We start from the raw sequence: 239,964 nt of genomic DNA, 5'->3' as shown, positions 1-239,964 counted from the left end.
TTCAGCCTTTTTTTGTAGGACCAGCGGGGTTTAATGTTTCCTCCACTAGGCTACACTCCAGTGCTTTGGTAAAACCCGTGTAAGAGCTCGGGGAGTTTGTCTCGCAGCAACAGTAGAATCATAAAAAATTTAACATCATATTCACAATAGGTATTTTCTTATTTTGAACACTTTTTCTTTTCTTTTGTTTACACTGAACCCTCTCCATTCATTTTATGACGTGAAAGCAAAAGAGAAAAGATTGAGAGCAGGTTTTAGTCTGACATCAGGCACATATGGGGAACTATAAATAAATAAATATTTATATATAAATGTATATATAAATACATATATATATATATATTTATATATAAATGTATTTATATGTATGTATTTATATATAAATGTATATATAAATACATATATATTAATATATATATTTTTATATAAATGTATTTATATGTATGTATTTATATACAGTATATTTATATATAATTATTTATATATATATATATAAATATGTATTTGTATATTTATTTACATATAAATATATTAGGGCTGTCAATCGATAAAAAAATTTAACTAATTAATCGCACATTTTGAAATTCATTAATCGCGATTAATCGCAATTAAAAGTTCAAAGTTCATTCTTTTTAAAGACCAAACTTCACAGAGCTGTGTTTTCAAAGAGGCTCCTACCTATAAAGTGCCAGCGAGGTATTTAATATTGTGGATGATAAATTGTTTCTTCAGTGAAACATCAGATTAGTAAAAAAAGAAGTATATTGAGACCCCATTGGTCCTGTCATCTTTAACACTGAACAGCAGAACCAGTGGCCTTGGTAACTGACTGACATTCACATATGTCACGTTAACCCTCTGGAGGCTGGGGGCATTTTATACATTTTACAAACAAACAAAAATTCACCTTTTAAAGGCGTTTTCATATGACACATACCCATCAAACATTCCAGAACAATCTCAGCTCTATTCAATGAGGCTCAGTTGTCCTCACGCCGTGTTCTCTGCGCTCTGACTGACAGGCTGCTAATGAGCCTCACCTGTGAGGTGGGAGGTCCTTTGTGATTTACTGAGTGTTCATTGGTTGTTTTTTTCCCAAAATGTTGACAGACAAACGGATTGACCAATCACGGTGAAGGTTTCGTGTGACGAGTTCTTTCCGCGCCGCGTCACCCGACACGTCGCCCCTCCGTTCCTCTGCGTATCAGAGGGGGAGACGGGAGGAAGGAGGAGCAGGAGGAAACCCGACTGATTCATCCACGAGTTAAACTGATTTCTGCTCCTTATTTTCGCGGAGAAATAATTGTTTTAAAAACGGAAACAGTGTTAAACCGTACTGCCGCGGTTTGACACTCGGTTTGAGTGTAAAAACTTCAACGAACACCGGAAGTAAACAAAGTTGCGTTAATTGCGTTAAAATATTTTAGTGCGTTAACGCGGCCAAATTAATCGCATAGATTAACGCGTTAACGCTGACAGCCCTAAAATATATATAAATATATATATATAAATAAATAAATACATAAATATTTATATTAATATTTGTTTATATGTATTTATATTTATGCATTTATATTTATTTATATTTATATATAAAAAAAATTTCTAGGCAGTTCCAAGGACATCCCCCGTCCCTCAGACTACATTTTGTTTGTCTGTAACATGTTAAGCTCCACCATGGACACACATGTCAGAGTGAGTGCCCTTAGTCAGCGGGAAACTGGACCGCTACCCAGCAGCAACATTGGCCTAACCTGTCTCGGGGCGACCCCCCCCCCCCCCCCCCCCCACCGTTTGGCATGCTCCGTGGCGCCGAGGGCAGAGCGGTGTCACCGAGCTGGCACCGACCGGCCTGAACTCGCTCAAGGTTACTCTTTTGATTTAATGGTGATGCATTTTTTTAAAGTGCATCATCCCCTCTCCCTCCCCTCTCTTTCTCCCTCTCTTTCGCCTCCGGTCCATCTTCACAAACACTCACCTTTGAGCAGCGGGAGCACTGGGAGATGTTGTATCAATGGCCGAGGCACCGGTTGTATCCCCTGTTTCAGAGGCAGGGCGCTGAAGGAAACCGCCGCCTTACATTCAGACTACGTTTGACTTCTTGTGTACCGGAACTTAACACTTTTTGCGAAGCCTTGAAGTTTTAGATTACACATGCGGCGGGTAAAACTTAATTCTTAGTGTGATGTTTATTGTGTATTTATGTCCTATGTTTAAATAGCACCACCCAGCGCTACACCCTTCAGTGATGTCTTTGACAAGGTGGTGTGGAGGAATCATCACCTCTCTCTATGCTGTTGTTTCATAAACACACACTGATGACATTTGTGTGTCATAAAAATAGATTTCCAACCAGTTGCTCTTCCTCTCTGCAGCTGCAGCCAACATGTCATTTTAGTGTCAGCGCACCCTCGCCTCTCACTCTGGGATCTATTATACATGTATATATATATATATATATTTATATTTATATATATGTATATATATTTATAAATATGTATATATCTATATTAATATATGTATATATATTTTTATATCTATATATATTTATCTATATATATATTTATATATATATATTTTTATATATATTTATATATATATATTGGGCTGGTCAGACTTTTCTGAACTGAAATTAAAGATCCGCCCTTTGTGTCGCGTGGCAGTCTGTTGAGGATCTCTGATGCCAAAAAGAAGAAGGTAAAAGAAGAAGAGGTGATAAATGAGAGGCGAGAACCATATTCATGAGCCGTGTAATCCTCTTATATCTCCTGTCGGTTTTCTTTAAACGTCAATACACGTCTGGTTTTGATAAAGCCACCTCTCTCCGGCATTTATTTTCTTTTTTTAAAATCCATTTTTGTTTTCATTTACGTTTGTGTTGTGATTCATTGAAAAAACAAAAAAAATCGACAGATTAATTGCCAATGAAAATACTTTTTAGGCGGGATGTCGCAGCCCCAAGAATAAGGGAAACAATTGTCTTATAGGTTTTGTTTCACATTTTAAAATAATATAATTAGATAATTATATGCTTTCAAAAAAGCACTGGGGATTCTGGGTAACTTTACTCGGCACCCAATGGCAGAAACCCCCAGACGGTGGCTTGTCTGTGTCCAGTCTGTGTTTTCTTTGTATATGTAATGTAATATTTACCAATATATGGTAATTTTGACCCAGTGTTACACAACCAGCTCAAGTTTGACCTTTAAAAAAAACTACAATATTGTTATAACCATACTATTATATACGTGTGGTTTAGGGATCAAGGACTCAATGTTTTCTTTACCTATGTGCGTCAGGTTAGGTTAAATCAATGTGTGTGTGTGTGCTACCCAGTCACTGAGTGTGTGTGTGTGTCTCAAACTGTTGCATTCTCTCCTGCTTCTTCCCATGTTAGGATTACGTCGTATCTCCAATCTGAGAAGCTTATTCTTCCGTTACACTCGGGGTGTCAGAATCCTCTCTGCCTTTTTTCCATAAAAAGGGAGGCTTTAGCCGCCTGATTAAAAAGGTATAAAAGCGTCTTTACAACGCGGTAAAACCCGGAGATTTGTGCATTTGTTGCCCGAGACATCCGTCTGACATATATGAAAAGCGGCCTAATTTCTCTCGGAATCCCCGATGAGCCCGAGCGGCGTCGAATCACGGATGTGCGGGGGTGAAAAAACGCCGGCGTCGGCCATTATCCGGTGACGGCGTTTCACTACTCCAACCTCCATTTGAGCAATTAGCGCCACACAGGTTGCCCTTGCATATTTCAGTCAATTTAAAAAAAAAAGATCAAAAGCCCTTAAAAAATATTCCTAATGATCGAACCCCTTGCAGAGGAAGAAGGAAAAAAAAGTGTTTACAAATGTAAAATATCAGCGGGGCGGAATTTAACGGAGCGTAAAGTTTAATTTCATGTCGCCACAATTCATTCGATTCATACGGGCGAAATAGGTTTCTGCTCATTTTCTTGCATGTTTGGAGGGGGTGGAGTGTTGGTACCTGGGTTTGTCTGGGGGGGCATTGAGTCTGACTAATGAAATGACTCTATCCTCTGTGGCGTTTTAATCTATTCTCCGGCAAAGTAATTGACAAGCCCACCGTGTGTGCATCGGGAAGGCTCCGGCACCAAAAGACAGCTGTCACTAAAGCAATTAAAATGACAAAGGTTAATTAATTCTCTCCACTTTTTTTACCTGATATGAGACGTCCGCAATGAGCGAGTTTTTCATTTACGGAGGAGTAATAGTGTTTTGAGGAGAGCAATTTATTTTTTGATTTTTATGAAGAGAAAAAAGCATACCCACTCGAAGTGTTGTCTGATGGAGCTTTTAATAAGTCACAACTGAGCCCCAGGACGGCTTCACACATGAATTCTGCGGCAGGACATGATCTAAAATGACAATTGCTTGTTTTGTTTTTTTAGATATCCATTATGTCCTTTTTGTAGCGTCGGAAACACACAATGTGATTTGTTTATGAATGAGGCTCGTGAGGATGTTTCACACTCAACAGGATGTGTGTGTGTGTGTGTGTGTGTGTGGGGGGGGGGGGGCTGAGGGGGGGTCAAGGGGATGAAAAACCAAGACGCAAATAATTACCATGCCAACCACCTCTTGACGCCACGAGAGCAGAACCCGAGAACTTTCTAATCCGCCTAAATGTCAAAGCGGCGTTCTCGGGGCTCCGCCTCCGCGTCGCTTCTCCACGGGCTGCCGAAAGGCCAGCGGTTAGTCATCTGTTTACTCCTGCAGCTGCTGGATGTCATTGGGACTCGGAAGAAGAAATCCCATGATTCTCTCTGCCATTTCTGACAGCCCCCCCCCCCCCACCGCCCAGACTACATTAATCAGGGGTGGAGGGGGGGGGGGGGCAGACCGGATGGCTTCCGGCCCAGGAAACGTAACCGAGGGAGGAGATCTGGGCCCAAAGATAACTTGGAGGTCCACACTGGAGAGCCGGAGGTTTCATTCATTCACAAACAACGGTTCATTTATTTATTTATTTTTTGATGGGTAAACTGTTGCCGGGTAAACTAGCCCTTTTTAAAAATTAACGTAATTTGAGAAATGTTGGCTTGGAAGACGACTTTAAATGGATCCGACCTCTCAAATTACGCTCCATGAAAGAGATTTACCTGCCGAATTCAGTTTATTAGATATCCGGAAAAATGGTTTGGAGTTTAATTTTCTGCGTTTTTAATTACACTCCTCTGCTTTTCTACATCCCCTCTGTTTAATCTCTTCATTGACTTGTAGTGAAAGTACAGGTAGTGATCGAAAAGTTAACACAAGATTAGACCTGGCGCTCGAAGACGAAGCATTAATTTGGAACCTGCCGTCACTCACGACATGATTGACGGACCTTTTTAATAAAAGGAATAATACTAGACTTAACAACTAAATCTAAGTTATTAATACAAGCCCCAAAGGGGTGAACGATTATTTAAAAATGTTATTAAATACAGATGTAAGACAGCCAGATAGCTGGAACTACTTTCCGATGTATAAAACACACACGACTCCTGAAACCTGCATTAATTGAATTGTTTAGCACAAGAAGCTGTTAACGCGTACTTATTATCACCTCTTGACGTTTTTGACGACGACACTTTCAGCAGACGGTTAATCAAAACCGTTAGCTAAAATAAAATAAAAAAACGTTAGCTGGGGGAAAAAAAGAAGAAAATCAAAAATAACAGCTGCGATATTTAACTTTTGTGAAACGTCACATTCGAAATCTCCCCCCCCATTGTTTTAAATATTGATGAGCACAGCTTTTAATTTAAACACGCGACATTCAGCACTACGTTGCTTTTCGCCCTCGACAGGTAACAGTTCCGTGTCTCGGAAAGAAGCTCTCGCACCCCAGAAAAAAGAAAAAAAAACAGCGAATGTTTACACTTGTAAGATTATGCGCATAATGAGGCGGCGTTGTCTCCGGCAAAGGGCCGCTTCAATTCTTTCCCAAGCTGAACAAACTGTCCTTGGCACATTTTGGGTAACGGCGACGAGGTATCAAAGTCGCTTCATCGAGACTGAGGATTCGACCCGAGCGGCGAGCGGACGCGATTCGTCATTCCTTCTTCTTCTCGGGTGACAAACATGCTCTCGATTTACGAGTCGGGTGCTCCCAGTGATTTCTGCCAGACTTGTTCCTCCATATCATAAATTCCTCTTTTTATGCTCACTAATCCCACGGGCAAACCCCCCCACCCCTCCCCCTCCCGCCTCCTATTCTTTTGGGCCTAGCCTTGTCAGAAAATACACGTTGGCGTGTTGGATGTCGTCCAGGCCGCCATTAGCTGGTTATTGTGCTGCGTGTACCGCGGCGTGCACCGTGGAAAGAGCAACGCATTTAAATCGACGTGATTGGGCCCCTAGGTGCACATTTGTGCTTTTCTTTTCTTTCTTTTTTTTAATGTATATAGGTTTTCATCTGCATTTTAATTCATTCGTTTCTCCGTGGTGTGTTGACGCTGCAGAGCTCCCCACTTACACTGTGTTCATTTCCTCTAAATGCTTCACGTTGAGCCACTGGCTCCCAATTTATGTAATGAAGGTTTAATAGCCAATTGGAACATCCAATATCGTTAACAGCCGGCGTTAGGCTCATCCAGATTTCTTTCCTTTTCGTCTTGTTTTTTTTTGATAACCAGAGGTGCAAACGTTTGATAGGTAGAACGTGTGATTAGCGCCACGCTGTTTGATGCATACGTCCCGTCTCCTCCGGAGCGAGAAAGCACATTTTAACAGTTCTTTTGATGAACTTTCACGTCTTCTTGCTTTACGAAGATCACTTTGAATCACTTTGAAACACTTTTTGACCTCGGTTTCTTTCCCCAGCATGTTTTTTTTGTGCCGATAACTATTTTTGGTCACGTCGGGGTCACCAAGGCTCTGACGCCTCTTGTCGTGTTGCTGATGCAACGGTTGAAATATTGAAATGTATTGTACTGGACTCGTTCCTCACGTAAGAGCAACAACGTCAAGCAAGTCTAAAATGGAGATGTTGGAGAAACACCGGAGCACGGTGGTGTTTAAATATTTAAAGTAGCAGTGAAGAAAACGTCCGTCTGTATCTCTGTCGTCTGGTGTGATTTCTACACGTTTTTTTATTTATTTAGTGCAACATTTACCCGCCTGCTTATTTGATCTGACTGCAGCCGCCTCCACCAGCGTCATTTACAGTGGCCTTAAAAAACAGATGTACTTTTTCTCTCTTTTAAAAAAAACCCCAATTTTTCTCCGGTTACTTCTGCAAATAACGTGAAATTACAGATGGACGTCATTCAGCCGTTTACCACATTCGGGTTCATGCACGGACGAGATTCCAACAACGATATCGGAGAGAGAGAGAGAGGTATATTGAATCTAAACAATCACACAGCAGAAAACAACACCACTTAAAGTAAATTTTTTTCTTTTTCTTCTTCTATTATGCCCTCTGACGCATACCGACAGATTCTTCTTATTTGCATTGGCATTTACATGTTTCCGCAATGATTACCGGCAACTGATTGGGGAAAGAGACAGGAAAGCATGATTGAGGTGGAAATACACTATCAACATAAACAACTAAATTAGCGGGAGAAAAACATAAATTTGTTTTCTATTCTTTGAGTGGAATCCAGGATATTTACATAAATACAATCAGCATATTCTTTTTTTTTTTTACGGTTGGCTTGAGAAATACCTTTCCATGTACAAGCTGCTATGCATATAAGATGAGTATTGCAAGCCGATAAACGCTTCCCTAAAAGCTCCCGTAATGACCTCGCTGTAGGTCTGTTCATTGGAGCAATACAGTCTTGCATCAAGGATATTTTAGCTGGAATAATGCCCGTCGACGTCTCAAGTTCCAGTGAATCCATCCGAATAATCTGACATCGTTCCACAGCCAGTCTCTCCTTTTTTACAATTTGTTGTTGTTTTGTTCGCCTTCTCTTTCGTCGCGGTTGCCCTGGTCCCGCGATCACCCCGTGGGGAGGTACGGGGTGTCACTGTGGTAGTTGTAATCTGGACACACCTTCTGCACCAGCTTGTAGTCGGTGCTGTAGAAGGTGATGAAGATGCAGATGACTTTGAAGGGCTTGGAGCACAGCCAGGACACGTGGCTCTGGGTCTGCTCCTGCGAGCAGCTCTGCGACGGGTCGTGGGCGCACAGCGAGTTCCTGGTGCCCTTCTCCACCTTCTCGTACTCCACCCTGCAGTTGAACAGCTTGTTGTCCTTGGTCTCCAGAGCCGTCTGCTGCTGCTGCTGCTGGTGGTGCTGCTGGTGGTGGTGTTGGTATTGCTGATGCTGCTGTTGGACCTGGAACTCCACGGCTTTGGTCGGCGGAACGAGTCCCACGGAGACGTTGCCCTGCCCGGTGGAGTTGTGGCGGAAGTAGACGCTGAACGTCCCGTTGCCGTGGTCAACGATCTTTCCCGTGATGAGGAGGTTGAGCTTCACCGTCTTGATGTTGGAGTGGAAGTCGCCCCAACCGAACATCTTCTTGAACTTGCCGGTCTTGACGATGGGCCTCCGTTTGGTCCGGGGTCGAGCGTCGCGGGGGTTGGAGGCGTCGTCGAGCCAGTTCCACCGCTGCTGCTGCTGCTTGGAGAAGGGGTCGACCTCGTCGTAGTTCAGGTCCAGGGAGGTGAAGTTATCTTTGCCGTAGGGGGTCTGGGACAGCAGGCGGCTGACGGAGACGGCCTTGCTGCTGTCGGTCCAGTAGGTCCTCACTCTGGATTTGGAGCGTTCTCTCGGGTCCGAATGTCCTGGACTCGGTGAATCGGCACCGGTGACCTGCAAGAACAAAGCAACAGGATCTCCGTTACGGAAACATTTTGAATGACCAATCTCTTAGAGATCATACGTCCGACACGGCTGCAGACATTTTTCTTTCTCAGAATTGACTCAGGAACCGCATAAAAATGTACGAAGTGACGGATGCAGATTCTGCCAGAGCGTATCGGAGCTGATGAGGAATGTGGGAAGAGTTTTCTGTGAATAAAACAAAGTTGAAAAAAAACAAAAAAGGATTTTTGTCTCCTCGGCGGACCAGATTCCAATCCCTTGGATTGACGTGAATTTCACACCTTTTCACCAAATTGGTCAAATCAGGAAATCAAAGTGATCTTCATATATAGAGTTTGTATATATGTATATATATATATTGACACTGAGATTGGTGGATCTCATCCGTCTGACTTCCATGCGATGGAATCAGAGATGCGTCTCAACTACCGTTGGTGTGTTTTCGTTTAATTTGCTGGAACCACAATCTTTACTTTACCTCTCGTAATCCAGGGTTCTGCAGAATCGGCTAAAAGTCTGCGTTCTGCCAAGGCCGAGCTCTCCGTGGACATGTTTGGGTCTCTAGCGTGCATCGTGCGTTCACGGCGTGACCGACTCTCGCCCGCGCTGCTCGACGTCCGCCGCCGGTTTTCGTCCTTAAATCAAGATTTAAGGGTATTCCTGCCGCGCGCTGGAGACGAATGAAGCGCTCCTCGGGTGCAGACGCGATGCAACGGGCAGACCATTACCTGCTGAACGGGGGCCGCCCCCCTGAATGGATGATTGATGATTCATTCACGTGTCTCTCCTCTAACAATCACTTGGATGGGGGGGAGGAGAGGGCGTAGATTCCCCCCCCCACACACACACACACAAGTGATGGCCACGAACGCCGGGCCGAGGGAACGTGACAGCAAGATCTATCTGGGCCCAGCGTTTACATTTCGTACCTTCGCCGCCCCCCCCCGGGATCGATACTCTGAAAATAAGCTGTGCTCCCATTCAGAAAAGTTCACTGGATGACATTGTGGCACTGCAGGCCGAGAGAGAGAGAGTGAATAGAGAGTGTGAGGCGTAGAGAGAGAAGTCTCGATCGCCCCTCCTTCAAAGTGTGCGCTTCATTTCGTGCACTCGGCTCCAGAGTGGAGGAGTTTTGAAGAGATCGCCCCCCGGTTGTTTTCGAAGAGGCCTCCCGTGATAAATGACCTGATGTGGATCAACCGTTAGTGGCGTTGCGGAGCAGCTAGTCTCTCTCTCTCGCTCTCTCTCTCTCTCTCTCGCTCTCTCGTGCGCTTGCTCTCAATATTCAATTCAAGAGGCTTTATTGGCATGAATGTTGCAACAACAATATTGCCATAGCATCAAGACACAGCAACACAAACATATCCAATTCATATGGATAATAATTCTCTCTCTCTCCCTCTCCCTTTTTCTTCTTCTTTTTTTTCTATCTTCTTTTTCTTCAAAGCCTTTTCAAACCCAGAAAGCATTTGTACATCTTTCAGGCTGTTTTTTATATAAAAAGGGGAGAATACATTTTTTTTTAAAAAAGCTGCAGGACTTTCCGGCTGCAGAATGATCGTCGTGACGCGGAGGAGAAGAAATATGAATTCCAGCAGTTTCCTTGCGCAGTGGGGCAGTTAAACCGTATTAATGAACACCTCCTTTGGTCTCTCCATAGCGGGAAACAAAAAGGTCTGTCATGTCGGCCTCAGCGGTGATGCATCGCGAAGAGATAAAGTCAGAGGGAGGCGTCGCGTTCATGATTTATCTGCATCGTTATCGTCCGACATGAAGCTCCTCAGGACGGAGGCGCTCGGTGAATTAGTGTCGTGTAGCATATCAGACACGTCCTTTATTAGACAGCATACCTCTGGTCTTTATTCTTGGGCTCCATCATTTTTCAGATTTCACTTTTTTTGTTGTGGATTTTAAAAGTGAAAATACATTGAATATTTCTCTCCTTTCTGATTCTTTCTCTGTATTAATAGACCTGCTTTATAACAATAATTATAAGTACAGGTTTTGGTTGGATGGATTTTTTCAACACTTGATCTCTCGCGAGTCAAAATAATTACATTTTAGATTTTTTGAAATTCTCGTCTAAATTAAGCCTCCGTTTCATTTTCGGGAATTTTTTTGTGAAAGTCTCTGACGATCAAATGATGTTTAAATTTCACCGTGCAGTAATTACTGAAGCTTCTCAGCAACGTGTTTCAGTCTCACCGGAGTCCTGAAACCAGATAGAGGGACGTTAGGAAACCGCTTTGAGCTGGTGTGTGTGTGACTGTGTGTGTGTATATGTATATATATATATAGATGTGTATATGTGTGTGTTTATATGTATATGTGTATATATATATTTGTATATATATATATATATATATATATGTGTGTGTGTGTATTTGTATATGTGTGACTGTGTATAAGTGTATGTGTGTATGTGTGTGTGACTGTATGTGTGTGTGACATGCATGTGTGTGTGTGTGTGTGTATGTGTACATGTGTGTGTATGTATGTGTACATGTGTGTGTATGTGTGTACATGTGTGTGTATGTGAATGTCTATGTGTGTGTGTGTGTATGTGAATGTCGATATGTGTCTTTGTGTATATATGTGTGTGTGACTGCGTGTGTATATGTGTGAATGTCTGTGTGTGAATGTCTATGTGTGTGTATGTGGGTGTGTGTGACTGCGTGTGTTTGTGTATGTGTGTGAATGTCTATGTGTGTGTATGTAAATGTCTCTATGTGTGTGTGTATATATGTGTGTGTCTGTGAATGTCTATACGTGTGTGTGTATATATGTGTGTATATGTACAAGACAGATGGAAAATATTGTTTTCTAAACAGCGTTTTATTTTTTTTCTTCCTTATTTTTTCTCAGGCAAATTAAATCTCCGACGTCGTGTCATTTTCTGCGACTTCATGTTGTGAATAATTTTGTAAAAGGAGATGTCACTGGATTAGTTTTGTTTTGGAGGGGGAGGGGAAGGGAAGGGGGGATCGGGGGGGGGGATAATGGTATTTCTTCACCACTTCCTTGAGTTCTCTGGCCCACGCGGCGGCCCAGCCGGTCGCTGTGGAGGGAAGTCGCTCCGTTGTCGCCGGCGTTCTGCATGGATCCCCCGAAAACCGTGACACGAAATTAGCTTTCATCTACAGCACCTGACAGTCCTCTGGATTAGAGCCCCCGGGAGCCACATTCACAGAGACCCCCCCCCTTCATGGATCAGAGTCCTAACCTGTAATCCGGCCCGGGGAGATTAGGCAGATCAGAGGCAGTCCCGACTAAAGTCAGGTTTATTATACCCAGAGCACCCCGACTGACACGCAGCAACACTCACCGGGAAACATGCAACCCCGACACAAAGAGAGAGAGAGAGTGTGTGTGTGTGTGTGTGTGTGTGTGTGCAAGATGCATGAATGTGTCTGACAGAGATACTGCAGAGAGAGAAGAGGGGGAAAGTGCTGCGGGATAAAGGACAAGAGGGAAACAAACATGGCGGCGTAAAGGTCAACAGTCACACTGTGACGCCTTTGGGTGAAACGGATATTGGTTTTCCAATAATGGGTTTTCGTTCAATATCAAAATATATCTTGCACGGCTTCGAGTTAGATTCCTTTTTGCGGTAAGATAGCTTTATTTAAGTGAATATATATTATTTTTATTGCAAAAACTGCATGTTTTTGGGGTTTCGTGGCCCCTTAAAACAACGTAAAAACTCGTTTTAAGGGGCAAGATGTCAAAATGCTTTCTGGGTTTGAAAAGGCTTCGAAGAAAAAGAAGAAAGAAAAAAGAGAGAGAGAGAATTTTTATTATCCATATGAATTGAATATATATTATTTTTATTGCACAATCTGCATGTTTTTTTGGGTTTCGTGATTCCTTAAAATGACGTAAAAACTCGTTTTACGGCGCGAGTTTGCACCAAGGAGGCATCGTCTAATCCCAACCTCTCGGGTTGTTCCATTTAAGCGGGAAGAAATCTCTAAATCCATCGACTGGCCCTCGGGTTAGCCGCTAGCTACGAGTGGTTTTTGAATCGCTCGCTAGAAAGTGTAAATATTTATTTTTATGTCAGTTAGAGTCACAAAAAGAAAAATATCTGAGCTCTGGACACTAAATACGTTAAAATTGAAGCGCCGACGTGTTCATCTCAAGGATGTCTTCACGTGAAGTCGAAACGATGAGTCGACTGTAGCGGACCGTCATGGAATCAATCTGCTTGGATGATGCTTCTCATCTGATCTCATCTTAAAATATCTAAATCTCCATTTCTAAGAAAGTATCACAACGGTAAAACTATTAAATCGAAAAAATGAATAAAGACACTATCGCACCCCTCAGGTGGTCGTGCTCGGCATGATTTATTATATTTCTTATTAAAGCACGAACACCTCTGATTTTCTTCCAACTTTTTTCTTATTTCACGAGAGATTCTTTGGATTTGTATGAAAATAATATAATAATAATAATATATAATAATATATGTCAGACAAAAGCATCCTGAGCATCTACCTGGCAAATGTATTTTTAAAATAAAATCTTTATAGTGTCACTTTTTTTAATACAGAAAATACACACTGACTTAGACAAAGTGTTATCGAGCAAACACAGCGCAGGAAAAAATAAACAAATTGAATTTCCAATATATATTTTTTAAATATAGCGCCCCATTCAAAGACATTCAAACATATCACCCAATCATATTTAGAGGCTTTTCATTCCAAGGCTCGGAGTTATTCCAACTTGTTATATTCATGTCCCGCCTCCATTTGACTGCATGTTAATATTGTTCCTCGACAAGATAACACACACACACACACACACACACACACACACACACACACACACACACACACACACACACACACACACACACACACACACACACGGCCTCGGCGTGCAGGAACACGAATCTCCTGAAAACACGCAGCACACAGCTAATCGCTATCTGCTGTCGGGCGGAGGCGTCCACTCTTTAAAAGAAAGAAGAAAAACAGGGAGATAAACAACCCCCCACGGCTTCCCTCGGGGGGGATATTCTATGGGCCGGGCCCCCCCCCCTCCCCTCTTCCCCCGAGCAGAACGACAAATCCCACCATTTAATAGGGCCGTCGGAGGAGTGGAGCAGGATGAGGAGCGCACACGGGAAAAAACCTTTGCGAGGGAAGAATGAAAGTGTGTGTCAGTTTTCATTTACCTGAACGCTGCTGGGGGTGGGGGGGGGCGGGGAGAGATAGGTGGGGGTGGGTGGGCGTGGGGGGTTGTGAGTGCGACAGATTCTAGTTTAAAAAAGAAGAGAAGCGGGCCCAGAGCTGTATATGGGGGGGGGGGGTGATGCTACTTTTGCAATCTTGATTGGATGGTGTGTGTGTGTGTGTGTGTGTGTGCGTGTGTGTTCGTCCGCAACGTTCAGATCTCGATAGTCGTCGTCCGTTTTTAATGGTTTATCTGCCGGCCCGCCTCAAAAGTTTTTAGGATTTATTTACCCTTTTTAAAAAAAGAAGAAGAAATCCATTTAAAAAAATAATAATAAATTAAAGCTGCAAGCAGCGATGAACGGGTCCTCTTCCTGCTTCGCGCCGGGGTGCTGGCGACGCCGCCCCTCGGCCGAGGCGCACGCACGGCGTCGGCGTTGACCGCTCACGCGACACTGATTTTACTTTGCTAGTCGGTGGCGCTTTGACTCTGAGTGAAAAAAGGCTTGTTGATATCCTCAGGCCTTGAATTCTACGAAGCATGAGAAGTTTGGAGCAGATTTGAGCGAGTCCAGGGTTAGCAGCAGGGGACGCTGTGACAATTTGAACATATACATGCATCATGTGTATCCATGTGAAGTCTAGACCTTGTCATGTAAATTACATGTGAATGTGATTCAACGTGTCGCTACGAGCTCCACAGGGAAGCATCATCGAGGTCTTAGGTCTATTCTGGTATATTTTGAGAGCGATCTGAATAATCTGAGGAGCAGTGTATAAAAGTAAAAACATGTAACTTCCTAGTGCCACTAGTTGGCGCCAAGTCCAGAAAAAAATTAGCATATGGATGTCTTCAGGGTCATTATGTCATGATGTATGAGAAATATGGAGCAGATTCCATTATGTATGGCTGAGTTACAACAACGTCAATTTTCATGGCGAATGGCGTTTCTTTCCAGAAAAAAATTAGCATATGGAAAAATTAGCATATGGATGTCTTCAGGGTCATTATGTCATGATGTATGAGAAATATGGAGCAGATTCCATTATGTATGGCTGAGTTACAACAACGTCAATTTTCATGGCGAATGGCGTTTCTTTCCAGAAAAAAAATTAGCATATGGAAAAATTAGCATATGGATGTCTTCAGGGTCATTATGTCATGATGTATGAGAAATATGGAGCAGATTCCATTATGTATGGCTGAGTTACAACAACGTCAATTTTCATGGCGAATGGCGTTTCTTTCCAGAAAAAATTAGCATATGGAAAAATTAGCATATGGATGTCTTCAGGGTCATTATGTCATGATGTATGAGAAATATGGAGCAGATTCCATTATGTATGGCTGAGTTACAACAACGTCAATTTTCATGGCGAATGGCGTTTCTTTCCGGAAAAAATTAGCATATGGAAAAATTAGCATATGGATGTCTTCAGGGTCATTATGTCATGATGTATGAGAAATATGGAGCAGATTCCATTATGTATGGCTGAGTTACAACAACGTCAATTTTCATGGCGAATGGCGTTTCTTTGCCGGTCCGGCAAACGCACATAGTTTAATATTTTTGAAATCTTTCAAAGATTTTTCAAGACAAAGGTCTCAAGACCCTACTGCCCAAGTTTGGAATGAATCGGGTTTAAGCACTAGGAGGAGTTAACGGTTTTACAACCCCTAAAAACATGAAAAAAGGCCAAAAAGGCATAATTTGAGGGATTGATTGTAGCGCCCCCTAATGTTCAAATATTATGAAAAAATCAAGGTAGGTTAAGGGTGTCCTTGTGGACATAGACTATCAATTTGGTGTAGATAGACCAAGTGATTTGGAAGTTAGGTGTCTTTACATATTATACCACACCCCTTGGATGTTCATTGGTCTATATCTTCTGAAAACAATGACCTATCAACAATCTTTCAAAGATTTCTGATGGCATCGAACCGATAATGAACCACAGCAAGTTGTGTATGATTTGGACGAAGCGTTTCAGAGGAGTTAAACAAAAAGTGTTTTTAACTAAATTCAAAATGGCGGAAAATCTAAGTAGGCGGAGCTTAGGGGTCTGAGAGGCTTTTTTGTAGAGCTGGTCAATTCTGACCTGTGGACCAAATCTCAAGTCAATCGGTCATCGGGGGAAGAAAACTATTGCTACTGAAAAAGAAAGTTTGTAGGGGGCGCTATAGAGCCATTTCTTTATGTACTAATACGAAAACTCAATAATATGAAAATTTTCACCAGTCTGCTTCTGCATGTGGAATTTAAGTCTGCTGGGGCGTACGGGGTGCGGACAGTCGACGTTTTCGGGGAGAGATTAATAATAATTAAAGCTGCTAGCAGCATTGAGCGGGCCCTCGACAATTCACGCACGTCGAGCGTACTCGCCGGTCGTCCGTTCGCCGGACCGAGAAGGCTTGCGACCTTCAGACCGAGCGTCAAAGAGTTAGACGTTTTCTTCTCCGAACGCAATGACACATCGACGAGATCTTCGGTAGTTATGATGACGGCGAACCAATAACGGATCCCAGAAATTTTCGGATGAATCGGAGAAAGCGTTTTGGAAAAAAGCGGAAAAAATATTTTTTAACAAAATTCAAAATGGCGGACAATCTAAGTGGGTGGAGCTCACGGTCACAATGTAATTTTCGTTAGAGCAGGTCCAAGCGGACACGTATGATGAATTACGAGGTAATCGGTCATTGGGGGCAAATACCGTGGCCCAAAGAAAGAACTATTTGTGTTCCCGTTACCAGTAGGTGGCGCTACGACTAAAATGACAAATTAGACTGCAGAGGTCTTCAGGCCTGGAGTCTCATCACACATGTGGAGTTTGGATTGGATCCGATGATGTGGAGTCGAGTGACATTGGTTTATTCGCTCACGGCGAAGGACCATACTTTGACGCTATACCGATGTCCCAATGTTCAACGTATCGTTACGAGCTTCGCAGGGGAGCATTACCAAGGTATTAGGTCTATCTTGGGAAATTTTGAGTGGGATCTGACTAATCTGTGATGAGCAGGGTATAAAAGAATAAAACATGTAACTTCATGGTGCCACTAGGTGGCGCTTTGACCATAAGAAAAAATTTGCATATTAATCTCTTCAGGGTCAGTATGTCATGATATCTGAGAAATATGGAGCAGATTACATCATGTATGGGCAAGTTACATCAACTTGGATTTTTATGGCGAATTGTGTTTTTTTATGTTTTTTTAAAGTTCGACCCACCGCTCAAAGTTTAATATTTTTTAAATCTTTCAAAGACTTAAGAGGAGAAAGGTCTCAAGATCATATAGGGCGAGTTTGGAATGAATCGGGTGTACGCTCTAGGAGGAGTTAACTGTTTTACAACGTCACAAAACATCAAAAATGGGCAAAAATGCAGATAAATTGCAGCGCCCCCTAATGTTCAAATATTATGCAAAAAATAGGGTAGGTTAAGGGATGCCATATGGACATATGATAGAAATTTGGTGAGGCTAGGCCAAAGGATTTGGAAGTTATGTAACTTCAAATATTAGGCCACACCCTTTAAATGTTCATTGGTCCATATCGTCTGAACGTAATAAGATATCAACAAGATTTTCACAGATTATGATGACATTGACCCAATAATGGACCACAGAAATTTTCGGGTGAATCGGACAAAGCGTTTTGGAAAAAAGTGAAAAAAATATTTTTTTACAAAATTCAAAATGGCGGAAAATCTAGTTAGGCGCATTTGATGGCCACCATTGAGTTATTTGTAGAGCAGGTCCAGGTGAACCTCTAGCTCAAATTTCAAGTCAATCGGTCATTGTTGAAAAAAAGTATGCTCTTTCTACCTCAAGGGGGCGCTAGAGAGCTAATTCTTGTCACTTTTTCCCGCGACCTCAAAATTATTCCCATTTTCGCCGATCCTGATATGTTTGGAAATTTTGAACGTTGTCATGGCAGTCCGAGACACTCGTATCTCCATGCTTAGGCGTGTAATAATAATAATAATAATAAACATGCGAATAACAATAGGTCCTCGTCGGACGTACTACGTACGTCGTCTCGGGCCCTAATAATAATCCTTTGAAATACAATAGGTTCCTCTACGACGAAGTCGACGAGGACCCTAATAAATAAATAGAAGCGGCGCTGTTCTCCAGAGAGGCTCAGAGGAGCCGTCGGGGGTTCTGGTTTCGGCTCAAGGACACAAGGCCTGTTCCCAGGGTCAAACCTGCCGGGACCTTCTTTTTTTTTGTGCTACCTCGCGGGAAAAGTACATTTTAATGTAATTTTGACCTTCTGACGCCACGGACGTCGACCTCAGCAAATTTAACACACACACACACACACACACACACACACACACATATATATATATATATATAATTAAGTCGGAGCCTGTGTTTGTGATGCTCCCTGCAGACAGGAAGGTGGTTTAAGAGTCCCTCGCGTGTTAAAGAAGTCTTTTAGAGTCTTTCTCCAACTGTGTGATCGTCGCCGTCGTTGTTTATGGCGAGTTTAGCTCGTCTCGCCTTGTGAGGTCCCCCCCCCCTCCTTTACCCCTCCCCCGTCGAGCTGATGGATCAACTAAGCCCGCTAAGAGTTTAGGTTCCACCACACTCTCCCAGTGATATCAAAGTGGTACCTGAGGGGGTGGTGGTAGGAGGAAGAGGAGGAGGGGGGGGGGGGGGGAGTGTGTGTGTGTGGGGGGGGGGCGGTCAGAGATGATGACAAATCACAAAGTGTGTCAAGACACCACAGGCAGCCGGCGGTTCGAGAGACGAGGTCCCAGCACCGCTTTGAGAGGCCGGGGCACAATTATTACACCGTGACGTCTGAGGAGGATAAATAGTGAACGCGGTCAGAGTGCAGGAAGAGAGAGAGAGAGAGAGAAAAAAGAGGGAGAGAGAGAGAGAAAGAGGGAGAGAGACTAGTTTTTCCAACTTACCCAGAGGAAAAATGCATAATCATATTATTTCACACACCACTTGGTTCAAAGGCGGCCAAAATAAGTTTGAGGTTCCTCGTGGGTCTGTCAATCTGTTGAAGGAGCTGCAGGCGAGAGCTTAGGATGCACCGCGCACGAAACAATTATGATCATCCCATTAAAGCATAGCGAAGCAATTTGGAAGCGGAGTCTGGGAAAGGCAAAAAAACAAACAACAAAAACTAAAAAAAGCACACACACACACACACACTCTCTCCCATCAAGCGATGCTGTGGGATCCAGGATGCCGTTCACACACACGCACCGGATGATGAATGTTTGACTTTATATTAAGACGATAAGGGAATGTTTGTTGCTGCTCCTCGTCGTCCTCCTTCCAAAAGCAGGGAAGAAAGTCACACAAAAAAGAGGAGGAGAAAAAAGAAAAGAAAAAGCGGGGGGAAAGGAAATGATTAGTGCGCTTAGTCGGCTGTGAAATTGAGTTTATGGTTTCTCAAGACGCTGAATTCAATTCGATAATGGGTATTAAGTTGTAGAGAATAATTAATAGTAATTGACTTCACTTCCATCACTATGCAAATTAAACACAGATAACAATACGGGAGCTTTTTAAGGCCAGTCAAGTTTGTGAGGATTAAGTTTATAGGAATTTTGTCAGAGAGAGAGAGAGAAAAAAGAGAGAGAGAGAGGAGTGGCTCCTGTTCTGCTTTTGATTGCCTTGTTGACAGATTTGTGAGTGGGTGAGGGGGTGACTGTCTTTCCGAGGATTAGAGGAATTGGGTTGTCACAAACTGTCTGGGAGCATCCCGGTGTGTTTGGCATAATGTGCTCGGGCTGTTGTCAAAATATAGTCCTCTTGAAGTGTGTCTGAGTGGGGGAGAGGAAGGGAGGGGAGGAAGGGAGGGATGGATTGTGCTGAGGGAGAAATATGCAGATTCTTTTGGATTTGGATTTTTGTTAATTGGTGACGGTTGTTAACGAGTCGACACTCGGAGCGGTCGCTGGAATCCGGTTCGTCGCGTTCGAGACGTTTTTGAATGGCGGGCCTTTTTTTTGGAAAAATCTGCCGTGGCGCGATAAATTAAAAAAAACGGGTCTTAAAAAAAAATCAACCCGATTTGCATTTCGCTTCCCAATTCTTCTCGACTTTCATCGTCATGGATTCTGACTCAGCTGTTGCTTGTTTTGGACTCCGTGAGGTCGTCCCTGCTCTCATCCGACCCGCTCGCTCACTCCATCGCCAGCGAATTCAGTTTAACACGTTTAGCACGTTGCCGCCAACCGGACGTTGATCGCGTAAACTGTAGAGATATAAAATGACGAGAAGAGGAAGAAGAAGAAGAAGAAGAAGAAGATAAAAGATCAACTCACCAGAGAGACGGCGGACAGCAGCAGAGCGGCCGCCCACAGACATGTGGTCTTCTTCATGCCTCCTCGTGGAGCGTCCACCCTCATGGCAAACTGTCCTTGGTCTTCTTTAGACGCCAAAAAGAAGAAGAAGAAGAAGATGAAGATGAAGAAGAAGAAATCTCGGGGGGGTCAGCTGCCCGAACTTCCAGGAGAAATACAGAGCGAGGAGAGCCGGTGGTCCCGAGGCGAGAGAGAGAAAGAGAGAGGGGAGATGGATCTTCTCGGGCTCAACCGATGTGGGTGGGGGGTCAGGTGTCCGCCGTTGAGGAGACGCCTCGAGTGTCTCCTCCTCCTCCTCCTCCGAGGAGATTTCTGTCGCGAGGTTTCGGAAGACGCCGCGTCGAGAACCGAGGTGTTTGTACATCTGAGTGTCAGCGTGGAGGGACGTTTTATAGAGTGAGCTTTGAGGTTCAGAGAGAGAGAGAGAGAGGGGGGGGGGGGGGATGGAGAGACAAATAGAGTGAGAGAGGAGAAAAGAGGGGGAGGGGGGGGGGAGGAGGTTCATGTTATTGACTTTTGAGAGGCAACTTTTCCTCCAGCGGCGTCGGGGGGCTGACATCTAGTGGCCGACCGCCGCCGTGGCGTCTTCTCCTCTTTCTTCCTCTCCTCTCGCTCATTCTCTCTAAATATTTAGCTGATTATTAATCACTCGTAACACGCGGGAAGCAAGTGACTCATTAAGGTTCGGCTTTTTTAAAGTTTATGAGCCAAATAATAAACCTTAATTTATTCTGTTGATTGTTATTTTTTTGTTGTAAATTAGGTTAATCGGGTTTTTCCAAATCTTCTGAAAATCAGTGTTTTAGTTTTTGCCACGCAAATAAATTACGAGAACTAAACTTCTAATTAATATTTAATGTATTCATTAAATGAGGTATAACTATTAATAGATAAATGGCTTTTTTGTAAATTAAAAAAGTTTTTTCAATTTAACAATTTAATAAAAACACAACTGCCAAACAAAAAGCAGAATGTAAAATGTGAGACAGTCACCACTTAGCTGCAGACCTTAATTGAATATTTAAAAGCATGATTAATCGTTTAATTTGTGCACTCAGCTGTTTTTATACCTGACAGACATCAATCAAAGAGGACTTGAGCGACGTGTTCTCGCACCTTCTTAAAGTTGGAGGTCTTGTGAGTGACGTAATGCGACGCGGCACATGTTGTGTAAAACAGCGTCATCTTTAAAATACCATCCCCGGTTTGTTACGTCTGTCTGCTTCAGATCACCGCTCCTCCAGGTCCAAGATGACTCTCCAGGCCCCCCCCCCCCCTCCAAGATTAGCGCTGTCGTCACTGATGCCGCTGTGTGCGCTGTGAGCACTGTTAGCGTAACAATTGTTAGCGCTGTTAGGGCCATTAGCGCTGTTAGCGCTGTTAGTGCCGTTAGCGCTGTTAGTGCCGTTAACGCTGTTAGCGCTGTTAGGATTGTTGGCGCTGTTAGGATTGTTAGCACTGTTAGTGCCATTTACGCTGTAAGGACCATTAGCGTTGTTGGAGCTGTTAGCGCTGTTAGAACCGTTAGCGCTGTTAGGACCGTCAACGCTGTTTGAGCTGTTTGCGCTTTTAGAATCGTTTGCACTGTAGGAACTGTTTGCGCTGTTAGTACCGTGAGCACTTTTCAAACCGTTAGCATCCTTAGCACTGTTTAAGTCCCTCCAATTAATCCAGAATGCACCGCGCTGTTAAATGAAATAGCACTGTTAGCACCGTTTGCGTTGTTAGCATCGTTAGAACTGTTAGCACTGCGAGAATAGTTTGCGCTGTTAAAGCCATTCACATGCCAGTTAGAACCGTTTGCGCTGTTAAAAATTGTAGCACTGTTGGTACCGTTTGCGCCATTAGTACCGTGAGCACTTTTCAAACCGTTAGCATCCTTAGCACTGTTTAAGTCCCTCCAATTAATCCAGAATGCACATGAAATAATTTTTTTCTCTTTTCTTGGGACTTTTTCCTGATGGTGAGGTCCGGGGACAGGGACGTCGTATGTGTACAGATTGTAAAGTCCGCTGAGGCAAACTCATAATTTGTGATATTGGGTTATATAAAATAAACTGAATTGAAATGTAATAGAACCGTTAGCGCTGTTAGCACCATTAGCGCTGTAAGCACCATTAGCGCTGTTCGCACCATAAGCCGGCGTGCTGGGAGTGGTGTGGAGGCCGTAGATGTGCTCTGAAGTTCAGATTTCAGCAACTTAACTCATACATTTTCCACATTGAAGGAAATCTAGTGATATTATTTTCTTATTGTCTACGAATCCCACGAAAAGACAAAAACCAACAATGAATCGATCGCACGAAAAAGTATAATCCGTGTATCCAGAGCCTGAATTATGAGATGATTATCTTGAGAAAGAAGAACTCATAGTAACACATCATTGGTAACTTTTCATGGGATTTGTTTGACGATGCATCAAATATGTAAGCAAACAAAAGACTTGTTCTATATTGACAATTTCAAACATCTTTTATTGAGGGTCCCGCTCGCTTGTGAACATATAAATAGAAAGAAAATGGCTCGATAACTTTTTTTGTGTTTACAACCGTGTTCTTATTTATTTTCAGGAATTCTTCCCACACATAAACAACCTGTACAAAAAAACAAAAACGTCTGAGCCTTTTTCGACTTTTTTTACCCTATTTACTTTTTCTTCTTCATGACATACACCTTGCATCGTGATGAAACAACAATCGGCAATATCACACACCCACTTCGCAATATTGAAACTAAACATGTTTTTTCTGTGCAATATAAAATAAAATGTACACATACTGTACGTAGATTTTTTTTTCTCCAAAAAAATAAAAAAATTGCTGTTTATTTACAAATCCCACAACAAGAAAACAAGTAAACATCCTCCACACCAGTTTGGTTTTTTACGTTGAATTCAGCAGAAGCGTCTTCTCTTATTATTGACATGTCGGATAGTTTCTTCGTACAGATCGTCTTATTTTAAACTATATTCCCCCCATGTAGTGTGACTGTAAAACGACAGAGCACCTTTTATGTTGATTACTACATGAAAACTCAGAACTTCAAAATAAAATGTTGCCTTCTTTATGTGTACATGTAGTATAATGTTCAAGTATTACAACTCTATGACAGGACTGTTAGTATTTATTATCGTCAGTAAGGCAGAAATTACATTTACATGACATGAGTGGTTTAGATTCATTATTCTTTCTTTTTCTTTAATTAATTCCAAGTTTCAGTTTTTCCAATTTTTTTTACTGAATAGTGCAAAACAATTTTTCTTTAAAATATTACATTTGAATTCATTATGAATACTCATGGTTTAAAAATAACTTTTAAAGCAGCCGATTCATCAGAAATGAAGTCGTCCGTATAGTTAAATCTTTAATTTGACCCAGGTAAAAAAAAAAAAAAGGAAAAAAAAGGTAACCACCAGACAAAAAAAATCTACAAAAAACCACAGAAGGTACTTTTACTACAACCCAAAAAAAAAAAAAAATCTGTTGTGAGAAATCAAATGTATACACATCGCTGCTCCTCCGCTGCGTGGGGCTCGTGTGTGTGTGTGTGTGTGTGTGTGTGTGTGTGGAAGAGGCAGTGCTTTATGGCAAGAGAAGGTAGAAGTCACGTGTGCATATCATGCTGCACTAATATAGTGCAATGTGTAGAGCGTGAAACCAAAGGCCGGGGTGGAGGCTGCTCCTCCGTCAGCATCGCGCAGATCGGTTTATCCCACAAACACTGGCGAGTCAGGCGAAGGAGGAAAAGAAAAGCGGAAGAAATGCCTCCCTCTTTGTTCCAGAACCGCAGAAGAGATTTGAGTCAAACCCCGTTGGAGGATTGAGGAGAAAAGGAATCCAAATCTTTTTTATGGAGATTTTCCTCCTCCACCTCCTCCTCTTCCCCCGCGGTGACTTTTGGCAACGTACGAACCGTCGGAGCATCCTAAGCCTCAAGCGACTCAGCGTTTTTAGGGAACGGGCGGTAAAAAGCGTGGGGGGAGGAGGGGAGTGGGGGAGGATTCATGTAGCGGCATCTTTTCTTTTTTTAGTTAAGTTGGATGTGTTTGGGGGGGGGGCCCAACAAAAAAAAGGCATCTCATTGAACACGCTGGAGGTCACGAAGGCTCTCACAAAAAAACAAAACAAAAATACAGTAAAGAAAAAAAGGTGATTGAATGGAGCTCTACTTGAAATGGATTTTCTTTTATTTTCTCCGCTGACCTCCGCGGTGAAGGAGTGGATCTCCGTGGCGGTCGAAGGTCCTCGGGGGTCGGAGCGCCTCCCGGGGGGGGGGGGGGGGGGCTACATGTCGGTGTCCCCGTCGTAGGCGAGGGTCAGAGGTTTTAGTCGGTTGTTTTGTTGCCTCTGAGGCCTCTTTGGCTTTTTGCTGTGCGGGAAGACGAGAGACGAGAGGTTAGTGTTGATGACATAATCACCATGACGACTCCTCTAGCGTCGGTGTTCTCCATCGGTCTGGAAGGTTTAACGTCAAGGTCGCCGGTTTGATGCCCGACTCCAACCCTCTACACGTCAGTGTCCAGCAGCTCCGCTCTGCTTCGAAACTCTGAGGTCAAAGTTCATATTTGCCCCTGTATGTTTAAGACAAAAAATAGTTCATTATAGTTACAAAAAAAAGAGTGAAGGTCAGCTGGATGTTTTTAAAATGAAATAGCAGTTCTAATGTAGAAGAACAAATAGAAATATATATATATATATATATATATATATTAAAAAGAGATATATATGTATAATATATATCAAATTTTTTTGATATATAACAAATATATATATATATATATATATAAAAAAAACTAAATATATATTTATATTTTTTTCTTCTTTTTTCTTTAAAGCACATTAAATATATAGATTTTGGCTGTTTTTAAATACAGTCTGAAAGGCAGAATGAGCAATGACGGTTGTTAAAAGTTCCAGAAAAATGAATACTCAGAAAGATAATCTATTTAGATGAGCTGCTAAATACTTTAAAACACATTGGAAACCAATAACATACTTTAAAAATATACCAGTGTCTCTTACCTTAAGGGAACTATTACATAACTATACGCAGAGAGGGAGGGAACGGCGTCTCGACAGATCATACTAACTGATTTGTTTTTATGTATTATTACGGACACTTGCATTCAGATCTAAACGGACTATAAATATATCAGTAAAAGTATTTGCATGCCAACTGAAGCTCCCGTGTGTAGTAATAGTGTCATTACACACCTTATTACTACACACCAGCTTCAGTTGGCATTAAAGACATCTCATATATTAAATATATTTTACATATATATTAGTATCCTCCACTCTAGAGCGTAGTTTGTTAAAATGCCTCCAATGGCAATTTTTTTATGGCAGACTATGACTTTTTATGGCCTCTTTTCCCATCTGATTACTTTTCAATCCACACTACACTGTGAGTGTTATACTGTGACTAACATCCATACATGAGTTTGACTAGACACCTTTGGAAGTCTGATTGTATTGATCACTTTCCTTAGGACACATCCACCTCCTCTCACTCTTCTACCTCCGGAGCTCGTGGAATAAAGAGTTCCACTGCGTTTCCTTTCGGAGGCCGAGGGTTCGACCCCGAGTGAGTCTCAAGGTCATAAAGTCAGCAAATAAGCACGTTGAAAAAAAGTCACAGGCAAATAAATTGATAATTTCTAATAATAATTCAGCATTATTACATTTTAATGGCGCACTTCTATTTTAACCGGCGTGTATAGCCTTAACGGCTTTAGTTCAGCTGAGTCAGCACTTATAGAGGGTCGGAAAAAAGGCATATATAGTACGTCATGAAGACACAATTAAAAAGCCTTGATGTATGCCTATTATGCCATAAAAAGTCATAAAGGTGTAAGCTAGTGCTTTAATATATTTCCTTGGCCTACTTGGCAGTTTATTTATCGCGGGAGGGAGGCGGACAATATATTTAGTTTCATTCGAGCACTTTCGCTCTGAATCATGTCCTTGTTTCCTAAAACCTTGAAGAAGGCCATCTCTGGAGAAAAGAAAATCAAATATATTTAGTTGTCTCTATTGTTTTTAACTTATTCTAATTCTGAGACGATTAAAAAAAATACATTCTGGAAAGTTATAGAGACAATCAACAACGTTTGTTTTCATGTTTCTGTGATGAAGAGCTGATAAAATCCCTGCAGAGTAAATAAAAACGTTAGAAAACATTTAAAAAAAGAAGAAGAAATGTTGCTAATTTATTGTTGATCAACCAATAATATGACTAAAGACATTAAGGAACATTTTCAACGAAGGCCAATTTTCATACGCTCTTGGAAGCTGAAGACGGATTAAAAAAAAATCAATAAACTCAGTTTGTCAAAAGGATAATGAGCTCTTGTATTTGGCAGGAAATGAAATGAAGATGGAAATGAATATGGAACATGTGGCTGTACTTCCTCTCTCAGCCACCAGGGGACAGCATGACATCACGAGTCACAGAAACGAGTCCCTGCAGTAATATCCACGTCTTCGTTCATCCTCACGTGTCCCTGTGGTAGATTTAGTCGATCTGTCTTATATATATATATATATATATATATATTGAATATAGTTATATATATATATGTATATAGTTTTTATATATATATAGTTATATATATATATAGATAGTTATATATATAACTTTATATAACTATATTCATATTAATATATTAATGTATATATATATTAATATATGTATATATATACATATATATATGTATAAATATATGTATATATATACATATATATGTATATATATATGTATATATATACATATATTTATACTAGGGCTGGGCAACGATTAAAAATTTTAATCGCGATTAATCGCATGATTTCCCTGATTAATCGCGATTAATCCAAGAATTCATTCAAAAGTAGTGTATAGCGCACTTCTATTTGAAATGTTCTGCCATATGAATGAAAGTGCCATAACATGTGTTGTCCCTGTTAGAGACACCAGAAAACACTTTCAGTGCAGTTTGTCAATTCCTAGAACTTGACACTTATTTTAAATGTTCTGCCATATGAACTAAAGTGCCATAAAATCTGTCAGGACATTGTCAAATGCACTGTTATGCAGAGACACTGTGACAGAACGCTGGAGACTGAAGCAGGGACATGATCAAAGGCAGTCGTCTCGCAGCAGCGATCATCTCTGGTGCTCTATCTGCTCAGTGTGGTGACTTTATTTGTCACATTCCACTGCTGTGCAACTTCAGTAAAGTGTCCCGCGCACGTTTCAGCATCATGTGTCTCCTCTGTGTTCATCAGTCAGGGCATGTGAATGCAGCGCCCACTTCTCATCAATATAATGCTCAGTAACTCCGAGGTCATTGTGGTTACAGAGTGATGTCCAGTAGGGTGACCAGATTTGAGTTTGTGAAAAAGAAGACACTTCGTCTGGGGGGGGGGGGGGGGGGCTGAGATTAAACATCTCTCTTGTTCTGCCTGTTTTGTGATATACAGGACTGTCTCAGAAAATTAGAATATTGTGATAAAGTTCTTTATTTTCTGTAATGCAATTAAAAAAACAAAAATGTCATGCATTCTGGATTCATTACAAATCAACTGAAATATTGCAAGCCTTTTATTCTTTTAATATTGCTGATTATGGTTTACAGCTTAAGAAAACTCTAAAATCCTATCTCATAAAATTTTAATATTTCCTCAGACCAAGTTAAAAAGATTTATAACAGCTGAGTGTTTGTCAAGGCTCAGGAAACCCTTGCAGGTGTTTCGAGTTAATTAGACAATTCAAGTGATTTGTTTAATACCCTACTAGTATACTTTTTCATGATATTCTAATATTTAGAGATAGGATATTTGAGTTTTCTTAAGCTGTAAACCATAATCAGCAATAAATCAGAATAAAAGGCTTGCAATATTTCAGTTGATTTGTAATGAATCCAGAATGCATGACATTTTTGTTTTTTTAATTGCATTACAGAAAATAAAGAACTTCATCACAATATTCTAATTTTCTGAGACAGTCCTGTACATGCCTAAAAGGTGCCTAATATTTCTAGACTGAAATAATATCGGCATTATAATTATTATAACTATGAGGATTTTTTAGTTGCCTATTTTGTGGAGCCCCCTCAGGACTTTGTGCCCTACGCACAGCGCGTAGTGCGCTATGGGAGCGGCGACGCTGGTTGTAGTGTATAGCATGCCGCACAAACAACAATGAACTAGTGGAGGCGGCAAGGTGCTCCGTGTTGCCAGATTGGAGATGGTGAAGTATCATACCAAAGGCTCAAAATGGTTGTATTTGGAGGATAATTATCGTGTATCTGGCAACCCTGAGATCGGTCGACCAATGACTGTCCTCTAAACCGTCAGAGCTCACGTAAGAAGGGAGATACCATTTCCAAAACTTGTCAGGGGTAAATACGAGTTTATGAAAACCCAGAGAAAAACAAATATCCGACGAAGCAAAATCCCGGACGTTTTTGGAATCCCTGCCGGACGCATTTTTTAGGGCTCAAAAGCAGGACATGTCCGGGGAAAACTGGACGTCTGGTCACCCGATGTCCAGTCGTCCCCATGAGAGCAGCAGCACGTTGTGAAGCTGTCGCTTTGCAGTCCTCTCCTTTTCATACAACTCGTGTATTCTCCGTGTGATGTGTGTCTTGAGGGCGTCTCATACCTGCCGTCATTTGTTGAGATTCTTTTTCCCCCACAAATACTCTGACTTTATGATGTTATGTCCATTGTTTTGTCGTCTGCATTGTTTATAGTCCTCTAGGTGTTATGTCTATGTATTGTCTTTTGTCTAAAAAATTATTATAAAAAATAAAAAAAAATTATACAAATAAAAAAATAAAAAATAAAAACATGCGTTAATGCGCGATAAAATAATTGTCGGCGTTAATTAAGTGCTGCGTTAACGCAAGATTAACGCGTTAACGTGCCCAGCCCTAATTTATACATATGTATACATATATATACATATGTAGCCTCTATATATACATATGGTTACAGGGACCCAAGATTGTTGTTGTTTTTTTGCTCACACGAGACGCGTATTAAGATACGTATTTTATCATGTGGATTCAAAAATGTTAGAAATGAGTTATCTCACGGATGGACTTCTCTTCCTCAGCGAAAAGATGCAAACTCATCTGACCTATTTGAGTCAACGTAATCCGATGTGGGTCCCTTTTAAAAAGCGGGTGTAAACAGAACCTGGGAAGAAGAATCCACGGGCAGCGGCGTCTACCTGCTCTACGGATCCACAGACACCTGGAGGGTTCGTCCTCACCTGCATCAGCACCTTCACTCCGCTAGTCAGGCAGGACATGTGGCACTTTGCAGAAAGGTCACAGGGGGGCGGGGCTAAAAGGTCAAGGACTGCAAGTGCAGTCGGCCTCCTGGGCGTCGGCCTCCTGGGCCTTAAGGGAGCGGTGCACTGTGGCGCAGTAGCTGCTGCCCTCGCACGGGGGAGGAAGGCGAGGAGGAAGCAAAGGAGGAAATGAAAATGAAATGGTGATGTGACGGGGTGGCTGGACGAGGGGGAAGGGGGCGGGGCTTTAACTCATTTGGTTTCATGAATGAGGAGGATGATGATGATGATGAATAGGGGGGAATTAAACTGGTCAACTCACCACGCGAGGTATATCATAGACACTATGAATATGAGGAGCACGAAGGCTCCGGCTGCTACGCCGTACACCCACATCTTCAGCTTCCCATCTGTGGAGGAGGAGGCGCGTCAGTTGGTCCGTTTTCACTCGCAGACGTGAAAGAAGCTCAAAGATGTCGCCGCCGTGTGGACATGTGTATCGTATGAATCAGGTACCGTGACACCGGTTCTTATTCCTGCTTTAAAGTGACACAACATTTTGTCATATTCTTGGGCTCTGGATGAGGTCCAGATGTGCTCCAGTCTACGGAGCGCGTGGGGCGAATTACACAGCAGAGGTCAAAAGGTCATCAACCGATTGGAATCGCGTAAAACATACAAAGAAATTAAAATGTTCACGCTAAACTTGCACACACAAAAAAGAAGAAAAGACGGCTTCTTATTTAAGAATATACTGAAAAACTGTTATTTTACGTGATTTTACTTTCGGCACTTTAATGCTCATCATAGAGTTTTGAATGCAGGAGGCCTGAACGCGTCTTCCCCTCCAGCTGGGAACCAGAGCCGCCGGTTAAAGTTCTGCTTCTATCCACGACACCTGAACTCTGCTTTCCTCCCGCCGTGACTTCCTGTCAGTATTTCATGGGTACCCGGTTCACACGAGGAATATACAAGCTGCGATGTGCCATATAATCCTAAAAGAGACACAGTGGTGCAGAAAATATTCTAAATTAAAGTTCTTCCAGTTACCAGAGGGTTTAAGGGGAAGTTTTCCTTTTCCCTCCAGAGGATGCTGCACACACTGTATCTTTATGGGATATTGGGAGATGTACAAATGACCGTAATTGAACCTGAATTAACCCTCCTGTTACCTTTATATTTACTGACATATTTTACCCTCGGGGTCAATTTGACCCCAGCAATTAAAACCTCCAGAAAATTATTAGAATTAATATTGTTTTCCAAGTTTAAGTGTGAGGTACTTTATGTTTGTTTGTTGACTACCTAAATAGCCCTTTAAATATATAAACAAGTTGATATTTCTTATATGTTTGACACAGTGAAAAACAGCCTGGAGTCACATTGACCCCAAAGAACACCGACGTTAAACATTGAATGGGGTCAAATTGACCCGAAAGGTAACAGGAGGGTTAAAAAAATGTGCAGGTACATAAACGCCCTTCAAGCGGCAGCTTTTCGAAGTGACGTGTGATTATTTACCGACATCTATCTCGGCGAAGGCGCATTTATCGTCTGATTTACAGCCGTCACCACCTGGATGTGTGTCGTTTACATGTTTTTGTTGCGTAATAACACTCAAACTGACATTTCTTCATATGTAAATGAACCCTGTCTGAATCTTTTTGACATTTCTGACTTTATTTTGTAAGCACGTCTTGACAGCTGAGAGAGAGAGGAAGGCACCGTCAGACACCCGGGGGATGAAAGGTTTCCATTTGACAGCAACACGACACAAAACTTTACCACGGGATTTTATACATTTAGCATATCTTGCGTTTGATATATTTCTGGGGGGGGGGGGGGCTTGTGGTCTGACCTGGCCCGTAAGGCTGCAGGTACCAGGTCCGCCCGGTGCGCCCGGGCTGCGCGGTGGCGGGCGCGGTGGGGTTAACGGCACGGCTGGTCTTCACGTCCCCTTTCTTGTCCCCCGCCGTGGGGATCTCCAGCACCGGGATGGGGGCGCACTGGTCCAGCTGCCCGGTGGGCGACAGCACCTCTGTGAAGCCCTCCTCGCACATGCATATGGCGGCCTGCAGGGGGCAGCACACGATCACCAGTGAATCGAGAGAGGGAAGTTGTCGCTGCGAGAGGCCCCGGAACTATTTAGTTTAAGATTTAAACACAAACCATCAGCCTCCAGAAACAACTCAGAGCTCGTCTGAGCAGGTTTGTGAACTCTGTTCATTACACAGAGACGTGTTTCTGTTATTAAGCCCGATATAATTATGAGAAACACCTGCACCACCAACTACATCCCCCAAAGTGGGCATGCGTTTGAACCAACAACCTCTGAAACTAAATACAACATGTATTCAGGACTGCTGCATCGGACTGCATTAGTTTGAGCTCTGGTGTACCTAATAAACTGGCCTTCTGAGTATATTTAGTCATGCTGGACTGAACCGGTGACCTCATCAGAGGATTCTGACCTGCCAACTCCGTCTCTTTCTGCTCCACAAACAAACTGAGACTTTCAAATATAAATATATATAAACACCTTCAGATGTACCATCTGCTGTATCTGGAAACACATAGAAATAGATTTTTCTCAGATTTCTTCGGTGCCGCACAGCTGACTGACACTGTGTGAAAAAAAAAAGGCTTTTTACATCTTCATGCTGCCATCACTTCATCCACTGTGGCATTCAAATTCAATTCCGGCAGCATGTTTTTTGCTCAGCGAGCGGAGAGACGTTCGTCCGGAGGGAAGCGTGAATCATATTTTCTCTCGTCATTGTCGACGTGAGGAAGAAGAGGAGCCGCTCACCTCGCTGCAGAAGGACCTGGGCATGAGGCAGGGAGGCTCACAGGAGCTGTTGTCCACCGGAGGGTTCAGAGGAGGGCACCCCCCTGTGGGGAGAGGACGAGAAGGTTAAACGTTTGGGTCACTTAGAAATGTCCTTATTTTTCAAAGCACTGTTTTTATCAATGAAGATAATTAAATGAATCATAAATGCTCTCTCTACATAGTTAATGTGTAGATGACTATTCTCTGGTGTTTAATGAAGTCTCTACAGAGGTGTGTAGAGGCCCATCTCCAGTGTTCTAGTGGTACATTGTGTTATCGCCTTAGAAGACTAGCAGAGGGGTATAAAACCCTTGAAAACCCTTTTTAAGTGAGCGCAGCTGAAAACAGTTATGCTGGTGAGAGAAGCTATAAAACTGGCCTTCCTTTGAGCCACAAGAAGAACTACATTAAGTGAGCGGGTCATTATGACCCTGAACAGCACAGGTAACTCATCTCTATTTATCTACATCACCCCACGAAGAAAATTAAACTTACAAAATGCAAATAAAATTTAGGAGAAAATACATGTTATGGTAGACTAATGCAATTTAGATTTAGATTTTTTTCAATGTACCTAAAAAAATGTTTGAACATGTATTTTTCATTAAAACGAGTGAGTTCTCCTGATTGAACTCTGATCTAAGGAGGGGTGAATAACTCAATTCCACTAAAAACTGATTGAATTGTTAGTAATGGTGTTGGTGATGAGGTACAAACTATACTTTTTAGGATTTTGGGGTTTCTGACCACTTTTGGATGATTCAACATTAACCCGGGAACATCATGGCTGGAAGAAACGAACACAACACGAGGGTTAATATTTACATTATTTATAACCTCGTCAATGTCTTGACTATATTTTAGATTCATTTTGCATTAAATTTGAAAAATAAAAGTGTGAGTTTTCATGGAAAACACAGAATTGTCTGGGTGACCGCAAAACTTTTGAACACGTTAAAAGTTTTTTTACACAGATTTCCCTCATGCATCCATCGCGTGGCGGAGCGAGCGACCTCGTGCTCATGTGTTATGCAGAGGTGAACATCTGGCCAGCCGGCGCCTTCGCTTCCTCTAGAAGTCAAGAGCATTTGAATTCTTTTCAAGAACAGTGTGTTATGTTTCTGACATATATTTTGTGTCACTTCTTCCTCCCACATAAAACTCGACACTCACCGATTTAGACTTAACGTTTCAGTTTCTCGCCTTTCACATAAATTCAGCACGTCGTTCACAATGCAGCGTCAAATTGTTTCGCCGTTTTAAATAAACCGAGGTGCTCTGACACACTTCATCTTGTTTCCACTCTTTGTGTCATTTAAAGTTTAAAGTTTCAAGGTTTTATTTGATATTTGTGTCTATATTTGGGGCGACGGGGGGGGGGGGGGGGGGTCAGTGGTCAGCAGGTCCACCTTCCAATCAGGGGGTTGGCGGTTCAATCCCCGCCCTAGTCGATGTGCCCTTGAGCAAGACACTTGACCCTGAATTGCTCCCGGTAGCTGTGTCTACGGTGTATGAATGTAACATGTAACGCGTCTTTGAGTCAATAATAAGACGATTAGGCAGCAGTCTACAGATTCAAAGTGCTTTTTTGGGGATTTTTTTTAACAGAAAACATATATCAGACAATCATATTAAATATTATTCTTATTTCTTTCTGGTTATTTATTGTTATTATTTTTTTTTAAACTAGAACGGGCACTCGGTAGAGTGCATACCTTCGCCGCAGCCACATTTTGGCATTAGTTGCATGCCAATTGGATAAAAAATTGACCTTGACCTTTGACCCGATCGATCCCAAACTCTAATCAAATGGTCCCCGGATAATAACCAATCATCCCACCAAATGTCATGCGATTCGGTTTAATACTTTTTGAGTTATGCGAGGAACACGCATACAAATAAATAAATAAATACACGGCGATCAAAACATAACCTTTCGCATTTTCAATGCAAAGGTAATAATACAAAAATATATGTAGTTATTTTTTGTGTACAGATAAGACACACAAAACAAAGAACAAGAACAAAACGCTATTACATTCTCTACATTATGGAGGGGGGGTGGGCATGTGTTGCCCCTCTCCTCCTGACATCAGGGGCAACATCATATTTCTCAGGGTCAGTTTTGACCTTTGCCCTCGTGAGTTTCCGACGCTGCCCCAGGGTGAACGAGTGTCTTTAACCCTTGTGTTGCCTTCGGGTCATTTTGACCCGATTCAATATTTAACCCTCCTGTCGCCTTCGGGTCAATTTGACTCGATTCAATGTTTAATGTCGGTGTTCTTTCGGGAGTCAACAAACAAACATAAAGTACCTCACACTTAAACTTGGAAAACAATATTAATTCTAATAATTTTCTGGAGATTTTAATAGCTGGGGTCATATTGACCTCAAGGGTAAAATATGTTAGTAAATATAAAGGTAACAGGAGGGTTAAACATTGAATCGGGTCATATTGACCCGAAGGCGACAGGAGGGTGAAACATTGAATCGGGTCAAATTGACCCGAAGGCAACACAAGGGTTAAGCTCATCGTTCCCACAACATTCCAACAGGTTGAGCTTCCGCCGCCGCTCACCGGTGACGTTGAGTCCGTCGGAGCGCTGGCACCACACCGCCGACCGGCTGGAGTTGGTCCGGCCGCCGCTCATCCACTTGTACTCGTGACATTCGCCCCCTGAGAACCAAATAAAAAGCGATCAATACCGATAGAGAGCGCGCGGCGGGAAGACCCATCGATCACGGGAAGTGACGGATTAATAAAGCGGCCGCTGACTTACGGTTGCGTAATAGGCGTCACATGACACCGCGATCAGTGTGTCTCCACGGGGCCCCGGTTCAACGTTTTAATCTTCGCTGAGAGCTTTTCGCCTCATGGCTTTCTATCGATGCCATTATGACTTTATCAATATCTCCATCAGCGCGGCGAATGGTCCCCCCCCCCCCCCCCCACAATCATCGGCCCGGCTCATTCGGAGGGCGTCAAATGAACAATTTAACTTTGAACAAAAGGAGAGATCTACCCTCCTCCTCCTCCTCCTCCTCCTCCTCCGGGGTACAGTAGCACTCCATCTGCAGCGTGAGATGACATCACCCCTTAACGGGCGCTCACTCTTCTCCTCTGGCCTCGTGGACGGAAGGCGTTACATTATCGTTCAATCGCTCACGCCCGGCCCGACACTTCACGCCATCTTTTACCGGGAAATTGTAGTTTTACTACCGTTGGACACATTCCTCAGAGGGAGAAAAAAAGCCCCTCTGGAAGAAGACGAGTTGGATAATTAGAGTAGAGGAGCAAAAGATTCATTAACACTGATAAAAACAGCTATGAAGGCATATAGAGCGCTTCAACGGTTATGTGGGAGACGCACGCATGACGGTCGTGTCGTAGCACGCCGAGCGGCAGCTCCACGCAGAATTATTGGCGATGATATATATTTAATTTAATTTATTTTGAGTAGCAGATAATCAAAAATGTGCCTCTGTCAGGACGAGAGTGCAACAGATGTCATGTGTTACGACACACACTCAATGATATGAAATATGAGTATTGAGAGGATGGAGGATCAGGTGATTGATCGTGTGATGTTTTTGTTTTTTTGGGCTGTGGAGGTTAAAGTTCTAAAGACGTGACGGGAGGAACGCCCTCATTACATCTCACGGTTCATAATAATAACAAAGAAATGGACATATTGTTCCTGTTACCTCGTTCAACGTGAACGAGTGTGACACAGTACAACCCTGGTGCAGGAGAAGACACAGACTCGAAACATGGAGGGAGGAGAGGGGGGGGGGGAGAGAGAGAGAGGAGAGGAGAGAGAGAGAGAGAGAGAGAGAGGGAGAGAGAGGGGGAGGAGAGAGAGAGAGAGAGAGAGAGAGAGAGAGAGAGAGAGAGAGAGAGAGAGAGAGAGAGAGAGAGAGAGAGAGGAGAGAGAGGAGAGAGAGAGAGAGAGAGAGAGAGAGAGAGAGAGAGAGAGAGAGAGAGAGAGAGAGAGAGAGAGAGGGAGAGAGGGAGAGAGAGGGAGAGAGAGAGAGAGAGAGAGAGAGAGAGAGGGAGGCTATCAGAGGCGACAAAGATCTCCACAGACGGGGCTTGAGGCGGTGATGTGGTTCTTTGCCATAACCATTAGGCTGCTGCCCCCCCCCCCCCCCCCCCCCCCAACAACATTATTTTTTGTATTCAACTATTTGATCTGTCTCTCCTTAGCCCCCCTTCCTGCTTCTCCCCCCATCCCTCTCTCCTCTCTGCCATCTTTCCTGGTCCTCCCCTCCGCTCCCCTCCTGTGATGCTGTAAAATCAAATCAGGTCAGACTGCTGTGGGGGCGAGAAGAGGGGGGGGGGGGGGGGGCTGCTCTTCAGAATGAGCCGGTGGCTCCAGTCTATGCTGAGCTGTGGCGGTGGGAGTGATTCACAACAGCACAGGGATGATGGAGGGGGGAGGGGCCTATATTTGTAGATCTGACCCGAGGATGTGGATAGCGAGGAGAACCTTCGTCTGATTCCCTTCTCCACACATATTTTCTCTGAGGTGTGTGTGTGTGTGGGGGGGGGGGGATAGATTCATCAGCCGTGCGGGCCACATCCAGGTGTCCCCTCTCACCTGTGCAGGGCTGAGACTCCCACGCCTGGTCGGGGCAGAGCTGCAGGTTCTCGGGCTCCTGGGCCAGCACGGCCCGCGAGCGGACCCGGACCGAGCCGAAGTCCACGCCGGCGCCCTTGACGCAGACGCTGACGCACGAGCTCCAGTCCGACCACTCCATCAGGTAGCACTCGCCTGCAGAGGGGCGGAGCCACAGGGGACGCCAGAGGGACTCGTGAGGGACTCTACACACGTTTAGCTCTTAAGAGACACTCGTTGAAGACTTGCAAGACATTAATAAAACACTAAATTATGAAAAAACTGTGTTCAGGAAGTGTGATACCTTACTTCATATTTATTACTCATGAGCTTTTTTTAATTACTCATTTAGCTTTTTTTAATGAATATTACTCATACTCATTAAAAATAACAATATAACTTGGGATTAAAAGTAATAAAGCTAATTTCTCCACTGTATTACGTTTGCAGACCCTCAGACCCTCAAACCCTCAGACCCTCAGACCCTCAGGCCCTCAAGCCCTCAGACCCTCAGACCCTCAGGCCCTCAAGCCCCCAGACCCTCAGACCCTCAGACCCTCAGACCCTCAGGCCCTCAAGCCCCCAGACCCTCAGACCCCCAGACCCTCAAACCCTCAGAAACCTTCGGCTCTTAGACCCTCAAACCCTCAAACCCATAGGCCCTTAGACCCTCAGACCTCTTCCAGCTGCTTCTCCTTAAAAAGAGGAGGAGCTTCAGCCAGTTTGAACTCAGAATTCACATAAACATTGAACAGATCAGACATCTTTTAATTCATTTTCACGTTTAAATAAAAGGTGTTAAATTGGAGATGCCTCGGTCCTCTGCTCGGGACGCCATCACGTGGCCGGATCCTCATGTACAAATGAGCTGCGTGTTGCCGTGGTAATATTCAGACATTTGTGTTCAGCACTTTTTTTTCTTATTTACCGGCGTCCTCTCATCTTCTCGTTATTACTCGTTTTTCAATATCTGCATCGCTCTGTTGGCGACAGGTGGACCAGATCTCCCACTTGAGCAACGCTCCAGTGATATTTTACGATTGTGTGTGTGTGTGTGTGGATGCAACCTGCCAGGATTCCCAAGCTGTCCCCAGTCCTGCACTAACAGGTCTTGCATGTCCCCCCCAGACCCTCTACGCCACGTCCCTGCACAGACGCCGCTCGGTGCTTTGGATACTTCAGCTCTCCTGTTTGTCAAAGAGGGGGCGGGGCTTACTCGTTATCTAGGGCAGCGTTTTTCTCACTGTTTTCCATCTCGGGGACCAGCAGACATCTGATGAGTGAGTGGAAAACACACACACACACACACACACACACACACACACACACACACACACACACACACACATTCTCAAAAGTGTAAAAATGTGTTCAAACCGCAAAGAAAAATGTTCTCGTCCTCTTTATTTACAAAAAAAAAAGAAATATAGATTGAAAGCTGAACGATCAACCGGGTGAACCAAAATAGACGCATAGCACTTTGGAAATATGAACTCCACGTTTGTATTTTGTCTTTTGGCAAAGAAGCAAGAAACAATAATTCTCCCTTCGGGTACCGCTGACACGGAAAATAGGAGATTTATATTTAAGCTGCACTGTGTGAAAACACACCCTGTTTTTTATCCGGCTGCATCATAAATTGGGTGTTTTTTTCCGCATTGAAGTGTTGTAGATTTGCCCTATTTATCCAAAAGAAAGATTCTCTCTCTCTCTTCTTTTTCAGTCAGGGTTGGAGAAGGAGGAGGAGGAGGAGTGCTGATATTGTGCTGTTTCTCTGCCCTGCAGGGCGGAGACTGTCAATGTGGGGTCAACAGGCGACTGCGATGCCATCGGACTTCATCTTGTGTGCTGACGGCGGCCTCAAAGGTCGCAAAGGTCACGGCTGCTTTTGATAGTTTTCCTCTGTATTTTTTTAATAGATTTTTTAAAGAAATAATCTTCTTTTTTTTCTTCCGGCAAGGCTGCAAATACTGCAAAACTGGACTCGTTCGCTCCAATTTCACAGCTTTATCGTATTTAGTTTGGTGTTAAACTATAACGTCTTAAAAAGATATTTAAGATTAAAAACCTTCCAGGAGAGGAAAGGAAAGCGGCGATGTGACTTAACGCCTCACAAGAGACTAAAAGAAGCAGGAGATGGACATGTTGCCGTTGTTCCAGATTAACAGGGAGATGTCGCACTAAAATCAATAATCATACATTCAAAATATACTCAAACCGGGTATAATAATACGAATACCTCACAGCGTTCGCCGTGCACACGGCAGCAGATGTCCAGCTCGGCACGGAGACCTGGACCAAAAGAGGTCCGGCCCGATCGGGCTCTCACCCGAGCAGGTTGGAGGCTCCGCCCCCCCGCTGGGCTCGCCCATGCTGAAGCCGTGTGCACACATGGCGCACTAACGAGCTCCGAGGTGGCAGCAGGAGCCACGCGGCACACGGCACACGCTTTGTAGTCTTAACCACCTACGCGTGTATAGTTTAGATCACAGGCGTCAAACACAAGGCCCGTGGGCCGAATGCGGCCCGCCACATGATTTTATGTGGCCCCCATCGGCTTAAAAGACACATTTTATTTATAATATTGAAGAAAAATATCCTGTGCTTTTATTTTGAAGGTTTAAAATTAAATGGGTTTATGTTATAATATTAGAGAAATGTTCTTATGTACAACATTTCTACACTCAAATAAACAATAATCAAATGCAAAGAGAGTTATTTGGGTTTATGTTATAACATTAGATAAATGTTTTTATGTTAAATATCCTGTGCTTTTATTTTGAAGGTTTAAAATTAAATGGGTTTATGTTATAATATTAGAGAAATGTTCTTATGTACAACATTTCTACACTCAAATAAACAATAACCAAATGCAAAGAGAGTTATTTGACAATAAGTGTGATTAGTTTATACAGTTACGCCGGCCCTTTAAGAGGCGGCCATGATGCTGATGCGGCCACACCTGGTTTAGACGGTTTATATGTATATCACACGAGGCTTACCTGTGTGCAACCTGAAAGCGATCAATACTTAACTGAAGATATCCACAAACGTTGAAGTGGAGTGATTGATTTTTTATAAAAAGGTTTTAAGGAGGATCGGGTCTTTAATATAATTGCCCTCTTCAGAACCGAGTGCCCCCATGTGGAGCTGCTAATTGGATCGGGGGAAGTTCACCGTGACGACGTGACACCGGATAACGTTGCATGTTACACGTTCCAATGCATTGCTTAAAAATAACAAAAATGATAATTAATCAGGTTAGAACTAAATCTGTGACATTTTAAATTTCCCTTTATTTTTCTTCTAATTAATTCCAATGCAGCAGAGATCTGCTTTTTTTGGGACTATTAATTAATTTCAAATCATATCTTTCTGCACAGGGTTAGATTAGTTTACACTGATATTGTTAATATGATACCAGTGTAGATTAGATTAGATTAGATTTATTTTTCCAATGTATATTTTGTATTTTAGTACTAGTATTTAGTATTTAGTATTGTTATTGAGTTTTGTGTTTTATTTTAATTTTATATTAATGTGCTGATGTGCACCGTTGCTGTGATCCTGACATTTCCCCACCGTGGGAATAATAAAGGAATATCTAAACTAATCTAATATAATCTAATTCCAGTGGTATTATTATTATTATTATTACTATATTAGAAACTTTCTGTTTCAGTCCATATTTGCTGTTTCTCCCAGCTTTAAAAACTAAAAAAAGCCCGGAGCGTTAGTGTGGTTTTAAAGAGAAATATGCCACTGTTATTAAAGTAAACTGCATACGATTCAAGCAAAAACAACAACAACAACAACGGTGCGGGAACAGTAAATGAGGGGGCGGGGCTTAGTGAACAATCAACAGCCTCTAAACCTCTCACGTCGTTTCTCTCTATCGTTAAACGTCATCGTGCAATATGTAAATAACTTTAAATCCCCGTCTAAGTATGAAAACACGCTCCGGGCCGGTAGCTCCGGTGGATTTCGCTCCATTTCTATCATAATTAGACGTGTTTTTTTTGTCACGTCGTCTTTCACGTTTTTTTTTCTCGCGTAGCAAATCTGCATTTCGCCGCGTTGCATAACAACAATAAATCTTCATCCCCGTGAATCCTTGAACATGTGCCGTATTAACTGCCTCATCGTGAGTACGAGTGCGGAGAGCGACGCCTCATAATCAACTCCGAAAACACTTCTCCTCTCAATCAGCATCTCCGAGGAGACGAATACATGCATACAATCTACAATTTGTTGTCGTTTACATCGCAGCAGATTGTTTTTTAGTGAGGTTGTCGCTCAGCTTGTGTCTCTCTAGAAGCCCCTTAGGGGTTGTGTTATCTCGCCCACACAGATTATTGATTGCATCCCCTTTTTTTCCCGGTGTTATTTTATCCGTCTGTGTGTGTGTGTGTGTGTAATCACTTTTCTTCCATGTTTCCTAACTGTACAAATGGAATACATTTGATTCAAGAGCTCTATTTCCACCGGGAGAGCAGGTGGTGCAAAGAGACAACGTTGGGAAGCCTGTGAGGGATTCGGACCGCCGCACCAGTTTCCATACGCTCTTCATTTGAGTCGAAACGATTACTCAACTAAACGATGAGTCGATCAACAAGATGAAAAGAGTCGACAACTATTTTCATCCATCCATTCTCATCCGTTTAATCCGGCCACCCTACGGAGGAGACTCATCTCCTTACCCTATCTCTAAGACTGAACCAGCCACCCTACGGAGGAGACTCATCTCCTTACCCTATCTCTAAGGCTGAACCAGCCACCCTATAGAGGAAACTCATCTCCTTACCCTATCTCTAAGACTGAACCAGCCACCCTATAGAGGAAACTCATCTCCTTACCCTATCTCTAAGGCTGAACCAGCCACCCTACGGAGGAGACTCATCTCCTTACCCTATCACTAAGACTGAACCAGCCACCCTACGGAGGAGACTCATCTCCTTACCCTATCTCTAAGGCTGAACCAGCCACCCTACGGAGGAGACTCATTTCCTTACCCTATCTCTAAGGCTGAACCAGCCACCCTACGGAGGAGACTCATCTCCTTACCCTATCTCTAAGACTGAACCAGCCACCCTATAGAGGAAACTCATCTCCTTACCCTATCTCTAAGGCTGAACCAGCCACCCTATAGAGGAAACTCATCTCCTTACCCTATCTCTAAGGCTGAACCAGCCACCCTATAGAGGAAACTCATCTCCTTACCCTATCTCTAAGGCTGAACCAGCCACCCTATAGAGGAAACTCATCTCCTTACCCTATCTCTAAGGCTGAACCCAGCCTCCCTAGAAAGGAGACTCATCTCCTTACCCTATCTCTAAGACTGAACCAGCCACCCTATAGAGGAAACTCATCTCCTTACCCTATCTCTAAGACTGAACCAGCCACCCTATATAGGAAACTCATCTCCTTACCCTATCTCTAAGGCTGAACCCAGCCACCCTATATAGGAAACTCATCTCCTTACCCTATCTCTAAGGCTGAACCCAGCCACCCTATATAGGAAACTCATCTCCTTACCCTATCTCTAAGACTGAACCAGCCACCCTATAGAGGAAACTCATCTCCTTACCCTATCTCTAAGGCTGAACCCAGCCACCCTATATAGGAAACTCAACTCCTTACCCTATCTCTAAGGCTGAACCAGCCACCCTAGAAAGGAGACTCATCTCCTTACCCTATCTCTAAGGCTGAACCAGCCACCCTAGGAAGGAAACTCATCTCCTTACCCTATCTCTAATCTTTCGTTGTAAGAACTGTGTGTCGACATCACGTTAACTGGGAGGAAATGGGCACAACTGGGAGTGTGTGGAGCCCGATGGAGCCGGGTGAGAGCAGAGGCCGACGAGACGCAGCACTCACCAGTGCATTAAACTTTCATAAAACACAGTCTGTCATAATGTAGTCCATTTATTCTGCCTCCAGGTACGCTATTTTTTAAAGGTCGCAAACAGATACTGAGTGCTACCAGTTAGAGATAATAAAATCCACCCACTGACAAAAGTCTTTTTTTTATTGGCCGCTCTGAGATATCAAGCAAAATTGAGCGCGTGGAGCGTCGCGCGGTGACTCCAACCCCGAGATGCATAACAGACATTAATAGTCGAGATTCGACTGTTTAATAAATATCGTGGCTGTTCGGCGCTCCTCTGAACTCCTCTCACACACACACACACACACACACACACACGCTGCATTTCTGATTCCCTATTTGAAATAAATGGTAATAATATCTTCATTTTAGTCACACTTTAATCATAAAAATACAAATACAAATCTTAATAATGAGCTTTTTGATGAAGCTTCTTGCGGTACCTGGACAGGGCAGGGTGCAGGCCTCCTTCAGGTTGATCATCTTGTCCCCGTCCACGGACAGCTCCAGGCTGCCGCACAGCTCCTCGTCCACCGAGCCGCCGGAGCCGGAACCGGAGCCGGAGCCGGAACCGGAGCCGGAGCCGTCCGACACGAAGCAGGACAGGTTCCTGTAGCGCACGCCGTGTCCGCACACCACGCTCTGACAGGACCGGGAGAGGAAGCAACAGGATGCTGAGAGACGGCTCATTCTAACCATGAGCCATTTAAATTGAAAAGTCACATTAATGTGAGCACTATTTATAAAAACCACGGATATGAAATATAAATAAAGAGAGATTAATGGGTTCATTTAAACTTGAATACGCTGTAAAAACTGATTCGGGTTAATTAATACCTTCTAAATGAATAATATAGTAACCTTCACGTAATAAATAAAGACTATGTACAGTTTTTAATTACATTGAGCTGAAATCAAGACATTTATTTGGTACATTTTACTTAATTTAGTTTGAATAAAATCAGCTCTGAATCACTTTAATTATATTTCATTATAGAATTTTCCTCATTTGGAAGTCTTGGTTTATTAATCAACTGCACACCAAGGCCACTTTCTTTCCACTTTAATTCAGTTCATCAACAAAAAGAGAGGCGCTGGCCATAAATCACACGTGAAGGCATCACAAAGGCTTCGTGTCCACGCTAACGATATTAATTATCATCTCTATTGATCGCCGGACGCCCCGACGGAGCGAATACAGATGAAACCAGCGGCCTAAATTAATTTCCGGGTGATGCGGTCCCATTAAAACGACATCCAGAGCCCTCAAAGTTTTGTTTTGACGCCATAAAGTGACACATGATTCACATCGAGGCGCGGAGGCCGCCAACGTTATTGGCAGCGGTATTGGTTTACAGGAACGTATCGGCGTATAAAAAGAGCATTAGATTGATCCTCGCCGTCCGTTCCACACAATAACTGTGTGCGTAGGGATTCGATGGGGGTGTGCATCAATAATAAAGTTTCCGTTAGTATTTTTTTTTTTACAGGTGTCCAGAATTTCCGTCTTCCAAAATCCACTTTTGGCTCAAATTCAAGTGCGTATTGATCTCCGTCAAAGCTGCATTCTTTGTAGCTGACGGAGATGTATATACGATACCCGATCATTAATATTTACGGCTGTTGTTACGGTGTGACGTTGTGATTGGTCGACGTACCTCCACGCGGCACTCGGACCAGTCGCTGTACTGCCAGCGGTAGCAGGGCCGGACGGGGCAGGGCCTCCACTGCTCCGTCTGGGGGGGGCAGGGCCGGCCGTCGCCCCGAGAGGCCCGGACCACCGAGCGCCGCCGCCGCATCTTACCTGGGAGGGAACAACAACACAGGAAGTGACGTCAGCGCGGCGGCCGCCGCTTTGATATTTGTTTAGTTTTTTGGTGCCGACTCTCAGAAACAATGAGGGTCCTGCTGGGACCCACATTGTTTCTCTACTTCTACGTTAAAATCTCAACTTCTACGTAAAAATCTCTACGCCTACGTTAAAATCTCTACTTCTACATTAAAGTCTCTAATTCTACGTTAAAATCTCTACTTCTACATTAAAATCTCTACTTCTACGTTAAAATCTCTACTTTTACGTAAAAATCTCTACTTCTACGTTAAATCTCGTAAAAATCTCTACTTCTACGTTAAAGTCTCTACTCCGTAAAAATCTCTACTTCTCCGTTAAAATCTCTACTTTTACGTTAAAGTCTCTACTTCTACGTAAAAATCTCTACTTCTACATTAAGATCTCCAGTTCTACGTAAAAATCTCCACTTCTACGTTAAAGTCTCTACTTCTACGTAAAAATCTCCACTTCTACGTAAAAATCTCTACTTCTACGTTAAAGTCTCTACTTCTACGTAAAAATCTCTACTTCTACATTAAGATCTCCAGTTCTACGTAAAAATCTCCACTTCTACGTAAAAATCTCCACTTCTACATTAAAATCTCTTCTTCTACGTTCAAGTCTCTACTTCTATGTTAAAATCTCTATTTCCAGTTAAAATCTCCACTTCTACGTTAAAGTCTCTACATCTACGTTAAAATCTCGTAAAAATCTCTACTTTTACGTTAGAGTCTCTACTTCTACGTTACAATCTCTACTTCTACGTTACAATCTCTTTATCTCGCATTACAGACTTTATTTCAGGCATCCAACTGAACCCAACACATTTAATTAACCCGTTGACTCCGACGTGAGGGAACAGAGTAGAACAAAAAGGTAATCTCCGGTTTATGGCTCTAAAGCACAGATTTCTATTCACTGGCTAATTATTTCTAAATTACATTGTTCAATAAAACAAACCACTAAAGCCAGAACAACCACATAGTCCGCTCCGACTGGTTCTCTGTCGCAGCATTGGAGCTTTTTAAAATCTATTTATACAACTTCACAGCCTGTAAAGCGGCGGCTTTCCGCACGATAAACTAACGTCCGACATTGTTGGCAAAACGTAACGACGGTCGTCCATTGCAGCTCCTTTTTTAAAAGGCATGCGCTTTTGTTTTTGAATGGCATTAAATGAATGTCGTAGCGGCGCTTCGCTTTAACGCAGCGGGCGTCGCTCCAACAATGTCCGGAGGCCACGCCCACTTTGTCCTCTCGAAGCCCCACTGGAGTAAAGGGTCTTTGTGGTCCCCCGTCGATCAGAAAACTCTCTTTAAATGAACCCGGGAGCACCGAAACCAAGCACACACACACACAAACACGCACACACACATGCACACACACACACACACAACACACACTCTCAGACTCCGGGACCCTTTAATTGTGGCGTAACCCACCGATCTGCTCCCCTCAGTACACACCTCTGCCTACACACGATACCTTTCAACACATGAACCACGAGCCAGCCTTCCCACACATTCACACAACCGGTACAACCTCATATCCCATTCTGACAAGAGAACATCAAACACACACACACACATGCACACACACACACACACACACACACACGCACAAAGTAAGTAAAATAAAAACACATCTTGCTCCTTCTACCAAAACTTTATATCTTCTTCCTTCCCTCGTCAAAGAGCTCCCCACAGCCCCGAGGAGCAGGAGGAGCAGGAGGAGCAGGGGGACGGACAACAACCGGGCGAAACGGGCGGGCACGTTTTACGTTGTCGCCGGTCGTTTCGGGAAAGACTCCGAAATAACCACTTCCTCCCTTCTGCTTTTTGTGAGTGGGGTTTTATGTTATCTGGCCCAAAGCCGCCAGCGGGAGCAGGAAGTGTCTGATATGGGACTTAAAGGAAAAAAATGTATCCACTCGAGGATGTTTTGCTGAGCATGCATTTGTATACACACACACACACACACACACACACACACACACACACACACACACACACACACACACGGTAGAGCATCATGAGGGCGACTGCTGCGTTTCCTGTAAAAATGTTTCCCTTTATGTTACAAGCAGCCGGGGGGAAGGGGGGGGGGCTTCTTTCTTTTTTCTTCTTCTTTTTTTTTTACAAAAAGTGCTTCTCAGGTGAGCCCTTACACACCCAAAAAAGAAAAGATTTCTCTAAAGATGCAGTGAGGACATGAACTGCATCTTTAAAGCTTCTTCAGCGCTCGCCAAGAGGATACATCGATGATGACATCATCATCATCATCATCATCATCGGGACAATCAGGAACAGCTGACCTTGGGTCCGCCTCCTCACACCATCACACTGCGTCTCCCTGACGACGCCGTTTCTTTGACCCTTGCTGCTGCTTCTTGTTACGTCGCGTTCAACGGAGTTTAAGTGAGATCCAATCGACTGGAACGACTCAAATTAAAGGATTTATAAAGTTTTTATGCTTGTTGGACCTCCAGGATTTAAAACCTGACACTTCACGGTCCCCTTTAAGTGCGTGAAGGTCGTCTCACTCCACACCTTTACACCTCGTGAGGTATTCAAAATGCAGAGAAATGCTTTTCAGCCGAATCCCCCGTTCCTCGTTTGTTCCTCTTTGTTGTTGTTTACTGTCGTTGTTTGCTCTCGAGCGCCGGTCGACCTCCTCACCGTCTAGTCCGCACGTCTGCGAGCAGTCCGACCACGGCGACCACGCCGACATCTGACAGTTGACGGGACACTCGACCACGCAGGAGACGTTCATCTGCCACTTCTTCTCCAAATCCAGCTGCGGCACACACACGCACACACACACACACACACAAACACACACGGAAGAGGTGAAGAGGTTAATGCACAACGACTCCCAGAAGCCTTTGGGTTGGAACATCGAGGCCGCTGTGAAAGCCGTTCTGCCACTGTGTGTGTGTGTGTGTTTTGTGTGTGTGTGTGTGTGTGTGTGTGTATGATCCAGATGAGGAAGTGGCCCGGGGGTTAAATCCCCGCGTGGCTCTGCCGCAGCCCGCCGGGCCACAATTCCAAGGAGCCGAGACACATTACGGATAAATAAAAACGCTCGACAGTCGACAACAATCTCGCCATGAAAATATACTTCTGAATATTTCATGTGGGCCTGAAGCGGCCGCGGACGTATATTATGTCATGAGTGACGCGATTAAGACATCAAGCAACATGAGGAGAGTAAAATAACCCATAATTCTGTGCCGTCTCACCTCCTCACAGAATTTGATGTTGACCGATTTGCCGTTGCTGCGAACGCAGTCCAGCATCCGGGTCTTGACGCCGCTCCCGCACACGGCGTTGGGACTCAGCTGGCACGTGCTCCAGTCTGCAGAGGAGCACGACAAATATTCACATTTACACTTTTCGGGGAGCTGTTGGCATTCAGGAAAAAAACGGCAATGTCAAAAGTGCATGAGAATCCAGAATCCAGACAACAAAATATGAATTAATGTGAAGGTTTCTGATACAGTGTGTTGACACATCGATATGAAACTAAATTAATTACCAGCTGCGTTGCTGAACAACTCAAATGTTCATGCCCTCTCTGGATAGATCTTTATGCATATATATATATATATATATATGCTTATATATATATGCTTATACATATATATATATACATACATATATATATATGCATATACTGTATTTATATATATGTATACATACATATATATATACATGTGTATGATGTATATATGTATGTACATATATGTATATACATGTTTATATATGTGCATATATATACATATATGTATATACATATATATGTATATACATATATATATGTGCATATATATATATGTATATATACATATATATACATACACATATATATGTGTATATACATATGTATACACATATATATATATGTATGCATATATATATATATCTATACAGTATATGCATATATATATGCACATATATATATATATATATACAGGACTGTCTCAGAAAATTAGAATATTGTGATAAAGTTCTTTATTTTCTGTAATGCAATTAAAAAAACAAAAATGTCATGCATTCTGGATTCATTACAAATCAACTGAAATATTGCAAGCCTTTATTCTTTTAATATTGCTGATTATGGCTTACAGCTTAAGAAAACTCTAAAATCCTATCTCATAAAATTTTAATATTTCCTCAGACCAAGTAAAAAAAAAGATTTATAACAGCTGAGTGTTTGTCAAGGCTCAGGAAACCCTTGCAGGTGTTTCGAGTTAATTAGACAATTCAAGTGATTTGTTTAATACCCTACTAGTATACTTTTTCATGATATTCTAATATTTAGAGATAGGATATTTGAGTTTTCTTAAGCTGTAAGCCATAATCAGCAATATTAAAAGAATAAAAGGCTTGCAATATTTCAGTTGATTTGTAATGAATCCAGAATGCATGACATTTTTGTTTTTTTAATTGCATTACAGAAAATAAAGAACTTCATCACAATATTCTAATTTTCTGAGACAGTCCTGTATATGAACCACAATGAAATGTGCCTTGTGCTTCCTGCAGTGACGTTGATTTCCGCTCATTGCCTGGTGTTGCATGTCACACTTCTTCTGCCACAAGACATGCAACACCCACATCCCTTTAAAGACTGTGTGTGTGTGTGTGTGTGTGTGTGTGTGTGTGTGTGTGGACTCTGAACAGCTTCTGGCTGACGAAGATCACCACCGATAAGAGCAGATTACTCTGTCAGCGAACAGGGTCACTGGAGGTTTATTAACAGCTCTCTTAAACCCGTGAGTCTGGCCGCCGTCACTCGCCCTTCATGCCAAAGAAATCAACATCAATACAAGTTTCCCTCCTAATGAACCTCCAGACAAAAGAGTCTCCACAAAAAGAAACGTGGAGAGTGAAGACGCCGTGGAAATGACTCCAGACTCTGAGCCGCCGTCACAAGACGAGGTTTCAGCTGCAGAGACGGAGCCTCGTGGCACCCTGGGGACCCGAGAACGGAGAGATTGCAACAACAAGAAAGAGCAACGGTAAGAGACTGAGAGAGGGGGGGGGGGGAGAGAGGGAGAAGAGAGGGAGGGAGGGGAGAGAGAGAGATGAGAGAGATTCAAGATTCAAGATTCAAGATGTTTTATTTGTCACATACACACACAGGGTGTGCAGTGAAATGAAAGTGGCAATGCCAGCAGGGGAATGTGCAGGCAACAAGTACACACTATTTACAAACAAAACAACACAATATTCACAGTAAGTGTGTGTGTGTGTGTGTGTGTGTCTGTGTGTAAGAGGCGCACTTGTGTGTGGGTCTATGTGGGGGTCCTGGTGAGGTCGGAGTTCACAATCCTGACAAGAGAGGGAGAGACAAGAGAGGGAGAGACAAGAGAGGGAGGGGGAGAGAGAGAGGGCGAGGGATGGAGAGAGAGAGAGAGAGGGGGAGATGAGAGAGCCGAGAGGAGGAGAGAGAGAGAGGGGGAGAGAGAGAGAGCGAGAGAGAGAGGGAGAGAGGGAGAGGGAGGAGACCATAGAGAAAGAGAGATAGGGAGACGAGAGAGAGAGAGGAGAGGGAGGAGACCAGAGAGAGAGGGAGGGAGACAAGAGGGAGAGGGGAGGAGACCATAGAGAGGAGAGAGAGAGAGAGAGGAGAGGAGGAGGACCATAGAGAGAGAGAGGGAGACGAGAGAGAGGGAGACGAGAGAGAGGGAGGGAGACCATAGAGAAAGAGAGAGAGGGAGACGAGAGAGAGAGAGAGGGAGAGAGGGGGAGGGAGACCAGAGAGAAAGAGAGAGAGGGAGAGAGGGAGAGGGAGACGAGAGAGGGGGAGAGGGGGAGGGAGACCATAGAGAAAGAGAGAGAGGGAGACGAGAGAGAGAGAGGGGGAGGGAGACCATAGAGAAAGAGATAGAGGGAGACGAGAGAGAGAGAGAGAGAGGAGAGAGGGAGACAGAGTAGCTTGGACGCTTTCCACATCAACAAAGAGTAAGAAAGAAGAAGAAGAAGAAGAAGAAGAAGAAGAAGAAGAAGAGCTCCATGGAGTCTCTACTCGTAAACTATGCACATAAACACGGGGAACACCGGGAAGAATTATGTGTCACGACTCCCGGTGGAGCAACACAGAGGAGGGGGATGTGGGACAGCAGAGAAGGAAACAGTACGACCCCCCCCCCCCCCCCGTTCCCTTGTTGGTGAAACTGTTTTCTGCAGGTTTTCAGGTCGACATATGAAACTCGTGGTACGAGGCGCGATGGAAAAGCTCTAAGATCTGTTTTTCTTGGGGCCATATCATTTATCTATAGCTAAAAAAATCTTTTGTGCTATTTCGACAACAACAACAAGGTGGTGAACACAGCGGAGCGTTCAGCGTGTGCAGAGACAGACGTGACCCCACAGGAGGAGCGAGGAGACGCAGAGGAGCGCCAACATTAAACTGTAAATTCACCAAGCGGCACAAATCTCCATAAATCCATAGATCCAGAAGCAGCTCCATATTAATGTGAATAAAAGTGTCTTCACAACTTGGTAATAACTACATTTTACATTTGTAAAAACTATGCTATATTTGTAATAAGTATGTTATATTTGTAATAACTGATATATGTGTAATAACTATGATATATGTGTAATAACTGATATAGTTGTCATAACTATGATATATTTGTAATAAGTATGTTATATGTGTAATAACTATGATATATTTGTAATAAGTATGTTATATGTGTAATAACTATGCTATATTTGTAATAACTATGATATATGTGTAATAACTATGATATATGTGTAATAACTATGATATATTTGTAATAAGTATGTTATATGTGTAATAACTATGATATATGTGTAATAACTATGATATATTTGTAATAAGTATGATATATGTGTAAAAACTATGATATATTTGTAATAAGTATGTTATATGTGTAATAACTATGCTATATTTGTAATAACTATGATATATTTGTAATAACCATGTTACATTTGTAAAAACTATGATATATTTGTAATAAGTATGCTATATTTGTAATAACTATGATATATGTTTAATAACTATGTTACATTTGTAATAACTATGTTATATGTGTAATAACTATTTTATATGTGTAATAACTATGTTATATGTGTAATAACTATGTTATGCATTAATGCCATAAGTATATACATCCTATTCTGTTCTTACATTACTTCAGATAAGGGTCTAATTGAGTTACGGGTCAATAATAGAAAATGCATAATGTAAACTCGTCACGTGCAGACGCTCTATAGAAAACAAAAATCCTCAAAAGACAAACATTTGAGTAAAGGTGCGTTGATGTTGCCCTGGTTACCTGTGATGTTGTAGAAGTAGTTGAAGCAGTTGAGGTTCAGGCCGCAGGGCTCCCTGTCCGAGGTGTCGGGACACGCCCTCCCCACGCTGGGCGAGCGCAGCGGGAACGCCTCCCGCACTCGACTGTTGGTCCTGGTGCACGGCTGGAGAGAGAGAGAGACTCGCAATCAACAACAACAACAACGAAAAAGGCGTAAATGATAGGAACTGAATTTAGACTCCATCCATGGCTCACTGCTGGATTATTACCAGATTATTGGGCAACGAGTGATTAAGAAATCTGTCAAAACACACAGAGTCTACACAGGCCTCTCTCTCTCTCTCTCTCACTCACTCTCTCTCTCACTCACTCTCTCTCGCTCTCACTCTCTCTCTGTCTCTCTCTCTCTCTGTCTCTCCTGCTCTCTCTCTCTCTCTCTCTCTCTGGAGTATGATTCTCATCCAGCAGGAAACGACAGGAGGGCTGAAACTGATATTCTGCTGGAAAGGGTAAACCAACAGATTCTACACGGTCATTGCTCACAAAGAGGAGCGTTTGAAGGGAGGGGGGGAGGAGGGGGAGGGAGGTGGGAGGAGGGGGAGACAGCCTTTTGAATATCTCCATCGTTGGCACGATGAATAAAACATCCGAGACTCCGGTACAAGATTGCAATTGTGGGAAGTCGGCGTGTCAAGCACTTTGGGAGAGAAGGGCGTGTGGCTGACACAATGGCCAGGATATATACACACACACACACACACACACACACACACACACACACACACACACACACACACACACACACACACACACACACACACACACACACACACACACACACACACACACACACACACACACACAGCTTCGCCGCTGCGATTAAATCTGAGCGCGGCGTCGCTTTAAAAAAGCCCAAATCAGGCGACACATTAGTCATTTTTTTCCTGCCTCCCGGCTCATATTCCACCGTGAGAAATAACCGGTTGACGAACGGTTCCCGCGCCGCGGCGCCCTCACCAGGCTGCAGCGGCTCCAGGGGCCCCAGTCGTTGAGGACGCAGTCCTCGGGACACGGCAGCCGGCTCTCTCTGGCCCCCAGGGGCATCTCCTCGGGGTCGCACAGGTAGTCCTCCACCGACTCCGACGGCCCGTCCACGGTGTTGAGCATGCACCTGGGGGGGGGGGGGCAATTGCAGTCTCATGATTCTGATTACGCCGTCGGTTTGTGGACTTATAGATTCAATTCAATTCAGTTTATTTGTATAGCCCAATTTCACAAATTACAAATTTGTCTCGGAGTGCTTTACAATCTGTACACATAGACATCCCTGCCCCAAAACCCGAGACAGATTTGCCCAAAGCAGTCATATTAATTTCCGGTTGAGGTCTAAATAGACACAAATGTATTATTTTTTATCACAACAACAACAACAACACAACAGATAAAAGCCTCGTAGAGTTGATCTCATGCTGGTGAGTCTTCATGTGTCTTGTTCAACGAAATCCGACCTCAATTTAAGAAAAGCAGCATCCGCACATTTTACAATCACATTTATTGGATATTCCTGCCTAAAAAATAATAATTCTTTTAATCAGCACGAACATCCTCGATGAGATGGTCACCTGACTTTCCGTGTCTGGACGCCTTCGCCGCAGTTCTCCTTCAGGTCCACGTTGCTGACCTTCCACACGCTCCACGGCTCGGCCACCCACACGTACTGGTTGCAGTCGCTGCGGCACGGCACCACCTCGTACACCTGGGGGGGGGGGGGGGGGACCCCGTTACACCTGCGCTTCACGAGCGCTCGCGGATTGTGGCGGTGACAACTTCCGATTGATCGGAACTTCTGTATTTATAGAAACACGTCCTCTCATCTCGCTGTCAGTCGGCCAGTTTCTCTTAATAAAAAGTGATTCTATGAGTTTTAACTTTAACATGATTGTTCCTGACACCTGAGCCCGGCCTCCGAGAATAAAAAACTTCCCGTACCTTGTTTACTCACAAGCGAGGCGGTTGCGCCCGTTCACGTAGATTATAGAGGCTGTTGATTGTTCACTAAGCTCCGCCCCCTCAATTACTGTCCCTGCACCTCTTGTGTCGTTGTTGTTTGGCTCGACTCATATGCCGTTCACTTTAATAACGGTGCCTTATTTCTCTTTAAAAATCTCACGAACGTTCTGGCCTTTAAAAAAAAATAAAAAATCATCTGAGAAAAACAGAAAATATGGACAGAAACAGAAAGTTTAAGTTTAATTTAATAATTAATAATGACGATAATATTAGTGACCCACTGACATCGGTGACACATTAACGCCTCTAACCCGTCTACAGAGAGCGGAGGAGGGCAGCTCCTACCTGGGCCTGTAGCGATGAGTCACATCCAGCGAGGAGCGTCGGATGAGAGGGGGGGGGGGGGGGATTGGAAGGAGACAGACAGATTAATGAATACATGCCAACTGTTCATATACTGCAGAACCTGCGATTAATGCAACACTCGGGAGGACATAATCAGAAAAGCCTCCGGCATACAAACCGGTGTGAACTTATCAGAAACACACACACACACTTACACACACATTCCTAGAACACACACACACACCTACACACACACTGCTAGGCGTAGATCAACACAACCTTAATCTGCATCTGCTGATATATACTCTCTGGAAGTCTGGGGTCTGGAAAGCATTTTATTTGTGCAAATCGCAGAAGCCTTAAGGAGTCAACTGAGGGGGGGGGGGGGGGGCATTAATGTGGTGGATGGGATCCATTTACAGCACCCGTCGTCTGAAAAATAAATATAAAAAGAGTGCAGCAATAATGAGGGCGGTGTGGAGGAAAAGCTCTGCAGACTGGAGCTCGATGTATTATTCATTAAGACGTTCCTCCTGCTCCTGTACGGTGTACCCCGCCTGTAATGAGTATAAATATAAGTATAAATACTGTCGATATCGTAGCACAGTCGCTCAAATATTCAAGAATCGATCTCAGACACCGACTCAGACTTTTAAAATAAAATGTAGGATGGGGCTCCCGGTCCGACCTGGTTGATGTGGTCCAGTTTGGGGCACGGCCGGCCCCCGTTGTACGGTTTCTCTCGGAGCCACTTGGAGCGAACTTTGACCCCGCTGCCGCAGGACTTGCTGCAGCGCGACCAGTTGGACCACTCGCTGAGCTTACAGTCGGAGGGGCAGGGGATGATGCACGCCTCCTCGATGTAACCTGAGAGGAAGAGGAAGAAAGAAAGACAAATTAAAGGAGGAATCAAACATATTTTGATGTACGAGGGCGAAGGCAGGATGTGTGCCGTGTCGGCACATTAGCACGGACACACTTTTTTAACTAGAACGGGCACTCGGTAGAGCGCATACCTTCGCATATCACAAGATTGGGCATTGCATTATGAACATTTTGGCATTAGTTGCATGCCAATTGGATAAAAATGGACCGTGCTATGGTAAAAAATAAGATTTTGACCTTTCCATGACCTTGACCTTTGACCCGATCGATCCCAAAATCTAATCGAATGGTCCCCGGATAATAACCAAACATCCCACAAAATGTCATGCGATTCAAGAAGATTTTGACCTTTTCATGACCTTGACCTTGACCTTTGACTCGATCGATCCCCAAATCAAATCAAATGGTCCCCGGATAATAACCAATCATCCCACGAAATGTCATGCGATTCGGTTTAATACTTTTTGAGTTATGCGAATAACACGCATACAAATAAATACGCGGCGATCAAAACATAACCTTCCGCATTTTCAATGCGAAGGTAATAAGAGCTTCATGGATCCTCACTCTAAACGTTGTGTTCACCAGATCGATGCATTTAGCTTTAAAATGTTTTTTAAATGTTCTTTGTATGGCGGGAATTTTCTTTTTTTCTTCTTCTTCGTTCCCAATAAAGTGAAAAAAAATCAAAATAAAATGACGACTTGCTTCTTCTCGTCCGTTTCAACGGACGACTAGACGGCGGCCTGTCGTCTTGTTATTTATTATTTCAAAATAGGGGGAGAACATGCGACTGATTCATTCATCAAATTTGCTTTGAAAGTTTAAAAAAAATAACCTTTGTTGTCACAGCCTCCGGGTTCAGGAGTGAGAAAACGGCCTCGGACGATTCTTTTGAGAAGAGAAGAAGTTTTTTTTTAAAGTGTGAAAACTGCATTTGTCCCAAATTCCCCAAAAGGTTACGCTTTTTTCTTTTTCGATTCCCCCCCCCCCAAAAACAATCATTAAAGTTCAAGAGCCCCGTGGATGGGGAACGACTGGCCCACATTCAAAGGCCCGCGTGTACGGGTTGTTACACAAGCTTCATTATTTCAATCTATTTTCCCTCGGCTCACAGGGTCATGACACAGTCAGACTTCTCTCCCTCCTGCTCGGTATTTTTTTTTTTTGGGAGGCTCTCGCCAGCAAACAGGCCGAAGTTCAGTCAGATGTGTTGATCGTCATCCTTCCAAAAATCCTCCTTTTTTAAACCGGGCGGAAGTCTATTCCTCGTTTATTCCGTGAGCTCGTGCAACATCACGGGCATCAGTGCATCCGTTTAGCCTTTGATGAAGACGAGCGATGAGGTGAGTGAGCCGGGAGAGAGGAGCGTCCTCTTGCTCCTCGAGTGAGAGGCGTGTGGCGCTGCGCTGACTGACTGTCTGTGAACACACCTCCCACCACTTTAACACGTTTCAGAGGAATCCCACAGAGACCACTTATCCATGTATATGCGAGTCATATCTCTCACTTTTTTCTCTCTCACAAATATGTTCTGCTGCACCATCATCATCATCATCATCATCATGGCTCACACTGAGCTGCTGGCCACCGTAGCACCAGGGCAGACTGCTGGTTACTCATATTGTATATTATATTATATATTCTGTCTATATATATATAACATTTCAGTTATTGTGAATTACTTAGTATTTTATATTGCTTATTTATAATATATATATATATATATAGATATATTTATTTATTTGTGTCTTTATTTATAATATATATTTATATATTTTTTTGTTGTCTTCATTTTCACATATATATGTATATATATATATGTATGATTATATATATATTGTTGTCTTTATTTAAAATATATATACTGTATATATTTTCTTTCTTCTTTATTCATAGTATATATATTTATACACATATATATATTTTTGTCTTTATTTATAAAATAATTATATATATTATATTCTTTTCGTCTTTTTATATAATATACAAATATTTGTTGTCTTTATTTATAATATATATATATATATATTTTGTCTTTAATTATAATATATATATATTCATTTGTTTTGTCTTTATTTATAATATATATCTATATATTTTTTTGTCTTTATTTATAATATATATATATATATATATATATATTTATTGTGTCTATTGTGCACCCTTTGCTGTCCAGTCAATTTCGCAGTATTTGATCTTATCTTATCTTAAAAGTGATGTCCCACTCCCAAAACCAGGAGCGCATTTAAAATGAAAAAAACACACAGACAAAAACAACAAATGAGGCGTTTGGCTGCCGTTGGCGTGCGCTGCGAAAAGCTGTTTGAGAAACACTCCCACGCGTTTTAGGGACGGCATCTCACAGCTTTGGTTTCAGCCTCGACGACTTTGAGGTAAACAGTGGAATTACGTGGTGTATTTCTCTTTTTTATTAGGGAGCTACCTGCAGAGATCTAATTGAAATCAACAGGGAGGCTCTTGCTTAGTTATTTTGACGCAGTGGAGCGTCCGTTAGTCTAAAAACAACCTGGGCGTTGTGCACGAGACAAAACGCATCCAACCTTTAAATTAACGCGTTAGTTCGTCTATTCCGAGGACGGCTGGAGCTTAAAAACAAGGATACAACTCTCCACATGACAGTTGAAGGGGTGATCAAACTAAGCCGACCTAAAACTGAGCGGCACCTTTCCTTAAAGGTCTTCTTCATCCAGTCCGGACTACGCATGTCAACATGTCACCCGGCACTCCTTCACCGTGCCGCTGCCCGGCCGGCTCCTGAGGCTCCGGGGGATGATTAGGATACGTCCTCCGGCTCCCCCCGGAGGAAGATCAGATTCCTAGCGTGTTTAATAAAACCTGACGCAGGAAATAAACAACTCCGAAATATGGCATGTAAGAATCAGAAAGATTTGCACGTATGTGGAATTCGGCGTAAGTGGAGTCGTAATCAAGAATAAAAAACTTCCGAATAAGAAATAAATAAGGAAGGAGGATAAGAGTATGTTGAAATGAGTCTGATATTAAAGTGCAAAGAGAAAGAGTTGTGCAGGTACAATAAAAGGAGAAAGAAACGAGTGAGAATGATCGATCGCCTGCACACAGATCCATGTGATGAATTCCCTGAAGCTCCGTAACTTTCTTTGGAATCTCTGGCGTTCCTCCCAGAAACGTTCAAACTCAATGATATAATCCACAGTTTTCATATCGAAGCTGTTCAGCTAAACAAGTGTTTCCTTCACGCACGGCTCGTGCAAGAGAGACGCCGTCCGGGTGTCTCTAAAAGGCTCATCTTGTGTTACCGTGCGGTTTGAAACTCTAAAATCGTCTTTTCACCGGCATTTTATTCCACTTAATGTTTGAAGTTCCGCCTCTAACCCGCGAAATATTCATTTTTGTAGCGGTATGTTACAGTGAGCAACACGTCGGTGTTAAATAACTAAGAAATGATACATCCTCTCGACGACCACGCGAGGAAAAATATTCCTTTGAATGCAGAACCAATAGAAACGCTCGGGACAACTCACCCTCTAAATATGTTTCCAAGGATCCACTCACATGCCGGGCCCCCAGGGGCCCGACGAGGACTCCAGCCACCGTTTATTTCTGGCCATGCAACCAGAAATAAAGCCCGGCTGAGTCACCGCGTGGCCCCGAGAAGCTTCACACAAACGTTTCGGCCCCGGGAAGTCATCCGGCATTACAACCTGATTTCTGACCCGTTACCCCCACCCCCCCCCCGCCCCATAAAACATCCTTATGCATTCGAACATTCTTCATGGACCAGCAAATCTGCTTTCTGGAGTATTGTTTTAAGTTCAAGTTCACAGGTCCTCAGCAGAGACAATTGCCCTCGAGCTTTGCACCCTCCTCCTCCTCCTCCTCCTCCTCCTGCAAAGACGAGGCCGACCCCCTCTCAGCCTTCCTGTCATCATGGTAAAGGGCAAAGCATCACAGCTTGCTTATCGCCATAGATATAAGAACTATAGGAGTCATATAAATATATATATTTACATATATATATAAATATATATTTATATATATATATATAAATATATTTAAATAAATATATTTATATATATAAATATATATATATATGTATATATCTATTTCTTTATATATAGATAATATATATATATATATATATATATATACATATAATATATATATAAATATTTATACATATAATAATATATATATATATTAAAATAAATATATATATATATATATATATATATATGACACAGCAGGGGAAGCGGCTGCACCGTGACCTTGCTGATGGTTGTATTTACTCGTGTTGTGTAGGAGACGGTGCAACGTGCAACATGCTGACGGGTGATGTTCAAAGGCATCGCTGGTGTGATGAATCACTGACAGGGGCTTTGAATGTCTGGAACACATTTAGACACGCCTCCTAATGCATGCATCTTATTGGTCGATTCATTTTTCTATTATCAGTTTTAATCGCATCAGTTTTAAAGCGTGTTGTGCATTTGTTCAGTGTTAGTACAGCGTGATCCAGAGTTTGAAATGTTCCTTAAATCTATGATGGAAATAGTAAAACAAGAGGAGTTTCTATCTTTTTGACACTTACACTACAGTCTGTTCAAAATAAATAAAAAAGTATCCTTGTGCATTTAAACATTTCTTTTGAAATGTTTCCGCTGTACCGAAGCGGGATTTCTGTGTACTGTTAACTGTAACTCTCTCTGCAGGCGAGCTCCACTAATAAGTATTGTACATATATATATATATATATAGTCTTTATTTCTAATATATATATTTATACATACATTTATTTTTGTATGTATTTTTTTGTCTAATTATGTATTTTTTTGTCTTTATATATAATATACAAATATTTGTTGTCTTTGTTTATAATATATATATATATATAGTCTTTATTTCTAATATATATATATATAAACATAGATATTTTTGTCTTTATATATATATATATAAATATAAATATATTTATATATGTATATAAAATCCTTTTGTCCATACTGTTCTCTGTAGTTTTAAAATGATATCATTCTGAATAGGATGACAGAATTGGGGGATCTGAGCGATGCCACAAAGCTTTGATCAGCGTGTTCTTTTATACGATGATAATCCTCAGATTCTTTTTCTCTCACTGTGGAAAACAGAGATAATGGTCGACATCACAGCCCGAGGGCACTGTGGGGGTCGAGGAAAAGACCATCGTCTCCTCCGCCATCGAGATGGAAAGTGGCTGAGAAAATAAAGGAGGGAGTGGCAGAGAGAGAGAGAGAGAGAGAGAGAAAGGAGGGATGGAGGGAGAAGAGCGACTGAAAGGGAGGGATGAAAATAGAGATTTAATGATATCTTTTGAGATTCGCGTGTACAGAAGTGTCTTTTTGTTTCCCCCCCCGCGCACCTCACGGAACGGATCTTTTTGTCGGAGCTCACTGATGCTTGAAGATGAATGTGTGGATGCGTCTAAAAACACACACACACACACACACACACACACACACACACGCTCATCCTTACGCCATGCCCCCGTCACAACCACACCCGGATTAGCCGATGCGTCTCCGTCTCTGACTCACGAGGAGACTGACACCGTGTTCTCAGGCGCACGCCGCTGATGGATTCCTGTGAACGTCTCCCGCGTTTCTATTTCACGGCAATTTTCCGAGCCAGGATTCTTTGCTCGACGTAAGACCCGACGACAACGACGAGGAGACAAACGACTGCATTCGGAAAGGAGTCGCCGGCTTCACTTTCGCGATGCCCTCCGCTTCAGATGAATATTCAACGGAGCTAAACAAAGTTATTACCTTTGCATTGAAAATGCGGAAGGTTATGTTTTGATCGCCGTGTATTTATTTATTTATTTGTATGCGTGTTATTCGCAAAACTCAAAAAGTATTGAACCGAATCGCATGCAATTTGGTGGGATGATTGTTTATTATCCGGGGACCAGTTGATTAGATTTTGGGATCGATCGGGTCAAAGGTCAAGGTCAAAGGTCATGAACAGGTCAACATCTTTTTTTTTACCATAGCACGATACATTTTTGTCCAATTGGCATGCAACTAATGCCAACATTTTCATAATTCAATGCCCAATCTTGTGATATGCAAAGGTATGCGCTCTACCGAGTGCCCATTCTAGTTTATTTATGTATTTGTATGCGTGTTATTCGCATAACAAAAAAAGTTTTAAACCGAATCGCATGAAATTTGGTGGGATGATTGGTTATTATCCGGGGACCATTTGATTAGATTTTGGGATCAATCGGGTCAAAGGTCAAGGTCAAGGTCATGGATAGGTCAAAATCTTCTTTTTACCATCGGTCAATTTATATTCAATTGGCATGCAACTAATGCCAAAATGTTCATAATTCAATGCCCAATGTTGTGATATGCGAAGGTATGCGCTCTACCGAGTGCCTGTTCTAGTTCTTGCATGTTTCTCACCTGAAAACAAGGCAGCCGGCTGCACGCCTCAGGTCTTCTACTTCTGTCACGAGGCCCGAGGGCCACACTTACGTTGTTCGTTGACCCAAACTGGGACATTTTTCTGCTGACCTCCAACATCACAGACGCTCAGGTCGTCTGGGTCTCATGTCTACACTTTTTTTACTGATCCACTCAGCACAATGTCCACAGGTTTCATTGGGACCGCTTCTACAGTACAAACAAGATGGCTACTGACAGACAGGACTAGAGACAGACAGGACTAGAGACCAGAGGACTAGAGACAGACAGGAATAGAAACAGACAGGACTAGAGACCAAGGGACTACAGACCAAGGGACTAGAGACCAAGGGACTGACTAGAGACAGACAGGACTAGAGACAGACAGGACTAGAGACCAGAGGACTAGAGACAGACAGGACTAGAGACAGACAGGACTAGAGACCAGAGGACTAGAGACAGACAGGACTAGAGACAGACAGGACTAGAGACCAGAGGACTAGAGACAGACAGGACTAGAGACAGACAGGACTAGAGACCAGAGGACTAGAGACAGACAGGACTAGAGACCAAGGGACTAGAGACCAAGGGACTAGAGACAGACAGGACTAGAGACTAAAAGACTAGAGACCAAGGGACTAGAGACAGACAGGACTAGATACAGACAGGACTAGAGACCAAGGGACTAGAGACAGACAGGACTAGAGACTAAAAGACTAGAGACCAAGGGACTAGAGACAGACAGACAGACTCTCACACACACACACACGCACACACACACGCACACACACACACACACACACGCACACACACGCACACACACACACACACACACACACACACACACACACACACACACGCACACACACACACGCACACACACACACACGCACACACACACGCACACACACACACACACACACACACACACACACACACACACACACACACACACTCACACACACACACACACACACACACACACACACACACACACACACACACACACACACACACACGCACACGCACACACACACACACACACACACACACACACACTCAGCTGCCCACCGTGGCTGTTGCAGCGCGCCGTCTCCACCAGCCGGTTGTCCTGGTCGTAGCACACCATGGCCTGGTAGCGGTAGCCCTGGCCGCACTCCTTGACGTCCCCCTGGAGCCTGACCCCCAGGAGGCTCTCGGGCCGGCCGCCGGCGGGCAGGATGCAGTCGGACCAGTTGCCCAGCGGCTGGGCGTTGTGCTTGTCACAGGGGCAGTACTGGGTCTCGCTCAGCGGGTACATCTGGGTGTTCTTGCACTTGTCTTTCTTCTTGCTCCTGCCTGAGGGGGAGCAGGAGGACAGCGATGAGCCGGGCGGCTCCGGGAGAGGTGACTCACTTCCCGTCTCCCGTCGGGCGGATGTGTGTTTGAGTCTCATCGGATTTGAGGACCCTCCCCCCACCACCACCATCAAGCCCTTTAGGGGAGTCTGAGCTTGTACTCACGAGGCCGGGTGCCCCGATGATAGATTACACCGGCAAAAAAGACCTCTCTTATAAAAACGACCAGATGTTTTGTTGTTGTTAATATTGTTAACCGTAAATCAAATGCGTATTGGTTCCCCCCCCCCCCCCCCGACCCCCCCGTGACATCTTGAGTTGTTTCCCATGCGAAAATGAGGAGAAGTCGCCCGTCGGTTTTTCCGATAACTAACATTTCGCTCGATGCGACGATCCGTCTTTACGTCTTCGGGATGTCGCGCTATCGGTTTCTTTTGGTACCGAGCGAAGAAGACTCAAAGACAACCTCTTCAGAAAGTGCTTTAAATGCAGCCGATGACCTCGCCGCACTTTTATACTCTAAGGTTTCACATTGGGGGGAACGAAAAGCTTTTTCAAATACACTATGTCACAGTTTAAAGTTGGCCCCTCCCCTCCCTGTAAGGCGCCTTAATGCACCGCAGATCTCATTTTTATGTCAATTTGCTTTTATGGCTGCGAGAGGGGGGGGGGGGGGTGTAATCGTCCGGGGGGGACGGACGACCTGATGGATAACAAAGGCTGAGGAGTTATTTTAGACGTGTCGCTATAATCCCTCCGGAGCGTTCGGCTGGCGGGAAGCACCTGAAGAGATTTACAACCTTCTGTTTAACTTTTACTGCTCGTCTCTTGAAGCCCCCTCCCCCCCCCCTTTTAAAAACATATTCATTATTTCAAATTCAGCGTAAATTGACACTTTCCAAACCTTTTGGGATTTAATTTTTTTCAATGACTTTTCCAGGCTCCGGAAATACCCATTTTAAACTTCCATCACTTTTCCACGACCGTTGGAACCCTGCGTCTGAGAAGTCGTTAAAAAAAACACCACGGCGTGCTCACCGATCAACGCCCTCTTCCTGTTGCGGACGCCCACGCAGTCCGCCGTGCAGGACGAGAACTTGGACCAGTTGGTGAGCTGGCAGTCGTCCTGGCAGGGCAGCTGGCAGCGCTGAGTGACGGCCGGCATGGCCTTGGAGGAGCCCAGGCACTCGCCCATGTCGGCCTGCGTGCCGTCCAGCTGGCGGCAGGACACAGCTGGAGGGTTCAGAGGGACAACGGGTCAGCGCGGCTCCATCAGGCTGTAAAGTGGTCTCGTCTTTTATTCGTTTCAACAGATGGGACCGGCTGTCGGAGCAGCTACTAAAAAAAAAGGGCTAGACAATGGCCATAAAAGAGGTAATATACATACATCTATATACATATATATATGTATATGACCTCTTTTATGACCATTGTCTAGCCCTTTTTTTATAATTAATAATTAAAATATCTGAATGGAAGTTGGTACAACAAAGTTATATATATATATATATATAACTTTGTTGTACCAACTTCCATTCAGATATGTAACTATTTACTCCGCGACAACTCTTTCAGCTTTTATGTACAACAAGTGCAAACAGTTTATGAAATACGGTGCATAAAGACACGTTTAATTAAATTAGATTCAACAGCCCAGCTGGGTGTAAACTAGTGTTATCATCTGTTTGATGAATACAGCGTGAGGCTAGAAGGTCAGAAGGTCCTAGGCTCCTTAATTTAAGAGTCCAGCATCTCCGTAACCTTCCATGAAAACTTTTGGACTGAGCCAGGCTACCTGTTCCCGGTTTTTATGCTATGCTAAGCTAAGCTAAGCTAACCGACTGCTGTCTGTGTTTTCGTACTGTATGTAAAAAAGGACAGACAGCAGAGTAATACCCATTAAACTATTCCTTAAATAATTCAAAGAAACGCATGATTGCTATTTCTGCTGTTTTCTAGGACGCTCCAGCGAATCAGTAATCTCCGTACTGTCCCTTTAAGAGCAGAAAGCGACCCAAACTCGTCCTCGCCCACAGGTGAGCAGCAGAACATGAAATGGAGATTTTTTTTAAAGGGCAACTAAAGAGTCAATAAATTGATCATAACTCTATGATTTCAGATTAAATCTCCCGGGGGAACCAAAAAAATTATAATTATAATCACAGCAGACACAAAATGCACCTCCACCACGATTTGGTTTCGAAGCCTACGAGTCAATTTGTTTTTGCTCGCATCATCGCATTCTCTGCTCTTTTAATAAAAGGGTTGTTTCTTTACGTTGCAGCAATATTTCATTCTCCTCATACCGTCATAGAGAAATAAAAACCAGGACTAGAATGGACGACGAGTGTCAGACTGGTGCTCTGGACTCGAGGTCTGAGTGGACCTTTAAAGCATTTTCATGAATAAATTGATTCTTCCGTCCATTATCGTAAGCTAGCGAAACAGAAACATAAGCACTAAATAATGGCCTTCTATAGGAGCCCGAAACATAATGAAATTGATCATTCGGCGTGACCCCGACAGGGAAATTGAATTTCTATGAAAGCCTCCCGGGACCAGAAAAAGGCTACGAGGTAAATATGAGCCACAACTCCCTTTAAAGCACTCGTCACTTGTGCGTGAACGGGAGCTCGGGCAGCGAGGCCCCGAAATGTCTATTGTGTATATTAATATTGCACGAGCCCGAGAGAATAATCCTAAATGAAGAGCTGCCGGCGTGCGTACCTCTTGTCTGGAGACCCGGGCCGCAGGTCTCCTGGGCACCGGGCCGGGCCTGTCGGAGAGACCACGGCACCAGCTGGCACTTCCTCCACTTGTGGGTTTTCCACCTGGAAATGAGAGTAAATATGTCATTAAGTTATGTATTTAAGGTGCTTTTTTTCAGACCGATATTATGAGGTATATTGCACCTTTTATTCCAGTCAGCCAGGGGGAAAAATTTATATTTGGCTATTTATTTCGTCTTTTTAACAGTTTAACAAACTAACATCCAACAATGTGGTGAAAGAAGAATTCTAATTAAAAAAGTAGTGATGCTAGAGTATATAAATACTAAATTACTAGTAAAAGTTCTGCATTTAAAGTCTCGCTGTATCAGAAAAAGTATTCGTTTATAAAGGAGCGTTATTATAATTAACCTTAGCATGTAAATATTACTTTAGTGGTACATTTGGACCAGCCGGACATCATTTAAATCTCTATAAGCTCTTTGATAAATGAACCCAGTGACATGATGTCGCTACCTGGAAATGAGAATAAATATGTAATAAAGTTATGTATTCAAGGTTTTTTTATTCAGACCAATATTATGAGGAATATTGCACCTTTTTGTCCAGTCAGCCAGGGGAAAAATATATATATTTGGCTATTTATTTATTTATTCATTGTCTGTTTAACAGTTTAACAAACTAACATCGTGGTGAAAGAAGAATTCTAATTATTTACTTGAGAAAAAGTAGTGATGCTAGAGTATATAAATACTAAATTACGAGTAAAAGTTCTGCATTTAAAGTCTCGCTGTATCAGAAAATATTAGTTTTTAAAGCACCATTATTATAATTAACCTTAGCATGTAAATATTACTCTAATGATACAATTGGACCAGCCGGAGATCATTTAAATGACGTATAATCTCTTTACTAAATCAACCCGCTGACACGATGTCGCCGTGGAGCTTTCACCTGAAGCCGGGACACACTTTGGGGACCTGGCAGTCCGTCTCCTCCTCCAACAGCTCGGGGCAGTCCTGTCCCCCGTTGGACGGCATCTGGATGATCAGACGCTTCCTGGACTGCTTCCTCATCACGGCGTTGCCAGCTACACACACACACACACACACACACACACACACACACACACACACACACACACACACACACACACACACACACACACACACACACACACACACACACACACACACACACACACACACACACACAGACGTGCATGGGAAAGTGGTGAGAACAAGTCCAAATGGTCTCCAAAGCTCCGCGTGGGCTCCTCCGCTAACGCTCCTTGAAGAATCGGAGACTGCTGTCGCCAAATTCTAATTGGACCGCTATCGACACGCACGTCCGATTACTCTGGGTACCACGGCAACCACGGTGATGTCGGAAGATCCCATTAGACCTCGGCGTTGACTCAGATTAACATGACGGTGTTTACGTGTTCGGATTTGACCTCGAGTCGTTAATTAAGATGAAACGAGCCTCTGGATAGGCCTGCTGTAAACCTGCCTGTGTGTGTGTGTGTCTCTGCAAGGTGAAGACATCAACAGCCCGTAATAACTCAAATGCACGGCCGACGGAGCGGCGCGAGGAGATTTAATGGCGCCGCGTCACGCCGCGAGGTCATCAGAAGACGGACGCCGGCGACGACTCTCCCGCCGTCTGAATCGTTCTCCACGCGGCCGCCCGGCGAAGGTGACCTCGTCATCGTCATCCTCGTCCCCTCAGGTCGCAGCGGGAAAACAACGGCGTCTCGCCTCGCGGCCGCGCTCACAGAAGTCGTCCCCTAAAGGTCGCCGATCTGTCAAATTAATGATGTGCCGCGACGCGCGAGGGCGAGCGTGTGTCTGCGCGGCGGCTTAACGGCTCCCGCCGCCGCCGCCGTTGTTTTTTCCCCAGTCAATTTGAACCCGTGTATATTTTTAGGCGACGTGATTAATTGTTGCTTGTTTATTATTATTACTGAAGCGTGAAACCACGACACGCCAAATGTTGTGTAAACGCCGCTAATGAAGCCAGACGGAAAGCTGAATAAATCAAATGAAACACAGCTTGTGTTTAGAGAATATGACTCTTATTTTGTTATCTTTCTTCCTCTGTGATCTGTAAGTTGTATTTATATTTATTTCGTACCTGCGTCACAAGCGATGGGACACGGCGTCCAGTCGCTGAAGGGCGTCATGATGCAATCCTTCTTGCAGGGCAGCTCGCACGGCCGCACCGTGCCGGGGCGCGGCCCGTCTGGACACCTGGGCAACGGGAACACACACACACACACACACACACTGTGAAGTAACACTGCCGGGAACTCTTTGCACACACATTAAAATACACGCTCCAAAAGCGAGGTGCTCATTTTAAAATCGCCCAAAAAAACCAGAAAATCACAGGTTTCATCTCCCTGACCTTTTGACCTCCAACCAGTCAAAAACAAACAAACTACACTTTGTGGATTTCTGGTTATTTCTACTTTTTTTTCCTTCTTTCTTTCTGGTTTCCTCATCTAGAAACACAAGCGAGCGTAGCGGGGGGATCCTGTAAGATTTACAGGTGACTCTGTGGTGTCGGTTACAGGCCCTTCACCCTGTTAACGTTTTTTGGGGGGGGGGAGTTCTTGTGATCAGAATGGAGGGTCTGAGGATGGAGGGTGTTGCATTTTGAACAGGATGTAAAATGTGAGATATTAGGCCGTATCAATTCAAAACGCTTGGCAGTCGACACGGATGCCTCTTCGTTATAAAAGGAAGATTAATCGCACGACACATTTTGTTTTCGGGCAACGATCCAAAACGTCCAGAGTCCAAAATTGCAAAGTGTTCCCAAAGTGAGTGATGATTTTGTTCCAGAGAAAGTTGAACTCAAAATCACCGGCTGACATTATTTTATGTCGTAGAACAAAACCCATAAAACTAGTTTTCAGGCATCCGACCTCCCCAAAAAAAACATCAAAAAGCACAACATCACCTTCTAAAGCACCACACAGGCAGAAACACACTCCTTCAGTTCAGTGTGTTATGCAATCTGATGACTTCTGTGACCCCAGATGCATTAAATTATATTTAACTAGAATGGGCACTCGGTAGAGTGCATACCTTCACTTATCACAAGATTGGGCATTGAATTATGAACATTTTGGCATTATTTGCATGCCAATTGGATAAAAATTGACCGTACTATGGTAAAAAGAAGATTTTGACCTTTTCGTGACCTTGACATTGACCTTTGACCCGATCAATCCCAAAATCTAATCAAATGGTCCCCATATAATAACCAATCATCCCACCAAATTTCATGCGATTCGGTTTAATACTTTTTGAGTTATGCGAGTAACACGCATACAAATAAATAAATAAATAAATACAGGGCGATCAAATCATAACCTTCCGCATTTTCAATGCGAAGGTAATAAACGACATCTGTATTGAAAAGTGGGTCGATCTCCTCTGCTTGAGAACTGGCTGAACATTTGAGTGTAAAGTGAAGTTACAAACTCAATGAAAGTCTGAATAATCTTCATTCAAAAGGCCCTTGATGAAGAGAGAATGAATCAACGGGACATCGCACATCAAACTGAAGTTCAACCGACAAAATGATTGAATATTCACATTTATCCCACCTGAAAGAAAATAAATGAAATTTTGTTCCTGAATATTAATATAAAAGCACGTTACTTTATCAGAACAACTACAACAAAATAACGGGCTTATCGCCAGTAGACCCGTCTCTGACATGAAGTCATCGTTGTCTTTGAGGAGAACGTATTTTACTGTGTGTTTCATACGTCGTCAATTCAAAATAATTCTCCCAATCCCTGTAGATGTGAAGTCCTCATATAATCAATTCAAGGCGCGTCATTGTTAACCTTCGATGCCGCGTCATCACAACCAAGCGTGTGTCCTCCAGTCCTCCAGTCCTCCACCGAGCGACCTCTGACCTCTCCGGACCACTTTCTGGAGCTCCGCCCCCCCTCGATGACTTTTCTTTTTATATATATATCCCGACAGCACACGGCGGCCGGGATATAAACCACGTTTTTAAGGCTTTAATAAATATCGCTGTGAGGTTCTGGCTCGCCGGCCATCTGGGTTTTTCTTTGAATGCAGAATGTAATTACTCCAGATGCACAATCTAGGGCAATAAAAAACTGATGAAAACCTCGGTAATCACATCCAGTTTACGACTGATGGACGCCATCTGGCTGCTCGAAAGACAACGAGAGGAGGGGGTCGTGCCCCCCCCCCCCCCACACGGGGGTATGTTAAGTCTACACGGGGGCCGTTCACAGACACTGGTTAGGAGCGCTTGTTTTAACTGGATTCTGCTATCGTAGAGGGATGATATCCTATTGATGGCATGGAATAGTAAAGGGGCGGGGTCAAGCCGAGGTTTTTAGAACAAGGGTTATCGTGGGTGATCTTCAGTCATCCGAGCACCTCGAGACGATAAATAGGGTCGAGACCGAGCCCGCTGGGGGGGGGGGGGGGGGGTCATGTTCAACGGTGCCTCGTCGTCAGGGAGGGAAGAGATGCGGCGAGGATGGAGAGATTTATCTTTTTAATACCGACAGACGGAGCTAAATCCCTCTGGAGCGGGAAGACAAATCCCCCGGTGTGTTTGGTGCGAGCCCGCGGGGAGAAGAGAACGGACGCCGGCTGCAGCGGAGGGGGGGGGGGGGGGAGGATGGAGGGGGGGGGGGCCTTCAGCTCCGTAAAGAAGCGGATGAACAGGTGTCCCGCCGGAGGACGCCTCACCGGGAACCTGCAGGACGATCCATTTGATGTATAAAGAGCAGCGTCTCCAGTCTGCTGGGATTCATGCAGCTCTTTATCAAAGGGGGGGGGGGGTCTGCAGAGAAGACACAAATAATACAGCGCGCATACATTAGCAAAGATCTGAACACAATTGAAGAATCTACGGAGAACAGACGGAGTAGCAATTCATTTCACGATCGAGCCAATAAACGAGAGGCTGAGTGAAGCCACTGAGTCACGTCTTAGAAATAAACTGATGAACACAACTTTTCATTTTCGCTTTGTCACAAACTGTTTGGCTCCAAATCTGATTTATTAAAAAAAAAATTCAATAATTAGGATTTTGAGGATGTTTTATTGGCTGGTTAAAGGATCAAATCACTCGTCAGATTAGGACGAATCAAGATCTGAATAATAAAAACAAAACGTCAATGCAAATAGATGCACAGATGTTTTTTTGGGGGTAAAAATCCTCTTTCCAAAGTATTTGTTTCTTTTTTAATTGCTTCTTTACATTATGTTTGATTCCTTGTGAATTCCCCTCGTGAGGGATCAGAGCACCGAGCTGCTTCTCCATGCGACTCCCGGAGCTCGTTGACAAAGAGGGGATTAAACCTCCGACCTTGTTATTATCCCTCCGCCGGATCGCGTAAGATCTGGAAAGTACTCGAGCAATAAAACAATAAACCTATTTAGATAAAACCCCCGGGGTTATACGGCTTGACTTTGATCCGGGCTCAACGCGCCCTGAATACCAAACTACAGGACGGAGAGACTCCTTCATTCGGCCATGAGCGCCATCTTTCCCTCCCCGTGTGTCTAGCTGCACAATTCATCTGCATTTTTATCGAAATAGTCATAAAATAAAATATTGTCTGATTTCATCTCGTATTCTAAGGACTTCTTTGTTCCTTATGCAACAAAAAATCATTTAAAATCATTTGTATATGATTTTTCAATGAACATGAGAACGGTGACGTAATAATTAGCATTACCCGCAATATCTGGATCATCATAGTAATCGAAATGAAATTCTAGATGCTTCTTTAGAGCCGAACCCTAACCACACTTTGGTTGGATCTATAACATACTTTTATATTCAGAATTACCGCTTGAATTTTGCACTTTTTTAAAACCAGAAATAAAGAAATGTTCCCTGTAATTCGATGCAAAAAAAATAAAAAAATTGCAGGAAATGAAGTGTTTTTACACAAAAAATGTTCATGAGGAAAAGACCCTGAGATGAATATGTGTCTGTAATGAAACCAAAACCTGTACGCCTACGTTTGAATAAACAGACCCTGGATCAGCCGAAAGTGTGAATTAGTGGGATTAGCACATACTATATATATATATATATATATATATATATATATATATATATATATTATATAATATATATATATATAATATATATATATATATATATTATATAATATATATATATTATATATAAATATATAAATACATATATAAATATATAAATATATATATAATCCCAGGAGAGCAAAAACTAATCGCCGTGTGGTCAGTAACTTCCTGTGGGCACATAAGTCTCCATATCCGACACCTCCAATTGGATTTTGGGTAATAAGGTGAACGGGTGCTTCTCTGTTCATTTGAATGTAAATGTCTCTCTCTCTCTCTCTCTCTCTCTTTGCTCGCTGTGTGTTTCAAGTGCTTCACATTCAAAGAGTCGACTCAGGTTTCCCTCCACAGAGAGGACACGCCCCCTTTTTGTTTGCCTTTTAACACTAATCACACTGCAGGCCGCGCTAATGATGGGTATTATCCAAAGTGTGATGATTAAAATTCAATTATCCTCAAGTTGGCGGACCACAACACTAACAACAAAATGTGAAGTCATCTACGTATTATTTTATCATATGTACATGTTGTTGTTCCTCTGGTTTCCGCCCGTTGTCTCTAATATTGTCTTTGATTGAAATATTTTGTCAGTTTTTTTGAGGATATTTCTGTTCACCGCAGTATTTTATATCACACACACATTCAACCCTTCACGTGTGTGTGTGTGTGTGTGTGTGTTTAACGCAGCGGGAAAACTGAAAAAATTAAGCCATCCGGAAATAGCAAGTTTTTTTTTTTTAACTGACTCGCCGGTTCCAGTCGGCGTCACCGCCATCCCATAATGACAATAAGACGGCGGGGGAAGCCGGGCCGACGGTTTACGGTTAATCTGTTCGGCGAGAGGAAGCGGGGCTTATTTTTTCCGGGGTAAGAACATTGAGCAGACGGTTGAGCGGGATGAAGCGAGGAGACTCAAATCCAAGACCTGTCAGTAGCTTCAAGTGAGCGTACACACACACACACACACACACACACACACACACACACACACACACACACACACACACACACACACACACACACACACACACACACACACACACACACACACACACATGGTCTGGTGGGAGGAGATAAGGCCAAATTAGTTTCACGATCAAAATAACGGACGACAACAAAAGGAGAACATCGCCGCTCGTTTGCTTTAGCCTCTCGGCGGCGTCTTCGGCCTCAAAGGAAACACGGGGTGACCACGCGACCTCCATTAGGCAACACGACCGGGGGGGGGGGGACACACACGATCGACTGGGCTTCATACTTTGGATGTGATTATACAAACAAACACAGACTGTCACAATCAATAAGCAGACGTTGTTGTTGTTGTTTCCTCGCACCATAACAGCTTTCTCGATGGGATGATAGCAGCCCGAGGCGCTGACACATTTGTTTGACAGTTAGTATTTATGTGTGTGTGTGTGTGTGTGTGTTCGCTGCCTCAGGCTGCTGATAGAGGCTCAGATCCATCGGAGCCGGAGGACACATCTGCATACGCAGGCAGGCGCCGGCCATGTTTGGTTGTTCTGCCCGGATCCCCCCCGGGGGCACCGATAAAGACCACCTGACGGTTCGGATATTTTAAGACACGCAGTGCAGAAAAAAAGAGAATAAATCAAAAAATGAAAATATATATCTATATTGAGTCACAGTCTTGAGTGCAGGCGAGTCGCTGAGCAACAGATGGTCCGGGAAGGAAGAGCTGCTGCTTTGGTCCAATAATCAAGGGCTAAACAGAAAGTTACCATAAATATATATAAATATAACTAAAGTGAGAATAAATGAGAGTAAACTTGTCGTTCAGATGCTTCCTGGTTAGTATGAAAGTGATTTGACTCAAATAACTCGTCATTAACTGAAGTTTTAAAGTCAGATTCTTCCCGTGTATTTTCAAAATAAACTTCCAACCTATTTTGTTTTTTAAGCTTACTTACACAATACTTTAGTTTAGGAGAAGACGGTGGTTAGGTTTAAAAAAAAATAAGTATCCTTGTTACATGAATGTGGTTAATAAGTACAGAAGTTGGGTGACTTCACTAAAATAAGGTAAAATAACTTTGAACATGTTTCACATGAGACTTTAACGGCGGTCTGCTGGGTGAAAGTCATTTGGTTTGTCTGACCCGTCCCACCTCCCGTCTGTTCTCCAGGCTCACAGTGAGTACATCAGTTTTTAAAGCTAATATTTGATGAAACAAACTAATTTCTCAATTGTTTTGCCGATTATTGACATGATTAAATGATTTGACTGCAAGTATTTGGGAATATTTGACTTTTTTTGTCTCAAATAATTGCTGAATGGCAACTAACCGATCTTTCTTCATTTCTTTTTATATACAGTTGTTTTATTCTAATGTTTTTGGGGATTTTATAAAGTAAAGGTATATAATTTGAGTTAACGCTGCACCCCGAGTTCTTTGCCTGTATGTGCATGACGATCCTAATAAAGTTTCCATTATTTCCCGGTTGTTGGTGTCGACGTGAGACTTCTGTTCATCCTCCTCATCGCGCCGCGGCTCCTTTGTATGCGCGCTGTCGTTCTGCTCAGTAATCTGAATTGTTTGTTGTCTGTTCCTTTTAGCTCATGCATGTTAATTACAGATGACTTGGCTTCTTCCAGCTCTCCTAATTGCCTCACGTTGATTTGAAAACTTACCTCATCAGAGCTCTGATTGCCAGACCTCTTTCATAGCTGACAAACGTGGCTAATTGGCAATCAAACTGACACCGCCACCCCAGTTTGTCATTGTGAGAGGAAGAGTCAAAGTCATTTCCCCCGCGAGGTTGTTGAAATCATGTCCCGTGTGTGTGTGTGTGTGTGAGAGAGCTTGTCTGCACGCTGGTTTACAGCCCGTTTCTGGAACCCCGCCAGTGACCGAGTCCTGAGGAAAGTCCACCCTAAAGACTCTGAACATCGTCTTTTTGAAGGCTTACAGCAGCAAGCACACGCAAAGGGACTCGATAACCGGAGCCGGGTCGGATGAAGGAGCGAGGGAAGCTTCTTCAGCACCACGGACAGCACCGCCAACAGTACCACGGACAGCACCAGTGACAGCTCCACGGAGAGCACCACCGACAGTACCACGGACAGCACCATGTACAGCAGGCCTATTCAACTAGCGGCCCGCGGGCCGGATACGGCCCGTTTGAGTTTAACTCTGGCCCGCAAGACTGCCTGCAAATCAGTATAGCTTGGTAGAAAAAATAAACTGACGGACACGCCTCTTTTGCTCAATCGATCGCATGACATTAAAAAATTGGCCCCGCCCCTGTCACTTTCTCTATAGCGCCACATTACAGCAGCAGCATTTCATTTCTGTCTCTCACGCGTCGCGTTAACTCTGCTCTGCCCGGTTTGCGCAAGCAGACCAAGCAAAGAAAAAATCACTGCCCCCCCCCCGTCCCGTCGGTCGACCGCCTTGACTTGGTCACATAAAGTAGCTTGCATGCTGAAAAGTGTGAGCACCCTGGGTTACATCTTTATGTACGCACCGTGTTGGTTGCGGTGTTACACCCTACTGGTTTTCAAACCTACTGGTTTCCCTGGATGCGTTGTGTTCTCTTCACATCTGCAGCGGGCTCTGTCTTCCAGATTCGTCACACATTCACAAACATATCTCTTCATATCCATTTCGGCGATTACGATTGTATAAGTGAGCAGTGCATCACAGCCACGGATGAAGAAATACATTTTAGAAAAAAGAAAAATATAAAGATCGCCCGACCTGGTTTCGATCTCTTTGACGCAAAAGGAGTCTGCACTCAAAGACATGCAGTCTGTGCGCTGCGCCACCAGATATTAGTTTCAGCCCAAGTAATTTATATTTTGATCCATTAAGTCACATTTCTTATGTTTATCTGAAACAACTGGTTGCTTGAGCGGATATTTACACTTTGAAACATGTTTATAGTGATGCTTTATAACACACCACACACCACAACACCGACGTTTTTTCGTGTGACTGTTTACCTGTGGAAATATACATTACTGTTTTTCATTTTTAGCCATTATTTGATCAATATTCTGTGCGGACGTGATTTTCTTATTCGGCCCACTTGCTACTGAAGTTGAATAGCCCTGATGTACAGCACCACGGAGAGCACCGCCGGTCCACGAAGGAGCCCCAGAGTCTAAGAAGAGACTTACTGTAACTCTCCTTCTTACTGTAACTTACTGTAACTCTCCTTCTATCCACTGATGGAAACTGAAGCTGTTTTTGTGGTGTCTAAACCCTAGTGGAACATTTTGTTCCCTCTTTTGCTGTGATCAATGTATTTATTTTATTTATTCATTTTAATCCTTTTTCTTCCTTTTTTAAATTTATTTATTTTATTTATTTTATTTATTTTATTTATTTATTTTATTTTATTTATTTTATTTATTTTATTTATTTTATTTATTTTATTTATTTTATTTATTTTATTTATTTTATTTATTTTATTTATTTCATTTATTTTATTTATTTTATTTATTTCATTTATGTTATTAACTTTATTTTATTTATCTTATACATTTTATTTATTTTATTCATTCATTTCATTTATCTTATTTATTTTATTTATTTTATTTATTTTATTTATTTCCCCATTCCGCAATTGCAAAACAATCTCTATGCCATATGCATCTCATTTGCAGAACACACGTTTTTTGGGGGGGTTGAATGCCAGACATGTTCTGGGTATTGTCGCCAAAATCTTTCTTTCTGTGATAAAAAAAAAAAATACCCGCGAGACCCGAGATACTTAGCATGTGCAGCGTAAGATCGCAGGTTTCTTCCAAATATGTTTCAGGCTAAATTGGCAGCTCAGGTGTTTGGTTAATTATTGTTTTGTTATTGAAAAAGTTCAAAATAAGCAAAATAAGGAAATGAAAACTATGCAGGAGTTTCTGAATGATACAAGTATAAGATCACCGACCACTACAACGAAACAGAACAACAAACACCTTTTTCAAACACAGAGCCAGCAACACAAGCCTCTGCACACACTGCAGTAGTGATGCTTCCATCCAGTCACATGGATTTAAACTGTCAAGAGGATCAGATCGATTCTGAAGGATTGTCAACGTGGGCTCGTTCACCTCAAAGACAGAGAGAAAACACATCAGTGACAACAAAGAAAGAAAGAAACATTGTGTACTGCGGCTTTAAAGTCTGTTTTGAAGTCAATTTTCTTTCTAATATACACGCGATGCCCAATAAAAAAGCCCAGAATAACCGTCTTAACGCTCGGTTATCCCCGTCCAGTCTGTTTCTATTTTATTCTGCTAAAAAAAAACATTCCAGGTAAAAAAAACATATTTAAATAGACTATGTTGTCATTGCTTTTGTCACAAAGGTGCCGTATCATCGGGATGTCCCAGTATTGCTTTAACGTTGACCTGATGACCTTTACAGGTGGGGATGTCTGTCAGTGATTTGATTGATTCTTTTGTTCCGGCAAAAAGTGAAACAATAACCCCAAATAACTATAGAAATGACCCGATGACCCTCGGGGGGCGTCAGGTCATCCCCCGTGTGATTGACGGACGGTTTTAAAATGTCAAACCTTCCTGGTATATTTAGACTAAAGCGCGTGACCTTCGAACTAGAATCCGTCGGGGTCCACCCCCCCCCCCCCTGCTGGGAGGCCGAGCGGTTGCCCCGAGGGGAGTCCGCTTTGTTCTCTCGTCGCTCTCTCGCCTCCTTACTGGAGGAACGATACTTGATAATGTAAAAGTCATCGACCGCCGACAGAGGAAGAATCGACCAACGGTCGGTGTCTCGATGCCGTTACCCACGACAACCGTGCCGCTCTCCGCCCCGCCCCTGTGTGTTTCTGTCAGACTCATGTAATGTGTTCATGTGACTCTGTAACGCTTCCTTCTGGTCACATGACGTCTATTGTTCTGTCCATCCTGGAGAGGGGTCCTCCTCTGTGGCTCTCCTGAAAGTTTCTTCACTTTTTTTTTCCTGTGAATTTTTTTTCTTCTATTTTATTTGGGAGTTTTTTCCTGATCCGATGTGAGGTCAAAGGTCAGGGATGTGAAGTATGAGTACAGGTTGTAAAGCCCTCTGGGGCACATTTATACAAAATAAACTACATTAAATAGAATTGTGGTTCAAATTCTTTTTTATGAAAACGCCCTGACCTTTGACCCCTGATACTGTACGTGTAAACTCAAACCACACAACACAACACACTACGACCCTTTAGCTCATTCCTCTCCTCGATGATAATGTAAAACAGGAGGAGGAGGAGGAGGAATCCGTTGGTATTGAGTTAGAGTCAGAAAATAAAGATGCATTAAAGGACCCTTTAAAAAAAACCAATCTTCTTTGGACACCAGCCAATCAGCTCCTTTGTTGTCGGGGGGGGGGAGGTTGATCATCGGAAGCACAAACTTGGCGGACGTTAACTCGACGTTCACTCCGGTCTCCAGGAGCGAAACCCGAAATAAACCATCTCGTCTTGCCTCTCATCCGCCCCGTGATTACATTAGCCTCAAAGTATCAATCCCATTTAATTACCGTCATTATCATCAATGACAAATTACCAGCAGCCCCCCCCACACACACACACATACACACAACAAAAAAACGGCGAGGGTTAATTAGACTTCCAGGAGACGGAGATATTATGATTTTTTATCTGCGGTCGCCTGCGAAGACGAGATATGAACCGGAAGTTCACTCCGGCAGCGTCTCCTTTTTACACTCCTGCTGCTCCTCTCATCTGCCCCTCACCTCCTGACTCCTCTTTTTTAAAATGTTTTTAATCTCAATGTCACACACACACACACATACACACACCTGGGCACACACACATCTTCATGCACCATGCAGTCTAGCTCCGGATCGACCAACACGACTTTAACGTCTTTTTTTCTGACGCTCACAGATTTCTCTCTGACCTCAGATGAAAAAGTATTTCTGGTTATAATTTCAAAGAATCATTTCACACATCAAAAGACCTGCCGGCTTACTGCGTGTCCTCCGATTCAGCAGATTTAACTGATTGGTTTCTCCCGTTCGGATAAAGTCGTCCAAATCCGGGGAAATCAGCCTTTTAAAAAAGAAATTCAATGTTCTCTCGACGCCTCGCGACTTGCAGCCGGCATCGGCTCCCGAGGTGAGCGACGCGTTTTCATTTCCACACGATTCTCTCCGAGAGCTAATTTCACAGTCGTGAAACGTCTACGAGCCGAGAAATAACTCGGGGAGTCTAAAAAAACGAGAGCGGATGAAAAGACCCGGGAAAAAACAACAACAAGCTAGAAGGGGCACTCGGTAGAGCGCATACCTTCGCATATCACAAGAATGGGCATTGAATTGTGAACATTTTGGCATTAGTTGCATACCAATTGGATAGAAATTGACCGTGCTATATATGGTAAAAAGAAGATTTTGACATTTTCATGACCTTGACCATGACCTTTGACCCGATCGATCCCAAAATCAAATCAAATGGTCCCCGGATAATAACCAATCATCCCACCAAATTTCATGCGATTCGGTTTAATACTTTTTGACTTATGCGAATAACACGCACGCACGCACGCATACAAATACACGGCGATCAAAACATAACCTCCCGGCATTTTCAATGCAAAGGTAATAAAGAGGAAGGAGGACTCACTTCTTGGGCGGCACCTGTCCCACGTTGACCCGGACGCAGATGACCTTGCGGGTCTGCATTCCCGTGGCGCAGGCACCCGGAGGGGCGCCCGCCGAGGAGGCGTTGAGGGCGGAGGCGGAGGGGTCCTCGGTGCAGGGGCCCCAGGGCCCCGTCTGCCAGTGGTACACGGTGCAGGGGTGCTCGTTGCAGTTCCTCACCTCCTGCAGGGAGCTGCTGTTGGGGCACAGGGCGCCGCCTGAGGAGCGGCACAACGCGGCCTGAGAAACACACTTCACGGGGAGGAGCGCCTCCTCGCTTCTTCTCCTACGGATTCAATGACTTGAGAACGTGAGCGGAGTCGGCAGCCGAGCTTTCAGCCCATTGTTTGGGTTTTTTAAGGCTCTCGCTATTCTTATTTCGCTCTTTTCCACCACAGAGACAGTAAAAAACCAGGGGAGACATTGACATGTTTTTAGGGGGCACTTTTTCCCTCACTGACAAAAATCCAGGGACATTTAAAAATAATTTTTTTGAAACTTGAAATAACATTTAACTTTTGTTTAAAATAATAAATATACTTATTTAGGCTGACATGATATGAGTAATTGTCACAAAAAAAGGCAATACTAATACTATTAGACAATAATAAGACTATTAGGCAATAATAAGACTATTAGGCAATAATAAGACTATTAGGCAGTAATAAGACTATTAGGCAATAATAAGACTATTAGGCAATAATAAGACTATTAGACAATAATAAAACTATTAGGCAGTAATAAGACTATTAGGCAATAATAAGACTATTAGGCAATAATAAGACTATTCGGCAGTAATAAGACTATTAGGCAATAATAAGACTATTATACAATAATAAGACTATTAGGCAGTAATAAGACTATTAGGCAGTAATAAGACTATTAGGCAATAATAAGACTATTAGGCAGTAATAAGACTATTAATTAGTAGTTTACAGATTAAAAGTGTTTTCTTAGATTTATTTTACAAAAAACAAACAGAAAACATAAATCAGATAATCGTATTCAATTTGATTCTTATTTCTTTATGGTTATTTATTGTTATTGCAATTTTCTTTAACAACTATTAACAATTCTAACTTTATTTCTTAGTTTTTTTATAATTACAAATTATATTTATAGATTTGTTGTTGTGTACCGACCTAGTACTGACAATACAAATAGGAAAAAGAACAACAACAAAACTTCACTACTTCCATCTGTTGTCCCCCCCCTTTTTTTCCCTCTCCCTCGTCGGCCGTCCGCTCGGCCGTGACGACGGACGACCTCGTCGGCTTCTCCGAGAGTCCGAGCTGAACACTGAATCACACGACGACCGCCGCCGCCTCAGATAAAGACCGTGATGGCGGCCGAGCGTGACTCCGACAATTCGGAAACATAAACAACATAAACAACAACAACAGCACAAGGGAGTTATCTGCGTCTGCAGCGGGACAAACGGAGCCGTAAACACCGACTCACACTGAAAGAGGAAGAGGCCCTTGAGCTTCATACACTCCCATAAATGATGAGGAAGGTGGAGCTACATCGGGATTATTGAGGCATATTCATGATTTCATGGGCGCGTAATCCTTGGCTGGTTGCTCTTTGATATGCGCCCTGTATCCTAAAGCTGGGGTACGGTTTTGGGCCGATCTCCTTTTGGGGTTTTCTAAATCTACGACACACACAGCCACGACATGTCTAGCCTAACGTCAAAAGATTTACCGAAAAGTTCCGGAAACTTTGGCACCTGAGTGAGACCTTCGATGGATTAAGGTGACACGTGTTAGTGTGGCAGGTGAGTGAAGCAACGGCAGAAAACAACTTAAAAAAGCTATTTCACACGTGGCCCACGAGCCCTGGCTGTATCACAAGGAACTTTGACCACACAGGTAATAAACAGGTAATAAACAGGTAATAAATAACAGGTGATAAACAGGAGGTGATAAACAGGTAATAAACAAGGGGATCTGGTCTCGGTGCTCCAGGAGTCTAAATCTAATCTAAATCACAAGTCGACCAAAAGTTTAAAGATTTTTTTTAATTCTGTCGCTATTTTTTTTTAAAGCACCAAAAAAAGCCAACAAGTTTCATCATTTTTGCAACGTGTCGACACAAAGCCACAAGTTTAACCCGGTTAATTACAGCGTTTACCCTCAATCACTGTGATCCTGGCCACAACCATCGCTGTGACTGTGAGGAAAACACACACACAAACACACACACGTTGAGATAAGACCAAAAGAAAGACAGAAAGACAAGCCGCCGCACGCGGAGGTTTAAACCAAAGCGTGTTGTGATCCCGGAGACCGATAAAAAAGAGCGAGGAGACGGACCAATAGGAAACGAGCACCGATAAGCAGACTGCTGGAGATAAGGAGCGAAATGTGTGTGAAATCCAGACGAAGGGTGAGTGACAGAGAAGTACGACTTGACAGGCCAATAACACCCTACACGAAGGAGAATAAGATGGAGGAGTAAAAGAAGGAGGAGAAGAAGAAGAAGGAGAAGAAGATGAAGGAGAAAAAGAAAAAGAAGAAGATGAAGGAGAAGGAGAATAAGAAGATGAAGGAGAAGGAGAAGAAGAAGAAGAAGATGAAGGAGAAGGATAAGGATAAGAATAAGAAGAAGAAGGAGAAGAAGAAGAAGAAGAAGGAGAAGAAGATGAAGGAGAAGGAGAATAAGAAGATGAAGGAGAAAAAGATGAAGGAGAAGGAGAATAAGAAGATGAAGGAGAAGAAGAAGAAGGAGAAGAAGAAGAAGAAGAAGAAGAAGAAGGAGAAGAAGAAGAAGGAGAAGAAGAAGAAGGAGAAGTAGAAGGAGGAGAAGATGAAGGAGAAGAAGATTAAGAAGGAGAAAAAGAAGGATAAGAAGAAGAAGAAAAAGAAGAAGATGAAGGAGAAGGAGAATAAGAAGATGAAGGAGAAGGAGAAGAAGGAGGAGAAGAAGAAGAAGGAGAAGAAGAAGAAGGAGAATAAGAAGATGAAGGAGAAGAAGATTAAGAAGGAGAAAAAGAAGGAGAAGAAGAAGATGATGAAGAAGGATAATGATAAGAATAAGAAGAAGGAGAAGGAGAAGAAGAAGGAGAAGAAGAAGGAGAAGAAGATGAAGGAGAAAAAGAAGAAGATGAAGGAGAATAAGAAGATGAATGAGAAGAAGGAGAAGAAGAAGGAGAAGAAGAAGAAGAAGAAGAAAAAGAAAAAGAAGGTGAAGGAGAAGAAGAAGGATAAGAAGAAGAAGAAGGATAAGGATAAGAATAAGAAGGAGAAGAAGAAGGATAAGGATGAGAAGAAGAAGAAGGATAAGGATAAGAAGAAGAAGAAGAAGAAGAAGGAGAAGAAGAAGAAGAAAGAGAAGGAGAAGAAGAAGAAGAAGGAGGAGATTTGGTTCCTTCACAAAATAGATCTACCTGTTGATTTTCTTTTTCTTTCGCACATTTATGTTTTTATACTTTTAGTTTTTCCTGTATATTTCAGAAATTCTCATGTTTTCCTCTAAATATCCCCCCCCCCCTTGTTTTAATAAATGGTGGAATAGAAGTTCATCTCCTCCGATAATTCTTACGTACGTAAGGTCACCCCCCCCCCCCCCCCTCACCTTCCCCGGCGTTGTAGGCCAGGACGGAGCGCGTCCTCAGCCGCTTCCCCTCGGCCGTCTTGCTGGAGCAGGTCTGGGAGCAGGAGGACCACGGCGTCCAGGAGCTGAGCACGCAGTCCCTCGAGCAAGGCACCTCGCAGGGCTCGGGCTCCGGAGCCGGGGAGGAGGCGCAGAGACCCCCGTCCACCTCGCCTCCTGAGGAGGAGGAGGAGGAGGAGGAGGAGGAGAAGAAGAAGAAGAAGAAGAAGATTTGTTTCCTTCACAAAAAAAGATCTACCTGTTGATTTTCTTTTTCTTTCGCACATTTATAACTTTATACTTTTAGTTTTTCCTGTAAATTTCAGAAATTCTCATATTTTCCTCTAAATATCCCCCCCTTTGTTTTAATTACATGTATTTATTTCTCTCTTTTCATTTCCCCTCGCACAACGTGGTGGAATAGAAGTCCATCTCCTCCGATCATTCGTACGCACCTTGTCTTCTCATTCATTTAATTAAATCCTAACTTCTCATTAAGTCGATTTATTTTTAAAGAGACAAACTAGAGTCAGAGTAATACTCTCTTCACAATAATGAGGTGACACCTCGCAATTAATCTATCGAAAATATATAATTTAATAAAGAGACGCGCCGACTAGTTAATGATACAGAAGAAGTATTTTCCTCATGTTTATTAGTGATGGGATTTCAGGAAAACTCAACCTCTGTAATTATCACAAAACGATGCTGAATCATAAAGAGCCGTCCACTCTTCACATTTATGACGATATAATCGTCCATCTGGTTGCCAGGTAACGCCTCCTTTGTTTTGGGCTTTTTATTTCGTGCCTAAAGTCTTCTGTTGAATGTCGTAACAGATGGTTTTCGCATTTTTTTTGCCGTTTATTGGCTATTTTTTTAAATATTCCAGATGCGTTTTCCGGGGGTAAACTTTGTTACTGAGAAAACCGCCATCTGCGTTTCCATGGTAACGACTCCAGCCCGGGAAAAAAACGTGAAGCTTTTTATACACCGGAAGCCGATGTTTTTTTCCGCGCAAATTAATGAATGTTTATCACTTCCTATGATTGCATACGTGTTCATGGGAGTGTAACATCTGTGTTTTACAGGTATTAAATCACGCTTCAGGAAACCTTTCTTTGTTTTCATGATATTAAGCAAAAGAGGATTGTTTTTTATTCCAGGCAGTTACTACGAGTGAATCCTCTTGTGACGAATATAAAACACACTTTTATGTTATAAACCATATATTTATACGGACGCACTCTGGACTCTCGGTACTAAAGTTGAACGTGGGGAAGAGCAGACTCATGTTTTATCGATGAGCGTCGGCCATAAGTGGATTGTATGAACCCACATCTGCCTCTGTGTTGCTGTATATCAATATTCCCCGCTGCACGCATGCAACAACAAAAAATAGAAAAAGGAAAGCTCTCCAGTGGCGTGATTGAAATTTCAAGCGGGGCCCCGGCGTCGCAGTGAGATGTCAAAGTGACGAGAGGGCGTGAAAATGAGAAGTGACGGGAGGGACGCCGAGCTCCAGGCTTCAGGGACAAAAAACAAGAACGGGACGGGAGGAAGACGGGAGGAAGACGGCCACCGGGACGGGAAGACGGCCATGCGGCGTCTTGCACAAGTGGGCAGGCGGTTGGCGGCGGTGGCGGGGGATGGGGAGGGGAGTCTGGAGAGAACTCCTCACGGAAATCTCCTCACGTGCTCAGCGGGCGTCGGAGGGTCAGCGGAGGGTCGTTGTTGACGCAAGGTCACGCAAGGTCAGACGTGCAAAAGCGGAGTGACACAAGGACAACGAGCTCCTCCCCCTCCCCCTCCCCCTCCCTCCCTCTCACCGTTGCCGTTGACGCACTGGACCCGTGCGAGCTGAGCGCCGGGGCCGCACGGCCTCCGGTCCCCGGGGACGCACTCGTCCAGGCCGACCAGCCGCCAGGCGAAGCAGCCGGGCTCGTCGCACGGCACCGCCTCCACCAGGTGGGGGCAGTTCCCCGGCCCCCCCGTCGGCTCGTTGGTGATCTGACGTCTTCTCAGTTTGAAACCTGCAAAGAGCGTGAAGAAGAAAAAACATGATATATATATATATATATATACAGTATATGTATATGTATTTATATAAATATATATACATATATATAAATATATATGTATACATACAGGACTGTCTCAGAAAATTAGAATATTGTGATGCAGTTCTTTATTTTCTGTAATGCAATTTAAAAAACAAAAATGTCATGCATTCTGGATTCATTACAAATCAACTGAAATATTGCAAGCCTTTTATTCTTTTAATATTGCTGATTATGGCTTACAGCTTAAGAAAACTCAAATATCCTATCTCTAAATATTAGAATATCATGAAAAAGTATACTAGTAGGGTATTAAACAAATCACTTGAATTGTCTAATTAACTCAAACACCTGCAAGGGTTTCTGAGCCTTGACAAACACTCAGCTGTTATAAATCTTTTTTACTGGTCTGAGGAAATATTCAAATTTTATGAGATAGATTTAGAGTTTTCTTGTATATATAATCAGCAATATTAAAGAATAAATATATATATATTTCAGTTGATTTAATGAATCAGAATAATTATATTGCATTATAAAATATATAGAATACAATATTCTAATTTTCTGAGACAGTCCTGTATATATACATATAGAAAGAATACTTTCTTGACTTTACTTAGTTATTGTGACAAATGATCCAAACGTAATTTTTTAAATCTCTCGGATGGTTCAAAGAGGTCAATTTAACCAATATTTCCAGGGCGAAATAAATAAAATTTAAAAATGTAAAAATACATACCGCCTCAGATTTATCTTTGAGGGGCCGACCCCTCGGTTGGGAACCATCGGACTACCTAACACCAGATTAACATATGTAGCATAATATAGGAAACCCCTTAAAGGGGGAATTACTCTTTAGTTGAACATATTTTGTCAACATAATTTTTTAAATGTAAAACACACCAAAAAAATCTGAATTTTCTTAGATTTTTGCCTTTCTATATTTTAGATATTATATATATTAATTATGACTTTCTATCTCATAATTATGACTGTATCTCGTAATCTTTACCTTTTCTCTTATAATTTTGACTTTCTATAATCTATATCATAATTCTGATGTTGTATCTCATTGTTATCTTTTCATCTCATAATTTCGTATCACAGCTAAATGTACATCTTATTTTTTTCTTGCAACTAAGGCCCGAAAGCTGGAATCGAACACGCGACGTAACACGAGCTGTACCATCGTCCCAAATGACCGAACCGTCCCATCCAAGTACGAGAACACTTTTAACTTTTTTGCTATTTTTTGCCGACAATACTTCCTGGAGATGATATTAAACACGTGAATTTGACTCATGGCCTTTGTTACTTTTACTTAATTAAAGGATCAGAGTAGTTGTTGCAGCAGCGATGATGGATGCTGATGATTAGCTCGGCTCGGTCCGATGGCCGCCTTGTTCAGACAGCTCGTTAACGCTAATGAGGAAGACCTTGAAGATGTTCCCCCACGCTGGTCGACACGCACGTCTTGTTCTGGTGCCGGGTGTCGGAACGCGCAACGCACGTGATCACTCGATTGCTCTTTCACACACACACATATATATATATATAGATATATAAATATATCTATATATATATACTGTGTATATATACATATATACTGTAAATATTATATATATATATATATATATATTGTTTATATAATATATATACTGTATATATAATATATATACTGTATATATATATATATAATATATACACTGTATATATATACATACATATATACTGTGTATATATATATCCTGTATATATAATATATATAATGTATACACTGTATATATATATACATATAATATATATATACTGGATATATTATATATATACTGTATATATATATATATATATACTGTATATATATACTGTATATATATCCTGTATATAATATATATATATACTGGATATATATATATATAATATATATATAGTGAATATATATATATATATCTTGCATCAGATTTATGTGTGTTTGCATAAAGATTGTACACACCGAGATTAAAAAGGAAAAAAAAGGTACATTTAATTATTAATTCATACGTGACTGTTATGTCCACTGACAGTAATGGTATGTTCCCTATGTATGTTTAACAAGATGCCTTGTTCCTACGAGAGACATCCAATCATTAACTATTGATACTAATTGATGATATTATATTTAGTGAAAACTGCAGGTTGGCGAATGCCTTCTCAGACTCATTACTCATCGTTAATGTTTCCCGCATTAATTACGCCGCATCGGCGTTTCGTGACTGGCAACGAGAGCGAGGAATGAAAAAGAAAAGGTCGTTGTTGTTCAGCACTTAAATGTCATGTATAAGGTGTTTATTATGTTTACTTTAGGGGACGGAGTGTTTTTAAAATGGCCCGGTGGTTAATTAAAGATGAGTTATAATGACGGGGTTCTTCCTACCTTTCTTTCCGGCCTGGTCGTCACAGTTCTCGAAGGTGCACGGCCCCCAGGCGCCCCAGGGCGACACCTCGCAGGCGATGGGACAGGGGATCTGGCACAGCTGGGACCGGTTGGGCATCGAACCCTCGCACCGCTGGTTCTCCACCGGGCGGGAGGCTGCGCGTGTACGATCAAAGAGGGAAACGGGAATAAGCAGACGGAATAATAAGCAGAACGAAAACTGCTTTACTTTGATCACATTCCCTATTTTTACCAACATCGTGATCCAAAGGGACATAAACACGCTTCTTTACGTATATTCCCAGCATGAGAGTCCCTGTGGGAGCCCGTCTCCTCCAGTCAGAGAAGAAAATAGTTTGATGCTGTGATGATAAAGATATCCCGATGGTAGATCATAATTATGAGATAGAAAGTCACAATTTCGAATTTCTATCTCAGTATTATCATTTTGTATCTCAGAATTTTGACTTTCTATCTCATTATAACTTTCTATGTCATATTTTAGACTTTCTATCTCATAATTATGACTTTCTATATCATAGTTTCGACTCATAATTATGAATTTGTATGTTGTAATTTTGACAATTTATCTCATAATTATGACGTTGTATCTCATAATTTTGACTTTCAATCATTTAATTTTGATTTCTTTCTCATAATTCTGACTTTCAATCATATAATTTCGACTTTCTAATTCATAATTATGACTTTGTATCTCATAATTTTGACTTTCTCTCCCATAATGACTTTCTATGTCATAATTTCGACTTTCTATCTCAGAATTCTGACGTATCTCAGAATTTTGACTTTCTATATCATAATTCTGACTTTCTATATCATCATTCTAATTTTGTATCTCAGAATTATGACTTTCAATCTCATAATTTCGACTTTCAATCTCAAGATTTGTATCTCATAATATCGTATATTATCTCATATAACAGCTAAATGTACATCTTATATTTTTCTTTTATTGAAAGAAAGGGGGGGGGGCTAACCCATTATCCCTTTGTTTTGTTTCCCGCCCTGTTGGAGCGTCAGCATGATGAATTACCAGAGAGTATCTCTTTGTGCCTCTCTTTGCGAGCGACATAAAAAAAGAAAACCCACGACTCTCGCCGGAGACAAAAGACAAAAGAGGAAGCACAAAGAGGTCCGAGGGGACACTGACGGTGTCTTGGCTCATGTCTTCTGAGGTGGACTTTTGGCTCCTTTCCACCGAGTCGTGTAAAAACAAGAATCCCTCTCCGTGAATGTCTGGACTCCCACGAGGAAGTAAAATGGAGCGCTGCCAAAATACCATTTGATGTGTGGAGTTTCTGAGGATGCAGTTTATGCATTCATGCACGCACATTAAATATGTAGGCTGGTGCCGGTGTCATTTCAAAGTGGCGCTGTACTGCATCTTCTAGAGCTGTGCATCTGGGTTTCCCTTCCTGTGTTTACTCGAGCTTGGATTTAATACCAAACCTGTGGCCTCATGGGAAAAATTGTTTTAAAAAATGGGGGAAATGTGAAGGGATCGTGTTTATAAAAAAAAAATATTCTCATCTCCGAGGACGACCTTGAAGCACAGAGGAGATGTTCTGAAAAATATATTTATATATAATGTATTTTAAATATATATACATAAGAATTAGGGCTGTGAAACGATTAAAAATTGTAATCGGGTTAATCACAGGTTTTTGTGGATTAATCATGATTAATCACATATTACCGATATTCTCGGTATATTTTGTGAGAACATAGAGATTTATGACAAAAGACGGATATATACATTTATACATTCTTCTATACAATGGTGCTGCAACTCAGCAGTTATTTAGCAGTTTTCTTCCATATGGAACATTAATACATCTTCATCCTAAACAGAATGTTTAACCCTCCTGTTACCTTTCGGGTCAATTTGACCCCATTCAATGTTTAATGTCGGTATCAACTTTTTATTTATTTAAAGGGATATTTAGGTAGTCAACAAACAAACATAAAGTACCTCACACTTAAACTTGGGAAGCAATATTAATTCTAATAATTTTCTGGAGGTTTTAATTGCTGGGGTCAAATTGACCCCGAGGGTAAAATATGTTCGTAAATGTAAAGGTAACAGGAGGGTTAAACAGAGCATTTTTCTCTTGTTTGTCAACCATTAACTCCACCATGATACAATCTAAAGGTGGACAGATTGACAAGTGACTTTTTTATGCTCGGTCCCGGTGCGCGCACGGAGCTCTGTGGCGCGCCAGACGGAGATCGATAAGTGTTAACGCAACGCGTAGATACAGAGATGACATGCTGCTGTGGAGATACGATCAACAACAGACGTTTAGTTTAATAAAAGAACAAAGACGTGCTCTAGAGAACATGTCAGGGGGCGGGCCAATCTCTTTAATGTCATGCGATCTACCGACACTACGCCGCGATCGACTGGCAGGTCGCGATTGACGTGTTGAGACCCTGATCTACAGGAAGTAAAAGTCGTAACAAGGTTTCCGGAGGTGAACCTGCGGAAGGATCATTACCGATGAACAGACCGTCTGCATGAGAGCGGACAGAGTTCAGATTGAAGTGGTGTATTGGAAGCTCATTTTGCAAGTGACTTTTTTTCGTCCCGACGACCAACAACAGACGGATTGGAAGCTCATTCTGCGCATGCGTTAAATGCGTTAAAAAACAACAACTAGTTAAACCTGTAATTGGATTAACTGAGTTAACGCGTTATTTTTCACAGCACTAATAAAAATATCATAACATATATATATATTTATATAATATATTTGATATATATAATATATAATATATTTGATATATATTATAGAATATATTTATATTTGATATATATTATAAAACATATTTATATATATATTATATATATAATAAAATATATGTATATATCATATATATATATATATATATACTGCTGAGTTGAAGCAATAAGTCGACTTTTCCAATTCTCAAGTCTCACGTCCGCACGTTACATAGCCGGTTAGCTTAGCTTAGCATAATGACTGGAAACAGCTGGGAGCAGCTAGCCTGGCTCTGTCCCAATGGGCCCACCTGCACCATTGAAGCTCACCGGCTAACACGCTAACCGACGTTTGTTTACTCTGTTGAAAACACACAGAAGAGTGAATACAAGTAAAGAGCAGGCATGTGCACAGACATTGTGGGGGGCAGGTGCTCAAACCAAAAAAAAAGGGCACCCAATGCCGTGAGCGCCGCGGAGAATGTCGGGGAGAAATTCTCACAAGAACTCAAATAAATACCCCGTTGGATATTAAAACACATTTTTGGGGACTTGATGACAGAGAGAGTAACTTTTATTCTTAAATACCGATGAATGAGAAAAATGTGTCTCCAGCAAAAAGGGCACTTTTCTCATCCAGGGCAAAAGGGCTGGTGCTTGAGCACCACTAGGGGTCTATCTGTGCACGTGCCTGGCTGGTGGTGTATTGAGTTAATTCTTGGTCATTAAAGATCTTTACCTTTCACTGTCCCCATTTTCTTGGCCTGTTTATGTTATGTGTGCCATTTCTCGCAATGGATGGTCTCGTAACACAGAGGATTCTGGATCCTGCATAGTTCATTGACTTTGCAAATAAGTTTTAAGTTTGGCCAGTTAAATGCACTTATAATCCAAGCATAGAGGGACTGAAAACACATGAATGTCTCATGTGTGCTTTACGGCCTTGTTAACAGACCTTGTTTGCTGTGATGTTACATCAGTCCGTCAACACCGTCAGTTTTGTGTAAATATGTTACATTTAAAAAATAAATAACAAAATTAAGTTTTTTTCCAACGCCGTTTTTCCTCAACTGTGTAAAATAATAAAAAAGGGAATACAATGTTTTTTTTATCACTTAACTAGGAGTAGGCACACTATTATTAGATATTTAAATACTTAAAAGTGTCACTGAATCATTTAAATTAAAATAAAATGATTTCTAATGCATCAGACAGAGTTGACAAATGTCAACACACAAATTGGATCAATGTCATTTTTTATAAAAAGTGATTTAATAAAAAAAAAAGTCCTTTACATGGTTTGTTAGGTCAGACGTGTGTTTATGAGAAAATCAATTCCAAATGAATGTGCTGCTCATTTTAGTTTTTTAGATTTCAAAAGTAGTTTTGTCCCTTATCTCAAGAATCAATCACCACTCACTGTCCTTCCCTAAACAGGTGGTTAAGCCAGTGTTTCATTGTTCACATTAAGAATCTTAAGCAGACAGGAAGTCTCAACCATTAACCTTCATATTTGTTAAATCTAACTCCCCCAGGAAATTGTTTACCGAAATCAGCGTGTATCAAAAGGTTTTCACATAGGATTTTAATTAAATTCAGTTTATTTTATATAGCCCATTATCACAAAATACACATTTGATTGCCACACATGATTCCTTATGGTCATATGACATCTATTGCTTCTGTCCATCCTGGAGAGGGATCCTCCTCTGTTGCTCTCCAGAAGGTTTCTTCCCTTTTTTTCCTATGAAAGGGTTTTTTGGGAGTTTTTCCTGATCCGATGTGAGGTCAAAGGTCAGGGATGTCTGTGTACAGATTGTAAAGCACTCTGAGGGAAAATTTGAATTTGTGAAAATGGACTAAACAAATAAACTGAATTAAATTATAGAACTCAGACATGGCCGACAAAGACTGAACTACCAAAGAGACATGTAAATTAATTAAAACTCGGACAGCTTCTCATCTTTTCCTGGTCCGATAATAATCAGAGTGCCGTGCAGTTTTTACAGATTGAGGATTATAGATGTAATCCTGTTATAATCTGTGTTTCTCAGAGGGAGCACTTTCTTTCCAGACAAATTATTGTGGATAACTTTGAGCAAGAACATTTATGGAACAAAAAAGCATTAAAATCGTGTAAATTTGTATTATTATTGTTATTATATTAAAGCCACCCTCCATTTCAAAATGGGTTTTGCTTTTGGTTCAATCACTTGGATTGTTTGAGCTTCATGTGCATGATGTGAAAACCACAAACCACCGAGGAAACACTTCAGGGAGCTCAGACATCTTGTGATCCGGATGACATTACTTTGTTTTGTAGTCTTTGAAGAACAAAATATTTGCATGTTTAAACATTCTGGCTTTTTTAATTCATGAATAAACATTTGAGACACAAATTACCATTTAAAGCAGAGTATTTTATTATTATTTTTAGACCATCACAAAACTTCAGCTTCAGCTGTGGCAAAAATACTCTGTTTATAATAATGTGTTTATTATCATAAACTTACCTTTAGGCATGTAAATAAAGAACATTGAGGCTTTACATAAAGACACAATACAAAAATAAATAACAATAGATAAAGACGAGTCAAAACAATTAAAGCATGAAGCCAGGTATTTCAGAATATTATAGTTAAATCATAAAGGAGTAATACTTTTACAAGACCACCTCTTACGGAGGTCTCCACCGTCATGTCTCCCCGCGGTCTCTCTGGTGTGTACCGCTCAGCACTCGAGCCATCGCCGGAAGTTGTGGAAACAGCGATATCGACGTTGCAAGTATTTAGTCTTTAAACAGTTGCACATTGTCAATAATAAACAGCAAAAATTAACAGAAATAAAAGCCACAAAAATAATATATATATCATATAGGTTCAAGACTTGCAGCAACCCAAGCAAGAAAACTTCTTCAACCTTATCATGAACAACAACTCTGCTAACAACATCAACAACAACACCGTCTCATTTATTTCTTATGATCTCATCAATGCAATTGTGATATTTTTAAATCATGGAGAAGAGGGAAACTTTTATAGAAAACTGAACGCTAATTTGTTTTTCCAGAATGAACAGCTGAGTGTCGTTTCAGATTGCGTGCTTCTCTGAATGTTTTACCACAAACTGAACAACTGAATAGTTTCTCCTCTGTGTGAATAGTTGAGTGTCGTTTTAGATTGCATGCTTGACTGAATGTTTTACCACAAACTGAACAACTGCATAGATTCCCCCCTGTATGAACAGCTGAGTGTCGTGTCAGAGTGCGTGCTTCTCTGAATGTTTTACCACAAACTGAACAACTGAATAGTTTCTCCTCTGTGTGAATAGTTGAGTGTCGTTTTAGACTGCATGCTTGACTGAATGTTTTACCACAAACTGAACAACTGCATAGATTCCCCCCTGTATGAACAGCTGCGTGTCGTTTCAGACTGCGTACATGTCTGAATGTTTTACCACAAACTGAACAACTGATTGGTTTCACTCCTGTTTTGGCTCCAGAGTGTCTCTTCGGTGTCTCTTCCTCTTCCTCTTCCTCTGGGTCCTCCTGGTCCAGACTGGAGCTGCAGTCCTGCTGTTCAGGGGGAGCCTCTTGTTTCATCACCAACATCTGCTGGACGTCTGTGGAGAATAATAAAATACATTTATACATCTTAAGAATCTCATATTGAACTCTAATATTCAATAGGTTTATTAATGAATGAGGTCAGGGTTTTGAGGGAGAACATGAAAAAATCGGAAGTGAAATCATCTGAAAGTACAATATGTACCTCTGAGGTGTCGTACAGTAAAACGTTCATGTACTTCTGAGGTGTAGTGTTAGCGTCTATCAAAATTGGATGTTTGGTAAAGTACGACCTTCTCTCGTTCTCTCCTTTCCAACGGGAGAATTTATTCTCTGATCACGCGTAAAATACAAGTTCGATGCAATTGCAATCACAGCGGAGTCCTCTCCGGTCGGCACTAGTTGAAAACCCAAAACAACTCGGCCTCCCTTTCCACGTACGGGCCTCCGTGCCCCCACATGTGAAGTCATCCTGACCAAGGATCTGCTGCACCCCCCCACACCCCTTTCTCACAGGAGGGGGCCCTCGTCCCCCTCTCTCATTGTAACAACGTGATAACAAGTGTGTGTTGCGTTTGTGTCAGGCGAGTACCTAGCTTTGAGAGGCAGTCATAATATTTCTTATCAGACACATATTCTATTCTATATGTTATTCTGAATTTGCAGGAGCTTGGACACAATCGTCCCTTCAATAATTCAGTTTTATATTATCTATAGGGATGCACCGATTTGATCGGCGCCGATCCATATCGGCCGATATTCCCATTATCGGTTTTGATCGGCGTTCTCAAAACGGCCGATAAGATGACGTCACATCTGCGAGAACTATCAGACGTTTCAATCGCCGCGCAACGGAGACGATGCGCCCGGCGAGCGCCGCAGAGTGAGAGGTCAGAGGGGATCCTCACCACCGAGCGGCGTCCCCGTCCCCCGAGTTGAATCACTGGGTCGACTCAGCCGACTCTCACATGTCTGAGCCCCTACAGACTGATGCTCACGGTAAACACATTCGATCAGGAGCGCGCGAGGGTTTTGATAACGTTAGCGGAAGGATTTAAGTGACAACATCCGGTTTTGCAAAGTTAGCGGAAAGAACCACGTGAAACAACATCCGTTTTTCAAAATAAGATGTCGACAAATCATACACGAACATATAAAAGTAAACAATGAACTGATTTTGTATCTTTATAGATCGTTTGAGATTTAGCTTAAATTATGCTAACATTAAACATTTTTACTGTACCAAGGAAGAGTTTATAAAAATAAGTCAGACTTTTGTATGTTAAAAAAAGTCCTGTATGTAGATTTCCCCAAGAGTTCCAGGAAATGAATGATGCAGATGTGTTCCATACATATCTGAAATCCCCTACAATAGCAATCAAACCATTTTAATGTATCAATTAGGACATTTTTCAAAGTAAAATATACATATATATGTATAACATATATATTTATATATGTATTTCCTCATAGTCCTAGGCAATAATGCTACACAATAAATAGAATTCTTCAATCGACACCGTGATCGGTGATCGGAATTATCGGATCGGCAGATACTGATTTCAGTGATCGGTGATCGGCACCAAAAACCTGATCGGTGCATCTCTAATTATCTATCCCCCTTTTTACATAATTCATTATGTAACTAAACACTAATATAAATCTAGAAGAATGGGCGCTATTAATACATAACTGTTACATCACATCACATGTCATTTAGCAGACGCTTTTATCCAGAGCGACTTACAATAAGTGAATTCAACCACGAGTACAAACTCAGAACTAATAGGATCAAGAAAGTAACATTTCTTCAAGAAGCCAAACTCCAAAAAAAAACATAAGTAACACCATGATGAGTAATACCATGATGAGTAATACCATGATGAGTAATACCATGATGAGTAATACCATGATGAGTAACACCATGATGAGTAATACCATGATGAGTAACACCATGATGAGTAATACCATGATGAGTAATACCATGAGTAATACCATAATGAGTAATACCATGAGTAACACCACGAGTAATACCATGAGTCATACCATGAGTAAGGGGGGGAGGTGACTTCAATAGTAGGTAGACGATCAATATAGAAAATTACAGGGTGCCAGGCGGAGATTTCAGGGTGGCGGGGCGCCACCATGTTATAATTGTAGGGGAAACACTGCAGCAGTTTGATCACTTTACGGCAGTTATTTTGTTTTACGGCAGTTTGATCACTTTACAGCAGTTGGAACACTTTAGGGCCGGTTTCCTCCTCCAGAAGTTGTTCTGGCCGCCGTTTTGAAGACCGTCCCAAGAGATCTCCACGTGCAGATCCCGTAACCAGTTTGACTAGAGGACCGTGAGGTGTTTAAAGTTCCTCCCTGATGAATGAGATCAGAGGAGAGCTGGAAACCAAACAGATCCACCAAAAGTCTCGCTCACTCCAGCTGACGAGCTGGAAACGGACTAAATGTGACTTGGAGCCGTAAAACGAGCACAAAGACCGGGAACAATCGTGAAGCGGCACCAACCTGATGTGTGTAGCTCATGTTCTCCTAAACGAGAAACGATGTCCTCATACGCTGCTATCAACGTGTCCAACTGCTCAAAAGCCTCGTCAACGACCTCGTCGACTTGCTGCTTCACCAACCGCCTCAGCATTTCTCCTGGAGACAACTGTGTGTCACTTATTTAACAGTCTAAGAAATGAATAAGAAGCTAGAAAAATGTCTTATATCAGAAACAGAGAGGAAATATAAACAGTATAAGCAATAAATATGAAGCTAAATAAGTGTAGTGTAACAGTAATATCATTACAGAGTGGAAATATTTAACAAGTCTAAGCAATTAATATCAGGCTAAATAAATGTGAATTTGCAGGAGCTTGAACATAACAGTCCCTTCAATAATTCAGTTTTATATTACCAGTAGTTCAGTAAAAAGTACAATATGTACCTCTGAGGTGTCGTCCAGTAAAAAGTACAATATGTACCTCTGAGGTAACGAGTACATTTGTGATGTATCATAGTAAAAAGGTATGGACGTGTTTACGTACTGCAGTACCTGGAACTCTACCTCAGTACATGATGTGAATACTTCCTCCAGAACTGGTTCCATCAGTTTAAAGTGATAAAGAAACAAAGAGAACCAACCTGCTCGTTGTAACTTCTATGTTGAAATGGCGTCCCGTTCCGTTGTCGCTCCTCTATCAAACTCCAACGTTCCTCCTCGTACTTCGACGTTTCACATATTCACTAACTCAACGGAAAACCGTTGACTCCACTCGTTGCATGATGGGAAACCAACGGCTGGCCGTGGCCACATCAGAGAGCTGATTGGCTCTTAGATTTGACAACAAGCACCACGTGTTGTCGAACATTGTTATTTACCGTTTGTTTGGCTGTAATACTGACGCTGGATAGTTGGCTGTTGGTCTCATGTCGTGCAACGAAGTGGCCCATTAGCCAATCAGAACGCTTGTACTGTTGTTGCCATATAATAATTCATCTTTATTCATAAAGAAAATGTAAGCTAGCTGTGTAATCCTGCCCAGAGGAAACGCAGGTTGAGGGCAGCTTCACTAGTGTCGGGGCTCTCAAGCAGGCATGTGCGGACATTGTGGGGGGCAGGTGCTCAAACACAAAAAAAGGACACCCAATGCCGTGAGCGCCGCGGAGCATGTCGGGGAGAAATTCTCACAAGAACTCAAATAAATACCCCGTTGGATATTAAAACACATTTTTGGGGACTTGATGACAGAGAGAGTAACTTTTATTCTTAAATACCGATGAATGAGAAAAATGTGTCTCCAGCAAAAAGGGCACCACTAGGGGTCTATCTGTGCACGTGCCTGGTAAAGAGTGATAGAAAAGTCTCACTAAAGCCTTTTTTGTCCGTTGTGTGATTGCGTCACCTTCACGTAGAGCCACGCTAGCTCTCCCCCGCTACGTTTAGTCTGCGCTAAGCTAACGAGCTTGCTGCTTCGTAGCCTACTCGGCATCGAAAAGTGGGAACGTAGCACTCCTCTCATCCGACTCCCCTTGAGGAGAAGCGACGGAGTGTTTCCCGTCCAAAAGAAATATAATAGCTTTAAGCCGACGAGACTCCGGCTCTTGGGCTCCAGGTCGTTCTCTTTGTGCAACCCTGTATCACAAAAATTACGTTCCCCCAGACCTAAAATGCAATTTGCAGTTACGTTTGACTCAAACGTATTTCTCTCCAAATTACGTTAGAATGAAACGTATTTCTCTCCAGATTACGTTTGTATTTGACGTATTATAATTACAAATACGTCTCTGATGAACGTATCTTTGCCGTTTGTTATCTCTCTTTTCTACAATGCTGTTATGAATTGTAAAAAGCGTCCTCTAGTCTTATTTATTATTTTGTTATATATGCTGTTTCGCCTGCGTATTCTGACAGCAATAAGCGTTGTAACGGATCATATGAATTGGCGTGAAGACTTACTGCTGGTGACTCTCCTTTATTTTCTTCTTTTAGGTGACAATACATGAATTAAAACTCGGCCACTATCACCACCTCATCACCACCGTAACAGAGTTAGTCCCATACGGGTCAAATCAACTATTAAACTTGTTATAAAATGCGCATCTGTCCGTAATCTATACCATAAAGTTCGCATTTTAACCTAAAAAAAAGTGCGCTTCCTTTTAACCTTTCAAAATAAAAGTCCGATTTATCTGTTAAGCGGAAGTAGTATAAAACGTCTATATTTATTCAAACAATACAATATAAAAGTCATACATACATCAAAATCAATAAGGAAAATGCTAAACAGTCAAACAACTCAAAACAATAAACCCTTCATGGCGTTATTTACAGGTGTTTACTTCTCATCAAACAAAAAGTGCAGGTACCCGGAAAAATTGGGGAAATAATTAGAGAATTGTTAATAAAACATGATTTACCCTTCAACTTCCACTGATATGCATGCAAACTAATACATCGCTTCACACACACACACACACACACACACTGACAGAAACACATAGACACTCACATACGTACACACACACAGGCAGAGACACACATACTCACACACAGACACACTCTCACACGCACACACACACAGACAGACACACACACACACACACAGAATGACAGACACACACACACACACACACACACACACACACACACACACACACATTTACACATGCACACACACGCATACTCTGCAGACTGACCCTTGACCTCCCAATTGTCTCTCAGATATAACCCTACTGCTTTATATTTAATATATTATATTTACCTAAATATAAGACTTTGAGGTCATGAGGGGAATCCCCTCCAAAACTTTCACAAGAGAAAATTGTCACCGTGCCAATAACCCTGTACGATCCTTAAAACCAGACTTTAGTAAATGTTCATACTTTCAATCAACTTAAAGATCTGGATTCTTTCAGATCCATAGAGGGCCTCTGAATATGAATACCCTACAGTTTTGGACCGATAGCTCTGAGTTAAGGGCCCCAAAAACAGGTCCAAAGGGTCAAATTGGGTAAACATGTCAGAGCTTAGCTTTCTTTTCCAGGTTGTAGCCACTCCCAAATGGGGTAGAATACAATTGAAATTGTTCATATAGTACAAACATGTAAGGAGTTGTTAACCATTGAAGGAAGGAATTTTGTTTTTCGGGTTTAAACCCTTCCCAAGCAGGGATGCTAAGTGCTATATGTTGCCAGCCTACATGGTTGGGCCCCATTTGGGAGGGGCTACAACCTGCAAAAGAAAGCTAAGCTCTGACATGTTTCGAAGAAAAACAAGCTAAAATCAGCCCAAGCTCACAACAGGGTCTCAGATTTGTTAAACCACACACCCTTTTCAAGTCCTGGATTTCAGACAGCCAATTAACTCTTGTGGGTGTTTCGGAGGAAATTTCACCCCATCAACTCATTGTAGGCCCTGTCCTGAGTGTCTGTGTTCAATTTGGGATTTCCAGGACGAATATTTAGGAGATTATGGCCATTTTTGCACTTGTCAAAAAATATGCAAATTTAAGAGAATAAGGCCCAATTTGACCCTTTGGACCTGTTTTTGGGGCCCTTAACTCAGAGCTATCGGTCCAACGCCGTAGGGTATTCATATTCAGAGGCCCTTCTTTGAATCTGAAAAGAATCCAGATCTTTAAGTTGATTGAAAGTCTGAAAAATTAACTAAAAGACTGGTTTTAAGGATCGTATAAGGGTTATTGGCACGGTGACAATTTTCTCTTGTGAATGTTTTGGAGGGGATTCCCCTCATGACCTCAAAGTATTACATTTAGGTCAATATAATATATTAAATATAAAGCAGTAGGTTTATATCTGAGAGACAATTGGGAGGTCAAGGGTCAGTCTGCAGAGTATGCATGTGTGTGCATCTGTATTTGTGTGTGTGTGTGTGTGTGTGTGATTCTGCCTGTGTTTGTATGTATGTGAGTGTCTGTATGTGTGTGTCTGAGTGTGTGTCTGTGTGTGTGTGTGTGTCTGTGTGTGTGTGTGTCTGTCATTTTGTGTGTGTGTGTGTCTGTCTGTGTGAGTGTGTGTCTGTCTGTGTGAGTGTGTGTCTGTCTGTGTGTGAGTGTGTAAGAGTGTGTGCGTATGAGAGTGTGTGTGAGAATGTGTGTGTCTCTGCCTGTGTGTGTGTGTACGTATGTGAGTGTCTATGTGTTTCTGTCAGTGTGTGTGTGTGTGTGTGTGTGTGTGAAGCGATGTATTAGTTTGCATGCATATCAGTGGAAGTTGAAGGGTAAATCATGTTTTATTAACAATTCCCAAATTATTTCCCGGATTTTTCCGGGTACCTGCTCTTTTTGTTTGATGAGAAGTAAACACACCTGTAAATAACGCCATGAAGGGTTTATTGTTTTGAGTTGTTTGACTGTTTAGCATTTTCCTTATTGATTTTGATGTATGTATGACTTTTATATTGTATTGTTTGAATAAATATAGACGTTTTATACTACTTCCGCTTAACAGATAAATCGGACTTTTATTTTGAAAGGTTAAAAGGAAGCGCACTTTCTTTTAGGTTAAAATGTGAACTTTATGGTATAGATTACGGACAGATGCGCATTTTATAACAAGTTTAATAGTTGATTTGACCCGTATGGGACTAACTCTGTTACGGTGGTGATGAGGTGGTGATAGTGGCCGAGTTTTAATTAATGTATTGTCACCTAAAAAAAGAAAATAAAGGAGAGTCACCAGCAGCAAGTCTTCACGCCAATTCATATGATCCGTTACAACGCTTATTGCTGTCAGAATACGCAGGCGAAACAACATATATAACAAAATAATAAATAAGACTAGAGGACGCTTTTTACAATTCATAACAGCATTGTAGAAAAGAGAGATAACAAACGGCAAAGATACGTTCATCAGAGACGTATTTGTAATTATAATACGTCAAATACAAACGTAATCTGGAGAGAAATACGTTTCATTCTAACGTAATTTGGAGAGAAATACGTTTGAGTCAAACGTAACTGCAAATTGCATTTTAGGTCTGGGGGAACGTAATTTTTGTGATACAGGGTTGCTTTGTGATGAGAGGGAGACCTGCTCACTCAGCAGACCGGGTTCAAACCCCCCGCCTGCGGCGCCACACTCTGTCTGAAGCCTCTAAACCTTTTACCGGCAGCACACACACACACACCAACACACAGAATTACACACTCACACACACACAAAGCAGCCGTGGATGTGAGGAAGCCAAAAACCTTTAAATTTTTAAAAAACCCTTTGGAAACAAAAAAGGGTTTCCCTTTTTTTTTAAAAAAGGGGAAAACCCCAAATTTTTTTCCCCAAAAAATTTGAAAAAAGTTTTCCAAAAAAAATTTTTTGGGGTTTTAAGGGGGGGCCCCCCCTTTTCTTTGTTTCGGGGGAAAAGGGGGAAAAAATTTAAATTTGGGGCCTCTTTTGATTTTGGGAAAAAAAAATTTTTTAAAGCTTTAACTATTTTTTCCAGAATTTTGTTTTGCGTTTAAAATTTTCAAAATTCAGTTTTTTTTAACCTTTTTCTAAAGCTTTTATGTTGTAAAGGTTCAGTTTTAAAGAATTGTGTTTTTTTTTGACAAAAAAAGGCAATGAATTGGCAAGTTACGTTGACCCCCTTTTTTATTTTCTTTTTTGGGTAAATAAGAATTCTCGGACTTAACCCCCTATAAAAACAATTGTCCCATAGGGGTCTTTTAAAAAACTTTTTAAAATGCGTTGTGTAACTTCCTAAAGTTTTTTAATAAAAAAGGGGTTTTTTAAACCTTTTAAAAATAAAAGCCTTTTACGTTAAGGGGAAATAAAAAAAAAGCTAATTTATTCAAACTCTATTCTTTAAAATAAATAAAAAATGCAAAACATCAAACAACCAAAAAAAAAAAACCCTTAGGGTTTATTTCATTTTACTTTATAAAAAAAGGCAGGTCCAAAAATTTAAAATAAAATTTTTTTTAAAAAAACAAATTCCTTTCCCCTTACTCAAAAAAACCCTTAAAAAACCCAAAAATAAAAACCATAAAATCAAACAAACAAAAGCAACACAATCAAAAGAAATCTAACACAACACCAACAAAACCTAAACCAACAGTACCACAACAAAGACAAAAAACCCCCAAAAATTTACAATGCCACGCATATCGCAGACCGACCTCGACTCCCAATTGTCTCAGATATAACCCTACTGCTCATATTTAACATAATATATTTACCTAAATATAAGACTTGAGGTCATGAGGGGAACTCTCCAAAACTTTCACTAAAGTGAGAAAATTGTCACCGGTGTTGCCAATAACCCTGTATTTATCCTAAAACCAGACTTAGTAAATGTTCATACTTTCAATCAACTTAAGATCTGACTTTTTCGATCCATAGAGGCCTGGAATATAATACCCCATGTTTTGGACCGATAGTCGGAGTTAAGGGTTCAAAAAATGTCCAAAGGGCTAAATTGCAAATATGTCAGAGCTTTAGCTTTTTCCAGGTTAGCTTACCCTAAATGGGTAGAATAATAATTGAAATTGTTCATATAGTACAACACCATAAGGAGTTAGCAATCATTGAAGGAAGGAATTCATTTTTCCGGTTTTTAAACCTCTAAGCAGGGATTAAGTGTTATATGCCGTTAGCCGACATGGTTGGGGCCCCATTTGGGAGGGCTACAATCTGCAAAAAGAAAGCTAAGCCCATATTTCGAAGAAAACAAGCTAGAATCACCTGCTCATTAAATAGGTCTTTCAGACGAGTTAAACCACACACCCTCTTTCAAGTCCTGACTCTGTGAGCACACCAACTTGTATGTTTCGGAGGAACCCCACCCCATCAACCTTGACAGTAGGCTCCCTGTCCTGAGAGGTTCGTGTTCAATTTGGGACGACGAATATTTAGAGATTATGGCCGCTAAAATTTGTCAAAAATATGCAAATTTTGTAATAAGGCCCCACGACCTTTTGACCTGCTTTTGGGGGTCTCAATCTAGAGCTATCGGTCCAACGCTATAGGGTATTCATATCTTCAGAGCTCTTCTTGAATTCTGAAAGAATCCAGATCTTGGTTGATTGAAAGTCTGAAAAATTAACTAAAAGACCGGTTTTTAAGGATCGTGATATGGGTTGGCACGTGACAATTCTTTCTCTTGTGGGAATGTTTTGAGGGGACTCTCGGCGACCTCAAAGAATATTACATTTAGTCAATATAATATACAACATAAAAGCAGGTTTACCCGAGAGACAATTGGGAGGTTGGGAGGGTTTGGTCTGCGAGGCGTGCATGTGTGTGTATCTGTATTTGTGTGTGTGTGTGTGTGCGTGTGTGATTCTGCCTGTAGCCTAGGCAAGGCGTGAGCGTCTGAAGGAAATTGAGGTGTCTGTGTGAGTGTGTGTGTCTGTGTGTGTGTCTGTCATTTTGTGTAAAGTCTGTCTGTGGAGTGTGTGTCTGTTCGTGAGTGTGTGTCTGTCTGTGTGTGTGTGTGCGGTAAGAGTGTGCATAGAGAGTGTGTGGAATATGTGTGTCTCTCTGCCTGTGTGTGTGTACGATGTGAGCGTCTGCGTGTTTCTGTTGCGCGTGTGTGTGTGTGTGTGTGTGTGTGGTGAAGCGGCGGCTAGTTTTTGCATGCACATATTGCGGGTTGAAGGCAACCTGTTTATTAACAATCTCAAAATTATTATTTCCCAGATTTTTCCGGTACCTGCCTTTTGTTTGATGAGAAGTAAACACACCTGTAAATAACGCCATGAAGTATTTATTGTTTGAGTTGTTTGACTGTTTAGCATTTTCTTATTGATTTTGATGGCGTACACTTCTTTATATTGGTATTGTTTGAACAAATATAGACGTTTTGTTACCCGCCTACTGACAAATTGACTTTATTTTGAAAGTTGGGTAAGAAGCGTACTTTCAGGGTTAAAATGAATTTATGGTATAGATTACGGACAGATGCGCATTTTACAACAAGCGACAGTTGATTTGACCCCAAAGGGGACTAACTCTAATACGGTGGTGACAGAGGTGTGATAGTGGCCGAGCTTTACTCAATGCATTGTCACCCAAAAAAAAGAAAATAAAGGAGAGTCACCAATATGTTCTACGCCAATCTATATGATCCGTTGGCGCAACGCTTATTGCTGTTGAATACGCAGGCGAAAACAACATATATAATCAAAATAATAAGATTCAGAGGACGCTTTTTACAATCATAACAGCATTGTAGAAAGAGAGATAACAAACGCAAAGATACGTTCATCAGAGGACGTATTTGTAATTATAATACGTCAAATACAAACGTAATTGGAGAGAAATACTGCCTCTTACTTGTAACGTAATTTGAGAGAAAACATGAGGCCGAACGTAATTGCAAATTGTGCATTTTAGGGTCTGGGGAACGTATCTTTTGGTGATTACAGGCTGCCGGTGATGAGAGGGAGACCTGTTCACTCAGCAGACCGGGTTCGAACCCCTCTGCCTGGTATGCCACAATTTCCGTCTGCTTCCCAAACTCACCGGCAGCACACACACACACACCAACACACAGAATTACACACTCACACACAAAGCAGCCGTGGATGTGAGTCAGATGACATTATAATATACACATTAATAACTAACGGTGGCTGGTATAAAAACCGCAAACATTTCATTTCAGACATAAAAGCTTCACTAAAACTTCAGTTTGTAGTTTTAATGTTTTTTCCACCTGTTCCTAAATCATAAATACAAGAGAGAAAACGATTTAGATCAGACTTAGAGCAGGGATGAGCAGATTATATATTCATGTTCTCATGTCAGCATGAATGTTTTCTCTGTAAAGTATTGAGTCATACATTTAAAACATTTCTTTTTAGAGAGAACGTTAAATGAATCCCCCTCCAACCCCCCCAAAAAAACTAAAAAACCCTTTTCTCATGTTCAAGCAGACGTTTCAGTATTTCAACTCGTCCTCCGAGACATCTGAGAGCTCAACGTCTCACAGAGTCAGGAGAGCTGAATCATCATCCCTCAGAACTGCGCTGTGACTTTTGAAATGCAATAAGGTTAATTCCTCCTCCACATACACTGGAAGTCAAACAGTGAGTTTGCTGAGAGTTAATCCACGTCTTATGGGGGAACTACGCCGGCTTCGATCTCTGTGCATCGATCCATCTGGGAATACAACATGGGGGACCGTCCTCCTCCGATTGTGCAGAACTGAGATGCGATGGAATGAATCCTGCGTTACATAGAATAACTTCCTGTCTGCATCGTCTCTTCCTGTCTGCAGCCTCTCTTCCTGCCTGCAGCCTCTCTTCCTGTCTGCAGCCTCTCTTCCTGTCTGCATCATCTCTTCCTGTCTGCATCATCTCTTCCTGTCTGCAGCCTCTCTTCCTGTCTGCAGCCTCTCTTCCTGTCTGCAGCCTCTCCTCCTGTCTGCAGCCTCTCTTCCCGCCTGCAGCCTCTCCTGTCTGCAGCCTCTACCTGTCCTGTCTGCAGCCTCTCCCTGTCCTGTCTGCAGCCTCTACCTGTCCTGTCTGCAGCCTCTCTGTCCTGTCTGCATCATCTCTTCCTGTCTGTGCCTCTTCCGTCTGCAGCCCGCCTGTTCCAGAGCTTCCTCTTCCGCCTGCAGCCTCTCTTCCTGTCTGCAGCCTCTCCTCCTGTCTGCAGCCTCTCTTCCCGCCTGCAGCCTCTCTTCCTGTCTGCAGCCTCTCTTCCTGTCTGCAGCCTCTTGCTCCGCAGCCTCCTCCGTCTGTGACTATCTTCCCGCCTGCAGCCTCTCTTCCCGCCTGCAGCCTCTCTTCCTGTCTGCAGCCTCTTCCTGTCTGCAGCCTCTCTTCCTGTCTGCAGCCTCTCTTCCCGCCTGCAGCCTCTTCCGCCTGCAGCTCTCTTCCTGTTCGCAGCTTCTTCCTGTTCGTACCTCTTCCCGCCTGCAGCCTCTCTTCCCGCCTCCCTGCAGCCTTCTTCCTAAGTCTGCAGCCTCTGGGCAGTCTGGCCATTAACTCAGTTAACGTCATTATAACTCTTCTATATCTTTTATAAATCGTCAGAGTAGGAGGAAGAAAACTCAAAGTAGTCGCAACATCAATAATATTTAAATGTTCGTTACGGATTAGTTCTTTTTCATTTGTGAAACATTTTTATGTTCAAAAGAGGAGAGCAGAGGAAAAGGGACAACTAGGAGAAGAGAGGGGAGGAGAGGAGAGAGGTTAGGAAACAAGAATAGAAGAGAGTTAAAATTAGAAGAGAAGATGAAACAAGGATAGAGGAGAGGAGATAGGAGATGATATAGGAGAAGATACATTGGTAAATGAAAGGGATAGAAGAGAGGAAACAAAGACAGAGGAGAATAGAAAAGGAAGGAAGGAAGGAGTGTGTAAGCAAGAAATTAGTGGGGTAAGGATATAAGAGGAACAAAGATGGAGGAGTGAAAATAGGGAGTGAACACAAGGACAGATATAGGAAAGGAGAAGGAACATGAGTAGGGGAGAGGAGACAAGAATACATGAAGGAAGAAAAGGAGAAATTAGTCGAGGAAAGGCAACACCGGAAGAGGAGAGGGCAATAAAGTATAAACAATGATAAAGGAAGAGGAGGGGCACGAATAGAGAGGAGAGGAAACAAGGAGAGAGGAGACTGACTGAACTGGGTGGGGTGTGTGTGGGGGGCTGGAGCTTGGTTGTCAGCGTGACTGAACACACCTACCTGTAATCTGGAAGGAGATGGAGAGGAGAGGGGGGACACTGGGCGTCTGCTGCCTCTGGGTCTGACCCGCTGCAATGACAGGGGAGAAGGAGCTATGAGCTACACACACAGAAATTTCGTGACCGACCTGTTAGAAGTTTTAAGAACACGCCCATCATCACGAGATTCAGTGTCTACCAGGCATTTAAAGGAACAGTTCACTTTTCTTAAAGTCATGGGCTCACCTCAGCCCTACTAATGTCCGAATAGCTCCGAAAGAGTTGACTAACTCAAATGTGTGATGACTAAAATGAATGTTTGACTTCCAGGTAAAACATCACGAGATGGAAAACCAAAGCAACGACCTGAGGATACAGAGATGGATTTTTCTCGTCTAACTCTCAAAAAGAACGTGAGTCCGAATAACCTCTCGAGTCTTCGGTCGCTGCTCTGCGGCGCACTCTGATTTAAAGTTCTAAAGACTGTAGGAACTCAACCCCCCCCCCCCCCCCCCCTGATAGACTCAGTGTAAATGCACCTTTAAAGGCTTGAAGTCAATCTTATTGTCAAATACTGGGAAAGGGGGACTGCTTAGCCTGCGACACTGATCTCGGGTCAGATGGGAGTTACTCCCCTGTACAGATTAAGGTTACGGTTTAGGAGGCGGTAAGCTGATTCCAGATGTTGAGGGTATCTTTTTTTTTGCATGGTGATATTCAGTAATGGCAGAGGGGAGGAAGAGAGCGCCGGCTGCATTAAACTTCACTGAGCCACCGTCTGCCTCTCGGTCTCAGTGGTATGCTGGGAGATTACCCCCCCCACCCCAAGAAATCCTGCACCAAGAAGATAGCATTTTTTCAGGAGTGTGCCTGTACAGACACCAACACACACAAGTCACACTAATAGGTGCTCCAGGTTTCAGAGTGTAATCAGGTGTACAAGTGCTGTTTCATTCTCACACGAGTCATGGAATTTGATGAGCCAAGGAGAATAAAATATATATTAAACGACCAAAATAATTTGTAAATGTAGTCAATACCATTACGGTATATCTTATTTAGTTGTAGAATAAATTGTAATGACCTCGGCCGACAATGTCCTCGGACATTTGGTTTAATGATAATTTTAATTGGTATTATCTTCCTGAGATGTAATTAGGGCCTCGTTTACTACGAGGAACCAATGTTATTGTAACGCTATTATTATTCTTCCGTGTCAGAGTTTAAACGCTGCTCACATTAATTGTACGCCCAGCAGAGGAACATGCACAGACCGTGAAAATTTCATATTGAGTCAGACAGTAGACAAAGAAATGGCTCTATAGTTCTCAAGCAAACTCTTTCTTTTTCAGTAGCACAGTTTCTTTCCCCGGCGACCACTGACTTGAGATTTGGTCCACAGGTCAGAATCTGACCAGCCTACAAAAGTCTCTCAGACCCTAAGCTCCGCCTACTTAGTTTTCGCTACTCGAATTTCTTTAAAAACTGTTTTTTCAACTTCTCCTAAACGCTCGTCCGAATCATACACAACCTGTTGTGGTTCATTATTGATTCTATGCCATCATAAATTTGAAAGATGTTGTCATTGCGTCTAGAAGATATGGACCAATGAACACCAAGGGTGTGCCTTATTTGTAAAGACACCAACTTCAGTTACAATATATACGTGAATCTGTCTATATTTTCTCATACATCGCGACACGACCCTGAAGACATTCATGCTAATTTTTCCATATGCTAATTTTTTTCCTGAAAGAAACGCCATTCGCTTATGAAAATTGACGTTGTTGTAACTCAGCCATGGTTATACGAATTCACCCATATTTCTAAGTACATCATGACATAATGACCCTGAAGACATCCATATGCTACCTTCCATATGCTAATTTTTTTCTGAAAGAAACGCTATCTGCCATGGCGAAATTGACGTTGTTGTAAATTCAGTCACATAATGGAATCTGCTCCATATTTCATACATCGCGACATAATGACCCGAAGACACCCATATGCTAATTTTTCCATATGCTAATTTTTTTTCTGAAAAGAAACGCCATTCGCCATGAAAATTGACGCTGGTGTAACTCAGCTTACATAATGGAATCCGTCTATTTTCATGACATCATGACATAATGACCCTGAAGACATCCATATACAATTTTTCCATATGCAAATTTTTTTTTCTGGAAAGAAACGCGATCGCTTAAGAAAATTGTCGTTGTTGCAACTCAGCCATACATGCGTTGTAATCAGCCATACATAATGAAACTGCCCATATTTCATACATCAAGACATAACACCCTGAAGACATCCATATGCTAATTTTTTTTCTGGACTTAGCCCAACTAGGCAGCCACTAGTGGCTACATGTTTTTTACTTTTTGTACACCGGCTCCCCGCGAGATTATTTTTGCAGACTGCCTCTCAAAACACTGTGAACACCAACTGGCGATGCTTCCTGTGGAGCTCAGAAGCACACGCCAACCTCACATTCATATGTAATTTATATGACAAGGTCCAGACTTCACATGGATACACATGGTGCATGTTCACATTGTCACAGCGCCCCTCAAGGTTACAACCCTGGACTCAGCCTGCTAAATCTGCTCCAACTTCCTCATGTCAGAGAATTCAAGCGCCCGAGGATATCAACGTCTTTTCACTCAGAGTCAAAGCGCCACCGATTAGCAAAGTAAATCAAAATGACGAATCCGTCAAACTTCCGAACGCCGTATGCAGCTCGGCCGAGGGAAGCCGGGTCCCGCCACACCCCCGACGCATGGCAGGAAGAGGACCCGGTTTATCGCCAAGCCAGCTTAATTTACATTGTGATTAAACCTATTTAATATTTTGCCTTATATTCATCATCATTTATTAGCAAGATAACGCCACCCAACAGTTGCTAGTGCATATTTTCTAACAATAACAAAATTGAATGTAAAGTATATAATAATGATGTGTTTTTAAGTCCCCTGATCATAAATAATTTAGGATAGGAATATATAATATTTTTCTGTTTTGTATATTATATTGTATTGTAGTCAGCAATAAATGACTGAATGAAACAATACTAACACAAGATCCAAGATTCAAGATCAAGATGTTTTTATTTGTCATGGCATACGCCAGGTGTACAAGGAAGGAAAGTGGCAATGCTCATAGGAATGTGCAAGCAAATAAGCAATAATACTATTTACAAATAAAACAACACAATATTTACAGTAAGTGTGTGTGTGTGTGTGTGTGTGTGTGCCTAAGAGGGGCAGCTGTGTGGGGTCATGTGGGGTCCTGGTGAGGTCGGAGTTCACAACCTGATGGCCTGAGGAAAGAAACCCGTTCTCAGTCTCTCCTGTTCTGCAGCTGACTAATGAGGTTTCGCTCGACCGCAGCAGCTGAAACAGTCTGTTGTTGGGGTGGTGATCCTGGCGATCCTGCCGCTCTGGTTCTGCACCCCTGCATGTCCTGCAGGGTGGGAGTGGTTCCACAGCGCTGAACAATCACTACTCTTCAGCAGAGCCTTCCTGTCCTGAGATGGAGCAGTTGCCAAACCAGGCTGTGATGCTTCCTGTCAGGACGCCTTCTACAGCTCCAGAGTAGAAGACCATGATCCTGGGAAATTTAAATTTCAGCTGCCTGAGGTAGAGGCGCGACGTCGTCACCAGAGCACCAGGTTTGTTGACCATGTCAGATCCTCATGCCAGATAAATGCCAGATAAATGTCTAGCAGGTTAAATCATCTGAAGCAAGACATTTCCAGATATTTAGTGCAGCAGTTCATCTGTGCACCATGCAGCCTTTTTTCTTCCAGCCAGCTAAATTTTGTTGGATAAAAACAACGGATCCCTAGGAGAGCTTGTTAGGGGTGGGATTAAGAGGATGATGCTGGGGCCTCCCGCAGTTGGAGCTAGAACAAATAGAGAGAATAATGTCAAAATGCGTGATTAGACCGTGAAAGCAACACAAGTATTTTGATATGCAACATTCAACAATCCACCGAGGGACTGCAGCTCTTACAATAAAACACCGCGAGGCTTAGCTGTATCGCTGTCTGCACCGCCTGATCCAATTTATTCTAGTTCACTGGGAGACTTTGACCATTTGTTTTGGCCTCGTAGCTGCAGACCTGGAGGTGTTGACTTTGGTTACAGTATCGAGAGAGACGGTCACGCCTCCCCAAGTACTAACAATACAACTGAAATTATGAGCGACCGACAGAAATGACTTTGATCTATATATTCATATAGATATATATAGACATGGTCACCCACACAGCATACCTCAGCAATTGCAATCATTGCGATCCCGTGTCGGCTGACAAATCAACATTAACAGGCCAGATACCTGTGTCACATGTTAAAAACGAATCGTCAATGAATGTAATTGTTTTAATGATCATTCTACATTATATATATAATATATTTAAATAATTTTGTTATTTTTTCTTTTTATTTATATTTTTTTTGAATAAAAGATACAATAAAGAAATATAGGTAATACTACATTTATTTAAAAAACAATGCCTAAGTTCCCGAGAAATAGTATATTTTTAAATGAAGTGATTATTATTTATGTATAATTGGTAATATATTATTATATATATTATTATTATTAAATATATTATTATTATACGATAATATTATTATATTTATTAACATCGTTATATTTATAATTGTATTTGCACTATTATTATTTTATTTATTATTATAATAATAATTATTACCAATGTTGGGCTTCATTCCCCGTATCCATAGAACATTCTCCAGAATGTAAGCGTCAGCCCCTGACCTCTGAGAGCAAGCATCTCACCTCCACAAGCCCGGCCTCAACTAATGTGTTTAACGGTCGCTGAGAGAGCAGCTTGACCTCTAAGTCGCCATTGCACTGTGACCAGAAGTCCCAGCGGGGTACAGACAACTCGTTTGACCTCCTGGTTGTGGGTTTAAAAAAATGTAGAGCCGCTTTAACGCTTAAAGAGAAAAACCTGACGGCGACGCACAAATGTGAAATAAACACGCCTCCGGTGACGATCAACGCGGAGAGAATGTCGGTTTTTCATATTTGGACGAGTCAACACGCTGGCTCCCAGATAGAAAAATCTCAGATGGCAGAGGAGGGCCGAAAGGAGGAGCAGAGGATAAACACAAGTGACAGAATGAAACATTTTCATTGTTATTTGCTACCGAACGGCGGCATTTTGAAGCTAAAGAGAAAGTGCGCGAAATTAATTATTTAACTTCATGAATCATGCACGCAGGCGAAAACATATCGTAAAATAATTCATGATTAACTGATATTGTTGTTATAATCTGTTGATTTCAATGCTATTTACATCACACTTTTGGACGTCAAGTGGACTATTCTAAAGTAGGGATGCAATGATATCGGACCGGCACGACGTAACAGGTGGATATTTATCTCAATGTACGATCTATTCAATTAAATTCAGTATTATTGCATATAATATACATTCATAATACTTACTTCCTGCTTGAGTGTTGATGCACTAAAAGGTTATTTTAATAAAAAATGAGGAAATCTGACACACAGGTATCATGTTGCCTCCCGTCTGTATTTCTGGGCATTAATGCTTACAGAACCCGTCATTATTATATCTTGTTACCTTTAGTCTTTCTCCTCGGAGGTCCCTCGAGGTATCCCAGGAGCTCTCGGCTGGCCTGACGAGTACACCTCCCTGGTCTGTGCCCCCCAGCCCGGCCAGGTTGCCACCACGGTCCTGTTGGCCTAGGGCAACGAGTCCATTCGCAGTCGCCCACTCCGCTCCTCCAGGCAGCTGCAGGAGGAGGAGGAGCCGGGCGGTGAAGTTGCAGAACGTCACGACCTCTAAAGGGCTCTGAGGACCAGGAGCCAGGCCCCGACCAGCTCACTGTCGGACAGGAAGTGACGGACCAGTACTTTGGGAGCGGAAGCTCATCATTTATTTACCGATAGAAGAACAAGTGGTCTTCAGAGACGTGTTTTGGGAATATAATGATGGACATCAGGCCATGGGCGATGTCATCATGTGGACGTGGACAGTGACGAAAAAGACCGTGAAAGGAAAACCACTTAATAAAAGAATGTTTGATTTCAAAGAAAGAAAGGAAGAAAAGAAAGAACGAAAGAAAAGAACGTAAAGAAGAAAAGAAAGGAAAGAGAGAAAGAAAGAGAAGGAAGGAAAGAAAAGAAAGAAGGAAAGAAAGAAAGAAAGATAGAAAGAAAGAAAGACAAAATGAAAAGAAAGAAGGTTAAAGTATTTTAAAAAGAAACACTCCAGGACAGAGCGCATTGAATAGAACAAATATGTTTGCACAAAGATCAAGGAGGATGAAAACTGAGGAATAAATGCCAGCCAGAGCCCAGTTTGGATATGGTGTGTGTGTGTGTGTTTGTGTGTGTGTGTGTGTGTGTGTGGACCTGATATTCTTGCAGTCTCTCATTTGTTCTCTCATTGTGTGTTCCGGCACTATACTAGCTAATTATAATAATCTATCTCCATATGCTGCCTCCCCCCACACACACACACACACACATCGCGACACAGGCCACCCGGGAGTACAAATTAGCTAAAGGATATGAGTAGGGGTGAAACCAACAGAAGCAGGTGCAGCCTCCATCAGGTTGAATGCATTTACTGCATCTCTATTTGTTCTCCTCCTCCTGGAATACAGGATGAACCCTGCAGCTCGCACTCAACGCCCGTGACCACAGAGGACGGGGTGTGTGGACTCACGTGAGCAGGCTTAGCAATCTCTTCCCTGAGGTCTGGCCACGCCCGAGTCCTCCGGGCGCGCACCCGCCTCACCGCACGTCGGGGAACTGGAGCACCCGCCTGCTGCAGCGGCGTGCCCACGGGAGGCGGAGTCCACGCAGGCTTTGAGCAGATCACCACTCGGGACTGGGGCCGGTCACTCGGCAGTCCTTGGGAGGACGTGAGGACTGACGGTCAAGTGCAGGTCCTCGGTGCACAGGCTGGGGGTAAAGAAGGAGGGTCGTGAGATAGATGGCGGAACCACAAACGGGTACTAACAAGAGGACACGTGTACTAAGGAAGTTAAACTGCATCTTTGCAAAGAAACAAACAAACTGGATGGATAGAGCTTTAAGGTGCAGGTGGGCACAGTGTCTACTTCCAGTCTTTATGCAGAAGCTTTAGAAATATCACTTTATTGAAGGTATTTGACTAATAATATAGGCAAATTCTGTAAAATTACAGTATTTCACTGCAAAACCTTTAGAAATATCACTTTATTGAAGGTATTTGACTAATAATATAGGAAAAATCTGTAAAATAACAGTATTTCACTGCAGAACCTATAGAAATATCACTTTAATTAAGGTGTTTGATTGTAATATTACAGGAAAAATCTGTAAAAAAACAGTAATTTCACTGCAAAATCTTTAATGAAAATTACTGTAAATTTATGGTTTTCGTCCTTTATTTGAAGTAAGGTATTTTACCTTAAATTTACGGTTTTTGTTTGGCAGCCGTAGCTGCCACTCATTTGACCTTCTTTTTACGGGTTTTTTTCTTACAGTGTGGTATGCTGGGAGATTACCCCCCCCACCCCAAGAAATCCTGCACCAAGAAGATAAGAACTTTGTGAGTGTGTGCGTCTGTACAGACACTAACACACACAAGTCACACACAGGCGTCTTCCAGGTTTCAGAGTGTAACCGCTCAGGTGCATGCGCTGTTTCCATTCTCACACGAGTCGTTGGAATCGGATGGTTTTAAAGGAGAATAAAATATATATTAAACGTATCTCAAAATAATTTGTAAATGTAGTCAATACCTGCTTAATAGTATTCATTTAGTTGTAGAATAAAATTGTAATGACCTCGCCGACAATGTCCGGACATTTGGTTTAATGATAATTTTATTGTATTATCTTCCTGAGATGTAATTTACATTGTGATTAAACCTATTTAATATTTTGCCTTTGATATTCATCATCATTTATTAGCAAGATAACGCTACCCAACAGTCAGTTAGTGCATATTTAACAATAACAAATTGGAATGTAAAGTATATAATAATGATGTGTTTTTTAAGTCCCTGGATCATAAATAATTTAGGATAGGAATATATAATATTTTTTTCTGTTTTGTATATTATATTGTATTGTATTGCAATAAATGACTGAATAAAATACACAATACAATAAATGTCTAGCAGGTTAAATCATCTGAAGCAAGACATTTCCAGATATTTAGTGCAGTTCGATCTTGTGCACGAGCTGTGCAGCCTTTTTTCTTCCAGCCAGCTAAATTTCCCTTGTTGGATAAAAAACAACGGATCCTAGGAGAGCTTTGTTAGTGGGATTAAGAGTGATGATGTCAGCCTTCCCGTGTTGGAGCCAGAACAAATTGTAGAGAATAATGTCAAAATGTGGATTAGACCGACGCAGCAACACAAGTATTTGATATGCAATTATCTACCAATCCACCGAGGGACTGCAGCTCTTATAATAAACACCGCGTGAGGGCTTGGGGGGCTGCACGTTGTCGGGTAACGCCGCTCTGATCCAATTTATTCGAGTCTCACTGGAGACTTTGACTCATTTGTTTTGGTCTTCGTGGCGCTGTGAGATCTGAGGTGTTGACTTTGGTTACAGTATCGATAGGAGACGGTCGCCGGCCTCCTGCGATCAATACAACTGAAATTATGAGTTGACCGACAGAAATGACCCTTGAATCTATATATATCTATATATATAGATATATATAGATATATATTTCCTCACTCCACACAGCATAATTGTTAAATTGCACCGATTGCGATCCTGTGTCGGCTGACAAATCAACATTAACAGGCCAGATACCTATGTCACATGTTAAAAACGAATCGTCAATGAATGTAATTGTTTTAATGATCATTCTACATTATATATATTATATATTTAAATAATTTTGTTATTTTTTCTTTTTATTTATATTTTTTTTGAATAAAAAGATAATAATAAATAAATATAGTAATAATACATTTATTTAAAAAACAATGTTTCTAAGTTCCTTGAGAAATATATATATTTTTTAATGAAGTGATTATTATTATATGTATAATTGGTATTGTTATTATTATATATTATTATTATTAAATATATTATTATTATATTTATTAATATTATTATATTTATTAATATCGTTATATTTATAATTATTATTATATTTATAATTATTATTTTATTTATTATTATAATAATAATAATTATTACCACAATGTTGGGCTTGGCCCCGTATCCATGAACATTCCCCCCCCAGAATGCGTCGCCCTGACTTGAGAGCAGCATCTCACCTCTCCATAAGCTCGGCCTCAACTAATGTGTTTAACGGCCGCTTTGAGAGAGCAGCTTTGACTCTAAGTCGCCACTGCACTCGTGACCAGAAGTCCCAGCGGGGGGGGGGGGGGGGGGGGCAACAGACAAATCCTCGTTTGACTCTGGCTGTGGGTTTAAAAGCGAGAGCCGCTTTAACGTTTAAAGAGAAAAACCTGACGATGACGAATAAAATGTGAAATAAAACACGCTCCGGTGACGATCAACGCGGAGGGAATGTCGCACGTCTTTTCATATTTGGACGCGAGTCAACACGTCGGCTCCCAGATAGAAAAATCCCAGATGGCAGAGGAGGTGTCGAGGTGGAGGAGGAGCAGAGGACAAACACAAGTGACAGAAATGAAACATTTTCATTGGTTATTTCATACTGAACGGCGGCATTTTGAAGCAAAGGAGAAAGTGCGTAAATTAATTATTTAACTTCAACATGAATCATGCACGTGTATGAAAACATATCGGTAAAATAATTCATGATTAACTGATATTGTTGTTATAATCTGTTGATCTTTAAATGTCATTTACATCACACTTTTTGGACGTGTTGACTCATATTCCCAAAGTAGGGATGCACCGGTACTGATATTGGACCGGTACCGACGTAAACAGGTGGATATTTGTCTCAATGTGGCCGATCTATTCAATTAAATTCAGTATTATTGCATATAATATACATCTTATACGCTTTTACTTCCTGCTTGAGTGTTGATGCACTAAAAGGTTATTATTTTAATAAAAAATGAGTGAAATCGGACAATACAGGTGCATCATAAGCGTCTCCCGTCTGTATTTCTGGGCATTAATGCGACAGAACTCCGTCATTATTATATTATTTTGTTACCTTTGTCTTTCTCTCGGAGGTCCTCGAGGTATCCCAGGAGCTCGGCGTTGGCCTGGACGCAGTACACCTCCCTGGTCTGCAGGCCTCCCCCGCAAAGCCCGGTCAGGTTGCCACGCCGACGGTCCTGTTGGCCTAGCAACGAGTCCACCCGGCAGTCGCTCCACTCCGTGCTCCTCCAGGTGTAGCTGCAGGAGGAGGAGGAGAGCGGGGCGTGTGAAGCGTGTGCAGAACGCTCACGACCTCTAAAGGGGTCGGAGGACCAGGAGCGAGGCCCCTGACCAGCTCACTGCCGGACAGGAAGTACGGGACCAAGTACTTTGGGGAATGTGGGAAGTTCATCATTTATTTACCCGACAGAAGAACAACGGGTCTTCAGAGACGCAAGTTTTGGGAATATAATGATGGATACCTCAGCCGGCGATGATGTCATCATGTGACGGGACAGTGACGTAAAAAAAAAGACCGTGAAAGGAAACCACGAATAAAAGAATGTTTGATTTCTAAAGAAAGAAAGGAAGAAGGAAAGAAAGAACGAAAGAAAGAAAGAAGGAAAGAAAGAAAAGAAAGAAAGAAAGAAGGAAGGAAAGAAAGAAAAGAAAGAAGGAAAGAAAGAAAAGAAAGATAGAAAGAAAGAAAGAAAGAAAGAAAGACAAAATGAAAGAAAGAAGGAAAGAAAAGTATCTAAAAAAAAGAAACACTCCAGGATGAGCGTACCAACAGAAATATGTTTGCAATAAAGACGAAGGAGGATGAAACTGAGGGAATAAATGCCAGCTGTGAGCCTACAGTTTGGATATGTGTGTGTGTGTGTGTGTGTGTGTGTGTGTGTGTGGGACTCAGATATTCTTGCAGTCTCCCTCCATTTGTCTCTACTGTGTGTCTGGCACCAGCCCAAGCACTTATACTAATCTATCTCCATATGCTGCCTCCCCCACACACACACACACACACACGCACACACAGGCCACCCGGGAGTACAAATTAGCTGGGTGATATGAGTAAAGGGAAACCAACAGGAAGCAGGTGCAGCCTCCGTCAGGTTGAATGCATTTACTGCATCTCTATTTGTTCTCCTCCTCCCTGGAATACAGGATGAACCCTGCAGCTCGTACCAACGCCGTGACCACAGAGGACGGGGGTGTGTGTGTGGACTCACGTGGAGCAGGGCGGCACCCCTTCCCCCTGAGGTTCACACGCCTCCGAGTCCTCCGGCGCGGCGCACTCCGCCCCCTCGCCCACGGGGAACTGGAGCACCCGTCTGCTGCGAGCGCGGCGGCCCACGGGGGAGGCGGAGTCCACGCAGGCTTTGGAGCAGACGCCCCACTCGGACCAGTCGGTCACTCGGCAGTCCTTGGGGAGGACGCAGGACTGGACGGTCGGCGGCAGGTCCCTCGGTGTGCACAGGCTGGGGGGTAAAGAAGGAGGGTCGTGAGATAGATGGCGGAACCACAAACGGGTACTAACAAGAGGACACGTGTACTACAGGAAGTTAAACTGCATCTTTTGCAAAGAAACAAACAAACTGGATGGATAGAGCTTTTAAGGTGCAGGTGGGCACAGTGTCTACTTCCAGTCTTTATGCTGAGCTAAGCTAATCGGCTGGAGCGTTGCTGTGTGGCGTCCGAGAGGAATCGATCTTCTTATCTGATAAAACAAATGTGAAATCTATTCGTCCCAATATGTTTTGTGGTTATCCGTGTCAACAACATGAAACAGAGAAAAGCAGCAATAACCAGAACGGGCACTCGGTAGAGCGCATACCTTCGCCTATCACAAGATTGGGCACTGAATTATGAACATTTTGGCATTAGTTGCATGCCAATTGGATAGAAATTGACCGCGCTATGGTAAAAAGAATGTTTTGACCTTTTCATGACCTTGACCTTTGACCCGATAGATCCCAAAATCTAATCAAACGGTCCCCGGATAATAACCAATCATCCTACTAAATATCATGCGATTCAAGAAGATTTTGACCGTTTCATGACCTTGACCTTGACCTTTGACCCAATCGATCCCAAAATCTAATCAAATGGTCCCCGTATAATAACCAATCATCCCACCAAATTTCATGCGATTCGGTTTAATACTTTTTTAGTTATGCGAGTAACACGCATACAAATAAATAAATAAATACACGGCGATCAAAACATAACCTTCCGCATTTTCAATGTGAAGGTTATGAACACTCAGGAAGCTAACGGCGGTTCTTTCTGAAGTTTAAAATACAAACAGTTGGCTTTTTACGAGCCTCACAAGTCTCCAACGGCGGATCCTTTTATACACCTGCTCGTTACATCTCTCCGTTACCCTCTCGGTGCACTCGATGTCCTCTGAGCGACCGAGAGAGCTGGCGGTGGCGGTGGAGGTGGAGCTTCCTCATTTGACCCCTCTGCCCTTGACCGGCGCCTCACTCTGTAATCCGTTTCCCCATCAGGAGTAAAAACAGGAGCGCGGTGGCGGGAAAACGTCTCAAGACAACCAAAACAAACAAACTTCCCCTCGCGCGATCAATCCCTCGCGCGCGTCTTTTGATCGTCTAAATGACATTTAGACGTAATGAATAACTCGTCCTCTCCTCGGGGCTCCTTCCGAATCATTAGAAAATGTGTTCTAACTAAAGCTCCCGCTCCTCAGTCTGGATGTCTTTCCCCCTCGGGAAAGACGACGAGCTATTAGCGCTAATTACGGCTCCGCTTCATTTAGAAACCTCTCGTTTAGACGTTCGCCGCCGCACTTCGACCTCCAGCGACTCGAGACGTGAACGAGGGAACGTACGAGCCGGGTGTGTTTTATTTTGGGTGAAACTCCCATGGGAAAAACTGGAACTGAAGATTTCCTGCCGCGCTTTTCCCGCCGAACGCGCTTTTCCCGCCGAACGCGCTTTTCCCGCCGAACGCACTTTTCCCGCTGCCGCCTACCGTTTTGAGGGAGACACGGAGGAATTTGAAGAGCGAACGCCGTGGCTGGATTTCCTGTCTCAGTTTTTAACTTATCGTGTTTAAAAAAAAGAAAGAATAAAAAAAGCCTCTCATGCAGCCAATGACCCATTTTTGTTTTTTCCCGCCACATCTGGATCCTTTGAGCCTTCTTCGATGAGCGAGTGCGTTTTGGGGTAGATTTCAAAGCACACCAAAAAAAAGGGAGTCATTATTTCTTCATCTCAGTCATCCAGACGGAACGAGGACACAATCATCCCCTATTTAAATAAGTAAGATGATGACAAATGCAAATTTTTTAAGCCTGAAGGTTTTACACACTGACAATGGACTCCGACGGGCTCTCAAGCAGTCGGAAAGTTTTCATATTTCGACACTCGAGGCTCATTATTTGAGCTGAATTTTTAAAAAACGGGCGACGAAACGGTCCAAAAACATAATTCTATATGGGTCAAGTGATTAAAAAGAAGCTTTCTTTCTTTTTCTTCTTTAAGAACATCTGAGAAAAGGCGGGGAAAAAAAGAACAAGAAGAGGCACAATTACCGCACCACGGTGGACGCTTTAATTTAATGACGTGACGCGGCACGCCAAAAACAATGAAATAATTCTCAAAGGTCGTGACGCCAGCTTGATTAATAGGAAGCGAGCGTTGTGGCGAGGAAGCGTCCGTGTTCAGGGAGGACTGTGGCAAAGGAAACGGCTCGATGACAGATGTTCATCAAAGGAAGTGAGGAAGAAGTTTGGCGTCTGGCGAGGAGACGACCGGCTTATCGCCGCGCTGGGAAGTTTGTTCCACTTTTTTTTTTCTGTGGCAAAAACAACTATTAATATTTTAAGAAATAAACAAGTCAAGGATTAATATTGATGCTCCTGTGGGCTCTGCGGGGTTTTGTTTTTTTACGGCTCCTTTGAACTGTTTGAACCCGAGAGCTCGGCGCCAAACAAAAGCATCGAGGAATAGCTTCGGTGCATAATTGATGACATCTTGGGGGTGCTGCCGCATGTGACAGATGCGGCTCGGCTTTTTCCGACACCGATTTTTTCCTGGAGATCAGAGACTTCTAAAAAATCCCAAAGTTCCTCGTGGAAGAACGGCGAATTTTAAAGTTACCGTTAGCCGAGGAACGGAGGAGGAGAACCAAAGAAGTGTCTCTTTTGAAAAGAACCGCCGATTACCTCCCGACCGTCTGATGTCCACGTAGGAGGCGTTTCCCATGAGTACCTGCAGTACACGATGTGTACAACGGTCTGAGAGGTGGAGAGCAGCTGTGGGTTTCTACACTTTTTGTACCACGTGGAATCAAAATATTCATCTTAATCATCTTCAGCAAAAGACTTCTTGCTGAGAAATGAGAGGGAATTGAGAACTATTTGATTCAGTGTGTGTGTGTGCTCTGTAGCTCGCGGCTATGATGATGTCATGGCCAGAGGCTAGATTAGACACGGGTTAAAACATTCATAATTACAGCATTTATTTGGGGTAATAGTACCCACTGAAGGTCTAAATCAATTACCTATTCAAGACATGGCCTTTGACTTGTGATTGAAACGTATGTATATGGAAGATTTTTTTAAATATATGTATATATAAATATATATGCTTGTATATATATATTATTTATTATTTTTCTTTATTTTATATACATTTTCTGATTTATTTGATTATAATAATTTAGGATAGAAATATATAAGCATGTTTTGCTTCTACCTATACCTTTTCAGTCTTTCTGTTTTGTATATTATATAGAATAATATTGTTCACAAGCACTACAAGCACTACAATGGAATCAAATAAAAATGAACTTCACTCACTTGCGTCCCACAGCGCTGCCATTCCTGTGTATGCAGGTCACGTCCCGGGCCTGGTAGCCCACCTGGATGTCCCAGAACGGACTCTCCTGCCGGTTGAGGCGGTTCCTGGTCCGCTTCTTCTGGATGAGCTCCCGGGTCTCTGGGTCCTTGACCCCGGCGCGCTCCCTCAGCCCCTGGCCTTTTCCTTTCCGGCGCTTCACTTGGCGTGCCGTTCGAGTCTGCGGGAGGGCGCAGGGGGTCCACGGTCCCACCCTGAGGCTGTGCATGCCCTCTGGACCCGTGCACGGCCCCGGTGTACACGTCTGGAACTCAGTGAGGTTGGGGCAAACCGCGCCCCCAAACAGCGGCGGGACCAGGACGCTCCGCACCCGGTTCCTGAGGCCCGTTCCACACGTTTTGGAGCAGGTCGTCCACGGCGAGTACTCGGAGAGCACGCAATCCTGAGGGCAAGGGATCAAGCAGGCCTGCTCCAGGCGGGGCTTGGGCTCAAAGTACTCGCAGATGGCGTCCTCCGCCGGAGACGCGTCCGATTGGAGCACGCAGCCCACCTCCCGGGTCTGAACGCCCTCCTCGCCGCCGCTGCACAGGAACGGCCGCGAGCCCCACAAGGTCCTCGCCGAAACCGGCACGCACGCATTCCAGGCGCCCAGTTCCCAGTCGTAGAGGTCCTTGTGCCAGTCGCACACGCGGAAGCAGTTCCTCTGGTTGGAGGGCCGCCGGCCCTGCTCGCAGTTGGTGTGCAGCGTCGTCCAGCCGTCCACGTGGGCGCACCACACCGCCCGGCTCTGGCTGCCCCCCGGGCCGCAGTCGCTGCCCATGCATCGCCCCCACGGACCTGCGGAGCAGATAAACCCGGTCAGGTTATAATATGATACACGTGGAAACAATAAACCTTTGAGCTGAGCGGCGAGCTGTACGAAAGAGGAAGAGCTCAGAAAAATAGATAAAAAACACATTAGCTTTTATTGGTTTTGGTTGGAAATTGGAATTGGAGTTGAGGGAGATTGCATCGAGGTGTACTTCTGCTAATGGATCAATTCATAAAACTGGAATTACCGCCTCGCAGTCCACATTCACGTCCGTCCAAAATGCCTGTCCCCTTTGTAGTTTTATCTCATTCGAACATTTGTGTGAAATTTGCATAATGTAGGGGACTAAGGACGCATTCACGAGGGCCCTTTAAGGAAAGGGGCGTAACCCGGGTGACAGGGGGTGTTAAAAGAGCACCAGGAAGTAAAGGTAAACACAGGTGTTAAAAAGAGAAATAAACGGCCACGGCCAAAAGGAAACGCCAGACTCTTCGTTCTTTCCGCACACCTGCATTGGTGACCCTGAAGTGACCTGAACACGCAAATAACTTATTTTTCTTTGTGAGGTCCAAGTGGGCGAAACTCCCTCCCGGCGTCCACGAGAATGAAGTACGTAAGTATGTATCCCGTAAGGCCTCATAATAAAAGCATCAATGCACAGGCTGTGATCCGATGTGTCGAGTCATAACGACGCCCCGTAGTTACGTACATTAGTCACACTCACTCGATGCCATTTCAGAACTCCTCTGTGCCTTTAAAACAGAAATCCGCATCAAGGCATCAATCAGCGAGAGGCGTGAGACCCTCAGAGCCGGAGAGAGACGGGCGCTTCGCTTTCTGCTCGTCTAGCCGAGGGAAAAGCAGCTAACGCGTCTTCGGGGATGACTCGGTGAATCCACGCCGTAGGACGTGTTGAGAAACTGTTGGCAGCAACAGACGTCACCTCGTTGTGCGCCGCGCTCTCGGGGGTCAATTCTCGGCGCGACGGAGGAACGACAGTCGGAGCGGATACAGCGTGAGGGATGCATCGGGGCCATTTTTCGAATTCTGTTGGCAGCGAGCAGGAAGTGCCACAAACATCAATGCACATATTTGTTTGTACACGAGTCTCTGGCAGAGCCTCCACTTCTCCTCTCTCACTAAGCGCAGCAGAGATGCAGAAAGGGAAGGAAACAGACGAGCTGGGATGAAGGAGAGGGATGAGGATGGAGGTATCAACATAACCTGTTCCTTCACCACGATGAACATGAGCGCTGGTGTTTAGTGGGAATAAACCCCGCTGCTGACTTTCACTACAGCAGCAAATGTTTAATAATTAATCAGCCACTGAAAGTAGTCCCTGAGAAAATGCACTATTTACTTCAGCTTGATTAAGATTCGCTAAAAACTACAGAGCTCAGCTCTATATTTTGGAGGGAATCGACCAGGCATCTTTAATGTATTGTATATGTTATAACAGAATATCATCTATATCAGGGACCAATGGGATTCTAATGATTGCTAATAAAGATATCAAGAAATGAAGTAAAGCGTTGTTAGTTTGTTTTTTCCATTAGCTTCACAGGCATTGAATCTGAAGCCGCCTCTTTTATTGCTATATTCATCAACCCCAGGCCTGCTTTGTGTTTATTTATCCCTCCTCACCTTCTACCTCTGGGATGAAAAACTAGACAGCACAAAAAAAACACACACACACACCCACATATCTGCTACGCTCGCTTCAATGAATCCAACATTATGCGAATAGAAACAAAGAAATTGGACAGACGCAAATTTTATCACATTTAAGCTCCCGTGGAATTAAAACTGAGGGTCGAAAGAGCCGAATTCAGTGTTTCGGCGTGAGGATAAAAAACTTCTTAAAAACCGCCTCAACCCAATCACTCCGCCAATTAAAGCGGTACACCTGCACCTGCACCCGCAGTGTGTTATCCGAAGGCTGTGCATAGTAGCAGGGAGAAGAAATCAGGCGGCTTCACTTCCCCCCACCCCCCACATTAAAGTCTTGGGTCATTGATTACATCACCACGGGGGCCCTTGATTGGACCCTTTTGTCGGGCCGTCGGCGAGCGAGGGGCGGCTCACGTTGACCCACGTCCAGGCGGAGTTTAAAATCACTCCTGGCAGAAAATCAGCAGCACATTTCCGGCCAATGATTGGCTCTGAGGAGGCAGCTCCGGCCAGCAGCGTCTACCTCCAGTCAACGTGACGCCTCGAAGGCCTTTTCTCAAAGGTTGGTTTACGCTCAAATCAATGCGGCAAGATGGCCGTCTTTAGCTCCAAATCACATCACGTCGCAGCGTTTTTGAAGGCCGAAGATTTAGAGGGTAAGCCGCATTTGTATTCCCTCGACGAATCCTCTCTTTGTTTTTGTTTGTTTGTCTGAGTCCATAAAATCGATGTGATTTCTCATCCAACAATAGAAAAAAACTTGGATTTTTTTTCGTCTTCACACAGCAAACTGATGGAGACATCCAGCGTTATCTCGAGGGCCGATATCGACTTTTTTGAGGGCAGAGGGAGAAAAATGCAGCAGAGAAAGAACAAATTAAATGGGGCCGAGATCCAGAATTTAAAAAAACGTGAGATGCGCTCTCCAGGTAGCCGAAATAAAACACCTCCCACCCAAATTGAATCCATCCAGATAGAAGCTCTCTTCACTCAGACTCTGGCTTCTGTTATATAATACAATACAACAGGATCTCACGAAGCTCGGCTTCTTCCTTTGTTTCTGCCTCTCGTTCGGTTTCAAAGTCAAACTCGGATTTATTGTCAATTTCTAAAAAACCTGTTCCAGACATCCAGAGGAGTTGAAACTCTCTGATATCATCATTGACGTGTGTTGTGCTGTTGGATCTTTCCCACGTCTCAAAGCGTGGCCTTTCTCCTCCGGATGTTAAATCAATGCGTAGCTCCCCCCCCCGATAGCCTCCGGCTAACGTTTTTTTATATTGCATGCAGCCTGACAGCTCCATTAGACATTGTGCCAACAAACAAACCTCCATTTCTCACATTTAGCAGAAAGTATTCACTGAATTATCCATAACTGTCGCTCCCCTGTAATGTATCGGGTCTCTTGAGAAACGTCTTCCATCATAATAGCTTCATGTGGAAGGTGTAATGACGGGTATCAAACCAATCGTCAATGAAGGATGCTTTCATTGAGCCGGAGATCCAGTTCCACTGTAACAGCTGCTGTCAAATCAAACGTAGAAGACAAAGGATACAACATAAATCCAGAGCATCCAGCTAGACGCGGACTTGCATAGAGAACTGTGCAATCTAAATGTCAATGGAGTTTTTTGTCTTCAGGCGACATTTTGTGTGTCTTGTGTGGCTTGTTCGCATCAACTCAATCCAAAGTGAGCGGGGAAAGCAAACACAATTTAGCCAAGTAAATACTGCCTAGAGAAACATGCAGATATGGCAATGCATGGTTATTGTAATCTTTCAGGAAAATAGAAATGTTTTTAACCGACGTGTCCACGATGAAGCCTTTTATTTAATCCAAAATGAAGACATGCCGGATTTCCAGTCTTTCTCTACACCATTACTTCATAAAAAAGTGCAGTAAGTAATGATGTATTCATGTAAGAGGGGGGCTTATGATTGGTGGAGAGAACCACAGCAGCTGTAAGACAAACACTTTGGCTAACTACAGACCGATCTCTAACCTCCCCTTCCTCTCCAAGATCCTTGAGAAAGTGGTCGCAAATCAGTTGTGCGACTTTCTACATCATAATAGTTTATTTGAGAAATTTCAATCAGGATTTAGAAAACACCACAGCACCGAGACGGCACTGGTGAAAATTACAAATGACCTCTTAATGGCAGCAGATAAAGGACTCCTCTCTGTCCTGGTCTTGTTAGACCTTAGTGCTGCATTCGACACCATTAACCATGACATCCTGTTACAGAGACTGGAGCAGTCGATTGGCATTTCAGGCACGGCACTAATTTGGTTTAAATCCTATTTATCAGATCGATCTCAGTTTGTATTTGTAAACGATGACGCCTCGATAACCACCAACGTTAATCACAGAGTTCCACAAGGTTCTGTGCTTGGACCAATTTTATTTACCTTATACATGCTTCCTTTGGGCAATATTATCAGGAAACACTCCATAAACTTTCATTGTTATGCAGATGATACTCAACTATATTTATCGATAAAACCAGAGGAGAGCAACCAACTCTGTAAAATTCAAGCATGTCTTAAAGACATAAAAACATGGATGACCTGCAACTTCTTGATGTTAAACTCAGACAAAACCGAAGTAATTTTACTCGGCCCTGAGCATCTCAGAGATCAATTATCTGGTGATGTGGTTTCTGTAGACGGCATTGCCCTAGCATCCAACACCACTGTAAAGAATCTTGGCGTTATCTTTGATCGGGACTTGTCCTTTAACTCCCACGTAAAGCAAATCTCAAGGACTGCATTCTTTCATCTACGTAATATTTCATAATCAGGCACATCTTGTCTCAAAAAGATGCAGAAAAATTGGTTCACGCGTTCGTTACTTCGAGACTGGATTACTGCAACTCCTTATTATCAGGCTGCTCTAATAAATCTCTTAGGTCCCTCCAGTTGATCCAGAATGCTGCAGCTCGTGTTCTCACTAAAACTAAGAAAAGAGATCACATCACTCCTGCACTAGCTGCTCTGCACTGGCTCCCAGTAAAATCAAGAATCACTTTTAAAATTCTTCTCTTAACCTACAAAGCCTTGATTGGTGATGCTCCATCATATCTTAAGGAGCTTGTCGTACCATATTGCCCCACTAGAGAGCTACGCTCACTAAATGCGGGACTACTTGTAGTTCCTAGAGTCTTAAAAGTAGAATGGGAGCCAGAGCCTTTAGTTATCAAGCTCCTCTTTTATGGAACCAGCTTCCAATTTCAGTCCGGGAGGCAGACACAGTCACCTCGTTTAAGAGTAGACTTAAGACCTTCCTCTTTGACAGAGCTTATAGTTAGGGCTGAATCAGGTTTGCCCTGGTCCAGCCCTTGATATGCTGCTATAGGCTTATAGCTGCCGGGGACGTTTTAGGATGCACTGAGTACCTATCTCCTCTTTTTCTCTCCTTAAGGATGAATTTTCATCTCTCAATCACACATTACTAACTCTGCATTCTCCCCGGAGTCCTTTTGACTTCACGTCTCATGGGGTCATCGGACCCTATGAGACGACATAGATCCTATCTGCCTGATGGATCATTGAGGTCTGGGTCGTGGAATTCCTGCCTCTGACTACGCCACTGTCCTGTTGAGACTCCGCCCACTCCTCCTCCCCACCGCCATCTGCCTGATGGATCGTGGAGGTCTCCATCGTGGAATATGCCTACTATGAACTATTCATACACTCTGTCATATTCATTGAATGTATTTTAACTCTAAATCTGTCCTTCTGTACACATTACATCTATTGCATCTGTCCATCCTGGAGAGGGATCCTCCTCTGTTGTTCTCCTCCAGGTTTCTTCCCTTTTTTTCCCCCTGAAGGGTTATTTGGGAGTTTTTCCTGGTCCGATGTGAGGTTTTGGGTCAGGGATGTCTATGTGTACAGATTGTAAAGCACTCCGAGACAAATTTGTAATTTGTGAAATTGGGCTATACAAATAAACTGAATTGAATTGAATTGAATTAAATATGAACGAATCAATGGAGACATCATTGGCTGAATAACATGACTCGGCATTTAAACACATCGTAATTAGATAGACTGATAAATGAACACCAAAGATCTATTCAGTCAAACTTTTTGAGACACCTTCATAGGTTACTATTTAAGTGTCTCAGAGAACCTTCAACAAATGATTCTTAAAGGCACCATGTCGAGTTCCACAAAGAACCTTTCAAACCAGGGTTCTTTAAAGAACAATTTCCTTAAAGAGATTTCAAAGAACCTATAAAGGTGTCTAAAAGAACCTTTAAAAAAGGATTCTTTAAGGCACCATTTCTGGTCCCACAAGGAACGTTTTAACAAGGGTTCTTTAAAGAACCATTTCCTTTTATAGGTTCTTTGAAGAACTCTTAAAGCAAATGGTTATTTAGAGAACCCTGGTTTGAAAGGTTCTTTGTGGAACCAAACATGGTTCTTCTACGGCATCAATCTGAAGAATCATTGTCGGTTCCAGATGGAACTTCATCTTTTTGTGAGAGTCGGAATCTGGCGATACGCGACGTGTCACATGATTCAAGGGTTGTGATAAAATAGCGTAATTCTAAATAAAAGTGCTGATTAATCTATAAACTATTCACCGGATTGAAGGGTTCATGAGCAAACCTTTAAATTGGGTTATTGATTGCAACGTAAAATGTACCACAGTGTCCTGCATGTTCATCATACTCGTGCTTAGACTTCTACTTTCAGGTCTTTAATGAGCTAACTCAGCTTTTCACTCATTTAAAAGTGCTCGATGACTTTAAAACCGGGGATTAAAAACGTTGTTAAAAGTTCTGCGGGCTATTTGAGCAAACTTCTTTATAAAATTGTCTCTTTTTGTTTTACTTGGAGGACCACCCGTTGACAATTAAGTGTTCTGAAAGCGCCGCAGGGACGGCGACCTGCTCAGAAAAGTGCACGAAACCCTTTTTTGACCTTGCATGCAGCACCCTGTGATGAGAGGCAGCCGTCTGGAGGGTGAGGAGTGAGCGGTCGCGTCGGCCTCGGGTCTCCGAGGAGTCATTCTCCCACACACTTCCCGTAGTAAACGAGGTTGAGCTAACGTTGAAATCGCAGGATGCCGATTTCACATTGTGTTGATTTTGGTTTCCCCTTAAAAAAACAACGCTGCGGTGTAAGTTTTGTTTTCTAATGATTAAAAGATCAGTTCCAAGGCAGCGCAGCAAGAGTTTCCATTATGTCACATTTTATTCGTTTTAAATGTTTCCATAAATCTCGCGGTCGGTCGGTGCGCTCCTCTGTTCCCGCTGTGTGAGTATTCAAACGCAGTTTCTGAGTGTTCAACACTTTCTGCGGCTCCAGTTCAGGCGGGAATGAATCACACCGACGACAATGTGATAATTGCACGTTGTCGTCGCCTCTGGGGAGAACTAAGTACGACCACATTGAACTCGCCGCGGTGAGTCACATTAAGCTCAGCGATGCATTTTGGGGTTCTTTTTCCCGCCGAGAGCTACAAAACAAATCTGGTGCGCGTGCTGCCCGACAACACTTTGTGTGTGTGTGTTAAAGAACACCGATGCCGTTTCCCAGAAAGAAAACGCTTTGCTATTCAGATCATGAGGGAACGGTCAAAAGATCACTACTTAGCACCAGATGGACATTAGCCTCTTGGTGTTAATAGCCGCAGTGGGGCAGAAAGGAGGAACAAGACCAGAGGCGGACAATTAACATCAGGAGGAACACTTGGAGCGCATGATTGCTAACCCCGGCCTGCAGTCGGTTTGATGGCTGGGGGGGGGGGGGGGGGGCTGCGCTCACACTTCATCCGCATTTCATTAGCCGTCAGATCGCGATAGTGCTTGCGTGGCTTGAAGGTGATTCCACTCGCGGTGAAAGTGAGTGTCCTCGTGTCAGTTCCATTCCTATTGCAGCCGCGCGGCAGCATCAGCGGCGTGGTTGGGTCCATTGGATGAAACGTAGAATGTTTGAAGGGGGAAAACGCAAATTAAGCCCCCGATACTCAACGAGCTCGTGACAATAATCCCCGCTTACTGTAATCATTCCTTTGTAATGCTGCTAAGAGACGGGAAGTACGCAGTGTGAGACGCGGGCGGTTACAAACCTCTCGGGAGAACATCGACGTTCGAGTGAAGACGCGCATCGTCGTGACATTTCTCAGCACTTCAGACTCATAGGCTGGTTTTATGTTGAGAGCGGACCGATCTTCTGACCTCCGACCTCACTTGTGTCGTTCACACCCTGATGGCCGGGCGCCGCCGGCCCATCAGGCCCCTGGGTTAGGGTCCTAACCCTAACCTCAGGCCCCTCTGAACCGCGGGGTGTGCTTTAGCTTTGCAGTATTTGACTGGTTGTATAACCTCGGTGTTGACGACTAAGAGCAACATCTCACACTGGTGCCGTCTCCGAACACAGGAGGCGTCAATGGGACAACCGAGCGCAGAGTCGACACTTCTCCGATCTATCGAGCTAAAGGCAGAAACCCAACACCGGTGTTTAGAAAATGAACGGCGACGGCTCGACGTGCATCGGGAAAGGCGGACCGAGGCTCTCTCGTGAGGGCGACTCATCGTTGCCTCTGAAAAAGCCGGCGGTGAACAGGAAGTCCTCCAGATGTCTCGTTCCCTTCGGTCCGCAGACGCGACCGAAGACCGAGCCGCTTCCGTCACGGTTCACACTTCCGGCGCTCAGAAGTTCAGCGAGAGAGAGAGAGAGAGAGAGAAATGAAATCGCCCCCAAAAATGCTCCCCCCCCACACACACACACACACTTTGCATTTCAAGCGCAGAACAAACAGAACAAACAGCGGGCGGTTATACCCGTCGCTGTAAATGTGTGTGTGTGTGTGTGTGTGTGTGCACTGTGGCGAACTGGTTTTATCTTTATTTACCACGAAATGAAAGCTCTTGTTCTGCAGGGAGACGATACGAACACACACACACACACACACACATTCACACACTTCGAGACCCCAAGGCCATCCGCCGCCGCCGTCCACCGGGCGGCTTCAACGCGTCGGGTTTCTGTCGACTTCTTGACTCGGATCCGAGCTGACAAGACCCCTGCCGCCCTTAAGGGGTTTGATGGTTTCGGATTGGGGGGGGGGGGGGGGGTCTACGAGCTGCTTTTTTTTTTACAAGCACGGCTACACAAACTGTTGGAGGCGATTTCCTCTTGTGAGCAAGAAAACCAGAGAGAGAGAGAACGAGATGTACACACAGCGGGGATGCTTGTTTTCCCAGAAGATGATATTCTTCTTGTCGGGGTGGGGGGGGGGGGGTATTTCATCTCTATTTATACGACTGGTTGCAGTTATTCGGAGGGATAGAGACACGGCAACAAAGGCAAAGGAGGAGAAAAAAAGCAAATGAAAAACAGACTTCAGATACGACGAAGACTATTTTCTTGTCCGCCTTCCCTGGCGTGGGGTGTGTGTGTGTGGGGGGGGGGGGGGGGGGCTGAACACATGTTCAAAAACTCAAACATTGATTGGCTTTTCCCCCCTGGCCGCTGTCCAAAGGTTTGGCATCGCAGGTGGCGGCTTCTGAAACGATCCGTCATACATTTTGGGTTGAAAAATAAATAAATATATATATATATATTCTCATCATAAATAGATGTTATTTGAACAAAAACAGTTTGTTTTGTGTGTTTTTCCGCTCAGCCCCCACCGACAACGGAAAGAAGGACTCAGAAGGATGGAAGAATCCAGCCGGCGTCGGGAGAGGGAACTGGAAGATGTTCATCATCGATCACAATCTGTAAAAAAAAACAATGTCTAAAGGGATTTAATTATGTGTTGAGGTGTCTTAACTTCTTCATATTTCGGTGACAGATTGCACACGTGTCGCTGTCAATTACAGAGAGACGTCGGCACGGGGGAATAACCGCCCCGCGGTGGTTTATTATCTAGTTAAGACTAACGAGTGAATGTGGGACATCCAGGTGAATACTTCCAACGCACCTGCCTCGGAGGTGCCAATATGTTTTTTGTAAAATAATAATTGGTAACAAATTCAACAGAAGAGCGTCTTTCCAGAGACAAAACTGCTGTTTACTCTCAGACATCATGTGTCAATATATTTTCAGGGGGGGGGGGGGGACTACTTTATGAGTCCCTCTGAAAACTGCTGACAGAGGAGAAAGAAAAAGAAAAGTAGAGACAGTTTGAAGAGTCCTAAAATAAGGAAACGTCTCAAAGCCGGTTGGTTGTGATCTGAAATATTGTCTGTGGATGAAACTCGTGATATTTGAAGCATTCATGCGTTAAAGAAACAGAGAGATCGCCAACAAGCGACGACTTAACAATAATACCCGAAAGCGCCGATCGTTCGTAAAGATTATCAACAACAACAACAACAACAAAAAAGCCGATGGAAAAATCCCCCTTGGCAAACACAAACATGTCCTCCCTTCAACACTGAGACCAACCTGGAAACGTGGGTGGAGAAAATAAATAAAAATATAAAGTATCTCCCTGAATGGACGCCACTGGATTGGGAGTGGGGTCGTATTTTTTGTTGCAATCTGGGTCCCGCTGACCCTCTAATATTCACCATCATTTTCAAAGGTGAGAAATCAAACTCCACAGGTGTTGATTTTAAACGATGTGTCTGAGTTTTGGAGACGCGGCTGCAGGGTTTAATAATATCGCTGGAGTGGGACGCCCCTTGTGAGGGAGAGAGAGAGCTCATGTTACAGGTGTGTGTCACCGTGTGTCTGTGCACGATGCTCCACGCAGGGTATCTGCATGTGTTGTTCGGCGCAGGTGTCGCTCCCGATGGGGGGGGGGGGGCAGCTTGATGATGTAGCTGTCACTTGATTAAGATATATTTTCCAATCACATGGTCGAGATCTCCCGCCCTCGGGGAGTTGCCAACGTCTGGGATTAGATTACCGGCTCCCTCCCACAATGCACCACGCTTCGCACATCACAATCCACAATAGGGGAGCGATGCCTTGAGTGTGTGTGTGTGTGTGTGTGGGGGGGGGGGGATAAGAGGGAGGGGGGGGCGATAATGTGCGGCCTCGCCCTCCCGAAAAACGAGAGGTTCAAAATGAGGCTTCGGGGGACACGCAGTAAATCACGACGGCAACCAGAGCACCGCCAGGCCTCGGCTCTTTAGAAAACAATGACGAGCAAATTAAGGCGTTGCAGACAATTTTTTATTAAATTATCTTCTTTTTTTTCATGCTTTCATTTGAGCCGATTTGGAATTCTTCCGTCTCGTTTCGCCGCTATTAGGTCCAAACGTGTGAAGCGGCGCATGAAGAAACAAGATAAGATAATCATAATAAAAAATAATGAAATCAAGCCATAACAGTAATACGCAGTGGAACCTGACACCGGTGGTAATTATCGGTGTGCACTCCGGGCGGATATTGTCAGAGAAAAGCTGACGGCGGGTGCTTTTAGGAGAGTCCACCCGGCAATTTGATTATTCATTCATCTCAAACACAACGGCGTTCAGGTACAGCGTCCACCAGAGAGCACATTTTCATTTTTTTCTGCTTCAACAAAGCTCGGAATTACAATTTACAATCCCCTCATAATCCGGTAACAATCACCTAGAGTACCACGAAAAGACGGTCTGAGTCGGTGGGAATGCCAAAGGGGGGATTCAGAAAATGTACTTGTGGTTTTACCTAAATTGATAGGTCGCCATAGTAAAGAACAAGAGTCCAGACTGGATGAGAGAACACATGAACACGCGTGTTCTGCCCTTTTTATTCTGCACATACTGAAAAAGTATCAGAAAGTTTGCACACGTTGTCGGTCAGAGGTCATCAGAAATAGCAAGACACCCAGAGCGGTTGTTTTTTGGATGCCTGATTTAGTTTTTGTGCATAAAAATAATTTCCAGCCTGTTAGTGATAGCACAGTAGATGAGAGCTGGCATGATGCAGGCGTCATAAAAAGTAAACCTTGTGTGGATTAGCTGTAACAGATGCAGGTTGCGATAGTTACCCAGACAGCTTGCAGGGTGCTAACCAACAACGCCCTACCTAATGCAAAAAATCTAATTAAAATAATCCATCTCGTCAGGCTTCACAAAAAAATGCGTTTGTGTCCGAGCTGGAAGAGCCAATCGGCAACCTGCGAGGAGCTACAATTAGCATCGAAAGAAGAGCAAAGAGCAGCACGGAGGATGTTTTCACGTTAGCATTAGCATTTGCTAAACTAATGGGAATGCCATTAGTTTTGCAGGCGTCTTAAACCAAATGCTACAGATCTGTGGCTCACCAACGTTTTTGCAAGCGATGGAAAGAAGATGATCTGGAGCTAATTCTGTCCGATCAACCCAACGATCGTTGGGATGTGAAAATTATATAAAAACAATCTCGACCTCATGGTGGCATGGAAAATGTCCAATTTCACTTAATCGGTCCAAAAAATATATTATTTAGTTTACGCAAATAGTTTGCCATTGTTGAGTGCGGCTGGCCTAGTAATTAAATACTCTTCCGTGCCAGTAGGTGGCGGTAGGGAGCGCAGCAATGATTTGAACACTTAAGATAGTAGAATTAAACGATGCAGTGGAGATGCTGTGGTGGAGGACGGCGATGGAGGAATATTTAAAAAGAAAAACGCAGATTCTGAACTGACATTTTTTTTTTTTTTAATGTGCCGGAGCTCAAAAAAGGTACAAAAACATTGCTCTGGGGAACTGTAAAAGAATTGTATATTACTATCCGTTTGCTAAAAATAAAAGAAAACACTTTTAATGACTGCCTGCTGTCACTGCAAAAGCACCGCGGTCCAAATTGTTGAATGCGAACGCTATTATGTGAATGTCTTACACGCATCTATTGTTTTACAAAACCATGGTGGGTGTGGGGTGGGGGGGGGGGGGGAGGGCGTAGGAGTGGGAAGGTGGCAATAACATGTACCAAGACTTTGGTGATAAACTTACACTGAATTACCATAAAATTACAGAATCATCTGCAACGACAAGGAGGTGTGTAATTTAGCAAAGGAATAAAGCGACATTCTTTTGTTTCGGTTAATTGAAGCCTCGTGAGGAGACGTGGACGGAAAATGACCACCTGTCAGGTGGTTGATCCAAGTAACAGCAAGGTTTGTCTGTCTGTGTGTGTGTGTGTGTGTGTGAGAGAGTCTGTGTGTGTGTGTGTGTGTGTGTGTGTGTGTGTGTGAGAGAGTCTGTGTGTGTGTGTGTGTGTGTTTTACCAGCTCGGCATATGTATTTAAGGAGGCATAACCACTAAAATTATTGAAGTTCAGGCTCAGTCTTCGGGGTCTACTGGTCTCCTTCTTGGACTCCGATTCGGCGGCAGTAGGGAGGTGGGAGGAGTTGGACGGGGAACATGGATATCGGAGCCAAGCTGGATCCAAAACCCGTGCACGCACACACACACACACACACACACACACACACACACACACACAGCAGGCCAAAAACAGAGCAGACTGTGATCGTACCGCGACATCGACCCACCACCTTCTGTCGGCTCTTTTCATGCTCGCCTTCATTTCATGGTACGCTGACGTGCATGATGAACGAAGCGGAGACTGGGGAGGTGAAATCGGGGGAGGGGGACCTTCCCACGAACATCTCGTTTTTGTTTCATCTCCGTTGCTTTTGATTAGTTTTTTTTAACGTTTACTCCCCCCCCCCAAAAAAAGAGTAAAAATTGGTGTTATGTGTCCGAACAGATGCTACATTTAAACTAATGCAATACACCTGTAAAAATAATGCCGGACGGTCCACACAGAGTTAACGGTGCCGTATCGCGAGTAACGAGAAATTTCAGCCATGTCAGCGACCAAAATTGACAGCGTCACCGACCGGCGGTCCGATGGGAGGTCTGGTTGGGATGTTGGGCTATAATTGCATGACATGTTGGAAAGGGGTGTGGGCGGCAATACGTTCTGGTATCTGCTGGGCATCGTTAAGCACGTTTGTCACGTTTACGGACGGAATCCCTTCGAGAAATCTCGCCTTCGATACCTCCGAATAAAAAGATCCTTTTTATTTAGTTCCCTTCATCATCGCCGGCATCGGATCGCGAAGCAAATGACTGATTACTATAAAACATGTCAGCCCCCCCCCACACACAGTTGTGTGAAGCCCCTCCGAGAGCCAAAAATAGATCAGGAGACTGACAGCTGCCGCTCCCGTAGGACGGCAGCCGCCTCTCGCGCTCACGCTAATTTGTGCCGATGCCTCGGCATGCGGAGGTGTGAGCGTACAACCCCACAAGAGGGTTGGGGGCACGCTGCCTTGATTGGAGTGAAACGACCCGGGTGGTGCAGCTGGTGTTCCTCGTCGGCATCGGATCCCTATTTGTTTTTTCCGACGCTTATCTTATCTTCTTGCACACGCACGTTTTAGTACAAGATGCTCCCCCCCTTCTACCTTTGCAGTATACAGTAGTTCATTCTCCTGCGAGGGGGGAGGGGGTGGGACCTCAATGTCAACTCTGCAACTAGGTAGAGAACCGTTGAATAATTCACGGCGGCCGTCGAGGAACTGCGGCGACACCGCGTTGAGATGTAGAGCATCAACGTTATCGCCCGGCCTTGAAAACCAGAAGGCGTGACAAACCGTCAAACAAGAGGAGGCACGTGAAGGTCAATTATTAACGGAGATGGGGGGGTTGAATTTGATCCGGCGATTACTTGAACGACTCCGCCGGATGAAAGGCGGAATCCTGGCCAGATAGACCTCCAGATCCTGTGAAGAAGACTGGAGACTCTTCTGAACCAGATCCTGTGAAGAAGACCTGAGACTCTTCTGAACCAGATCCTGTGAAGAAGACCTGAGACTCTTCATAACCAGATACGGATGACTCTGTTAATTGGAAGAAGACCAGAGAACCTCAATCAGGTTTAAACTCTCTGAATAACGATCCTGGCGTGAACACCAGAGCCTTTGACTCTCAAGTCAGTTCACGCTCTCTGACGCCGGCGAGACGCTTTTTCTGTTCGACGAGCGGCGACCGCCACCCCGATCGAATCGAGAAGCCGATGAGCGGAGAGAGAGGCGCCACCGGGGCGCCACGGAAATAGCATCGGGCGTCGAAGTGGGAAGTGATGACGCTGACATCGGAGTCTCGAGCTTTTTTTTCCTTCTTCTTCAGATCTCACCCTCTCTGCTCGCCTGACTCCTTCCTCTCACACTCTCAACCACATGTTAATTGGCTAGATGGGGGGAGATTATAGAGCCCCCCCCCGCCCCCGGGAGATGGTTGCTAGGATATTTGCAGGGCGAACATGGCTCTGGTCATTTCTGGCCTTTTTTATTTTTCCGCGATGGTCTCCTATATTAGGTTTTCTCCAAGACTTACGTTGTTTTAGCCGCATTTGAATTTGTCCAATGACTTTAGAACAAATTAATAATTCCTCACATGATGAGACCTCTGGATTGGAAGAGGCCGCTGTATTCCTTTAAAGATGAGATCTTCTGAGAAAGCCTCCCCTCAAGACGTCATTAAGTCGAGGCAACGGATTGACCAAAGGGGGCAACTCGATAACAGCGAGCAGCTGTTTATGCACTTCGGCAGAAGCATAAATCTCTGGTGGGGAAGACACTCGCCTTCCAGCGCTCCCCATACGGCGTGAATACGCTCCTCTAGTGAGGAAACGGGCAGAGAAGGCCAACAGTTTATACTGTACGTGTAAATATGCAACAGGATTAAAGCTTGACCCCAGGCTTTATGTTGCACCCCTCTCTCAATTATAATATTGTGCGGTTATATGAGCTTTTATGTTTGATTAATATTTCCTGATAACTTGAAAAAGTGGCTACAAGCTTCTACAGTTACGATTGTTTTACCTTTTTTAAGACAAAAATCCCTGCAGTTCCTCAAATGTCCACTTGAGGCTGTCTCAAAAAGTGAGTCGATGGCCGTAGAATCCAATGTGTAAATCGGCAACTTAACAGCAGAAATAAACGTGTTAACAGCGTGGTACGAAAAATGCTTTTTTGCTTAAATGTGTGCATGATTAAGGGGCGTGGCCACTTTGATTGACAAGTGTTACCAGGTCGCTAGCTGCTAGCTTATGAAATGTATCTCATGAAACGACATCAAAATGCAAAAAACCCTCGCCTGTGATTATTGAAAAGTTCTTGAATGCTTCATAAAAGTTTGCTAGGACTCGTCTCTCTCTCTCTCTTGCTACGCGAGATGCCGCCTCCCACTTTGAGCCCTTGAGAAACCCACGGGTGGCGCACCGTGACATACCGCATGTCGGGGGGTTGCTGCACGACATCTAACTCCCCGCCTCCTGAGATTTGATTTCTGGCTTCCAGAAGTCGCCTCCTGGCCCCGCGCTGACGTTCTGAACGAGAACTTTTGAGAAAAAATCAGAGTTTTTCGACTTTTTTCAAACCGTTCGTCTCGCTGTCAGCAGTCGAGAGCTGGAGGACGAACGCTCCTCTCTCTCTCTCTCTCTCTCTATTTGGATCTTTAGATTTCATCTTATTTAAACACTGTCTGGCCTCGAAGAATAGGATCCACAAAATGTTTTTAAAAAATTAAAAAATGTACCAAAGTGAAAATACAGACATCTCATCTAGGAAACAATTTTTATTTTTTATTTTTTATAATTTCTGCCATTAATCACAGTGTTGTCTGCTTATCTAAAATGTAGTGGGTTTTTTTTTAATTAGAAGAAGAAAAAGAAGTGCATTCAACCATGATAACAAACTCAGAACAGCAAGAAATTAAGAAAGTAATGTTTCTTCAAAAAAGCCAAACTACAAAAATACCATAAGTAATACCAAAAGCAATACTATAAGTAATACCGTAAATAATACCATAACTAAGAGCCATTAAAGTGCCATTGAAGTGCTAATCTGTTTTTATTCAAGGTATAGTCTGAGAACATATCTGTGACCTACAGGGGGGTTACAGCTATGCAGAGATCGTGGTTATGTCAAATAAACGTCACACCGAGCCACAAAGTATTCCTGATGCCTCGACATTTAGACGACTAAAACACGTGAAGGAAATCATGTTGTTCACGGTTATTAAAAGACAAAGTCAGAGGTCACCCCGACCTCTAACAACAGAACGTGTCGCCACACAGAAGGACAACCAGCGAAAGTTGTCTTGTGTTTCCATGCCAATGTGATCCCTCAACAACACAAACACATCGACGACAATACAAACACACAGAATCAGACGCGAAAACGAGGTCAGACTAACGACATTTTGAAAGCTCTCTGAAAGAAAAAAAAAATCATACAATGATAATAGTGAGATTGGTAAATCTTCTCCAAGGGCTCACGCGTATAGCTCTCGCCCCTTTGTCTTCTCCTGACGGCGAGAGAACGAGAAGTGACTTCACACGGAATGTCGTTATGTGTGAATGAGCCTCGCTTTCCTCCGGAAGTTAGGAGGCCACGGGAGAACAAAGCTGTTCGAGCGATGCGAGAGAGACGCTCACAAACGGCCCAGAGCGGGAGGTCCAAGGTGATGCGCACACACACACTGACACACACTCGCTCACACACACTCTGAGTGCTGTGATCACGCCGGTGGGGGGGGGGGGGGGGGGGTGAGATAAATGAGAGCACGACTCTGTTTCTGCCCTTTGATGTCACTGCTTCAGGTAAACATGAGAGGAAACAGGGGGGGGGGGCACACTGAGCATGTGATTACACACGCGGGCACACACACACACACACAGAAGGGTGATGGGAGCTTTGAGCGTCTACACTCTCTCTGACACACACACTTGCACACACAAACACAAGTTCACACACACGCTCACAGACACACACACAAACACACACACACACACACACACTAATTAAAGCTGGTTTGTGTGAGCCTCAACCCAGATCCCGTGAAAACGATGGAGCAGAACACCTGAACATGTTCCGTCATCACCAATCAACACACACATCTCCTCCTCCTCCTCCTCCTCCTCCCCCCCCCCTCCCCCTCCTCACCCTCCTCCTCCTCCGTGGAAGTGGAGACCGGATTAAACCCACGCGATAAAAGCTAAAATAAAATATGGATTAGAGTGGTAATCGCTAGAGAGTGGACAAGAGGGCAGGAGGAGAGCGGGAGGACGGCCTGGTGGACGGGCCCGGTGGCGGCGTGAAGCACAACACGGGTATGGGAGGGGGGGAGAGAGGGGAGGGGGGAGAGAGGGGAGGGGGAGGGGCGTTGGCATCGGCGTGATGGCCGTGGCGCCGGCGCCCTGAACACGAAGGCTCAGTGTTAGCGCGCCGCGGCCTTCATGCATCCGTTGCAGAGCAACGGAGAACGCGAAGAGCAGCAGGAGCGAGGGGGAGGTTGTTTGTTTGTTTGTTTGTTGTGCCCGTGTACACGGTGGAGGCATTCGCCGCCACAACACCGGGGAATGAATGTGGGGTTAATGACGCCGCCGGCCAGATGTGGAAACATCGGCGGCGTGTTTGTTCACCCCGTCTGCTACAACACGTGTAATCTGCTCACCCGGTAAACAACAACAACACGGCTGCAGGCAAAGGCAACATACTGAGTGATACGCAGCATTTATTTACGTTTTCATAAACCCCCCCCCCCCCCCCCCATCTGCTGCCCCATCGTTGCCCTCCAAAGGCCACGCCCCCCAATACGATAAAGAACGTATGTAAACAGCAGCTATGGCTGTTGTTATTGACGTCTTAAATGTGCGATTCTGATAAATCATACAGGATTTATTGAAACATTTATTTTTCGACCAAAAAAGAAAAATAACAGGCATAATTTTAACCTTTTGCTCGAGATATTTTAAGATTTTTTGCATTGCTGCAGCGCCAGTTTGAATAATTTCAATTCAGTTTATTTTGTATAGCTCAATATCACAAAGTACATAATTGCCTCAGGGGGCTTTACCGTCTGTACACACCGTCACAGCTCAGCTCCACACCTTCCTTTTATTAGTTGTTTTCATCCTAACTATCACGTCATTCCAGATCCTGCTTCCTATCTCGTCAGTCCAACTACCTTCACCTGTTCTCTCACCCGCCTCTGGCCACTCCCACCTCGTTAATCCCTTATTCCCTTCACCTGGTCCTCATGCCCGTCTCACCTGTTGCCCATTCCCTCGTTAGTCCCAGTCTACTCAGGTCCCCTCACCTGCTCTTGTCCTCTGCCAGATCGTCTTGTGTTTTTCCGACAAAGCCCTCGAGCGTTCCACATTGTATTTATATATTTCTGTATATTTCATTATTTGCAGTTCCGTCTCCCGTGTCGCCCCGTGATACACACACGACATCCCTTACCTTTGACCTCAGATCAGGAAAAACTCCCAATAAATCATAATATAAAAAGAAAAATTAGGCATAACTCATAAATGAGATATCAAAACACTGCGCGGCGGACACAAGGCGACCTGAAAGAAGATAAAGAAGATAGCCGAGCAGCAGCAGCATCCTTTCATCCTCCGGAGTTACGAGAGGAGTTCATGTCTGCCTCTGCCTCGGAGAGAGAGAGCGCTATAGGGGGCGAACAAAACCACTCATGTTTATACGTAATGCCCAGCTGCATGTCTGTGGGATGGATTTGGCTTTAAAAGCTCCTCCATGTCTGAGTTTTTAAAAAAAATACAAAATGTGACTGACTCCAGAGTCTCTTTCAAAGGCGCCCGGATCAAAGCAGCTCAATGCCGCCCTGGACCGCCATCTCAAACACTTTGTTCCCCCGGCAACCGAAACAGAGTTGCGCAACACTCCTCATGGCCGGATGAGAGGCGCTTTGAACCATCACTGGATATATTACTCAGCAAATATTAGCAATTTTACATTCCTGACTAAAATCGACGGGTGGAAAACAGCCTTGAAGGCCGAAAACAATGTTGAGGTCTTTGAACGCCTCTTGCCGTGTCTTTTGGACAGACGGACAATTTTACGAATAAATTTAACCTGACGGACGGAAATACATTCAGATAAAAATAAAGAGTGCTCTTTCTCCTTGTCCTCCCTCCTACCCCCCTCCCTCCAAACCAGCGTCAGATATACACAAGGGCAAAGGGCAAAACTGCCCCTAAGAAATATAATTTTGCCCCAGATATCACAAGGAGAGGCAAAAAATGCCCCCATAATGTCCTTTAATAATTATGATAATTTAATAGTGCTTTGTTCTTTGCTGTGTGTCCTATCTGTACTGCCTGTACTCGGCAGGTACACACACAAAAATCAATAAATATAATGTTTAATTATAAAAAAACAAAGAAATAAGTTATAATTGTTGATACAATAAATAATAATACAATTAATAATAAATAACTACAAATAAATAAGAATACAATTTTTTTGTAGGTTTTCTGTTTAAAAAATCTAAAAGTCTTATTATTAAAATGTGTATGACAATTGCTCTTTTACTGTAACTTAAATAAGTGGATTTATTATTTTGAAACCAAAGTTAAATGTGATTTCACAAGTTTTAAAATGCCCCTGGATTTCAGTCAGTGGGGGGAAAAACATGCCCCCCAAAAAATATGTACATTTCCACCCCCCTCTCCTTTTGCCCCTCCTAATAAAGAGAGGAGCTCTCACTTGATCAATCACACTTCGCAGCTCACCGAGGGAAGTCTTGTTATTATTTCCCTCCCTCGAGTTCGCCGCTCCATCCCGAGAGGGCGGCGTTCATTCCGGGAGCGTCGCCTCCGCCGCTCTCCTCCTCTTTCACACACGTTCCATCATCATCTCTCTCTCTCTCTGTGGGGCTCCACCCATACCCGAGAGGCATCGAGTATCCACTCTGACAAGAGAGCTTTACAGTGTCGGGCGCCGCTGAAAGGTTAATCCACGCTGCGGGCTTTGTGGTAGCCCGCTCTTCTTTTGAAGAGATGCTCGAGCTGTTGAGAGGAACAGAGTGTCTTTTCTTTCTTCTTATTCTCCCTCTCCGATATTCGCCTTTTCCAGTTTCCCCTCCTCCAGACCTCCTCGGCCTCTGGAGAGTGTCGAGCGGAGGCTTTTCCACAGTTAGGAAGCACAAACTATATTTATATAGACTTCACTTCAGCAGATTGCTTTCTTATTTACATTTTCTGTATTGTTTTTAGAGTGTTTGCCCCCCCCCCCTCCCCGACACAACATCGAGAAGAATAAGGAGTAGGAGAAGAAGAAGAAGAAGAAGAAGAAGAAGAAGAAGAAGAATGAGAAGAAGAAGAATGAGAAGAAGATGGAGAGAGGCCGCGGGCTCTTAATGATATCCTGTGTAAATGAGCGGCGGGCCGAAAAGGAGGTGGTGGTGGGGGGGGGGCACAAAGACACACACACACTCACACACTCACACACACACTCAGGTACAGAGACAGGACGCTCATCCCAGTACTGGGATTAAACATCATTTCAAAGTACTGGTATTTTAGCTGTTTTTGTGTGACTATTTACTTCTGCTAAATTGAACAGGAAATATTATATTCTATAACATTTATTTGACATCAGTAGTTACTTACGAACTGCTACTGGGTTTATTGACTTAAGTTTTTGAGTTACAAAAACATCCTTAGAGCCAACACTTCCTTAGAAACACGGGTGATGTCACTCAACCCAAAGCCCATGCATTCCTCCTATCGGCGACGTGAATCTTAAAGAATCGATCAAATTAAAACAAATCAATAAAGTCTCAAATATATCCTTTTATTTGATAACAATGACCGTTTCGGGGACGCGTTTCCCCGACTCCAAATGAACGAGCGTGGTCCGAGTCGCATCGTGGAGCTGCATGTGATATTTAAGGCGTTGCCCACCTGCGGTGTTACTGTTGCTTTAAGATACGAGTTACAACCTCGTGTCTTCTCTGTTCTGTTCTTGTCAAACAGTCCATACATTACAAAAATAATGAACGTCGAGATCTCGGCGAGGGCTCGAAAGACGGCCGCTCAAACGACCGCGTCATCGACATTTGAACATCTGGCATCAGGTGCACGGTCACAGGTGGCAGAGGCCAGAGGCTTCGACACGCACGGTCATCATATTATCTCTGTTGCCATGACGACAGCTGTCAGCAGCCCAAAGATGAGGTGGTGGTGGAGGAGGAGGGGGGGGGGGGGGGTGCAGCTCGGGCCTTGACTGACGGATGTGTGACAGCTGTATAATCCTGTTGGTCGTGCACACACACACATACACACACACACACACACACTGAGGCAGGTGTGCCCGGCTGAAGAAGGTATGGGGGGGCGGGGCGGCCTGTTTCACTGACAGCTGACGAGTACTTCTAATGACACACCATACTGGACACACACACACACACACACACACACACACAGGGAAGTGGGTTGTTTCTTTTATTCCTACTTCCCTTTGGAGCGAGTCATGAAGCCCGATAAGAGAACGACGTCTGGGCCAATAAATTGCCGGCGAGCCACCGCTCGTTCAATCCCGGCAGGCTAAGTGGCGGAGGAGGGGGAGGGGGCGAAGATATAAGCTCCAGCAATCATCCCACGGGGGATGTTTTTGCCTTCCTCCTCTTTATTGCTCAATCACCGCGAGCTTCACGGGACTCTCGTCCGCCGGGTGGAAGAGGGGAGAAGAAGGAGGGAAAAAAATGGTTGTGTTTGTCTTCATCGCTTTTAATATCCATGAACACAGAGATAAAAGATTATACGAGTGTGTGTGTGGACTCCAATGAAATGCAAACTGGCAGGCGAAGAAAATAAAGAGCTCCCCCCCCCCCTCCATACAGAGAGAAGCCCATCACAGAGACAGTGATAGCTGTTATGAACTCACAGTCTGCACGCCACGGAAAACTGCAGCTGACGACATCTTGCGTTTTCAGTCAAGACTCCTAAAAACGTATCATTTTTATTCTCTCTCTTTCTTCCTCTCTCTCTCTTTCTCTGGGAATCAGGAAGACACTAACTTAAGTTTGCAAGTAACCCAGAAAAAAAGGTAAATTGCAAATCACTCGATTAAAAAAAAGAAGAAAAAATTAAGAACGCCGTTTCCAAAGTGGTAAATGTCCACGACCTCCCCCCCCCCCCCCATCTCTGTGACCACTTGGTTTTATAATGAGGCCCTTTCAGGGAGGATAAATAAATAAGGTGGACTTGTGAGAGCGTAAACGCGGAGGTGATGGACGATGTTGTTTTTTCCCGATGCTTTGTCTGGTAATTAGTTTCGGTTCCAGAGCTCCGGGGGGCTCTGGAACAACGTCAGGAATCTGTTGGTCTTTTACCTTTGATGACAAAAGGCTTCCTGCTGCGGAGTCGTCAGATTAATTTAGTCCGGCTGCACGCAGGTGAAAAAACAACATCAAAATGCCCAAAAAACAAACATTATAGACGATTATTCACGACACCGCACGGATCAGCCTGAGCCCGGGGGGGGGGGGAGGCATCGAACGCGCGACACGAGGCTCTGTGTCGACGAGACGGGGGCCATGGCTAAAATGACAATGGGCACACATGATGAGGAAGTGCACTGAGGATGAGGAAGGGTACAAAAGATGAGGAAGGGCACGGAGGATAAGGAAAGGTACAGAGGATGAAGAAGGGCACTGAGGATGAAGAAGGGCACTGAGGATGAGGAAGGGTACAGAAGATGAGGAAGGGTACGGAGGATGAGGAAGGGTACGGAGGATGAGGAAGGGCACGGAGGATGAGGAAGGGTACAGAAGATGAGGAAGGGTACGGAGGATGAGGAAGGGTACGGAGGATGAGGAAGGGTACAGAGGATGAAGAAGGGCACTGAGGATGAAGAAGGGCACTGAGGATGAGGAAGGGTACAGAAGATGAGGAAGGGCACTGAGGATGAAGAAGGGTACAGAGGATGAGGATGGGTACGGAGGATGAGGAAGGGTACAGAGGATGAAGAAGGGCACTGAGGATGAAGAAGGGCACTGAGGATGAAGAAGGGCACTGAGGATGAGGAAGGGTACAGAAGATGAGGAAGGGTACGGAGGATGAGGAAGGGTACGGAGGATGAGGAAGGTACGGAGGATGAGGAAGGGTACAGAGGATGAGGAAGGGCACAGAGAGCAGCCGGTGGCAGCGAGCGGAGAGGTCAGTCGCGCCGCGATGAATCAGTTGCCCGTCTCGTCCATTAGCGAGCGCTCTGGGGGCGGGGCCACAACACGGAGGACACGCCAACGGGTCACTGATTCTCCATGTGTGTGTCGCTTGTTCCCGTTCCAGTTGTTCCTCATGATCGCCGGATCTTGGAATGACAAAAGGTCATGAATTGCAAAATGAATATATAATCTAGTCAAGACATTGACGAGGTTATAAATAATGATTTTTATTGTAAATATTCATGTTGTTCCTCTTGTGGCTCAAAGGAAGGCCAGTTTGATAGCTTCTCTCACCAGCATAACTGTTTTCAGCTGTGCTCACATAAAAAGGGTTTTCAAGGGTTTTCTACCCCTCCGTTAGTCTTCTAAGGCGATAACACAATGTACCACTAGAACACTGGAGATGGGCCTCTACACACCTCTGTAGAGACTTCATTACACACCAGAGAATAGTCATTTACACATTAACTATGTAGAGAGAGTGTTTATGATTCATTTAATGTTATCTTCATTGAAAAAAACAGTTGACTGAGTCCACTTCTCGTACTCAGTCCATAGTAAAACTTCATCATTTCATCATTTTTACGAACCCTGAACTAAGAAATGATCAAATATCCAACTTGTCCTCGCTTATAAATAACCCAAAAAAACCACGCGGTGATGGAGAGATGAAAGAGAAGAGACAATCTGTCTCCCGCGAGACCCGGAGCGGCGTGTGACCGGAGGTGTGACCACCGGGATGAAACGAGAGAAACGCTGCCGGCTCTCTGACGGGCCGCTAAGAGGCCAACACCAACTCTCTCTCTGTGGATTACAAGTGTGGTTTGAGTGGGATTAACTGTGTGTGTGTGTGTGTGTGTGTGTGTGTGTGTGTGTGTGTGTGTGTGTGTGACCATGAGTGCAGGCCCACGCAATACACCCACAGTTAAAAATGATGGGCAGCGAGAGACGGAGAGAAAAAAAGAGCTCATGGACGAACAGATAGAATAGACGGATGAATCAATGGATGGAAGAAGAGATGGGTGGATGAAGAGCTGGGTGGATGAAGAGATGGATGGATGAAGAGCTGGGTGGATGAAGAGCAGGGTGGATGAAGGGTGGATGGAAGAAGAGCTGGGTGGATGAAGAGATGGATGGATGAAGAGCTGGGTGGATGAAGGGATGGATGGAAGAAGAGCTGGGTGGATGAAGAGATGGGTGGATGAAGGGCTGGGTGGATGAAGAGATGGGTGGATGAAGAGCTGGGTGGATGAAGAGATGGGTGGATGAAGAGCTGGGTGGATGAAGGGCTGGATGGATGAAGAGATGGGTGGATGAAGAGCTGGGTGGATGAAGAGATGGGTGGATGAAGAGATGGGTGGATGAAGAGATATATATCTACTGTATTTCTGGTTTATCATGTTGATCGTGTTGAAGTGGGAGGCGTTCTGGGCGCGATGCCCCTCAGCTTCCTCTCTCCTTCCTCCTCCACTCTGTATCTCATGGTGTTTGTATGCCGGTCGTTAGGGGGCTTAAATGAAAGAAAGAAAAGCTCTCGCTCTCCTCTCCACGCTTTAATCACCTTTTCCCCCAATTTCCGCTGCGGCGTAAAGACTCGCCGTGCAGACGGGCGACGGCGCGCGGGTCCAACGAGGATACGGCGGCCGCGTGCGTACGCCTCACGCCCGAACGCCTGAGACGAGGTCGATGGCGTCAATCAGAGAGCGAGGGTTGAAGAATTCACCTTCGAGTTGGCTTTTAAATTCAGTTTAAAATATGCGAGTGATGGATAAGTGCTGCTGTCCAGTATCCGGGTAACAGATGATAACAGATATGATAACAGATATGATAACAGATATGATAACAGATGATAACAGATATGATAACAGATGATAACAGATATGATAACAGATGATAACAGATATGATAACAGATATGATAACAGATGGACTAATGAGTGAAATACTGGAAGCCCTGAGATGGACTTTCTGTACCTCGAGTTCAACTGTCTCTGTCACTTTGTTTTCTAGCCCCACCTTCAGGCTTTACAGGTGTGTCTTAGTGACATCATCTATGTCCAACTCGTTCATATTTCTTGGTGAGTTTTTTTATTTTTTTATGTTATAGACTCGGAGCATATCTGTTGCCTCCATCGTCCCCCCGGTGGCTCGCAGCTAACAGCGCACACAGCGGCAAACAGTGTGATTAGCTATACCCGCTGGGGTACGCCCACATGCACTCACATGCACTAACATGCCCTCACATGCACTAACATGCCCTCACATGCACTAACATGCCCTCACATGCCCTCACGTGCACTAACATGCCCTCACATGCACTCGCATGCACTCACATGCCCTCACATGCCCTCACGTGCACTCACATGCCCTCACATGCCCTCACGTGCACTAAGATGCCCTCACATGCCCTCACATGCCCTCACGTGCACATGCACTCACATACCCTCACATGCATTCACGTGCACTCACATGCCCTCACATGCACATGCACTCACATGCACTCACATACCCTCACATGCATTCACATGCACTCACGTGCACTCACATACCCTCACATGCACTCACATGCATTCACATGCACTCATATGCCCTCACATGCACTCACATGCATTCACATGCACTCACATGCACTCACGTGCACTCATATGCACATGCACTCACATACCCTCACATGCATTCACATGCACTCACATGCACACTCATATGCCCTCACATGCAGTCACATACCCTCACATGCACTCACATGCATTCACATGCACTCACATACCCTCACATGCACTCATGTGCACTCACATGCAGTCACATGCCCTCACATGCACTCACATACCCTCACATGCACTCACATGCAATGACATCCCCTCACATGCACTCACATACCCTCACATGCACTCACATGCACTCACATGCACTCACATGCACTCAATCGTCTCTTCTCCTGCAAACTAAAACCAGAAAAGTCCGAAGACACCGGGGGGAGAGAGGGATGGGGGGGGGGCACCATCAAATCAGGGATTGGCCAATACCGTCACAAACAATTACCCAAAGCCCACCGTCCTGTCACCGGTGCTTAGGGGACACGCTGAGGAATTACTGCGCCATCTCTTTTTTTTTTGCACTCAACGAAACAGGAAAAAAAAACATTGGTCCAAAAACCAAGAGCAGAACATCCTTTAGGAAACGGGTCAAAAGCTCCAATAACCAAACGGTTGTACAAGCTTTGAAGAACCAGATCAATATGTTTAATGTCACGTTCTCGTGAGATTCAGACGGAATCTGAGAAAGCTTCCGATACGTACGATTCCCTCAGCACACAGATTATTATTTTTCTTTGCAGCTTGTGTTTACAGTTCATCTGATGATGAATTTATCTTTCTATAGCATCTCCATCACACACACACACACAAGACAGCAAAGCAACAACACCCCCCAAATAAAATGGGTGTGAAACACGAAGCTTTTATGTTCAGGAGACCGTAAAATATGCCGGTGTGCCGAGGGAGAAATAACCGATTGATGGCCGGTGGGAGAGATGAAGGATTTAACGCTGGATGGACGGAGGATATTTACTCCTGAGCCTCCTCCGTCTCCTCGGCTTTGTCGGAGCGGCGTTCGGCGGCACATCCTCTAAATGTCACCGCTTTCTTCTGAGCGACGTCGGCACGCCATTCCTTTCAGCCCACTGAAGCCGCCTCGCCGCCTCCCGGGAGAGAGACAGGGCCCCGCTATGAGAGTACCACTCCCCGACCGCTTAGAGAACTCGGGTTTACGGAAAGAAAGAGAAAGAAAGAGAGAAAGAAAGAAATGGACTTGTGGCCGAGCGACGATTTGAGGAGGAAAAACTGGAGGAAAACAAACCGGTCGATTAGAGAGGTGTGAAGAGGTGACGTGAATTAAACCAGCAGCTCTTGAGCAAGGCACCTATCCCCCTTTTAGAGGATAAAAAGGATGCATTGTGGGTCTCACAGACGGGAGGAAACGAGCAGGTCGGATTTTTTTTTCTCTCTCCGTCATATTACAAATATTTTTACGCGTCACTTCCTCCGTGTCCCGGGTCATGGCGGATCATCAGGGGTATTAAAAAAAAATACATAAACATCCCCGCATAACACAAATCTACGACTGATCTGCTTACTCACGCCCACAGAGCGCACGGCGCCCGATAGGAAATATGCCACGAGCCATTTGAATATGGCAGAATGAGGCAAATCCTCTTATGTCACACTAAATAAAGTTTTTGGGATGAAGTGTAATCTCTAATCCTGCCCCCCCCCCCCCCCCCCTTTAGCAGTTCTAGCCATGTTTTAGTGTAAGATCTGCCATAAAGATTAAACAAACTCTGGCATCTCTTTGGACACCTTTTTCTCCCCTCGACTATTTACATTTTTTTAAACTCAGCGGTGGGGCGATAAAATATCTCCAAAGCCCCGAACACAGCTCAATCTGGGCGGAACGGGACGTATCGTGGTGCGAGTGCAACGTCGTGGTTTCAATGACGCACACCCCAACAAAAAAATTCAGAAAAAAAGACCCTAAATTTGAAAAATGTCTTCTTTCCTCTTTCAGAGCACGGAGCTCCTTTCCCGATGGTCGTAGACGCAGACAACAGGGCGAGCCGTCCGACCGAACGAGAGGAACACCGGCGCTCTGAGTTCAAACGAAACGGCCCGTCGGCGCGTGCCGCGTCATGAAAAATGAAAATCCGGAGGAAAGCGGTCTATATTTTAAATGCACGGCCTAAATGTGTTGCCTGGGAGTCGAGGGAGGCCAATTACCTTCCCCGAGTCCCGCTTGGCCTCGGGCGCGATGCTAATCAGGGTCGCCGGGGGCAACGCACTCGACGAAATGAGGAAGGACTCTCCGAGGGACGTTCTGGTTGGGCGAAGGCGCCGGTCGCGGAGCAGAAGCCTCTCGGACGGGTGTTCGGACACGGCGAAGCGCTCGCGGCATTAGAGCGCGGCTATTTCAGGGGAAAGGGTTTTTCAGGAGAGCAGAGAGAGCAGATTTGTGATTTAAACCCGGGACACCCGAGATGTCGGGTCGGCCGAGGACACGCATCAATCGAGTGAGGGCCAGTCAGCGCCCCCCCCCCTCCTCCTCCTCCCCCCTCCTCCTCCCCCGCCATTTGAGGGTGACATCAGAGCGAGGACACCAGCGCGGTGGCACGCGGCGGCGCCCTTCGGACTGAGCGCTCCATTGTCTCTCGGCCACGCGATCGAACGATGACGCAACATCTCATTCGCTGGTTTGACAACGCGAGGGGAACCCGTCCTCTCTCTCCATTCCAACGTGTGCCGGCCGGCGCCGACGGCAACAACCAGAACGGTGTTGGTCAGAGTCGGTGGCGACGTAACGATGGAGAGAAGACGAAGGGACGAATAGACACTTCATTAAAATAAGAAAAGTGGATACATAAATCTAGTACAACACTGAATGAATTTATCATGTTAAAACAGGAACACCAAATATATATATATATATATAATAAATAAATAAATACATTAAAAAATAATGAATAAAATGTGTATAAATACTAAAACCATAGCATAAAAACACTTATAACTCAAAAATCTACGAAATAAAAGCAAGACGGAATCAACACATTTAGATGAAGACAAGATGTCAGTAAATAGTTAGTTAAATTTAAACGCCACTTCTTTGAGTGAACCGTTGGTCTGAGTCTTCAAAGTGTTGCCCCTCCGTGTGGTGGCTGAAAACCATGGATTAAACCACACTGCATGACCTCGTGGGAACACACACACACACACACACACACACACGCGTGGTAAGCAGGTATATAAAGTGGAGCAATTGGCGGGACAGCCTGTGATGGCGGTCCAGGTTTTACGGCATGCCGAGAGGTGTGACTTGACCTCGTGAGGCCAGGAGGTAGGAGAAAGGGGATTGGCTCCACCGGGGGCTGGAGGTGACTCCTGCGTAATCTGAACGATAAATAATCCAGATCTCGGGACAGATTACGGGGGTCAGAGGGAGGTGGGTTGGGGTAACGGGGGCACGGGGGGGGGGGGGATTGTTACATCAATGTGGCACCTGTTGATGAGATCCTCAAGATAATATATATATATATATATGTTATACATAACAAAAAAATATATATGTATATGTATTATATTATATATAAAAAAATAAAAAAATATATGTATACATATATTATATATTTAAAAAAATAAAAAATATGTATATATATATATATATGTATACATTTCTTTTTATATAGACAATAACAATGTTGTAATAACAAGGAATACTTGCAGTCCGCCATTCGGAAAACGGCACGATTCCGAGACGTTACAGTGTGTGTGTGTGTGTGTGTGTGTGTGTGTGCGTGTGTGTGTGTGCGTGTGTGTGTATGCGTGTGCCTGCTCGAATGCGGCTTCTCCTCCTCCTCTGCCACCAGTAATTGCTCTGTCCTCGGGCACACGTGTGAGGTCTTGACAGCTCCAACCTGGCAACCCTGTCGCTGCAACGACAGCGTCTAATGAAGCACGCACGCCGCAGCATGGGGACGCTGCACCTACTGTGTGTGCGTGTCCATGTGTGTGTGTGTGTGTGTGTCTCTGTGCGTTACACGTGGAATGCGCCGGATGCAGCCAAAACGTGTTGCATCCATTGAGACTTCACCGTGGGCTTATTTTAACGTTGCGTTGAAACGCTGCTGGAGGATCTCGAAAACAGAAATACCCCCCCCCCCCAAGAAAAATATAGAGCGCCAGACAGAGATGCAGAGGAAGAAGAGAGAAGAAGACAAGCAGGGGGTGGGGTGGCTTGCGGGGGTGAAAAATAGCATCTGAGAGGGAGATAACTCTGGAATCTCTCAAAAAGCCTCAGAAAAGAAACAGAAAACTGTTGCAAGCCATTATTATCACCATCATCATCATCACCCTCCTCCTCCTCCTCAATGTGGCTATAATCATTCTAGCTTTTTTGCTCCAGTTACCCTCACTGCCACCTTCACGCACGTCTCACTTGCGTTGCGTCTCCATCCGAGCCTCATTTGAATAAAATTCTCAGAGACGCAGGAAACAAGCAAACTCTCGACATGTCTCACCTTGCAGATCAGAGACATCACATTTTTCACAGAAGGCAATAAAAGCGGCGCAGGGCCCCTCGATTCCCCTCAGTTTCGGAGAGACAGGGGCAGTATTTCAGCTCGACTCATCAATATGCAAAATATCGGGAGCGTTGCCCGCCACGAGAATATTCCCTCCGCTGCGCACTCTGCAAAAAAAGTGCAAGAAAGAAAGAAAGCTTCGATTTTGAGATTAAAGGATGCAAATCGTGCGCAAACACGAGAGCGGTGGCGTGGGCCGGGGATTCAAAGCCCTAAATTGACTTGTGTGATTTTAATACTCTAAAGGCATTTGTCAAATCAAAGAGGCGGGTCGAAAAAAAGAAGAAGAAGAAGAAGAAGGAAAAAAACACACAAGATGACTCCGGGGCTGGAATCATTGTGCTCTACCTTTTATTTGAGAAGAAGTGAACAAACTCTAAGCACCGGATTACATTACAAAGCGCCGAGAGCCCGGAGCGTGTACAGCGTGGGAGAGAGGTGCAGTAGCGTGGGAGAGAGGCATAATCACGATGACCTACAGTCGGGGGGATGTAGGTTAACTCGGCCCTCTCTCTCTCTCTCTTTCTCTCTCTCTCTCTCTCTCTCTCTCTCTCTCTCTCTCTTTCTCTCCGCCCGCGGGGCTTCGCTCCGCCTTTCTCTTTCCTCTCAAGTCTGTTCCCCGGGCTGTGCCTTCTTTTCCCCCGGGTCGGTAAATCCCCGCTCCTTTAATCTACTTTACTCGGCTACATCCTCTTTAAAGATGCAGAATCCACGGGGAAGAGAGACGTCGACTGGGGGGGGGAGCTGGTGCCGGGCGAGGCCCGGGCCTGGGGGGGGCTGGGGCTGTGTGTGTGTGTGGGGAGGGGGGGGGTTGCACCCCGGGAAGTTGAGCTTGTAATCGAGGAATAAAGACGTGTTGGTAAAAAGTGATGGTGGGAGACCGGAGCGCGCCCTGACCTCCTGACCTTTAGCTAATCGGGACGGGATTACATGGAGTCAGTGCATGAGTGTGCCTTAAGAAGTCCCCGGTGCTTATGGGAGAAGACCATGTCGACATGTGACCATGTGACCATGTCGACATGTGATCACGTGACCATGTCGACATGTGACCATGTGATCACGTGACCATGTCAACATGTGACCATGTGATCACGTGACCATGTCAACATGTGATCATGTGATCATGCGATTCAAATGCATCCCCACTGTGACACTCGGTGGACCCCATTTGGTTATTTTCTCTTCACACACACAGAGATGAGAAACACCAGGAGCCGTCCATCAAGCCACGACTACATGCGTGGGTTTCTACCGCACACACACGCACACACACACACACACTCGCCCATTCAGCGCGGGTGTGTATCAGTTCCATCAAGGGCCCTTCCACGCGCTGTTGTGCGCCATAACTGTCAATCGTCCGCATGGTGTCACACGCAGCGGCAACGTTTCAATGATGGTGCATCACCTGAGACTCTGAGGAGTGTGTGTGTGTGTGTGTGTGTGTGTGGAGATGAAAGTAATTCATTCACAAAAGGGATTGTCCTGCACATTGACCAGCCCCCCCTCCCCCCCCCCCCTTTACCGTAGATGCAGTTTTTTTTCTGGGTCATCTTTCCAGTGTGTGTTCCATCTTTGAAGTTGTTGGCAAATATGGGAGAGAACAAAATAATAATAACAAGAATCTGTGAGGCGACCACAGTGTGTCACGTGGTTGTGGACCATTGTAGACCACGTGCACGTGAATTAATGTGTCTAGTTCTGCATATTTCACATTCATATATTTTGTTTCTTCTTAGAAAGCTCTGATTTGAAATGTTCCCCTTCATTCTAAAAGTTATCGCGCGCACACACACGCACACAAACACACACACACACACACACACACACATAGCTCTGCTGAGTGTGGGGAGGTTGCGTTACCACACCGCAGCACCGACGGCGCACGCCGGTCCGCCGCCTCCCTCCCGCGCCATTGTTAACGTGCCGCGTGCGTAAAATAACACACACTCACACACACACATTTGTGTCATCTCCAGTTAGTCGGTGTACCTGTTTCCCAGAAGTAGACCGACTTCCCGTCGTCCGTCTGCGCGAGCGCCTCCCGGAAGCCACCGAGCAGCAGCAGCGTCACCAGGAGGCAGCAGCGGCTCCCCTCGGTCCGTATTCGGAGGGTCCCCGCTGCGCCCCGCCGCCCCGGCCCCATGGTCCGCCACGGGAGAAAAGTAAATCCACTCAGGAGGTGAAGAGAGAGAAGAAGAAAGAAATGTATCAACAATTTTTTTTAAACGTCCCAAAAAAAGCACTACAGTCCAAAAGGCAACAAGAAGTGAAGTGAGCTTCAGACGGAGGCGACCGGAGAGAGTCCTGCAGGAGGTCCGGTCCACTTGTTCTGAGAGAGAGAGAGTGCTTTTCTCCTTCTTTTTTATTTATTTGTATTGCTCCCAACTTGACAGCGGGGTCCCGTGGAAACGGGGACTGAGCTGCGGATGGACGGTCCGGTCTTCCTCCTCCATCGCGTCCTGCGTCCTGCTGCCTGGCTGCCTGCTGTCCTCTGGGCTGCGGAGCGGTGTCTGCAGTGCTCTCTCGCTCTCTCTCTCTCTCACTCTCGCTCTCTCTACCTCCCTCTCTAGCTCTCTCTCTCTCTCTCTCCCTCCCTCTTTCTCTCTCGCCCTGTGTTTCTATCTCTCTCACTCTCTAGCTCTCTCTCCCTTTCTCACTCCCTCGCTCTCACTCTCTCCCTCCCTCCTTCGGGTGCCACCCTGCGCTTTCTCTTTTTTTTACACTCCTGTTTTTTTTCTTCTTTCAAATATATATATATATTCTCCCCTGTCCTCATCTTCTCTTGTCTCTCTCTCATTCCCCCACTTTTTATTATCACACTCTCTGCATATCTAACATCCTATACTTCTCACTTTCTCTCTCCCCCCCCCCCTCCTCCTCCTCCTTCTCCTCCTCCTCCTCTTGCATTGCTGCTGGGAAGGCGACTGGAGACCAGCAGCACTCACACTGGTCTCAGAAGCTCCAGTAAGCACTGCCTCCAGGATCAGAGACAAGCAGGGCTTAATGCAGAGCGAGAGAAAGTGGAGGGGGGGGGGGGGGGGCAAGGAGGAGCACTGAGGCAGAGAGGGAGCGAGAAAGAGGTGAGGAGGATGGAGGGAGGGTGTTTATTCTTGTGAGAGAAAGGCTGTGAAAGTGGAACGATGGAACGGAGGAAGTGGCAGCGAGCGACGCAACGGCGACACCTTAAATACTTCATACTGATATTCTCCACCACACACACACACACACACACACACACACGGGAAATGACGACGCCAACCTGTAGCTGCTAATTTGCCAGAAAATTCTTTCGAATTTGACCTTGGAGAGTTTTAACTGACGTCCAGTGGTGCACGTGTTTTAATATCCGTGTATTTGTGACGTAGTTCCTGTCGTGTGAGGAAAAGAACAGAGGATGAAAAGGAGGATGGAACGAGCGCTTCAGGGATACACTGAGCGCCTCCTCCAGGAACTCCATCAACAAGAAGGATGCAGGAACAGATTTATTGGCCTTTTGTTCGCGGTGCCAAATGTATAATTGGATCTCGGTGATTACCACTGAGAGAGAAAGTCGGGGGAAGTCTGGACTGATGGTTTAAAGGATGACGATATCATTATTTTTAAACAAAATGTTTAAACCTCTTCTTCCTCTGTAGCACTCGGCCCAAAATCCCATTTGAGAATCTTTGAAAAGGAATCAGAGATACATTGTTGTTGTTATTGTTGCCATTACCTTAAAGGCGGTGGCAGGTTTTGTTCTTTCCACTCGGTCGACCCGAGACTGACGGGAGCCGACGCTCCAGTTCTTCTTCTTCTTCTTCTTCTTCTTCTTCTTCTTCTTCTTCTTCTTCTTCTTCTTCTTCTTCTTCTTCTTCTTCTATGTTTGTGTTTTCAGTGACGCGCGGAGCTGAATTGGAAGAGACAACAACAATAAAAATAATTGAAGCAAGCTAGCGGCCACCGGCGGGACGCGGTCGTAAAGCCAGAGTCCCTCGAGCCGAAGGCTTAAACAAACAACAACAACAACAACAACAACAACAACGTGTTCACATTCACGCTGAGGTTCGGCCTCGTTGGGTCTTTTTTGAATATATTTTTTTACATGAAATCAAGAAAAATAAATTCACCACTTGATGAGAATAGATGGTGGAAGATAAGTCATGAGAAACCTCCATCACATTTGGTTGTGTTTTTTGGGGAGAAATAAAACGGCCTCAGTATAAGTCTTAAACTACAGAGCTGGAATCCCATGATCTTATTATTGTTAATAATAAAGGTGACGTCATGGAAACAATGGTATCTACACTCACAATGACGAACATGGAAGTATTTAGATACTAAATAATCTGTTCTGGGAACGCTTACCACCAAAATCCATCTTTTTGCCAGCAATGTTTTTCATATGTCGTCTTCCTCCTAGGGGAGAGGAGAGGAGAGGAGGGGAGAGGAGAGAAGGGAGAGGAGGGGAGGGAAGGGAGAGGAGAGGAGACACAGACTCACACGATATTGATGATATTGGACAATAACTAATATTGACAATGAGCATCAACACATGTTTCCTGTTTCCTGTTTCCTGTGACCCATTCTTGCGTCACTCTTTCACCCCGCAGCCTCCCGCTCTGATTGGTTCGCTGCCCTTTGTTGTGTTTTGCTTCATTCTCTATGATTTCATTGATTATATTTTTATGTCTTGTCCTTTGAGACGCGCCGGGAATGAAAAGAAACCATTAATTGTGAATAATGTGGAGTCTTTGCTGTCTAGCACATTAAATCAGGTCAAACGGTGCTTCATTATATCATAAGTCTTGTTACTGTTATTTAATCCTGCATGTTTAATTAAAAGTGGTCCTCCATGCTGCTTTGTTCCTCCGAGCGGTTGCTTATCAGGGATTTGGGGTTTCGAGACTTAATAATGAAGAAGAAAATATTATATCGCCGCCTCTCTGCGAATATGCTTTTTACTCGAAATCTCATTGCGTGTTATGTAATGAAACAAAAAACCTCCTGGTTGCATTACATCACAGCGAGGGGAGGCCGGCCTCCTCCTGCGGGCCACAGTCACAACATGGGGGCGGAGCGCCGCAGTGATGTCGATTTAAGTTTGGCAATATGAAAGTTATAGACACGTTACAATTTTTTAGAAAATTATAAATAAATATGAATAATATTCACATTAAATGAGCGCGACAGAGGAAACGAGTCCCTCAGCTCGCGTTCGAGGCCTTTTTGATTTAAATACATCATATTTTTGTTATTTATTATTTTCATAAAAATACATAAATTGAACTTAATTCCGGTTGCATTGAGATGTTAAAATAGTTTTTGGGGATATAATGTAAACCGTGTGAATAAATCTTGAACTGCAGCTTTATAGAATAAATCTTGAACTGCAGCTTTATGACTTATTCCAAACATGTTTGATAAGCGGTCCACGAGGAGAAGATGAAGAGGAGGATGAAGCTGACGGAGATGATGATGATGATGATGATGATAGAGAAAACACAATCACTCGACAAGAGATCACAACTGTTAAAATTAGATTTTATGAAACGCAGAATCCACAAAATAAAAACACGCTTGCTCTGCTCGTCGTGAAGATTATAAATCAGCGTCGCGCTGCACGGTGATTTGGGCTTATTTGGTTATTTGTTCTTTGTTTATTTGGTAATCAGAGCGATCGGGCTCCTGATGGCGGCACGAGTCGACCTTTTGTTGCCCTTTATTTCTCTTTTGCTGAAGGAGAGCGAGAAGAAGCAACAACAACAACAACAACACACAAAAATCGAGAAGCTAAAAGCCAGGAAGAGTTTGATATTTTTATATATATTTTTTATATATTAACAAATAAAGAGCATTTGTGATGACTTAGTTTCATCAATATATTTATATAAATGTCACATTTTTAAAATGATTTATGGCGAGCAGGAAATCGCAACACATTACCGGCTCTCTCCGAAATGACAGCGGATGAAAAGGTACCCCCCCCCCCCTCAACCCCCCTCAACGGATGAAGCCTTTGTTGTTTCATCAATTTGGACATCAAAAATCCAAAAGTTGATATTAAAGATATTAAAATCCCCTTGTGTTTATTTGTTTTTGTCTCTATATTAAGGAAAGCTTGTTGGAACCCACGATTGAACCTGATTCTTGCCTGAAGGTCACTGGTTTTAACACACACACACACACACACCTGGACTCAGATGATTGACAGCAGATGTGTGTCGTTATTGGCTAACAAAGAGAGTTAGTACAACGTTTCATTCAGACTCAACAGAGCAAAGAAATCAAAAGGGAGTTTCCGAAAAGTCTAGAAATGAAATGCTCCACATCCCTCATGTGAGTAAGCAGACTTGTGTTATCCTGACGTATCACGATATCGATAAAGCATCAATATATTGGACTAATTTCATATAACATGCTGAAAAAACGGCGTATTTGCATTTTCAGAGGGATATATATACATATATTTTTTAAGCTTCCGCTCTGCAAATAAAGGTCGTCAACCAATCACGACGTGCAGAACGGTCGTGCTCAAAACGTACGGCGTGAGAGTCGTACCGCAACGCAGAGGGATCCAACCTGACAGGATCCTTTCAGTACCTTTCACAATAAAAGCACGAGACGTATCCACTCCCCGTTTACCAGAGGGAACTCAAACTCACGCGGAGCATTTTTTGCTCAAAGGAAACTCAATAATATATCGTACAGTGGAATTTTCCCGTCAGACAGACTACCAGACGCTGCTCTGGGTCGATATGGGTCGTTGGCCACGCCCACAGGAGCGACATTTAAAGTCACAGCGACCCCAAAAAAACCAGATTTGTTAAAAAATTGCACGTGTGAGCGCAGAAGAAGGGAAAATGGAGATAGTAAACAAAGATGAGCCAGAGCGACGTATCCTCACGGCTACAAACCCAGACATGTTTGATCAAAACAAACGATTATACTCACCGACAGAGTGAGAAGCCGGCAGGAAACAGATGTTCTGCACCTCAGGGTGTGAAGGGCGGGCGACGTGTCGCCGAGCTCATTCGGGACTTTAAGAAAAAGCTCATGGCTCCATCAGCGGCGTGCGTCAGTGTGGTCGAAGTCCATCGAGCCGCGGCTCCGGTGAAGGTGAGCGGAGTCATCGGAGTCTTCATCGCGAGGAGGCCATTTGACCCACGGGCACTTTGATGAATTAAAAACTAGAACGCGGTCCACGTGACGAGGCGACGACCGGCAGAACCTCGGCGTGAAGACGACTCGTGATGGTCTCAGACGTGTCGTCACCGATAAAACGTTTACTGGATCTGCACCAACGCTTGGATATGAACCCGAGTCCTGTGTTCTCTCTTCCAGCTCTAAGTTTGGAGACCGGTGAGCTGTTATAGTCATTATTAATGAAACTTATTACCTTCGCATTGAAAATGCGGAAGGTAATGTTTTGATCGCCGTGTATTTATTTATTTATTTGTATGCGTGTTATTCGCGTAACAAAAAAAGTTGTAAACCGAATCGCATGAAATTTGGTGGAATGATTGGTTATTATCCGGGGACCATGAGATTAGACTTTGAGATCGATCGGGTCAAAGGTCAAGGTCATGAAAAAGGTCAACATCTTATTGAGTCACATGAAATTTGGTGGGATGATTGGTTATTATCCGGGGACCATTTGATTAGATTTTGAGATCGATCGGGTCAAAGGTCAAGGTCATGAAAAGGTCAACATCTTCTTTTTACCATAGCACGGTCAATTTATATCCAATTGGCATGCAACTAATGCCAAAATGTTCATAATTCAATGCCCAATCTTGTGATATGCGAAGGTATGCGCTCTACCGAGTGCCCATTCTAGTTAATACTGTTCTGATTGTTCACCGCCAGAGGCTTCGGCTCCCGGCACGACTCACAGATCCGATGACATCATGGCCAACGGAGGCCAATGGACAGCGACCTCTACCCCTCCCCCCCCCGCCCCCGCCAGGATGCCCGTGAAACTGGGTCTCCGGAGAGTGACTCATGAGGGGGGAGGGGGGGGGAAGCGATCCTGGCTCCGGCCGCGTGAACGCATCTCATGTGACACAATGGGATCAGTGATCAGCTGAAATCCTAACAACGAATCGTTCACTTTTCATTTGCTTATTCTTCCTGCAGAATACGTAACCGCCCCCCCCCCCGACCTTTGAGGGGGGGGGGGGGGTCCTATGTGCTACTGGAAGCCATCTTAAGCTATTTGAAGCTCTGAGAAGACTGTGGTCATCACGTCACCTGCCCAAAAGTGTATTAAAGAGAGAGAAATTAAACACAATTTAGGACTGGAAGAGGATTATGAGGGACTGAGAGGGATCAACATAACCCCCCACCCCTGACCCCGCTGGGCGGCGGGAATATGGAGACATGGTTGGATTCATTTTATATGTGATGAACTCCAAATTGAGAAACTTAGAAAACATGAATAGACTATATCTCAGACAAAATCCCCAAAATGTAATGCATGTGTGCAACGGACACCAACCCCTCCTACAGAGAGAGAGCAACACTAACAGTTTATTTTAGGCTCTTTGGAGTTACTTTCATGAGGAGAAAATGCATTATTCTACGGGGCGAGAGAGAGAGACACATGGAGCTCCCTCAATAATCCATCGCTCTCACACACACACACACACACACACACACACACACACACACACACACACACACAGCCCTTGCCTCTGCCCTTGCCTCCGCCCTGACACCTGTGCTTCTGTACTTCGCGAAGTTGTCGTTGATTAACGGGTCTCCGTAAAACTCCAAATGGTCTCGCGTTGCACCTTCACGCCGTCTCCCCGCGTTCCCCCCGTTGTCCTCGACGACGGCTTTTTGCATTCGTATGAAAAATAAAAAAACTGACCGACCTTTCCATCCGACCTTCTCAAATATACGGCTCAGCGTGCTCCGCCGGATTGATGGGCGAATAAAATCCAACGAAAAATGAAGTCTATTTTTGGACTTCCACGCCGACATCGTGACCTGTGTGTGTGTGTGTGTGTGTGTGTGTGTGTGTGTGTTTAAGTCTGTTAAAACCATCACAAAACATGACCAAAAGAAGTCGTGATTAATGAGATTAGCGGGTCGGTCTTTCTCTGACCCGCGGCCGAAGGCTCGCCGCATCTCTAGTTCACATCCCCAAAACTTCCTCCCGGTAATCAATCCCAGCGACGCACGCCATTGGCCGACCAAATGGCCGTGACACTACGACGCCCCCGTGGCGGCCCGGAGGACGGCGAATAAGGGGGGACGCTTGATTCGTCCACCACAATGTTGTTGAATTGATTAAATGCTACATTGTGTGAAATGGGGCCCATTCGTCTCCGCTCGGGCCGAGCTGCTGCTGGAGCGATTGCCTCGGGTAAAAAAAAAAAAGAAGAAGAAGGAAATCATTTTTTAAAAGCACCGAAGTCACTGGGTACAGTCCCACAGTGAGGTACGCCACATTAATATAAGAACAAAATACTACGAGCCCCGAGATGACTCAGCAGAACTTCATATTTACAATTGCAACATAATTTAGTTTAAAAACAAAGAGTTTCAGAGACTTTTAAATATAAATCTGGACTTGTTGGGACAATATCGCTCCGATCCACAAGGGGCAGTAAAGGTATCTCGTGTGGTTAAGCTCCACCCATCCGGCTCTGGTTTTCTACCCCGTCACCATAGCGTCCGTTTCAAACCATCTTAAAGTAAATACACATCATCTATATTTTTTATTCTCTTAATCTGAGCTCTGACTACCAGACATTTGGGCGATTCCATCCCCGAGGAAGTGACCTGCGAGCCTCCAGCCTCCAGCACGAGGTAGAGAATGGAGTTATGACATCATCCGTGAGGCCAGAGGACGTTAAACCCCGGCGTGCCGTCGGGGAGAAGGAGCTGCAGACGGTTATAAACATTTGACTGAAAGCCATATGGCGAAATAAATATTTACTTTGGGTTCAGACGGATACTCAGAAAGCGTCTGGAGGGATGTCTGAGCACAGAGAAGCTCGGGGATGTGAACACTGATTATCTCTGCCTCACGGTCTGCAGTATGTGTGTGTGTAACAAGAACACACACGCACACACACACACACACACACACACACACAACGTGTGTCAGGCAGTGTCTACGTCTCGGGCTTTTATTGTGAAAGGTAAGATGTCAAGGTTGACAGTGTGCCGCCTTCGTTCAGACGCAGGATTCTTTGTGCTGTTGCGAGCCCTGTGATTGGTTGACGTCTCTCATCCCTCGCTTGACGCCTGATATTCACGTCCTGTGTGAAAGTATTCGAGACACATCAACAGTTTTCGAAGAAAAGAAACAGATTGAAGTGTGAAGTGATTTCATGAATAGAAGAAGAAAGAAAAACAAGAAGAACAAGAAGATGAAGATGAAGAACAAGAACAAGAACATGAAGATGAAGAACAAGAACAAGAAGAAAAAGAAGAACAATACAAACAAGAAGAAAAAGAACAACAACAACAAGGACAAGAAGAAGAAGAAGAACAACAACAACAACATCAACAACAACACAAACAAGACAAACGAGACAAACAAGAACAACAAGAAGAACAACAACAACAAGACAAACAAGAAGAACAAGAACAAGATCAACAAGAACAACAAGAACAATAAGAACAACAAGAACAACAAGAGTGACAACAGCGTGCTAACTGTTAGCCGCGGCCCGTCCTGCAGTACCAGCGGTCCCCTGAGGGGCGCTAGTGAGTCACCGTGCAGTCAGGCCGACACGAGAAGACGAAGAAGTAGAGCCACGACTCTTCATCCCTCTGAGCCCGTCGCAGCTGGCTTCACCTTCCTTCTCTTTTTCTTCTCTTTCATAAAACACATGACCGTAAATCTAGATTACGAGGAGCCTCCGTCACACGCCGGGCCTCAAAGGTCAGGGAGGCGTTCAGGGGCGGCGACGGGCGACGGGCGACGCCAGATACGAAGTTCAACCTGAACACACGACTCACATTTTAATCCAGCTAAGTGGGCCGACCCGAAAAAACACTCCTCGGGAAACCACCCTGGAGGCCACGCTGGAGCGACTTCCTCCGGCGCGCGCGATGAAATCATTTCAACGACGCTCTCGTTTCCTGACGGGACGCCGTCAACGCCGGATCAGACGGTTTGAACTGGATCTTAAAACCTTCGCGATTCAACGAGATGAAGGCTCCACTCGCATCCGAGGAGGTTTCACAGGCTGCTGCCGTCTCCAGCTCAGCATTGATTAATCGTCAGACGTTCAGCCTCCACTTTGGGACACGGCGATGTAATTAACTAATGAACTCCTTGATTAATATGCTCCAGTGTGCATGAAAGCCTGTGATGCAATCCTTCATTTGAATACATTTACCTTAAGATGTTTGCTCCCTTTGCGCGTGGACTTATGTTAATATGAGACGGGGGTAAAAGCGGTTTATCTATCATGTGTACGTCATTTCTAAAAGGATGAGAGCAAGAGTTCAAAGTGCGGATCCAAAGCGTGGATTTGGTCACGTGGAAGGGAAAAGAGCTAACGCAGATGAGGATGCTTTAAAAAAAAATGTAAGCGGTCACTCTGCAAAGCCACGGTCAAGAAAAAAAACGGACCCACATGCCACATGCGGACCTCGGCCTCCGTGACACGCAGCGTCTTCCTGGCTGTCGGCGCGAGAACCGCACCGGAGAGAATGGACTTTAAAACCCTGATGCTGGTTTATGAACCACTGAATGGTTCAGGGCCTCTGGGACGGGTCTACTCCCTGGTCTACTTCCTGGTCTACTTCCTGGTCTACTTCCTGGTCTACTTCCTGGTCTGAACTAAACACGGAGAAGCAGCATTCAGGTTTTCTGCTCCACACATCTGGAGCAAGGTCCCTGAAAGCTGCAGGTCTGCTGAGACCCTCAGAGACACTCAGAGACCCTTAGAGACCCTCAGAGACCCTTAGAGACCCTTATAGACCCTCCGAGACCCCCAGAGACCCTCAGCTCCTTTAAATCCAGATTGAAGACTTCTCTGTGTGCCTTTTACTTTTTTTGAACCAGATTCAAGGATATCAATCGATTTCTGCATCTCTCGACTGCATTTTATTTATTTCACTTTTATTATATCTCTTGCTTTTTGACGTTTTTTAAAATTATTTTTATGAATGTTCTTCCTTGTTTTTTAATCTTGTTTTCTTTTGCATGATGTTTTGATGCTTTTAAGGGTTTTAAGTGAAGCACTTTGCATGTGCCTATTGAAATGTACCATACAAATCAACTCTCTCCACAGGAAGTGCACAACACAATATTTATTGGTGTTGATTAAACGGATTATTATTTCTGACTTTACAGTAATCGAGGTGAACTTCCAGGCTGTGATGAAGAAAAGAAAAAAAAGAAGAGTGCAAACTGCAAATCACGAGGCGTCAGAATAAAATTAAATAATAAAGCTGGCCAAATTTGACCCCGATAGATATTCATGTAACATGTGCAGATGAAACTGATAACTTGAGTATTCCTGACGGAACATTGACCCCAGACTCTCCACCCGAGTCCCTTTGGCCAGTTAAACGCTGCTAAAGGACCACGCTGTGAATTTAGTCTCTTAACCCTTGTGTTGCCTTCGGGTCAATTTGACCCGATTCAATGTTACACCCTCCTGTCGCCTTCGGGTCAATATGACCTGATTCAATGTTTAACCCTCCTGTTACCTTTATATTTACTAACATATTTTACCCTTGAGGTCAATATGACCCCAGCTATTAAAATCTCCAGAAAATTATTAGAATTAATATTGTTTTCCAAGTTTAAGTGTGAGGTACTTTATGTTTGTTTGTTGACTCCCGAAAGAACACCGACATTAAACATTGAATCGGGTCAAATTGGCCCGAAGGCGACAGGAGGGTTAAATATTGAATCGGGTCAAAATGACCCGAAGGCAACACAAGGGTTAAATGATCAGTCGGTGTTTTGGGGCTCCAAAAGTTTGTTTTCAGGCCACGATGAGATGAAAGCAAAATCACATTAAGAAATGAATATTAAGTTAAATAATGAATTCTAAAGACGGTCAATCCCCTAGATAAACTCAGCGAGGATGTTTTTCTTTTGAAAGAATAAACAATATTCTGTTGCTTTTCTAGTATTGTTAATGGATAAATATGGAGGGCCGGAAACTTTTTGACATCTTCTTTCTTTTTCTTTTTTTTCTTCACAATGACGAATTGCAGCCGTTTCATTTATATCTGCAGCGATTCAACATTTTCTCATATGACATATTGTGGTAGTTTTCCCCCCTTCTCTCACTGCTGCCATAGCAACCAGCTAAAAAAAAGAAAAAAGCCGCCTGACCTGACGTTAATATGATTTGACAGGCAAGAATGTGCATCTGTGTGTGTGTGTGTGTGTGTGTGTGTGTGTGTGTGTGTGGGCGTGTTTTATCCAGAGTATATACTTTTCTCGTGCGTGTCTGTTTGTGTACGTAAAGCTCATTAACTGCGCAGTGAGCCGTTGTCATGCTTCTTAGCTCAGACTTCAACACAAAGAGGGAGTGGAGACCACCGAACCCACAAGGTGTGTGCGTGTGTGTGTGTGTGTGTGTGACACTTAAATTAAGCTCAAAAAACACCTCACCACAGCAATTTAGGACATTTTCATATATATTTCTTATTATTTCCATAGAGGAATTTAATCCAGTCCCAAAGCATGTAATGACCCCAATACATGTACAGGGAGGGTTGATAGGGATGTTGATCAATAGATACCCCACCCCCACCCACTCTGACTAATGGAGGACAGTGGTCCGATGGGTCCTGGTTCCACTGACCTGAGATCCTAGAGAACCGGTTAGCATGGCTGACCCTCGTGACGACGAGCGATGCGCTAACGATGCTCTTGCCGCCTCCGTTGCAGCCTCATAACCCCCCCCCCCCCAGAAGTAGGTCCCCCGTGCAGTTAACTACATTCCAACCTCAGGGAATTCTTTGTTTACCCTCTTTGTGACTCAGAGACAAGCAGAATGATATCTGCACAGCTGAATGTGGAGCGGCACAGAGGAGCTGCCGGTGTTCTGTTGTCTGCAACAGAGACGGCAATGCACTGTTTATGTTGGTTTTGTGTGGCATTTTTGTCTTTTTTAAATAGGGCAATAAACAAGGGAAGAGAGAGAGGGGAGGGGGTAAGAGATGCAACACAGGTCCTCAGCTGGGAGCCCCGCCCCCTTCCTGACGTCACAGTGGAAGCAGAAGTTACTAAAATAACCTTTAAAAGAGGAAACGTGTTCATATAAATGGCTCCGTTGGCCCCATGTTTTGTTTTCCAATCGCTTCTTTAGTTTCTTCTGAGAAGAAGAAGAAGAAGATAAAGATGAAGAAGAAGCAGAGGAAGAAGAAGAAGCAGAAGAAGAAGAAGCAGATGAAGATGAAAAAGCAGAAGAAGGTGAAGAAGCAGAAGAAGAAAAACAAAAAGCAGAAGACAAATATGATGAAGAAGAATAAGAAGCAGAAGAAGTTAAGAAGAAGAAAAAGAAGACGAAGAAGCAGAAGAGAAGAGTGGGTTTGCAATCATTAGCCGACTGCATCAACAGATGAAGAGCAGAGTCTCGTATTTCATTCTTAGCTGAAGGAAAATAGGAGAATATGAAACAAATGTCCAGGATATTTGACTTTCCCCTCTCACGTTCAACGACCTTTTCTCTCTCCAGGTTTTCCTGGGAGCTCTTGTGGCTGAATGTCCAGAGTTGAATCCCAGGTCAACAAGTAGAGGAGACTGGACATGGAGGATCAGCTTTGGGATTACTCGACAGACCCCCTGCTGGCGTCTGTCCGGTCCCTGAAGTGTCCCCCCACTATAAGAGGAGTGTTGGCTAAGTGCTGGAAGGGTACAGCCGCCCAGCCGCATCCCAAACCCCTCACGATGTTCTTCAGTATCCACCGTATTTCATCTCGTGATGAAGAACATACTGAGGGAAATTAGGAAAGAATGACTGCTCCAGTTTTAAAAAGAAGAAAAAGGAGCGTCTGAAGATAAGGGAGTTATTCCATCTGACGGGAAACAAGAACATCAACAGTGGCGAACGTCTATTTACATGTAGTCTCGTGAAGAAACGTTGAAGTTTCAAAAACATTAGCGTCTGTGAGCTCGTGAAATGTAACGTAAACAGGATGCGTTGTGAGAATCGTCTAAAACTCACAACAACTGGAGCCACTCTCTGTTTTCATTGCGGAAAAAAATATGGCACGAGCATTTCTTTCTTTAAAAAAAAAAATGCTATGCCTGCATTCTCTCTGCTGACCACCAGGGGGCGACTCCTTCGACTCCTCTGGTTGTGTAGAAGTCTATGAAAAAATGACTCTACTTCTCTCTTGATGTGTTCTCTCAGTAAACATTGTAAACTTGAGTTTTTGGTCTCAACACACATCCCTCGTTTGCAAAATTTGGGATTAAATCCGATCTCCGTGTTTAGCAGAATCAGAGATTACGTACTTTTCTTTTTTCGTTTTTTCCTGCTGCGTAAAATGTCTGTGCAAAAATAATAAAAATCCTTCTATCGTTGCGGTTAGACCATCATGAATCCCTGTTGGATTCTCTTCAATATGATATTTTCATGCTCCAGCCTTATTTTTTTTTATGTGGTCTCCATCTGGTTCCCACTGAGAATCCATTTTTAAAACCACGGGACTTTTGCGTTGAGTCATCCCGCTTCATAACAATCACTGGGATTCAAAACTCACCGCCACAGATGAACCATATCGATTCCGTCATTAATAACGAGATCCTTTATTTAGTTTTTATTAAAAGTTCACGAAGCTCGGAGAAAACCATCCCGACTAGATTCACTTACTGCCGAGCAATAAAGAACAAATTCATCGTGGTTCGCTCGAGGAGTTGTCGAGCTCAGTCATCGCTGTTTATTTTCACTTGTCAGTGGATCAGCCACCCCCCCACCCCCACCCCCCACCCCCCTCCTCCCCTCTTGACTGACAGGTGCACACCTCACAGTGATGCGCAGTCATTTGGAAAAGGCCATGGCGGCATATATACTGTATATATATAAATATATTTATATATATATATATATATATATATATATATATATATATATATAAATATAAATATATTTCTATATGTATATAAATATATTTAAATATATTTATATATAAATATGTATGTATATATATATATATATATATATATGCCATCATATATTTCATCAGGCCTGATAACTCAAGTGTCCTTCACACCGCAATGCAGCAGCAGGCTGGTCGATTAAAACAAAATGAAGTGCGTGATGCCTTCTGGGAAGCGAACGTTAGGCCGTGAAAAGACATTTCTTGTAGGTCGAGAATAAGTCGACATGCACGAGACATCCGAATAACCACAAACTCACAGAGTATCCTCCACTTCACCTCCCTGCACGACGCAGCTTTGCACATTCCCTCTGAAGCGCTGACAACCTGAAGTGGTCCCGGCTCTTATCGGGGCGCGCAGCCGGCGGACCGGACCAGAAGCTGCTCCACTTCTAAAGCCCCGCCTCCTCCGACTCGAGAGAGCCCGAGGGCGGTTTATCATAATCGTCCGATTCCAACCCCCCCCCCCCAAAATATAAATGCACCGGGCCTCTCTTGTGTGAGCATTCGAGAGGTCATCGGCGAGACGGACTGGAGGTGTACGGCGAGCTTGTTGGGCGGCACGTTTCCTTCTTCGGGGGTCAGATGGTTCACATCGTGACCTTGACTTGTAAAAAGAAAATAATCCCGACGTCTTCCGGCTTCACGGGGGAATTATCGGCACCTGAAAGCCTGCAGGTGTTATAACACCAGCTCGGATATCAAGAGGGGAAGATGGAGGGAAAAGATGGCCTCCGACCTACGACCACGTGGAAAGCTCCTAGATCTCACTTATAAACACCAACTTAATGCTGCTTCTTACTGGAACATCCATCCTCGACTTAGTGTGTAACTCAAGGGAAACCACAGCCGAGAGAGCTCTGATAGAACATGAGAAAAAATAAAATGGTGTGAATGCGCGTCATTACCTTCACATTGAAAATGTGGAAGGTTATGTTTTGACCGCCGTGTATTTATTTATTTATTTGTATGCGTGTTACTCGCATAACAAAAAAAGTTTTAAACCGAATCGCATGAAATTTGGTGGGATGATTGGTTATTATCCGGGGACCATTTGATTAGATTTTGGGATCGATCGGGTCAAAGGTCAAGGTCAAGGTCATGGAAAGGTCAAAATCTTCTTTTTACCATAGCACGGTCAATTTTTTCAAATTGGATTGCAACTAATGCCAAAATGTTCATAATTCAATGCCCAATCTTGTGATATGAGAAGGTATGCGCTCTACCGAGTGCCCGTTCTAGTTAAGAGCATATTTTCATCCTGAGTAGCAAATCCGTATTCAAGGGGACATTCGGGGCCACAGCTGATCCTGGTTTCTGTCGTGAGCACATGGCGTCATGACTAACGATGCCATGTGGGTCCGAGGCGTCGCGTAGCTTCGTTTTTTTCTTCTTTTTTTGAGCACTTTGCTAATGCGACTGCCAGATGGATTCTGCACACGGTCCAAAGACTCAATGAAGTGTCGCTGAGTTATTGCGTATTGCAATCACAGGAAACGTAATCATGAAAACAGATCTGTCGACTTCCCCCCCGGGGCGGTGTGCAACACGCGGCGGCTGCGTTACAGGCGCGAGAGGACGGCGGTTCCCTCGCCGTGCATCATTCAGAGCGGTGCCTCTGAAATAAGTCTATTATCACTAATGTGTTGCGTTTGCTCAAAGGCACCAATGACCACGTTGTTGTTGGTGTTGTTGTTGTTGTTGTTGTTGTCGTCGTCGTCTGAGTGCTGCTGAGTCATACATTCACACATGGTTGCACACTGCCACCCTCTGGCTCAAGCACATCACATCCAAACACTGCCACACTGTAAAAAATATGTTTTTTAATGTATGTATTTTGACTTAATGGTCCAATAATTACTTTTTTTGGACCCATTTTTTATTTTATTTATATATATACTTTATTGCTAATGCACTATATGATATACAGGGAGCAAATAACAAGTATTTAAATTGTTTGTGTACGTGTCAATCAGATTACAATTGTAAAGAAGAAAACAGGATAGAAATAAAAATAAATGCAAAATAAAATAAGGACTTTTGGATAGTTTTCGTGAGTTGCGTTTTATGATTTCTCAGAATTTTTAGTGTGTAACAGTCAATTCAATAAAAACAGTTAAATGAATAAAATGTTCCTCGCACCTTTAAATGCAGTATTTTAATGAAAATGCTCTGCTATGTGGACTTAAAGCATTAAAAGGGTCAAACTACTTTTTGAAATGCATTTTAGAAAATATAGATTGCTAAAATATTCTGATTCTCAGGCTTCGCTGGGAAATATCGGATGAAAGTATATCTTAATGGCTGAATCTGATCAATCTAAACCAGGAACTTCTTGTCTTCTCTGTCAGCTGCCCAGTGTTTCCAGGAACTGCAGCCGCCCATCAGGAGTCTGACTCACTCCTTTTGAGGGGGAAAAGTTTCCAAATGCTGAGACGCTCGTCTAATTTTGGACACTAATATTTTAACAGTTAACTAAATAGCATCTAAATTTGACCTCAATACAACGAGCACATAGTCCAATCATGGCCGCTGCATTTGCAATTTGAAGCTGTTAGTTCTGGATGTTGCCATGGCACTGATGAATATATATATATGGAGTCACATCCACAGTTAGATTGACAGGGATGGACATTGTATTTTATGGTTATTTTTGTATTCAATATAGGATACTATTGTGAATGATGTTAATAGTATTTCTCAGAGGTGGAAGTAGCTCAATTATCCAAGTACTTTATTATTTTAAGATACTTGAGTACTTCCATTGTTTTACTCTATACTCCTAATTCACTGCATTACAGACACACATATTGCAATTTGATCTCCACTTTGTTTGCCGACAGCTTAACTTTTCGGATGAGGATTTTTACATGTAAGAAATATGATAAGCTTCTCAAATATAATGCATACTTAACTACAAAATAGTATATAAAGTAGCAGCCGCACTGCGACCAGCTACAATATAAAAATGCTGATTAAATGATAATGTATCGGTAAAAATAATCCAGTGGCATAATTCAAACCTGTATATTAAATCATGCAGTACATTTGATCAAATACTTAAGCACAAATTTGCTAAATAAAAATTCAATAAGATATTACATGTACCTGTATAACAAGTGGTAAAATGCATTTACTCAAATATCGAAGCACCAATTTCAGGTATTAAAAATTAAAAAAAATTCAATATTAAAATGCTTGTTAAATGATCAGTTATACAACTCAAAATTATATAATATAACGACAAATACTTGTTTTTTAATAACTCCAACACGGGTTATTATGGGCTGCTTTGACTGCACTTTAAGAATTTAATTTGTTTAAATATGTACTTTTAATTTAGAAACTTTTAAAGCAGGACTTCAACTTGTAATATAGCATTATTGTAGGATGGGAGTTGTAGTTTTGCTAAATAATGTGACTACATCTCCCACTGGCAGTATCGATCTGTTCCACCAATGGCCATCGCCCCCAGCACGAGGCTGTCCAATGGGAAGAGAGGGGCGGGGTTTATCCGCCTACGTCATTCCCCCATCAGTCTTCTAGCCACAACAAACATCGAGGAGGATCCGACGACTGTCAAAGCAGAACCAGAACCAGGTAAGGACATATTTAGCCCGCGATGGTTAACAGCCCGTAGGATTGTTTGTTTGTACCGTCTGTGGTGACGTAACTGCGCGTAACTGCGCATGAGCAGCGTTATGCGGATTCAAATGTCAGAAAATACGCGACCACACAAAAAATAAAAACGCCGTTGAAATAATCGTTGAAAAATCGGCCAAAATAAATGCGTCTCGTTTGCTTGGTGTGAGCTGCGGCGTCCAAGCGGATGTATCCCTCCGCCGGGACTTTGTGTTCTGGGCCGGCGCGAGGCTCCGCGGCACGCGACGCATGGCGGCGGCGGCCGGTTAGGATGGAAGCCCGTAGGCGGACGTTTTGTCTGCGGCTTGTCGCGTCACTTGGTGCATTGCTCACCCTAGTCGTCGTGTGCAATGTGCACATTGCAACGCGAGCAGCAGATAATGGGCTCGTGACCGCGGTGCAGTTTATGAGGACAGGACCCTCGTTACGTAATGCAGTCCCTTACAGCGGCTGTCAAAAGACACGCAACATGTTAGTGATTACAAAGCATGTTGCAATACAACATTGCACTTTTTTTCCAGTCTTAATTCAAGGGACATTGTTTACGTCGTGCAATTCAAAGTTGACGTTTTTAGGACTCTTGGGCTCCAGTTTCAAACATTAGTTAGAAAAGTGATCTGGTTTAATGTTTTATATTTATATATATATTTCTATTTATATTAATATGTATATTTATATTAATATATATGGATATATATATATTTTTTTATATTAAAATATATTTATGTATATTTTTATAAATATATGTATATATATTCATAAATATATGTATATAAAAATATGTATGCATTTATTAAAATGTATATTAATAAATATGTATATTTATATATGTATATATTAGCCTTCAGTAATCTGTGTTCATGTTGAACATTAGGTTTGTTCTCATTAAAATAAAACCAATAAAAGTAATTAGCTGATTTAAATGAAAATAATATAAATATATACGCTAACAGAAGAGTTTCTCAAACCGTGTGCCTTTTATAAAGCATATTATTTATCAATGTTATAGTGAGATTATCAAATGTGTAGATCAGTTGAGGCCTAACAGACAGACAGGGGGGGCTAGAGATCACGAACATTACATAAACTGTTGCAGTAGAAAATAATAAGAAACTAAAATGATCATTCTTATCATCTTTTTGTGCGGTGCGTTCAGAACCGCTGCAGCTATGGGAAAGTTCCACTCCCTGTTCGCCAACCCCAAAGACGAGAGTCAGGACGCGCTGACGGCCCCCGGAGACGGCGGCGATGAGGACACGAAGAACGGAGACGTGTCCCAGTTCCCCTACGTGGAGTTCACCGGGCGGGACAGCGTCACCTGCCCGACGTGCCAGGGCACCGGGCGAATACCACGAGGTAACGCGCCGCCCAGCGAGCATCATGGGTAAACCGGCACCAAGAGCATTTCTCAGTGAGGACGTTCATGCGTCTCTCCAAGAAACCGGTTTCTACAACCCAGATCTGAGAGTACCGGCGCAAGTCTCGGGCCTTTGATGTCGACATCTAAATTCATAAACCACAGATGAAGCAAAGACGTCATAATGTACTAGAGAAAGACAAAATAAATTGGCCAGTTACTCAACTCAAAGCCGGTCGATTGATCTCTTCTAGATGTTTCATGAAAAATTGACGCTCTTAAAGTTAAATATAGAGCTGCTGCACCTTTTTAAAAGTGTCATTTAATTAAATGGGAGGGACTATTTCATCGGTGCATGAAATATTTAATCTCATGATCTCTTGGGCGGTTTTGGTGGGTTAAAGGGGAACAACAACAAAAAGGCTCCTCTCCGGGATGTTGTGAGACACTTATAATAATAATAAACCTTAAAAATAATAAATCATGAACTTTTTAAGGGGTTTCATCGAGCGTAGGAGTCGCCTGCACGCAAAAGAAAACGTGGACTCATAGCAGTCCGGGTTGAGAAGTTCCCCTTTAAGAATAAACCAATCAAATATCTATACTTATATAGGTCGGCCCCTCCTGATGCCTGTTTTGTCATAACGATGACACCGCTGATCTCTCCTCTGAATAACCCACCAGGTCAAGAGAATCAACTCGTGGCTCTGATTCCGTACAGCGACCAGAGGCTGAGGCCGAGCAGGACGTGAGTCTGGCTCCTCCCCCTTTTTCGTTTTCTTTAAAAAGGCGAGCGTCTCACTCGTCTCCTCCGTCTCGCAGGAAGCTGTACGTCACGATCTCCGTGTCGCTCTGCCTGCTGCTGTCCTGCCTGTCGGTGTTCTTCCTCTTCCCTCGCTCCATCGACGTCTCCTACGTGGGCGTGAAGTCGGCCTACGTCTCCTACGACCAGGACAAGCGGATCGTCTACCTCAACGTCACGGTGAGGGGGCGCCGTTCACTCCGCGGCCGGAGAGACGGACGCTCTTAACGTTCGCCGCCGCAGCTTTTGACCTCCGCCTGTGTTCCTCCGCCCAGAGCACGCTGAACATCACCAACAACAACTACTACGCCGTGTCCGTCACCAACATCACGGCCCAGGTGCAGTTCTCCAAGACGGTGATCGGCAAGGCCAAGTTCACCAACAGCTCGGTCATCATCCCGCTGGACAAGCGGCAGGTGGGCGGAGAATATACATTTATAATAATAATAATATACATAATAATATATATATGTATATATACACACATATATATACATATATATATACACACATATATATATATACACATATATATATATATATATACACACATATTTATATACATAGATAATATATACACATATATATACATGTGTATATATATATATACACACACATATGTATATACATATATAATACATATGTGTATATACACATATATATATGTGTGTGTGTGTATATATATATATATATATACTCTTCAAAATTTGTGGTCACCCAGACAATTTGGTGTTTTCCATGTAAATTCACACTTATTTATCAAATTAATTGCAAAATGAATATAAAAGAGTCAAGACATTAAAAAGTTTATAAATAATTATTTGTATTGTAAATATTAATGTAGTTCTTCTTGTAGCTCAAAGGAAGGCCAGTTTTAGAGCTTCTCTCACCAGCATAACTGTTTTCAGCTGCGCTCACATAAAAAGGGTTTTCCAGGGGGTTTTCTCCCCCTCCGCTAGTCTTCTAAGGCGATAACACAATGTACCATTAGAACACTGGAGATGGGCCTCTACACACCTCTGGAGAGACTTCATTACACACCAGAGAATAGTCATCTACACATTAACTATGTAGAGAGTGTGTTTATGATTCATTTTATAATTAAAAAACTGCTTTTCTTGGAAAGATAAGGATATTTCTAAGTGAGCCCAAACTTTACTGAGCTTCTTTCCACTAATTTAAAAACAGTGAAACAAATCAAGCGATGTTACCTTCTTCATAAACGTGATGCGTCTGACGCCGTTTGCCCGTCTCGCCCTTCGCAGCTGGACTACATGGTTCCCACCACCATTGCTGACGAGATGAGTTACATGTTGTGAGTATCTCGTCTGGGAGTCGTGGAAACGAACCGTCGGTACTTTTGAGCGTTTGAGTCATCGCTTCTCTCCTTTCCTTCCTTCCTAGTGACTACTGCACCCTGCCGACCATTAAAGTCCACAACATCGTGGTCATGATGCAGTAAGTACGGCCTGCGTGTGTGTGTGTGTGTGTGTCCTTTGACATAAATACACTGCGTGTGATTTACTGTCAGATGAGATAAGATAATCCTTTATTAGTCCCCTAGTGGGGAAATTGCAGTATTACAGCAGCAGCAATAAAAATACAATTGCAATATTAAATATACAGACGGAATAAAAGTATATACACCACAGGTGTAAAATTCAAGGTCCGCGGGCCGAATGCGGCCCACCACGTCATTTCATGCGGCCCCTGATGGCTTGAAAGACACGTGATCCCCTTTTCTGAAAGAAATTGAAGAAAAATGTCCGTGCTTTTATTTTGAAGGTTTTCAAATTACATGGATTTATGTTGTAATATTCGAGACATTTTCTTATGTACACTATTTCTACACTCAAATAAACAATAATCAAATGCAAAGAGAGTTATTTAACAATATGTTCAAGGAGTTTATAAAGTGTTTCCGGCCCTTTAAGAGGGCGGCCATGATGCTGATGTGGCCCACGGTGAACATGAGGTGACACCCCTGATATACACGGTCATAATTAAGTGTGTGAGAGTTGGCGTCTCACCGATGAGCTGTAGACTTCAAGAGGGGGGGGGGGGGGTTGTTGACGTTGTTTGTTGACGTTGTTTGTTGTTGTTGTCGTCGTCGTTTTCCTTCTCTTAGGGTGACGGTGACCACGTCGTACTTCGGCCACGTGGAGCAGGTCTCCCAGGAGATGTACCAGTACGTGGACTGCGGGGGGAACACCACCTCCCTGCACGAGGGCGTGCAGGTCTACCAGTAAAACGAAAATACACACGGAGAAAATAACGCCCGACTCCCAGGGAGGAAGTGTCTGGAAACAGAGGAACGATGGGAGGGCTTAACTTTTCTTAAACTAGTCAGTGGCTCATTAATTATTAACGTAACTCATTCACCGGACCGGTCGACGCGGGAGTTAACCTCCGGGTTTTATCGTCGTCGTGACAACCGAACAAATGATGTAACGCCCTCATCCATACAGTCACATGACCCCTCGTCGGGGAGCTTCACATATGATGCACTTTTAACACCATCCATAACCTCAGATATTAAGTGTTGAGCACGGCTCGATAACACTTTTTAAAATAAAAAAACTACTACGTCTACAAGTTTACGAGGGACCCCCCCTCCTTCCTGCTCTTTCCTCTTTTTTGATTTTTGTTTCATTGAAATATGATTCTTGATATTATGGCGATGGAGTTTTATCTCTGGTTGTATTTTGGGTTTCGGTAGTTTCGGTTTCTTACCTCATGTTTAGCTCGAGTGGTTTTAGCGTGTATTGCTGTCTTTAAAAAAAAGGAATAATAATAATTTCTCCCCCGCTGTGGGAGCGTCACACAGGTCTTTGAGGTGTGTGTGAATGTTTACTTCACATCATCTCTGGAGTTTCCTTCGTTACGCGGTCACTTGAAATACTGTGTTTTTGCCATTTTTAGAGCTCGTCGTGAGGTAATTCGTGTTTTGGGGTTTAAAAAAAATAAATATAACTTCCTCTTTGAGATATTTTTGAAAACGGATCACTTGATGAACCGTCTCCTGTCAGGCAGCTGTTGCCTCACACACGCCCCGAAACACCTAGAATATTCCAAACGTGACAATATTATGTTGTTAAATTTTTGGGGGGACCGTTTATACAATTTAGAAAGTCGTCATAAGGAAAGCTGAACTCCGAGCTCCGACCCTTCGTGGTATTTGATGATTTGAACCCCGCTCTGTGTCCGTTATTCCTCATTTGTGCTCCTGATTGAAAGCTTGCGTGTGATTGGTCGAGAGTACCTCACATCGTCGACGTTCTAATTCTGCTCACAGGAGCTCCTCTGACAACTCTTCCATAATTCTCCTTCCAGCCAATGTGACACGTAACTATTGAATATTAAATAAACCGCCAGACAGGTGAGAACCTCGGGTCCTCATAAAAAAAGAGATTTAGAGGACAGGAATATGAATCGGGCATAACGGTGAGCTATACAGATTCATGTTTCTCATGCATGACGCTGGAAATAAAATCATGGTTCGTTTTGAAAGTTTATTTATGTTTTTGTTCTTCTTGGTGAGCTTGTAATATCCTCTGTGCCCACCGGGGGGCGCCGAGTGGTCCGCTCATCCCTCACCTTGATGTCATTTCACTGTGTTGTGAATTAAATACTTTAAATTATGAAAAATGAATGTGTAGACCTATTTGAAGTAGCATTTGGGGAAAAAATAAAGATTTTCACAGTTGGTCAACATTTCAATATAGTTGGTGATTTATTTGCTTACTGATTGTTAAGATGCATTTCGTAGTTCTGATGGTGAACTACTTTACATCATTTGAGAGCATAAATATGATTTAGAAGAGTAATCATTAGATTCTTTGTATGTATTGAGAACTAATTAAAACATTTTCAGCAGAGGGGAAGTTTCTTTTCATCAGACATTAAAAAAGGGTGTTATGGTTGGATCAGCTGCATCCATGGTGGCCGCCACCAGGGGGCGCGCGTGCACACAAAACAAGCGATGCCCGTCGGCTCTCAGACTCCTACGGGGTCTCCGGCGTCTCGCGCTACGTTCACATCTGTTGCACACATCAGCTCACTTCCTCTCTGACATCCGGGTCACTGGTTTGGACTAGAGCCGAACTGGGATGCATTGTGGCCAACACACACACACACTGAGCACTTTCAGTTTCCTCCTGGTACTGAGCCAGTATGTTAGTGGGCCATAAGTACAGTACCTGGATGTAAGTTCATGTTTAATTTAGGTGGATTAGTTTGGTCTTAGTCAAGTAGTTATTTGTTTTTTTCATGCTGAATTTCCAGGAAATTTACGGACACATTTTAAACACAAGATTCAAAAGAAGTTTTACAGAATCAGATAATCGATTAGTCGACAAAAAGGTCTGAAGTCTCTCCGCCTGATCGACAACTTGACTTATGGAAATCCTGTTCCTTCCTGTGAGCCTGCGCTCGGGGCGCCAACGTCCACGAGGCCCGACGGGATCTGGTTCTGCTTTGACCATTACAGCAAAACCCACAGCACCTCATCTCACCAGGTACCAGGAGATGGCTTCCCCACATGTCTGCTGCACGAGAACACACACACACACACACACACACACAGTGAACATTTGTCTTCTGGCTGTGGTTTCCCTTCCCAACAACAGAACCCGGTCCAGTGGAGGCGGATGACATCACCACTGTTAGTTCACATGATGAACGTTTAACATCTTTGGAGGGTCACAATAGAAACATAGAAACACACCCGCATCTGAATACGTTCTCACTTTTTATTAGTGTTATTTGCCCCCCCCCCCCCCCCCCTCCAATAAGTGAATTATATTTAGTTGAGTGCTCTCCGACTCTTCCTCTTTTCGACTCGTCTGACTGCTACTATAATACAGACGTTACATTTTTCTTATAGTTCGTAATTTATCATGTATATGTTGTCTTCATGTTATTTGTTGTTTTTGTTGTTAGCTGTGATGCACTTTATTCCTATTATTTTAATTATTTCCTACAATCACTTTATGTTGGACAAGAGAGAAACGTACTCTCCAGATCTCCTGTATGTTTAACCAAATGTAAGAAGAGACAATAAAGATAACTTTATTTATATCTATATATATATCTTTATTCCAGACTCATGGGTCCATAAAACAACAAATACAAATACAACAATATATAAATAATACATTAAGACACAGGTCCAACCATTGAAGCTTTGATTGAACAAAAAAAACATATATATATATATATATACATACATACATATATATTTATATTTATCTGCACTGCTTGAGGTAAAATGCTAAACGTTCTTCCTCCGCGTGGCCCCGCCCCCTCCCGGCGCTCACCGGGTCCCCGCTGCGCGTGCAGGGGGAGGTCCCGGTACTTTCTCCTCCAGCTCCGTCGACCCGCACCGTCCCGTCTGCTGCGTCCCAACTCTTCCCAGTTAGAGACACAAACACTAACAACAACAACAACAACAACACCACCACAATGGGCGTCGTGGGTCTCGCTTCGCGCGCGCTGCTCGCGGCCGCCCTGGTCGCCCTGTGCTCGGCCGCGCGCTCGGACGCGCCCCGGGGGGTCGCGGTGGGATTCGTCTTCGACCTGAAGGCGAGATGCGAGCCGCAGTGCCGCCACGGAGGGATCTGCATCCGCAACGACACGTGCTTCTGCTCCAAGGGCTACGAGGGCGAGAGCTGCCAGTTTGGTGACGTCACACACCTTTTAACCCCCTTTGTGGTTCATGCATTTAAAGTGTTAAAGATGTATTTATATTATATATGTATGTATAGCACGTGTCCTTTACTCATTTCTGGATAATACAAGGAATAACGTTTGCATCTGTTTAATTATTCCCCTTCTTAAGTGTACTTTTTGTGTGTGTGTGTGTGTGTGTGTGTGTTGTGTCAACATGTGTGTGTGTGTGTTCTCGTGTCCACACTGCAGCCCACTGTCAGCCCAGGTGTAAGAATGGAGGGACGTGTCTTCGCCCGGGGAAGTGCAGATGTCCTCCTGGGTTTGGAGGAAGATTTTGTCAGAAAGGTGAGCGACGAGAGATCTGTCTTAATGCGTTTTAATATCATAATAATAACTTTATTCAAACAGCAATTCAATTCAGTTTATTTTGTATAGCCCAATATCACAAATTACAAATGTGCCTCAGAGGGCTTTACAATCTGTACACTACGACATCCCTGACCTTTGACCTCACATCGGATCAGGAAAAACTCCCAAAAAATAGAAGAAAGAAATTTCAAAGAATGAGTTTTAAGAAGTTTTCCACAGAGAATCAAGGCAAAACAAATAGAATTGTGAATTACCAAATAAAGAACAACAGACAAACTACATGAGGGGAACCAAAGAAGGACAACGTCACTTAAAGCTGCTCGAGAAAAATGAGTTTTAAGAAGTGATTTAAAAGAAGTCACTGCGGGCCTTATCCCGGTAGCTCGTTTCTAAAGTCTATATATATATATAGACTTTAGATATATATATATATATATATATGTAGACTTTAGATATATATATATTTATATATATATGTAGACTTTAGATATATATATGTCCGCATATTTTGACACACAGCTGTCGTCTCTTAACACACACACTCCAGATTCCTTCCAACCTCCATTTGAAAACTAGAGCAGCTATTTAACAAAAGGTTGGGAAACTCAGTGATACGAAATACAGAATATGACGAAAACGTTGAATTAATTAACAGTGTCGGGTCAGAGCGTCTCTGATGATGATGATGGGCGTGTCTCGTCCTCCCCTGATGATGGGCGTGTCTCGTCCTCTCCTGATGATGGGCGTGTCTCGTCCTCTCCGCAGTGACGTGTGACGGGGGATGCTGGAACGGAGAATGCATCGCCGTCAACGGAGCGGCCAAGTGCATCTGCTCCTCCAGCTGGACCGGGTCCAAGTGCCAGGAGGGTGAGGGTTCTGGGTTCTGGGTTCTGGGCTATCGCCGGTCTGAGACATCTGAGAGGCTTTCTTCTTCGGTGCCAAGTTGCTGTCGGATGGGGCCTTCAGTCTCCCTACTAACGAACGTCTTCTCTCCCGCAGCGATCTGTCCCCAGGGCTGCACCAACGGGGGGAGCTGCGTGGCCCCCGGGGTCTGCAGCTGTCCAGAGGGGTGGCTGGGCGGAGCCTGCCACGTCGGTGAGTTTCAGAGCGAGGCCCCGAGGCCCGAGCGCCGCCACGCGGTCACGCCACAAAGGCCCCGCGGTGCAGATGTCTGAGGGGGAACGCTTTCAGCTCAGGGTGGTTGTTTTTTCCAGATGTGACACACGTGGAAACACTTTTCACCTCTTGTGGTGATTCTCTTCAGTCATTCACTCGTTTCTCAGGTTCAACGATGAGATTAAATGTGTCACGTTTATTACGGTCATGGAAAACCTGGAAAAGTGCTCTGGAATTTTTAAATGTTTTTTTCCAGGCCTGAAAAAGCCCTGAAAAAGTTTTTTTAAAACAAAGTTTTGGAAAAGTCATGTAAATGTGTTTTATTCATGTTTATGCTGAGTTTTAAATATAGAATATGCTTTTAAAAGAATGACGCTCAAAATATAAGCCGGCATACATACGCTCTCATACTCGCAAATCTTCCGCGCTGCAAGTGAACGCACCGCGACTGAAAAGACATGTTCATTCTTTTAATCTAAACTATTGTCTCTCATTCATTTGTGTCATTAAGGTTATGTCCTGTATGCTTTGGAGTCCTCATTGTTAGTTTAAACACGACCTGTTCTCACGTGTTCATGTTCAAAGTCCTGGACACCCATTGGTCGCCGTGTGTTTCTCCGTCTGCAGCCGTGTGCACCAAGTCCTGCTGGAACGGAGGGAAGTGCATCTCTCCAGATAAATGCCGCTGCCGGCCCCGGTTCACCGGCCCTCTCTGCGAGCGGGTAATGAGGTATGACTAATGTGACCTCTGCCGGGGTCAAAGGTCAACGAGGACCAACGAGGGCAACGTCGTCGTGCGGACGAGGACATTTCTTCTTCTCCTTTAAAGCTGAAACATTTGTAGCTTCTATGTATTTTTTTCCTCTTTTTTTTTTAAAACCTTGAACCAGTGTGTGGTTTCCACTTGACTGTTTTATAATGTCATTAAATGATTAAAAAGAGTGAATTGCATTTCTCATCAAAGCTCATTCAACAAAGAATACGCATAGAAAATAGTAAATTATTCTTTATTTTGTTCAATGTAACTTGTACCACAGTAAAACCCGACATCTAACAGACCGGTCGTTACTTTACACGATCAAAAAATATATTAATGAAAGAAAATAAATTACCATTTAGTTGAATAGCAACATTTGTCAATGTATTTAATCTAACACACGTGTAACATCTACATCAGGCATAACTAATAGAGCATCTTTGCATTATTTTATTCCCATAAATCCTCAAACACCAGCTTGGTAAAAAGGCTTTAATTTGGATTAATTGTGGAAAAAAGTCAAACTAAAAGCTGGCTGGTAATACATAACATAACCTGCAGCGCACGAATAAATCATAACGGAAACAGATTTATTTGTGATTTAACTTATTTGACATAAAACTGAGTAGTAACACATCAGTGGAACATCTCTGCTGATCCGTCTACCAGATGTGTTCCTGTGAGCCTCGAGGTCGTGAAACACAGGACAGCAGACCAGAGCCACACACACACACACACACACACACACACACACACACACACACACACACACACACACACACACACACACACACACACACACACACACACACACACACACACACACACACACACACACACACACACACACACACACACACACCTCTCTTCTTGCATGTCGGAGCTTCTTTCATCCCAGTTCTCATTTTCTTCATGCTTGCGACGCCTGTGGAAGGACAAACATAAACATTAATTAATTCAAAAATAAAACTTCACATACTTTTAATGCTATGATTCTGTATTTTTCATTAATAATTATAATAAAAATATAGCAGCAAATAACTTAAAGATATAGTGAGGTAATGAGCAGAGGAGGAAGTTGCTCTCCATTTGTGTGTGTTGCTCTCTGAGCTTCTCCGGGCCGGACGTGCACAGCTTTAGTGCACGTGAGCGTGCATGTGAGCGTGCATGTGATAACGTCGAGCTCAGGTAAACACATTCGTTGACATGTTGAGAGAGGAAATGGTCCAAATCTCAAATCGTGCAGACGACGCCCGACTGACGCGGACTGGGAAACCCTGAAGGGAAAACTCAATCCTGAAGACTCAACCCTGAAGACGTAACCCTGAATACTTAACCCTGAAGACTCAACCCTGAAGACTCAACCCTGATTACTTAACCCTGAATACTTAACCCTGAAGACTCAACCCTGATTACTTAACCCTGAAGACATAACCCTGAAGACTTAACCCTGAAGACTTAACCCTGATTACTTAACCCTGAAGACTTAACCCTGAAGACTCAACCCTGAAGACTCAACCCTGAAGACTCAACCCTGAAGACTTAACCCTGAAGACTCAACCCTGAAGACTTAACCCTGAAGACTTAACCCTGAAGACTCAACCCTGAAGACTTAACCCTGAAGACTCAAGCCTGAAGACTCAACCCTGAAGACTTAACCCTGAAGACTCAACCCTGAAGACTTAACCCTGAAGACTCAACCCTGATTACTTAACCCTGAAGACTCAACCCTGAACACTTAACCCTGAATACTTAACCCTGAAGACTCAACCCTGAAGACTCAACCCTGATTACTTAACCCTGAAGACTCAACCCTGAACACTTAACCCTGAAGACTTAACCCTGAAGACTCAACCCTGAAGACTCAACCCTGCCCCTAGAGGGTCTTGTGGGAGTGGAGGTGTTGGTGCTGACCTTGGCGCTGCAGGTGGGGCCGCTGTAGCCTCTCCGACAGTGGCAGTAGTCGGGGAGGACACACCTCCCCCCGTTCAGGCACCGCCCCCTACAGACGGCTGATGACAGACACACATCACAACAATACCGAGTGACACACACTGCATTCACCGTGATGACAACAGGTTAACCGCTGTGTGTGTGTGTGTGTGTGTGTGTGTGTGTGAGTCTCTACTGTTTACGTCCCGGATGGACTCACGTGTTTGACACTGGAGGCCCTCCCAGCCGGCGGGGCAGTGGCAGGTGTTTGGTCCCAAACACTCGCCGCCATGTTTACACTTCTGCAGACAGACGGCTGCCGGGAGAAAACAGAGGGGGGGGACTGCTTTGAGTAACTACTTCCTGTTGGCTTTGAGTAACTACTTCCTGTTGGCTTTGAGTAACTACTTCCTGTTGGTTTTGAGTACCTACTTCCTGTTGGTTTTGAGTAACTACTTCCTGTTGGTTTTGAGTAACTACTTCCTGTTGGTTTTAAGTAAGTATTTCCTGTTGGTTTTGAGTAACTACTTCCTGTTGGTTTTGAGTAACTACTTCCTGTTTGTTTTGAGTACCTACTTCCTGTTGGTTTTGAGAAACTACTTCCTGTTGGTTTTGAGTAACTACTTCATGTTGGTTTTGAGTAACTACTTCCTGTTGGTTTTAAGTAAGTATTTCCTGTTGGTTTTGAGTAACTACTTCCTGTTGGTTTTGAGTAACTACTTCCTGTTTGTTTTGAGTAACTACTTCCTGTTGGTGTTGAGTAACTACTTCCTGTTGGTGTTGAGTAACTACTTCCTGTTGGTTTTGAGTAACTACTTCCTGTTGGTTTTGAGTAATTACTTCCTGTTGGTTTTGAGTAACTACTTCCTGTTGGTGTTGAGTAACTACTTCCTGTTGGTTTTGAGTAACTACTTCATGTTCGTGTTGAGTAACTACTTCCTGTTGGTGTTGAGTAACTACTTCCTGTTGGTTTTAAGTAAGTATTTCCTGTTGGTTTTGAGTAACTACTTCCTGTTGGTTTTGAGTAACTACTTCCTGTTGGTGTTGAGTAACTACTTCCTGTTGGTGTTGAGTAACTACTTCCTGTTGGTTTTGAGTAACTACTTCTTGTTGGTTTTGAGTAACTACTTCCTTTTTAGGAACCCATAAACAAACTCATTTCCCCCGTGGGCCACACAGCATCATGGCTGCCCTCTTAAAGGGCCAGTGTACCTAAAACACTCAATAAACTACCCCTGAACACAGTGTTAAATAACTGTCTTTGCATTTAATTATCGTTTATTTGAGTGTAGAAATATTGTACATAAGAAAAAGTCTCTAATATTATAACACAAATCTAATATTACAACATAAATCCATTATAAAAATAAAAAAGTCTTTCAGAAAAGGTGATTATGTCTTTTAAGCCGTCAGGGGCCACCTAAAGTGACGTGACGGGCCGCATTCGGGCCCGCGAGCCTCGTGTTCACCAGCTGTGACTCTAGAATACCTCCACATGAGATGTATCCGTGCATTAAACTCACGTATGCTGCACCTCCTCCCTCTCCACCCCGACACACAGGAGCAGGCGTTGGGCCCCACACACTTGCCTCTGTTCATGCACATCGGCTCACACACACCTGCAGCGCGAGGAGAACGCAGCGGGTTAAAGGGAGGAAGCTGCCCCTGGACGCAAGTCAGCGTGCGGACTCACTCTTCTGACACCTCCTGCCCGTGTAGCCCTCGGGACACGAGCACACGCCGTTCCTCCTGCACCGACCTCCGTTCTTACAGGGAGGGCTGCACACGGCTGGGAACACAACGGTGGAACACGGTGACCGGACATCAGGAGCAACGTACATCAGACGTGTGACCGCCCACAGGACCTCCCACCTCTGTGCCGTATGTCACACATCTGGAAGTCGAGAAAAAGCATCTCCAATCTTTCAATCTGATTGGATGAGACGGGAAAACCCTCGGCGAGGAATTAATCAACCCTGTGCACCGCATCTTTTTAAAGAGCCGAGTGTGTTGGCACGCTTGTATCAAAAAGTGACGACATTTCTATTATCATTCTTTAAATCTGGTGTTTCTAGGCCAAGGAATGTCATTCTTGCCTCTTGCGCTCTCCAATCTGTTGACTCTTAAATACACTTTTATATATATATATATATTGAATATTGTTACTGTATTTTTTTGTATTTAATTTTAGTTTTATTACTGCTCTGTGCACCCACTGCTGTGATCCTGCAATTTCCCCACTGAGGGACAAATAAAGGAAAATCTTATCTTAAAATTATTCATCGTAAAAACCAAAACTAAAGAAATTATTTTAGGATTTGCAGTTTTGTGACCCCCCCGCCATTGAATACATGTTAAAAGGGAACATGATGCTTTTCAATGGTTAAGTAATTCACCAGAGGAAGTTTGCCCCCCCCCCCTTCATCCCGTTTTCTTTTACCGATGTGACACTGAGAGCCGTAGAAGCCTCCGGGGCAGACGCAGATGTCGGGTTTCGTGCACGTTCCTCCATTCAGACACACGGGGCTGCAGAGAGCTGCGGAACACCAGAGGAGTCACGTTTATATACATATATATATAAATAAATATATTTATATATATATTTGATATATATTTGATATATAAATATATATATATAAAATATATATTATATAAATATATCTTTGATATATAAATATATAATATATATATAAAAATATATATTTGATATATTATATATATAAATATATATCAAATATATATATTATATATATATATCAAATATATATATTTATATATCAAATAAATATATATTTTATATTAAAATGTATATATTTTTGTGATTGAGTGCCACCTAGCATGACACATTAGACGTGAGGAGAGCGTTTCGGTGTGAGTTCACGCTCTTTGTGTTTCCGGTGTCGTGACGTACCCGAGTTGCACGTCGGTCCGTACCATCCGGCTTTGCATTGGCAGACGTCGGGAGAAAGGCAGCCGCCTCCGTTCTCACAGTGCCGGTTACACACCACTGAAACGGGACAAGCACACCACGCACACTTCCACAGGTGAGGAAAGACAATCGGAGATGATTTGCAGACGGGACCGGGACAGACACGAGTACGATGAAATCAAACACACACGATTTAACGTGATGATTGCTGAGTCTCAGAGGTCTTTGTCTCAGCTAATCGAGCTTCTCGTCGAACTATGTGAGAAACTGATTCACCGTTAAGTCCAACGATTCCTTCAAAGTCATCACTTCCCCCTCAGAGTCGTTAAACACACACACACACACACACACATCAGAAACGGTTTCACCCGGTTTCAAAGTACTTCGGCGACATCTCACTGATTTCACATCGGGGTCCCACGTAGCCGTACGGGCAGGTGCACAGGTTCCTGGCCAGGCAGGTGCCTCCGTGTCCACAGGGCGGCTCGCAGCTCGCTACACACACACAGGGGTCCTCCTCAGTATTCTGTGTGTGTGTGTGTGTGTTAGACAGATGTGAACATGAGCTCAGGTTACCTTCCTCACAGGTGGGCCCGCTGTAGCCCGCCGCACACTCACACACATCCGGCCTCACACACTTGCCCTGGTTCCTGCAGTCGGGTCGACACACGGCTGAGGGGGGGAGGGGTGAAGTGGCATGACTCAATGTAACAAACACAAAAGTGAAGGCGCGTTGCCCCTCTCACCGATGTGGCAGCTGTACCCGGTGTAGCCCGCCTTGCAGGTGCAGGCGTTGGGCGACGTGCACTCCATGTTCCCGCCACAGCGGTACCGGCACACAGCTGGAACGTCACGTCATCAGTTGACTTGAAGAACATCCTCTCATGAAACGCATCATGTCACGTGTCCCGCAATAAAAACAGCTTTGAAGAGAGCGTCGATGGATCGGCTCTGAGCTTAAAGCTAACACGGTGAAAATATTCTAAACATTCTATAACTGATATTTTAGGTGTCTAAAATGTAGAGAGCACAAAAGACACAAGATCCCCTTCTACTTATTTTTAAATGTGCAAGTTATGTTCTCTTTTCATTTCTTGGAACATTTTCAAAACATGTTATAGAGTATATATATATTTCTGGATTTATTTATATATATATATATACATACATATATATAAATATATTAATATATATTAATAAATATATATATTAATATATATATAAATCACATTTCCCCTCAGTGACATCGTGGCGTTAATGTCTGATATATTTCTTTTCCTAAATACCAAGAGTTGGTGACGGAACAAAGGTTTTTCTTTCCAACTCTTTTTTTATTGATATAATCAAACCTAAACAGGAAGTGGTTTGTCGGTACCTTTACATGCGACTCCGTCTCCGGTGTACCCGTACGGGCAGCGTCCACACCTGAAGGACCCGGTGGCGGCGAGCTCACAGGGAACACCGGGAAAGCAAGGGGAGTCGGCGCAGGTCAGGTGGAGGGGTGGCGACCCCAGCCTGACCCCGGCGGCGAGGTCGGGGTGCAGCTCCGCCCCCGCCGGGACGTCTGTGGACAAAGCTCTCCTCACGCTGGGGATGGTGGCTTCTGGTCTCGTCCGCCTGTCGGCGGGTCGTATGGGAGTCGATGAAGACGAGGAAGAGGAGGTGGGAGTCATTTCCTTACTGGCGTTTGATTGGCTGACGTGAAGATGACCCTCGGCTCCACTGGCGACGTCACCCTGACCTGTAAAACACTGGAAGTTAGAGGACATGACTTAAAAAAACACAAACATATGAACATTAAAACATCTTAGAGGATGCTGAGTCACACGATATTAGTAAACAACAGTAATTAAAGAATGAATTCATAAATTAGTTTAGATTTGTTTTACTTTCACATAAAAGTAACAAAACCCCCCCAAAAATTAAATCTCGATGTATAGATGAAAAAGTGAGAAAATGTCGTGTTGAAACTAACATTGAGGATTCCAAAGCATACAGTAAATAACCTTAAATGACACAAATTAATGAGAGAAAATAGTTTAGATTAAAAGAATAAACATTTATGTCTTTTCAGTTAAGGTGCGTTCACTTGCAGCGCGGAAAATTAAAGAGCGTATGCCGGTTTATATTCTGAGTGTCTTTCTTTTAAAAGTATATTCTTTATTTAAAACTCAGCATGAATGCACAATATGAATATAACAACATTTCCAGGACTTTTCCAAAACTTTGGAGATTTTTTTTTCTCCAGGACCTTTTCAGGCCTGGAAAAAAACATTTTAAAATTCCAAGACTTTTCCAGGTTTTCCATGAGCGTACGAACCCTCGAAAACTAGTTCAGGGTACGAGACCACATGAGCACCGCAGCTCGATATGTAAACAAAGAGGGATTTGAATCCTACGACATGGCCGCCGCCGTCCGTCCATCCGCATCAGGTCTGAATTGAGCGTTTAGCTCCGCCTCCGTTATTGCTCCGCCCTCCCTCTCACCTGTCGCGGTGCACGTCCGTCCGTTTCCACGGAGACCGGCGGGACAGGGGCCACAGATGAAGCCCGCGGAGACGTGGGCGCTCTCGAAACAATGGACCCCGGCGTGGCACGGTCGCCTGGAGCACGCCGACGAGCCCGAGGGTTTGAGCCTCGGGGAAACCGGCGGCGCTCGAGCCGGTGCGGTCATCGCTTTGACCGGACGAAACACAAACAACAAGCAGTTTTCTTTAACAGTATGTAAGAATTTACGAAACCAAGAGACAGATTTACTCCTTAAGATATGACATATAAAGAGAGAATAATATAATAATAACTCTAAAATGCTCTCGCTGCCTCTGAAGGTGAATTAGCGTTCGATAAGCAATATTTAAAGAGACAGTGTTCATGATTTTGTGGCATCGTGATGAACAGAATACCCCTCCACGTCAAGAACTCAAACCCTTTGGAGGATTAGATTGTTGACATTCCATATATATTCTTATTAACAACAAATACCCAAAAAATTGAATGAAATCACTCAAATACAGAATGTCTTAAACATGCGTGTAATGAGGACTCACGTGAGCAGACTTTCCTGTCCCCTCTGAATCCTCGGAGGCAGAGTCCACAGACGAAGGAGCCGAGCGTGTTGCTACAGCCGAGCCCGGGCGAACAAGGCCGGGAGACGCACTCGTCGATGTCCTCTCGACAAGTACGGCCTGAAACATGAAACATGAGACATGAGACATGAAACATATAAGACATGAGACATGAGACATGAAGCATAAGACATGAGACATGAAACATGAAGCATGAGACATGAGACATGAAACATGAGACATGAACCATGAGACATGAGACATGAACCATGAGACATGAACCATGAGACATGAACCATGAGACATGAGACATGAAACATGAGACATGAACCATAAGACATGAGACATGAAACATGAAGCATGAGACATGAAACATGAGACATGAAGCATGAGACATGAGACATGAAACATAAGACATGAAACATGAAGCATGAGACATGAAGCATAAGACATGAAACATGAAGCATAAGACATGAGACATGAAACATGAAGCATGAGACATGAAACATAAGACATGAAACATGAGACATGAAGCATAAAGACATGAGACTTGAAACATAAGACATGAGACATGAGAGTAAGAGGGGCCGAGAGGCTCACTTGACCTTTTACATGCAAATTTTTAATTTTTAATTTTATTTGAATATAAATAAAATAAATAAAATAAAATAAATAAAATAAATAAAATAATAAAATAAATAAAATAAATAAAATAAATAAAATAAGTTGCTTTGGATAAAAGTTTGGGCGGTGTGAAGGGAGCCGCTCGGCAGGTGGAGCCCTACCGGTCATTCCAGGCGGGCAGACACAAGAGAAGGAGTCGGGTCCGTCGATGCAGCGGCCGAGCCTGCAGGGGTTGGGCTTGCAGTCGTCAACGTCCACCTGGCACCGCTCCCCTTTAAATCCTTCAGGACACACACACAGGTACTCTCCGCTGCCGGCGGGGAGGCCGGCGTTGGACACGCAGGACGCTCCATTCAGACACTCACAGGAGAGCACAGACACCTGCAGGAGACGGGGGTAGAAGCAGGTTGGTTATCTGTACCACTTCATCCTAACAACTGTGAAGTGTCAGTGTAATTTGGCAGAGAAACACAGAGAAAGAAAGAGAGACACTCTTTGAGTTTGAGTTTTTGTTTTCTAAGAAGTCTGCAAATCTGAAACGGTTTTGCAGCTCTTTTACTTCCTGTGTGCATTGCATTGTGACAGAAAAAACATGACAAAACATGAACATAAATCAAATTGAATTGACAAGTGAATTTAATTGGTCATTTCATTTTACACAACTCGTTTAGTTAAAGTGGATCAGTGTGAGCAGAGAAGCTCACAGCAGTAGCGCCCTCTAGTGGGGGGAAGGAGCCAAGGCTCATGTATTGAGAGCCAGAGGCTGTGGCGGCCCCTCACCCTCTGAAATGACTCCCACTATACGCACTAACACGTTTATGTTTATTTGGAATGCCGTGAAATATCAACAGAAATATTTAAAAAGAGATATATTTTGTTATTCTGTGCATATATGATGAGAATAATCAATATTCTAACCTTATTTTCTCAGTTATTAAGAGGGGTAGGACCTTTGATGTGCCTACTCCTTTGCAAACATACAATATTTATTTATTTGGTGTATTTATAATTGACTGTCTATGTTTATTGTTCATTTTGATGGTGATTCTTGGGTACGTGAAATAAAAAATATATATTTAAAATAAGCATCCATTAAAAAAATATTTTTAAAATAGAATATGAGTTGAAGTAAATAAACAGAATTGTATATATTCTATATTTAAATCAGACCCTGATGGCACAGCGCTGTGTATTTAACCAAAAATGGCTATTTGGGGGGGTACTGAAGAAATATTTCACAGGGGGTACATCACTGCTAATAGGTTGAGAACCCCTGCTCTAGACTCCTTGAACTAACCCGACCTCACACACACACACTCAGAAGCAGCGTCTACCTGTATGGAGGCTTCGGTTTCCTCGTGACAGTCGTCCGTCACGGTGAACTTGAAAGTGGGCGTGTCCGTAGTTTCGGCTGAGGCCTTCCACGTCAGCAGGCCGGCCGGAGACAGAGCGGCACCCCGGGGGCCCGACACCAGGGTGAAGAGCAGCGCCGAGCCCTCGGGGTCCCGGGCCTGGAGCTGGTAGACCAGACTCTCTCCCCGGAAGGACCGGAGGCCGAGCGGCAACGGCTGGAGCTCCGGAGGCTCGTTCTCTGGTGTGAGGCACGGCGGAGGAGGGCAGTCAGTGAGAGACGACAACAACAACAACAACAACCAACGAGTGAGTCACGAAGAGGTGAGTGACAGACGGTGTGAGAGGTTCTGCTTTTATCGGGGCTCGGCAGTTATCTTCTGAGTGTAGCCGATCAATAACGTCTCTGTATCGGCTCTTATTGGCCAATAACTGACAAGGAAATGCAGAACAGTAAATGCAAATAAAAAGAGCAAAATACATATATTTTTAACTTAGTTTTAAATATTTAAAAAGGGAATTTAATGTTCATAACGCAGCCTTTCTTACACCACACGGTGCTTCATACAGAACTATTATTTGTTGTTATTTATCATGTTTATTGATTCTACTATTGGGGCCAGGGGACATTTATCCTTCAATTCACAGGGATCAGTCGAGAGTTTACTGGCGATGACATCATGGCTGAGAGGATATGACGAGCACATTGCATATTGTCCTCAACAACAACCCGATTATGGATTTCCTGCGATGTCGAGTGTTTATAATTTACGTTATTTGCCGTTTTCGGGCGTTATGCTTTCATTCGTTCATCTTGGTTGAAAACTTACTGATTTAAAGAAAGCAGGAAAAACGTTTCTTCATGTTTAACTTTCAGGGGCCTTAAAAAAAATCCAGTATAGATCGGACTCAACATTTGAATAAATGAGTGCATCATTCATTCGAGCGCATGCGTCAGTCAGAGCTGCATCGTATTACCTTTGCATTGAAAATGCAGAAGGTTATGTTTTGATCGCTGTGTATTTATGTATTTATTTGTATGCGTGTTACTCGCATAACTCAAAAAGTATTAAACCGAATCGCATGAAATTTGGTGGGATGATTGGTTATTATCCAGGAACCATTTGATTAGATTTAGGGATCGATCGGGTCAAAGGTCAAGGTCATGGAAAGGTCAAAATCTTCTTGAATCGCATGAAATTTGGTTGGATCATTGGTTATTATCCGGGGACCATTTGATTAGATTTAGGGATCGATCGGGTCAAAGGTCAAGGTCATGAAGAGGTCAAAATCTTCTTTTTACCATAGCGCGGTCAATTTTTATCCAATTGGCATGCAACTAATGCCAAAATGTTCATAATTCAATGCCCAATCTTGTGATAATGGAAGGTATGCGCTCTACCGAGTGCCCGTTCTAGTTGTTGACTGTTGTTGATGTCATTGTCTATTGTTGTACCACCCTCCATGACACATTCCTTGTATGTGAAAATATACATGGCAATAAAAAGGTTCCGATTCTGATTCTGATCTAAACGGCGACACGTTGAATTACGTTAACGTACTCTCGGCGACGGCCCACGCGTGTTTGGACGAGTCCGGGCGGCATGCGAGGCAAGGGCTGCTGGGGTGGGACTCGCCCTCGCTGTAGCACCGGACGTCGATGCTGCAGGTTTTCTCCTGGGGAAGCAGAAAGGACAACAAATAACGACAATTATGTTTCGGTGTTTATTTCTCTTTGAAACATAAAACTCTTCCTTGAGGGAAGTTTGAGGAAAACAAACCTCGCAGTTCCCTGACTAACATCAGGGGGCGTACCGTTATAAGTTACAGTTACGAGTTGTTTATTGTATAAAACACGGTCTTTCTCACAGAGCTGAACACATCTGTCTGATGATCGATTGAGAGAAAATCAGATGAAGCAAAAATAAAGAAAGAATAAATCTTGTTTTTCATTCTTGTATATTAAACATGTTTGAGGTGTTTTTTGAACCATGTTTTTATATTAATCTCCATTCTGTCTTTTGATTGTGCATATTTATTGTATTTTTTATTGTCAATAAACTGAAACTAAACACGTGATGCAGAGATTTGGGGGCCGAGAGGACGGAGACGTGACGGCGAGAGGACGGAGGAGAGCTGGAGCTCTTGGATCCTCGATGACATGAACACCACGGTGACGTGAAAGCCGTCTCACCCTCAGGGTGCACAGGACCTCGGCGCCGAGGATGCAGACCTGACAAGCTCCGTCGTACAGAGTCAGGATCTTGGCGTTGCTGAAGCTGTAGCCGTCATTGGAAACCTGCCGACAGCAGAAGATTACTGTGACTCACCGGATTTTTTTTAAGAAGGCTTAATGATGACAATCTATCTTTTCTTTTTACAGCGAAAGCGGTCGGAGACGCGACTAACTTTGATCTGCCAGCGAGCCAGTGGCCGGTTAGTCTCCGTCTCCAGGTCCGGGCCCGCAGGACCACGGCTGTCCACCAGGGGGAGCTGGCACTCCAGAGCCGTCACATCCAGAAAGACGGCCAGGACGAACTGGGGCTCGTCCAGGACCCAGAGCCCATCCTCAAACTGGGCAAGAGAGACGGAGGGAGAGAGGGGGAGGGGTGGGGAGAGATTTTTTTTTGATTTTTGAAAAACACTTTATTTACATTTTTTCCATCACAACGTTTCTCTACAAATAAAGTGTTTTAAAAATCAGGTTATTTAAAATAAAAGCAAACAAACAAAAACATTAAAAACATTAAAAAAGAAAACATGTTTTACCGAATAAAAAGTGGTGCAAACTCCAGCTCCTCCTCTACCACAGAACAAACAATATCTTTAAAACACCAGCGTTGTTTAAAAGCATCCAGGTCTCCAATGTGTTTGTAAAACCTGAACTCCAGCCAGAGTCTGGCTCTGATGTTACAGAGCCACACTGCCTTGGCCTCCTGCCCCTCTCTGTTTTCCACCGGGACTTCCTAGTTAAATAAATTGCCATTTTGCTTCACGGATAAAAATTTAGGAGCTGCCACTTTTCTTTTCTGTTTTTGTAGGCAGCTCCCATGATAAAACCTTCTCTGTAAAACCACATTAAAAGACTAAAACCACTGTTAAAAGAGCGAAGAAACTCAAAAGTCTCTTACACTCGTTAAAAACATGGTAAATAGTCTCCCGGAGGTCACAGAAGGGCACTGGCTCAGGACAGCGGGATTGATTACCGAAATAAAAGCGTTGGACGCGACAGCACCGTGTAAAATCCGCCACTGGAGGTCAGCGGTCCTTTTCTTTAGGGGAGGCTTGTATAGGACCCCCCACTGCAGGCCAGGGCCTCCATGCCCAAGTCTCTCTGACCACACAGTGGGCGGTCTGTTGCACAGTCTGGACCTGTTGATGCTCTTCACGAGGTTAAAATACAAAGTCTTCTTGTCTGCTTTGTTGAGTGTGCAGTTTTCTGGGTGGCTCGTTCTTAGCAGGGGGCCGGTGAGTCCCCCTAGCCCCGGGCTGAGGGAGATGTTTGGGAAGGGGTCTGCAGGGTCCGGCTCTGCTCTCCGCTGGCTGTAGTCGTTGAGGAGGCTCCTCTCCAACCCGGTCAGCCTCTGCCTCCACAGCTCCAGGAGCCTCCTCGCCACCCGGTCGGAATGCATCCCAGCAGGAGCCCAGGGCCGGGGGTCGCTCAGCGTCGGCCCCACTGCATCCACCAACTGCTGCAGGGAAAGGGTCTTTGTTCGCAGCAGCGCCCCCGTTAGTCCAGGGGTGACGCTGCTGCTAATGTCTAGTTTTGCCCGTGAATTAATGGTTCTCTCAACAACCAGAACAGAGAGTCAGACTGTGGGCACCTTTCGTGCTTAAAAGGGCCCACGACTTAAAAACACCCTGATAAAAAGGAGGCAGCCCACTTAGTTTTAAAATGCTGGAGTCTATTAAAACAGAGCAGTATCCAGCCCCAGGTTGTCAGCACGTCTGAGGATGCAGCTGGCCACGTCTCGCCACACTAAAACCCCGGACTCGTTAAAACTTCTGAACAAACTGTAATCTAAAAGTGGCCGTCCGGCTGGCCAGGTGGACGAGGCCCTGTCCCCTCCTCTCTGGCTAAAACAGCACCCCTGTGGCACCCAGTGTAGACCCTCCCAAAAGAAATCCACCATCTTCTTTTGTATGTTAGCTAAGAAGCCAGAGGAGGGTCTAACACGGTCAACCTGTGCCACAGTTGGGATGCAATAAGATTGTTTAAAACCAGTACTCTACCCTTAAAAGACATCTGGGGAGCAGCCACTTCCATTTGGAAAGTTTCCCTCTATCTTCTCTGTGACGCCTCCCAGTTCTTCTGGACCATGCTCGGTTTCCCAGGTATATTCCTAAATATTTAAAACCGTCCTTTTCCATATGAGCTTTTGTGGAAGAACCGAGGGCCACGCCACTCCCCACAGCGAGGGCTTCGCTTTTCTTCCAGTTCACCCTCGCTGATGATGCCGTGCTAAAATCATGTACTATTTGATTTAAAAGGTTTACATCATTTTGATTCTTGATAAAAACAACAACGTCGTCGGCATATGCCGATAAAATCATTCCTTTACTAAAACCAGGTAAAACCAAACCATGTAGGCTAGAGCGTATTTTAATGAGGAGGGGCTCGAGGGAGAGTGCGTAGAGCATCCCGGACAGAGCACAGCCCTGCCGGACCCCTCTACTCACTCTAAAAGGAGCACACAGCCTGCCGTTTATCTTCAGCACACTCTCAACATCACTGTACAACACCTTGATCTTAGCTATGAAGCCAGGGCTGAACCCAAACTTCCCCAGAACTTTCCAGAGGAAGCCGTGTTCAACGCGGTCAAAAGCCTTTTCCTGATCTAGAGAAATCAGACCAGTATCCATACCCAACGAGCTGGAGACCTCCAAAACGTCCCGAATGAGGTGGACGTTGTCCACCATGGACCTGCCGGGCACACAGTAGGTCTGGTCCCGATGGAGGACCTGCTCCATAGCTCCCCTCAGCCTGGAGGCGAGGACCCTGGACAGAAGCTTGTAATCCACACACAGCAGAGACACAGGGCGCCAGTTACCGATGTCCTGCGGGTTTCCTTTTTTTGGCAGCAGGGTTAGCACTGCCCTCCGGCAGGACATCGGCATGGAACCAGAGGCCAGACTCTCGTTGAAGACGTCTAGGATGTCCCTTCCGAGGACATCCCAGTATTTCTTGTAGAATTCAGCGGGAGGCCGTCGATTCGGGCGCGCCTCCTGCATTCCTGCAGGGCAGCTTTCAGCTCTTGGGGGGTTATGGGTCTGTCGAGCTCCTCATTAGTCTCCTCGGAGACCTGAGGCAGCTCCCCACAGAGCCCCTCCGCCGACTCTTCCTCCTCCCTATACTCAGTGGCATAAAGGGAGGAGTAAAACCCCACCGCTCGCTTCCGGATCTGGCTTGGCTCCACAACCGACTGCCCTGCGTCCGTCAGCAGTGAGTGGATCACTCGCCCCTGCCCACTCCTCTTCTCCAGGCCGAAGAAGAAGCTAGAGGGAGTGTCCATCTCCGCGATGGTCTGGAATCGGGACCTGACCAGTGCGCCTTGCACTTTTACTTCGAACAGGTCGGCGAGAGCCGCCTTTTTACTTTTGAGGACTTCAATATGTCCTCGATCTCCTGTGGACTCGCTTAAACTTTCTAGGTCCACTATCTCAGTCTCCAGGTCCTTCATAGATCTGGTGACGTCTCTAGTGACGTTGAAAGTGTGCTGCTGACAAAGGAGCTTAATTTCTACCTTACCACGGTCCCACCACTGCCTAAGATTATTAAAATCACTCTTCCTCAGCCTAAAAATGCCCCAAAATAAAACAACACCTCTCTAAAATTCCTATCGAAAGTTAAAACTGTATTAAAATGCCAATATGCGCTCCTAGGTAAAAAATTCCTAATAAAAACATGACATAAAACCAAAGAGTGATCAGTAAAACCAGTACTGCTGCACATTTTAAAAATATTAAAATGGTGCTTAAAAACATAAATACGGTCTAACCTGGCTGAGGAGATCCTTCCCTCCCTAACGTGGGACCATGTGTACTGTCGGCAGTCCGGATGCATCCTTCTCCACACGTCCACCAGGCCATGAGAATGGACCAGCCTCCTCAGCACCTGCTGTGAAGCTGGATGTGGCTCTGTGTGGTTTCTGTCATTAAAATCATCCTCTGTGCAGTTAAAATCCCCCAAGAATAAAAATCCACCGAGACACAGTCATTTAAAACATCATTAACTTTGGATACATACAGCTGCCTCTCTGTCTCAGTTGTTGGAGCATAGATATTTATAAAACCACGTTAAAAGGTCGAACCGTGCTTTCACAAAGAACAGCCTCCCCTCCACGATGTGTTTGACCTCCAGTGACCGAGGGCTGAAGGCCCTGGAGAAGAGGAAGCCCACTCCTCCGCTGAGGTTGGTGTTGTGGCTCAGGAGGACTTCCCCCCCCCACTCCCTCCTCCAGTCCGCCTCGTTGGTGCTGTCGCTGTGCGTCTCTTGTAAGAAGAGAACATCGTTGGCCTTCATCTTGTTAAATTCATAAATTGATGTTCTCTTCTTACTGTCCTCGCTCCATTTACGTTTAAAACTCCGACTCTGAATGTGTTCATTAAAAGAAAAGAGTTTAAAAAACAAATAAAACTTAAAACCAACAAATCAAATAAAACACACATTGGAGCTCTCCACCTCCCCCTGCTGGATGCACTCCTTTACTTTGGGCAAAAACTTTTTGATCCTAAAAACCTCTTGTTTGTCTAATTTTTTTCCCCTCATGTGGAAATGGCACGAGTGTACAAAGGCCACGAGGTCAGGGAAGTGATCCCTGACCTCTACTTATCTTTTCCCCTTTGTTTTTTGCAGAAACAGCCTGATCTCATCATCTGTGTACAGCTTTTGCGTCTGACTATTTGTTAAAAACAGAGGAGAGTCGCTGTCCTCTGACCCCTCCTCGTCACTACTGTCCTCCACCGGCCCCGCCCCCTGACTCCTCCTCCTCACTTCCACCCTGCTGGCCTTGGCCTCGCTGCCAGCGCCTGGCCACTCTTCTTTCTCTTTGAGGCTCCTTTCTGCCCCCCTGCTTCCTCCTCGTCCATCTCCACCTGCTCCGCCCCCTCCTCCCCTGCACCGTCCTCCTCCACCTCTTCGCCTCCCCCCACCTGTCCTACCCCCTCAATGGGCTTCTCGCCACCCCTGTCCTCGTCTTTTTTTTCCTTTTCCTCCTCTTTCTCACTTTCCTCATTATTCTCCACCCCACTCCCCACTTCCACCTCTAAGCCCGTGCCACCATCACCACCATCACCAATATTATTATTTTTTTTTCTTCATTTTTTTTTCTTTTTCCCCCCCTTCTTTTTCTTGTTTTCTTTCCTCCTCCCCACTTCCCACCTCACCCCCAGCCTCTACCCCACTGCTCTTGGCAGATCCCCCCACCTCCCCTCCATTTTTTTGGTCCGCTTTTCCTTCTTTTCCTTTCCTCTCACCGCTCCCGACTCCACCCACAGCCTGCCTTTCACTGCCCTGTCCAGCATCCCCACCCTCATCCCCACCCTCACCACCCTTGCCCGCATCACCCCCATCACTCACTCCCTCATTCATACCCACCACATGTGTGTCGGGTGCAGCAGCAGTGACGCCGCTCGCCGCGCTCTCCGTTGGAATCGGCGGCGCCGCCGCCGCAGCGCCGCCGCCCCGGCGGCGCCTCCTCTCAGAGACGCCGCCGCCGCGAGCCCCGCAGCCGCGGCAGCGGCAGCCGCCTCACCTGCTGTTCCCCACGCTGGTGTAGCGCGTCGTGACGCGCCGGACGGACCCGAGCCGCCCGGACCAGCTGGCGCAGGGTCGCCTCGCTTCGAGCAGACCCTCGCGGTGTGCCCCTCCTCCCCGCAATGAAAGCACTTCATCGCCGATGAAGACGCGTAGACGTTATAATTAACATCATCTACTCTGACGCTGAAGCGCAGGTTTAACTCCGCGCTCCGGTCGTTGAGTATCATATAAACCGATCTACGGTAACTCATGATATGCTTCATCGAGCTCTCCTTGAACCCCGATGAGATCTCTCTCATCGGGAGACCAGCTTTCCGTGCGGAGAGCTCTCTGCTGAGAAACTCATCGGAGATGAGCGGAGGGACGTTTGACACGAGGACTCTGGTGGACGGCTGGTCCAGCGGAAACACCTGTACAAACAAATCTCCCACCGAGACCCTCCTCTACCACGCGGCTCACCTTCGCCACCTGATCCAGGAAGATCACGACCGAGCCGTTCATCTTGGCGGCGGACTTCACGCTGCTGAACCCGACTTTCTTCCCGACTGCCCGAGCCAATTCCTCCACGCTGCACGAGGAGTCACCGGCAATCTTCATACCGTGTCTCCTCGTGAGCAGCGGGGAATCGGGCAAACATTTCCGCCTCGCCCGAGCCCGGTGAGGCACCGGCAGCGGGAAGACACCCAGAGAAAAACCCAACTAATCACCAAACAATTTAAACTACTGTGAAACCCAACTAATAAACCACATAAACTAAATACACACAACTATGAAAGAACAGAAAAGAGAGAAACACACAGACAACGCTCCGCAGCTCCCAAACACACACCCTGTCGCTCTGACGCTCAGCGTAAACTGAGAGAGAGAGAGACAGAGAGAGAGAGAGAGGGTGAAGGGAGAGAGGGAGAGTAAGGAGAGGAGGAGAGAGAGATAGAGAGAGACAGGGAGAGAGAGAGAGGGTGAAGGGAGAGAGGGAGAGGAGGAGAGAGGGAGCGGGCGAGAGGGTGAAGTGAGAGAGAGAGAGAGAGAGTGCGAGAGAGAGAGAGAGAAGGAGGAGAGAGAGAGGAGGAGAGAGAGAGAGAGAGATAGAGAGAGGGAGAAAGAGCGAGACAGGAGAGAGAGAGAGAGGAGGGATGGAGAGACAGGAGAGAGAGAGAGTAAGGAGAGGAGGAGAGGAGGCGAGAGGGTGAAGTGAGAGAGAGAGAGAGTGCGAGAGAGAGAGGGAGAGTAGGAGAGAAAGAGAAGGAGGGAGAGAGAGAGAGAGAGTAGGAGAGAGAGAGACAGGGAGAGAGAGAGAGAGGGAGGGATGGAGAGACAGGGAGAGAGAGAGAGTAAGGAGAGGAGGAGAGAGGGAGCGGGCGAGAGGGTGAAGTGAGAGAGAGAGAGTAAGGAGAGAGGGAGAGGGAGGGACGGAGAGACAGGGAGAGCGAGAGAGAGGGTGAAGGGAGAGAGGGAGCGGGCGAGAGGGTGAAGTGAGAGAGAGAGAGAGAGTGCGAGAGAGAGAGGGAGAGTAGGAGAGAAAGAGAAGGAGGGAGAGAGAGAGAGTAGGAGAGAGATAGAGGGAGGGAGAGAGAGAGACAGGGAGAGAGAGAGAGTAAGGAGAGGAGGAGAGAGGGAGCGGGCGAGAGGGTGAAGTGCGAGAGAGAGAAGGAGAGTAGGAGAGAGATAGAGAGAGAGGGAGGGAGAGAGAGACAGGGAGAGAGAGGGAGGGATGGAGAGGAGAGAGGGAGCGGGCGAGAGGGTGAAGTGAGAGAGAGAGAGAGAGAGAACAGATTTCCTCGTTCCAGCCCCTAGTTTGTTGTGTGTTGAAGAAGATGAATGAACGGACCAGTTCTGGGTGAGACCTGCATGAACTCTCCCTCTCCCTCCCTCTCCCTCTCTCCCTCCCTCCCTCCCTCCCTCTCCCTCTCCTGAATAGAGGAGCAGAACCTAACGTACCTTTTCTTTCACAAACTCACACTTGAGCTCGTAGGAGTCCTGGAAGCCTCGCCCGTGGACCTGGAGGGCGGGGCAGCCTCCCCGTCGTACGTCACACAGACCCTCCTCCCCCAGCTGCGTGATCTCTGGGGTCTGGTCTTCACAAAGTCGACAACAACAACAACAAAAGAGCATTCGACTGTTAAGACCTGAGGATTTATTGTGACTCCTCCCCATCTTCATAAAGGTCCGGTGACACGGCGGATGTGTGTGAGTGACTGCTTGACGTGTGTGCGACAGCACCGAGGAACCTCAAAGGCCCTCGCGTTGCGTTTCAATGACATTACAAGTGTGTGTGTGTGTGTGTGTATAAGTGTGTGTGTGTGTGTGTGTGTGTGTGTGTGTTTATGAGGTGCGTTACCAGAAAGCACGCTGCAGTCATACGACCCAAATCCTGGGAAGCAGACGCAGCCCCACTGGGAGCACTGGCCGTTCCCGTTGCACAGGCCGGGACACTTGAGGACCGCCAGCACATCCTGGTCCTCCTCGTGACTCCGCCTCTCCTCCGTGAGCCTCCTCTCGCACTCGTTCTCCAGCAGCGGCACGGCGGCGCTCAGCCACGCCGGCTCGTCCTTCAGCTGCAGGTCGGCGACGCACATGGCCGCCGCGCCGCCGACCGTCGACTCCCCCAGCAGGCGCCCGCAGCCCAGCGCCGTGCCGGAGCGCGCCACGGCCCGCCGGCACCGGGCCTCGGCCTGCCGCTCCGTCAGGCCGGAAGGCGTGGGCCACTTGGGGGAGGAGTCCGGCGGACCCGTGGCTTCGTGGTCCGCCGGGAAAAAGTAGGCGAAGCCCTCCGGATCCGACCGGCCGAGGCTTCGGCGCGGGGCGTTCGACGTGAAGCGGTGGTTCCGACGCTGGCTGCGGGTCGAGGCGGAAGCTCCGCCCCCCCCTCGACCCGAGGCGCCGTGACTGGAGCGCCCCGGAGGAGGCGGCGGCGGCGGCTGACCGACGCCTCCCTCGCCGGTGAGCAGCTCCACCGAGCCGATGTACTCCGCCGTGACGTCCAGGTAGGGGATGGCGCTGGGGAGGTGCACGTTGCCATGATGGGAGCAGGCGGAGGAGGAGGAGGAGGAGGAGGAGTCGGGTTGAGGGCGGGGCCCGGCCTGACAGTTGCAGTACTTGCGGGGGCTCGGCGTGCTCAGGTGGGATGGCATGGTGTCAAACAGGCTGCTGCCTGGAGGGAGCCTGACAGAGGAGGAGGAGGAGGAGGAGGAGGAGGAGGAGGAGGAGTCAGTGGGAAGGAACCAGGGTGTGTGCTACAGTAGTTGGTATTGACATCGTGAACCTTTAAGAACAAAGAGCCTACAAGAGTGACCCATGTCTCTCCATCACGTTGTTCTTTTAAAACATTTTTTTTGAATGTTTTATTTAATAAGGGACAGTGCACATTGATAAAAACATTGCAGTAAATGTGCCAGTTAGCCAAGAGGCTATTTTTCATCTGTAGTCCCAATGTTGCTGATGTTAAGAACAAAACCAATGGTTCTGAACCAATGGGATGCTGTTGTTCTGACATGTGACGGCCCACAGCGCCAACGGTTTCCCCACTGACCTCCATTCGGAGATGAAAGCGTGCGGCTGCTCCAGTGTGGCGCCCCCCGCTGAGTGGAAGTCGTTGTGCGGCTGGCCGTCGAAGGTCCCGCAGAGGCCCTCGGTGCGGCCCCGGTCCGAACCGGGAGCCCTCAGCGTCAGACTCATCCCCCAGTCGGACACGTCGGCGCGGACGAACGCGCCCGACGAGAAGGTCATCTGCCGGCAGCCAGAGACGATGACGCGGAGAGCGAGAGCACGGCGAGCAGCCGGCGGCGTTTAAACGTCACGTTGAGGGCGAGGAGGTCTTTTGGGCGACACCCTTTTTCCCCAATTATGGGCAGGTTTGTTCAATCATCAACCAACCACGGCTCCTGGTGTCTTTTTGTGAGAATGGAGTTGGAAGTGCTGACTAAGTTATATATGTTTTATAGTGTGTGATGTATGAAAAACAAACCTTGCTCTCATAATCCATTGAATTATTATAGTTTTTCCACCTAAATGTGGAATTTGGTTTATTTTTGTATGTGTTAATAAAAAAAAAAGCTGAATAAAGTGTGATTAAAACGGTATAAACTATTTCTTGAATGGTTTTATTATTCTTTTCTATTTGTTTTCATTCAAAAAAAATTAGAAAAATAAAAAAATTACCTTGCTCTCATAATCTACTGAATTATTATATTTTTTCCACCTAAACATGGAATTTCTTTTATTTTTGTATGTGTTTGTAAAAAAAAATTTTAATTAACTAATTTTTTTTTCTTTTTCTATTTTATTAAAGTTTTTCTTTTTGTCATTTAAAAAACAAAATTGATAAATGAAAAGTAAAATAAATAAAGCTTGCTCTCATAATCTATTGAATTATTATAGTTTAGTGCACCTAGACGTGGACACTTTTGTTTTTTTGTATGTGTTGGTAAAAAACAAAAAGCTGAATAAAGTTTTATTAAAATCGAATTAACTATAGTTTTTCTTTTTGTCATTTAAAAAAAATAGATAAATAAAAAGTAAAATAAATAAATAAATAAAACCTAAAAAAAACATGCTGAATAAAATGTAATTAACAGAATGAAACATTGGTGTTGTTTGCTCTACAGAATGTAACGTACTGCTGCATGTGCATTATGATGAAGAGCAGGCCTCACCGTGACCTTGCGACCCTGGTAGGACTCGGTGATGCGGATGCCGCTGCGGCTCAGGTCCCCGTTCCTCACGGACAGGTGAGGTTTGGCCTCGCCCATCTCCCCGTTGCACATGTCGAAGGCGATGACGTCGCCGCCGTCCCTCGCCGCGAAGCCGCACGCGCACGAGGCGGCGTGGACCACGCTGCCGCACTCCCACTGGCGCACGTGGACCTCGAACGGCCTGGCGGTGCTCTTGTAGAGGACAAAGGTGCCCACTTGGTAGTTGTCGTAGTGCCTGTTCACAAACAAAGAAACACATTCACAGGGTTGTTTGCCCTCCGGCTCTTTTTTATAGACCATTAGACAAAATGACATGACATAAAAAACATCATTCACGATGGGCAATTTAAAATGACCACACATAAATAAAATATGTGCATTATCTGTTGCATATATTGTACTGAATAAGTACCTGCCATCAAATGTGATGATGTGAGGATCAGTGAAGGAGTAGCAGTAGGCGGAGGGGACATCCGTCACCGTTATCTGAAACGACAGATTCATTCCTATTTAAATATGTAGTGGACAAACTTCGGGTTATTCCTGGAATGCAATCACGTGTCCCGAGTATTTTACTACAAAGTGAGGAAACTACAAAACTACAAAAATGGCGGACACGGTGCCAAAATTATCCAAACATCGTCAGACGTAGTGCTGAGCGGAAAAAAGCTCGTTTAAAACGAGTGAACCTATACAAAAACAAAAATGTCAGACATCAACATAACAAAAAAATTGGAAAACAAAATTATTACAAAGTAGTAAAAAAGAGGGTTAAATAGGAATAATAAATAACTCAATCCCTCTACCTCCACTGGTTCTGGCGAGTATCCGCTCCAGAGAGAGTTCTGCGTGACGATGGGTTTCACGGCGATCCGGGTGGTCCTGTCGCCGTCGTTCACAAAGTCGGTGACGGCGCTGAAGTGGATCAGAGCTCGGCCGCAAACCCCGTCCCGACAGGGCCCCCGGGTCAGATCCACCACGCAGGAGGACAGAGACAGGTCCGCCCCCAACACGTCCTCGTCTGTGACGCAACCGGGAGAGAGCGGCACTGTGGGAACAGGTGGGAACCGGCCGTGATGACGAAGGGGCGGGGCCTCACCTGCACTGCTGGTGCTGAGCTGCAGGGTCAGAGCGCACGGCGGCTCCTCCGGACACGGCACGGGGACGCTGCTCTCCACCAGCAGCTCGTAGGGCCGCCCGTCCTCGGACACGGCGCGCTTCTCTGGTCTCAGCTGCACGGAGGAGATGATCGTGACGAGGCGCCACGCATGGAGATGCGTTATCGGACTTGTGGTTGCCGTGACGTACCGTGATGCCAGCAAAGAACTCCGGACTTTGCACTGAAGCACCGTGAACGTTGGGCGAGTCCAACAGGAAACTGGAGCTGGAGCAGTAGATCTGAGAGAGGGAGAGAGATCGGTTGGACTTCTTCTAATTTTTAAAGAAAAGTACAAATCTAAATAGTTTTGCCGACAGAGAGAGAGAGAGAGAGAGAGAAAAGAAGGAACCACACAGCAAATGAGGGGAAACAATCCTGGATGTCTAAAAGGTTTAAGACTTAACTTAAGGGCAGTAAATCAAAACGATAAAAATACTAATTTAAATTAGACATCAGTCAATTAGAGACAAAAGCAAAATAAATATATACAGCATCGGGTCAAAGGTCAAGGTCAAGAAAAGGTCAAAATCTTCTTTTTACCACAGCACGGTCAATTTTTATCCAATTGGCATGAAACTAATGCCAAAATGTTCATAATTCAATGCCCAATCTTGTGATATGCGAAGGTATGCGCTCTACGGAGTGCCCGTTCTAGTTTTCGAAGTAGAACTGATTCTTGAAATGGACTGGACTCTGCATCCCACCTTGTCCCCCAGGCGGAGGTTGAAGCCGTCCAGTTCGATGTAGGCGGAGGTCTGGATGGTGGTCTCCCGTTTGAGCTCCTCCTTCCTGCCCTCCGGAGAGAGGCGGGACCAGGCCACCACGTAGCCCACAGAGCTGTTGGAGACGCTCCCGAAGCTGCACCTCAGGGAGACAGAGTGTCCCGCCACCTCCGGGACGATCACCGGTGCAGACGGAGCGGGCGGCTGCGCAGCTGACGGGAGAGAAGCGGCGAGTGGCGAGATTAGTGGAGTCTGACGCGTGTTTTAGACGTGATGACATGTGCGCAAGTCATTCTCTGCATGTTGCTGGTAATACAGAGGAGCAAAGGGAAGCCAATACAGAAGTTTTTTTTGCCAATTTAAGGGGACCTATTGGCAGAAACGGAATGTATTTTCTTTAATGTGTCAACGGGGTACCTTCACAGTGGTTTCAAGGATGTGAAGCAAGCACCCAACATTGGTGGAGAAGGAGGGCGCGTTGTGTTCCTGCGTCGTAGTCGTAGTTCTTCTTCCGCCAGCAAGCGGCTCGAAGCGGTGCTGCCCCTGCAACCTCCGTGCTAAATGCCATAAATGTAACCTGCCGGCCTTTAAGAAATCAGGGTCCTGAGCTGTAAAATGATGTCACCATTCTCCTTGTACTTTTGATCTACAGCTGTTTTTCTGTGTGGGTCAGGCTCGGACTCTTACTTCCGATTAATGGAAACCTTTGCGACTTCAGTTTGTGAAAGGCCCTTTCCGGTTCCAGGTCCATAAAGAGCTCGACTGGCAACAGATCTGTGACCTCAAGCCCAGTCAGCTTCTGTAACAGTCTAGCTCCACACCTTCCTTTTTTATTAGTTGTTTTCATCCTGTCTCTAACTATCACGTCATTCCAGATCCTGCTTCCCATCTCGTCAGTCCAGCTCCCTTCACCTGCCTCTGATCACCTCGTTAGTCCCTCATTACCTTCACCTGGTCTTCACGCCCGTCTCACCTGTTGCCCATTCCCTCGTTAGTCCCCGTCTACTTAAGTTCCCTCACTTGTCCTCTGCCAGATTGTCTTCTGTTCTTCTTGACCAAGACCTCCAGCGTTAGAAAGTGTATTTATCTGTTCCCGTCTGTTTTGTACCTGCCGGTACTTGGAGTAAAGTTAATTATTTTCCAGTTCTGTCTCCTGAGTCGTGCATTTGGGTCCACCCTAATACTCCCGTGACAGCTTCACATGTCTAGAGCACATTCTTCCCAAAAGAGAGGAGGCTGTTACAGAAACATATTCATGCCCGTGGTATGTGAGATGTCCAATTATCACACTTTGGTTTACTTTGTCTATTTAGTGTATTTTTGGCCTCACTGGACATTAAGTCAAATTAACGCTCCAAACCAGGTGACGTACTGTAAGCTAAAAGTTGAACAGGACCATTTCTTTATTTTTGTTTACTGCTAATATTAAATTAACAACCAGAAACACATAATTTACGAACATCTGGCTGAAAACTGGAGCCGTTTTCCATTCCAGGTGGATTAAATGAGAGAAAATGCTCGGCTCATTAAGGGGAGCGGCGAGGGGGCCGGCGGCGCATTCCTGACCGCGTGTCAACTCCCCTGACCTCACGGTTGCGGCGGCGTTTTGACCCTAATGCGAGGAGACAAGCGCCAGCCGCAAAACACACGGCGGGGTTCCTCACTTGCACACGTCCCGCCGGCGGTCACCGCGTCGGGGCCGCAGCTCGGCGACGCCGTGGGAGGAGTGTCCGACATCTCTGTGAAGACAGACGGGATTATTATGAATCACCATTCGGTCACAGAATAGATGTTATTACACGGCACAGAGACAAACCCTGAAGGCACCGCGAGGGATTTTCACTTCATGCACTTCCTTCAGGAACATTTCTGTCTTTTCACAAATGCCCATGAGGATGAAGAAGAGGATGAGGCCGGATTCAAATCGTTACTGCTGAGAGGTTTAGTTCCAGGGGGGAATACAAGGTGTGAAATCGGTGCTCCCGGTGTCGACGAGCATCCGAGATCGGAGAGGAAAGTCTCCGATTCATCACTCTGTTGCAGTCCTGCTCTAAAGATTGACTTTTGTACCGCGGTATGTTCTCAGGAGAGTAATACGTCCTCGTGTCTACATATATATATATATATATATATATATACACACATATAATATATATATACAAATAATATATATATATAATATATATATATAAATACATAAATAAATATATAAATATAAATAAATATATATATAAATATAAATATGTTATAGAATATTCATGCACTAACTGATAGACTAACTGTGGCCTTTATGCTGTCAGTAGAAAACGGTTGACAGCACGTCGTTTAGAAAACATTTTCAAACACAAGTGCATCTGACCTTCAGCTGCCTCTCTTTTCTTCCTCTCCATTTGTACAATGAGTATTATTTCAAATAAGGATCTCTCCGTTGTGCCTTACCCTGAGCGCAGTACCCCATGCATCCCTGCGTGGGCTGCAGCAGGTACACATAGAAGTCTCCACAGCTGCGTACGGTGACCGGGAGGCGGAACATGCAGCAGTCGGTGCTGGTGCCCGGGAGGAGCTGCCAGGCGGCGCAGGCCGTCAGCGGCCGCACCTCCAGGGGCCCCGGCAGGGACTCCCCCTCCCCCAGGGACAGCCACACGGGAGCCTGGGTACCACAGTGGTTCACCTGGATGTTTAGATAGATAGATAGAGAGAGAGAGAGAGAGATAATTGTTTCTTTGCTGTACTGAGGTGAAATGGGATGTTTTTGAAATAATAAACAGAAACAGAAGTGGGTAGTATTTGCAGCTTTTCACGAAAGACGTCACCAACGTACACTACCGTTCAAAAGTTGGGGTCACTTAGAAATATACTTATTGGTCAAAGTAAAGCTCTGTTTTTATCAATGAAGATAATTAAATGAATCATAAATACTCTCTACATAGTTAATGTGTACATGACTATTCTCTGGTGTTTAATGAAGTCTCTACAGAGGTGTGTAGAGGCCCATCTCCAGTGTTCTAGTGGTACATTGTGGTATCGCCTTAGAAGACTAACGGAGGGGTATAAAACCCGTGCAAACCCTTTTTATGTGAGCGCAGCTGAAAACAGTTATGCTGGTGAGAGAAGCTATACAACTGGCCTTCCTTTGAGCCACAAGAAGAACATCAATATTTACAATAACAATCATTATATCTAACCTTGTCAATGTCTATATGACTATATGTTATCTTCATTTGATGAATAAAAGTGAGTTTTCATGGGAAACATCAAATTGTCTGTGTAACCCCCAACTTTTGAACGGTAGTGTAGATAATTAAATTTAGCCCATACAGCATAAAACAGAAAATAGTTCAATAACATTTATTTTCTGTCCCTTTTCGAAAATCTCTGATTTTAGAAAACCATCTTCTCGCTGATGGTCGTGTTCACGTAGAAAGGGTCTTCTGGAGGCATCAGCATCACGTTGAGACTGTTTCATAACCAGTTAAAAGTTCCTCACTGTAACTTTTAACACTGGTTGTCACAGCTTATTCCCCTCGGTTTGATAAATCCAGATATTCTATCCGCCATCATCAGAGAGCCATCGCCTTATTGCGCATCACATCCTCTCTTCCTTCCACCGCCCACTCCTGTGGATATCTTTCCCCCAGGGAGAGCAGCGAAGGCAGAGGGAGGCTGACACTTCAGATGGATCCTGCAGGCTCCGGCACAGCGTGACGCCCGCAGGAAATGAGGCCTGCTCTGCTCATGCACTCTCCCTTATAAATATGTACTCACACACACACACACACACACTGATGACTGTGTCCACAGGTTCATATGTGTTGTGTTTCGAAGCAGAGACGCGGGGTTCGGAAAGAGAGGCCACCTCGGAGCTTCTCCACATGAGCTCACAGATGGGGCGGCGAGGGAATTGAAAGAATGATGTTTGTGATTTTTTTTTAAAGAAGCTAAATCTAACATTTGTAATATATCAACACGTCCTCACCAGATCTGACAAAGAAAGTGAAAAAAAGTGACTGATGTGGTATACATTTAAAGGCGGGGTGGGTGGGTGGTCATGTGGATTTTACGACCTTCAAATAAGTCGATGAAGAAACACCGGGACACCTGAAGTGTGACTTGGCCGGCTTCAAAATTACGCTCATTGTTTTTGTGTTAAATCCTTTTATGTAATGTAAATACTGCAAAATAAATTCTCAAATCAGTCAGATGGAAAGAATCTCTCTCCAAAGCACCGGTGATAATATGGTTTGCAGGCTCACATCATAAAATATATCCCTTGTTTTTGTTTGAAAAATGAGCACATCCTAAATCAGGAAGTATGTGATGTCAGAGGGTGAACCTGGAGGTCAGAGGGTGAACCTGGAGGTCAGAGGATGACAGTTTGACATCCCAGACTAAATATCTTTAAGATAAAAACACGAGACATGAGAGTGTTCTTAATCTTCTCTTTTGAGTCTTGGCCAGAAAAGCAAATACGTGGATCTCCCAAATTGTCAAGCTACTCCATTAAGAAAGAGACTTTGAAGATTTACAATGGTCAAAATGTTTAAGATGCAGTACTAAAGGACCACATCAGTGTTTTACAAGCTGCTCAATGATTTGGAGAACTTTCTGTTCAATGTGCACATTTCTACAAAATGTCGACACTGCATTATATTATTGACAATAACAAACACATAATGTCTGCTCATTGTTTTTATAATATTCTGAAAAAAATGGAAACCAAAGGATGTCTGGGAGGATCAACTAAATACATCCAAGTGTATTTGATTTGCATTAAACAAACTAAAACACACAGAAAACGATCCTTCAAGGCAGTGGTTATCAAAAAGAGATGTTTTATATATATATGTAAAATCAGTATCAACTAAAATATTCTGTAAAAATAGTAGTTACTTAATAAATATTCAATTAAATGAATGTAAGTTCATCAACTTAATTTGATATATTCTATTCTAAATCAGACACTGATGGCCCATGACATATTTTTTCAAACCAAAAATACATTGTGCAGGTTAGGGGGTAAACATATTTCACACGGGGGGGTACAGGGTTCTTACACATGTTGACCAATGGATTTCCATGACTTTTCCATGACATTTCCATGACTTTTCACCAAATTTCCATGACCAAACTGAAATCTCGGTATAAACATGAAAAATTTCGACAATTTTGAGATTTGAGAGCGTACGCCGTTTTACATTTTGAGCGTCTTTCTTTAAAAAACATATTAATTATTTCAAACTCAGCGTAAATGAACACGTGATTATAACAAATTTCCATGACTTTTCCAAAACTTCTATGATTTAAGTTTTTTCCATGACTTTTCCAGGCCTGGAAATGACCATTTCAAAATTCCATGACTTTTCCAGGTTTTCCATGACCGTACGAACCCTGGGGGTACATCACTGAAAAAAGGTTGAGAACCACTGCTTTAAGGCATGTAAGCCTCAAAGGATGTTTACCATGTTGACCAAATATCCCCGACAGTTCGAACACTGCGTTACCTCCACACACTGGGTGGGCATGCTGGCCGGCTTGTCAAAGATCTGAAACTGGTACCAGCCGGCGGCGAGGGAGTGGTCGCAGATGAAGTCCTGCAGCGCCGACTGCTGCAGCCGGCTGGAGCTGAAGGTGGTGCTGCGGTTGGGCTCCCGGAGGACGGAGTGGCCGCCCGGCACGCACTCAGGAGGGAGCACTGCAAGTCCAGAGAGACAACATGGGACACCGATGATCCGACACACGGCGCGGCTCGCTGCGGGACGAACGGGCCGCCGTCCGGCCGGTCGGCTTTCAAGACAAACATTTCAAGTTGAATTTTAAAGCTTTGCAAACAGACTTTGAAATGCATGAGGGAGCCGGAGTTAGATTTTATCACGTAGGCTTTGAATACTTTTAACTTTGCTGTAACCGGTCAGTTTTTTTTCTCTGGAATAATATTTTTTTGTCAAAGGGAAATATGACTAGAGCTGCATTTAGGTTGCCTGAAAATGTCTTGTTGAGCATTCGGTTGAACTTAGCTTCAACCTCTAGAATCCCTTCTGGTTCAAAAAACCAAGATGGCCACGTCCAAAACATAAGATGCTATTAGGGCCAAAAATAACAATATAGAGATGGCCAAAAATCAAGATGGCTCCCTCTGAAACATAAGATGCTATTAGGGCCAAAAATAACTATATAGAGATGGCCAAAAACCAAGATGGCTCCCTCTGAAACATAAGATGCTATTAGGGCCAAAAATAACTATATAGAGATGGCCAAAAACCAAGATGGCTCCCTCTGAAACATAAGATGGTGACGAACAAAAGGCCAAAGCCGTTACCACCTCATGAAGACCCTCATCACGTGTGATGATGTTGCTCCACAGAAATACTCGTCATCTCGTGCCACGAGCCTCCTCAGTTTCTAAAATAAATCATGTTTTACATGACGGGAAAAACCCGGAGCAGGTCAGCCTGGGTCTCGATATTCAAACAGAAGTGGGCAGACCGGAGGGGCACTCAATGGTCATTAGTAAAAGACAGAGACCATTTTTAGGCTTTTCCAGAGCGGAAAGGCCGTCGAGTGAAAGTGAATTATTAATAATGGGGTTTCCCAGCAGGACGTGAACATGAAGGGAGGAAGTGCTTTCATCGGGGGAGGAGCGGTGGGGGACATCATTCCTCCGCAGTTTGAAGTCAAATATGAATTCAAAGCCGGTGGGAAACTATTTCTGTGCATCATTCCAAAGTGAATCCTCAGTTTGTTCGGGAAAAAATAAGTGTAAAATTGAACTTAATTAAAGAAATTCTCTTTACGTTAAAACCTCGCCGGAGTCCTAAAGGAAGTCCTGAAGCTGCCTCAAAGAAAGGAAAGGTCAAAGGTCAAAGGAGGACTCTTAAACAAGTGGGTGTTAAGTGCTCAGGGATCATTAAAGCGGTCAATGAAATAAAACCAGAACATCTTTCCAACGTATGACAAGGAGGACGTGAAGGGCCGTGAGCGTGTATCATATTGACAGAAATCACACGTGGAAATTAAATTTAAAAAATAAATAAAAGTTGTGCTGACATTGTGCTTTTATAGCACAAAGCACTATTAACCAGATATGAATTAATGTATGTTTCTGTCTTGTTGTGTTCAACGAATGTTGGAAAGAAATGGAAAAGTAAGTGATTTCACATCATGAGGCTCAAGTCCATGTGAAGTCGTCAAAGACAAGTTTAAAGTCATCGGTTTTATGACTCCAGATGAGGCTGAAAGAACGAAAACGGGACGGTTGTTAGGGGACGAAGCAAAGACACAGAATGTGGTAGTAATTTTGGTAATTTCGTCCGTAAAATCCTCGGTCGCCAGAGACTGAGTTGTCAGTTTTCTCAAACTCGACATCAGGAAAAGAACTCCGGTACGTCCAAAGAGAGAGAGAGCGAGAGAGGTTTAAGGTTTACAGTGTGTGAACACTGAAGCATAAAAGCATAACGATAAGACCACCAGATGACCCCCCCTCCTCCTGGAGGTATGTGGCCTTGGATGACAGCGACATGATGGATGGCGAGCTGTCAGCGGGACACAACACACAGAGGACTCGGAGCTCTCTGGTCCACACTGACTCAATATGACTATTCAAAACAACAAATACATTGTTTGTGTGTGTGTGTGTGTGTGTGTGTTGGGGGAGCGTACCTGTCTGAGCGTGCATCACGTGAGGGAGTAGAAACACAACGCACAGGAGAAGTTTCAGAACCGTCTCAAGTGTCATGGTCCTGCGGCGTCCGGCGCGCGAGCGACGAGCACCGCGCGCGCGTTCCGGGGCGCCGTGTGTACCGGCGAGCGGTCCTCTGCCTCTCTCCGTCGACCGGAGCGCAGCCGTGCTTTCTGTCCCCTACTTTTTTACCTTGATGCCGAGAAGAAGAAGAAAAAAGTTCCGAAGCGGGAGGAAAGTCCGGTGAGTAGAGAAGAGAGCGGCTGAACCGAGGCGCCGGACTGCAGCGACTGACCGCAGACTGCAGCGGCGGCGGCGGCTGTTAGGAGGGGCGTCGGTGGCGGAGCACCTTCTGCTGACCCACCGCCTCCAAGCATCCGCCTCGGAAAGATCAACATGTGGATTGTTGGTTTTTATCAGAAAATAGGGCTGGAAAAAAAAAGTATATACGTAATTGATGAATCGATCTGAAAATCTGAAACTACAAAAACATGACCACGTGTTCACAGACTTGTACACTTCATCCAGAGCTGTACTTCAGTACAGTATTTAAGTACTTTTGGGTATTTTACTTGTGTATTTCCATGTGTTGCTAGTCTAATAAAGGCCTACTTCTACTCCATTACATTTCTAATTGAAATGTGTTTCGAATAAAAAAATACATTAGTATTTAGTTACCAATTACTTTGTATATAGGATGTAATGCAGTACTATACAAATACGTATACATCACTAAAGATGGCTTCACATTGTTGAACAACATTTAAAAAGTATTACATTCTTACATGTAAAATACATTCTTACATGTATTTGTATGTAATGAAAACAGAATAATACAACTATACACTGCAGTAGGAGCCAGTCTGCATAATACTTTTCAATACTTTACTTCATACCTTTATTTGTAATGGACTACTTTTAGACTCCTACTTCAATGGTTATCAACACCGACTAATAAATGAATAAACTGATTGTTTCAGCTCTCCAGTTGTGATCCCTCTGGGTAATTTATTAGAATTTGGTGATATTGTTTGCTTTCATGCGGGTCACGTGACCAATTTGTGATATTCAAAATGTCCTGTGGAATCCTGGGAAAAATCCCATTTGACATTAAGTAAAAGCCTCATTTAGACATATACAGGATGTTCAGTTCAATAGACTAGTGAATACTGTATCACATGTTTTCTGTATCACCTTGAATCATTAGAGATTGGACATAACTTCATGAATCCAATGCCTCTTCTGGCCTCCAGCCTCTAAAGCCATCGACATGTTCTCTCGTCTCGAGGAGGACCGAGGGTCTAATCATGGAGGTGCACAGTTATATTTTACAAGTCAACATGTCAAACCGCTCTAACAGATGGCCCACGGGCTGCATGTTTCAGCTCTGGACCGGCCACATCGTCGGGTCCTTTCCCAACTGCTCGTTTCCGTTCTCACGCTTCAGATCTAAAGTTTCACTGGCAGGAGACGATGATTGAAACTGATCTCCTCCGACGAGGAAAGAAGAAACGCAGGAAGCGATGGCTCAATGTGTGTTGTGCAATAAAAATTTTTTGGGTTCAGGTTCATTCGGGGATGTTAGACGAAGAGGAGAAGAAGCAGGGAATGAAATATACTTTGGTTGGTTATGAGCTTGACGGGTAAATAAATAGCTTCACTTCTGCAGTACACGGTCAATTATCAAGAGGAATCCAGATTTCACAACGATATAGTATATATAATTAATAATTTCCATTCTTAATTCACCAACAGATTATTGTCTTGATTGCCGATGAGTTGGTTACCTTCGCATTGAAAATGCGGAAGGTAATGTTTTGATCGCCGTGTATTTATTTATTTATTTGTATGCGTGTTATTCGCGTAACAAAAAAAGTTGTAAACCGAATCGCATGAAATCTGGTGGGATGATTGGTTAGTATCCGGGGACCATTTGATTAGATGTTGGGATTGATCGGGTCAAAGGTCAAGGTCAAGGTCATGAAAAAGGTCAACATCTTATTGAATCGCATGAAATTTGGTGGGATGATTGATTATTATCCGGGGACCATTTGATAAGACTTTGAGATCGATCGGGTCAAAGGTCAAGGTCAAGGTCATGAAAAGGTCAACATCTTATTTTTACCATAGCACGGTCAATTTATATCCAATTGGCATGCAACTAATGCCAACATGTTCATAATTCAATGCCCAATCTTGTGATATGCGAAGGTATGCGCTCTACCGAGTGCCCGTTCTAGTTAAGTAATGAGAAATGCCCCGTCACAGTTGCACAGTGCTCAAGATGACGCCTTCAAATGTCTAGTTGGGTCCTTGACCGAAAGTTATATAAGAAAATAAAACAGAAAAAAAAGCGGGAAAGATGAGTTTTTCTGTTGATCGACTATCAGCTTTTTATTTCAGAGCTGTTTGAGCTGAGAAAATGAACTCTGATGTAGAAGTAAACACTCTACTGTAGTGTTGTTGTTGTTGTTGTTGTTGTTCTTCAGAAATAAAGTGGACCTTTTAGGTAAACTGAAGTTTCAATAAAGCAGGGTTCTTACATATTTTGACCAATGGATTTCCAGGACTTTTCCAGGACTTGAGACCAAATTTCCATGACCAAACTGAAATCTCGGTATAAACATGAAAACTGTAGAACATTTTGCGTATTGAGAGCTATCGCTGGCTTATATTTTGAGCGTCTTTCTTTAAAAAACATATTAATTATTTCAAACTCGGCGTGAATGAACATGTGATTTTAACAAATGTCCATTACTTTTCCAAAACTTTTATGATTTAAGTTTTTTCCATGACTTTTCCAGGCCTGGAAATGACCATTTTAAAATTCCATGACTTTTCCAGGTTTTCCATGACCGTACGAACCCTGTAAAGTCATTAAGACCACATTCTGTGATTAACGACGAATAAACCTTTGGGCCGTCACTTCCTCAGGTCGAGGGAGAACCAATGGGAAGCAGACAGCTGTGCAGGTCGTATACACGTCGTGGTACACACACACACACACACACACACACACACACACACACACACACACACACACACACACACACACACACGGGCCCGAGACGCTCGGCTGTTGGACTCCCAGGCGGAGGAGGGATGTGACCCATCCCTCGTAAATCTCCTGGACCATCAACCTGCTGGAGAGCCTGGAATAGCCATCAGGTGACACGCCTCCTCTTACACAACCGGCCATCCCTCCTCCACCGCCCCCCCCCCCGATGGAGAACATCTCCGTCAGGGGGCCGTGTGAACAGAACATGAGCGGTTGGTAAATAAATGGGGATATTATGGCCTTGTTTGATTATCTAATCTACACAAACACACACACACACACACACACACAAGCTCATTCGGTGCAATTTCCTCTCATTATAATCAGGTGGGGGAGAACTGGCGGCACCGCGGTGTCCCCTGGGAAATGTGATTTTCGGCTAAATGGTGCCAGAAGTGCAAACATGTATTATAATCACCGTTAAAACCTCCACCATGGGGAGGAAAGCCGATTCAAAAAGTCAAAGGACCTTCACAGCTTGAGCTCAGAAATCACACAAAACACCAGATGAAAATTGAATAATTCCTCACAGGTCTGAGTAACAGCCCACCTGAGACTCCTCGTGTTCAGCGAGCGGTGAACGTGCTTTTGTTGGAGCGATGGACTTCACTAGCGCCACCGTTGGAAACCCCGTGGAGGAGGCCTGGACAGCGTCGTGTCGTCGTGATGGAGGAAGTGCTGAAGCTGCCGGGGAGAGCTCGTGTAAATCATTCGCTGTTGACATTTTCCAGCTTTCCGATCAGCTGATGGGAGGAAATGAATATGAACGGTGGAGCGAAGGAGCATGACCGGAAGAAAGAGTCGAAGCAGACGCCGGTCAAAAGGTTGGGGTCACCCAGACAATTTGGTGTTTCCCATGAAAACTCTCACTTCTATTTATCAAATTAATTGCAAAATGAATATAAACTAGAAAATGCATTTCCTGCTGAAAATGCGTTGGAATGCTAACATTTGAAAGCTTGAAGCTGAAAAATAAAAACTAAATTGCTAAAAATGTTTGAAAATAGCTGAACATGTCTGAAAATGGCTGAAATATGAAATGAATAACTGAAAATGTCTGAATTTAGCTGAAATAAAAAAAATGTAAAGCTGAACATAGCTTAAAATAGCTGCCAACAGCTAAATTGGGTTTTCAACCATTTTCTCAGCAATTTAGTTTTTATTTTTCAGCTTCAAGCTTTCAAATGTTAGCATTCCAACGCATTTTCAGCAGGAAATGCATTTTCTAGTTAGTATATATTCCTGACCTGCCTGTTCTGACCCTGCCTGCCCTGACCTCTGATTCTCTGCCCCGCCATTTTTGGACTTGTTTGCTTCTTGGACTGATCTCCCGGTTTTGACCCAGCCTGTTTTCAACTAAAGACATTCCTCTTTGTTACTCCTGTCTGAGTCGTGCTTTGGGGTCCACTCGTAATAGCACCGTGACATTATTGACACGACCAGCGTAATGAACGAGATGTAAACTTCACCTCGAAGGATATTATTGTAATTTAATTTGTGCGCTCGAAAAAAGAAAAAAAAGTACATCATTCATCAACAAAGTCATGAAATTGATTGTCATGGGGGGGGGAATACATTTGAACTGCACGTGATCCGATCCCCCGAGAAGGACAAGCTTGAACTTGCCATTTTAATTAGCTCTCTGAACATGTAAACATATTTTAAAAAGACAGACAGGAAAATAACACATCTTCTGATGCTTTATTCCAAAGCGCCGCTCCCAGGAGAAAACGAGCTTCTCGAACAACAAACGTTTCGGCACACACGTCTGGACCGTAGAATTGACCCGTTGGTTCTGGAGACGAGGAGAAGGTGCTGGAGGACCTCGATGGGAATCGCAAAATCCAATTAGCACCGACATGCGTTTTTTAAACGGCTAATTGTCTGTCACCTCTGTGTCTTTTTAACGCACTCCCAGGACCTGAAGGAGAGGAGCAGCTGGCCGAGGCAGCAGCTGTGCCTCTTGATGGCTCGTTCAAGGCATCATCAGGCGGCTTTTGCATCAACAATTAACGCCTTGTCTCCGCGGGGGAGTTCTTTAACTCTATCTAGTCTTCAATACCGCGGGGACACAGCTGTCCGTCGAAGTTGTGCGTGTGCAAGTTAAACACGGGAAAACACCGCTGAAGTTTAGAAGTTATCTGTAATACTTTTTATCACACATTTTCCCTGACTAGTTGTGTCGATGTGCAGTCTAGAGACGTCTGACGTCACAACCCCAGAAACGAGACTCACGTTCCCATCTGTCCATTGAAATGAATTTTTACTGAATGTCATCATCAAAAAATCTATTTCTAACACAACCTGATCGGGGACCACCATGAGGTCACTGTTTGGTGCCCACATTTTTGTATCTTTAAATACTTTTGTTATTTTTAATTCATCAGATCCTATGGAGAAAATCTTCAACTTTAAGAAGCTTACAGTATCTTCATATTTTCAGCAAATTCAGTTATATAATTTTTTTTATGTTCACATAATCTTCACCTATTACTATATATTTTCAAATATTTTTTATCTTTTCAAATTTTCAAATTATAAATTTTTTTATGGAACAAATAATGAATGGGATACAATGGTGGAAATCTTCAAATCCGCTTAAACTTGTTCAACTTTAAAACCTTACAATATCGACATACATTCAGCTAAAGAAACAATTCCACCTTTACAATGTTGACAGAAGTGTTAGCTATAACTTTATAATTCATCTTCTTTTGATAGCTCTTATAGTTATTTAACTGTTCCCATTTTAGTTGTATGTGTTTTTCCGCTCCTCCTGGAGTTTTCAATGGGTGTGTGTGGGGAAGTCTTGAGTTGTGACGTCATCGCTAGAGGGGACAGCTGCGTCAGGATCAAGCGGAAATTAATTTTGTATATCGTCACTATGGCCACAATTCTTACTCTTTAGGCATTATTTTTTGATAAAGTAGTAGGGAATCTTGTGCTTGTCGTAGACATGTGACTGTGGAATCCAACAGTTTCCCAGATTTGTCTAGAGAAGCCTTAACGAGGGGAGAAGTCCGGCTTTCTCCTCAGTCATCTCCATTGAAAACCTGACGACATTTTAACTTTTTTTAAGAAACAGGAACATTTTCTGAACTGCGATTAAACTCTCATTTCTAAACCAAAAAAATATTTAAGGACATGTAAACGTTCACAAAAGCCTTGAGCATCTCCTAATGTAGACAGATCAGAGTTATGGTTCTCTGTCAAATCCAAATGTGGCCGCGTGCGCGCGCGTGTGTCTTTAAATGGAGAGATATTAGAAGAGAACCAGCATTTGAGTTTCTCAGGTCTCATTTAACCCACAAACATAACAAACATATCGGCGCGTTCGGCTCAATCTTTCCTCTCTATTGATTCTACCATTTTGGAGATTTGATCATGTTTTTTTAAACAAATGCTTTTGTAGAAAATCCACTCAGGGTTTAGATCTCGTCTATCCTTCACCCTGGTTTCTCCCTCTCCTTTTTCATTTATCTTTCTCCTGTCTCTCAATTTATTTAGTTATTTTTCTCTCTGGTTCTCATGTCTGACTTTCCTCCCTCTCTCTCATTTCTTGGATTGTGATTCATATCTTTGAATATTGAGATGATAAAGTTGTGCTTATCTTTTCCAGTTATACATTTCCACCCAATATGTTTTTGCTTCAACATTTTCAGCAGGAAGTTTCCCTTTTTGATATGTTCAGATGTTTAAGCTATTTTCAGCCTATTTCAGCTGTTGGCAGCTATTTTAAGCTATGTTCAGCTTTAAAAAAAGATATTTCAGCTAATTTCCAGACATTTTCAGTTATTCATTTCATATTTCAGCTAATTTCAGACATTTTCAGTTATTCATTTCATATTTCAGCTAATTTCAGACATTTTCAGTTATTCATTTCATATTTCAGCTATTTCCAGACATTTTCAGTTATTCATTTCATATTTCAGCCATTTTCAGCTATTTTCAAACATTTTCAGCTATTTAGTTTTTATTTTTCAGCTTCAAGCTTTCAGATGTTAGCATTCCAACGCATTTTCAGCAGGAAATGCATTTTCTAGTTTTATTTACCATTGTACTATATTCCCTTTGCAGAGATTGCCCTCTGGAATCACACATGGCAACCTGTTGGTAACCAGGTCACACCCGTTTCTTTTTCAACCTGATTTGGTTTGTACGCAGTCGGACGGAACCAGCGAAATGTAAACTCCGCCCAAAAAGTGTTTTTGTTGCTCCTGTTGCTTTAATTTGCCAAACTGTGGGCTGAACACTGCAAAGTTGCCCGGTGATCTCAGGGGGCATCGGAGACTATAAATTGCAATTACACAGGCCATTAAACATTGAATGCACTCTACGGGCTTTACCTACATCTTAACTTCAGGTGAACATCCAAGAGAGTGCTTGATTATGTTCCGGCCGGTTACATAAAATGACTTTCTTAAGTGTATTTCCACGACGTGGGGGATGTTCCCTGTAACTGATTGTATTCTGTTTTTCCGCAGCGGGCCTCGGGGGTCATGGATCTGTGCGTGGCCATCAAAGGGATCTCCTTCTTCTTGCAAGCGTGCTTGGGCATCTTGGGGAACGTGGTGGTGCTGCTGGCCTACGCCCACATCATCTACAGCGAGCCCAAGCTTCTTCCCGTGGACATGATCCTGTGCCACCTGGCCTTCGCCAACCTGATGCTGGTCCTGTTCCGCTGCGTCCCCCAGACCATGACCGTGTTCGGCATGAGGCACCTGCTGAACGACCCCGGCTGTAAGGCGGTGATCTACGTGTACCGCGTCACCCGGGCCTTGTCGGTCTGCATCACCTGCATGCTCAGCGTGTTCCAGGCGGTGACCGTCGCCCCCCCCGGGCCCCGATTGTCCTGGTTGAAGTCCGCACTTCCCTCCCTGGTGCTCCCCGCCTTTGCGGGACTGTGGCTCCTCAACATGGCCATCTGCATCGCGGCCCCTTTCTTCTCCATCGCGCCGCGCAACGGCACCGTCCCCGCCTTCACCCTCAACCTGGGCTTCTGCCACGTGGACTTCAGAGACCACCTGTCGTACGTGATCAACGGAGCGGTGCTCACCGTGAGGGATTTCGCCTTCGTCGGCCTGATGGTGGGCTCGAGCGGTTACATCCTGCTGCTCCTCCACCGCCACAACCGGCAGGTGAGAGGCAGGCGTCGCTCTCAGGGCGCCGGGGCGGAGACCAGGGCGGCCAAAACGGTGCTCACCCTGGTGATTCTGTACGTGGTCTTCTTCGGAATCGATAACGCAATCTGGATCTACATGCTGACGGTGGCGAAGGTGTCGCCCGTGATTGCCGACATGAGGGTGTTCTTCTCCGCCTGCTACGCCGCTCTCAGCCCCTACTTAATCATTTCCTCCAACAAGAAGGTCAAGGCGAAGATCGCGTGTGCAGCCGAGCAAGTGCAGCCGTCGGTGGACAATCAGGCGTCGGGTGACAAGTGACGCTCTCTGGTTCGACAGGCCGACGACTGACAAGACGGCCGAGTTGGGCACAGACCTCATTGTTTTCAACACTGCTGCAAAGATAGATGACAGCTACTGAGGCAGTGGACCCTTTTAGAAACAAACAGTCTTGTAGACGGATAGTTACTTTATTATATTTCCATCAAAATCGCAAATATATTGTACCAGCTATATGTGTTTTGTGGTCATTTTGAATGTCGGCAGCAACAACAAAAACACACACACCATCATCGTCATCATCATCATCGCTGAGCTGAAACAATTTAATTAAAAAAGTAAAATAACTTAAAGAAAATATGCCAAACATCCCCTTTATTATAGCTTATGTTAAGAGGATTTGATGCTTTACTTGATCTTGTGTGATCTTACACTGATGATCTCTAAGTTTGGAGATTTTTGGATGAATGATAAGCGGTTCGCCAGAATTAAGGATATTTTGGTCATGCTTTTGAACAGTTTCAGGGGAATTCAAGGTTTAACGTTATTTGTTCAAATGTTTTTATTTTATTTTGGTGAAAATATTTCAATTGGACTGTTTAAGGCTCATTAAAATAATGAGAATCATAATTCATCCACCATAATTATATTCTTAATATTATGGGAAGCGCTTTGAAATTGAAATTGTGGAAAAAAAGACAATTTTGTAGACTTTTTCTTGTGTCAAATCAAAAGTCCAGAATTTGAAGATGACGCTTTTGGCAGCGAGATTTTTTCCAGACAATTTAATTGAGACTGTAATCGTTTGAATAATCAATCATTTAAATAATCAATCATTTAAATAATTGCTATTTACAGCCCTAATCGTTATTATCGAATACAATATTTTGCTCGCTCGCTCTTGCTGTGCTGTGATTGGCTGACATGTTAGGAATAACTGAATTGGAGGGTCCGTTTAGTCCGTAGTACAGTCTTTCAGGCAACACTTTACTAATTCTAGTATGCGACAAGTTTCATCAGATAAAGTTTTATGTTAAAACATAGAGCAAAAATTGTTTATATAACGTCTTAGAAATTATTTAGAAAATATTAGCCGTTTATTTTCTCAATATAAAAAAAAAAGGATTCTGGAAGCAGCCTTAACGGGCGCAAACTGAGCCTGCGAGACAACGTTCAGGGAATTAAACACCCTTTCTAAACACAACAAACCCCGGAAGAGGGAAGCGGAGGACTGATGCGGGAGAAAAAGTGAAGTTTGTGAAGTACCGAGTGACAGTTACCCGAAATAAACGCATCGATAGCTCGACACACGTTGACGAAGGAAAACGTTTTAGAAATGTAACACCCACGAGACACCAACTCAGTGTCCGTTGTGTTGAGGCGAGCCGCTCGTGTTCAGCTCCGTTTGACAACAAGACGCCGTCGAGGTGATGAAAACCGACTTAACGAGCTGTGATGATGATTAAAGCTGTTTCCAGTTTGTGGAAAATCAACGCGAACCGCTTCCCTTCAGGTGAGTTTCCATCAGTCCGTTGACGGACATTTGCCGAACGAAACGTAAGGGCGCGAGGACAGCTAGCGGTGTGTTCAGTGTCCTCTGTTAGTCGTAGCTTTTCTATTGTTGCGTTGCTTTCATGCAGTGGTGGAAGAGGTACTTCCGTAAAAAATAGCAATACCACATTGTACAAATACTGTGTTACAAGCAAAAGTCTTGCGTTCAGAACTTTGCAAAGTAATAGTACTCATAATGCAGAATGGCTCAGAACAATTATATATTACTGATATGACACGTGACTTGACTGCTTAATATACTGCTGGGTAGCTTAATAACAAGGCGTAATGTACTTTTTGATTACATGTTGTGTTAATAATCTGAATTCTGTATATAAAGTAAGAAGTAACTGCAATACTGTGGATATAACAAAAACATATACAGTAAAATATACAATATTACAAGTAGCAAGTAGCATAAAATGGAAATACTCAAGTGAAGTAAAAGTAGCTCACAATTGTACTTAAATACTGCTTTTGAGTAAATGTCTATGGTTACATTCCACCACTGTCTGTGCCCCCGCCCACTTGTTTTGTTTGTTTAGTGAACACATCTGGATTTCTGCCCAGTCCTCTCTGTTTCCTGCCCTCTTTGTGAGATGTCCTGACTGGGACTCCACTGGTTCCAGCATCAGATCACAATGGCCAGAATAGCCTGGTCCCAGTTTGTTTGTTTGATGACTCTCACATCGTCTGCATACAGCTACACACCCACCAACATATGGTCCGCTGTCTGTGTCCTATATGTTCCGCATGTTTTACTCGCTTCCCCGGTACTTTAGACTTTCGTTTTTATTCTATTTTTGATCAAATTATTATTTAAATTTTTTTATGGAACATGTCCTGCTATAAAAAAAATCTGCTGCAACAAGAAATTTCCCCCTGGGGATAAATAAAGCAAAATCTAATCGAATGACGGAAGAATCACAAACAAGAGACACATCCCAGGACTTCGTGTCCTCGGAGCCGCGTGAGCGACTTCTCTCGTTCCTCCCCCAGGATCGACGTTCAGCAAAGCCCGACGGACCCTGGACGGCTCTGACCTGGAAGGGTCTGGGCCGAGTGCTGCCGTTTCCCTTCTTCTTCAAGTGGTGGATCCAGGTGACCTCCAAGTCCATCTCCTCGTGGATCCTCGTGCTGTATTTCCTGCAAGGTTAGCTCACCGCTTGGCTTCCCCCTGGGCGCTGCTTCAGCCCGACATGTGATAATGAATTCAAATATTGACATCCTGATGAGAACCAGGGCACAAGTGAGGGATAAACACTGTAAACGGACAGCTGAAAGACCTCAGTCCTGCTCATTCTTGTCTTTTTATTGGGGGTATCATTAAAACGTTTCTCGGGGAAGAGGTCTGAATGAATATTAATTACTTCCTGAGCCTCTTCTATATTTCCATTAGCAATCCTGAGTTTTGTTGTTGTTGTCACTTACATTTTTTATTTGTTTAGTGATTATAAACATAAAACAAGTACAAAAATGTCAGACATAAACATATATATATACACCCATATACATACCCATACACACACACAGACATACATACATATACACACATACATATACACACACATATATACACACACACACACACATACCCTCCCCTCCTCCAAAACACAAACAACAACAACAATAAAAAATAAAAAAAAAGACAACAACCTTTATGAGCTTTAAAAGTCCTCAGAGAATATACGGAGCCCGGCTGTAATAAATCGACATGCACACTGAGTAACGCTTTTAAAACGCAGCGAACAAAGAGTCCCATTTATTTTATCGCAACAGTGATATTTTGAGTGTGTCGCTGCTGGAGGGAAAGTTTTTACGTGATGAAGGCGGGAAAAATCCGGCAACATTTTTTTTTTTTTTCAAGCACTGATCCATTAAAAAAAAATGTTGGGCTATTTTGCTTTTAGAAGAATTCTTTCACCCTACGAGAAAGAAAACATCTAAAGTACACATTTAGTGTATTTTACTATATTTTGTCTGTTTGCATTTATATATTTTTATCCTAAATGTATCATTGGATAATGCCTCATCTGCGTATTTAACCACAGCATTTCTGAAAACTAAAATACCAAAATATTAGTAATACCAACAATAATGTTCCTATTGTAAGCATCTTTTAGTACCCTCTTCACCTGTTGTGTCTCCCCTTAAAGATAGAATTTGCTCAGCCATAAGGAAATAAATAAATAAATACACATATTCATATATGTATTGTATATATATGTACGTGTGTGTGTGTATATATGTATAAACGCAGTGTGTGATGATATGTACCCAATTCAGTATCTCCATTCGTCTCATTTTACATTAATTTGTGTGCGACAGTAAGTGTGTTACCCATCACACACACACACACACACACACACACAGAGGCCTCATTAATAGGCATGAATCCTGCTGTAATGGCCCCCCTAGGGGACCGTTTTGTTTGCTGTTGCCAAATGTTTTGCTCCTTTCAGTGGCAGCAGTGGTGCTGTAGGTGGAGGTCCCCGGGGCCAGCGCCAGCGAGGTGTACGGGCCCATGTGTCTGATGCTGCTGCTGGGCGCCGACCGAGTCCAGCCGGTGGCCCCCGGGCAGTCCGGCGTCCAGCTGCCCCACCAGCCCTGCTCGCAGACGGAGGTTGTGTTCTCATCGTTAGGTGCCGCACACTCATTCGCCTTAAACACACACCCTCACCTCTCGGCACGTGCGTAAACGCAAATAAACCCAAGGACCCTCGCTCATCAAGCTAAAGTTATTCCATGCAGTAAAGCCTCTCTAATACTCTCAAACAGGGTTCGTACGGTCATGGAAAACCTGGAGAAATCATCTCATTTTAAAATGGTTATTTCAAGGCTTAGAAAAATCCTTGAAAAAAAATGTAATCCCAAAAGTTTTGAAAAAGTCATGGAAATGTGTTATATTCACATGTTCATTTACGCCAAGTTTGAAATAATTAATGTTTTTAAAAGAAAGACGTTTAAAATACAAGCCGGCGTACGCTCTCATACTGGCGGCACAAGTTTAGGGGTAAACAATAGTTTGATTAAAAGAATAAATATTTATATAAACGTTTATTCTTTGAATCAAAAATATTGTCTCATTCATTTGGTTCATTTAAGGTTATATATTGTTTTGCTTTAAAAAAAATTAAATTTATATTTTATTAGTGTTCAGAATCTCACATACACATATTTAAATTTTTCAGATTCTTTGTAATACTGTAAGCTTTTTAATTCTCAGTTAGTTTAAATACGACATTTTCTCACTTTCATGTTTACACCGAGATTTCACGTAATGTTTGGTCATTGAAATTTAGTTTAAAGTCCTGGAAAAGTCATTGAAATCCACTGGTCCCCATGTGCATGAACCCTGTCACAACTGCTGTGGGTTTAAGCTGATGTTGTGATGCCTCTCGTCTCTGACCGTCCCGTTCCGTCTCCTTCAGGCCGAGTGCTGAAGAAGTCAGAGGAGAAGACGGACAACGGGGACGCGGTGCAGCACGGGCCGTGGCAGTCTGAGGAAGGCCAGCGACTGCACAGGAGCGAAGAGAGGAGGAGGAGGAGGTCACTCGCCTCACTAGTCGAGCTCGGTACCGCAGTGTGAAGCACAGAAGGAATGAACTGATGACGGCAGGAAAAGTTAGTCAATAAATATGGACGGGGTGCACTGGAAATGTACGAATTAAAAGCTATGTTCAGCTTGAATTTTTTTATTTTTCAGCTAAATTCAGACGTTTTCAGTTATTCATTTAATATTTTAGCTATTTCCAGACAGACGGAAGAAATAGAATAATAAGTTTATTAAAGATAAAGATTACAAGAACAATAGTTGGACTGCTGAAGCATTCCAACTAAATCTAGTCAAGACATTGACGAGGTTAGATATAATGATTTATATTGTAAATATTAACGTAGTTTTCTTGTGGCTCAAAGGAAGGCCAGTTTTAGAGCTTCTCTCACCAGCATAACTGTTTTCAGCTGCGCTCACATAAAAAGGGTTTTCTACCCCTCCGTTAGTCTTCTAAGGCGAGAACACAATGTACCATTAGAACACTGGAGATGGGCCTCTACACACCTCTGTAGAGACTTCATTAAACACCAGAGAATAGTCATTAACACATTTACTATGTAGAGAGAGTTTATGATTCATTTAATGTTATCTTCATTGATAAAACGGTGCCGTCTTTAATTTTAAGAGGAAAAATACTGACTCATTTGTGTTTTTAGGTCTCTTAACCTAATAAATAACCTAATATATAAAGTAGTGTAGCACAGATAAATGGACCCAATTGCTCCTTCTGCAAATGACCGGCGAGAGGGGGGGGGGGGTGGGGGCAGCAGCCATGACCTCTGACGTTTCCCCCTGGAATGACTCATAACAATACAGTGATTTACATAAGCTTCATAAATTGTGATCATTTATGGAGCCCACCAATTTTTGCTGGATTATGTATCGGGTTGTGCCGTCTGCTCATCTATGTGTCTGTAGCCTGTATTTATAGATTATATTTAATTTTGTGTCCACTTGGGACACTGACTTCCATGACCAGAGTGGTATGCTGCCATCTAGTGGAAGTCAAGTGACATTACATGTTCATTCACAAGCGTTTCTCTGACAGTGGTGGGAAATATCCAACCAGCGTATACATTCATTTCATGCTACTTTATACTTCTACTTCACATTTCAGAGGGACATATTTTCTATTTAATCCACTGCATGTGGAGCAGCTGGCTGGGCGATGAATCAGGATGAAAATATATATCGTCTTTCAATAGAATCATATGGTGAAGAATTCATGTATAAAGATCTCCTGATGCGCAGTTGGGTCCTCTAAATAAATAATAACAAATACATCACTCGAATTGCTTTGCACTTTGCTTTTATTTGCACTAAATTTCTTAATCAAATGAGATAATACTCTGTTCTTTCACACAGCAGTATACAAAACCATGGTATAATTGCATTTTGCTAATACATCTATAATATTACCACAAAGCGAGTCATAAAATGACCAATATAGTGATAGAAGATTATGGACATATCGCCCAGCCCTAATGACAGCTATGGTTACTAGTTATTTTAGGACAAATATTATAAGATGATAGAACACAATGTGTTGTTCAAGATCATCTTCTACTTCCTTTTTACTCTTTTGAAAACCAATTGATGTGTTTTTGTTTATGAATATCTTTTATGGCCGAAGTAAAGCACCTTAAATTTCCCTGTTGTTTTAACCCTCCTGTTACCTTTAGGGTCAATTTGACCCCATTCAATGTTTAATGTCGGTGTTCTTTGGGGTCAATTTGACCCCAGGCTGTTTTTCACTGTCAAACATATAAGAAATATCAACTTTTTTATATATTTAAAGGGCTATTTAGGTAGTCAACAAACAAACATAAAGTACCTCACACTTAAACTTGGAATATTAATTCTAATAATTTCCTGGAGGTTTTAATTGCTGGGGTCAAATTGACCCCAAGGGTAAAATATGTTAGTAAATATAAAGGTAACAGGAGGGTTAAACATTGAATGGGGTCAAATTGACCATAAAGGTAACAGGAGGGTTAAGAGGTGTTTCACATGTTACAAATTAACCTGCTTTGCCTCGGCGTGAATTTCATTTGAACCAAAATGGAAGATGAGCCACGGCGACATGTCGGCGTGAACGTGTGTTTCCATCGCGATTCAAGCAAATCGGAAAACACCAAGCATCTTCTTTCTACGTGAAGAACGTCAATAAAACGTCTCTGGTGCAAGAGTCTCCGAAAGACGAATGTAAAAGTGAAAAGACTTCCTTTAGGACAGAGAGAACGATGATAAACACACGTGAACCTCCTGTTCCTGCAGCCGAGTGTCACGACTCAAAAACAGGACCCGAGAGCACGACTCCAAAACTCAGGGCAATCAAAAGGGTTTATTTAAACAGAGGAAGTCCCCAAAAATTCCAAAGAAACAAAGTACAACTTAAAGTTGCTGCTGAGCAGGAAACTAAGAAAATCACAGCTATGCTGGGAAAAAAGACGTGATCAAAATACAAACAAAATCACAACTATGCTGGAACTGCAAACCAGGACAAAAGAGGACCGGAATGTTCCTCTCCGATCTCCCAACTTCATCGCGTCACACCGGCTTCCCGATGCTCTGGACTCGTTCGACAAAGGGCGGGAAGTTCCTTCCTGTGCCTTACAAGAACCCCAAACCACATGACTGTGATGGTTGAATGCAAGAGGGGTCTCACTCATTCTTTGGCTTTGAGTACATCAAACATCTCTGTTGTTGTAATGTTTGGTTTGGCCACTAGATGGCGGTAAACCCAAAAGTAAAAACCTTCTGATGTGTTCGAATGTTCTTTTATCGCTGATTGGAGCTCAATGAGGAACTTCCAGAAATAATTACCACGTACAAAAGAGAGATGCTGGGAACCGGAATTTCAAATTGACAAACGTGACCATGAGTGAGTGGATGAACTTCACCGTTAGTCGTTGTATTCGGATTTACTTTTGGCTGAAACTTCGTCTTTGAATGTACTTTTCTAAATGTTTTCATTTGTGCGAGCAAAATTGAAACAAATGCTTTTTTTGTTAAATATATGCACAGAGAATAATTAGCGCACAGAGAAGATTTGTTGGAGGAGGGTGGAGCGTTTTTTACATCTTTAAATACCGCTGTAAGAGAAGAAATGACACAACTGGATGAATATATTTTCCTTTTTCCAGTTCGGACCCCCAGATCAGAGTCAAACTTAAATTCACAGGACAGTAAGGAAAGAATGGACATGCATAAACCTGCAGAGCCCACATTCTCCCTCTTCGGCATCCACAATCAGCCTCATATACGGTCAGTGTTGTCACATCTACAGGAAGAACCGCTTCACTGTTTCATTTCCTGACAACAAGGGCTCAAACTACCATCACGTAATCATTTATTTATTCTGAAAGTGTTTTTTTACCGTCTTGCAGGAAAAGATTTTGGTTCAATCCGGTTTAAATGAAATGTTTAGCATCACTTGGTAATGTCCTTATTTTTCAAAGTAAAGCACTGTTTCTTTCAATGAAGATAACATTAAATTAATCATAAACACATTCTATACATAGTTAATGTGGTAAATGACTATTCTCTGGTGTTTAATGAAGTCTCTACAGAGGTGTGTAGAGGCCCATCTCCAGTGTTCTAATGGTACATTGTGTTATCGCCTTAGAAGACTAGCGGAGCGGTAGAAAAGCCTTGAAAACTATTTTTATGTGAGCGCAGCTGAAAACAGTTATGCTGGTAGGAGAAGCTATAAAACTGGCCTTCCTTTGAGCCACAAGTTTGAAGAACAACATTAATATTTCCAATACAAATCATTATTTCTAACCTTGTGAAGTCTTGACTATATTTTCTATATATATTTTGCAATTAATTTGATCAATGAAAGTGTGAGTTTTCATGGGAAACCCAAACCTTTGAACGGTAGTATATATATATACATATATACATATATATATGAACGTTGTCTCTACTGTCTAAGTTACAGTAAAGTTGTGAAGATGTGAAAAGGACTAAATAGAAGTGACATATTCAGGTGATGGAGGAAGGCCGCGGGGTCGTGAAGGTCGCGGCGCCGCATCACGAAGCCCATTGGTCCGCTGACAGCTGCCCATTCCGATTCCCAAGACTTCTAAACACGCGAAGCCTGCACATGTTTCGAAGCATATCTGAAATAGCTGCACACGTGTTCAACGAGCCGTCTGTGACGACGTGCATAACTCGCAGACTAAATATAAAATGAAAAGAAATATCAGTCGTCGCAGCATATCACGTGACCCCCGCGGGCCGCCATGTGTTTTCCTTCTTTTAATCCCATGTGATCCTTTGCTCTCTATACCAAACAATGGAATGAATGAAAGCTTCCATCTCATGCACGGAGAGTAGAGATGCTACTTACTGGAGGCGTTGGTCTCTCCAGTGGCACGGCAGTTGTGAAGAATCTGGACAGGAAAAACACAAAAAGGTATTTAGAGAAGAGTTATGAAAGAACATAAATGGGAAAACAATCATTTTAATCTCAAATCTGTCAAATAAATCCCCTATAAAGGAAGCGATACACATTTAGCACGGACTTACCCCTTTTGTTTTTATTACAGATTTACGGTCACAGATTTATGGTCATTTTATTGTATCATTGTTTGTGTTTATAATTTTTTTTTTTTAATGTATATTTGTTTTATAGTATCTACTTCTAATCCCTTAAAGGCAAATATTTTACTTTTTGCTACAATTATTTTACAGTCGGGGAACTACTAACTATTGCTTTGCAGCTTCGTATCAATAATACACATTATATTTAACAAATAAATCATGATGTATGTTTAAGGGCACAAATAAATCTTTATTGATCCCTCGTTTCCTGACCGTATAGAAAAAAACAAGCCCCACCTATAATAGCTGCCATATTGAATCAATGTACATATTAAAGCAACTATAAATCAATTTCAATAATATTTTTCTTAATCTGGGGCCAGGTATGCATAATGAGAACCTTTTTTGAAAGTATATTTGATGCTAATACTTTTCAGTATAATTTGGAGTGCAAGACATTACCTGTAAAAGCAGTATTTCTACACTGTTCGTGTTTAGTCACAACCTCTTCTTCGTGTTTAGTTTTTATATCTCCTGGCTCACTGTTAACGTAAACAAAAACTCTATTTAGAGGGTTGTGTGACCCACTAAAGATAAGAAGCTGGGTCATAATGGGTCGTAATGGGCTGCCGGGAGCGTGGTGCTCTTCCTGCCTCGGGCCAATCGTTTCAAACTAGCTAAAAACACGAGGATGTTTTGGGGCGGCGCTGTTTCTGCACACACACACACACACACACACACACACACACACACACGGCGCTGTTTCTGCACCCTCCTCCACACACACAAGAGACCCGCGCACAAACGGACAGAAAAGGGAAAACACGCCGACTCGCCGCGCTGAATCCACGGTACGTTAACATTTCACCTGTAGCGGGTTTCTGACGCGTTAACGGTCGCAGCGCGCGCGCTAGCTCGGTCCATTCGCGTGCAATGGCGGTGTGTGTTTTATCTTTTTAACGCTATCGGAATGTCCGTGTGTGTGTGCGTGTGTGTGTTATAATGCGGAGACACAATACTACAGTCGCAATACGGAAGCCTCGATATTGTAGACCGACTAGCTGGCGCGCCGAAGTGTAATGTGGACGACACGAACGACATTTTGGTCAAAACCTGACGTATTTCTTATCAACGGTGAACAAAACGTTAACAGAGTGAGCTCGAGACATTTCACATTACGCAACTTTTTTTAATGAAATTCACCTTTTTTTCTAGCTGATTTAAAACTCATCGAATAGCTGACGATCTGTTTTCAGATCGATAACGATAAATGATTGATGCCAAAAGATAGCTAAATTAAAAAAATGGTGTGACGGACAGACGGAGCAACAGGTGATCCTGGTTCCCGGGCAAGATGGCGTGACGGACAGCCGTCTCGGCCAATCGGCTGGCAGGGAGCGGAGTGCGCGGGCCAATCGCAGCGCGTCCGCAGTGTTCGAGTGGGCGTTGATCCAGACTGACAGCAGTGTCATCAGCGGGCAGAGCCACACTGGGACACCGAGGACAGACAGGGAGGGTGTCTCCGTTTCTAAAGGAAGGATTGTGTTCGTCGTTGCGACCATACGAGGTGGAAATACAGCGTGAGTTGCATTTCATGCCGTTTAATCGCAGGAGAGGACCGCGTGTGTGTTTGTGTGTGTTCAGAGACGAATAGGTTGTATGTTTTCTCTACAGATGGCTCAGACTGGTAGGTAGACACATTGTAGATGCAATGTAACATCCAGATTATATACTGAGACTAAACAATTTATTTTTTAAATCACAATTTGAGATATAACACGATATTTTGTGAAAATACAGTAAAACACTGCAAAATAGCAGATAGGCCCCTCGTGGAATGTTAGGTGGCACCCTGTGAGAGGAATTCATTAAACTTAAAACACTATGGTGGCTGGGAAACAGTATTTGGGATTTAAGGGGGCTTTTGTGTAACTTTAAGTCTGGAATGCAAGAACATGTTCTGTCATGGTACGTTGGATAATGCTTTAGCTCTGTTACAGCTGGTATGTGTGTATCTGGAAATATATATAATGTAATTGTGATATCACATTAGGTATCGTATATGGTCATAACGGATGTTTTCTAGCATGTGACGCACGACTGTGGACTTTGAGTGACAGGAAAAAATGAATACGCCCATACCGTATGTTTCGGTCATCGCTCCCACGCGAATACTCATTCCTCAAAGAAAAACTGTTGCGTAGGAAAATGGTCCCGATAGCTAAAGTAAACAACCCTAAAAGGCCTTTGCACTTTCACAATCAACATAACCTGATAAGAAGATACTTCTCTATTTATGTTTTTGCATGCTCTTAGAGTTGCAGATTTTATGATAGAGACATTACACATTGTGATTTAAAAAAAAAACTATTGATAGGTGCCACTTTAAAGGGAGACTGTTTAACTTTTTTTATAGTACAATCAAAAAAAGTTGAAAGCACTTGGAGTTGACTGGCAGTTTATGGCATTGACAAACTTTAGATGTATGCTGTTGTGTAACTAGTTGTGTTTTTGCTCACGCAATGATCACATCTTTTAAAGCAAGCAGGAAATTATCAGGACATGATCAGCTGTTATCCGGCAATCGCCACGTGTCAAAGTTGCATCATCTTTTTCAAACGCCGTCCGTGTTCCAGCCACAGTAACGCTCGCCGTTTGCTTTCAGGTAATCGCTGCAGTCGTCTTGGGAATACCGGCAGCTCTTGAGGATTATTAGCCGGGCCGGAATTGGATCGCGTCTTCCCCCAAAACCGCCGCTCCGTTCCTCATGAGGAAAGATGGGGAACGGATTATCTGACCAACCCGGCTTCCTCTCAAACGTGCCGTTCTTCCAGTCGTTTCACATCGCCATCCTCGGCCTGGACTCGGCGGGGAAGACCACCGTCCTGTACCGGCTGCAGTTCAACGAGTTCGTGAACACGGTGCCCACCCGAGGCTTCAACGCCGAGAAGGTCAAAGTGTCCCTGGGCGCCCACCGGACCGCCACCTTCCACTTCTGGGACGTCGGGGGCCAGGAGAAGCTGCGGCCCCTGTGGAAGTCGTACACGCGATGCACGGACGCCATCATCTTCGTGGTGGACTCGGTGGACGCGGAGCGCATGGAGGAGGCCAAGACGGAGCTCCACAAGATCGCCAAGACCTCTGAGAACCAAGGGGTGCCCCTGCTGGTGGTGGCCAACAAGCAGGACTTGAGGAACTCCCTGGGGCTCGCCGAGATCGAGAAACTGCTGGCGCTTAAAGAACTGGGCCCCGCGACTCCCTGGCACCTGCAGCCGACCTGCGCCATCATAGGCGATGGGCTCCGGGAGGGCCTGGACAGACTCCACGACATGATCCTGAAAAGGAGGAAGGCGATGCGGCAGAAGAAAAGAGATAGAAAGTCGTGGCGATTTTTAAAACAAATTAATGTTTTTAGTTTTTATTTTAAATAAAAGACTCGCCGGCTTGTTATATGTGAAGGAAACAAAAAGGATATTCTCCTGGGTGGGTACAGATGAGTATCCACTGCGGGTCCAAATTTTACAAAAATGCTGAGTTTTATCAGTCCAAAAAAGTTCCCGGGTCTCGTGATGATGCCTTTGATCAGGAAGTGGCGTTTTTTTTCTTTTTGAAAGGGATGCGGTATGACGACGAGGAAGATTCAGACACGTGTGGTTCTGCTCGAAAGAGTTGGTGTGGATTTTGAAAAAGCGATGAGGGTTTGAGGTCTGGAAGGGTGACGGAGGTTACGGATGTTTCATCGTGAGCGGCTGCTCCAATCAACGTTGCCAAAAAACATGAATTAAGAAAAGTCGTTGAAGGTTTATTTGGTAAAAGAGTGAATGAACATTGTTACACCAGAGGAGCAACGGTAACTGTTTCATACGTTGTTCTATCTCGTTTATTTTTTACACTGGACTTTCTCTGTGAAAGAAAAGTATTATCATGCATTGTTGCATCATCAATATGCTTGCTGTCTTTTCCCCCCGACATATATATATATATATGTGTGTGTATATATATATAATTTTTTTTTTTTAAAGCACTTTAGAGTATCTCTTCGTATGAAGTTTAAAGTTTCTAAATAGAGCATATTGTGTATTTTACCGATCTGTTTGGGCAAAATCCAACAGATGCTACTGTAGTTGGTCCACATTGGCCACGTCGTCACGAGACATGTTATTCATTGTGTTTTGCTTAATAAAACATAGTTAGAGCAACGTCGACGGTGGTTTGGAGGCTGTTATTACGTCCACTTGTGTGTTCTCTTAAACGACGTGGTTCTTGATTGTAACCTTCATTTAATTTGGCTGTTTGCCAGCCGGCTGTGTGTCCGTCGAGAGCCACCAAACGAGCAATTCCGTAAAAACATCTGTCGATTTTGTTCTTTCTAAAATGGCAGTGGAGCCGCGGCACACGTTCTGGAACCAGGTGTCCCGTCGCTCGTAAACGTGAAACTAAAACCCAGAGCGCGTGCGTCGCTCCGACAACCTTTGCTCTAATTATCACTGTTGAAAACGTCCTCCGTTTCCATTCATGGCGACTTGCACAATGGTCGCGTTGACTCGGGGAACACGCCCAACACCTGAAGGATCGTGTGCCGGCCGGAGCGCTCACTGGTTTTGGAATGAAACCGTGTCGTGCCTTTTTTTATTTTTATTATCAGGCCGTAGCTTTTATATCATAATAATCATTCATCTTATATAGCGCTTCTCAAGACACCCGAAGTCGCTTTACAGAGTCCAGTAGTCACACAGTCCTCCCGGTGGTGGTAAGCCACATCAGTAGCCACAGCTGCCCTGGGGCAGACTGATGGAGGCGTGGCAGCCAATCAGCGCCTTTGGCCCCTCCCCCCCCCACCACCAACATTCATTCATATCCATACGATGCTTTTCGTATCCTCCCTAGGTATACGTGCGCCGACTTGCGCGACGGTCTTAGCGAGCTGATGACGCGGCGTTGTGCGCATTTTTTAAAAGCTGGTGCACAACAATGAGGACGGAAAACCGGAAAATACCAACGCAGGCCGTCATCGGGACTTGAAAAATGCCGCTGGGCCGGTCCTGAGGCCGGTTCCAGTGCAACCGGCCGGTGGGGTCCACTCCTCACCCAGTATTTCTGTGCTGGGTGTGTATGCAGTCCGGTGTTCCAACGCCATTTGGCCTCCCCATTCCTTTTGAAACATTTGCAGCCCGACGGCCCAGTGTCGCAGCTGGCTTTTCTAAAATAACTGGTGCTCCTCCTCGCCGTATAAATATCCGCTCCAGTTAGACGTGATAATCGTGACCTTAATGTGGGGTTTTGATGCCGTGTCTCGGGGGTTTGGGGCCGTTGCGTTTTAACATAGAAAAATGAACGTCTTCATGAATCTTTATACATTTGTATGACTTTGTAGCTGCAACAGAATGTTTTGTGGCTTTTTTTTTTTTTTACTTCATCGGATAGTTAAAAGCCAGGAGAAGGAGGAGGAGGAGTGAGGGCATGAGTTATGGCAACAGTGAGTGAGGCAGATGACACCGAAGTGCCCTGGCTGGATATTCGAACCGAGCGTATTGATTCCCAGAAATGCCCCCTTTTTTATTTTCTTTTGTCAGAAGTTGACGAATTCATGTTTTTGTTTCTTTTCATGTCGAGAAGCTCAATTCCCAAATGTTTTTTTCCAAGGAAGGAAACTGAGGCCAAAGGCACATTCTCCCTTTTCCAGATTACACTTCCTTTCTCTCAGAAAGCCACGTCAGCTTTGTGTGTGTGTGTGTGTGTGTGCATGCACATCAATTAATGTCATTTCCTGCTCGGCCCTTGTTTGTACTTGGGTCCATGTCTTTAGATCTGCTGAGGCTCTCACCGGGGGGTGACTACTGTTGTTTATTGCCTCTGTAAATCAAAAAGCATGTTACCTGTCTCTCGCAGGCTCATTTTAATATGTTCTAAAACCACCGAAATCACTTCCCCGGGTCACATAATCACTTTGTGTTCTCGCATGCAAAGAGAGAGAGCGCGAGAGAGAGAGAGCTCCCTCATGTCCGATCCCGTTTCTCGAGCCTTTCAGCCTCGTCCTCGGTGAAAGGTGGATTTCAGGGACGAATAAATCTCGTTTCCAGGGGCCGCGCATTAACCGGCTAACCTCGGCACGAAGGCGCTCCGGTCCGACATGAATCCTCCGTGTCTTATTTGGAGGAGCTCATCCGTGCAGGAATTCCTTCCCGTTGCCGCTCTCGCAGTGCGCCGCCGCCGCCGCGCCTCGGGCACCACCGAGTTTGGCAGTTGTTTGCCAGGTTTTTTTTAGGGCGGCGTGCAGCGCTGAAGACTGTACAAAATGTTCTACCTTGTGTGTGTTTGATGAGAACACATGTGGAGCAGCGGCGTTGGACGGAGCCGAGAGGATTTCTCCCCACACTGAACTCCCACATCGAGTTTTCTCTTAATTAATGACATCCTCGGTGATGGTCCACACAGACACGCCCCCTCAAGAACACAAACACAGCTCTATTCCTCTCAATTGTTTCTTAATTTATCAGAAACTATGTTTGCCATATGGCAGACTACATTACCCATGAGCCTCAGCCACTGTTGCCTTACAAGATGTTGCAAATGTTAGTGTTAAAATGAAACAAAACAGTATATTTGACTAACATAGAC

At 43.9% G+C, this 239,964-nt stretch overlaps 7 protein-coding genes and 2 long non-coding RNA genes across 14 annotated transcripts; 4 read left to right on the top strand and 5 right to left on the bottom strand.

Annotated features, from left to right (window-relative positions):
• Positions 1-7,962: 7,962 nt before the first annotated feature.
• On the bottom strand, positions 7,963-11,889 carry LOC130213213 (neurexophilin-1). Its single transcript, XM_056444689.1, has 2 exons — positions 11,805-11,889; positions 7,963-8,834 (listed from the first exon to the last, which is right to left on the bottom strand). The coding sequence occupies exons 1-2, from the start codon at positions 11,887-11,889 to the stop codon at positions 7,963-7,965; spliced, it is 957 nt and encodes a 318-aa protein (XP_056300664.1).
• Positions 11,890-22,762: 10,873 nt separating this feature from the next.
• LOC130212711 (thrombospondin type-1 domain-containing protein 7A) lies at positions 22,763-155,983 on the bottom strand. The gene is made up of 28 exons (XM_056443849.1): positions 155,528-155,983; positions 121,991-122,825; positions 118,395-118,643; positions 117,239-117,423; positions 87,628-87,783; positions 84,981-85,184; positions 83,134-83,328; positions 79,538-79,772; positions 67,941-68,056; positions 66,759-66,894; positions 65,803-65,906; positions 64,114-64,308; positions 62,810-63,076; positions 55,093-55,271; positions 54,405-54,410; positions 53,672-53,805; positions 53,067-53,220; positions 52,071-52,212; positions 48,000-48,115; positions 47,437-47,554; positions 44,586-44,731; positions 43,371-43,569; positions 37,023-37,196; positions 35,000-35,098; positions 32,401-32,483; positions 31,450-31,663; positions 29,914-30,001; positions 22,763-24,677 (listed from the first exon to the last, which is right to left on the bottom strand). The coding sequence occupies exons 1-28, from the start codon at positions 155,679-155,681 to the stop codon at positions 24,593-24,595; spliced, it is 4,968 nt and encodes a 1,655-aa protein (XP_056299824.1). The 5' UTR covers positions 155,682-155,983; the 3' UTR covers positions 22,763-24,592.
• Positions 92,770-98,174, bottom strand: LOC130212712 (uncharacterized). The gene is made up of 2 exons (XR_008835400.1): positions 96,456-98,174; positions 92,770-93,991 (listed from the first exon to the last, which is right to left on the bottom strand). It is a non-coding gene; the product is annotated as an uncharacterized LOC130212712 (long non-coding RNA).
• A 17,161-nt stretch (positions 155,984-173,144) lies between the features above and the next one.
• tmem106ba (transmembrane protein 106Ba) lies at positions 173,145-179,133 on the top strand. The gene is made up of 8 exons (XM_056443842.1): positions 173,145-173,212; positions 174,411-174,610; positions 175,296-175,359; positions 175,434-175,593; positions 175,689-175,829; positions 176,679-176,728; positions 176,818-176,871; positions 177,542-179,133. Exons 2-8 carry the CDS (start codon positions 174,424-174,426, stop codon positions 177,660-177,662), a joined length of 777 nt encoding a protein of 258 aa, XP_056299817.1. The 5' UTR covers positions 173,145-173,212; positions 174,411-174,423; the 3' UTR covers positions 177,663-179,133.
• Positions 179,134-180,790: 1,657 nt separating this feature from the next.
• Positions 180,791-183,509, top strand: seraf (Schwann cell-specific EGF-like repeat autocrine factor). The gene is made up of 5 exons (XM_056443848.1): positions 180,791-181,093; positions 181,333-181,428; positions 182,218-182,319; positions 182,452-182,547; positions 183,196-183,509. Exons 1-5 carry the CDS (start codon positions 180,877-180,879, stop codon positions 183,306-183,308), a joined length of 624 nt encoding a protein of 207 aa, XP_056299823.1. The 5' UTR covers positions 180,791-180,876; the 3' UTR covers positions 183,309-183,509.
• Positions 183,510-184,116: 607 nt separating this feature from the next.
• Positions 184,117-215,485, bottom strand: vwde (von Willebrand factor D and EGF domains). Of its 4 annotated transcripts, XM_056443829.1 has the most exons (31): positions 215,213-215,485; positions 213,058-213,248; positions 209,996-210,227; positions 209,221-209,295; positions 207,539-207,768; positions 206,984-207,073; positions 206,775-206,907; positions 206,482-206,696; positions 206,088-206,161; positions 205,637-205,910; positions 204,514-204,710; positions 203,323-204,146; positions 202,923-203,059; positions 195,635-195,799; positions 195,420-195,524; positions 194,788-194,902; positions 193,210-193,466; positions 192,037-192,256; positions 191,234-191,371; positions 190,674-190,862; positions 189,562-189,927; positions 188,933-189,028; positions 188,763-188,858; positions 188,586-188,681; positions 188,169-188,264; positions 187,698-187,793; positions 186,951-187,046; positions 186,781-186,876; positions 185,478-185,573; positions 185,240-185,337; positions 184,117-184,250 (listed from the first exon to the last, which is right to left on the bottom strand). In XM_056443829.1, exons 1-31 carry the CDS (start codon positions 215,286-215,288, stop codon positions 184,236-184,238), a joined length of 5,184 nt encoding a protein of 1,727 aa, XP_056299804.1. In that variant the 5' UTR covers positions 215,289-215,485; the 3' UTR covers positions 184,117-184,235. The 4 variants fall into 4 exon arrangements, 3 of the variants coding, with proteins under 3 accessions (XP_056299804.1, XP_056299805.1, XP_056299806.1); XM_056443830.1 differs by lacking the exons at positions 184,117-184,250; positions 185,240-185,337; positions 185,478-185,573; positions 186,781-186,876; positions 186,951-187,046 and adding an exon at positions 187,055-187,151; XM_056443831.1 differs by lacking the exons at positions 184,117-184,250; positions 185,240-185,337; positions 185,478-185,573; ... (1 more) ...; positions 186,951-187,046; positions 187,698-187,793 and having other exon boundaries at positions 188,175-188,264; positions 188,570-188,681.
• A 7,210-nt stretch (positions 215,486-222,695) lies between these two features.
• Positions 222,696-223,730, top strand: LOC130212706 (olfactory receptor class A-like protein 1). The gene has a single exon (XM_056443841.1). It carries the CDS (start codon positions 222,789-222,791, stop codon positions 223,728-223,730), a length of 942 nt encoding a protein of 313 aa, XP_056299816.1. The 5' UTR covers positions 222,696-222,788.
• A 5,286-nt stretch (positions 223,731-229,016) lies between these two features.
• Positions 229,017-234,693, bottom strand: LOC130212713 (uncharacterized). The gene is made up of 3 exons (XR_008835401.1): positions 234,550-234,693; positions 233,153-233,195; positions 229,017-231,890 (listed from the first exon to the last, which is right to left on the bottom strand). It is a non-coding gene; the product is annotated as an uncharacterized LOC130212713 (long non-coding RNA).
• On the top strand, positions 234,098-237,549 carry arl4aa (ADP-ribosylation factor-like 4aa). Of its 3 annotated transcripts, none has more exons than XM_056443845.1 (2): positions 234,098-234,197; positions 236,012-237,549. In XM_056443845.1, exon 2 carries the CDS (start codon positions 236,124-236,126, stop codon positions 236,775-236,777), a length of 654 nt encoding a protein of 217 aa, XP_056299820.1. In that variant the 5' UTR covers positions 234,098-234,197; positions 236,012-236,123; the 3' UTR covers positions 236,778-237,549. The 3 variants fall into 3 exon arrangements, with proteins under 3 accessions (XP_056299820.1, XP_056299819.1, XP_056299821.1); XM_056443844.1 differs by lacking the exon at positions 234,098-234,197 and adding an exon at positions 234,829-234,926; XM_056443846.1 differs by lacking the exon at positions 234,098-234,197 and adding an exon at positions 234,966-235,033.
• The last annotated feature ends 2,415 nt before the right edge of the window (positions 237,550-239,964 follow it).

Source organism: Pseudoliparis swirei, chromosome 22 (genome assembly GCF_029220125.1).
Source record: "Pseudoliparis swirei isolate HS2019 ecotype Mariana Trench chromosome 22, NWPU_hadal_v1, whole genome shotgun sequence".
In the NCBI taxonomy this organism is placed as follows: domain Eukaryota; kingdom Metazoa; phylum Chordata; class Actinopteri; order Perciformes; family Liparidae; genus Pseudoliparis; species Pseudoliparis swirei.
The sequence above is the reverse complement of the archived record's forward strand: the minus strand, read 5'-3'. Positions and strand labels throughout refer to the sequence as shown.

Coding starts and splice junctions, on each gene's coding strand:
- LOC130213213 (XM_056444689.1), bottom strand. CDS start 11,889: ATGCAGAACGCCGGCGACAACGGAGCGACTTCCCTCCACAGCGACCGG. Junction 8,835..11,804: donor CCAGAGAACTCAAGGAAGTG/GTGAAGAAATAC, acceptor ATGATCTCTAAG/AGATTGGTCATTCAAAATGT.
- LOC130212711 (XM_056443849.1), bottom strand. CDS start 155,681: ATGGGGCCGGGGCGGCGGGGCGCAGCGGGGACCCTCCGAATACGGACC. Junction 68,057..79,537: donor GGACAGGTGCCGCCCAAGAA/GTGAGTCCTCCT, acceptor CCCGTTGCCCAG/GTGTCCAGACGGGCCGCGCC. Junction 24,678..29,913: donor TCTATGATATACCTCGCGTG/GTGAGTTGACCA, acceptor CTTCCCGCACAG/CAAAAAGCCAAAGAGGCCTC.
- tmem106ba (XM_056443842.1), top strand. CDS start 174,424: ATGGGAAAGTTCCACTCCCTGTTCGCCAACCCCAAAGACGAGAGTCAG. Junction 175,830..176,678: donor TCCCGCTGGACAAGCGGCAG/GTGGGCGGAGAA, acceptor CGCCCTTCGCAG/CTGGACTACATGGTTCCCAC. Junction 176,872..177,541: donor AACATCGTGGTCATGATGCA/GTAAGTACGGCC, acceptor TCCTTCTCTTAG/GGTGACGGTGACCACGTCGT.
- seraf (XM_056443848.1), top strand. CDS start 180,877: ATGGGCGTCGTGGGTCTCGCTTCGCGCGCGCTGCTCGCGGCCGCCCTG. Junction 181,429..182,217: donor AGGAAGATTTTGTCAGAAAG/GTGAGCGACGAG, acceptor TCCTCTCCGCAG/TGACGTGTGACGGGGGATGC. Junction 182,548..183,195: donor GGGCGGAGCCTGCCACGTCG/GTGAGTTTCAGA, acceptor CTCCGTCTGCAG/CCGTGTGCACCAAGTCCTGC.
- vwde (XM_056443829.1), bottom strand. CDS start 215,288: ATGACACTTGAGACGGTTCTGAAACTTCTCCTGTGCGTTGTGTTTCTA. Junction 213,249..215,212: donor CGTGATGCACGCTCAGACAG/GTACGCTCCCCC, acceptor CTGGACTTGCAG/TGCTCCCTCCTGAGTGCGTG. Junction 204,711..205,636: donor ACCAGGGTCGCAAGGTCACG/GTGAGGCCTGCT, acceptor GGCTGCCGGCAG/ATGACCTTCTCGTCGGGCGC.
- LOC130212706 (XM_056443841.1), top strand. CDS start 222,789: ATGGATCTGTGCGTGGCCATCAAAGGGATCTCCTTCTTCTTGCAAGCG.
- arl4aa (XM_056443845.1), top strand. CDS start 236,124: ATGGGGAACGGATTATCTGACCAACCCGGCTTCCTCTCAAACGTGCCG.